The sequence below is a fragment of the Squalius cephalus genome (assembly GCF_949319135.1).
Source record: "Squalius cephalus genome assembly, chromosome: 19".
Lineage (NCBI taxonomy): Eukaryota > Metazoa > Chordata > Actinopteri > Cypriniformes > Leuciscidae > Squalius > Squalius cephalus.
The window spans coordinates 11913311-12201668 of NC_137140.1; the positions used below are offsets into that span (position 1 = coordinate 11913311).

General features: G+C 40.2%; 6 protein-coding genes across 10 annotated transcripts; 2 read left to right on the top strand and 4 right to left on the bottom strand.

Annotated features, from left to right (window-relative positions):
- Nucleotides 1–10495: 10495 nt before the first annotated feature.
- Nucleotides 10496–14362, bottom strand: LOC307147502 (uncharacterized protein). The gene is made up of 5 exons (XM_079852254.1): nucleotides 14293–14362; nucleotides 13671–13830; nucleotides 11038–13245; nucleotides 10846–10926; nucleotides 10496–10648 (listed from the first exon to the last, which is right to left on the bottom strand). Exons 3-5 carry the CDS (start codon nucleotides 13235–13237, stop codon nucleotides 10602–10604), a joined length of 2328 nt encoding a protein of 775 aa, XP_079708380.1. The 5' UTR covers nucleotides 13238–13245; nucleotides 13671–13830; nucleotides 14293–14362; the 3' UTR covers nucleotides 10496–10601.
- A 5475-nt stretch (nucleotides 14363–19837) lies between these two features.
- Nucleotides 19838–28741, top strand: kbtbd2 (kelch repeat and BTB (POZ) domain containing 2). The gene is made up of 4 exons (XM_079851720.1): nucleotides 19838–20294; nucleotides 23842–24218; nucleotides 25790–25955; nucleotides 26396–28741. Exons 2-4 carry the CDS (start codon nucleotides 24046–24048, stop codon nucleotides 27950–27952), a joined length of 1896 nt encoding a protein of 631 aa, XP_079707846.1. The 5' UTR covers nucleotides 19838–20294; nucleotides 23842–24045; the 3' UTR covers nucleotides 27953–28741.
- Nucleotides 28742–36046: 7305 nt separating this feature from the next.
- On the bottom strand, nucleotides 36047–96046 carry avl9 (AVL9 homolog (S. cerevisiase)). Of its 3 annotated transcripts, none has more exons than XM_079851254.1 (16): nucleotides 95825–96046; nucleotides 86264–86384; nucleotides 84159–84244; nucleotides 83859–83930; nucleotides 83692–83781; nucleotides 57458–57524; nucleotides 56431–56471; nucleotides 56263–56301; nucleotides 56115–56184; nucleotides 52169–52635; nucleotides 51183–51317; nucleotides 49484–49703; nucleotides 47606–47723; nucleotides 44565–44618; nucleotides 42260–42348; nucleotides 36047–36671 (listed from the first exon to the last, which is right to left on the bottom strand). In XM_079851254.1, the coding sequence occupies exons 1-16, from the start codon at nucleotides 95897–95899 to the stop codon at nucleotides 36559–36561; spliced, it is 1857 nt and encodes a 618-aa protein (XP_079707380.1). In that variant the 5' UTR covers nucleotides 95900–96046; the 3' UTR covers nucleotides 36047–36558. The 3 variants fall into 3 exon arrangements, with proteins under 3 accessions (XP_079707380.1, XP_079707381.1, XP_079707382.1); XM_079851256.1 differs by lacking the exon at nucleotides 36047–36671 and adding an exon at nucleotides 39929–39993 and having other exon boundaries at nucleotides 95825–96027; XM_079851255.1 differs by lacking the exon at nucleotides 44565–44618 and having other exon boundaries at nucleotides 95825–96027.
- Nucleotides 96047–113845: 17799 nt separating this feature from the next.
- Nucleotides 113846–173501, bottom strand: sult1st6 (sulfotransferase family 1, cytosolic sulfotransferase 6). Its single transcript, XM_079851083.1, has 7 exons — nucleotides 172847–173501; nucleotides 142163–142291; nucleotides 141938–142035; nucleotides 141596–141722; nucleotides 141244–141338; nucleotides 140923–141103; nucleotides 113846–115702 (listed from the first exon to the last, which is right to left on the bottom strand). Exons 1-7 carry the CDS (start codon nucleotides 173028–173030, stop codon nucleotides 115584–115586), a joined length of 933 nt encoding a protein of 310 aa, XP_079707209.1. The 5' UTR covers nucleotides 173031–173501; the 3' UTR covers nucleotides 113846–115583.
- A 26193-nt stretch (nucleotides 173502–199694) lies between these two features.
- On the top strand, nucleotides 199695–261358 carry mto1 (mitochondrial tRNA translation optimization 1). 2 transcript variants are annotated; one of them, XM_079851070.1, is made up of 14 exons: nucleotides 199695–199764; nucleotides 199891–199985; nucleotides 232544–232775; nucleotides 232859–233058; nucleotides 234345–234462; nucleotides 234551–234849; nucleotides 247668–247780; nucleotides 248227–248417; nucleotides 250695–250825; nucleotides 255590–255794; nucleotides 256957–257128; nucleotides 257305–257414; nucleotides 258493–258650; nucleotides 261172–261358. In XM_079851070.1, the coding sequence occupies exons 3-14, from the start codon at nucleotides 232589–232591 to the stop codon at nucleotides 261283–261285; spliced, it is 1998 nt and encodes a 665-aa protein (XP_079707196.1). In that variant the 5' UTR covers nucleotides 199695–199764; nucleotides 199891–199985; nucleotides 232544–232588; the 3' UTR covers nucleotides 261286–261358. The 2 variants fall into 2 exon arrangements, with proteins under 2 accessions (XP_079707196.1, XP_079707197.1); XM_079851071.1 differs by having other exon boundaries at nucleotides 199705–199795.
- LOC307146789 (tectonic-3-like) lies at nucleotides 261265–286411 on the bottom strand. Of its 2 annotated transcripts, none has more exons than XM_079851072.1 (15): nucleotides 285947–286411; nucleotides 285504–285767; nucleotides 276962–277076; nucleotides 276780–276880; nucleotides 274978–275090; nucleotides 273793–273901; nucleotides 273592–273704; nucleotides 272671–272709; nucleotides 272501–272575; nucleotides 272300–272419; nucleotides 266649–266756; nucleotides 265102–265205; nucleotides 264824–264971; nucleotides 261948–262082; nucleotides 261265–261651 (listed from the first exon to the last, which is right to left on the bottom strand). In XM_079851072.1, exons 1-15 carry the CDS (start codon nucleotides 286161–286163, stop codon nucleotides 261499–261501), a joined length of 1914 nt encoding a protein of 637 aa, XP_079707198.1. In that variant the 5' UTR covers nucleotides 286164–286411; the 3' UTR covers nucleotides 261265–261498. The 2 variants fall into 2 exon arrangements, with proteins under 2 accessions (XP_079707198.1, XP_079707199.1); XM_079851073.1 differs by having other exon boundaries at nucleotides 261492–261651; nucleotides 261948–262034.
- Nucleotides 286412–288358: the final 1947 nt, after the last annotated feature.

Consider the following 288358-nt stretch of genomic DNA (forward strand, 5'->3'; position numbering starts at 1 on the left):
CTTTTTAGTCAATTCAGCTAATATTTTGTCTTTTGTACTATATGCAGCCTATATGACATGGAGAGGACAAAGGCTGGCAGAAGTGTGGATCTAAGTGCAGGCATATTTAATAACAAAAGCAAAACAGAAACCAATTAACACAAAGGGCAGGAGAATAAGAATACAAGAACACAATAGAATACAAAAGTTTTGGGAGTTCATTTTTAGTCCATCTCTGTAAAAGGACTTCAGGGTAGGAGATGGACTAAAAATTAACTCCCAAAACGAACAGTCTTCATGTATTTTTCTACACTTCAGCTTGTGATTCTTATTAAGTGGGGGTCATTTTTTAGGATTCTTTACCTAACCTAAGTCTCTGAGATCCTGACACATTGCACTTCTGGAGACTCCAGGTAGGTTGCAGTTCTGAAAAATGGTGGTGCTGGAGACTAAAGGGTTCCTGATGGTTTCACACCGTTTTTGTATGACCCTGCTGACCCAATGAGCATTTCTCTGTCCAATGGTCATGCCATAACTGCAATTTCTAGTATTGCATCCTTCTCATGGGCATTTAATAATTTAAGACTTTTCAGTCTGAGTTAAATCTCTTTTTTGGCTTATTTTATCTGTAAAATAAAACGTGCCTGATAATTCTGCACACCTGAATATAAAGCATTTTTCATTTCCATCCTTCATGAATAATTAAATATCACTTATAAATGATTAAATACAAAATTAATAGTAGTTATTAAGATTAATGTGGTTTGGAATTGGTAAAATGTGCCTGGAAAAAAAAAACATGATCAGAAAATCAACGTGCCTAATAATTCTGCACACAGAGAGAGCATGGCTTTTTTCCCCGGGGTTCCCCCCACACAACAGGATTTCTGATCGTAAAATTTCAATGTATACTTGTACTTTTGTACTTGTACTCTATTACATTTACAATGAAAAAAAAAAAAAAAATAGGCTTTCTTTTTTTACACCATAAAGTACAAGTCAAATGTCACCATGATATAAATCTTTCCTCAATGATTTAAAAATAAAATGTTTTTTTCTTTATTTTAATGTTACAAGCAAATTAATCATGCTCACATAAGCTTTTATTTAAACACCCAATGAAATTTATGAATGCAAATACTGGCAACATTTTTTAGAAGAATAGTTATTTTATTTTATATTAAAACAATCCTTTTCATTACAAATGTGCATGACTACGCAAAAGGAGAAGTTCTGAAGAATGTTCATGCTTTTCCATGACCCCGTGGATGGGGACCAGGGGCTTTAAAAAACAACATCATTAAATATCCATACAGATATCCATACAAGTATTTCAAGTCTTCCATCATCATTGCCGATTTTTTAGACTGCACACAGAAAAATTCTGTATTTTCACATATTTCCCCATTCACGTCCTATGACATTTTTGACTGCGAACACGTGACTTTTTTTTTTTACAGATTTATTTTTGGCTTTTTTTGCCTTTATAACAGGACAGTTTGCTCATAGGAAGCGAAGTTGGAGAGAAAGAGGGGGACAGATCAGAATCGGTGAAGATCAACTAGCCAGGATTTGACCTAAGTTGGGACGCCCGAAGCACAAGTGAGCTACAGATGGTGGTCAACCAGAATGAGACTTTTACCGCCGCCGTTCCCGCGGCGGCAAAATTGGGATGTGTATTTGCTGCCTTTTACCGCTGAGTGGCGCTGTAATCACAGACTTTGAAAAGTGTCAGTTTATTCTCTTTATGACGTAATCTGCCGCGGCAGTAATTTGAGCTGAGGTCACAGATAAATTCAAGATAAATATTGTGGTTAAACGAATTCAAATTCATTAAATTTAAACAAAGTAGACACACGTTAACATTGTGTGCCCAGTTTTTCTATAATTTAGAAAGGCTATGTCAATAGGTTACTTGTCATTTTCTTCGTGTTATTTTAATGTGTTTGTAGATTTATTAACTGAAACATAACAGTGAAATAACTTAAAATAATTTACCGTGAAATTAAAACATTTTCAGGACTTGCAGCTCCTAACCGATGTAGTCGGTTTAAGCATTCTTTGTTATATTCAGAACTAAATACCCAGCTAACACAGTACGTTGTGACGACGTCGTCAGTTAGTCGTCATTTGGTCAGCGTGACATTACTTTATGACAACGTTGTGAGGACGTCGTGGTAAAGTTCCATTTTTTAGAATCTTGGCTAACGTTCCAGAAACGTTGTGGGCACGTCCTCAAAAGACGTCGCTAGTTTATCCCATGGAGAACGTTGTAGAGACGTGGTCAACTGGTCACCAGATAACTTAATAAAATCTTTGATGAATTAAATAAATGTTCCATATAATATCCAAATGGCATTAGTATCACTAGGATAATATTTGTAATGCATTTATTTATATAATTGAAATTATCTGGAAAGTTATCTGGAGACCAGTGGACCACGTCTCTACAACGTTCTCCATGGGATAAACCAGCGACGTCTTTTGAGGACGTGCCCACCACGTTTCTGGAACGTTAGCCAAGATTCTAAAAAATTGAACTTTACCACGACGTCCTCACAACGTTGTCATAACGTTGTATATAATTGTTATTATTGCTATTATTATTATTATTATTAAGGAGGTTGGGTGTTCGTAAAAACAACAATAAAAAAAAATCTTCAAACTGAACTTCAAACTTGAAGAACTTCAAAATGAGTTTTAAATTCATGAGATTTGTATTTATGTAATGTTACTTCTGTTGATGTTAATTCTAGATGTTTATTTATGTAAATGCTGCGTGACTGACGTGTTTTATGAGCGTGCGGGTTAGCTTTCAAACCGTTTCAAACCCTGGAGCGGCGCAGAGTTGCCATGGAAACGGCGCAGCGACATGCCTGATAAGCAGCAAAGCTCCCTCTCTTGCTGTTGTTTTCGATTGCTTTCAGGTGAGTTTAGTCTCTAAAATCACACACATAATATACAAAACTGTTCCTGACACTTTTCTTACGTGGTATTGACACACATCTGTTGAATATTTACTTTATAGAAATGGTTTAGTGTCTTCAAAAAAGTCCGTTAGCATCTCAACCGTTTTCAGAAGAGGCACTGCTAACGTAGGCTAACTAACCTAGCTCTTGTTTACAAAAGTTTGGGCTTATAATCACATCTTTGTGTAGATAAGAGGTTATGATAGTTTTGTAAAGGCTTTGCTGGCAGTTCAATGGGTGATTGGAAGTTGACTAATTTATTTAAACTGATATTTAACATAAATGTATGTGCTGTTAATCGATGACGTCACTGAATTTTCAGCATCATTACTCCAGTCTTCAGTGACATGATCCATCAGAAATCACTCTAATATGATTTGATGCTCAATACATTTTTCTGATTATTATCTAATATGTTGAAAACAGTTATGCTGTTTCATGTTTTTGTGTACACTACAATTCAAATGTTAGGGGTCATTTAAGATTTTGGAAGACATTAATAGCAAGAATGGATTAAATTGATCAAAAGTGACAGTAAAGACTTTTATAATGTTATAAGATTTAACTTTCAAACTTTTCTTTGAACTTTATATTGATCAAAGAATCCTGAAAGGGCATCATGGTTTACACAAAAAATCTTAAGCAGCACAACTGTTTTCAACACTGATAATAATCATAAATGTTTCTTGAGCATCAAATCATCATATTACTGATTTCTGAAGGATCATGTGACACTGAAGACTGGAGTAATGATGCTGAAAATTCAGCTTTGATCACAGGAATAAATTAGATTTTAAAATACATTAAAATAGAAAACAGCTATTTTACATTTGAATGATATTCACAATATTACTGTTTTTACTGTATTTTCGAAAAACTGCATTAAAAGCCGTAGATTAGCAACATTAATAAAATACTCCTCTGTTTTTAGCTACCTTAAGAAGGACGATGAGGTGACAGTGCAGCTCGGGATAAGGAAGAGGAGGAGGAGGAGGAATACGTAAGTTAGATAACAGAGACCATCCTCCTCTCCTTGTCTCAAAAGACCCTGCCCTCCGCTGGTGGGGTAAGAAAGAAACTCTTCCTCTTCTCCCACAGCTCTCCATCATCTCCTTCTGCCTCCTCAACACTGTCTGAAAGAGCGGTTTCCACAGCTGGGACGCAGTCATCATGCTCATTTTCATGAACAAAAAACTCTTTATGTATATTTTGGTGGGTGAAATAATAGGAAAAATGCTAGACATCTATATTGTTCCTTTTACATATCTTTACTCTTTATGAACGATATGTTTTTATTTTTATTTTATTTTTTATTTGTCTTCAGAGAAGCTCAAGGACTATAGACTTTGATAATTGTCGCATTGTTCAGGTTTAGCTACTGGTAGTGAAGCAATGAAGCACATCATCACCAGACATTTGTAGCAGGTGCCTCATAGGACACTAGAGGAAACAATTGAACCTATTTCTGCAAATAAAATTAATAATAAAGAAAATTTTGAATCTTTTCATTTCTTTTTTTTAAGGTCTTTATTGTTTTTCCGCGAGCAGTTATAGAGAGCAGTATCAATAAGAATAGCAAACACTTTTTTTTCAGTAAAAAGAATAAAACATTTTAATAGTTGGTTACATTATTCATTGATTATGTTTTTTGCTTAATTAATTGATGTTACATTTATGTACTCATTACTTGTTAACATGGTTAAAAAATCGTTAATGTTCAAAATGTATTGGCTTAGTTTGTACAAAGAAACACTGAATAAATGCTGATTAATAAATTAATGCAGTGTGGTTTTGGGGCATTTTCTATTTAGAATTTAATAGGGGTTTGTATTGGTTTCCATTATCTGTATTGATCCCTAAATGTATTAACAGAAAACTACACAATTCCCTATTAGAATTTATAAGGTTTTACAGAGAATGAAATGTTTGAATTTATCAGTTCAATGTGGATTTCAAGGTTACGATCAAGCACATCTTAATTCCCAGGACTAAAGGTGAAGTATATTAAAAATAAATGCGGACGTGGTATTTTGGTCGTTAGGAAGTACCTGCCACGTTCCAGCGACGTACCACTATAACGTCGCCATGACGAATACAGGAATCACAAAGTTACGTTGCTGGAACGTTATGTGGCACGTCGCAACGACTTATCTGGTCCTTTAATGTTACGTCCTCGCAACGAGCCAGTTTGGTCATAGAGACGTACTCATCACGTTCTTGCGACGTTCCACTATAACGTCGCCACGACGAATACAGGAATCACAAAGTTACGTTGCTGGAACGTTATGTGGCACGTCGCTACGACGAATATGGTCCGGTCCGGTTACGTCTTCACAACGTAACTGTGTTAGCTGGGTATAGCCTTACATGTTACAAACTTTTAAAACAGAGAAAATAGTAGACGTTGGCGATTCAGACGGTAGCTCTGTGGTCAAAGCATTATCAATAGCCTCTCGGAGCTTCAAACGATCTGAGATCGAATCTCAGTGTAGCCGACAGTGTTTATGTTTTTCCGTTCTTGATGCTTAAATATGTATCTGTTTATTAAAGTCAATCATCTTGTTTAATTATCAATTGTACATTACAACATAAATTTGCTACATTCCCGCTGCAAAGACGACACATCTGATGAAGGAAGACTGTCAGCCGATTGCACCAGAAAATGAAGATGATTCGTCTTTAATCTGCTAAATTATTTTTTTGTGTGTGTGTGAATCATTCACGAGATTGAGATGACTGACAGTGACCCGGCCATATCAACGGAAGACATTTTTCAAAACAGATCGAACAAATCAGAAAAATACTTTCAATACAGTATTGCTTTCAATTAAAAAATAAACAATGAAAATGTAAAATAAAAATAAAATTAATTAAGTTTGAAAACCCATCGCACATTTTAAGATATGAATAAAGTGTCGGGACAGTTTATTTATTTAAACAGGGTTGCATCGATAGAGTTTATTCCCTTTGTGATGCAAAATAAGAAACACAGAATCTTAGGCCTATTCTTGCAACATTTTAAATTTCTATTGTCAAAGAAATTGCAGCTAAATTAAAAAATTAAAACGGTACAAAACGGAAAAAGTTCAAAGCAACATAAATTAAGAACAGGCGTTTTTCTTTGCCTCTCTCGCGCTGGATATTTTTTTAGTAAGTTTGGTCTCCCTCACTGCGCGCGGCGGGTCTTTCTCGAAATTAAGCATTTCAGCGTAAAAAAACACCATACAGCTGATAATACTGTATATGTCGCTGTGTGTCATCCACACAAATCACGAAAGAAAAAACTGTAACAAATAGCTTTTGTTCCTTCAAAGATACAACATGCCTTGCTGAATTTAAATTGTTTGTGGAAAACCTATACAATCAATAAAACTACAATATATGTAAGGAATAATTGACGACAGGCCGTTGAATTATTAGAAAAATAATGCACACCCGAGGTGGTAGCGCGGTCACGACGCGAAGCGGAGTGGCCGTTCACCTCGGGTGTGCATTATTTTTCTAATAATTCAACGGCCTGAAGTCAATTATTCCGCTTATACTACAGTTACCACACCTCGAAACATTGTTCAGATTATGTATTTCAAGACGTTTGTAAAGTTTTTTGTCATTAAAACGCTCTTGTATGTAGGTCTAATTTCTTACGCATCTAAACCAATGCCTCCGTTGCTAATTCCAAAACGTCATTTTAGAGTTAGTAACGGAGGTTTGAGCCACTGATAGCAGAATAATGCTGGGACACACGCCTAGCTGACACATTCTCTGACTGTTTTCATCGACTGCAGCAGATTTTAAACACCGACTTTGAACACAGACTGAACGCACTGAACACGCGTTTGGTCATGATCAGTCATAAGTATCAAATTACATTCATAACCGGCCTTAAAGTGTGTCCCCGGCTTTATGCAGTTATTAATGCAGTTATTATAGAGAGATGTTGCAATAATGAGACAGAAAAGCATGTGCGTCAATATTATTATTTATTAATTAATTCAATTCGTTATAATTAATTTGTTCATTCTTTTTTCTATTATTGACAGATGACAGTAGACTAGCCAAATAAATGAAACACAAAGCCCCTTTAACAAGTAGACCTATCAATAATTATTTATTTGTTATATATAAAAATCCGTGCTGCAGGACTATCCATTTATTTAGCCTATTTTCAGTTTAATTTTCTATTGATTATAGATAGCCTAGGACTATATACTTTATTTATTAAAATTAAACTGCATGTTTCCATTGATTGTGAAGCTAGACATTGAAAATTCCAGATCAAGCGCATGGGGCTGCATGTTATTTCTTGTTATGAATTGTATCCTATTTTCCGTTATTACCGTTAACTACGCGAAGTGATATGGAACTGTAATGCGGTCAAGACCCGCCTGGAACTACTTTAGCTGTGCGTTTCCCTGAAAATAATGCACACCTTAGAACGTTCTTCAACCAATCAGATTCAAGCATTCAACAGCCCTGTAGTATAAAATTTAATAAGATATAGGGCCTACTGTACATAGGCTATGGACTTTTGGAGATTTTGAGATTAATCCTTAAAAGAATTTTGCCTTTGCCTCATCAGGCTGGCTCCGACACTCTCCATATGAAAGACGGAACATTAACACCTCTGTCCTGCACCCCCACGATAAAGCAAAGTATTGCCTTCTCCAAACCCCCCACAGGCTAGCTGAGTTTGCAAAACAAAACAAAGAGTTTGCCACTCGTCGTGCCAAACAAATTATAAACTTCAATATTTCATTCAAAACAATCTCAAAACGCTTTGTGACATTTTGAAAAGCCGTGGATGCATTACTGCCACTGGAACCATGAACGCAACAGAATACTGGTTCTGATTTTATTGTTTGTCGTTTAAACGTCATATATATGAATTATTATAGGCTACAGAAGTAAAGTCATTGTATAATATTTGTTCCTTAGTGTAAAATGGAAATGCATGGCGATTTTATTTTGTAAATAGGCAAAAAAAAAAATGTTTTAGAAGACAAATCTCTCTGCATCAACAATAGACTATAAAATGCATTAATAGGCTAATATAAAAACACCAGTAGTCCAAGTTAGTTCGGGATTCGAACCCGTGTCATCTAAATGATCGTAACGTACGTTCAACCACTCGGCCACTATTCACTCGTTGCGATACGGCCTAACGTTCCAGTGTGTGTTCGCTCGCACGAGCGAGAAACGCTCTTCATTCAAATGAACGCGCCGCCGCATTTGTTGAACACTAATTCAACATGCCAGAATAAAACCTGGCTTTAGAACAATGCATAGCGCCACTCGTCGTGGTGTGCCAAAAAATTACAATAATTTAGTTTAATTTATTTCAGTGTTAATGTTTGAGTTAAAAAATCCTCTACAAATTAAATTAACCCAAAGTCGGCTATAAGAGTCCTTTAGGCTATAAAAAGCAAAGGGCTTACAGTCTTAACATTTAGGCTACTTTGCTTAAATTCGATACATTTATTTTCAGTAGGGCCTAATACATTTGTAGGGATGTAATTTCAGTATGCTTTACCAACGCTATGTATTCAATTAAAGTTCCAAGAGGTCTGGTCTCTATATTTCCTTCCCAGCTGACACTTATATGCAAGTGCACAGCAAAAATCACAACTTGAGCTTGCTGGAACGCAAGTTATTTAAGGTGTCTCAACTGTACACAGTCTACCCTACAGTGTGAATTCGTTACAAGGTTTCATTTAATTACATTAACGTGCAGCAATTTGTACAAATAGAGTCTATAGGCCTACTGTTGTAGACATTAAATAATCTCATTTAGTATCATATTTGTTAAAATATTATAATGTTGTTTTTTCAATCTATGTTGAATATGAAAAGTGAACAGCATGAGTAAGATAAGATGCATTATATCGAGAGATGGATATGGAGTGGGTCAGACATGATTTTGACCACTTCATTAAGTTTTGTTTAGTAGAAACCTTTTTTTAAAGTGAATTTCGTTTTCTATAAATTGTATCTTAATTTTAATCATTTTTTCATCACCCAATTGTCTGGATTCAATAAGTAAGAGAAGCAAACAGACACTAATCATAGAGGCGCCCGTGAGGTCACTTGCATTGCACGTCAGCTGGAGCGCATCTCATCCTCCTAACTTAACGAAACTCAGCGTATGCCTCACACAGACATGATAAATACATCAAATACACAAAGCTTGAAATGTCTTCAAACGAAATAATTCAAAACGAAAAAGAAAAAGGCTACTCTCTGATTATGTCTTTGTGCATTTCTCTCTAGGTGCGTTCACTACAAATATGGCGATCGTCAACTTCATCTTTGCAGTCGACACTGTCAGAAAACACTAGTTCATTGATAAAAATCATATGAAGACAAGGCATATATTAAGTTATTTTAGCTGTTATGAGAAAAATAAATCTAACAAAACCTAAAATCTAAATCTAATAAATAAAAATAAAAAATATTAACGCCAATTCAACATGCCAGAATAAAACCTGATTTTTGAACAATGCGTAACGCCACTCGGCCTGGTGTGCCAAAACACTACATTTTAAACTTCAATGTTTAATTCAAAACAATCTCAAAACGCGTTGTGATTTTTTTTTAAAGCCTAGCCTATATACATTAAGGGCATTGAAACCAGGATCTTAACTAAAACGTGTTCCGCGTAATCTCTCAAAAATTATGCCACACTACTCCATGTAATTTTTTTTTTTTAAGGACTGCTTTTGAAATCACTATAAATTGTATCGCTCACGAGAGCTCTTCGTTTATCTAATTCCTCAATAGAATAGTAAAAATATTCAGAGTCATTGCTCCTAACATCGTCTCTATTTTTAACTTTTGATTCTATTTTTTCAACTGTAAAATTGATTCTATCTTTGGTTCTATTCTGTTGTAGCCTAATAGGCCTATTTATATATATGAAAAATATGCCTATTATTTAACCCACTTACATTTTAAAATACGGCAATTGCTGCTGTTTTGCACAATGTCCCTTTGCGCCACCTGGCGGTCATTTCGGGAACGACTTTGAAATGCGGCTGGTTTATTTTCGCCGCGGCGGCTGGCGCGGCGGTAATAGGCATTCTGGTTGACCACCATCTGTATATGTTGGTGCACTGCGCCGACATGTGACTATTGTTTTAAAGACCATTTAGGTTAGAAATAGCAACTGCCACGTCACCAAGTTTCGTACCATTCCGATAAAGTAGCAATTTATAAACCAATTTTTCAGTCTAAAATGACCAAACACCAGAGGGTTAAGTCACTCTAGACAGCACCGCTTTGTCAGATTGTCTTGTTGGTGAGATCAGATCTGTGTGGATCATACCTTCTGTTGTAGGACTCATTACAAATTACAATATTTAAAAAAAAAAAAAAAAATTAAACTCCATTTCAGATTTCCTCCTGGCACATCTATTCTGCACAAGCATTTGCACAGTACTGTGTATTACATACATAGTTATTCACACAACGTATTAAAATATGATTTAGTGACATTTCATTTCAAATGGAACTTTGGAAGAGTCAATGACAAAAGGCAATATGCATGTTGGCAGTCATAAGTACTTTATTAAATCACTGCATAAAAATGTAAAAATATTATTTAAATAAGTATTTGAGTGTTGAAAGGGTTTGAACATTTGTGACATTAGTGTGCCTTCACTCTCTCCATGGGGTGTGCATTGTGTCTCCCTGTTGTGTGAGCTCTGGAGAGAGAAAGAAAGTGGGATTAACAAAATAACAGCAAAAGATGAAGTGATTAAATAAAAGGAAATTCTAAATGTTCATAGAGCTCAAGCCAAGCCTCGGGTTCGAGCCTCCTCCAAGGACAGCAAGCCAAGTTAGTTTGCTATTAATAAATTAAGGTTGAATGGCAAGCGAACTAGTGAATTAACTTTCTTACCTTGCAAGTACTCTTTTCTTTCTTTTTTCTGGATCCTTCTTTCAGTTTTAGGTGCCTGCATTCTTCCTTTCATTGCATCGTCTACCAGAAGACATATGTAACAATATAGAGTATGAGTGCATGTATGTACACATGTATGCACGCACACACACACAATGTAGAGAATTTGGGCAAGTCTATTGGCAGCCCTACCTTTCTGCAGTCTCTGTAGCAATCTCTCATTTGGGTTGATAATACAGTCTTTCCCACTCTTTTCCCAAGTTCTCCATTCAAGGTCAGCACATTTATCTTGAGCAGGGCTGGCATTAAGGCACTGGTAATTTTCAAACAGTCCCGTTTGAGCTCTGATTTTAGGCTGATAAGCAGCACAGCATTTTGTCACATGACTTCCCAAAATCATTTGTTGGATATCATGGACTCCCTCAGTAGCACCCTCGTCATCAAAGGTTATCATTTCAGCAATCTCTTCTCTTTTGCAACAAAGACCATCTGAAAAAGAAAACTTTCTATGATCCTTTCCTTTCATGTTATATCTACATGATGTGCAGAAGGGAAGCTTTTTCTCCAATGTGGAATGAGAAACCCATCCACACGTCATTGCAGATCCAGCAAGCCTCGGACTGCTTTTTGCTTTGCACTTGCAAGTATGAAACGAACTATGCTTCTGATCTGAGACACCAATTGCTGGTCTTTGGTTCCTGGTCTCTTTCCCATTTCTGAGAGGAGAAGATTCAAGACTAATGGTAAGGGACATCTTTGGTAGCCGTCTCTCCGAAATGTTAGGCTGTTGTTGTACAATGGGTAACTTACTGTAGTAATATACATTACCAAAGTCAGCCAGCCAGCTTGTTGAGGGACGGTATGGTGAGTGGGCCTTGAGTGAGCTAATGGAGTCTTCATGTTTAGTTGATGCACCAGTTTGTTGATTTTCTCCTACTGGAATAACATTAGTGTAAGACTGATTCGGCTTTGACAGAACATCACTGAATTTAATCTGTGGACTCAGGGGTTTCTGAGGAGTTAAAAACCCATTCTCAACCATCCACTCATTTGCAGGCACATACGGCATCAAAGACTCTACCGACCAGGTAGAGGCCTCTAGTTGATGTGGAAGACCATGATATTTAGTAGATGCATCAGTTTGTTGATACTTCCCTACAGGAACACAATTTGGCTTTGAGATTATGTCACTGGGTTCAATCAGTGGGCTCAAGGGTTTCTGAGGGCTTAGAAGACCATTCTCTATCATCCACTCACTGGACGGCACATGAGGCATTAAAGACTCTACTGACCAGATAGAGGTCTCTAGTTGATGTGGAAGACCATGGTATTTAGTAGATACATCAGTTTGTTGATACTTCCCTACTGGAACACAATTTGGCTTTGAGATACTATGACTGGGTTCAATCAGTGGGCTCAGAGGTTTCTGAGGGGTTAGAAGGCCATTCTCTATCATCCACTCACTGGACGGCACATACGGCATCAAAGACTCTACCGACCAGATAGAAGCCTCGAGCTGACAAGGCTGGTCATGGTACTGTATGTCAAATGGCAGCCGCATAATCTTGAAGGGAACATTGGAAGAGTTTCCATCTTCCTTTACCTCTGTATTAAAAGGCATCTCTGATTTTTTCTTTGCTTTAAGGCTTTGGGTAACAACAGATCTGCTTGGCTTAGGATATGTTTTAAAAGTTCTACAAGATGGAGAAGTTCTCACCACAGTAACTTCTGTACAAGCAGGGAGACAATGCTTACTGGAGTATCTTAACATCCCAGCTTCAACCTTCTGTTTATCCTTCCTTACTGCTAATGACTGGTAAGAGCACAAGACAACATCCTCTGAAGATTGTACAGATGCCAAGCTGCACTGCAAAAGGTCAGTTTCGTTCTGACTAACTAGCTCCATGTTCTGAAAGACCTTAAGTCCAGAAGGCATTTCATTGCATTTGATTTGTACCCGTTCGGCTTGGAGGACTTCACTCTTGGGAACCGCAGATAAACCAGTAATGTCAATAGTATTGGTGGCATTGCAATTTTGAGTCATTGTGGATGTACCTTCAGGGCAAGCTACTGATTTGTTATCTGAGGAGCAATGTGATGTTGACACTGGACTGCCACAGCCAGTACCCCTACCTGATTCAGAACAAGTTTGGGACCTTGCTGCATGTCCATGTGAGTCTATGCTATGACAAAGGGGTTCAGTTTGCACCTCTGAGCTGACCATCACACGACCAACAGGCACACTGTTTTGGAAATGGGATCGGTGGGTATGGTGGGCAATAGTTGGAGCCACATGGGGAGTCATTCGTCTGTAGTCCAATATGGGCAGTTGAGCATGAGGAATCATGTATCCAGGGACTTCCAAACACGGGGGAAGTAGTGGTGGCATCATGCCGTAACCTAGAAAACGAACAGTTATATTACATAAATGTGGGTTTCCATGAATACATTTTAACAGACTGTTTGATAGCATTAACAGCTGGATCCTAGCCTAAATCAAAGTTCCTCAAATCACACACTTAAATCATGTAAAGTAAATATCACGCTTCATATTATGAAAAACATGCAGATTCCTCCATACTTTCAATCGTGAGCTTAATGTGCTTGAGATCCAGAAAAGCAGCCATCAGGAAACTTTTAGAAACACTTTTTAGAAACATCATGTTCATCGGGTAAAATGAAATAAGGACAGCAAATAAAGTAAAATCCTGAAAAATTGCTCAACAGGATAATTCCATTGAAATCCATCTCTGAAGAAAAAAAGAAATGGCAACCCTAACTATATTTGGTAAAATGAGAAAAGAAACATATGCTTTAGAAGATACCTAATCCATGAAATCCACCGTAGGGAGCATATGGCGTTGGTATGGACCACTGATATGGGAAGAGAGGCTGGACATTGGGAATGTAAAAGGGTTGGTTTTGTTGGAGCTGCTCATCTGGGTGTAACACTCTGGAGGGCAGAGGACCAGGGAGCAGAGGGGCCTGTGCATACAGTGATCCACTCAGTACACCTGCCATTGCACCAGTGGGCTCTTTGGTAGCGAAAGCAGCTATACTTGAACAAGTCAAGAGAGGGTTTTAATAATTTGGTCAGAATAGTCTTTAAACTACAGTCAGGGTTTTGTTTTTGAAGTTGAACTGAAGCAGTTCTCATTTTTGTTAGGGATGATTTTAGACTACTTGACCTTTCTTATATTATATAGTTCATTCAAAAACAAGATGAACTTTTATTTATCAATCCACACCTTATTATGAATTTGATTTTACATGTATTTAAGCTTAGCATTTTATGACAAACAGTGATCAAATGTTTCAGTGATCAAGTGATCAAATATATATATAAAAAATGGTATATGTTGATAGCAACTGAATAGTTTTTTTAAACAATTAAAACTTCAATTAAACAAAGCAGGTGGCTTTATTTAGAGTTCACATAGAGCTTACCTTGAAGTTGAAAAGCTTTTTCAGACCAGAAATAATCACAATAAAATTTAATCCACAGTTTTCCACAAGTTTAAATCAATAGTGTGTTGTGAACCCAGAGAAAACCACACCCAAATAATTAGACCTATTAATTAGAATGACATTAATTAGGATGAAGCATGAGCTGATTAGGCAGTCCAGCTGACTCTATTAGAAAGGCTGTTGATTCCAGAAAAGTAGTTTGGTGTTAGTTTACTTTACTATTAATGCACAACAACTGCAAACACAGAAAAATGATTGGCTTGTGTGAGATTCCAAATGCCTCACCTTTGACAAGAGTAGATAGCTGCAGTCAGGGGAGCAGACAAAATGCAGTCAAAATGGACAGTTCTTGTAGTTGATCAGCCACCCACGAGATCATAAGTGGATATTTCTTGATTAATACTCCTTTGCCTTGTTTTAATAAATTGGATGTGATTTAGTAAAAGTTGTTAAATTCAACCCCCCTCCCATTATTATTTTTTGTTTAATAAAGACATGGATTTTACATAGCCTATGTGTGTATAGATGGTTTGAACAACCATGATGTTTTGTTCTCTTCTAAAATGTTAGATTTTTAACACACACAAACATATATATATGTATATATAATAATAATAATAATTCATTACATTTATATAGTGCTTTTCACTGCACTCAAAGCACTTTACATATGGAAGGGGGAATCTCAATGTGCAGCATCCACCTGGATGATGCGACGGCAGCCATATTGCGCCAGAACGCCCACCACACACCAGCTAATTGGTGGAGAGGAGACAGAGTGATGAAGCCATTCAGTAGGCCTATATATACAGTGGGGAGAACAATTATTTGATACACTGCCGATTTTGCAGGTTTTCCCACTTACAAAGCATGTAGAAGTCTGTAATTTTTATCATAGTTACTCTTCAACTGTGAGTGACGGAATCTAAAACAAAAATCCAGAAAATCACATTGTATGATTTTTAAGTAATTAATTAGCATTTTATTGCATGACATAAGTATTTGATACATCAGAAAAGCAGAACTTAATATTTGGTATAGAAACCTTTGTTTGCAATTACAGAGATCATACATTTCCTGTAGTTCTTGACCAGGTTTGCACACACTGCAGCAGGGATTTTGGCCCACTCCTCCATACAGACCTTCTCCAGATCCTTCAGGTTTCGGGGCTGTCGCTGGGCAATACGGACTTTCAGCTCCCTCCAAAGATTTTCTATTGGGTTCAGGTCTGGAGACTGGCTAGGCCACTCCAGGACCTTGAGATGCTTCTTACGGAGCCACTCCTTAGTTGCCCTGGCTGTGTGTTTCGGGTCGTTGTCATGCTGGAAGACCCAGCCACGACCCATCTTCAATGCTCTTACTGAGGGAAGGAGGTTGTTGGCCAAGATCTCGCTATACATGACCCCATCCATCCTCCCCTCAATACGGTGCAGTCGTCCTTTCCCCTTTGCAGAAAAGCATCCCCAAAGAAGGATGTTTCCACCTCCATGCTTCACGGTTGGGATGGTGTTCTCGGGGTTGTACTCATCCTTCTTCCTCCAAACACGGCGAGTGGAGTTTAGACCAAAAAGCTCTATTTTTGTCTCATCTGACCACATGACCTTCTCCCATTCCTCCTCTGGATCATCCAGATGGTCATTGGCAAACTTCAGATGGGCCTGGACATGCGCTGGCTTGAGGAGGGGTACCTTGCGTGCACTGCAGGATTTTAATCCATGACGGCGTAGTGTGTTACTAATGGTTTTCTTTGAGACTGTGGTCCCAGCTCTCTTCAGGTCATTGACCAGGTCCTGCCATATAGTTCTGGGCTGATTCCTCACCTTCCTCATGATCATTGATGCCCCACGAGGTGAGATCTTGCATGGTGCCCCAGACCGAGGGAGATTGACCATCATCTTGAACTTCTTCCATTTTCTAATAATTGCGCCAACAGTTGTTGCCTTCTCACCAAGCTGCCAATTGTCCTGTAGCCCATCCCAGCCTTGTGCAGGTCTACAATTTTATCCCTGATGTCCTTACACAGCTCTCTGGTCTTGGCCATTGTGGAGAGGTTGGAGTCTGTTTGATTGAGTGTGTGGACAGGTGTCTTTTATACAGGTAACGAGTTCAAACAGGTGCAGTAATGAGTGGAGAATGAGCAGGTAATGAGTGGAGAACAGGAGGTCTTCTAAAAGAAAAACTAACAGGCCTGTGAGAGCCGGAATTCTTACTGGTTGGTAGGTGATCAAATACCGTAAAACTTCAAATAATAGCCGAGTCCCAAATAGACGCCTGTCTCTTTTACACGCCTGGTGTGGCTACAGGTTTGGATAAATAAAGGCCGGTCTCAAATAGAGGCCTGGTCTGTTTTTTAGTTTCGGGTTGTATTTAATCTTCTAAAACCCGTCAGATCGTCTGTTTAAGCCTATGGAGCAGATTGCGCACGCAAGAGAGCCCTGCGCATCTGGGCGGGAGCTGTTAGCGCAAGCAAGGCAGGCAGAGAGAGTTAGCGCCGCGTCGCGTCCATGACAACTCGCTGTATCACACACCGGATGAGAAGCGCCGCGTCGCGTCTATGACAACTCCAGGTATCGTACACCGGACACGCATTTTGTCAGTTTATGGCCAGCAATATTGTTATGTTTAAGGATATTATGGAATTAAGATCATGTCTGTACTATGTTATGATTGTACTGTACAATTAAATACAATCGTTTCTTAGTCTGCAGTCTGAACGCTTTACCTCAGAGCGTCCGTTAAGTGAATGAATTGAGAATATCAACTGAAAATCCAATAACATCAGCAATTTTCATTCAACCAGCTGATTTCTGTAAATGAATGTAAAACTAAATGTATATTGCAGCACAGGGTGAAGTCTCAACACTAAATTAAAGGCCTGTCTCATATAGACGCCTGTCTCAAATACAAGCCGGTGCAATTCGGCGATTTGGGAAAATAAAAGCCCGGGCTATTATTTGAAGTTTTACGGTACTTATGTCATGCAATAAAATGCAAATTAATTATTTAAAAATCATACAATGTGATTTTCTGGATTTTTGAATTACAGACCTCTACATGCTTTGTAAGTGAAAACCTGCAAAATCGGCAGTGTATCAGTGTATCCGTGTGTGTGTGTATATATATATATATATATATATATATATATATATATATATATATATATATATATGGGGATGATTTAGGTCATGGTGGCCTCTGGGCAAATTTGGCCAGGACACTGGGGTTACACCCCTACTTGTTCGAAACACATCCTGGGATTATTTGTGACCACAGAGATTTAGGACCTCGGTTTAACGTCTCATCCGAAGGACGGTGCTCTTTGACAGTATAGTGTTCCCATCACTACACTGGGGTGTAAGGGCCCACAAAGACCACAGGTGAGGACCCCCTACTGTCCTCACTAACAGCTCTTCCAGCAGCAATTTGGTTTTCCCAGGAGTCTCCCATCAAGGTACTGACCAGGTTCAACCCTGCTTAGCTTCAGTGGGTGACCAGTCCTGGGCTATAGGGCGATATGGCTGCTGGCTATATATATACATATATATATATATATATATATATATATATATATAGAGAGAGAGAGAGAGAGAGAGAGAGAGAGAGAGAGAGAGAGAGAGAGAGAGAGAGAGAGAGAGGCTACATCTCAGCATAATATCAGAGCAAGTCAGACCATTCTCAGACACATTCCTAACTGGCATGCATCTCACAATGATTACCCGTAAACCGGTTCTGCATAGATTTTGCTCATCTTAAATGAGTAGTAAAGATGATGCCAGGAAGAAGAGCACCATATTTGGAGATGCCAGCCTTATATTAAACTAAGCTTATGAAACGTCTAATGCATATTGCACTTCACCATATTGCACACCTCACATTTGACACCTAAACAATATCTTGTAGTTGCAGACATTGACCGTTCTTTTGTCTTGCATTCTTATGGAGACTGTGATCTTGTTGCAACTGTAGCACATTTTAAGTATTAGGATAGTACAAATATAAAAAAAACATAAAATCACTGACATAAAAAAGAGCACTGAGCACATACTATTTCATCATGTAATAGAAAAAACAGACATAAAGACAAAAAAAAAAAAAAAAAAAAAACCGAGATGAAGGCATTGTTCAACACACTCACAGCAAACAAGAAGGACCCAAATGCGACAAACAGGATGTACAAACAGGATGAACTCAAATGTTAAAAATGTAGGCAGGCCACAAGAGCGGGCATAAACAGGAAGATGAGGCCAGACAGGATCCGATAGGCTGTCTTGTGAGTGCCACCGTCTGGACAGAGCAGGTAGTTGAAAGAGAGAGCAGTGGAACCAGACTGGGAAATGAATAAAGATTGATTCCCCAGTAATAAAGATCACATGATCCTTTAGAAATCATCCTAATGTTCTGATTTATTATGAGTGTTGGAAACAGTTCTGCTGCCTAATATATTTGATGAATAAAAGGTTAAAAAGAACTGCATTTATTCAAAATAATTTTTTTTTTTTAAATATAAATCTTCTTTATTATCACTTTTTATCAATTTAACACATCCTTGCTGAATAAAATTATTGATTTATTTAAAAAAAAAATAAAGAAAAAAATTACTGACCCCAAATTACTGACCAGTAGTGTATATTGTTGTTATAAAAGATTTCTATCTTGAAAACATTTGCTTCTTTTTTTTTTCTTTTCTTTTTCTTTTTTTTTATTCATCAAAGTATCCTAAAAAAGTATCACAGGTTATGAAAAAATATTAAGCAGCAGAACTGTTTCCAACTTTGATAATGAATCATCATATTAGAATGATCCTGAAAATTCAGCTTTGCATCACCGAAATAAATGATAATTTAAAGTATAATAAATTGAAAACCAATTATTTTAAATTGTAATAATATATCACAATATTACATTTTTTTTCTGTATTTTTGATCAAATAAATGCAGGCTTGATGAGCAGAAGAAACTTCTTTCAAAAACATTAAAAATAGTAATGTGTCCAAACTTTTGGCCTGTACTGTATATTTTTTCAATTAATTTTTTTATAATTATTAGTATTATTATTATTTTAAATTATTATCTTCCCTGGTTCAATAAGGTAGCCTACACTTGTAAGGAAGTAGCAGAGTCTGACTCCGCAGCTCCGCTTAAAAAAAATACAATTTAATTATTTTTGCATGAAATAAGCGTGCTCCTTTTGCTGCCTATGACAGCAACTCCAGGGTGAGTCCAGATAGTAAAATCCAGATAACTGAGAAATCCCCGAACGTAGAATGCAGGTTGTAGGTTGCTGCTTGCTGCTACTCTATTTAACAAGTCAAACTAAAGGTAACATGCACGTAAGTGGTATAGGCCTAAATATATTCGATTTCAAATTAGATTTAATTGCCAAATTAATGATAGCTCGAACTGTAAGATACCAGATACAGACGACGTGTATAAGCATAATTTAGCAGATCACCCGACACCCAGAGGGCCAGGCGGAAGAAGCTTGTCCCCGCCCCTTTCGGTGACACGCATGTCGCTGGTTCCTATCTACTGGTTTAATTCTCGGGCTGCTAGCATGCAGCTAGCTTTCCCGATCGAAGCGACTTCTTAAATAACGCTGCCGTAGCTCACTCGACGTCTAAAGGCCCGGATAAGTCACTTCATCGTTGCATACTGAATGCACATGTTTTAAGTGCACGAGTGATCTTCGATACATTAATATCGATCTGGTTAATTGCAGGAAAGTATTGCTGTTCGTACTAGGTAACTTAGATTTGCTAATATATTTAGCAGCATAATGCTATATCAGTGATCAGTGTGTAATATGCGCTTGAAATCATGATCAGGGCGTCAAGGTGTTTGTTGTAGGCACCGGGTTTCGATCCTAGAATGACTGAGCATTTCCAGACGACTGCTGTCTGAGAAAAAGCTTCGTCTTTGTGTGTTGTGGATTCGACAGAAACGCGCAGCAGCAGCCGCCGGAGTTCCAGCAGTACATCGGAGGTAAGGTCACCTCTAGCAGGCCTGTTTAACAGCGTAGTGTGGTTAAGATCCGGATAACAGCATCCCAGCTAGGCTCCAGTTGTGATCAAATGTTTACTGAAGCTAAAACTCAGCATGTTTGCGTAGTACAGTAAGAGGCTGTAGTATGGCGTAAGCACTATAATCGGAGATCAGCAATGATGCCGGTGCAAAACACGTTCGTCACTTAAGAAATTATGCTAATATAACATTAATCTTTAACTGTATTTAAGATAATATAATATTTTACTGTACTGTGTGTATATAGTTGTTTCTAAGCTGCTTTTCGTATATTTAGAGGGGAGACTTTTGGGTGTAATGAGTTCATGTTGTTACATTACTTATCTCTGAACTAATGAGCTTTCATCGGAAAAGGCTCATGTCCCGCCAATTTACAAACCTTATAATAAGAAAGGCAGCTGATGCCGACTGATGTAACGTATTAGACCTATTTCATAGGCTGCATCTCACGTTTTCATAACTCCTTCACGTGCTGAGTGGAGGTCGATAACTACGACTGACAACGTCATATTAGTTTATGTTTGGTGCAGTGGTTGGTCAAAGGCCCCCTGAAATCAAAATTATTTTTTTGCTTTTAGTATGAATATGTTAGCCTTAAGGTTATGAATAAGTTAATCCAAATCAATGACAAAATTGAGCCTTTTAGGAGATATTTAAGCATTCAAAACTTAGAGTCCCTCACCTCAGATAAAATGGATCACTGATTTTTATGACATCACAAGGACTTCAGCTTCTTGTCACATCTTATGTCCAATCAAATGCTCTCTAGAATGTAAAGCGTCCCGCCCCCTATGCTATAAATACCACCTTGCCAAAGCGACTTTGTTGACCTGTCACGGAGCAATATGGATTTTTGCCAGGGTCGATATTGTCCCCACCACTTTTTGAAGTCGCTGAAATGTTGTTTTTTAAATCAAGCTGTGGAGTGCTCATTGCCACTGCTATCAGTGGCATGGATACAGTGTTCTCTTGTGGTTCGCGCACAGTATGCACACAAACGTGTTCCTGCTTGATAGACAACCACTGATAAACATATTCGGTTTGGATGAGAGAAAAAAAAACTATACGAGTGCGGATTAAAACCCAGAACCTCTGACACGCTTGGCAAAAGTTCTATCACTAGACCATGAAAATACACAATCTACACTTGTGGCGGATCTATGCATTTATTCACGTGAAAATTCTCGGCACTCACAATATATATGAGTAGTAGATCTCATTAAATGACAAATTAAACCCAATGTAATATTGAAATTGATTTCTGGACATCATAATGTTATTTTTTCCGAAAATTGTTATTGTACATATATCTGATTTAGCATTGTATAGCAATCTCCCCCCTCTACTACTACTGAATCCAACGTATCATCAGCGCTTCAATATGTCCCGCCTTAGCTTCCTGTTTCTGTGGAAATTACGTCAACGCATCAAAGCTGCGTGTTATCAAGGGGCACCCGGAAAGCGTACCTTCTATGGGGGCATCCATTGGCTAACAAGCCATCACCTGCTGTTAGCATCCATTGACTCCCATTCATTTTGGCGTCACTTTGACAGCGAATAAATAGTAAAAATAGGCTAATGATTGCGTCATAACCACGCGACTCTCTGTCGCAGAGTAGAGAAATTACCGTATAGACAGGAAGAGAAGCTCGCAGGCAATCGGGGGGACGTGGAGGCATAAAGTCCGATAAAGTCAAGGGAGAAGCCCATAGAGAGTCATAAAGTTGCTCCTGCTCCTAGCTCATGGACAGCTCCTACTCACGCTCTCCGTCTCTGCAAGATTTGGAAGGGAATGATTCAGATTTCTCTTAGCACAGCTACTAGAAAACTTAAAACTGTCAGACAGGTTGCTCACGTCACATCTATGTCGTCAAGCTCAGTTTGAGTCTGCGCAGTACGCTCAGCCATCAGGAAGTGAGTGCTTCTAATTGACTTCACTTGTCTCCGTTGAAGTCTATGGGGTCGCTGTGTCCATTTCGTTTACTGTCTATGGTTATCATCGAACATCAGATTCTGCCCACACTGCTGAGAGCAGTGTTTAGATTAATATGTAAATATGTGCTGCACGCTTTCCTCTCAACATCAAAATAAACGCAAAACAAAATTGACAGCAAAAGCTCTTCAATTCAGCACTCTAGTAAAGTCACGTTTATTTATATAGCATTTTATACAATAGATTGCTTAAAATCAAGCAGATGCAGCCTATGCAAAATCAAGTAGTTTCAGTGTCTCGTTTCATCAGAAGTATAACAGCAGTGTGCTCATGTTTTCACTCGCGGGTCGGTCTCACCTCGACGGAATGAACAGGAATGTGAAAAGGCAGAGCCTCCGCGCACACCTACCTATTACGTAATCGTCATAGACCAATGGTAGTACAAAGGTGTTTACCAGCTGAAGCAAACTTTTCTGTAAAGTTCGCTTTGGCAAGCTGTTTCGAACTCCAAACGAAATTCGTTTTGGCATGATTTTGTTCGAAATGACATCACATCAGTTCGTTTTTCGATTTTGCTTGAAGTATATCAGGGCCTTAAGCCAGAAATATGCAATGAATTCTAATAAAAATTTAGGAATAATATTACAGTTAATATCCACAAAATAGCTTGTTACAACCAGTTTTTTTTTTTTTTTGTCTCAACCCCTTGTGATATAAAATGCAACAATCCAATAATCTCCAGATACATTTTCGTAATTGTCACTAAAAAATTCAACTTGCATGTTCACTTGACTTACCATTTAATGGAACAAGAAAAAGCTGACATTCAGCGGCTGGAAAAATTGCCATTACTTCAGCGTCTGCGCCATGAGGGGCCCGGCCACCTCAGTCACTGTGCCCCCATACCTGTGCTCCATTAACAACCATGATACAGATGGAACAGACATTATGAAGTTCTCATGCTATTCTTCTGGTAGGAACATTTTCTTTAGCAAAATATCTCCACATTCATTGATGCGTCCAGGTTGCACTCAGTCACCATTATATGTTTGGTCTTAAACGCAACTGCTTTCATGTTTTGCCGCAGGACAGCAATTGCAAGTACATTTTCTGTCATCTTTGCAGGACTGCGATATGAAGAGTGTACAAAGTAACATCTTTAGAGCAACACTGTGAAAGTGAATTGCACATAACAGGCACAATAGCAGTATAAACAGAGATATCTATTGGTTCAATATGTGTCACGTGACTTAACATTTTCAAAAAGCTCCATTTTCACGGGACAAAAACGCTGTCTCAGTGTGGACGGAGGTAGAAATATGAAATTTTCAAACGAAAACGTATTAGAGTGGACTGCAACCGAGTACATGTTGTGTTTTAGCATCTGTTGTATCAGAAAGAGAAGCTTTAAAGACATCCTACGGTTTTCCACCAAAATAAAAAGCTGTTTGTGTTTGAAAGCAAAAAAAAAATTGTAATTAAGTGTTAGTACTGTAATTTTACATTTGTTCTATAAAATATTATTATTATTGAATACTTTTATTAAAAACAAATATATTTTTTTCTCTGATGTAGATACCTCCTACCTCACGCTTCCTTTTCTCTAAATCCCAACATCCTCCAAGACAGCTGAACACCGGGGGAGTGCTGTAAAAGCTGTGACTCAGCATGGTAGAGGAATAACCTTAATTTCAAAGTATTCTGGGAACAGGCCATTGCAGAAAGGAACCTTTACGCTTTGACATCAGAAAGCTGGTTGAAAACTCATGGGATACGAACATGTCGGAGGTTGGAGAGCGTCGGCCAGTCAACGCAGATTATGCAGTTTCTGTGCTGGAACAGCTGAAGTATTTCTACGAGCAGAAGTTGTTGACTGACATCACTCTGCTGGTGGAGGAGAATGAGTTCCCCTGCCATAAGATGGTGCTGGCCACCTGCAGCTCTTACTTCAGGTGGGTAGAGCAGGGGTTTGTGAATACACAATAATAATTTGTTACATTTATATAGGCTACTCTCCAGATTAACTCATATTTCTGGGTGAAGATCCTCCTTTTATGCCTCTCATGCCAGAATCCATTATTGCTGAAGCATTTTTTGATGGACTGTGATAGTTTGAACTTTCTGTTATTTTTTTTATTTGACTCTTATGAAAATATTTTTAATGAAGACCAGATCTAGTTTTTGAATTTTTATCTAAGATAAAGTTTAAAAACCTATTTTAATTGCTATTTTAATACATTTTTAATTTTGCTCACCATGAAAATGGCCGAGGTAGCTGGCATGATGTTAAACTGTAAACAAACAAACAAAAAAGAAAGCTTTAGAATTTGTGTACATGTATAAAAGTGTTACAGGTAATGCCATTTTCAATTATGCTATTTCACAATGTTGCTCTAGTCTAAATACAAAAATGAAGACAATGTTTTTGCTAATCAGCTCTCACCAGCCTCAAAGTTAACTAGTGTTGTCACAGTACCAAAATTCCAGTAGTCGGTCCAATGGCAGTTAAATTTCATGGTTCTCGGTACAGGTACCATAGCAAAAACTGTTGAAACTATTTTATTTTTAACTGTTTTAAGAAATATATATATATATATATTATATTTATATTAAATGTGTTGATGATGATGATGATGATGATAATTTAAGTAAAGAAAATATTAAAATTAAAATTACAATTATATAAAATCTATATAAAAAAATTTAACAAACTGAATAATTGATGACGGGACTTTATTATTAGGTCTGCATTATTTATCTAATATTACAACGGCCCAGAGTCAATTATTACACTTCATACTACGGTTACCACAGCTCATGAAATTGCGCAGATGTTTTATTTCAAGACATTTGTCAGGTTTTTGTCCTTAAACTCCCTTGTGTAGCAATTTCTTACGCATCTCATCCCAAGCCTCCTTTGCCAATTCCAAAACATAATTTAAAAGATGGTAACAGAGGCTTGAGCATTTTGATATGACACTGATAGATTACTTGTGAAGTGTGTGAAGTCTGTGCGTCTCTCAACAGTGTTCGGCAGCAGCGTCCCTATTAAAGTCTAGGGCTGGGCATTGACACAAATTTCATGATTCGATTCTAATTTGATTAACGAACTGGCAATTTACATCTTGGTGCATATCGCTAACTATTAGGCTATAGTGCAATCCTTTTTTTAATTGATTAAAGATTAAGAGAGTATTAAAAGATACAGTTTATTACTGTGATCAAAAGTAATGTTTGTTTTGATGATAAATATAATTTATTTATATTTAAATAAATAGAAATTTATTTAAAATTTATGTAAAATTGTAACGTTATATAATTAAAAAATGAATGGTGTCTAGCTGCCAACATCCCAACCAAGCGGTACTCTGACCCCTGTGTGTGTGCTGTGGTGCTACTGAATACGTCCCCCTCTCAAGATTCAGATTCAGATTTAAAGAAGAACTTTAATCGATGAGTTTTTTCCATATGAAATGTAGTTATTTGTTTTGACCCGTGTTGTTTTTTGTTTGTGTTCCTCTAGGGCCATGTTTATGAGCGGGCTCAGTGAGAGCAAACAGACCCATGTTCATCTTAGAAACGTTGACCCCATCACACTGCAGACCATCATAACATATGCTTACACCGGCAACTTGGTCATCAACGACACCACTGTGGAACCTCTCTACGAGACGGCCTGTTTTCTTCAGGTTAGAAAGACATGCACACAACACAGTCTTCCACAGATTAACTCGTTAAATATATCCGTTTACACGCACAATGCTCACACTGACTTGTTTTAACAAGTTTTCCATTTGCTTCAATCACAAAACCTATGGGTCACATATTACTGTCACAACATAAAATCGTTGCAGACTAGCACAGTCTGGCATTTTTAGAGGTCTCTAAAATGTCCACAAAACAAATGGTCATCAGCCAATAAGGTGAATGGCTGATCACCGTGAAATTTGTTCAAGCATTGTGTACCAAATTATTTTGAGAATTGGCCAAAAGGAGCTTTTTAATAAATGTTTCTTACTAAAACCAACTACTTTTTAGAAGTGGGCCAGTTAGAGAATCTCAATATCTACAGTACAGTTTTTTTATTTCTACGTCTACTTATTTTTGTCTTTCATTGATTTCCTCTCAGGTGGAAGATGTTTTACTGCAGTGTCGAGAATACTTGGTCAAGAAAATCACAGCTGAAAACTGCGTCCGCATGCTAAGCATCGGTGACCTGTTCAGTTGCACAGAGTTGAAGCAAAGTGCTAAGCGCATGGTGGAGCACAAATTTTCTGTCGTCTACAGACAGGAAGCTTTTCTGCAGCTCTCGCACGAGCTCTTGCTGGACCTCCTGAGCAGCGATAATCTCAATGTGGAGAAAGAGGAAACGGTACGTGAGGCGGCCATGCTGTGGCTGGAATACAACATGGAAGCACGTTCTCAGTATCTCTCCTCCGTCCTCAGCCAGATTCGAATTGATGCGCTTTCTGAGGTGACCCAACGTGCCTGGTTCCAAGGGCTTCCACCGAATGACAAATCAGTGGTAGTGCAAGGCCTGTACAAGTCAATGCCAAAGTTTTTCAAGCCCAGACTGGGCATGACCAAGGAAGAAATGCTGATTTTTGTGGAGGCCGAACCGCCAGCTGAATGCCACCCGGTCGTAATAGGTCCACGTCACACAGTGGTCTGTTATAGTCCTCAAGCAGAGAAAGTCTATAAACTGTGTAGCCTGCCTGGAGACTTGCAGAAGGTTGGGACATTAGTCACCCCAGACAATGATGTGTACATTGCCGGTGGACAGATACCACTGAAGAGTGCGCTAGCTACCCACGGCAGCAAAAGCGGCAAGCTGCAGGCTGCCTATTGTTCAGTGGACACCTTCTACTGGCTGGATGCCCAGCAGAATGCATGGGTGGCTAAAACACCCATGCTTTATGCTCGCACTAAACCGTCACTGGTGTATTGTCAGGGTTTCATCTACGCTATAGGCGGTGATAACGTGGGTGGCGAGTTGAATAAACGCACAATGGAGCGATACGATTGCGAGCAGGATGAATGGAGCGTGACCAGCCCTCTTCCCTGCGCGTGGAGTTGGAGCACAGCGGTAACAGCCCGGGACTGCATTTACGTCATGACACACGATCTCATGTACTGCTACTTCCCTCGTGCTGACACTTGGGTGGAAATGGCCATGCGGCAGACAAGTCGTTGCTTTGCTTCCGCTGCTGCGTTAGGAGATCTCCTCTTCTATATTGGTGGTCTACATGTGGTGGGCAACTCGGGTTTGCGTTTGCCGACGAGCACTATCGATGGCTCCTCTGTTACGGTAGAGATATACGATGTCAACAAAAATGAATGGCGTCTAGCTGCCAACATCCCAGCCAAGCGGTACTCTGACCCCTGTGTGCGTGCTGTGGTGCTACTGAATACGCTATGCATCTTCATACGTGAGACACATTTAAACGAACGGGCAAAGTATGCTCTGTATCAGTACGACCTGGAGCTCGATTGCTGGTCCTTGCGGCAGCCTGTGTCAGAGCGTGTGCTCTGGGACCTCGGCAAAGATTTCCGCTGTGCCGTGGGTAAATTATACCCGTCCTGCCTTGACGAATCACCCTGGAAGCCACCCACTTACCTTTTCTCACCTGATGGAGCTGAGGAGTTTGAGGTGGATGAGGACATGGTGTTACTGCCTCATGTATAGTTAATGGCATCATCTTTGAAACTTGTCCTGTAATTTATCCACTGTTCTGAAAGGTGATTGGACAGATATGGACAGACTTCTCTTAATGCCTAATATGCTCATGGAGATCAAATATTTAATTGGTATCTGAAACGTTTCATTTCTAATTTTGACCCACCTCAGACATGTGTAGATTTGATTTTCTCATAGCAAGTTTGAGAACATTTCATTTGTCACCATTTCAAGTTTGGTATTCTGTTTTGGCATACTGTTTAATTTGATGGTGTAAATGGATCATGATGCGATTAAACCTCCTTTGGTGGAAAATGACAACTGTACACCCGACTTCTTAAATTTATCACTGTTCTTTTGTCTGGTTCATTTTCCAGAAATGTATTGCTCACCTTTCTCCTAAATGTCAGCAGGATGCAGTAGGTTCAAGGGTTTGGTGAGATATTTCGTACTGAATGTTATTTGATGTTTTGGTTCGCCGCTGGTTTGGTGACTTGCTTGACATTTGATGTTGTTGTTGTTGTCTGTATCATCATAGTTCACATGTTATATACACACACACACATACATACATATGCATGCATACAGTGTTTCCCATTAAATACCTACACTGTTGTGGCCCTCCATAGTCTTATCTGTGCCGCCACAGCTTCATAATGAACCGAAAATATTTGTAAAATTCTCATAATAACATAAAAGGTTGATGTCGTTGATTTGCGCCATTGCTTTGGCAACATATCTGTCAGACAAACTAAAATAAAAAAAGCACAATATGGCTTTGTACCCTTACCAAATCACAAAAACACTGCGATTTAATTATGTAGTCTGTGATCCGGTGCTTTCCGCATCTCAGAATGGCTCGGTTCACAGTGAATGAATGCAGTGAACTTCTTCTCTGCATGTGCTGTGAATTTAGCCTGCATGTAGCGGGTACCAGTTACACATTATTTTCACATTTTTGTGGGAAGATGATTACAGCATTTGACTAGATTTGTAATGACACACATTTTCACAGAAACGGTAGTTCTCCGTCAAAATCAAAGCTCAACTGCAATTTCCGTCAAACTAAAATATCTTTCAAGTGTAGAAATTAGGTCAAAAGTATTGTATTTTCCCTACTGTAGCGTAAAGTAATATAATATACTTAATAAATTTTCATTTATTTTACAATGCTTTTGCTTTACAATGCATTACTATTACAGTCATAGGAATAATAATATAAAATTACTATTATTATATTCTAATTGTTTGGCTTCTTAAAACACTAGTGTGAACATAATGTAGATTGAGGCACTAAAAAGAGGTTTGAGTTCCCTTTGATGTTCAGGTACAAAATTCACAGAGTTAAATTTTCACATTGAACATGGGTTGGAGCTCTTAATTTTGAACTGTGAACCATATTGAATTTAACTTGAAAATGTACAAAATTGTCTTCTGTGGCAACCCTAGAGTGACCGATGTCCAACCATCATAGTCTCAGTAAATCGGAAACGTCCCTTTTTCAAAAGATACTGTATTAAAGATAATTTTGTAAAATGGAATTAAGCTTTACAGATTGTACAGATATACAGATTTGAAAGAGTTTAAACAATGTTGTTTATGTTCAATGTTCAATGAAACAATTATTGCACATGCATCTGTGGAACAGTATGTGGAAGACACAGTTTACACATGGTATACAGTTAAGGTCACAGTTCCAATAACTTAGGGCACTAAAGAGAAGCTCGATTGGAATCTACTGACTCTGAAAAACACCAGGAGAAAGATGCCCAGGGTTCCTGATCACCTGCATGAATATGCCATAGTCCTGCTGCAGGGAAGCATGAGGACTGCAGATGTGGCCAGAGCAATAAACTGTGGTGTATGGTGGTGTAAGACACCTAAAACTGCTACAGGAAGAACAGGTGATCGTACTTGCGGTGGCAGTCGCAGATGTGTTCGAGAATTTGCAAGTGACTTGGTAGAAGAGTGGAGTAACATCTCATGGCAAGAACTGGCAAATCTGGTGCAGTCAATGAGGATGAGATGCATAGTACTTGACGCAGCTGGTGGGCCACACCAGATACTGACTACCACTTTTGATATTGACCCCCCAGCCCACCTTTGTTCAAGGACTCATTATTCCACTTCTGTTCATATGTCTGTGAAATTTGTTCAGTTTATGTCTCGGTTGTTGAGTCTTTTTATGTACATACAAATATTTACATATGTTAAGAAATGTTCTGGGACAAATGTTGAAAGTGACGATGTTTCTTTTACACACAGACACACACACACACACACACACACACACACACACACACACACTGCCGTTCAAAAGTTTGCGATCGGTAAGATTTTTAATGCTTTTAAAGGAAGCCTCTTATGCTCACCAAATATTATTACAATTTAAAATAACTGTTTTCTATGTGAATAGATTGTAAAATGTATTTTTTCCTGTGGTCAAAGCTGAATTTTCAGCATCATTACTCCAATCTTCAGTGTCACATGATCCTTCAGAAATCATTCTAACATGATGATTTGCTGCTCATATATGTGTGTGTGTGTGTATTTTTATATTATAAGTGTATATTATACTTTTTTTCTGCTGTTATTGTTTAATAGTGTGTACAAAAATGTTTTTTTCCTGCTAGATTGAACCCTCACTTTTGGTTATTATTATTTCATACTACTGTTTTTAAAAGAATATTGCAGACTCTTTCTGTTGCTTGGGACATTCATGTGAGTATGGGCCCAAAATATCAGGTTCACATGGATGGGTGTTTCCTGACAGCATTGTGTTTTTTCAATGAATGGTAAAATATTATTTTAAAAAGAAAGAAACCCGAGTCAATATGAGTTGTAAGCACGCAGCATTTTTTTTAAATGCGAAAACGTGTTAATTCAAGCTTGTGTACCTTGAAGCATTTGTGTTCAACAAAAGAAGTTTGCATGAACAGATTTTCTGCATATTTATATTATATTGGGCCCAGACTTCGACTGCTGACAGCTGACAATTTCCTTCTGGTGTGGCTGAGCTTTTACCAGTTTTAAAATAGGAACTATGTAATACCCATTTATTAGAAAAACATTTATGAAGTCTCTTGTTCTAAAACCTGATGGCTGCATTCAGTGATTGTATATGCACAGTTGCTTGACAGATATTAATACACACCTTGCCCGCCTCCAAAAAACTATTTTAAAACAGTAAAATACAATACTGTTCATCTGTACTGTAAAATCATTGTTTTCCAGTTAATTAATCAGATCACATGGCAAATACATTACCTAACCTATTCATATGATAAAATAATGTAGAGAGATTCAATACAGCTCTGTGCCTAAATTTTTACTGGAGTGCAGTTGGATCATATTAACATGTTTTGCAAATGTCCCATCTCTTGTTTGCATATGTACTGTATTTACACTTTTCTGCACATCAAGGATTGTCAGGGTGTTTTCTCAAGATTAGGCTTTATGGCAATGAATATATATAGTGTTTTTTTTTTTTTAAATGGTCCTCTCTAGAATTAATATTTCTGACTGACTATCAAGTTTATGGTCACTGACTGACTTTTATGAGGTAAATGTGATGTTACGTGACATTGTTTGCCGATTAAGCGATTACACGAGACATGATTCATTTCAGTAAGTTGTAAGTCTTTCAACATACCTTCTGATGTTCATGCATGTTTATTTGGTGCTGTAACTAGTATTAAAGTGGAAGAGATGAACGGTTTACATGCCACAACAGGTGTAGTGCCGAATTTCGACCCCTGCCAAATTATTACCCCCCTAGTATTGGTAGGTTTAGGATTAGTTGTGGGGGAGGGGTTAGGATTAGGCAATCAGGTACTGACTTCAACGAGGGGGGTAATAATTTGGCAGGGGGTCGAAATTCGGCACAACACCGGCAAGGCTATATGTGCTTCCTTCATAAAAACACATTTAAATAGAATGTCATGAAATACGTGTCGTCTATCGAACACATCCCAGCATAAACGCTCTCAATAAATTTGTGACTGTTCACAAACCACTATAATTTGAACAGAAAAGCAAGCATACTGTTTGCGTGATTATAGGCCTGGCAGCCAGTTCGGATAATAAATAGTCATTGCCTTACCTAATGCAGTTTTTTCACATTCTGGAATTCACTGGAAAATGAAGGGTGCGAAGAGCGCTCCCTATAAAATGCTGTCACTTATCTCAGTTCATTGTGATCTCACAAAGTTCCGCTAATTGATTAAGCTGACTGCATAATGAATTTTATTTAGACTACAATGTAGACACTTTGTTTGTTATGTGTTAACTTATAACGAGAGGATTTGCAGCGTGCAGAACTCCTCACTGGACAAAAACTCTGGCGTTTTGAGTGGTGATTCGAACTTAAACACGTCTGATTGCCCTAGTGAAAAATAAATATACTAAAATGTATTTGAAATACATTTATTTTATGCTAAGTATACTACAAATACATTTACATATTTATGTGCTTAATATAAATACCCTGCAATTGTACTTTTTGTATACTAAATTGGTATACTTAAAGTCTGCACTTTAGTTATCCAGAAATAGTGCTGAAGTTCAACTAAAGGTATATTTGATTGCGATAAAGTGGAACTATTGCAAGTATAGGCTACTTAAGGTACCCTATACTTTAACTGCAAATTCCAAACTGCATTTTGCACCCTTAAAGGGCACTTTGGGAAGGGGACACCATTTGTTGGGGTGTTCCAAATGAAAGTGAACAACTGGATCCCTTTACGAAGGGCCCTTCCACAAGGCTGTTGGTGAAGGGTACATGCGATGGTCACTTCAAGGAAGTAATTTGATCATTTATGGTCATGTGACCTAGTGAATACGTGTGATTCATTTTAAAGTTAGATGACTGGAGAGTTCAAGTTTACTTGCACACAGAGTAATTCAAGTTGTTTAGTTTTGTTTGTGATATATTTCACACATTTTTGCCATGTTGTTTAAATGAGTTTCATAGGTAAGAAATGTGTTAGGTAATGCAGAGTCCAAAAGACAGCAAGTTTTAGAGTTGAGCACAGAGAAACACACTCACACACACATATATAACATACATTTTAAAAACGTTTTTATATAAAATGTTTATTTATTTACAACAGTTATGTTAACAGCAATAATAAGACATTTCTGTTTATAAGAACAGCTAATCAGCTGATGGACACTGTACTGTGTTGTCATGGGAACATCTCAGGTGAAGAGAAATTACGTTGTCTTTCATTGCTTTCTTCACCAAGTGAGTTCCAAATGGCTACATAAGGGCAAACATGTGCCCTGCTCACTCCAAAGTCCCCACTTCAAGGGCTCTGCCCTTCGAAGGGAGTAGGGCATAGGGATGCTCACTTCCGTTTGGAATTTGCCTAAATAGACTGATAGTATACAGATATCATACATACTATCCTTACTAATAGTAATATTAAACACAATTTAAGGTGTACTATCAAGAAATGTGCATTGTGCAATAAAGAAGTACTCCAAATAAAGTTGAATTATAATTATATCAGTAAGTCTGTAATGTTAGTAAATATGTAAATGGGTTTGTAGTATACTTAGTATGAAATAAATGTATTTTAAATAGGTTTAGGTTTTATTAAGGTTTTTTCATAGGGTGGGCATTGCGTTCAAGAATCTAACAGATACAGGATGTATGTGATTGGCTACATTGCTCAAAACAGCAAAAAACGTTGTAAATAGAAACCTTTGATGCTCTCGAGAGCAAAACCACCAAATTTATTTAGCCAATATGCTATTATTACAGAGAAAACTGATCCTAGACCAGCAGTTATGGGCAGCTTTTCCCTCTAAAAGCAATCAGAAGTAGCAGCAGTCAGTGGTTTGAGTGAGAAAATTCTACGCTATTGAGCCCGTAGCCAGGGGAAGGCCCAGCCTTACACACGCTTCTCCTATGGAAATAGCAGTAGGTGTGCTCGACTTCATGCGGTGTATGACATCAAAGTACCACGAGAGCGATTTGAAAGCATACGAAACCGTCTGCTCTCTAATCGCTCTCATGGTACTTTGATTTCATATTCCAATCGTTCTGCGCAGGAGCCACATGAAGTCGAACACACCTATTAGGACTTTCTGTAAAGCTGCTTGGAAACGATGTGTATTGTGAAGCACGATACAAATAAATCTGTCTTGACACTTGGTTGTACAGACAGGATTTGTTGGTGAAATTAAAATGGCGCTGACATCAATGGATATTCTGGAGGTTTCAAAAGGCTATATATTTTTTAGAAACTTCAAGCATGCGCTGAATCTCAGCTGATCCATGGCTACCTAGAATATGATGCTTATCACAGCATCTCTATAAGGTCCATTCAGTATTATCAGCAGCTTTATCGCATTGCTCAGGAGCTAATTACCCTCCTCCCTCCCCAACTCATCCTTTCGTCCAATCAGGACTTGGCCTTCTGATATTCCTCTTCAAATCAGACTCTTTTTTCTTGAATCATGTTGTACATAAATCACTGAACTGGTGGGCCGTAACGTGCTGCGTTAACGTGAGACTCTTATTGGGCGATAAAAAAAAATATCGCCGTTAATCTATTCTCAAAGTTGGGTTGGGAGCTGGGTCTATACTACAAGCTATGATGACTTTCACCTTGATATTTTATCGCGGATGTATACCTAGCCGAATTCGGTTCGGTGTTCGGTACTACACAGCGCTAAGAGATCCAGTAAAGAAAGCATTTGAATTCGCCACTGAAGTAATAACATCGCTGCGAGATCTAGTGAGAAACATTCACATTTCTCCATTATTAACGGATCAAACAGTGCGTGGAAGCCAGGAAGAAACATTGTGCCATGAATGAACTATCCAGTGTCCACAGATCTGCAACATTTACCATGGATTTACTGTAGTAACACTAACTGCAACCATGGAAGTTTGGCAGGAATAGTAGGCTATATGCTTTCAAGTAACATTACGTTGGTTTTATTTTGACATTATGAATAAAATTGCTGCCCTCAAATGTTAATCTGAACTAAAAATAGACCTTTGTTTATAACTACTACAATATTAGGCTACATTTCATTTTTTCCAAGGAGCTGTTTTGTTTTATATGCTCATAAGAGTCTATTATAGCTCCATCATTGCTCAAAGTAAAAAAATAAAAAAAAATCATACTTTATTATGTTAGTTTTAATAATAATAAAAAAAATCTCTGGCATTTTTTCACAAGTTCTTTTAAATGTCACTTTGTATTTAAGAAACACGTGCCCTTTAGTCATTATTTGGGTAGCACACATATTCTGAATGCCTTCGGCAGAATTCAAATGAGCCATTTTAATCTAGATTAATCTAGATTAATTCCAAGATTACAGTGAGATTAATCTAGATTAAAAAAAATTAATCTATGCCCACCACTACTGAACATTAATAATATTTGCAATACATTTATGTTGGTTCTGTTCTGATTACCCTAAGAGAGGGTAATCGCTGCTCTCCTGCCATAACATACCGCCAATCCAAATTGTAAACAAATTTTCATTGTCAGTCATCTTTGACAATAGTGGTCCTGACAGAATTAAAGTTATCTGGATAACTGTCAGCAGATGATACAAAGTGAGTGTCTGTCTATCTATCTATCTATCTATCTATCTATCTATCTATCTATCTATCTATCTATCTATCTATCTATCTGTACTTGCAAGGAAAACTGGCTTAGTCTAACATTATCCAACAATTTCTCTTTGTAGAACTCATAATGGATTTGTTTTTAAATAAATGCTGATAAACGTTAGTTATGTGAACAAACAAGTATATTCTATAAAAAATATTGTTTCAGTCAGTATGCATTTTTAATAATGTTAAAGTAGTTCAATATTTATGAATTTGACTATGTACAGTACTTATCTATTACAGTGTGCTTGCAGAGAGAGCCCGCCCACGTTCTTCTGATTGGCTGTGATTTTTTAATGATTTTGCTGTGTGGAGTCTGGTGTGGACCACAGGTGGGGACAGACAAATTGCTTGTCACAGGAATTTTATCACATATCTTCTGGTTAGGACAATGTAACTCCTGGGTCATTTTCATCAATAAATGAAAACCACACAGATTTGTGTTATATTTGCTAAATAGCATTCTCTTTATTGCATTATAGGACTGATCTAAACACGATGTAGGTCCAATTTATAGGACTCTATAGTGCCACTGTTTCTTTATTTGTGAGAAAAGTGGACAGCGACAGCTTTAAGTAACATAGGCCGATTGTGACCCTAATGTTTATTTTTCATTTGCCATTAGAGATAATCAGTGTGCTATTTGTAGGAAAAATACCTATAAAACATTTGGTAACCTGATCTCAGAATAGACAGGTTTTATGATTTCCCATAACTTCCCAGTCCCATAACCATTAACAATCCCAAACGGAACACCTGAAAATAGTGTATTTTGTCAGAGGTAAATGCTTTTATTACAGTATTTATTACCATTAAACTACTACAATGAGTACTAAATCTAAAATCAAGCTGCTGTAATCCTCTTTTTATTTTACATTTTCTCTTTCTCTATAAAAATCTTCATTGTTATATTTCCTAACAATAGAGATGTGTGCAATGTCTGCAGTATTGTCTTCTCTTTAGAACTTAGAAGTAGACGTCAGTCCGTAGACTGTGGAGATGCACTGACTGCTGCGGTCGGCTGAGCCAGCATGGAGAACCAGGACGACATGGCTGATTTAGCGACGGTCAAAGCTCCACCTACTGACTGACCTAAAAATAATAATAATAATAATAATACATTTAAGCCAAGCAAGAAATAATTGCAGGAGCTACAAAACCTGTTGCTCATAAATAAATAAAACCATTAAACCAATAATTACTTAAAGGTCTAGGATCACAACTATTATGAGCCAAGACCTGTTATATAGCACATATGGAAAGCATCACATTCTAATACATTCTTATACATTCAAAATCAAACAATTTCCTTTTCCTTGTTTCAGCACCTTGCGAAAGTATTCAATTTTTTTTTCATTTTGTCATGTTGCAGCCTTGTTAAAATGCTTTAAATCATAATTTTGTTTTTCATATCAATATACGCTCCATACCCCATAATGACAAAGCAAATAGCAGATTAGTGATAACTTAGCAAATGTATTTAAAAAACAAAAATAAATACATTGCAAACTTTGACTGGAGTTAAGCAAAGAACTTTACTTTAACTAAAAGTAAAGTACTAAAAACTTTAACTGTGGAGTTTGTCACAGTTAAGCTGTGACAAATTCTATTAATTGGACATGATTTGAAAAAGACACACAAGTTTAAATGTCATGATTATGTTCTGTTATGTGGAATTTTATTTTTGACATTTTGTTCGGTTTCCTTCGGTTCCTGTTTCTCCGCTCTGTTTAGTTTCAAGCCGTTTCTCAATATGCGTTTTTGTCTGTACTTGTGTTCTTGTGAAATGTCATCAATCGCTGCCCAAGTACTCTTTCAATTCAAAGTTCACATCTAGCCAAGTCCAGTTCAAATCCCGGATGTGTTCTTGATCAAAGATACATTCGAGAGGTGACTTGTGCGGACTTGAGTCAGCCAGGTATCCCAGAATGCATCTTGCACCTACCAGCATGCAGCAATAGCAGAGGAGAAAACCCGCGTAATTTAAAAAATACTACTGTCACAAAATGTAGTTTTAAGAGTTTTTCAGGCAAGAATGTAGTTGTTTAAAGCTCAAATCTGTGGTTAGAAAGATAGCACCTTTTTGAAAATTTGATCTGACGTTTTTGGACTTATGAGATCCAGGTGATCACCAGGCGCTCAGCGCTCATGTACCCCGCTGAGAACAGCCGTTCCTCGGCTAGTGCTTCTGACGTTTGCTGCTGGCTCCGATGTCTCTGTAGTGGTTGAACATGAGATATAATTTGTATTGTGTATATCTAACGGGCGATCTTTTGGCTCATGAATCTATCATTTGTTCCCTGTCAAATTGTTTTGGCTGAGGGCAAAGAGAAGTGTCATCATTTTATATATTAAGGATATTTAACTGTACTGTTGTAGCCTATTAGAGCGCTGACTTTTTTAATTGTTTGCTTGTCTTTATTTCTTATTGTATAGCTTATACCCTTTACTCAACACTTTAACAAAAAGAGACATGGTTGTGTTTAATGTTATATTTCATTTTATTACAGTGAAGATTATCAGAGTACATGTGCAAATATGGCCTGAACCACATATTAATATGTTTAATATTTTTAAAATGTAAACGGAAAGAGTCAGGGTTGTGTTTTATACTTTGTTTTGTTATAAATAATATACATGCAGCAGTGAAGATAATCAATGTACACATTGCCTGAACCACATTTGTGTAGCTATTAATATGTTTTAAGATTTTTTAAATGAAAACGAAAAGAGACAGAATGGTGTTTTATTACATATTTCGTTTATTGTTGTCTAAAATATACATACTGAGATAAACAGAGTGAGCTGAGTGACGCTCTCAAGAACGCTGATGTTCCATGTTCCATAAAATAATGCAAGTATATGGCCAAAGTTACTCATTACTTCCTTGTTAGTGTAGCAAATTAGCTCAAGAGAACTATAAATAATTAATTATTACTAATTATAAATATTTGGATCAGTAAATATAATTTAATTGATGTAGCAGAATTAAGACCACAATCAACTAACCTGTTCGTCCAGCAAACACGCAGTATAAATTACTGATTCATTTTAAGAAATGTTAATTTCCGGCGTAAGGAAAATAACTTTCTTACTTACAGTACTACTCAGAGCATGTAGCTAAAATCGGCATGATCCAGTATATGAGCACGAACCACAAACAACTTTACATGTGACATGAACAAGACTTTATTTACTAGACTAAACACTTAGACTAATCAAACATACATACACATAAATGCATACAGTTTAACAATGGAGAGAGAGCTGAAGCAGAATACAGGAAAGCAATAAGTTATAGAATTGTTTGAAATTCAGCAGATCAACAGCCTTGAGCAAACCATCGGCTTTTAGTTCTAACACACCCTTCTTAAAAGAGGTAGGGATACCTAAAGCTGCATTCCGTAACTTTTTTGAGTTAAAAATTATCCAAAACATTTTTTTTGAGCAAGTACATAACCAGCCAAAACTGTCCAAAACTATCTGCTTGCCTTAGCTCAATTCAAAACGGTAAGCTTGTAATAATGTTTTTAATTCCAGTGGTACTGGTGGATTTTCGTGGGAAATTCGAGCATGTCTTTGCATCATCACGTCACATCTGTGCACATAAAGAAGGTGTCTCAGCTAGTAGGCTATATTGCGTGTGAGGATGTTGGAGGTGGAGATTTATAGCCTTTTCTCACAGCACTTGATATAAACTTATCAATTTGATGGCGGATCCAGAAAGGTTGAAACGACAATCACCAGTGACAACTGGAGATTCACCCTTTGTAAAATGCAAAAGACTTCGGACTTCGGAGTGGCTACAGAAAAAAAGAGACTGCAACCGGTCCCATGCGAAAACAAGGATAAATATCGGAAGGGCATTAAATGTAGTCACGCAATGCTGATGTTCTTGATGGATTAAATATAACAAATATGCGTGTCTGATCTGTCTCAGTCGCAACATTAGTTTCCATTTTTATCCATTTCACCAGTATTTTGTTCAGTTTCTTTGTTTGCCCTGTGTTTATATAGACCTTGGTTTGCAATCGTGTTTTGTCGGTTCTCGCTTATGGATTATGTGGTTTTGCATTTTCCCTTTGTTTGTTCCTGAGATCTCCTGCTTTTATCTTCTTTGTGAGTGTTTTCAAACCATGCTGACAGAAGAACTATCCAACAAAGACATAATATAAAGATAGACTTACCGGCTACTTGCCTCCTACTCTTCGTTGAGATTGTTTCTTCAAGGACAACACAAGGGATTTTTTTTAGACCTGGTGTGCCTAACACACTATCCAGACTGCTCCCTCTGTGTGTTTTTTAATACCAGCTTCTACGAGCGATCCAAGGCATGCCTGCCTAGAGAAGGTCCTTGAGGGATGTTTGCTAGATATGTAGAGTGGGTGATCCTACATAATAATCCCTTCAGCATCTGTGAGGCAGAGAAGAAAGAGCTCCGTCAGCCCCGCGCCCACCACGGACCCAGAGACAACACACAAGTCTGCCATGGACCCCACACTAGTGCCTTCTCTTTCTATGGACTCAGAGTCAGCCACCATTTCCATCCTGGAGCAAGAACCGACAACCATTTCCATCCCGGGGCCAGAGCCTACGTCTATCCAGTAATCAGAGCTTGTGGCCCCAGTCTATCTCAGAGCCAGGGAAGGATCATTCCTTTATTGATTTGGTCCACGGATGCAGGTCTCATCCTTGTCCCCACCCTCAAACTATCTTCTTCTCCGCTGGTCCTGCACAGCAATTTGGATGGTCTGGTTCTGCCTGGAGTCCTTCCTCCTCCTATGATCCTAGCTCCTTCGTTGGTCCAGTCTGACACCTTGGTTCTGTTCTCTCTGTCCACTTATGTGGATTCGCCTTCTCTGCTGGTGTTTCTCAGCTTCTCGGCTCTGCCCTCACCGCTAACTCCCTCCAGCTCTCCGGCTCTGCCTCCGGTTTCCCCACCAACAGCTAGGCTTTGTGAGATGGTTCCCAGCGACTCCGCCTTGGCCTTCTGGTCCTGCAGTCGTGTCTGGCTTTCGGTGTCATCTGCTTACAATTATTTTTAGCTGTACGAAACAGCTCGTTATGCTGCTTGATACTGCAAACTTGTATTTCTTACCATATTATTTTAATGTACTGTCATAATTATAAACACATTGTTTTGTAGCGCAAATAGTTTACTGTACTTTGTTATTCTTCTCGTTACTTCCCTATAGCAGCTAATGAATTGGAAGTCTCGCACATCCATAGAAAATAGCTTACTTCCACACTAAAAAATAAGGCGGATAGCCCATATTTTGTCATTTCTCGTTTATGGATTATATGCCCTGTGAGATTAAGTCACTTACAATGTGCATTTATTTGAAAAAGGAACATGCACCAAACATCGATCCAAACTTGTGATGAGAAGCATTTACAAGCCTGTTGTCCAACAAAAGAGAACATTTAATGACGTTTTTACTCCACTCACTTTATAACATCAGTCAAGTGTTTTAAATAACTTCCTTTCGTGATCTGATATGGCTTCCTATCACAGAAAGAGGCAGAAATTATATTATTTTAAAGTATTCTACAGTGATAAAGGCTATGTTGATTAGCATTGCATTATAAATATATTTTATTCTTATGAAAATACCCGAGATGGCTTGAAGAACAAAGATAAACCATATATTGACCATATATTATAAACCGCAATCGTATGTTTATTGTCTTCATTTCATTGTTCAATACGTCTCTATCTGCGTTTTATTCAGCTGCTGCTGCAGCAATATCTGCATGACTTTGTCCATAAAATGGATTTCCTGAAACCTCATAAGTTTTATGACTTCAAGGGGTCTCACTTGTGGACTTCCAGCATGAATGAAACCGACATTACATTACATGGGTGTACTCAATAATGCTCACAATCACATCACCCTATTTTGGGTGAAAATAGGAAAAATAGTACTTCTCTCTAAATAAATTTATATGTGAATTTAGACATATGCGAATCAATACGTTTTTTTCCTAGGTTTTTTCTAAGTTTTTTTTTTTAAAGATTTTCTAACAAAAATTTAAGAAATTATTGTCAAAGATTTTTATAAAAATAATATATATTTATATAAATTTTTTAAATCGAATTTTCCTAAATTGTGCATCCCTAATTCTGGCTGAACTCCTATATCTGGAGATGGGAGAAACTTACAGAAGGACAGTTCAGTTAAATCAGATCAAACATGCATTTTAGTCTGGGACTAGGCTTAAGCCTTGTCAGTGGGACCGGGGGTGAATGTACTTGAGTGGCTCAGCCATATCCTGAAGGTGAACCCAATTAAACCTAAGACCTAAAAATGGCTGTTCACTGATGGTCCCAATTAAGATGTGCAAAGCTTGGGTGCTTCAACCAAGCACTTTTTAAAAAGTTTTTACTTTTTAATAAATTTGCAAAACGTTTTCACAAATGTGTATTTTGCTTTGTCATTATGTGCTATGAAGTGCAGATTGATGTAAAAAAAAAACATTTTAGCATAAGGTTGCAACATGCAAAATGTGGGGGAAAAAAATGCAAGGTATGAATACTTTCACAAGGCACTGTAAATGGCATGTACTACATGCACAGTGTGGCTGTTTTGTACTGCTGGAACAGATTGTATGGGAAATAAGTTCAATGTGAAATAAGAAAGAATTAACAAGTGAACTAATGAATCTATTGTTAATCTTACCGACAGCCTTTCCTGTTTGCACGACACTTCTGCTCGTTGACATCACAGCATTCCCAATCTTCTTCCCACGCTCGCTGTTCTGCATTGAACTGAAATAACAGGAGTGAGCCATCACAAAAACTCCCAATTCCATGATTAACCCCTTCTGAGACTGAGACTTCTGAGAAGCTGTCATACATGGGGGTGCACTCCTATACAGTACATGTATGCTCCCTACCGCCTCCCACCAGTGAACAAGTGGCGCCTGGTTATTCTTTCACAACAAGGCACAAAGTAACTTTTCAGACCCTTTAGTGTCTTTGTTCTTCTCTGGTGGAATGAGCTGCCAACCTCCATACAAACTGCTGAGACCACCACAACTTTCATGAAGAAACATCTCTTCCACAAGCACTTGACTAATGCACAACCATAAACAAAGCACTTACTCTAACTCCAATTAAATTATCTTCTGTTCTAGCTTTTGTATTCATCTAGCAGCTTATACTTTAAACTTGCCAACGACTACTATGAATATTGTTGCTCTTATGAAAATTGCCTGTGATGTTCCCCATTTCTAAATTGCTTTTGGAAAAAAAAGTATTGCTTAATAAATAAATACATTAGCAACTCTGGCCCTGTACACATTCAATTCACTTTTGGATTTGTTGTCTTCAAAGGTTGGGCCTTTGTACAAAAGGACATGGTTGTTGTCACAATTTAATTCAGAAGAAGAATTTCCAGAACGGTGAATAGAAAAGCCCCGTACCGGTGCACACCGACCCACTTCAAGCTAAGAAAATGTATGTTTACACAGAAAATACTGCAGGTTTTAGTGACAATGTTTTAGTAATGTCTAGAGATGTGGACTGAAGTGACTTTGCATCACTGAACTATTGAAAACATATGTTCCTCTGAGTCAAAGGTGTCTTGCAGTCATGGGGCCCTATCTTGCACCCAGCGCAATTGACTTTGTACACCGACGCATGTATCATTCCTATTTTGCACCCGTGGCACAGCGGGCTTTTCCCTCCACAGACGCACGTCGGTTAACTAAGAAATACACTTGCGCTCCCCGGGGCGGTTCAGCGCAAAGAGGAGGCGTGTTCCGGCGCAAAAGTCAGTGGCGCGTTGCGCATGTTATTCAGATGCTATTTTAAGGGCGCATGCTTGGCCATAATCAATGTAGCATGTGCACAATGCGCATACACTTTGATTCTCTCATCTACACAGAAGCAGCAGTTTTCATTTTTGCAAATCATAGCCTACATTATTACGATAGATAGATAGATAGATAGATAGATAGATAGATAGATAGACAGTTTATTATAAAAGCATACATCTAGCTTACACATTTACCCAAATTATCATACGCCTGTTTAACCGAAGTTAATTTGGGTGTGTTTCTCCATCCCCAACTTCCCTGACGAGAACGTCGGTCTCCTCGGCTGTGAACCGCTCCTGGCGTGCATCTGGCAAATCCGCCGTTATAATAGGAATCCGCTATAGAACAAGCGCACCTGCTCTTAAAGGGAATGTGATCTGTCGCTCTGATTGGTTTATTTCACGTTATGCCCAAACCACACCTATGAATAATGAAGCTACTTCAGACCAACCCATTTTAGATTTGCGTCGGGCGTAAGAGTCATTTATCCCGCCGGTATAATAGCAACAGCACCCAAGACCCGCCCACAAAGTTACTTGCGTTTTGCGCTTGATACTTGCGTTTCAGATCGTTAAAAAAGGGCCCTTTGTCAGAATTTTTTATGTATTTTATTACATTTATTGTACCTTCTACTCTCAAAAGCCTTCAAGAGCTTGCTGTAGAGAAGATCCCAAATGCATCATGATACACAGGATTTGCTTTCATTTTAAACAAAAGATTCCCATTTAATATGTGACCTCTGAAAATATAAATCTGCCGCAACTTTTTCCGGAGAGATTTTATTTTTTCTATGCATTTTCTTTTTTGCACAGTAAAATAAAATTTGTAGCTTTGCCTTTTTTGCCAAATAATTTTGGCAGATAAATACTTCAACCAAGTTAAGAGTTTTTTCTTTCCTCATATTTAAAATATTGATTTTCCACATTTTTGATGGTTTAATCGAACTTGTAGGGTCATTAAAAACTAATATCCCCTCTGGACATCACTTTTGGCCAATACTGTATGTAGGCCCACTTTGGAAAAATGATTTAAAGCTCAAGTGGGGAGAACACCTTTTATAAGAACTGCATATTCACTAGTAAAGTTCTACAGACATTTTAAATGGATATTAAAACTACCCTATGAAGGAGTATGTAAACAAGAGCATAATAGTGTAACACTTACTGTGACAAGCGGATCTTCACATCGGCCACACTGTACTGACCCTGGAATGGATGTCTATGAACAGAGAGTCAAAGTTCAATTTTTCTGTGTTATGGTAAAACATTTGTGGAAAATAATTTTTGAGATAAACATGCTTGGCCTCCCTTCGAAAGTTTAAAAACATTGTATTGGGCAGAGTTAAAAACCTCAAAATTATTTGAAAAGTAAGCCAACTGAGCAACACGTGCTAATGATGCATAAAAGTTGACAAAACTTAATACCAGAAATTGGTAAAATGGTAGTTGGTGAAAGAGGGTGCAGTTAAACATGTTTTGTAAATGAACATGAAGTCACTGAACACATTTTTAATTTATAAATGAGTTAAGTTTGTAACTATGTTTGTATAGTACATTCATGTCCACACATGCTCTACTGAAGGTAGTTTACGACAGTTCACAACACAGTTCTTTAAACGTTCCTAACAATTTGTGACCTAGTGTTCTGAGTTGCTTATATAATAATGCACGTCTTCCATGTTTGAATAGTGGAGACCAGGGACTATTGTAACACAATTTGACCAATTTAGATACCCAAAATTAGCGACAGGGATGAAATCGTTATCAAACATGACCATCATCCTTTTGAGGTTACAGTAGAAGTTTGAAAAAGGAAAAAAATCTGGTTTAATATTTAATTTGCAATGCAGTGAATAAACAAGAATAAACCTAATGTTATGCCGGTTTATGCAATTGCATCCTGCAGCGTTAATGACAGATCATGTCAGATAAAAGGGAAACAAAACATTCTTCAGATGATATTTAATATTGTGTCTGCTGGCTTACTTTAACAGCTTCAAGTTTAATGCACTTTCATGTTCTATACAGTTTCACGTTAATTTCCACGTAACCGCTTACTGTGCCTATATTGAGACTTTTCTCAGCAATTCGCAGTCTTTAAATACATATCATTTGTGCTGTCATTGATGGAAACATATGTTTGCTTATAGTAGTACTTGTAACAGTATAGAAAGAACGCAAAGTAACCCCAGTTTGCGTAATACATATCTGCACGGTGGCGCAACTGGTAAACCAAACGCTGTGTGGCAGCGACCTGGGTTCGAATCCAGTCCGTTGTGGTTCCTACATTCAATGAACATATATCTGTTCCCATTGTCTTACTGATGTTCTCTGGATAAGCGAGTTACTGGTATACTGGGGGGTGTCAGTAAAAATGTCAGTAAAAAGCAAATTCTTAAGCTGTCAAGTCAATTCACTTTCATTTATATAGCACTTTTAACAATATAGATTGTTTCAAAGCAGCTTTACAGTGATAAGTTAGTTTTGATTGATTAACTTCCGTTGCAAAGATCATTAGTTCTTAACTTAGGGGCCGCTAACACGACACTGTTCTAACAGAAAACCCTTAACGCGCTCCGGCCCGCTCATTCGCACAACAGTGCCTGGTGGCTCAAGAACGTAGAAATAGGTTCCAAGGTGCAAGCCTTGAAAATTTTTGGAAAAAAAGTTATCTCTGTGCAAACTTAAAAAACGCGAACCTGTGAAAACGCTGATGCCATGCACATGCGTATTACGTGTTTAGTCTATAGGTATGCACGTTTGAATATATATGTGCACAGGCGTGTAGTCTTTCAAATTGACCTCAACAAATAACTTCGGGCCTTAAAAATTAATAATCCAGAATTCTTTATCGCTTCCGCGTAGCCATGTGAACCATAACTATTTTGACAACGTTTTATTTGTACAGAGGTAAAGGGAAGGGAAGGAGGTCTTCAGAGGGGAGAGACTAGTTGACACTTCACTCCGGCGGACTGCGTTAAACCTCGGGATAAACAAAGAGACTAATATTTGCATAGACGCCATTCTTCTTATGATGTAACGAATACATCAGGATTTATGGGAAGTGTTCCCGGTTCCGGCTGACCTAATCTATGCAGCCTAAGACTGAATTATAGAAGTTTATAATGTGTTATGTGTATGCTAGGCCAAAGAGATGTGTTTTTAGTCTAGATTTAAACTGAGTGTGTCTGCTTCCCGGACAATGTTAGGAAGTTTTGGTGCTAAATAGAAAAAGGATCTACCGCCAGCAGTCGATTTTGATACTCTAGGTAATATCAACTGGCCGGAATTTTGAGATTGCAATAGACGTGAAGGATTATTATGCGTTAAGTCTCAAGTACTGCAGAGCTAAACCATTTAGTGCTTTGTAAGTAATCAGCAATATTTTTAAATTTATATGATGTTTAATAGGGAGCCAATGCAGTGTTGACAGAACCGGGCTGATATGGTCATACTTCCTGGTTCTAGAAAGAACTCTAGCTGTTGTGTTTTGGACCAGCTGTAGTTTATTTATTAAGCATGCAGGGCAACCACCCATAATAGTTTTACAATAATCTAGCCTTGATGTCATGAACGCATGAACTAATTGCTCCGCATTTGTCATTGAGAGGACATGACGTAATTTATATATATATTTTTAAGATGGAAGAATGCGGTTTTACAGATACTAGAAGCATGACGTTTCTGTGCCATTATTTATAAAGATTACTTTATTGTAGCCTATTTGAAATAGTTTTACTTTAGCACAAACAAGTATATTTAATACAACTTCAGCTGAAGTTCAGCAATGCTTTTGGACAACTAAAATGCATTTAGTACAAAATAATTTTTCCAATTTAACTTTACTTTAAGTATACCAATTTATAGCGTGCCACAAATACATTTAGTTATACTAAAGTACATACAAATAAATTGTGCTTAAGTATACTATTTTTTCACTAGGGTGGTTACAACCCACCCAGCCTTCTGTTACAACTCCTGATAGTGGGAAAAGTTTGAGACAAAAAAACAACAACAATAATTATTTACAAATGTTACAAAAAATTTCAAATGTGTTACCACCATCCCAAGTCTCACATATTTTTCTGAATGAGCCAGCTCCTTTTTAAAATATGGTTGACTTTATTTTGGCAAACTATAAAAATTATTTAAGCAGTAGCAGAATTACTGCAAGTAATCTATTCTGATTTGTCTCAGTTCTCATACCCTGGAGTGATCTCGGCCATTGCTGGATGCTTGTTGCTGATCCACAGTCTGTAGTTGTGTGTGATTTTCCAGGCAGATGTGAACGCAGCTCCATAATCCGCCAACAGCCGCTCATGATCTGATAACAAACAATATTCAACAAAAAAACTAAATAAAACCTCAGAGTCACAACGACACAATAGTACACGTACAAGAACCTGGAGTGATGTGTTCAGTTAGTAACTTGACCTTGTTTATAAAATTTTTTTTTTAAAAAATTAAACAAAAGGGGCACTGAATTCCTGGATGTGGTAAAATAGTGATAATCTAAGGCAAAGATAACAGATGATTTAAAGGGATAGGTCACCCTAAAATGAAAATTAAGTCATCATTTACTCACCCTGGTGTTGTTCTAATGTAATATGCCCTACTTTCTTTTTCGGACCACAAAAACAGATTTTTTTTTTTTAAATGTCCCGCTTGCGCTCATCCATAAAATGGCAGTGAACAGCGACCAGCATGAAGCTTAAAAAAACAAAACAAAATTACTGTAAAGAAGTATCACATAATGGTGATACGACACGTGTAATATATCTCAAGTGTTCTGGGGTGTACAATAGGGTTTGGTGAAAAATACATTTCTAAATTTTTTTGTATCAAAATTTATTGTATTATTTAATGAAAATCCTGATTGGCAAGCGTTCATGACACTTATTAGTGCCGCAGTTAACTCCGATTCGCCCAGAAAAATCACACAAGAAATCAAGATGAATAAAAGCACGACATGAAATACAATCCATGTACTTTCTTCTTTGAGGTGAATTTATCTGTTGTTTTATCACATTCACATCTGTCAATTCTGACTGTCACCTGAGACCTGGAGTTCTGGTTCGGATATGTTTAACTTGGTGAAGAGAGTACAGGGATACGTTTTTGGGGATTTCTAGGAGTGTATTACATGTTGCGTTTTTATTCATCTTGATTTTTCACAATTTGTGTGCTTTTTTTTGGTTGAGTCAGAGTGAACGGCGGTGCTAATAGAGTGTCATAAACATGCGCCGTGCACAGACCTACTGCCAAGGTCAGGAGGATTTCTGTTAAATAATACATTAAATTTCGGTTTGTTTTTCCACCAAACCCTATCGTACATCCCCAGAACATATGCAATATGGAATACATGCAACATGTCGCATGGGATCATTCTGTGATAATTCTGCATCTTTTTTAAAAGCTTGATGTTGGTCGCTATTCACAGCCATTGTATGGACTAGAGTGAGTGGGACATTTTTAAGAAATTCTCCTTGAAAAAGAAAGAAGGGCATATGGCATTACAAACAACACCAGGGTGAGTAAATTATGACTTCATTTTTCAAATTGAAAAATTTCATTTTAGGGTGAACTATCCCTTTAAACAAATATCTGGCTCAATGGGTAACACTCTCGCCTCAAAGCAAAAAGGGCAATGGTTTGAGTCCTGGCTGAGCCAAGAGGCCATTTCTGTGTGCAGATTGTATCTCCCTGTGTTGGAGTGGGTTTCCTCTGGGTGCTACAGTTTCCCCCACAATCCAAAGACATGCAGGTTAGGTGAACTGGAAACTAGATATGAGTGTGATTGTTTATGTGTGTGTTACATCAACTGGCCATCCATCCATGGACATACTGTAGGAGATTAGATGCATGGATGTTTTGCACTGTATTGTTGGGTCACTGTATCACATCACAAGTTGGAGATAACAGATTGTCTCCATTTCAACACTCAAAACATTTCATCATATGCACCCTTATTCCATCACTTTAATTACTATTGTTCATTGTTAATTCATGTTCATTCATAATACAAACAGGTATTCTAAAACATTTTACACAAATTAATATAAATGTGTGTGTGTTGTAATTCACCTTGCTGTAGAGCAGAAGATAACAGCGAGTGTACATATAGGCCAAACTGCGCCCTTATCCACTCGTCTCCACCCTCCCAGCCCGTCCCGTCAAGAAACACATCCTCTTTATTTTCAGTGACATGTTTCACCAGGTAATCAGCGAATCGCAGATCAGCTGTACTTAAAGACAGCAATTTGCGCAGCTCTGGGTCATGGATCTGAATACGGGCTTCATCCACCTGCACACAGGCAAATTTAAAAGAATTAACTCTCAACAGCTGTACATCCGAGAAGATATTTGGTTTAACAGCCTCATGGGTTAACTTATCACCTCTCCCTACAAAACAGACCAGTTTCATATTTCAAACAAAAGGAAATAAAAACGTGTATACATTGCAAACAAAAATTAAGCCTATTTTAAGGGCCATTAACACCGTATTGTGTTTTGCATCATGACATTATTTTTATGACAATTCAAGAATTGTTTACCCAAATTAACAAAATATTCTGTCATCACTGTGACTGCAAGTTGCTCTTTTCAAAGCAGTCACAATGAATGGGGACTAAAGCATTCAAGCTTTCGAAAGGATGCTAAAGTACCTTAAAAGCATAATAAAAGTGGCCAAACAGTTTGTGCTATATTCCAAGTCATCTGAAGCCATACTGGTAATTTAAGTCATTGTTCACTGAAAATCTTCAAATAAGCCTTATCTATTCTTTACATCTTTGTAAAAAGAAATAGTAATGTCAGACTTGCTTTAAAGCAAGCCTGCATGGAAAAAAAAGAAACACTGGGGTGGGGAGACAAGATGCTGTTTTACTGTTTTATTTTAACGGATGGCTTCAAAACGCTGAATAAACTGACTTTGAAACAGCTTATCACTTATCTACAGCCTACTGGCTCATTCAACCTCCCATTCATTTCTATGGTATCCACAACAGTGATTAAATGTCACACTCTGAAAGTGATTCAGTGACATCAATGTTATAAAGTGGTTAGACAACATGATCCAAGTTGACCGTTATCCTTTCTGTGATGGTAGAACCGTGGAGGTTGTTATTTACCCATAATAAGCACATCTCTGATAATGTCTGATTTGTGGATGAATGATTTTGAATCAGATACATTTTATTTGAATCAGATCTTCTCAGAGACCTAGCTACAGCAGTTAAAAGTTCACCAGAGGGGAAGTATCAGTGAAGAACAACTTAAATTTCTGCCTGTTTTTCACACAAAACTGCTATATAGCTGTAGAAAACTATTAGGCAATTATTTTATGTCGTCTTAAGTCATAAGCTCTATTCTTCTGAAAATTTATGTCTGAGGAATTTATTTTATGCTCCCGTTATATTGGCTGTAGCTAACGTAGCCAAACACATCAATTAGAAAAGTGTCCACATTTGGTCATGTATATTATTTTAAATAGTTTTTTCATCATTTATAATGTCTGGACAGGATGTTTTTCCTGACTATATTACATTAATCTTGAGAATCATCATCATGAACTAAGAGAATTACAATCAAAAGTAGACCAACCAGACACATAACAGGAATGAGAATTGAGAAGCCTTAACTCTCATGAATATACCGTCACAATGCAAAGAAATGAGCTGCACACATTCTTGACAGGCTTTGTGAGATTCACCTAATAATATCTCATATGTCTGTCTCCATAATTAGAGTGTTTACAGAACAAAGAAAAAAAAGTTGGACTCACGTCCACAACGGCATCACTTAGGTGGCGCTGTTGACGGAAGAGGATGTTGGTCGCTCCGGCAACAAAACCTCGAACACTTATGTCTGATAGCAGGTGGTGCTGTTGGAGTGCCATGTATGGCATGCACAGGTAACCCTGGAAACAGGGCAAAGAAGTCAAAAGGTCATGCAAATCAAAGTTGCATGTTTAATCCAGTGGTCAGGGTTCGGTTGGTTAGAAGTTAGTCCCTGTTGGTAGAAGTTCTATCAACTTTCTGGAGTAAAAAGCATCTTTTCTGCATTCTCGTTCTTGTTGAAATTTTGTCAGTTACAACACTGCTACTCAATGTGCATGTCTGCTAACATTTTGACTTCATGAGGGGTTTTTCTTTTGTTGCCACTTTATTAAATTGCATATTGCATATTTATAATTAACTCATTTTATTGGGGCGATACAATAAATATGGCTCTATCACAGTACTTGCTATCTCAAGTTTTAAAACACACAGGATACTGTAAAGGAGGGTAGTGGATACAGTGCGATGAAGTTAGCCAATCACAGCAGTGGGACTCTTTCGTTTTTGCAAGTGGTAAGACCCCTAGTGTTTTCCCAGAGAGTGAATTTTATAAATATTGGACATTTTTGGTGCAAAAAACTTTGCAAACTTTATAAACTAACCTCGACTGCATTTTTTACAGAGCCCCTAAAGGGACATAGTGATATGAAATGGGAGGGGAAAAAAAGTTAATTCGTTTGCATTCGTTTGCAAAATGTTTGCGTTAGACTAAAATACAAAATGCAAGTATATCTTGACTGTCATTTTCCCTATTGTTTAATTAACAATTAAAATTCTGAATCTGAATTAAATAAAAGCATGCCAAATTTCATTAATTATAGTATAAACAGTTTTAACAAATATATTCAAGCTTTTTATAATTACTGAACTTGCACAAGTGTAGTTTTACTCTAGAGTATGGTGGATGTGACAATGTGTCTTTTGTGCACACCTTTGTAAAGATAGCGAGTGGTAGTCCATACTGGTCTTCTTGCAATCCAGATACAATGCCTGAGGTCAACGTTCCCTGTCCTGTGGCTGACTGTGGCTGTACTGTTATTGGCAGACCTGAATCTGTGTCAAACATCTCTGAATGATCTATGTCCACATTCTCTTCCATTTCATCCATCACATGAGGCTCCAGGGTCTCCCATTCACACTCTGAGGAGTCCAGCAAGCTTCCTGTGTGAGGCTGAAGGTAATGTGTGTCCAAAGCAGTGTTACAAGCCTTTGATTGATCCGGCTGGTCACTGACATCACGCCTGCCCTCAAGCTCTTTTGGTATGTCAGTAACATCTGTAGCAGACATGGAGAATGATTCTTCATCTGCAGATATGATTTCTGGTGAACTGAAGTCCTCTGAGATGCTCCTTCGGGGCTGATAGTGAGAGGAATCTGCCAGCCCATGCTCTATTATACCTGAAAAAAAATTAAAAAAATAAGTCACTTTATATAACTTAAAGGGATACTTCACCTCTGGGAAGATGAATGTGTATTTAAAATAGGTCATTTAAGTAGAAGAAATGTGAAGAAATTTTTGAATTTGGAGCTTTCTAGACTGAGAAAAGCCAGAAAATGTATTTTTGGCTTATGTGGATGAAAGACAACAACTCCCAGAATGCACTTGCTTCGCTGCCTTAGGAGGCCACGCCTACCGGTAAGGGAGCGCAGTTGAAAACAAACAACAAGGCTAGCCTACGTGATGAGTTTGCCAGGGATTTAGAGATCGCCCAAAATGTCCGGGATTCGGCTTTTGCGTTCTACAGTCGCCATTCATTCATTATGTTTACTGTGGCGAGCAGGACGAGGCTGACGGCCGCGGGAGAACGGCGCGAGGCCGGTGGCGTCATTACTGAGACGCGCCGGGTCTCGCATCTCTCACGGAGGAGCGGGAATTTTCTTAGCAATGGTAAAACGCACATCAACCGATCACTTGTTTAGCGTTCATGTAAACACTACATTCAGATTCACCAATCGGAATGAATTCAGTTAGATTGAAACAAAAGGTGTGCATGTAAACAATGAATGGCGAAGGTGAATCCCGCAAAAGCTGAATCCCGTACATTTTGAACGATCTCGCCCGCCGGACAAGTCCGGGAAAAGGAGGATGGTAACCCCTACTTACTCAGCTTTCTCCTACTATTCAGCTTTCTCCACAGAACAAGAGCCTGTTAGCTTAACTTCCAAAGAAAGACGGCTGACACGGTGTACATTCTGTGAGTGAGATCCAACCCTCTATGGGCGGGCTGAAAACATGCGGAACAACGCCATCTACTGGCTGTAGTCTTTAGCCTCTGGCCAGAAAATCCTCCGATGACGCAAAATGACGATTTTTGCGTCATCGGAGGATTTTTTCCAGACAAAAAATACATAAATCTCTTGTCTCAGGGGGATATGAGGGTGGAAAGCATGGTAATTCGAAAATACTACAGGTTTTCTTCTAATACAAAGCTTAATGCTAAATCCTGAAGTATCCCTTTAAGAATAGGGCTGCACGATATTTAAGAAAAATGCAATATGCGATAACTCATTAAATAATGCAATATTCGGTATGCGATACAATAATACTTAAAGTGTGTAAAATAAACAAATTATCTTTCAAATATATTTAAAATTATATAGCCTAAATACTTGTTTCACATTCTTTTTGTGACAAGAAAACATCCCTAAACTTCTGAAAGTGAACAGCAGTCTTTTACTGTAGCGTAAGAAATGTTATTTTAACATCAGTGTAAACCACGGGGTTTAGGGTTTCAGGTTATCCTACATTAGGTTTATTTAACAGAAACTGAATAATCAAATGTAAAAATAAAACACTGCTTAGTTTTCACTGTATGAATTAAAAATATACTGATTCTTATTAAAGCTACAAATGTTATTCAGCCAAGAGCAGTAAGTGATTTTCTCTTTGTCTTTTGTTCATGATCCCAGTTATTGCAAGCCATTGCAATATGCATATCGCGATATATACATTTGCGATATTTCGATAATTTCGATATATTGTGCAGCCCTACTTAATAATATTATTCATAAAGAATTAAGTTTACTTTTTAAAATAACTCCTTCTACATAAACACCAACATAAAATCTACTTTGCAGCTTAATACTCTAGCCAAGAACGGCCAAATTAGACAGGAAGAGATTGTTTCACTTTGTTTTGAATGTTGCTTTTAGGGGTGGGTCTATCTGGAATAGATGTGCAGGGCTTGATGCTTACTTTTTTTTCCCAAGGAGCATATGTGCTCGTAAGTTGAAAAATTTAGGAGCGCATTAAAAACTTTAGGGGCACAATGCAAATTTGTTTTAGCTTAATAAGAGGATATAAAGAGACATTAAAATAATACTAAAGATATTTCTGCTTCAAACTGTTTTTAATCATTATGTATTATTTATAGTCCTACTTTATATATATATATATATATATATATATATATATATATATATATATATATAGGCATATATAGGCATGTGATGACGTTATCAAATTTTAATTTAACGATTATTGCTGAAGCTTTTACGATGGTAGCCTATATGGTATCATGTATTGCATTAGGTTAGAATAAAGTGTTGTCCTCTAAACAGGTTTAATAACTTTTTTCTTACAATAAAACAACTCTGAACATTTCAATATACAATAAAACAATACACAAAAAAATTATAAAGCAAACAAATGTTCCAAACAGTTTTAAGTGCAAAATAACTATACAGAACAATAGGTAACACTTTACAATAAGGTCCCATTAGTTGGTTAGTTAATGCATTAAGTAGGCTAACATTAAGTAACAATGAGCAAAAGCTTGATACAGCAGTTATTATTCTTTGTTAACGTTAATTGAAAAAAAAATTTAAAGTTCATGTTATCTCAAGTCCATTAATATTAGCAGATACAACTTTTCATTTTAATAATGTACACTGTAAAAAATATTGCCTTGGTTTTACTCAAAAAATTGAGGCAACTATTTGCATCACACTTTCTGTTGTTCCATCAGCAGAGTTGCTGTCAGAGAGTGATGAATGTGCATTTTCATTCAGGGCGTCTCCTTCACTTGTTCCGCCATGCTTTTCATCAGTGTTATATATTTAATGAAATAATTAGCTTTTAAAGTTAAGTAATCATTTTAGACTGTATCGCTGTTTTTCCATAACCAACTTGAAAACATCTTAAGATTATACGTTTTTTATACAATTTAAGATACTTAAGAAGTTTTATTCGCACTCATGCTCCTGTACTTCAATTCGCACTTCGCTCGCATCTATTTTTAGTCGCAAATGCGAGTGAAACGTTTGCACTGTCGAGCCCTGATGTGCGGTGTCTTGACGGGCTGGAGCTCTGGTATCTTTCACAAAATAAAAGTCACTTTTGGTGTCAGTACTGTGCCTTCTTATCTATACTTCTGTTGACCCCAAAAACTTTTTTCCTGAGAACAGTCCAATATTTTTTCCTCCAGTCAACGAACTAGATTGACCAATCCAAATGTGAAGCGAATCTTTTCCAGGTTTGCAAAAAAAAGAAAGAAAAAAAAAAGGTGCTTATTAGGTGCGTTTACATCAGGTTATTCGAGCGGAATACGGTGGAATTGGTAACCTAGGAACCAACAGTAAATAAAACACCTATCAGCAGAAACAGTATGTGTCGGTTCCAGTTCGAGAGCCGTTATCCCTTTTTGTATATTAATACAAGACAGAATAATATGATTATCCTTTCGATACACTGCTCAGCCTGTTTGAATTTTTAGATAATCTAATAACATTTATATTATCTTGTTAAAGTTACACTGCAGTGTTACTATTTCTTTATTAACTTTTAGGTTAGTTCTTAAATTGTTTTTGTTAGAATAACAAACCCGCCGATTCAAATCTGGCACAATATCAAAAGACCTGTTTTAAAGCATTTTTACCTGGAAACAATGACAGGACAGTCATCAGAGTTTCAACCAATCTCTTCACCGGAGTCACATAAAACAAGATCTATAGGGAGATAATAAACGTGATCATTCTTGAGATCCCACTTTAATATAAAGTGTGTATTGAGATGGTAATAATTACCTTCTTTTCTAGCAGAATCAGTTTAAAAATAATCAGAACCTAGAGCAAATAAAGAGAAACAACACAAACATTTAGTCCAAAATCAGACAAGTTGCATAATAAAGATCAAAATAAATATGTATTATCCAAAAGGATGAAGCAGCATTTAAAATGAGTCCAGTCCTTTACCTTGTGTTTAAAGTGCAGGATCAAATCTCTGGCAGACAGACCTTCAGAACAAACAAAAATAATAATAATAATAATAAAGAAATTAATGATTGGAAATGGCAAATGTATTGTGTTAAGTATATATATATTAATCATGTACATGTACACATTTCTTTTGAATTATTTTACTTTATCACACCCCAAAGTTGTGTTAAAAAAAAAAAAAAAAAAAATTAAAAAAAAACATTGGCTGCACAGTTTCATAACTGGTATTTGTGTAGTTATTCAAATACTCCTAAATAGCATTTAAATGCAACATAAAACAGTATTTGCAACACATTTGACGTTTGTAATTAGGCATATTTCAGTATAGCACAAAATAATCTATGACAAAAAAAATGGCAGGTTTTAAATTTAAACGTTTGGCTTTTGCCAAAAGCTTAAAATTGAGTGTTTCATACACAGGCTTTTGAAATAATTTTTTGATTGGGTAGTGTGGGCTGAAGAACATCCTCCAGAACATCTCCACATATTCTAATTGTTTTTTTCTTTTGCAATAATGTGCACTGGTCAGTCACACACAATAAGACTAGAAATGTGCATTTGGAAAGTAAATAGGGGTCAAATTTGACATCACACTCATCCAATTAGGGTCAGTTAAAGAAATAGTTCTTTTAAAAATGAAAATTCTGTCATAACTGACTCACCCTCAAGTTGTTTCAAACCTCTATGAATTTCTTTCTTCTGCTGAACACAAAAGAATATATTTTGAAGAATGTCGATAACCAAACAGTTGATGGACCTCATTGACTTGCATAGTATTTGTTTCCCTACTATGGAAGTCAATGGGGTACATCAACTGTCTGGTTACCGATATTCTTCAAAATATCTTCATTTGTGTTCAGCAGAAGAAAGAATTTCATAGAGGTTTGAAACAACTTGAGGGTGAGTCAATTATGACAGATTTTTCATTTTTAAGTGAACTATTCCTTTAAGGGTGAAATTATCTGTTATAGTTTTGAAAAGCAGATTTGTGTTTTTGAATTACCCAGATAAATCTGTGATCCCTCCAGCGCCGTACAGCTTAAAGATCTGTTCATATTATCATAGAGCTCCTACAGAGAACCAAGAACAATCATACAGTGATTTTTTGCTACTGGTTGATTTAAAAGTGGTCTTCTTTAAATATCTTATATATGTGTTGATGCAGCATTATACAAAAGCAAATGTTTGCAGTTACTGATGTCACCGTAAAAGTACAGATGTATTTGACACCTATGATTAATTTATTCTGCAACTGAAAGTAGGTGGATAATTGACCTTTTGCACACATCCACAGTATGTTAGTTTCATTGTGTTAATTTACATTATATTTACAGAAGTATATACTTACCTCATACTCCCCTAATATGCGAGACAGTTTCGTTTGAGTTTGATCATTTATTTTATGTTTTACTAATAACTGTTATTTTCTCATATGATTTGAAAGCAATGTAGGTTAGCCTTACAAACATTTCATACATAAAACATAAAAATAAATGTACTTTATTTAAAATAAATGTCCTAAAATTGTTTCAGTCATTGACATCCATACTTTTTTCTTTGCAGGAGGTGTGACTTGTAAAAAGTGAAAGTGACATGTGAAGGCCAAGTATGTAACCCAACTGCATTTAACCCATCCAAGTGCGTGCACACACACACACACACACACACACACACGCACACGCACACGCACACACACACACACACACACACACACACACACACGCACACGCACACGCACACGCACACACACACACTGCAAACCATGACAGACACACCTGGAGCAGTGGGCAGCCATTTTTGTTGTGGTGCCCGGGGAGCGATTGGGGGTTAGGTGTCTTGCTCAAGGGCACCTCATTCATTTCATTCCGGTACTGAGAATCAGACCAGCAACCTTTGGTTACCGGACTCTCTAACCATTAGACCACGACTGCCTACTTGTAGTAGTAGGTGCAACTTACAGTGACATGGTTGTAGTACTGCGGAACACAGACAGACTTTGACCCAGCAACTGGTTTATTAATTTTTAATTCTGTGTCGAACTTTCTGGATTATTCACTTGGCTTCAGACTTTGAGGTTCACAGAACTCACAGCGGGCAGGATTTTATGGTAAGTTAATATGAATATTTACCTATATTTTTTAATAAGTTGTGATAACACCAAGCGCATATATTATGGAATCTTTGCACATTTAAAAGAAAAAAAAAAACATGCTCCGTACTAAATCTGTATTAAAGAGCACCGCGTGTTCCATATTTTAGCGCTTCACACGCAAAATCCAGAGGGAAATTGGTCTGAAATACACCAATGAGTTCTGTTGGAAAACTTGTCAAAAGAAGTGATAGAAGTAAGTTCAATGAGAGTCTGTGCAAGTCTGTAATGTTTCTGTCTGTTAAAAATGTTTTTGTGTGTCCTGTCCTCAGGTGACGCAGCACTGGCTTAATTAGTGGGTCGACAGTTATGAGGTGCAAATTGTGCATTTTTTTATTATTATGAATGTTTTCTTAGTGTATTAAGTATGTGAATCTTTAAATGATATATATGTTAAGAAGTTGCTGTGTTTGGCAGCTGGGAAACCTCATCTCAGTTTTTAATCTTGCGAATGGTTGTACACTCTAAAAAATGTTGGGTTGTTTCCCATGTTTGGGTCAAATATGGCCAAACCTAACCATTGGGCATAAAAATGTAATTAAAAAAATTAAACCAATGGTTGGGTTTGACCATACTCCTCAAAAGACTGTGTTGGATGGGGTCAAATATGGCCAAACCTTTTTTTCTTTGTGTAATATGATTTAATGCAAAAAATAATGCAGTATTCCACTATAGCACTATAATGCATAGTAATGCATAAGGCAATGAGCAAAAATAGCAGTACAGGGCTTTAGTGATGTTATACTGCTAGCACCCATGTGGACAATTACCACCTTTTCTTTGAATTCAACTTTGAATTAAAAAATTCTGTGAAAAACAGAAATACTTTTCATTTTGTCAATTAAAGCACCTGGTCTTATTGTCACTGTCATCGTTTATTTTCAGATAAATATAAAAAACGTAACATTTTATACTTCAGAACGGTTAACATATTTATCTGTTGATTAAAATGTTTTAATACATTAAGGTTTTAATGGCATAATTAAAGTGCACTAGTTGAAATGTTGTACCATTTCAGGGGTCTGTTAGGCTTTATTTGAATATTTTAAAAAAGCACTATTTCAGAATTTTGTTGGATGCAGTTTTGGTCATGTCAATATTCCTAGCTTTATCAGGTTAACTCCATTTTGTTGTTTTTGTTATGTAATGTTTTATTGGGTAGTTGTGGCCTAATGGTTAGACCATTAGGACTTGTAACCCAAAGGTTGTGGGTCTGAGTCTCAGTACCAACAGGTAATTTAGGTGAGGAGGAGTAAATGAACAGTGCTCTCTTCACAGGCTACCCACTGCTTCGGGTGTGTGTTCAATACTCACTGCTGTGTGTGTGCACTTGGATGGGTAAAATACAGAGCACAAATTATGAGTATGGGACACTATATTGGCTACACGTCACTTTCACTTTTTTCACATTATTTTTTAATAATTCAATGGTCCGGAGTAAAATTTTCCACTTATACTACAGTTACCATACCTTAGAAATTTTATCAGGTTTTTGTCCTTAAAACGCTCTAAATTTCTTAATTAAGATATTAATAATTTCTTACGTATCCCATCCCAAGGCTCTTTATAACCCTTCCCATTTTAAATTGACCCTAAATGAAAAACTTTGAGGGATCTTGATCATTACCTTTGGACTTAAGATCTAAATCTAAGATTGTGCACAACGTTTATATATGCATGTAATATATGCCCCCCCCATCCTGTGCTGCGTTAATAATGTTTCTGTTAACTTCTGTATAACCAACATTTGTTTTGTGCTATGACACAAAGACGGCCGCTGAGGTTAAAGTAAAATAAAAATAACAAAAGTACATAGAGATAATAAAAAAATATATATATATAAAAAAAGGTCAAGCAACCTCCATTGGACCACTTTAGATATATAGACCACTGATCTATATAAATGACTGGATTGCTCATGACGTCATAAAATGTGAAGCCACTGCGCCATATTGGTATTCCCTATATATAAATATATATAAAACTGTTTTAAATATAAAACAGAGTTTCTAATTATTGGACAAAAAACTTCCTCACGTAATAATCTAGAATACTGTCTAACACTCGATGGCTGCTCTGTTAAGTCTTCGTCGTCGGTTAGGAACCTGGGTGTGCTCTTTGATACCAATCTTTCATTTGAAAGTCACGTGTCTAGTATCTGTAAAACTGCATTTTTCCATCTTAAAAATATATCTAAATTACGCCATATGCTCTCATTGACAAATGCAGAACAATTAGTTCATGCGTTCATGACCTCAAGGCTAGATTATTGTAATGCTCTACTGGGTGGTTGCCCTGCACGCTTAATAAACAAACTACAGCTGGTTCAAAACGCAGCAGCTCGAGTTCTTACCAGAACCAGGAAGTATGACCATATTAGCCCGGTTCTGTCAAAACTGCATTGGCTCCCTATTAAACATCGCATCAATTTTAAAATATTGCTGATCACTTACAAAGCACTAAATGGTTTAGCTCCGCAGTACTTGAGCGAGCTCTTAACGCATTATAGTCCGTCACGTCTATTGCGATCTCAAAATTCCGGCCAGTTGATAATACCTAGAATATCAAAATCGACTGCTGGCAGTAGATCCTTTTCCTATTTAGCACCAAAACTCTGGAACAGTCTTCCTACCATTGTCCGGGAAGCAGACACACTCTGTCAGTTCAAAGCTAGATTAAAGACACATCTCTTTGACCTAGCATTCACATAATACATTATAGACTTCTATAATTTAATGTTAGGCTGCATAGATTAGGTCAGCCGGAACCGGGAACACTTCCCAAAAATCCTGATGTACTCGTTACATCATGAGAAGAATGGCATCTACGCTAATTTTAGTGTCTGTGTTTATCCCGAGGTTTTCCTGCAGCCTGCCGGATCCAGGCCGTATCCAGATCTGACGAAGGACCTTCGCCTGGACCGATGACAACGCAGTGCTGAAGTGCCAACTAGTCTCTCCCTATGGAGGATCCCACTACCACTCTACAGATAAGGCGTTGTCGGGAAAATCCGTTTCGCGTTCCTACCCCAAAGCAACAAAATAAAATAAAATTCTTTATCAAAATTTATAGGGAAAGACAAGTACTTTGTTTAGGCTTGGCTTGTAGGGAATTCCAAACCTGCATATATTCAAACGCACATAACTATAGAACCCATTCTAAATGCGCATGTGAACGCCATCAGTGTTTCTCACAGGTTCGCGTTTAAAGTCTGTGTAGAGGGAATGGTGTCGTCTTAGCGGCCCCTAATTTAATAACAAATGATCATTGCGACGGAAGCAAATAAATCAAAACTAACTTTAGATGGAAATAACTTAACTCTGCTGTAAAGCCGAAACAATCTCTGTTACCTTAAATTATACGCTTATCTCTGTAAAGCTGCTTTGAAACAATCTACATTGTTAAAAGCGCTATATAAATGAAGATGACTTGACTTGACTTGACTATATAGCATTACCTCACATTCCATTGAATTAATAGGAAAACATTATCTAACGAGTCAGTGTTTTTATATCTGAAGTCTTCCTGTACATTCTTACAATGCAAATGTCCTAAACAATTAAAAGGTTTAAATTGGTAAAAGTCAAGAATTTCCCCTGATTATTAATAGTTACGTTCCTCTTCATTACAGTAGCGAATATCAGATCAGCTGATGGACGAGACACCTCAAAATTTGTATTACATATGTCAAAATGATTCTTCTAAAATCTGAACACAGATTTATGTTCTGTAAGGCATGCGCATACAACTTAATTCGCCATGTACAGTTCTTCACTGTGGTTTTGTAATTATGTTGTGTTATGTAATATTGTTTTTATTTGTACAGTAACTATAAATTATTCAACAGTGTTTTCACTTACAGCATGTATTTTGAAGCAGTAAAGACAACAGTTAAATGTTTGTTAAATCAATAATTAGCTCAACAATATAAAAAAATAACACTTAATTCATATGCAAACTGTCATGCTAGTAAAAAGCCATAAAATTTGAGCTGACCTGTGGCTTTTTAATGGTTTCCAAGATCTCCAAGAGTCTGAAGTGGATGTTGGTCCACAAAAAGACATCAGGAAATAATGTACACACTTCACATATTATTCAGAGAAATAACGCTGGCTCCGTATAGATTTAAAGACATGACGCTTTATTTCCAAGCATTTATTGTCGATCCGAGCAAGATGCTGCATGGTAAACCTTGGATTTTCATGCAATATAGTACAATATAATCTTAGGTGTTTGTATGTATTGTAAAAATAATTGTTTATTTGACTATTCATGCTTAATATTTCCTACATAATTACGTTCATAAAGAAATCTATTCTGTGTAGGTCAGTTACCTGTGTCGGCAGTGTGCAGTAGACACACCCATCTGAACGATTTCTATTTATCACTTATCCTGCCCAAAAAGACCATAAACATTACAGATAACATCTGAAGTAATTAATTTACATACATATATCCATAAAAACTAATCATGTCCTACTGATACACAGCAAATCGGCTGATTTTAGGTAAAGGGTTTGGCTGTAAGTTAATGATGCCCTCTGTCGGTAGGGAATAGCAATATAACCGATCGAACACTTCTGGTGGCTTTACCGACCAATTTATGTAAATCAGTTTAACACACAATGAACATTTATATACAGTCATTTATATAGATTTGAGAAGTTGCCCTACTTATAGCAAAGCTGTAAGTTTATCTACTTCAAAAAATAACAAAATTACCTCAGTACTGATAAATGTCATGTAGCTCTTTAGTGGCTTTCGTCTCTGCGTATGTGTCTAAGTATGTACCTTAGAGTGCTTTTCATAAATAACAAAATGCATATTTATTTCAATGTCTTTTTGGTTTGTGGTTCTTTTGCTATGCTAGTCTGCAAAGGCCTTGAAATAATATGAAATAAAATGACTAAGTGACATGGAACTGTAAGACTGAAAATACTGGTTGGGGTCTGAGACAAAGGGCCCTGCTAGCTAATTAACATTCAACCTCCCCCATACAGGAAGTGAGGTTCATTTCCTCTCAGAAACAACGAAGAACTCACACAAGAACATGGCTTAATGTGAATGTTTATCATTGACTGTTAAGTTTTTGGTGTCATTTGAAATGTCTCAAAGATAGTGGTACAGATATCTCATATCCAGATAGATAAAATAAAAGGAAATAAGGTTTATAGAAGTTTAGAGAAAACTGGTCCAGATAATGCCACCCCCCTTTTGTTCAATAAGAAGCCATTTTGAGGGTGGTCTCCCCCATCCCCCATGTCACCTGGTCAAGGGGATAAAGGAAGGTGTGCTCCGGCTCTCTGGTCTCTTCTTTGCTGGACAGGAAATGGAATAGGTGGTCGCTCTCTCTCTCCCTCTCTCTCTCTCTCTCTCTCTCTTTCCCTTTCTCTCTCTCTATCTAGGCTACAAGCTGGGTAAGATTATTTGGTGTAACCAATGCATAATCATGCTCTAGATATTTGAATTGATTGTGGAATTGATCTCTGATATCTGAAATATTAAATTGTTACATGTGATTATTCTAACTGATCTTGACATTGTTCTTTTAATGGTTAAAAGGACTAGTCAAACATTCGCTCACTTTTTGTTATGAGGATGCAGAGATGAACCCAAGCGCAGACAGAATGCACTACACACAAGGTTTATTGATGACAATAATGGGGAAAACAAAACCCACGAGGGGGCAAAACACAGACAGGACAACGAGTGACTAAACTAGACTATGACTTGACGTAACTAGACTACAAATAAACAGCTAATACAGAAACAGAACTTTCTCTTGACAGGGTACTCACAGAGAAGAGCAAAGTCTCACAATGAATGATAGCATGTATCATGTAACAAGTAACAATGAACCGGCACAAGACAGCAAACACAAGGGGATTAAATAGGAGACTAATGATAACACAACAGGTGACACAGGTAAAGCAATAATGACAAAACGAGGATAACAAGGGGGCGGGGCAAGAGAACGAGACAACACAAGCACATGGCCCAAACAAATGGCCATGTGCTTGTACACAAAACATGGGTCTGTCATGATCCTGCCTCAAGAATTAAAGAATGACAAGGACTAGATGGCAGAATCATGACAGAACCCCTCCCTTAAGGAGCGTCTTCCAGACGCTCCTCAAGGGAACATCAAACACGGGACATGACAGACTGTGACACAGACACAAACCAACAAAACATGACAAATAACAATAAAGGTAGATAAGAATACACAACGACAGGGTCCGGGTGAGAAGAGAAGAGAAGTTTGGCAAGAATAACAAACAAGGAAGGGGAGGAGGCGGGACAACAAAGTTCATGGGGGGAAGTCCATGGTGGATGGGTGGAATGGAGGTTTTAGGATGACGGGACGAAGGCTGATGGCGAGGGGTCCGGGCAGACTTGGATGGGGACACATGAGGAAAAGTCTTGGGGAAAACAGTCCGGGGTTTAGTGGAGACAGGGGTGACCGGGGAAACACACGGCGGCTTGACAGGGATGGAAACCGCAACAGGAACAGAAACAGGGGGTACAGCGGGTGACAGGACAGGAATCATGACAGGGGGTACAGCAGGCAACTGTGGAGTGGGAGAAGGTGCCGGGCTCGCAGAAACAGACCAGGAATCAACGCTCCCCGAAGTAGAATAGGAATCGACGCTCCCCATCTCCGATTCTGTAGTGGCGTTGATAGTAGCTGACGCTGGAACAGAGCTCTCTGCAGCCGGCTTGGGATCAGCGATCTCTGCAGCCGGCTTGGGATCAGCGCTCTCTGCAGCCGGCCTGGGATCAGCGCTCTCTGCAGCCGGCCTGGGATCAGCGCTCTCTGCAGCTGGCCTGGGATCAGCGCTCTCTGCAGCTGGCCTGGGATCAGGGTCTGGGGACAAGGCAGGACTGACAGGGACTTCTAGAATCTTGACAAGATGGGATAAGATAAGTACTCTGACAGGGTTCTTGCAGCAATGACGATCGGCATCTCTTGACTAGCTGAAACTGAGCGCAAAACAGCCTCAGCAGCTGAATCGGCCGCTGCTCTCTCTGCAGCACTCACGACTGCAGGCTCGGGAACAGCTCTCACTGCTGCAGACTCTGGAACCGCGACTTCAACAGCCGATTCAGGAACAGTATCTTCGGTTGCAGCGGGCTCTGAGACCATGCTCTCAGTTGCAGCGGGCTCTTGGACAGCACCCTCAGCAGCAGCGGACTCCGGGACAGCGCCATCCGTAGCAGCAGGCTCTAGGACAGCGCTTTCTGATGCAGCGGACTCTTGCCGGTTTCACACCGCAAGCGTCAGCGGCGCGTGAGCAGTGCGTATTTTTTTCGGCGTCCATGTTAATCAATGAGTGCATTCACACCGCACGCAGAAGCGGCGCGGCAGCGCGTAGCAGGAGCAGAGCAGGAACAGCAGTGCCGCGATAGTTTCAGCGCCCAGTCTATTTTTAACGCGCCGCTTACGCTGAATTAAAGTGACAATGCATTGATCATGGCCAAAATACACCGCATTTTTACACCAAAAGCGCATTGATGATATCTATTGTGTTTTAAACAGTCAATCAAACGACCAAAAGCAATTTTAAAAAGAAAACAAATGTCCAAAAACAAACTTGTTGCCCGAACAATAAAAACAAAGACGAACCAAAAGTTATATAAATGAAATGATTAATAAAATAAGCTTCTTGACAAGTCTTTTCTCTTAAATGTATTTGAAAACGAAATAAAGCAATGCCAACTTACCCTGATTATAGAGTACTCTGTCTATACACACGCCGCAGTTCAGCCGCGTGTGACAAACGCTGCTAGTGTGAAAGCAAAACGCGTGTGTCCTGCTCCTGCTCGCCATATGCACTGCTCCTGCGCTGCTTACGCTCTGCTAATGCGTGCAGTGTGAAACCGGCGTCTGGAACAGCGCTATCCGTAGCAGTAGACTCTGGGACAGCGCTTTCAGTAGGAGCGAGCTCAGGGACAGACAGAGACAGAGGATTGGAGGCTCCCTTCCTCCTCTTCTTTCTCCTTGGCCGCGGAGCAGATGCTATGGTTGGACTAGCGACTGGTTGGGGAAGCTCAACAGGAGCTGTGACTGGGGCATGGAGGATAGTCTCTGACAGGGCTGATTCCGTCGCAGAGGACTCTGATGCCGACTCCCATGAGGTCCGTCTCCCTTGCTTGCCGAGGAGACTTTCGGGTACGACTGATGCCTCAGGGGTGGAAGTGGAGCCAGCTTGATTCCCCTGGGTAACCACAGCCAGGACACGACCCTCCGGGATCACTGACAGCTTGGGTGATGGTGACGACAAGGTGGAACCCCGCGACTCCCTCTGCAACAAACAATCCACCATCTCACCAAACGAGCAGCAGACCAGCTTCTCCCGTTCTGCCAGGGGTGGAGGAGCATTGAGACCCGCAATGAGGTAGCGGTTGAGGAGGATATCAGGTAGGAACAGCCTCCTCTCGTTCGCGACCCGGGCATACTCCTTCAGAGACCGCTCTCCCTGGGGAGGAATGGGCAGCTTGCCATTCCTTGCATCGGAAATAGCCCTCAGCCACCATTGTGCAAGGTCGTCTGGGTTATGCTCAACAAAAGAGGACATACTGTCAGCTGGGTTCCTTGTTGGCCGGTTCATTCTGTTATGAGGATGCAGAGATGAACCCAAGCGCAGACAGAATGCACGACACACAAGGTTTATTGATGACAATAATGGGGAAAACAAAACCCACGAGGGGGCAAAACACAGAAAGGACAACGAGTGACTAAACTAGACTATGACTTGACGTAACTAGACTACAAATAAACAGCTAATACAGAAACAGAACTTTCTCTTGACAGGGTACTCACAGAGAAGAGCAAAGTCTCACATTGATAATGAAATGATAGCATGTATCATGTAACAACAAGTAACAATGAACCGGCACAAGACAGCAAACACAAGGGGATTAAATAGGAGACTAATGATAACACAACAGGTGACACAGGTAAAGCAATAATGACAAAACGAGGATAACAAGGGGCGGGGCAAGAGAACGAGACAACACAAGCACATGGCCCAAACAAATGGCCATGTGCTTGTACACAAAACATGGGTCTGTCATGATCCTGCCTCAAGAATTAAAGAATTACAAGGACTAGATGGCAGAATCATGACACTTTTAGTGAGGCAGAGATGTTATTAAAACCTTTCATTTATGGAGTCAGATGAATTAACGAGTAAATACATATGATTAATGTATTATAAATTTAACCAACCAATACTTTGCATGAGTGAGGACAGAACACGTGATACCTTCCCCGTGTATTGGCGAACCGGCAGATTGGACCAATATAGCGGGCCTTACAAAATGGTGACCTCGAGACGTGATCTCAAAACAGATCAAAACAGTTTCACGAGAAACGTCCTTTCCAGCAAGTATTGGGATTTTAAAATCAACAAGAGGTTTGAACATCTTCTCTTTCTTCCGCGGTTGTGGTAAGTCAATTTTCTTTGCATTTTTAGAAGTGTTGAAGAAATGTGTGCATTGTTTATGAAGAGCAAATTTTGGGAAAACAGGATGATATGATTTACAGGCTAAAACTCAAATATAAAGGCTAATGCTAAATGCTATTGTCAACGCTAAGCCATGCTGCGCCCAAGGCTAATGCTAAATGCTATTGTCCATGTTGCTTTCAAAACGCTCAAGGCTAACGTTAATGCTAAATGCTAAAGCCATGCTGCGCCCAAACGCTTAACCCTTGTTTTGTGTCACTGGCTGACTGGTAGGCCAAAAAGCCACATTGAAAACATCAATATCCTATACTAAACCTAAACTAATCTTGACAAACTCTATATTGCATTTAAAAGCTTAAACTTTAACACAGATGGAATTAAATTAAGTAATTCGATTCAATTTGCAATTGGTCATTGAAATGGGGACACTTTTGAATGGATTAATGCTGATCTTCTAACATCGGAGTGAGTAAGTCTGTTTTCATTGCATATGGTAGGGAAAGTCTCCATTTGCATGGAATGTATGAAACAGAGATTAGAAGTATCAGAATAATCTAAGTAGTCCCATTATTGTGAAATCATGTGTACTGATCATGTCCTGTTTACATTATGGGCTGAAAAGGTTGAGCCTACACTGTACAAACTCAGTAGAAAAGGTCTTAACATGGATGCTATTGACAATGAAATTTTCACTTGGTGGAAAACAGTGGGTAGTAAGCAGAAGAAATCAAAACATGGTGAAATAATTGAGGCTTTAAACTTCATAAGTTATAAACGGCTAAATGAGTTAACAAAATTTCTATATTCGCTTATGGATGCTAAATGTGAAGAAGTGCATTCTAAAAATGCAGAGGCACAAAAGTCTGAGGAAAAGATTCAAGATCTTCAAACACAGCTAGATAAATTACTAGCTGAGCAGTTAGTCCTGACTGAAAAGTGTAAAAATCACAAAGAGACCATTGCAGATCTCAAGGCTAAGCTAAAAGCAAGTCTCCCAAAAAGCTTAACAGCGATTGGGCTAAAAATGTACACTTCTTAGATGAGGCAGCCTGCTCTAATAATCTTGTATCTTTCCAGACAGATGAAGCATGTGATAAAGTTATGAAAAGAGTGCCTGTTTCAGCCCTTAAGGTGATATGGCACCCAAACGGCACAGAGTCAACCATTTGGCGTCCTTTAACAGTAACTGAATGTAGCTTGTTTAAAGCAGAGATCGGACCATTCCCTTTGAAAGGGCCATTCGAACCATGGTGTTAGTCTAAAACATGCATTTCAGCTCGAACCAAAAGATATTTGGCAAATTGTTATCAGCTCAATTCCAGATGTTCTGATCTATAAGATACCACAGGTTTTGATGACGGGCACCATTGTGCAATCAATGCATCAAAATGAGCCTGAGAGCGAAATCTTGAATAGACTAAAACAATGCCTTCGCGAGCTGCATGGTTGTAGTCCTGTTGGATGGGAATTGATTTTCAATCGGAAACAGAGTACTGAAGAATCATCTGAGACATATGCAGAAAATATGTTTGAACTTTTTGAGGAGTATTCTGGAATTGAAGGTGTTAACCACAACAATGTAATTCTCCTTGAATTCCTGCTTACAAATGCAGGGCCGCGTGTACAGCAATCACTCGTGTATGGTGCTTCTCCAGCACAAAATACATTTGAAGGTATTGTTAGCTGGGCAACAAGAATTGAGTCACGGAAACAAATGCATGGTGAGGTAGCTGTGTTAGAATGTCATGAAAATCCTCCATCTGCAGGAGAATTCAGAAAGCCACACTGTGGCAAACTGAACAGATTCTGTAATTCCTGTCACAAAACAGGCCATACAGAGGAAAAGTGTTGGTCACTGGGCAGAGGCAGACCTCCACCCTATTTCATAAAATGCAGACAATCACAATCTAATGACACGAACCAGCACTCTGCAAGTAACCAAAGCTCAAATGCATCTAAAACTCTTACTGACCTGACAACTTAGGTCACTCAAGGCCCTCAGCTATTAGTAGGGGTGTCCATGGTTAACCGATTAACCGATTAACCGTTAAAAATTGCGTAACCGAGTGAAACATTTTGCTCGGCCTCGGTTAAGTGGCGTCAATGGCGTGCATTGAATTTAGTTGTAATACATTTTTGCACCACCAGAGACCGCTAGACCAGTTTTCTAATATGAAGCGGGCAAAGAAAGCGCGCGTCCGAGAGTGAAGGCTGTGCGCGAGCCAGAAACAAACATAGTATCCGCGCCACTGATCGCAGCACAATATCTGTCTGCAGAGCCGCAGAGCCACAGCTTTACCCCAGCAGTTTTACCCCGCGCATGCGCAGTTTAATCACAACAGTTTTACCCGCAGAGTCCGTTTACCGTTACATTAACCCATACAATTTGTATTATGCATTTCCTAATCATGTACTTGCTAATCAAACACATTATATGAACAAACTACTAATCTATAAAACACAATCGGTCTTCCGACCTTTTACTATTGTGTTGATATGCGCGAGGGAGAGAGAGCAATGCAGCGCTCGTGTTGTTTGAAGGCGGTGAGAGTGCGCGCGCGCGCGGCCGGGGCTCTCTCACTGTTTGTTCTTATCGGTTCTTATGCGCCCTGTCCACTGATCTAAATAATTAGTTGTTACAACGACTTATTTGTTCCCTCGTTTTAATAAATCATGGACACGTTGAACTAATTCCCTCCCTCATTTTGATTTAACGAATTACAACGTGGCCAAAAACAGTTTGATACTATTAATTATTGAATGCTAAGACCTATTTTTTTGTGAATTGGTGAATATTCAGGTGAATTATTTCGTGGCCACGAATTAATAATAATTATTAAACTGTTTCTCTTACCTGTGAAGATAGCTCTTCAGTGAAGGCCGACTCGTACAGCTTTTTATTCCTTTTTTTTTTTTGCGAATTGGTGAATATTCAGGTGAATAGGGTATATGTCGAACGTCGCATGACGAAACCGGAAACCTGGTCTCATCGCATCCGCTTGTCATAGAAAGTGTTAACAGCCGTATGAACTGACGCCGATATCTATGGAATTTTAAGGTAATCAGCTAACCTACCTATCTCACTTTGTTATTAGCGTTTTATTCTATTTAAATATCTAAACGTTAGTGTGAAGATTTTTTTTTTTTTTTTTACTTTTAAATATCGATCTTCACATGCGAGGGACATTGGTTATGATCATCTTTGCTCGCTCCTTTTAAGTTATCTTGAGTAAAACAGTAAAAAAATGCAAGAAGCACATACAAAAGACCTGAACCGGAAGCGATGCGTTCTGTTTTCCGGTTTCGTAATGCGACGTTCGACATATACCCTATTGTTTCGTGGCCACGAATTAATAATACCTCAGCACGTTTTACAAGACCCTTCTCGATCGCAGCGGCAACAAGCACTTTGATCACTTGATTTAAAAAAACAAAACATTTCAGCGCTAGATCGCCTAAAAAAAAAAAAAAAACGAACAAAATGAATGCTCTGCTAGTTAACTGCAGATGTTTTGTTTATTTGTATTGGTATTCGTGCCGCGAGATGTTTCAAAAGTGGTGGGGACATGTCCCATGCACCCGCAAATTACGCCTATCTCGGGGTTGCGGCGCGCACACTATGGTTAACCGAGTATTAACCGCTAAGGGCCTCCCCAGCTAACAGGGAATGTTCTCAGAACATTGGCTAACGTTCTCTGAAAGTTCTCTAAAAGTTATCAAAAATGTTCTTGTTGTAACGTTATTATAACGTTGTGCCAACGTTATATGTCATTGATAAACGTTCTAAAAACGTTAGCATTAAAACGTTATTCTTACATTGTTAGTGGAACGTTTTAAAAACGTTATTGTTAAAATATATATTAAGATAAAAGTTCTCTTAAAGTTACCAAAGTAACGTTGTGCCAACATGTCATTGATAAACGTTTTAAAAAACATTATTATGTTAAAAAATATATATTAGTCATTACAAATTAGTTATACAGCTTTTTATTCTGCAAATCAACTTCAGAAACATATAATTTGTAAATCCAGTGACACAACTAATGACACAATGCACTGACATTATTTAACTATTTCATTTAAATATTTTTTATGGTCAGAATAAAAAATCCCAGAATATAAAAGAATTATGTTCAGGAAAATAGCAGTATTCATTTAAGTTGAGTGCATTTTGCTTGTTGTATGAATTAGACAATTTTATCACAATGCTGATTAACTTAGATAAAAGTTCTCTCAAAGTTACCAAAGTAACGTTGTGCCAACATGTCATTGATAAACGTTCTAAAAACGTTAGTATCAAAACATTATTCTTACTTGTTAGTGGAACGTTTTAAAAACGTTACTAAATTAAAACAAATAAACAACTTCAGAAACATAATTTGTATATACAGTGACACAATGCACTGAAATTTTTTTGGGGGGTTAAAATATTTATTCAAATATTATTATTAGTTTAGAAAAAAATCCCAGATATAAAATAATTATTTATTCAACAGGAAATAATTCAAAAAGTACAGTCAATTATAAATTTGGTTTTACCTCTAAAAAATAAATAAAAAATTAACTTTTGCAATTACAGTCAAAGAGAAAACAGGGAATGTGTTATGATAGACTGTAGTTTTATCTGATCATTCCCCACGTCCGAACGACCTATTACCTAAGATGGGCGTGGTTTTGCAGCGCACGGCACGACCCGTCAATCAAACACAGCGTCAGCGGGACAAGATGTCGGACACGGAGACGACAGCTTTTAGGTAAGTTGAATTTTGCGTGTTGTATGAATCAAATACTTGTATCAGTGCTAATTAACTTAGTTTTGCAGCAGTTGCTACTGTTTTAATAAAGTTATAACTAGATCAACAGTTTGCATGAACTGTCTTGAGTAACCTAAACTGCTCCCGCAGTCCACAGAGCAGTTAACAACACTACACAAATATGTAGTTAAAACTGAAGAATAAACGCGAAATTACATTGATGTCTTTATTTAGATTCACCTTTTCCAGTGTCCTTGTTCGCCTTTTCAATATAGCTAAACTGATTTTAATTTGAACGCGTTCTTGAGATTCAAAAGTTAATCGGCTAACGTTAGCTCAATTAAGTTAGCTTAGCTAACTTATGGTCCGGGTATTTCCCCCTCCAGTTATCCGTTTCATGTGTCAAGTTCGTCATCTGAAATCTGTAACTTATTTGTAATTTTATCGTGTAAGTTGTCCACAGTGTTTGCAGTTTTACAAGTTATAACAAGCTCCTATGTGACATTTAAAAAGGAAGGATATCCCCAGGCTCCTCTTAAATTTGATATTTGGATCGAGCACTTGACAACAGTAATGGACCCTTTTCACAGACTGTAATTACGCGTTTTAACAACCATCAGTATTGTAAATTGTGCTAATTTATAATATACAGTGTATGGAAGGCCATATTTTCAATTCCTCCAGGCAGCTTTTTTTTTTTTTTTTTTTTTTTTTTTGCTCAAATTGCGTTAAAATTTGTATTTTTGGCTTGGTGCAGCAGTTGTAGGCGCGAATTTCTATGGTAACCGGCGCCTCTGGCGTTGCAGTGATGCAGAGCCGTTGAAAGAGAGTTGCGCACAACTTTGATCTTGTGGTCACGTGGAATCTCAATCTTCATGTAGCTCTCAAAAGAGAGCCTAAGCCCCCCCCCCTTTCGGTGGAATACCATGGGACCTTAATTTGGAAAAATATTGTATGGTAGCCAATGGCGAGAGACAGCCACTGATCTATATAGATCAGTGGAGACAACAAATTATATTTGCAGCAATTTTTGCTAAATATTAACGCTTAATATGCATTGATTACTACGAGGACCACATTAACTGGGGAATTTTATTCTGGGGAGTGATGGAGAGACAACATTAATGTTTTTCTTGAGTTTAACCCTCGTGTTTTCCTATATGATAATTGGGTCACACTCAAGTGACCAAACACCTTAAAGGGGGGGTGAAATGCTCATTTTCACACAATCTCCTGTTAATCTTGAGTACCTATAGAGTAATATTGCATCCTTCATATCTCCAAAAAGTCTTTTGTTTTATTATATTTTTAATTGAAAGATCGACTGTACCGAGTCTTTCCGGAAAAAAACGAGCGGCTGGGGGCGGGCCGTGTGGGCGAAGCTAAAGATGTGCTTACCCGCCTAGCTAACAACACACAGAGACATTTGTTCAACAGTTTTACTCACCGTTCCAACGCACGACCGCGAAACTTTATCATTGTGACTGCTCGATCCTTAAAGGGGGGGTACAATGGTGTTTCATGTATTCAGAGTTGTTTACAGTGTTAAAGAGATAGATTCTCATGCTAAACATGGGCAAAGTTTTAAAAAAATATTTTGGACGAATAACGGAGAATTTCTATGCTGAAAATCTTACTTCCGGGTTGGTACAAGTTTCGGCTGGTTTTTTTTTAGATCGTGGATCTAATGACGTAGACCAGAGTGGAACTCCTTATATGAGCATTTCTCTCGGAAAAGCTCGCCCGCGAGCACGTCGACTAGAGGAGAGCGAGACCGCGCACATCAACGCGCTTCAACAGGAAATCATCGGCAGCGCTGCATAGGATTTGTTCAAGAATGTCTCCAAAAAAGTGTGTATTTGGATGTGAGGGAAAGCTTACCGTGTTCAGTTTTCCAAAGAACCCAGTGTTACAGGAACAGTGGATGCCGTTTGTTTTTCCGGGGCAGCAACGGAGTGTAGGAAGTGCGGTTGTGTGTTCTGGTCGTTTCAGTGACGAATGTTTTATTAACAAGGCTCAGGTCGACGCTGGATTTGCAAATCGTTTGCTATTAAAACGTGGAGTGGTCCCAGTGATAAAAGACCCCATTCATGTAAGTACAACTGGTTCAGATTTCTGTCTTTTGCTGGAAATCAAGAACTACCGCTTGACTCTATAGCTCCGCCTCCAGGACTTCGGCTTTTTCCGGAGAGAATCGGAAAGCTGTATTTTTCTTTTATAAATTTAATAAAACTAAACACTTTTTTGAGATATTAAGGATGCACTACTACTCTATAGGTACTCAAGATTAACATGAGATTAGGTGAAACTGTGCATGTTATGTACCCTTTAAGCATTAGACGATCTGCAAATCCGTAGATCTGGGCTTTGTTTATAAAACAATCATCGTCGAAATGCAGGGAACAACAGTCTTACACAACTCCGTTTATGCTCAAGAAAACAAACTCCATCCACGGGTTCCTTAACGCTGGGTTCTTTGGGAATCTGTGCAGGGTTGTCTTGCCCTGGCAACCAAAAACACACTTCTTTGGTGACATTGACTTCCCAAAAGCCGGGCAGGGCGCTTTGATGGCGAACTGCTTTCACTCTCTTGCTCTGTTCTACGAGTGCGCGCGCGCCCGCGATCTTACCGGAGAAGTGCCCTTAGGACCCATATAAGGAAATTCCGCTCTATCTTACGTAAGACAGAGCCATACTCGAAAAAAACTTTCCGAAACTTGTGACAAACCGGAAGGAGTATTTTTGGAACAAAAATACTCCTTCAAACGTACAACTTAGTTTTTGAAACTTTGTCCATGTTTAGCATGGGAATCCAACTCTTTACCAGTGTAAAAAACTCAGTATGCATGAAATAGCATTTCACCCCCCCTTTAAGTGTACCTTTTCATCAATTCAATAAATGTACTATATTTTAGTTCAATAATTATTTAATATTTTTATCTTTTTGTTGCTTAATAATATTTGTGCAATAATTATGATCCATTAATGACCTTTTAAAATATTTTTGATTTAAGCAAAGTTATCATTAGATTGCAGTTTTGGGATGTGGCACGGTTCATTAATGCAATTTAAACTTTAAGAGTGCATTAAAATAGAAACAATGCAAAGTCCTTGAGCATGAAAAGCAATATAAATTTAGTAGCATCTGGCTCTGGGCTTAGGGACAAGAGAAGAGAGCTAGTCTCGTATCTTCATCATGTGTTCTCCCAATATTCCAAAGCAGATTAAACTTTTTGTAAATTGTCAGAAAATTTAATTAGATATTGTGCATGAGCAAGTACAGCATCCCAGTGCTTTTATACTAATCTCACTACACTTTAATACAACACTGTTTTATTTTCTCCCTGCAGTATCTCCGGAGATCCTCTCAGGGTCCAGTCCAGTCCAGTCCGATGCGCTGGAAGTGGAAGCTGATGTGATTGTGGATAATGTCATTTAAAATGTTTTTGTTTTTTTTAGCTTGCTGATAGGTTAGGGTTAGGTAAAGAGGTTGTTTTAGTTTTGTTTCATGTTTCATTATTTTGAAGTTTAATCAGTTTGTTCTATGTTAGTCCAGGTTTATTTTCATGTTAATTTCATATTTCAATTTAACCCAAGTCGGTTTCAATTGTATCTGTATCTTGAAATAAACTACACTTTGGTTCACTTCAGCTCGTCTTCAATTGACTACATTACACATATTATAGACATGATTCATGGGTCTTTTTGATTTTAATTATCTTTCTAGATCTTTTGTCTTAATTTTTAAATTTGAAAGTTCTTAATAAGGTGCTTTTATAAAATTATTGTCATATATACATTATTTGCAAAAACATTGAGAATGTTTAAATGTTTAAACAAGTGAATGGAATGTTTTAAGAACGTTTTTCATAATCTTAGAAAAACATTAAGAGAACGTTTATATAACGGGAGAATTGAACGTTCTAATAACGTTCTTATAACCAAGGAAGAACGTTAATACAACGTTTATGTAACAAGATAATTGAACGTTCTAATAAGGTTTTGAATAATGTTCTCATAACCAAGCAATAACATTAATACAATGTTTTATAACAAGATAATTAAACGTTCTAATAACATTTTTAATAACGTTCTTATAACTAATAAATAACATTAATACAACGTCTAAAAAACTGGACGTTTTGAACGTTCCTAGAACATTCAGAAATAACGTTTTTATAACAATGGGAACGTTATGGAAACGTTCTTATAACCTAAGAATTGAACGTTCTAATAACGTTTGAATAACGTTCTTATAACCAAGCAAGAGCATTAATACAACGTTTATATAACAGGAGAATTGAACGTTCTAATAACGTTTTGAATAACGTTCTTATAACTAAGAAATAACGTTAATACAACATCCAAAAAACTGGACGCTTTGAACGTTCCTAGAACATTCAGAAATAACGTTTTTATAACTTAATGGGAACGTTATGGGAAGTTCTTATAACCTAAGAATTGAATGTTCCAATAACGTTTGAACAACGTTCTTATAACCAAGCAAGAACGTTAATACAACGTTTATATAACAGGAGAATTGAACGTTCTAATAACGTTTTGAATAACGTTCTTATAACTAAGAAATAACGTTAATACAACGTCTAAAAAACTGGACGCTTTGAACGTTTCTAGAACATTCAGAAATAACGTTTTTATAACTTAATGGGAACGTTACGGAAACGTTCTTATAACCTAAAATTGTTAGCTGGGTCGGTTAACGGTTAATGAAAAACTTGAAAACGTGCAGCCCTAGCTATTAGCGTCATTTGCTAGTCGGGTAGCAGCCCAATAGCAAATAGCTTAATAGTTTAACATCTAAATTCATTGAACCTGTCTGCATTTTCAAATTTGAAATTGTGCTTAACACATCGTGCACATAGAACACAATTTGGTTGTTTGTGCTACAACATGCACATAGGCTAATTTAAAGTTTATTCTTTAAACACAGGATTGCTTTACTGTAAGTGCATTTGAAACACTTAAGCGAAGGTGATATAGATGTTGTATTCTATTGCTTTGCTGTGGGTGTATTTGGAACACTTAGGTAAAGGTTGTAGATGTTGTATTCTAGGCCATGTGTCCTGTGTAAACTGAATTAAATGCGTGTGTCTGTGCTGAATTTGGTGGCTATAATGTGATTCACAATGAATTTGAAAATCAGAAACAGCGAACGCATCTCATTAATCCTGAAACAAAAACCTTTTCATATTCAGCGTTCCAGAGACGCGTCAGAGAACGTAGCAACTCTTGAACTTTGAACAAAAATCATAATTTCTTGCGTTTGAATTTATTCTGAATTACTCTGAGATTTGTTTTTCCCAAGTAGATTAATTTATCCGTATATTGCCACAAGGTTGCGTCAGAGATTAGCGATGGCTAAAAAAAACTGATATCAGGAAGTGTGCGGGCGACTTGGATGAGAGGATGTGTTTGTCCGTCTAGGATCAGCAAGATGCTGGTTGGTTAACCTAGCTTGGACGCTTCCGATGACTTCTATTCTAATTTAATGTTACTTTAGATAAATGTACGGGCTTGGCTAATCCAAAGCTATTAAAGAGCCAAAACCTACTAAAGTAAAACGATTGAATTAAGTTCCTGAAGGGCATCCAAGGGGGCTATTGAATATATCTTTGATTGTTGCACGTGTACGGCAAAATCCTAGATATTTAGCCAATTGCCTCAGCTTCTGATCTTCGGGGCTGACCACTTGTGCCGGAGACCTGGTGAGGAACTCGAAGCGATGTAGTTTCCTGATCTAAGCGGGTAAATATAAAGTAAGAGTAAACAGAATAATCAAACGTTAAAATGACCATTAAAAAAGACTAAATGAGAAGAAAAGGTATTTGAAACCTAGAAAAGCGGACCTTTAAGATGCTTTTCAGGTGTCTCACACAAAGCAGTGTGGATCAGTGATGCGCGGGTCAATGTATAAACAAACCGCACCTGACCGACGTTTTCAACTAACCCGCCCGCAACTCGGACCGCAAAAAACGAAAAAGAAAATATTGTACCCGACCCGCTTCCAGACCCGCATTTTTTTTAAAGTAGCTATAATGCTCATCATAGCGTCTTAATATAACTTAATATTCTAATTTTGTCAAGAATTATAAAAAATCGTCAATATAAGCTCATAATTTGTACTAAAATAGTCTAAATGTTTAGTTTTAAAAACCATTTTAAAAAGCTGGCTATGTCTATTTTGATGTTTCTGCGCAAGTTCAATAGACAGAGGTTCGGGTTTGTTCCGATCAGAGCTCGTGAGCGGAGAGCGCATTTCTGAATATTCCGCTCCGCTCATGGTCGCTCGCCCAACCCAGATGGCCTGCTGGTTCGAAAATATGTGGAATAAGGGCTGCCTCCGACTATTTTTTTTTCTTGTCGACTAGTTGTTCATTTAAGCCATTCGTGGACAAATCGCCCCTTTATATTAAATTAATTACTTAAAGGCTAGCCTACAGGAATAAGCGTAATGACCGCACGCTTAAAGCTTGCCACAAAGAACCGGTTAAAGTAATGATTATGAATGTGTCTAAATTAGCAAGGAGACATTTAATTGTTTAGTAATAAACTGGTGTTTTCTGTGTCGCTGCAAAGATGAAGTTGACAATGCGGAGATTGCGGACTCGCCATGAACGCCAGAGAGAAATGCACATTTCATATGGATTAGCCTACATAATCAGAGAGTATAGCCTATTTATTTTGGTTTGAATATTTTCGTTTAAAAGTAGACATTTCAAGCTTTCTGTAATATATAGCCTATATTTATCAAATCTGTGAGGCCCAAGTTGAGTTTCGGCGCCCTCCAGTTCACATGCAGTGATCGCGTACCGGCGCCTTATTTTGTCTGCTATATATTTGCTTCTTATTTAATAAATACGGGCAATTGATTGATAAAACATTGATCAAAATTAAGATACAATTTATACAAAACGAAAATCTTTTAAAAAGAGTTTTCTATAAAACAAAACTTAATGAAGTCGTCAAAATCATGTTTTACCAAAAACAGCGGTTGCTAGGAGGGCGCCAGCGCCTCTGCCTCACGAGTGGATGATAGCCCTGAAGACGCCTAGCAATGATATACCTTTAGTGGTAGTATACCTTTAGTTAAGTTATCGCAGCGCGCTAAGAGACAATGTTATCGGAAAATGCAGCCCAGGTATATGCATAATGGAGATTCCAAAGCTCTCTTCTTTGGTCAGAACCATGGAGAGCGATCGCGGATTTACTTTTACAATGCAACACAATATTTAAAGAGCATCAAACTATTAAAATCTATATTATGTATACGCACAGATAATATAACAGTAGGCTATATTAGTCAATATTTTTTTATTAGGTTAAGCAGTGATTGGATAACGTTTTTTTAATTTATTTTTATTTAACGTTTTTAATTTAAGGCCCACCCACAATTGGTCTGGCGTATCCAAAACTGGAATCCTGGCGCCGTGCCTGGTTGGTCGTGCCAGTTTTGTGGTTATCAAATGTGTAAATAGCATCGCAAGAAGTAGCCTACACATGACAAAGCCAGCACTTTGGTCATCATCTTTCATTATTTCGGCAAATGTCTCCCACACTTTGCTCTTTCTATTTGTGTATTTGCGGAGCTTCCACTCCCCAGTCTTCACCTTTTCTCTTGCCGCCTCCATCTCTACCTGCAGACTGAGCTCATGCGTCATCTTCGCGCCAGTTATTCAGCCAATAAAGTGTAAATTAAATTTAAAACGTATTCATAGAAAATTGTGTCTAGAACTATATCAATTACAAAGGTTTAATTGGCATCTTTATTTCAAACGACCCGACCGACCGCGACCCGAATATCATTAAAAATATTTTTGGATGACTCGTAACCGCGGGTAACCGCGGGTGACCGCAGGCACCCGCTCATTTCGGATCAACCCGCGCATCACTGGTGTGGATCAAAGGAGAACCCCTTCATCCACTGAGGTCTGCCCAGACCACCGTACCACTGGAGGTGACAGGGTTGGTCAAGAAGGGTCAGATCATCATTGTGGAGAAGGTGCCAGGGAAGCGGAAGTTTATCCATGAAGGAATGACACGTCAACTGAACAAGTCACAAAAGGTCCAGATTGACTCTATGAACTTTGCTCACGTCACAGGATTACAGGAAGAGAACCGGAACACATTCATCCCCCTGCTGGACTCAAGCTATACACCTGGTGAGAACAGGTGTTCTGCAGGTGAACACAGCCCACTGAGCTTCTACACATGCCAACATTGCAAAGACAATTTTTGTGCTACATCTTCAAGGATTATAACAAACGTCTTACTGTGACCCTGTAAGTGTTCATCAGAATGTGACCCATGGGATCAAGGAGGGAAATCTTTAAGGCTGAAAATACTAGTTGGGGTCTGAGACAAAGGGCCCTGCTAGCTAATTAACATTCAACCTCCCCCATACAGGAAGTGAGGTTCACTTCCTCTCAGAAACAACGAAGAACTCACACAAGAACATGGTTTAATGTGAATGTTTATCATTGACTGTTATGTTTTTGGCGTCATTTGAAATGTCTCAAAGTGAGTGGTACAGATATCTCATATCCAGATAGATAAAATAAAAGGAAATAAGGTTTATAGAAGTTTAGAGAAAACTGGTCCAGATAATGCCACCCCCCTTTTGTTCAATAAGAAGCCATTTTGAGGGTGGTCTCCCCCATCCCCCATGTCACCTGGTCAAGGGGATAAAGGAAGGTGTGCTCCGGCTCTCTGGTCTCTTCTTTGCTGGACACGAATGGAATAGGTGGTCTGTCTCTCTCTCTCTCTCTATCTATCTCAGGTACAAGCTGGGGTAAGATTATTTGGTGTAACCAATGTAAAACCATGTTCTAGATATTTGAATTGATTGTGGAATTGATCTTGGATATCTGAAATATTAAATTGTTACATGTGATTATTCTAACTGATTTTGACATTGTTCATTTAATGGTTAAAAGGAATAGTCAAACATTCGCTCACTTTTAGTGAGGCACAGATATTATTAAAACCTTTCATTTATGGAGTCAGATGAAATTACGAGAGAATACATGATTAATGTATTGCATTTAACCAACCAATACTTTGCATGAGAAAAGGACAGTAACACGTGATACCTTCCCCGTGTATTGGCGAACCGGCAATTGGACCAATATAGCGGGCCTTACAGAACTGTAATGCTGTCAAGTCCTGCCTGAAACTACTTTAGCTGTGCATGTAGGAGAGCACGTTGCAAACATATGCCATATTTCCAGCTGTATTTAGTGTCAGATTTAGCTGTTGTTGGCTATAATAGATTTAGTACAACAAATGTATCCCAAATATACACAATGCGATTTTTTTTTACTCTTTACTAAGGGTTTCTTAATTTTAGACCAACTTTTCACTAATCCCTGGTCAAGACATTTTTAACTGTAGACTTGAGTATACAGATGGAATTTAGAATTTAAAACAGAATTGAATTGAATTGAATTATTTTTTAATTTAACTTTATGCAAAAAACCAATATATGCACTCACCTAAAGGATTATTAGGAACACCATACTAATACTGTGTTTGACCCCCTTTCGCCTTCAGAACTGCCTTAATTCTACGTGGCATTGATTCAACAAGGTGCTGAAAGCATTCTTTAGAAATGTTGGCCCATATTGATAGGATAGCATCTTGCAGTTGATGGAGATTTGTGGGATGCACATCCAGGGCACGAAGCTCCCGTTCCACCACATCCCAAAGATGCTCTATTGGGTTGAGATCTGGTGACTGTGGGGGCCATTTTAGTACAGTGAACTCATTGTCATGTTCAAGAAACCAATTTGAAATGATTCGAGCTTTGTGACATGGTGCATTATCCTGCTGGAAGTAGCCATCAGAGGATGGGTACATGGTGGTCATAAAGGGATGGACATGGTCAGAAACAATGCTCAGGTAGGCCGTGGCATTTAAATGATGCCCAATTGGCACTAAGGGGCCTAAAGTGTGCCAAGAAAACATCCCCCACACCATTACACCACCACCACCAGCCTGCACAGTGGTAACAAGGCATGATGGATCCATGTTCTCATTCTGTTTACGCCAAATTCTGACTCTACCATCTGAATGTCTCAACAGAAATCGAGACTCATCAGACCAGGCAACATTTTTCCAGTCTTCAACTGTCCAATTTTGGTGAGCTTGTGCAAATTGTAGCCTCTTTTTCCTATTTGTAGTGGAGATGAGTGGTACCCGGTGGGGTCTTCTGCTGTTGTAGCCCATCCGCCTCAAGGTTGTGCATGCTGTGGCTTCACAAATGCTTTGCTGCATACCTCGGTTGTAACGAGTGGTTATTTCAGTCAAAGTTGCTCTTCTATCAGCTTGAATCAGTCGGCCCATTCTCCTCTGACCTCTAGCATCAACAAGGCATTTTCGCCCACAGAACTGCCGCATACTGGATGTTTTTCCCTTTTCACACCATTCTTTGTAAATCCTAGAAATGGTTGTGCGTGAAAATCCCAGTAACTGAGCAGATTGTGAAATACTCAGACCGGCCCGTCTGGCACCAACAACCATGCCACGCTCAAAATTGCTTAAATCACCTTACTTTCCCATTCTGACATTCAGTTTGGAGTTCAGGAGATTGTCTTGACCAGGACCACACCCCTAAATGCATTGAAGCAACTGCCATGTGATTGGTTGATTAGATAATTGCATTAATGAGAAATTGAACAGGTGTTCCTAATAATCCTTTAGGTGAGTGTATATATACATACCACTGATATGACTGGAGTTCTTAATTTCATAAGTGTAAAACATTTGAACTTACTGGTCCTTTACATCTTCTAGCTGCATTAGTTCTTAAAATATCTGAAAATGTAATGTGTGTGAAAGATCTTGCCTTTAGGATGGAGATCTGAGAGAAATCTTTTTCTTCAAAGTAAGCGTGAGTTATGAGCTGAAGTTTAGCCTCTATCATACCAAACAGTGGCTGAAACAACAATGCATAACATTAATAATCAGTATTTTTTTATGTAAATCAAGGCTTCTCTAGCATATGCAGCTTACCAATCGACTGAGAACGCAAACACTCTTCTGAACGGTCTCTCTCGTGATATCTGCCTCTCGTACTTTCAGTGCCTGTAATACAAAGCATTACAATAATATAAGACTAGATATAATGTAATTATTTAACAGCATCTATAAAAAAAAAACAGCTTATTTATTTATTTAGTGAAATTTATGTTGGATTTAGGAAACTGTTTTACATCATTATGATAGCACCAGACAGCATTTCCCTGGGTTATGCTCAATTAAAAAATTAAATCTTACACAAAGCATTGTAAGTATAAATTATTGTGGACAAACCTTAGCCTCCATCTGTCTGTAGCAAGACACTCCATAAACACATTTCAGCTGTCCATCCAGAGGAGGCAAATGAAAGTAGACAGTGTCTGTCAATAAAAACATAACAATGTGCATTTTAAAACATATACTGTAATCAAACTGCTTCAGTGTGTCGCATAGACGTCGTCATCATCTTGCTGCTCCCTCCCCGTTCTGTGATTGGTTCCCTTTTTGAGGGGAAAATCTGGTCCATGGTATCCAGGCTGCCTAGCAGCGTGAATAAAATCGCGCTGCGCTCAAGGCAGCATGGGGAAACACAGGCTAATGCAATATGCTTACAAAATCTTTTTTTTACATTTTGAATAATATTTGGATAAAGGGTGAAGATGTCAGTTTTCCTAGGCTGATCGACAATTTTGGCCACTACTGTATGGCAGTTCATTGACTTTCCAACTGATCTTCAAACCATGCGGCAAAAGCAAGCCACTTTTATGAGAATTGCAAGGTTCCCTGGAGTTGTTGGAGCCGATGATGGAACTCATGTTTGCATCATCACTCCAACTGAGACATACCGGTATATCTATGGATCCAACATGGAATCAGATGCAAAGTTACCTTTCGATACAGCCTTAGATAGTGTTCTAAGTAGTTTAGAACGCAAGTTTATTTCGTCTTCTTCCTCATCGAATTTCTGTCACTCTACATACGTCATCTGGTATAATTGAAACGATTGGCTATGAGCTACGTACAGGCGCATTTGATAGACATTCGTAGCGCCCAATAAACGGCTCTGGGCATTCGTAAACCACGCCTCAAATATGAGAAAATGAACATGTGGTTCCCAGACCACGTCTCAATGAGAAAGAGGTCTGACGTTAGCCAGGCTAATATTGCATAGTACTTTGAGTCAATTGTTTTATTTGTGATGACACACTGAAACATACCAAATCATGCAAAGAACACATGCAAACAAAAGAGAACCAGTGAAATATTAATAACTTTATTAAGATTATGTTGTTGTCATTGTATTCTTTTTCCTGGAACTTTTTTGTTTTTCTAAACAAAACTAGTTTTGTAGTCTGTAGTTTTTCTAAACTGTAGTTTGTTTTTTTTTTTTGCCAAATAATTTTGTCAGATAAAAACCGTCACTAAGTTAAGTTTTTGTTCTTCCTTCATATTTTGAAATGTAAAAAAATAAAATAATAATATATAATAATATATATATATATATATATTAAAAAAAGATATATAATAATAATAATAATAATATATAATAATAATAATAATATTATATATATATATATATATATATATATATATATATATATATATTTTTTTTTTTTTTTTTTTACATTTTGATGAACTTGTAAAAAAAACAAAACAAAAACCTTTGCACTTTCAAGTGACCCAAATCATCACCGGTGCACTGCTGCATTTTTCCAGTCGCCAAAAATGTCATTATTATTTTTCATTACAGCAGTCAGAGCACTAATTTGTTGAGTGGGAGGAGTTATTAAATTTCTTACAAGGTCAGTTACAAAAATTATTTATTGTAAAAGTCAATAAAAAAATATGCATTATGCTGCATTTGTCATAGGTGGTTGCAGGTAAACAGGCGAAGAAGACAAAGATATTCCAACACAAAGTTTTAATAACAATAAACCTACAGATAGGTGAACTTGAAGCAACACACACACTTAACATAGACGTTTACCGGACCATGAACAGAATACAGGCAGGAACTTAAATACACAGATAATTAACTAAACGACGAACAGCTGTGATGACTGTGTTAGTCCATGGTGACAGATGAGTGGCGGGTGGCAAATAGGAACAAGGAACAGAAGACAGGAAGAACAACAAAGTCCTTGAATTGAATACAACTGAACATAATGGTGACAGACCCTAAAAAACCCTAATAAACCAGAGCTATATAATTATAAATATATAATAGTAATAATAATAATAATAACCCTGAGTTATTTCACATCGGCTTTTCAAGATATTTTGTACAAATTGTACCAGATTGTATAGAAATGTACTACTGAAGAAATAAAAGTATTTAGGTAGAATTTCAAAAACTCTTCTCAATTTGTACTAAAGTGTAGTGTAGATTGAGATTTTACCTTCCTGATAATTGTGCGCTCCGTCGGGCAGTGCCAGGAAAGGTAGGTACTTCCATTCCTCTGGGAGTGTGTTACTGTCATGACCCGCACTGGGAATAATGGGAGGATATGAGAATTCTACCTGAAATAAAAATAAAAAGACAACAGTAGACTGATTTTAGGTTAATGATGAAAAGGGGCTATCTGAAAACTATAAAAAACTAGCATATTTTTAGCACAGCTCAAATATTTGAACAGCTGTGTACTCGTCAATTTTAATAAAACCAAATGTATTTTTTACCAAGTTAACCTGTCATGGCATGTGGTGTGAGCTTAATATGCACTGAAAATAATATAATACCTTTGCATGTATAACATTTTAATTAGTTTTACAATGAAGAGTTTTGAAAATTAACTTACTTTTTTTTTTTTTACTGTTGTTTTTAAGAGCAGTCTCTCAGGTGTTTGTAAAATGTACAGATCTTTTTTTTTTTTTAAACAGGCTAGGTTTATACTTAAAAAGATTAAGAAATAACTGATGACAAGCTAAGTTATTGGAAATATAATAAGATAATGTACCCTGAACCGTGGAGGTTTTGTTTGAATTAAAGTGCTGTTTTGTTAATTAAACTGCAAATTTCCATTGATTGCAAAATTCGACATGGAACACAGCAGATCAAATGCATGAACACTTAGGAAACCATATTACTGCATGCTGTAGTGAAGCACACGACTCAGAAGAATATAACAAAAACAGTCCAATAATCCAGAACAAGAAAAATCAGGAGAACTGGCAACAATTTAAAACTTAGACCTAAACATAGATGATACCATACACAGAACTAGGGAAATTCAGGGCTTGAATACATGGAGAGACATAATGATTGACAGGTGTACGTAATCAATAACCAAGGGAACAAACTAGGGAAGACAGGTAGGCAGACAGGGAAACAGGGAAACCAAAACACCATGAGAATAAAATATTAAATACTATGGCAATGCCGTATATGAGTCTACCTGTCGAGTCCCTTCTCTGCCTTCTATTATAAAATAACCTTTTTATCATAGTAAAATCTACATATCATTCCCAACAAAAGTATTGATTAGCGTAACACGTTTTGATGATTAGTGAACAGGCAGTCGATTCATTAAATAATAAGCTATTTTCTCACAAAAGCGGTTTATTCAGTGTAGTGAAGCCTCTTCTCCATTGACATCCATTAAAAAAATGGCCTCTGGTCTCCTTTCCTGCGTACCTACACAACCGCAGTGTTCACATTAGCCATTACGCTTTTTTAGCTAAAGGTTGCAGGCTTGTCCAGTGGCTTTGGTTGAACAGCCATATCATGTGACATTCCAGGAACTCCTTTACAAAAACAAGGCTTCCAGAGATCGCTGTAATATGCAGATAAAGACGTTTTGGAGACAACAAACACATGATTGCAACGATATATGATTTATCTATGTTCTTCAAGCCGTGTCGGGTATTTTCATAATAATAGATTATATTTATAATGCAACGCTAATCGACATAGCCTCTATCATTGTGCAAGAATACTATAAAATAATATATTTGCTGTCTGATTTTTTTATATCCGAAGCCACATCAGATCCAGAAGGTTATTTTAAACACTCGACTTGCGTTATAAAAGTATGTTTGGAGCAAAAACATGTTTAAAAAAATAAATAAATTGTCATGTATTGATGGTGTGCTAAGCGAACATGCTAGCTAGGTCTAAGATGCACCTGCCACCTAGTTGAGCAAATATGTTATGTTTATTAATAATTTTGAATAGTAAAGCTCACTGAAATGTTTCTTTTTTTCAAAAAGGGCATTTGATACAGTTTCCAAGAAGGTGAAGTGAGATGTTTGAACAAAGAAATGAGGGATTAAAACAGTGTGAATAGAAAGTCGTCAGTAATTATAATGAAGACAAAAAAAAGAATAATTAGAGCCATAACCAGGCCGGAGAGGTGTGAATGTGTGCAGTGAAGACTGAAACTGAATGGGGCAGTTTGCACCACAAAACAATAGAGGCAATACACTGAATGGTTGCTTAGAAGATGACAATAAACATCAGTTAGCATTTTAGAGTCTTCTCAAAATAAAATCTCCTGACATAGTTTTAAAACATTTAATACAATTCTAAGTTTTAGACTTATCATCTTCAGATTTGAAATATAATATGGTCAGACATGTGGCTTTAGCTGCAGTGCATTTCTAGATTAAAACCATGCCAACTTCAACTTTATTTTCATAAAGACTTTTCATAAAAATATGTTTCTAATAACTTTTAAAAAATTGAAGCTTTTTATAAAAAATATATAATTATGACAATAATTAATTCTGACTTTACAATAAACTGTCAAGTGTCTGCTTTCAAATGAAACCATACTTAGGCTATGCTTTTAGTGCAAATGGTTCATGAACTGTAATTTGGATATGCCATTTCTTGGGATTTTTTCAAAAGCGGGGGTGGGCTAACAAAAGGCTAACAGGTCAGCGGACTGAGGGGGCACACTTTTGAGGACTTCAAAATTCTGGGAAGCAAGGAATAGCCTACTGTATTGTGCCATCATGCCTTTTTTCATATTAAATGCACAATTTTTGCACATCTTTCCTGACAAGGTATTCTTCATTTATATACAGAAGTGATAAAACCTCTGAGTGTAACACCTCCACTCCCTGGAGGTGTTACAGTCCAAGATGGAAAAAAAATAAAAATGATGGCCCGGCTCGTAAATGCACTTTGGTACAAGGATGGTGTTTTATTTATATACAGTGAGGGGTGGTTCCCCACGGGGTGCGCAGTATATGGCTAGCCTACGAATGAATGAGAGAAAAGTGCAATTTTCACCAGTTTTGCTTGCACTTTCTTGAGCCCTAGCCTATTCGGATAGGATTAACTTTACAAGGGTAGATGGAGTAATGTAATTTTACCACAGGACGTCTGTAATAGTAATGGCCAATTCGCACGGAATAAGATATCTCAGTAAAACTAGCAGAAGTGGGAGGAGCAGGCCCAGATTAACACCGTGTAGTGCCCCTGGGTGACCACATTTGAAGTGCCCCCCACACCCCCCACAACTCAAATGCTAGTGCAACATGAACATGTCATACTAAATATCTTTATTTCCATCGAAAATTGTATGTATGTATACTACATGCAAAACTATATGTCTAAAAAAACATTGCAAACATATACCAAATAAGCAAGCCCAAGAAAGACTGTTGTAACTAAGCAACCATATCAACAGCTGAATTCAGCACCATAGAGACGGATGGCAGCAACACACATACTGAACTTTACAAGCATCTCTAAAGCAACCAGCTAAAAGAAAAAAAACATTCCACAAATTTCTTTTTGACAACATCGTCACATATTTGCACAGAAGTAATGGCAAATAAGCCTTACCTTTAGCAAAAAAAAAAATTTCTAGACTTTGTGCATGCAAAATCGTTAATTAATTCCTCAAAGTCCATTCCCTTGACTAGTTCGGATTCAATAGCCAGCATGGAGAGTGCAGACAGTCGCTTCTGTCTCATGGTTGTCCTGAGTTCATTTTTCACTCTTTTAAGTTGAGAGAATGATCTCTCTCCCTCGCAGTTGGAAACGGGCAGGGTTAAGAACAGTCTGAGTGCAACGAATACACTTGGGAAAGTAGTCTGTAGCCCATTTTTTCGTAGAATTTGCCTCATATCCTCTGGTGAACGATTTTTCTCTTCCCTCACGAAATTCTTGAACTGAAGAAGTTCATCTCCAAAGTCTCTGTCCAGGTCATGTGGATATGTGGATGAGAGCGCAGCAGCACGTTTGCGCACACAATCACAGTCTGTATCGGTATCAAACAAAACCCCAAATAGTTCATTCAAGTCCCTGTATGCATCAATGCGTTTAGAAAGACAGGACAGCAAGTTGTCAATAATCACATTATATGTTTCCACCTTAAATCGCTGACTTCCATTTAGGATCTCGTCATTCTCCGTGGACTCATCTGCAAATATTTTTCTTTTTCTCACCCGCTGTGTCTCGTGTTGATAGAAATGAGTCACACACTTCATGTCCCGTGATGACTTTTCAAACTGAGAAAATTGATCTCTGAGTGTTGCCACAAACAAATGCAGAGATTCTAGCAAACGCTGTGCAGTATCTAAGTTTATATCACGCTTCTGCAACGTGTCACTCGTGGCTTTGAACCTACTCAGCACAGTATCCCATAGATTTGCCATTATTGCAGTCTCCAATTTATCAAGTTTATGACCGAGCGCAGCAGCCTCGCGCTTTGCGTCATTTTTTTCCTCTGCATCTGTGGCGAACCTTCCCAAGGCCTCTCTTATTGCACTGTAGTTTTCTCTCAAAGCTTTGGTGGAGTCCGCTCTACAACATCTAGTTGACATCTAGTATTTGAAAGTGGTTTAAGAGTACAGCTGATCTTCAGATCCTTGTTGTTAAATATCCGACTCCAACGGTGAGGGGATGCGGCAGAAAATGCATACAGTGACTGAAGAAGATCAAAAAAATCACTCGCATCTTTACAGCTGTTGTCAATGCTGTTTACACCAACAAGATTAAGTGAATGTCCAGCACAAGGCACATAATGAATCAGAGGGTTAACTTTTTTCAGATGTGCCTGAAGACCGTTATATTTACCAGCCATATTACTGGCGTTGTCGTAACTTTGTCCCCGGCAATTTGACAAGTCTAACCCCAGATCATGAACCATTTTTATTACGCATTCAGCAAGACTTGCTCCAGTGTGGCTGTGAATAGGCTCGAAACCAATGAATCTCTCCACCACTTTCCCTTCCTCGCTGACAAATCTGAAAACGAATGTCAACTGGTCAACGTGAGACATATCAGGGGTTGAATCTACGATGACTGAGAAATACTTAGCATGCTGTAGTTCGTCTGCAATTGTTTTCTTTACTTTCTCACCCATCAAGCAAATGAACTCCTCACACACAGTGGATGACAGGTATGATGTTGTCCCTCGTCCCTTTTGACCATACTTTTCTATGTGTTCTCTTAAAAACGGATCAAACTGTGCAATAAGTTCCAGTAATCCGAGGTAATTGCCATTACTTGAAGAGCACAAAAGTTCATCATCGCCTCTGAATGCTAGGCCTCTCTCACTCAAGAATTTAATTACAGCCACAATGCGCCTCAAGACCTCCTTCCAATATTTTCCCTCAGCATCCCTCTGCCGCCTGAGCGAAGCATCCACTGTGCCCACATTTTTCGATCGGCGCAATAAATCCAACATGCTGTGTCTGTGGTTTGCACTCTTCTCATGGTCCGAAATTCGCTCAGGATGTCTCCAGTCAGAGAACCCAGACGTAAAAGCATTACATTGTGAGGATAGCAGTTTACAAGCAAAGCAGTAAACCATACCTGCTGATGGTGAGTAAATTAACCACTCTCTAGACACTACCTCGTTGTTTGGGAGGCAACAATGCAATAAATCATTGATAAGTGATCGCGTTTTACTTCCAATACCGATGTCCCGCACAGATGCTGGGTATTTAGGCGCCCTATTCTGATAGGCTGCTGGTCCTTGAGAAACAGCAACTTCCCTGACGTGGTCCGTGATAGCTCCCCATAGTTCAGGGTCCGTTGAGATGGTAAAATCCTCTGGCGGCGCCGGCGACTGCTGCACCTGATCCTCCAACCTACGTGTATTTCCATCAATCTCGTGAGCCAACCCGCCCTCATCCTCTCCGTTGCCTCCACTCTCCAGCACCTGGTTATCGTCTTTGCTCACATTAACTGCTTCAGTCGTACCGGTTGAGGCATTAGTTTCGCTGCTGCTAGTGCCTTCTGCTGGTGATGCTGATGCCTCTGTCTTTTCTTCATTTCGAAGAAAAAAACTTGATATCGCAGGTACTTTTTGAAGGGTGGCTATCTGTCTAAGCTGATGCTGCCTATCCATTTTGAATTTAATATTTTAAATTGGCGGGCTCGACTCGGACTGGGGGAGGGGGCAAATGCACTGTGACCTGTCACCTGACCCAATCGCAATTCTTTATGGATATAATTAATATTCTCTCTGTGTATATTGTATTATTAACTGTTCATTTTGTATCTGCATCTCTTCCAGCAAAATAATATATACAAAACATGAAAAATATTTTAAAGTCTAGTCATTCTCTTAATCACTTGGTGCCCCCCTATTGGCTGGTGCCCCAGGGCACTCGCCCAATCCCGTCTATGGATAATCCGGCCGTGGGGAGGAGTAACTCGATTTGCACATCGCCATCACCCTCCTGTCACCATTTGTGTATTAGGTTGCTTCCTGATATCACGTGCGCAAACAACCTATATTTATATAGTTTTGTCCGGTAGAACGATGTATTAATTAACTTCAGATTGGATTGTGTTGGGAATAGGCACTTACCTAACTCTAAAAGATATTTTGTACCTCTAACAAGTGCTTTCGATCTTCTTTCTGATCTGAAGGGTATGTGTGAGTTTTGCCACAGACTTGTCCCAGCGTTTAGAACGCAACTGAATGCTTTTTCAAGCGTCTCCATACTTGAAAAACTGCGGAAAACTACTTTTAAACAGGAAATCACAAAATATTTACGTACATATTTACAGCGGGTCTATTCGCACAGGATTACCTGAGGTAATTTTCCCGGAACTTTTTAATGAAGGTAAAAGTCGCCGTAATCTTTACTGACATTGTCCGTAATGGTTACTGAGATGGCACATCTGGACAGGACTAAAATCACAGAGAAGCTCTGGTAATTATTACTTTACCCCACCTCTCCATGTTAAACTAGTCCCATCCGAATAGGGCTTTGGACACATGTGGGCTTTTCACACTGCGCTTAACCCTGGGTTATCGTCATTCTAAACACCGCTTTTAACCCGGGCTGAAGGAATTTTTCACACTTGTAATTTTTTTTACCCGGGGTTATGAAACCCTGCTCCGGAACAGGGTTAGCACCGCTTTTGCAGTGTTAAACTGTCAAAATCGCATTGCGGTGCCAAACTTTTACAGTGTGAAATGATGCGGTGTTAGAATGTTAAAGCTAAACAGACAACCAATCACATACATATTTGCGTACTTTGTACAGTCACGGAAACACTGTACATTGTATATAAACAGTAAATTCAGTGGTTGAGAGAAAAAATGTCAAATGCTGACAGAAAATGTGCAAATTTGAGCGAAGAAGAGACTGTTTCATTCTTATATTTATAGTCCAAAGTATCCATTCAGTATAAACTCCATAGTACAGTTGGCAATGCTACAGCTTTTATGTAAACAGGTCACATGCTGCGTTCATCCAATCAATGACACTGACCCCGTAAATGTGCAAATTAAAACGTTAACCCAGGGTTTAGGAATGTATAGTGTGAAACGGCAGTTTATGAATACCTGAATACCACGTTTGAGCTTCCGCAAGACCTAATGAAGTTCATTCTTGTGTTACGCAGCACGTTTGAGCTTCAGGAAGAACCAATGAGGTTCATTCTTGTGTTACTCAGCACATTTGAGCTTCCACAAGAACTAATGAAGTTCATTTTTGTGTTATGCAGCATGTTTGAGCTTCTGCAAGAACCAATGAGGTTCATTCTCGTGTTACGCAGCAAGTGTGAGCTTCAGCAAGAACCAATGAGGTTCATTCTCATGTTACGCAGCACGTTTGAGCTTCAGCAAGAACCAATGATGTTTATTCTCGTGTTACGCAGCACATTTGAGCTTCAGCAAGAACCAGTGAGGTTCATTCTCGTGTTACGCAGCAAGTTTGAGCTTCAACAAGAACCAATGAGGTTAATTTTCGTGTTACGCAGCACATTTGAGCTTCCGCAAGAACTAATGAAGTTCATTCTTGTGTTACGCAGCACGTTTGAGCTTCAGCAAGAACCAATGAGGTTCATTCTTGTGTTACTCAGCACGTTTGAGCTTCCACAAGAACTAATGAAGTTCATTTTTGTGTTACGCAGCATGTTTGAGCTTCTGCAAGAACCAATGAGGTTCATTCTCGTGTTACGTAGCAAGTGTGAGCTTCTGCAAGAACCAATGAGGTTCATTCTCGTGTTACGTAGCAAGTGTGAGCTTCAGCAAGAACCAGTGAGGTTCATTCTCTTGTTACTGCTAAGCATGAACACTAGGGGAAGATATAGATAGAGAATAGAAAATAGAGAGCTTGAGTTGAGCTTGAGCTTGAATACAGAGGTTGCACCAACTAGTGGACTTTAATGCTCAGCCATGACACTTTAAGCGTCGACTAGTCGCTGGTCATGGCCTATAGAGGGCACAACAGGATAAGAAATCTTGGAAGTCCACTTTAAAGCTCCATGTCCAAACAGTTAAAATGACAAATAAATGCATACTCTGAGAGTGCTTCACAAGATGTTTGATTATGCTATAGATGCTCAAAATTAATCGAGAGAATGCACGTTTTAAACAGCTTATTGTACACCTAAGTTTATTTGCCGTTCTAAACTAATGGGTGCTACATTGTAGATTGTGATGTGTGTGCGTTAAAATGCAGCATCCATTAGTTTAGAGTGGCGATTCATTTACGTGTACAATAGACAGAGAATCATTCAGTAGCGCAGAAATATAAAAGCTCTTCCAAACTTTATAATGTCAGTGAATAGAGGACGAAATTTTGAAGCCCAAAAAAGTCTATTCATCCATCATAAACGTACTCCACACAGCTCTGAGGGGTTAATAAAGGCCTTCTGAAGCAAAGTGATGCGTTTGTGTAAGAAAAATATCCATATTAAAAACTGAAATAAAGCTTCCGGCAGACGGCCTACACACACCGGCTTACGCCAAAAGTGTAATCCCTGACACGATGTTGAAGTAGCGTAAACTTTAAACTTTGATGCCTCTCACGGTTCAAACAAATAGGGCTGGGCAACAAACTCAAACTTTTGAACAGTATGAAGTTTTAAAATGAAAACGTACTAGTGTAACATAAGGATTTTTTTAAATACTGATTTAATTTGATTTGTAACAACCTTATTACAATGTCTTATTATTCTAACTGAATTTATTATTCCTATATTTTTATCTTTATGTACAATAATTGAATTTGTATGTGATGCCTTGATACGTTACTATCTCTTGTACAGCCAGTGACCATTATTCATCTGGTCATGTGATATCAACATGGAAGCCACCATGAGGGAGGGACACCTTTATAAAGAATAAAATAGCTTTTGCTAACTATGTATGACTAAAATCTACTGGTGCGTGGACATCATACAATAAGTGCCACTCATTCGTAAATAAAAGAAATGTGTTTTTGTTGTTTTGTTTTTCTGGATGGAATGAAGAGGGCAGTAAAGCTGGATCTCACACACTTTATCACAATCAGTACTGAATTACAGGCGATGTTGATAATTTATGATCATTCATCATTCAGTAAAGTAGAGTTCCTTAAGCAGATTTAATTTTGCATATTGTGTTTTTTTTTATGCATTTCTACACCAAAGAACCAATGGTAAATAATACATGTACAATAGTAAAAACACATAAATACTTTGTAAGGGTAATAGAGAAGCGCACGGCACGTTTGAAGCAGATTAATATTAATAAACAAACATGAGGACAGTCTCTTACCTGACAGCCCTTTTTATGGTGAAATCCCACAACTACGATGTGCAGCACCGGTTCCTCTTTGCACTGCGACTCCATACGCTCTATTACAATCAGATCAGAGTTCAAAAGAGAAGAAATAAAAAGTAAAATATTTGTTTAATGTGTGGAGCCTATAACTTCCGCACTCTTGACCGTCAGCCCATGTCACGCGATGCTCCGCCTCCAGGACAAACAAACACACCAGACGAAAAGCCGTCATAGTGACTGCCGAGAGAGGGCGCGCCATGGCTCGAATAGATAGATCATCCATCAATCCATCTAGCCATCCATTTTCCAAAGCGCTTATCCTGTGTTGGTGGCCAGTTCATTACTGTCTCAAATATCATATAACATTGATATTTTTATTCATATTTTGAGTGAGTAAGTGACAAAATAAAAACCGTATAACAAGAACACTTCCCAGCAAACACACGAAGTCGCCAGGATAGTAGTCCTTGTTTAGTCTATATGACAACGTTTTGTATTGATATAGGGCCTATTTTGTACATTTTGTGGTTTACATGCAGAAACATGCTTTCATTTATTTTGGAGTTGTCCTCATTCAATTTGTTTTTTGGTCAGATTTATTTTCTTTTATTAATGCTCACATCATTCAACTGTGTTTTATATGGCTTTATTTGTATTTTTTTAGAGTGTTTGCTCGTCATCTGCAATACGTCTATAGGACGTTTCCTGACAGATGTCAAATAGACATTTAGAAAATGTCTTTAAGATGTTTATGATTTAGAATGTATGTAAAACTGACATCTTAAAGACGTTTATCAGATGTTTGTACACAGCAGATGGTTTCCAGATGAAGTGATCTTTAACAGACATCTTGCAGACGTATGTGTGCTATCTGTGTAAAAACATCTCAGTCTCAGAAAAAAAACTGTTTTACATACATTAAAACTTGTGGTGGGCCGTTATCGGCGTTAACGTGCTGCGTTAACGTGAGACTCTTATCGGGCGATAAAAAAAATATCGCCGTTAATCTATTCTCAAAGTTGGTTTGGGAGCTGGGTCTATACTACGCAAGCTATGACGACTTTCACCTTGATATTTTAGCGCGGATGTATAGCAGAATTGGGTAACACTTTAGAATACTGTTCCTTCATTAATGAATAACTACACAGGAACAAATGAGTAATGCATTAGTAACACTCTAGTAACTACTATTAACTAACAAGAAACTCTGATTAACGAATTAGTAAGTAATAGCACTCAGTCGGATGTGGTAGTTCACTATTAGCTAATCAATAACTACTATTTTTCATACCTCACTGAAGACTAAGAACTACTATACAGGTTAATAAATATTTATAATGCACAATGTTTAATATAAGGTAATGGTAGCCCATTAGTAATGAATCAAGTGTTACTACATCATTCTAAAGGAACTACTAATAATTTGGATCAGTATTCTAAAGTGAAAAACATGATAACAACCTAATATTGACTGAAGTCATTGTAAGCTTTGTTGGATTACATATTTTATTAAATGTTTAATTTAGTTTGCAACAGTAAAAGTTGAGTATATTGAAGTTAGCATTTTAAGGTTAGGTTAGGATAATGGTATCAAGAGTCTCCTTTCCTGCCAGACCTGAACTCTCTATTGTGTTTTAAATGAATCAGATCACTGAGATTCTCACCTTTCAGAGCCCAGACGTTGAATAGTTAGGTTGATTGACTTTCTCCTTATTGTCTTTAACGGCTCTTTGAGTCCCAGTATCACTCAGACTGATGGGATTAGCACACGAATGATTCGTCTATGCAATTTGCAATGCAATAGACTGTTATGCTGATTGAATTAGGATGGGTAACACGCTGGGGTCTGGGGCAGGTTTCCTTAACCTGTATACCTAATTTGCATGCTTTGTTCAACCTCACTGTAAATCCCTCCCCCTAAATGTATATAAATTTGCAAGGCAACTCTCTTGAGTTAGTCTTGATGATGATGATGAACTACAGACTACTTGGAAGAATAAATCTCTTCTGCTTATAAGATCCATCTCAAGTCTCCTGGTCTCTGCTTTGAAGAAAGAAAAACTTTACAACAGATGGTGCCGTGACCCGGATGGAGAAGAAGGAAACTCAAAGAACTGAATCTTGAAACTTCAAGCTTTCCAGCTTCCTCCAGATTGAAAACTTCAAGCTCAAAGATCTCAACAAAGCTGACTGAGTTCCAGACTGAATCTTGAAACTTCAAGCTCAAAGATCTCAACAAAGCTGACTGAGTTCCAGACTGAATCTTGAAACTTCAAGCTCAAAGATCTCAACAAAGCTGACTGAGTTCCAGACGAATGTTTTCTGTACAACCAACGATTCGGTGAGTTTCACTCCATTTCAAAGAACCAATGCAGACCAGAACAAATGTTTTCCTCTGCGCCGTTCAGAGAAGTAGTTAACAAACAGCTGTAGAGTTTAGTTAACTAAAGATAAGCCTCTAAAAAGTTTTTTCTTTTAGAGATGAAATTGATCCTCTGTTGTTGGCAGGGAAGATTAACAGTTACATGTTAATATTGTTTGTACCTTTGTAAGCTAGAGAAGATTTAGCCTCATGTGCTAATAAGATTGTACCCTCTGTTTGCAAGACAGTAGAGAGAAGTTTTTTTTTTTTTTTAGTGTTTGTTTGTGGTAACAGAAAGTCACAAAATGGTTAGAAGGAATGCTAGGCTGATTTCCACAACGGAGAAAGGTGGATTAGCTAGCCCGTTATGGACAGACAATGAGTTTAAGTCCTTGTTAGGAGAATGCATGGACACAATCGTGACTGAGAAAGTCAGATTGAATTTAACAAAGAAATTTGGCATTGATGCAGTCAAAGTTTGGTCAATTGAAGATTGTAAGAAGGTACTAGGAGCAAGTATTCGCAAGAACGATATGAAAGCCATTATCTGTTGTCACAGAGAATTTAGCTTATCCATTGCACAAGAACAAGCTCAGTGCATTGCTACGTTAAACGATCAGAACAAACAATTGCAGACTCACATGTCCTGTCTCAAGACAAAGGTGGGCCATAACAAAGCCTCAACCAAATGTGATTTAGAAGACCAACAGTCAGATGAAAGCTATCCTGATTTACAGTCTTTTGATAGAATAGAGGACAATGTCAATGCAGATGTAAATGCAGTTGAAGTGTGCGTAGCTAAACAAAAGCCTCAGGGAAAAGGTGTTGATACAGTTCCATTTGCAACCCCCATATTGCAGCCACAAGCAGTCAAAACATCTTTAGGTCCTAAAGATATTGAGAGAATTGCTGAAAGTTTGCCATCAGTGCAAAGAAATTTTTCTGAGTTTAGGAGAGAGTTGTCCAAAAAGATGCGACTCTATGATATGACTCTAGCTGAAGTCACCCAGCTAATATTACAGATCTTGACTGATTCAGAATTCAATGATTTTGAAAGTGCTGTAAACAATTCTGAACTGCAACAAGCCAGTAAAGATGAATTGAGAGAGGAAGTTCTGAAAGTGTTAAAGGACATTGTTGGACCGAAAGTGGATTGGTTGAAAATTACTAGTTGTGTACAGAAGAAGGATGAAACTGTTTGTGAGTACACAGAAAGATTTTGCCAGACCGCTGCCGCTTACAGCGGGATTGCCGACACTCCAGAGAAAGTGTTAGGTCATAATGGTCCTCTAGTTCGCGCATGGTCCGATGGTCTTTTGTCAGAACATAGAAATGCATTGCCTTTCTTAGATCTTACATGGTCAAATAGAACCCTGAAAGACAACTTGGACAGTTTAGCTATTTGGGAAAGAGACTTTGATGTCAAGGCAAGAGTAAAAATTGCAGCAGCATCCTTTAAGGTTAACTCAGAGAAGCCAAAGAAACGCAAAAGTCCTAGAGAAGCCAGTTGTTCTTACTGTGGCAAGCACGGACATTTTGGAAAAGAATGTCGAAAAAATAAAAATAACTTAAGACAAGTTAACAATGTTATGCAGCTCTTACTACATTTGTTTGCTACTTTAAAGCAGCCCCTCCCCTCCTCGTTAAACTTGTGGGGCAACTTGATACGGTGTTAACCATTTAGGCTGTGAGTGCTTAATTTCCCCAGTAACTCACAACAAAGATGAAAGACTTATTTTTTGTTTAATAGAACAAAAGGAAAGTGACTGTCACAGCCTTTGTTTGGGGGACATTCAGAAAACTCACAGCCATAAATGTTACACTGCAGAACACTACAATCAGACCTCCATGCTCTATATGATGTCTATTAAGACTGATGTTTCACTGGAGAATGAAAATGTGCCAATTTTCTCACACACTGTACAGTGTGTACACAACACAGGGACAGAATAGGACACGGTTCAGTGAGGGCCCTGGAAAGAACTGATGCAACAGGCGTCGGGGGCCAATCCAGGGTGAAGACAACCTCATAGGCCTTTCCCCATTTTGTCCATCCTTACCTCACTTGTCCATTAGGTGTCTCAAATCAATTAAGAAATAGGGAAAGAATGAAACAACAACACTAGACTCTGAAAACGCTACAACCCTAGTGTTTGGACAAATACTGCTCTGTCGTCTTTTGTTTTCTTTCTTCCTCTGTGCAGATAAACACTTGATGGCTCTCCTGAGACCCATAGGCAAAGACCTCCTCACCTGCATATGAAGCCACAACCTCAAGAAAACAACTAGACCCACTGCCGAGCCAACCAACACAGAAGAAAAATACACAACGCAGAGACATACGAAACCTTCAGTCATCCATCGACATGATCAAGACTACAAGCCTGCACCATTGCATGAGTGCTGCACCGGGTTAATGTCAAGTTAACCAACAAGCAATCTTGATCTTTCAACAAAATTACACACCAGATGACTGAAGATAATTCTTCATGGTTCAGAAACTTGTTCACGAGAATAAAAAAAAAAAAAAAAAAAAAAAAAAAACACAACGCAGAGAAATCACGGACCCTAATTGCATGTTCGTTTCTGTGTCAACATGCAAGTACAGAAAATCAACACAGAACATGTGCGACTTATGGAAGAATGAAGTCCATGCATGAATACTGCTGGTCTGCCGTTTCTTTGTTTTATTGTTTTACAGGTATGTGTGTATGCCATGATGTCTTCACAAGCAGCATCCTGGTATAAAACGTCACCTCAGATTTCCATGAACAAACCTCATGAGGGACGAGTCATCAGAGCGACTCTACGTGACAAATGGACTCTACAGGAAACAGACTTCACAGCTATTCAGGCGCCATGGATTTTCAAGACTTCCACTCTTATGCTACATGGTTTTCTGTGTAATCATGTAGTTTATACGACATTTTACACCCTGCGTCGTATGTGTCAACAGTTATGGTTTTGAGAAGAACTATGACACTCATGTAAATCAAGGACACAACACAGAATAAGTTATACGTGCCTGTAACTTTTTCAAGTTACAAGAATTAAACGTTTAAGTGTTTAAATTTGTATTTTGTGAGAGTTATTTTAAGAACTCTCAAAGAGGGGACTGAAGGGTTAAAATTTAAGAATATGTTTTCAGATATGCTTCCTTACATAACATCACGGTGAAGAATACTGATTTTAGCATTTGAGGTTTTAATTTAGATAGTATATAAACTGAGAAAGTGATTATTGAGTTTACAGCAAGATATTCCTGCCTGACCTGTTTTTCCTTTGTAAGTTAAATGAGTCAGATCACGGAGACGCTAACCTATTGTCTTTAATGGCCCTTGGAGCAAGAGCCACAGTCCAGACGTTGAATCGTTAGGTTGATTGACTTTCACCTTTTGTCTTTAACGGCTCTGGGATGGCTCTTGGAATTGGAGCTCCTGGCCAGTATCAGCATGTGAATATGCTGATTCAATTGGACTCAGAGTAGGGTGTGTTCCTACTTCATTTGCATGCTTTGTTCAGAGTCTCCACCTCTATGTAATCCCTCCCCCTTGGAATGTATATAACTACAATGCATACTGTATTAGAGTTAGATCATGTTGGAAGTTTCTACAGCTGCGTACGGAGGAGTTCTCAATAAAGAATAACTTCTGTTGAACGTGATCCCGACTGTCTCCTGGTCTCTGCTTTGAAGAAAGAAAAACTTTACAACAGCTTTAAAGGCTTTTGTAAGGTTTTGGATAGTAATGAATCAAGTGTTACTACATCTTTCTAAAGGAACTACTAATTATTTGGATCAGTATTCTAAAGTGAAGATCATGGGAACACACTAGTAATGACTAAAGTGTTACCAAATCCATTGGAAGGAATTGCTATTCAAAATCTTACAAAAATCTCAAAAGCTTACAATGACTTCAGTCAATATTAGGTAGTTATCATGTTTTTCACTTTAGAATACTGATCCAAATAATTAGTTCCTTTAGAATGATGTAGTAATACTTGAGTCATTACTAGTGGGTTACCATTACCTTTTATTATAAATTATGCATTATTCATGTTAATTATGAACCTGTAGATAGTAGTTCTCTGGGAGGTATGAAAAAAATAGTAGTTATTGATTAGCTATAGTGAACTACTACATTCATCTGAGCGCTATTGCTTACTAATTTGTTAACCAGAGTTTCTTGTTAGTTAATAGTAGTTACTAGAATGTTAATAATTCGCTACTAGTTTGTTCCTGTGTAATTATTCATTAATGAAGGAACAATATTCTAAAGTGTTACCCAGAATTGCACTGTAGGGGGCTTCGAACCTGTGTGTAGTATGCCTACTGTGAAATTACCACATCAAACCAAACGTGACGTGCTAACATGGATGCAGCTATGAAGCCGCCGGGTTTGTTTCGGGAAAAATTTATTTCTCAGATTCTCAGATCGGATAGCTATGATTTATCAAAACGATTCCATTTACACCTGGTCACATAAATGTGTTTTTACGAAACGGATTTAAATCCGATCTTCAATTCCCGCGCTATATGCAGATTTAATGGAGTGCACGTCACCGAAAGCAAGATATTAGGCTAACTGCATTTTATTGATCATCAGCTAAAATTTCAAAACCAAAGACCGCAATAAGAGAGAGCAGCAGCATCTCTGGTAAGATCATTTTGTTTATTTACTTTTAATGATGATGATTGTGTGTTAAGCGTCTGTGACTTACTTTCACTTTGATTTGCGTTAGTTTGCACGTTGGCTTGATGAATAGATGCTCAGCTTCTCATCTGCGGTCATGCTTGTTGCAGTAGCGTCGTCATATCTGGCTATAACAATACATATAGCCTATTACACGCTCTCACACGTTTATTATTTTTTTTTTTAGCATTTTTGAGGGGAGTACAATTTACATGTGGTTTCAACAACCAGATGCATTTACACTTGTCCAGTTTCGTCTGTCACTCTTAGAAAAAAGGGTTCATTGGGGTTCTATATAGAACCATAGGGTTCTTTACTCAACTCCAAAGAACCTTTTATGCTAAAAAGGTTCTATAATGACAAGAAAGAACCCTTTTGGCACAAAGGTTCTTTAGGCTATTATTCATTCATATATTACATTATTCTGCAACATTTTGTAGTTGTAATTAAATTATTGTTTATTAAACTGTTGTAGTAGGCCTAACTTAATATCACATTTTAATCATGCTGATTTTTGTAGGAGAAAAACTGAAATGGCACTCTTCGTGTGATATTGATTAACTACATAAAATGATATAAATATATACATTTTCTAACCCCCATATCTTGAATTTTGTGATCATTCACATGCATTCATAAATGCATTTGAATGCACTGAATAATGCAGTGAAAGAACGCACTCAAAATGCACGCACACACACACTAGTAGCCTAGACTTCATCATGTAACATTACATTAGCCTAGATGCGTGCACTCTGTAGGCACGATTTGTTTAGTTTTTGAAATACTTGATAATGTTAAAGCGCACATCATTAAAAATACAATATTATCGCAGACGATTTAGCTATATCGCACACCCCTACTTATCGTCATCATCATCATCATTATTATCATCATAACAAGAAATTACTCAGTACAAAAACAAACGGGCTCATTCTAAGCCATTTATAGCTGAATAGTCTTTCGTCTTGTCTTACTTAGCCTTGTTTGCTGCTCTTTCATTTCATTCTTTGTCATTTATGTGAAATTATTGTACCGCAACTAAACAATTTTGCATTATGGATTTAAATTTTTAATCTGTTGAACAGCAAACATAAACAAAAAGAAGTAATAAACTCATTATTTTCATTAATTGTAACAAAGTAAACCATTTGTTTGCATTTGCGCGAGCATCACGCAGCGCGGTCTACACTCAAAAAAATGAACTAAGAAGGTTGTGCACTTTACATAATATATTTATATTTAGTTTACTTATAATAATTGTGTTTGTTGACTTGAAATGTTTTTTCTATTAAGGTCCACGTAATTATGTCTCAACTTAACAGTACAAAATCCTAACGTGTTGTCTAAACACAAACCATTTATGTTAAGTAAAAAATTCTTACATCCAGAGGGTGTCAGTATAGTGCGACGCCAACTGCCATTTTGCCCTAACTTAATTTGATTGTGTTCAATCTGCTTAATATGTAAAATTTAAGTTTACTTAATCCGTTTGTGTTGGATTACATGAATGATTTGTGTTGCATTAACTGAAACTGGGCAGTGCTTGTTAGTTCCCAGCATGCTTTGCATATGGTTGAATTAAGAGAGAATAAATGTTAAAATTAAGTGTTATTTTATGTTTTTTTGAGAAAATGAGAAAAGGGGAAGACTTGATAGTGTGTAATTGTGTTTAATGTTCAATTACATTGGAATTATTAGAACCATTCAAATTACAGTGGGTTACCATTGTGGAGAAGTGTGGAGCATTTTGTTTGGCTGTGGACTGATTTGGTTACTTTTAACTGCTTTGGTTTAAGTAGCATGTAAATCTTAGCATTTAAAGGGATACTTCAGGATTTAGCATTAAGCTTTGTATTAGTAGAAAACCTGTAGTATTTTCGAATTACCATGCTTTCCACCCTCATATCCCCCTGAGACAAGAGATTTATGTATTTTTTGTCTGGAAAAAATCCTCCGATGACGCAAAAATCGTCATTTTGCGTCATCGGAGGATTTTCTGGCCAGAGGCTAAAGACTACAGCCAGTAGATGGCGTTGTTCCGCATGTTTTCAGCCCGCCCATAGAGGGTTGGATCTCACTCACAGAATGTACACAGTGTCAGCCGTCTTTCTTTGGAAGCTAAGCTAACAGGCTCTTGTTCTGTGGAGAAAGCTGAATAGTAGGAGAAAGCTGAGTAAGTAGGGGTTACCATCCTCCTTTTCCCGGACTTGTCCGGCGGGCGAGATCGTTCAAAATGTACGGGATTCAGCTTTTGCGTTTTGCGGTCGCCATTCATTGTTTACATGCACACCTTTTGTTTCAATCTAACTGAATTCATTCCGATTGGTGAATCTGAATGTAGTGTTTACATGAACGCTAAACAAGTGATCGGTTGATGTGCGTTTTACCATTGCTAAGAAAATTCCCGCTACTCCGTGAGAGATGCGAGACCCGGCGCGTCTCAGTAATGACGCCACTGGCCTTGCGCCGTTCTCCCGCGGCCGTCAGCCTCGTCCTGCTCGCCACAGTAAACATAATGAATGAATGGCGACTGTAGAACGCAAAAGCCGAATCCCGGACATTTTGGGCGATCTCTAAATCCCTGGCAAACTCATCACGTAGGCTAGCCTTGTTGTTTGTTTTCAACTGCGCTCCCTTACCGGTAGGCGTGGCCTCCTAAGGCAGCGAAGCAAGTGCATTCTGGGAGTTGTTGTCTTTCATCCACATAAGCCAAAAATACATTTTCTGGCTTTTCTCAGTCTAGAAAGCTCCAAATTCAAAAAATTCTTCACATTTCTTCTACTTAAATGACCTATTTTAAATACACATTCATCTTCCCAGAGGTGAAGTATCCCTTTAACATCTCGTAATAATGACTTAACATCTCATAATAATGAGAAACTTTCTCATAATGAGAAACTCATTTTCTCATTCTGCAGATGAGCAGAATTTTCTCATTCTGCTTTTCTCATTCCGCTTTCGGCAGAATTCAAATGAGCCATTTTAATCTAGATTAATCTAGATTAATTCCAAGATTACAGTGAGATAAATCTAGATAAAAAAAAAAAAAACTATGCCCACCACTAATTAAAACTTAAACATCTTAAAGACATCTTCTAAATGTCTATATGACATCTAACAAGAAACGTCTCAGAGGCATATTACATATGAGCAAACACTCTAAAATATACATTTTGCAGATGTAAATGGAGACATCAAATAGATGTGAGATGTAGGCTACTTGTGCTATCAGGGTACATTGTGACGACGACATCAATTAGTCGTCATTTGGTCAGTGTGACTAATTTATGGCAACGTTGTGAGGATGTCGTGGTAGAGTTCCATTTTTTTTAGAATCTTGGCTAACGTTCCACAAATGTTGTGGGCATGTCCTCAAACGTCGTCGCTAGTTAATCCCATGGAGAACGTTGTAGCAGCGTGGTCCCCTGGTCTTCAGATAATAGACTATAGGCTGTATCAATGTATTTTATTTACAAGTGCCATATGTGATATTAATTTGTCATGAATGACATTCTATTTATACAAGCTGCAGAGATATTCAAAAAGCTTTTCTTCATTCAATTGAAACAAAATTATAGCTATAATTAAATTGTAGGCTAAAAATTATTTTCATTATTTTATTTTAATTTAAGTGTCATGTTTCTGATTTTTATTAGTTAAGTAGACAATTGATTTATATTTAAATATTCAGAAACTGGTATACCATTTTTGTTCAACTATCATTGTAGATTAAAATAAAAGACTGAGAAATCAGCCTATGTCACCATTATGTTCAGTTCATAGACTTTCAGTTGTTTTTATTCATCGCCTGTGTTTCCCTGTCTGTTTCCCGCCACCAATCGTTACCATGGACACTGATCACCTTCCTCACAGCTGCCTGTCATTTGTGTTCATCACCACTGTGTATTTAGTTCCTGCCTGTATTCAGTTCAGTGTCCGCGCTGAATGAAACTCTATGAAGACTCTGAGAGGAGAGAGGAGAGAGGAGAGAGGAGAGAGGAGAGAGGAGAGAGGAGAGAGGAGATGTTTTAATTTGAGTTGTTAGTCAGGAGTTTGTAGGTGTAAATGGTCCATTTCAAAGATAGGTGGCGGTAATGCACAATTATAAGTCTGCGATCCGCCGTAAAGCAACAAGAAGTTCAGTGTCCGGTATTGTTTCTCCTGTTCCTGAGTTTGTTATTAAAGCCTTTGAGATTGTCCTCATCTTCTTCTTCATTGTGACAAGCTGTGACAGCCTATTCCAAATGCTGAATGCATGTTTCACGTTTTTCAGTGTTAAATAAAATGATTTTTACGCACTCTTTTAATGGAGTGAGCGAAGTAGGCCTACACTAAAAAAATCTGTTGGATTAAAAAAAAAAAGTACATCGGTTGCACATTTATTTTATGGTTTCTCAACATAATTGATCTATGTTCTTGTTGCCTAATTTATGTAGGGCCTATGTCAAATGAACATGTTTTTTATGTTGTTTTTATGCTTTTTGTCACGTGACCTTGTGTTAATTTAACATGACTTATGTTTAAATGAAAGCTTTATCCAGTAAAGTGGTGTTTCAATAAATAAAATCATAAAATAATCCTGATAAAAAAAAAATAAAAATTTTTAAAGAAAAAAAACAACATTAACAAAAACCTGATAAAATCAATCCCAGATCAAATTAATTTTCCCAGTTTGGGAAACCATAAGCTGACTAATATATACACACACACACACACACACACACACACACACATACACACATATAAATTTATATATATATATATATATATATTTTTTAGCAACATTAAAATGGTAGGTTTAAAGGTTAAAACCAGTAAGGCAATAAATTGCAAGTTACAGACATAGTTTATTTGTCTGAAATGCATAATTATGTAAAAAATCCAATAATCCAATATAAAAGCAAAAATCTAAGAATAAAGGCCAAAGTATACTTCGGGTTTTACATGTAGCCTATACTTTGGCCTTAATAGATTATCTCCAAAATAGAACCCCATTTACACTAAAGGCTCAATCCCAATTCTATTTTATACCCCTTCGTCTACCCCTTACCCTTGCTTTCAAGGCGTAGGGGTGAAAACATTCCCCTAAGAAATGGGACACCACTACTACACCGTTACATGTCATTATAGAGCTGGTAAGTCCCGCCCCTTCCGCTAATCCCCCTGGACCTCTAGGTTGAAAAATCGTCAATGCAAGTGAATGGGAGAAAATAATTATTTTCTGGTCCCATTTGAATTTTGCCATGAATGTGAACATATGTTGTCTGTGAATTTTTTATATAACATTTCGTGTAAAGAATGCTACAATTTAGCGGGTAGAAGTTTGATACGGTTAGACTTTGTGTGAGAGCACTTTGTGGACTACAACTCTTCGCTGCTTTCGACGCGTTTGAAACGTCAACACCACTAGCACACGGACACTAGCTCACGGATCCCGCTAAACATGGCTGTGTCTTTGGTGCACTTCACCGCCTTCTTTCAGGGAGAGGACAAAATCGTTGAGGTTGGTGAAAACCAGGGGTAAGTCAACTTTATGGGGTGACGTCACATAGGCGACATGTAGTCTTTCTCGTTATGTCTTTTCTACAACTGCTAGCCGAAGAATCATACCATATACTGTCAAACTCGTAACATGAAAAGTTATATAAAAAATTCACAGACAACATATGTTCATATTCATGGCACAATTCAAACGGGACCAGAAAATAATTATTTTCTCCCATTCACTTGCATTGACGATTTTTCAACCTAGAAGTCCACTTGGGGTTTTACGGATGGGCGGGACTTACCAGCTCTATACATCGTCGCTAGCGTCTACGTCACAGGAGATGCGCCAATGTTTATCACAAACTTCCAATGCTGCGTTCCAGTCCACTTTTAGACACGCACTTGCGAACTTCCCTAAGCACTTCCCCTCGGGGGGAATCCCTGCCGCCATTTTGAAGTTGCTTCCACTTCGTGAAGTGGATGAGGGAAGTTTATATGGACAGACCCTCGTTCCCTCGATTTTGACCGAGGGAGCGAGTCTACTTCAAATGTACACTTCAGGCACCTATATGTCCCACAATGCAGTACGATTGTCGCCAAAGATTGTCTAATCACCACCACAACAGACAACTCTATGATATATTAATTATATTTTTTTATTTTATTTAAAACAACCCAAACACACATAAACATTTCTATGCTGCATTAAACAAATTCTTAAAGGAAAAAAAATGTAAATAATAAATCAACTCCATAGCTGATTCCAAGTGATCAAGTGCTTAGGACGTTCCAGTTCAGCCCATTGCAGTTTCCGCCAGTAGTGGGCACTCGTGCTACGTAAGCAATGACGTACATCCGAGTGAACGAGACGGAGGGAAGTTAGCGAGTGAAGGGCATGACAATTTTGGACTGGAACGCAGCACAAGATGTCGTTGTGGTGAAGTATCCGGTCACTCTGAAGTGATGGGTCTGGGCTGAGGACCCAATTAGTATGTCAGTAGTATGCCTGATCTAAATCTGTTCTCGCGATACGGTAAGGCAGGATCAGTTCAGTAATATCAGGTAAAGCTCATAGCACGATCATCGGATAACGTTAGCTGTATGCAATGCTACTATCTAAGCTAACTAAAAAACACACTAACAACGAGAAATGTTTAATTTCACAATCTATAACTTCGGTTAAATACTAGTACATGAAACGTATAATTTAAAATACATTAAATACATTAATGACTCGTTATAACGTAGTACAAACGTCTTCTATAATAAAGTGATTTTGTATGATTTGTAACCAGGCACTAAAGCGATTACCCATAAAACGTGCTGTGAAAAATTACACTTTTTAAAAAAAAACATTTGCAACAACATTTGCAAGAGGATGAATAGGAGGAGGAGGAACACGTCAGCTGGACATAATTTTCTCATACCTCGTACCTTTCTCCTACCAAAAAGCAATAAACCTGATTACAATATGGTACATTTTATTTTTCAGCTTCCAGTTTGCAAAGATCTAATGTGAATATATAGATACTATCCTCCTATCCTTACCTCAGAAGACTGCCCTCCACTGGTCGGGTAAGAAAGACACTCTTCCTCTTCTCTCACAACTCTCCACCATCTCCCTCTGCCTCCTCAACACTAAGATAGTTTTTTTACACAGCTGAAGACACAGTCAGAAATGAGAGGTCTCAAATTCTTCCTGCAAAGTCATCATGCTCATTTTCTTGAACAATGGTGATGTATTTTTAGGTGGGCCAAATCATACAGGAGATATGCTAGAAATTGATATATTGTTCTTTTTACATATCTTTACTCTTTATGAACATTATTTGTTTTTGTTTTTGTTAGCTTCTAAGAAGCTCAAGGACTATAGATCTTTTACTTTTTCAATAGTAAAATTTACTATAAACAGTCTACAGTACAGATAGATATCAGTGATTTCTTTTGTGTTCATTATCAAAGCTAAAGCCTAGCCTGTCCCAACTAAATTTTTGTAACTGTTTTATTTCCTGTTTATTCAATTTACCACAGGCTGTATTTGTAATTCTTTAAAGCTGCAGTCCGTAGTTTTTCCTCTTTGTCGCTAGCCTAGAAATCTAGACGCACCCTAGCAGCAGCAAAATTTATTTTGCTTCCAGGGTAGTCTAGCAACTCTCCGTTGACTTTCGAGCTGGAAAAACCAAACTCTGGTCAGGCCAATCACATCGTGTATAGAGTCGGTGGGCGGGCTTAACATAATGACGACAGAGTTGTGATGGTTCCGTGTGAATTCCCTGCTACTTGAAAACAAAGAATGGCTGATGACGAACAGCGGTCTTTCGAATCGGCTTTGGCCGTGACTCTGGAGGACTTGGAGTTAAGCTTTTCTTTGAGAAAAGAACAAAGAACGGTACTTAAGTCATTCTTAAAAAAGGAAGATGTGTTCGTAGTTTTGCCGGCCAGATATGGCAAAAGTTGAATCTATCAACTAACGTTAGCTCCGCTATTGGGAAAACGCTCTGGTTGATTGAAGCGCTGTCCTATTGTGTGCAGAGGGAATTTGAAAGACAGCCATTTATTCTGCCCCTCGGATTGAGCCGTGTCTATGGTGAGTTGCCAGACCTAACATCTTGATGTAGGTCTGGCTTGCCAGGCTACTTTGTCGCCATCTCTGTTCGAAATCTGCAATTGCAGTTATTCGCGGAATTATCAACTTTACGTGGGTTGTGCCTCGGCATGGCACAGTGCGGATGAATCCAATTGTAACCCCTTTGAATTGTACATTAATATTTTATTTTTATTCTTAGTCCTAAAGTAAATTTATTTGGAACTACTTTTGATTCGTGTACCACAAAGAAACTCCTATATTTTTGGTGCAGTACTATGATTAACCACTAGAGGGCGGTTAACTGTGCGGTATGTTGAGTGAGTCGATTTATATCGAATTCAGATCAAGAAGCCAGCTGAACATGCACGCACGAGGTTAGCATGAGATCGCATAAATGATTCAATTTTGATATGTTTCTTTGTTTCTATGAGTATATTCTTTTATAAAGAATGTTATTAATCGTTCAGGTTGCCAATTCATCCTGTTACTGAGGGAAAAAAGAATGGTCAATGCCTTTGATTACTACTCTTAAAATTGAGTTTCAAATTGACATTAATCTTTCTCTATATATGTCCTAAAACCTATCAGAGTTATATGATGTTTAAGAATGTATTTTTGTATGTTTAGAAGGTCAAATTGGTATAGAGTTAATTTGTGTACGACGTTAGTTTAACTGTTTTGGTTGAATGATTGCATCATCTCTGAGTATGTTAATGCTAACAAATGGAAAGATGTTTTACAACAAGATATGTTGCATATTTAAACACTATTATGTGTTTAAGCGTGCTTATGTGCACTTGTGTTGTCACACGTGGTATTACTCACTTACATTTTGTGAAGCTGATAGTAAATGTCGGTGTAGAAATGGTTGACATTAAGAAATGTTTAATGTGACTGCATTGTTTTGTGCAGAATTTTTTTTTTTTTTTTTTTTTTTGAATGCTGATTCTGTTTGAGTGATCCACCCTTGAACGGCGAGCCAGACCCTTGATCTACGATTTAAAAGAATCATCGTGATTCAACACGGATTCGAACTGAGAGCTAAGCACATACACACTACCGGGTAGAAAACACAAAAAGGCCTTTACACACATGGACATTTGAATATTATACACACACACAAGGGATCCAGAAGGACTATTGAGACTTTGTTTTATTTTATTTTTATTTTATTTTATTCCTGGACTTCACATTCAACTTTGGACTCCATACGAACCATTTTTTTTTCTTGGTTCATGGTATTGAGTGGAAACCAGACAATTATTATTCATGTAAATTGTGAAAAAAAATTTACTCAAAGTTTTTGAGTCTTTGTAATAAAATTGCTGGCTGTTACTTGCTTGAATTTAATTTGGCCCAAACTTCTACTTTTAAATCCTCCTAGAGCCGAACCTAGGCCTTATTTAACCTCTGTTGTGTAAATTATACTTAATACTTATTCTGTTGTCCCCGTTACACAATGTTTTGAGGAGAATGTGCGACTGTCAGTCGCCATGCCGCTGTGGATACTGTCATTCGGAATCAATAGGTTCTACTTTTTGGAAGAATGACCACCAACATAAGAATTTTCACCGGAAAATGTCATCTGAACAAGTAAGTAACATCCAGTTTTGTTCTGACCAACTAAGGGAAAAAAAGCATTGCAGTAGATCGTGCTGATTAAATCTAACGATCGCTTATCATATCACGTCAAACCGTGCAAATTATACTTTGTTCTCAAATTGTTAATGTTAACAACATCAGCATTGCATGACTACATTTAATGCCTTTTTAATCCTTGTTTTCGCATGGGCCCGGTTGCAGTCTCTTTTTTTCTGTAGCCACTCCGAAGTCTTTTGCAGTTTACAATCTCTAGTTGTAACTGGTGATTGGCGTTTGAACATTTCTGGTTTAATTATATCAAGTGCTGTGAGAAAAAAGGTTAAAAATCTCCACCTCCAACATCCTCACATGCAATATAGCCTACTAGCCGAGACACCTTATGTGTACAGATGTGACGTAATGACAAAGACATGCTTGAATTTCCAGTGGAAATCCACCAGTTCCACTGGAATTAAAAACATTATTACAAGCTTATCGTTTTGAATCGAGCTAAGGCAAGCAGATAGTCTTGAACACTGGCTGGTTATGTATTTGCTCAAATTAGTTTGGATAATTTTTAACCCAAAAAAGTTACTGACTGCAGCTTTAAAACCAATAAAAAAATAATAATAATAATAATAAAAAAATATATATATGTTTTGATGGTCAACTTACCAAACAGTATGAATGAGATACCGAGATAGTAATGCAAAATGTGAATAAAAACCTAAATTCAATCTGTTCATTATATAAACAGATCGTGTCTCTTCAGAAAATTTGGACTAAACCGCTCAATTCATATGGATTAGTTTTACGGTCTCTTTATTAACTTTTTGAAGTGTCAAAGTGGTAGTTGCATAGATGTAAAATGGAGGGACAGAAAGCTCTCAGATTTCATCAAAAAGATCTTCATTTGCAATTCCAAAAGTCTTACGGGTTTGGAACGACATGACGGTGAGTAATTAATGAACGAATTTTCATTTTTGAGTGAACTATCCCTTTAAATAACAAAAGCCACACTGTAAAAAAGAAAAAGTTAGTTCAACTCAAATTTTCAAGGCAACCGACTGCACAGAATTTTTGAGTTGAAGATATCAACTTAATTTTTTAAGTTTTGAAGAACTACAATTAAGTTGCGTCAGCTACGTTTTTCAAGTTCTGACAACTAAGTTTTTTTACTGGAACTTTCAAGTCTGTAAAAGATTACTATTTTGAGTTCAGATTACCATCCCCTGTAATAACTTACTATTTTGAGTTTAAATTACCCCCCCCACATTAAGTCATCCACTGACAGTAAACCAGTTAATTTATGCGTGTTTATTTGAACGACTTTGGCACGAACAGCTTTACAATTCCACAATGTAAACAATCTTATGCCCAAAGCAAATACATCAGGTTTCAGTACCATAATATGGGCAGTTTTTTTTTTTTACTTTCCGACTCTTGTTGAGACCTTACAAATAATGCAATATTGCCAAAGATGACCGATAAACAGTTGTATAGTGCCTAAGTATTAATTTAGAAATGTGTAAATCCCCAGCTGAAAAAGCCAAATTATCTGAACTTTCTGAATTATCTGAACTTAGCCAACAATAAGAAATTAGCCAATTTATTCCTGTGATGTCAAAGCTGAATTTTCAAAATCATTACTTCAGTGTCACATGACCCTTCAGAAATATGAAAACAGTTTGCTGCTTAATATTTTGGAAACTATGATACATTTTTTCATGATTCTTTGATGAATAAAAAATTCAAAATAACAGCATTTATTTAAAGGTATAGCGGAGGATTTTCTTTTTCGGGGTGGATCATCAAGACTATTGGTCCTCCTAAGTGTCAATCATTCTGGTGATATGTTTACGTAAGGCTGTCGTACGTGCTCGTGCACACGATGGCGTGTGCTCAAAACACAGGTTGGGCTTCCCACTGATGCCTCAGTCGCAAAGTTTCTTGACAGGTAAAGTTTGGCATGCTATTTGGAGAAATCCATTTAAAATCACTGCTAGTAAAAGTTAATGTAAGCTATGATTAGCTCGTGCATGCTCTCTCGTGCACACGTTTAATAGGCGTTCCCTCTCGGGAGCAGGTAGAGTGTTGCGCATGTGCATTTTTTCAAAAAGTGGAGAGGGCGGTTCTTTTCTAAAATTCGGGAAAATCCTCCGCAATACCTTTAAAAACGAAATATTTTGTAACATTACACATGTTTTAATGTCACCTTTGATAACTTTAATGCATCCTTACTGAAAAAAAATTCTGACTAACCAACACATTTTTGAACGGCAGTGTACATTCAGTAGGTTATTATTTATTGCAATATAAACACTGTCAGAGTGATCAACAAGGTATCTCTTCATTTACCAGTCGAAGACGGAGCAACTTTCTGCTCTTATGTTTACTCCGTGCACTGTCAAGGTCTTCATCATATTTGTCGTGGTACCGGTCTTTGCAGCAATTATTTTACCGCAAATACTACATCGCGCGCTGTTTGCATCGAGCCTGGAGAAATGTACCCACACTTTTGATCTATAAGAAGTGAGGAGCATTTAAGGGTACAAGTCGGGAACCGGCCTACCGTATATATTTCAAGGGTGCTGAGTCCAAAATAAATGGTACCAAGCAAAATTTTGAGTTTTTTACCTTCTAATTTGCATATCAAAATGGCCGCCAAATTGCCTATCTTGCTCAGTCGTTGGACCATTTTCAAAAATGGATATAAAGAAAATCTAAATAACCTTAGATTGTACACCATCATGTCCTCCATTTCTCAGTCCCTCACTGAACAATGCATGCTAACGTTAGCTCTTTATTTCCATCCTGTTAATTGTCTTGACCTTAACTGTAAATGAATCAAGCTATAAATTATAAATTATAGTTTAAGTGTCTAAGTCTGATATAGGTCTAAACTTTTATAGAAATGCTGAAATTTTATTTGCTCTGAGAAAAAAAAGAAGAAAAAAAAAGGTTATTTTCTGTAATACATTTTTGTAATTTGAAGAGATCAGTTGAATAGCATGTGATATTATATATGTAATGTTGCACAAATTATAAATGGAGGCTAAAGCGGAAAGGAATGTCTGCATCTTTCATTTGGTTTGCATAGTCTTCATCAAACACCTTGGATTGAGCTGGGGTGAAATGGTTAACCCAGTCACCGACCTCTCCTGTGAAAACAAACATACTTATTCATTAATTTTGAACACAATATGCTTTATATCATTTCTTATTGCATGAGCCTTCAAATAATTGATTGTTCAACTGCCATGAGTGGTTTCTAATGACAGCTAAACTATATTTCACTGTTGTATTGTAATGTATTATAGCTATGGCTCTGGTGTGTTTTTAAATGGAAGTTGTTACCTTGATGTTTGCTGATTGAATCCCTTACAATGATTGATTAAGACATGCCAATTTGATAAGGATGTATTCTGATTAATTGATTGTTTAATCTTGATCATTAACCCTTTTAACTAATAGGCTTGTTTGAGATGCACCTTGCCTCGCCTGAAATGTAGTCGAGAGTAGGCGGCTGCAGTGAGGGGAGGAGTGAAAAAAGGGCAGGCAAACCGGACAGATCTCTCTTCTCGCAGTGGATCTGATCTGATCTGACACCTGTGAGACCAAAGACGGATATCGCGGGATTCACGGGATTTACACTCGTGCACAGTGTTGCTAATAAACTGGATGTAATTTAAGTTCTGTTGCTTTTTTTTATATGAAAATAAATGTAATGAACAAGACACCCAAAGAAGACTACTTATTATTTCATTCCTTTCCAAATACGTGTTTATCAATCTTTTTTTCTTTAATACAGAAACATGTTTTTTATAGCCTATATTTTTTTTATAAAAATGACATCACATAACCCATATAGAGATCGCACTCTCAGAGAGCTTGGGAATATTCACACATAATTTATACACATAAAACATGATATCAGAGTTTTAACCCTCTGGAGTCTGAGCTGTTACGTCGGATGACGACGAATGGGGTTTCGCTTAGAAAGCCTCTCACCTTCGAGTATATAAAACGAGCCAATGGCAATAAAATGCCATGGGTCTGCGGAATTTGCATAGCGTATCTCCGCTCCACGCAGGAGGTATATAAGGAAGTACGCCGGCAACATGCAGATATGTTTTCGCTTCGGAGCCAAGAGTTCTCTTCACTCCTACAAGCCATTCTGAGTCATCTTCATTCTACGAGACGAGCGGCTCTTCAGTGTGTTTGTGTGATGGCGCGTTCCAGCGAGATTGCATTGCCTGCTGCTGTTTTGTGCAGTGATCTGCCGACAGTGAGTGTGTTTCTCCCTGGGCGCTTCAGCACTCTGCTGAGCTTTTTCCTCTCTAAAAGAGCTGCACGCGGCACGTCTTTTTCAAGACGGTTCGCCCGTGTATTTACTGGATGTGGGCGCGTGATTCATCTGCCTAACGGTCACGAGCGCTGTTTCGCGTGTTGGGCTTAATCACGCTCTGCAGCGCTCGTGGATGAGTCATGTTTTCATTGCGGGAACATGACCATCGCAATGTTTATAGATCGAGACTCAATGATCTCTGTGTGAGAGTCCCCTCTGCCACACCACAATCTATCTCTTCCTCGAGAGGGGATACTTTGGCTGGTGGCCAGGGTGATCTGAGGGTTATGGTGTGGCATAATTCCGACGAGCTTTCCTCGGGCCACGCCCCCCTCCACATCGCAAACCGTGGGGCTTCCGTGTGTGCCTGGTTCCTCTCGGGGACCCAGTGTTTCATTCAGGGCTCCAGCAGACGGTGTCATGTCACTCACAGCATCACAAGGCGGGCTTGATTCCTCTGGAAATGAGGATTTGACTACGTTGCCTCCCTCAGGAGTGTCAGCGTTAGTCGAGTCAGATCCAGAGCTGATGGCCATGCTTTCCCGGGCAGCTGGAGTGGCGCCGCCCTCCCCCCGAGCGCTGTAGGCTTTCCCGGATGTGCATCAGGACACTTCCACCTTCGTCCTCCACCTTCACTGGCGTCCTCCACCTTCACTGCCCTTGATCGTGAGGCGATCTTGGTCTGTATGTTCTCTGTCACTACTGTGACACAGGCATGCACTCCTGTGTGTCGCCTTCGCCTTCGAGGCAGTGCTGACTCTGGAGTTTTGTCAGAACCGGCCGCAGTGGAACGCTAGTCCTTCCCTGGCCAACACTGACAAAACGTGGAAACTCGACCACGCCCCTTGCTGGGACGCTATGCCTCCCATGCCCGGCCTGGTCGTTCCACCGCACACACTACTGACCTTGCTCTCGGGCGACATCGGTACCTGCGTGATCCTGGGCCAGGTGGTGTCCACTAGAGTGGTCCAGACATGGGCTTTGCCAGGTTGATGTGAGAGGGTCTGAGAATTAATTTTCTCAGCTCCCCCATGTCCCAGGCTGGGCTCTTCGGCGGTGTAGCTTCGGCCACCAGAAGCAGACCCAGGTTTGTCTGCACTGATGGTCATCCATCCGTGTGGTCTCCTTAGTCTGCTTCCTGCCAAGGCCACCTCCATGCGGCTCCTCCCCTCGGGCCTTCACCGGCCCTGGGCAGGAGGAGGTTGCAGGAGGGTGGCGCTGCCTGTCTCCGCCCCTTAGACTGCCACGCCAGCCTAAGCAGCACTCTTGAGACGGGCAGCTTGGTCGGCGGTGTGGTTGAGGACTGCGCCCAACAGTCTTCGATCACTCTAGAAGCGGACTGTGGCTTCTGCACTGACGGTCATCCGTCTGTGTGGTCTCCTTAGTCTGCTTCCCGCCGACGCCGCCTCCATGCGGCTCCTCCCCTCGAGCCTTCAACGGCCCAAGCACGAGGAGGTCGCTGGAGGCTGGCACCGCCTGTCTCTGCCCCTTAGCCGGCAACACCTGGCTAAGCAGCACTCCTGAGACGGGCAGCTTGGAGTTAGGGCTCAGTTCTTTTAGGAGCTGGTAGCAGGACCACTCCTTCCCCCGGTGGAGGGCTGGGGGAGAATCTCATTCAAAAAGAACTGGTGCTCTTTCTCTGAGCCCCAAGAGGCTGTGGATGACAGCACGCGCTGCCCACGGGCCACGCTCCTCTCATCCCCCTCTGTCGCCAGACCCCTGCCAGAGCACGCCCCCGTGGGACGCTGGTCCTCCCCTGGCCTCCTCTGGCAGGATGCGGCAAATGACCGTGCCCCCGCACAGGGCCGCTATGCCACCCTCGCCTGAGCCGGTCATTCCGCCTCTCTGCACCACCGACGGTACGTCTGTGGTTCGAATGACCCCGCTGGTGCAGTTTCTGGAGGCCTGGCTAGAGCTTCCCAGACTATCCCGCTGGGTCGCGAGAACCATCAGGCTCGGCTACGCGATTCAGTTCGCGTGGTCTCCTCCCCGCTTCAGGGGAGTCCGCTTCACTATGGTCGGTGGCAATGCCCCTGTCATGAGAGCGGAGGGTGAAGGGTGCGATCGACCCTTCACAGGCTGCCGTTCAAGATGCTTACGGCCAAACGCATCCTCCAGTGCGTGCGGCCGCAGGATTGGTTTGCAGCGATCGACCTGAAGGACGCCTACTTCCATGTCTCCATCTTACCTCGACACAGACCGTTTCTTCGGTTTGCTTTCGAGGGGCGGGCATACCAGTACGCGGTTCTCCCATTCGGGCTAGCCCTGTCTCCTCGTGTCTTCACGAAAGTCGTCGAGGCAGCCCTTGTTCCCCTCCGGGAACACGGGGTTCGCATCCTGAATTATCTCGACGACTGGCTAATCCTAGCTCACTCTCGAGACCAGGTTTGCGAACACAGGGACCTTGTGCTCCGGCACCTAGCTCGTCTGGGCCTTCGGGTCAACTGGGAGAAGAGCAAACTCTGCCCCGTGCAGAGGATCTCTTTTCTCGGTATGGAGATCGACTCAGTCGCCATGTGTGCGCAGCTTACGAGCGAGCGCGCGCAGTCACTGCTGACTTGTCTTCGTCAATTCGACGACAAGAGTGTGGTTCCACTGAAATTATTTCAGAGGCTCCTGGGGCATATGGCATCCGCAGCCGCAGTAACGCCGCTCGGGTTGCTTCATATGAGACCGCTTCAGCTTTGGCTTCGCGATCGAGTCCCGAGGTGGGCATGGCAACACGGCACGCTCCAAGTCCCAGTGACTCCAGCCTGCCGTCAGACCTTCACCCCGTGGACGAACCTCAGTTTTCTACGGGCCGGAGTGCCCTTAGAACGAGTTTCCCGGCATGTTGTTGTATCAACAGATGCCTCCTCCACGGGCTGGGGCGCCATGTGCAATGGACATGCCGCCGCGGGCTCCTGGACAGGACCCCAGCGCCTTTGGCATGTCAATTGCCTCGAGTTGCTGGCTGTACGTCTCGCCCTGCACCGCTTCCATGCGTTGCTCAGGGGTCAGCATGTACTAGTCCGTTCAGACAATACCGCGACAGTAGCGTACATCAGCCATCAAGGTGGTCTACGCTCCCGCCGTATGTCGGAACTCGCTCGCCACCTCCTCATATGGAGTCAGAAGCATATGAGGTCGCTTCGAGCCATTTATATCCCGGGAGACCTGAACCAGGCGGCCGACGAGCTGTCTCGGCTTCGGCCTCTCGCTGGAGAATGGAGACTCCATCCCCAGTCGGTCCAGCTGATTTGGGATCAGTTCGGGGACGCACAGGTAGACCTGTTTGCCTCCCACGACTCGTCCCACTGCAACCTGTATTATTCCCTGTCCGAGGGCACGCTCGGCACGGATGCACTGGCGCACAGCTGGCCGCGGGGCCTACGCAAGTATGCGTTTTCCCCAGTGAGCCTTCTTGCGCAGACTTTGCGCAAGATCAGGGAGCAGGTCATTTTGGTTGCCACGTATTGGCACAATCGGACCTGGTTCTCAGAACTAGTACTCCTCGCGACAGCACCTCCATGGCCAATTCCCCTGAGGAAGGACCTGCTTTTTCAGGGACGGGGCACCCTTTGGCCCTTGAGGCAGGTTTGAGTACCCTACCACCAGCGGTGGTGGCTACCATCACTTCCGCTAGAGCATCGTCCACGAGACATGCCTATGCGTTGAAGTGGAACCTCTTCGTCAACTGGTGTTCTTCTAAACATCTAGAACCCACGAAATGCCCGATCAGTGTCGTGCTTTCCTTCCTGCAAGAAGGGTTGGAGTGAAGGCTGTCTCCCTCCACCCTGAAAGTGTATGTTGCCGCCATTGCCGCACATCACGATGCAGTCGATGGTAAGTCTCTGGGAAAGCATGACCTGATCATCAGGTTCCTGAGGAGAGCGAGGAGACTGAATCCTCCTCGCTCTCCCCTCGTACCCTCTTGGGACCTCTCTGTGGTTTTAACTGCCCTGCAGAGTGCTCCCTTTGAGCCTCTGCAATCAGTGGAGCTTAAGTTCCTGTCAATGAAGACAGAGCTCCTGGTTGCATTGGCCTCCATTAAGAGGGTAGGGGACCTGCAGGCATTTTCGGCTGACGAAGCGTGCCTGGAATTCGGGCCGGCTAACTCTCACGTGATCCTGAGACCCCGGCCTGGATATGTGCCCAAGGTTCCCACCACACCCTTTCGAGACCAGGTGGTGAACCTGCAAGCGCTGCCATTGGAGGAGGCAGACCCAGCCTTGGCACTGCTCTGTCCAGTACGCGCCCTTAGTGCTTACGTAGACAGAACGCGGTGTTTCAGGACCTCAGACCAGCTCTTTGTCTGTTATGGTGGGAAGCTGAAGGGAAAGGCTCTCTCCAAGCAAAGGTTGTCCCACTGGATAGTGGACGCCATTGCTTTGGCATACCAGCAGCAAGGTCGACCATGCCCCGTTGGTGTGAAGGCTCACTCCACTCGGAGTGTAGCATCCTCTTGGGCTTTAGCGCATGGCGCCTCGCTAACAGACATCTGTAGAGCTGCAGGCTGGGCGACACCTAACACATTTGCTAGATTCTATAATCTCCATGTGGAGCCATTTTCTTCTCATGTACTCGCTTCAACTACCTGGTACTAGATTCTGCTCAGGTGTCTTCGCTTGCTCGCCATTCCTCTTCACGGATGGGATTCGTGCGATATTCTCCTCAGGTGAGCCTAATAAGCCCTGAGCTCCTCCAGCACTGTTGACGTCATCGCCAGGGTTATGCCTCTGGCAGCTTTCGCGCTTGGCTAGGTGCCTCCATGTGCATGGTTCCCCCTCCGGGCGACCCCCACATGTGTATTTCCACTGTAAGCCTCTCTGAGCATGTGTCTTTCCCTTGGCAAGCCACCTTGCCACCCCTGGGGTTGAAATATTCCACCTGCGGCTGGAATATTATGCATTCTCCATATGTAGCCCTTCGGGGTCATATGTGTATTCCAAGTCCCCCCCTTCGGGTTGGGCATAATTGCATATTTCCACTGAGATATGCTTCCCAGTGTACCTTGGTATTCCTGTGTTATGTAGGACTCCTTCGTCCATGCTAGTCTCACGACAGGGAGCTCAGACTTACGCAGGGCACTGGAAGACAGCCGAGGTGGCGTGATTAGACTGGGGACCCCATTCGTCGTCATCCGACGCAACTCTGAGTGACCACGAAAGGGAACGTCTCGGTTACGTATGTAACCCTCGTTCCCTGAGTAGGGAACGGAGATGTTACGTCTCCCTGCCACTTCCGCTGTACCGCTGGGAACACCTGAGTTCAGTCTCGGCTCCTCAGCGAAGACATATCTGCATGTTGCCGGCGTACTTCCTTAAATACCCCCTGCGTGGGGCGGAGATACGCTATGCAAATTCCGCAGCCCCATGGCATTTCATTGCCATTGGCTCGTTTTATATACTCGAAGGTGAGAGGCTTTCTAAGCGAAACCCCATTCGTCGTCATCCGACGTAACGTCTCCGTTCCCTACTCAGGGAACGAGGGTTACATACGTAACCGAGACGTTTTCTGGGCTCTGGAGGTGTTCTGACATGCTCTGACATTTGTGGTTATTTCTGTTACTTGTGACATTTTCTTTTTTTTTTATTTTTTTTTATTTTTTATTTTTTTTTACTTGTGACATTTTCATGGCTAAAGTCTAATTACACTGTATTCAGCACAAACTCTGCTACAATAATATATCAGCAGCATGTATGTAAAAGTTTGTAGTAAAAGTGTTGTATGTAATTTATTTTTTCTGTATGACCATAAATGACAGAGTAATTTAAGTTTATTGTGCTACAATGTGAAGAAAATACAGCAAAACGCGCGGGCGTGCTTGTCGACCCCAGAGGGTTAAAATCAAACATTTGAAAAGAGATCAATAGGCCTATATCACAGTTGTTTAAATCACAGTTGTTTAAACCATGGACAGTAAAAGAAATGGACACAGAGAAAACAGAGAAAAGTGAAGTCAATTAGAAGGACTCACTTCCTGATGGCTGAGCATACTGCGCAGACTCAAACTGAGCTTGACAACGTAGATGTGACATGAGCAACCTGTCTGTCTTCTAGTAGCTGTGCCAAGAGAAATCTGAATCATTCCCTTCCAAAACTTGCAGAGACGGAGAGTGTGAGTAGGAGGTGTCCATGAGCTAGGAGCAGGAGCAACTTTTGCTACGTATTCTGATTAATTATTTTGTAATTTTGCCTCCACATCCCCCCGATTGCCCGCGAGCTTCTCCTTCTGTCTATACGGTAATTTCTAAGTAAGTAAAGTAAAGTTTATTTCTAAAGCGCTTTTCACAGATAAAATCACAAAGTGCTGTACACGAAAAAGGTAAAACAAAACAATATAAAAAATGTATATACATATGTAAAATCAAGGTGACACTAGTGCAAACCCATCAACCAAAAGTTTCTTAAATAAACAAGTCTTCAGATCTTTTTTAAAAGAGTCAACAGAGTCTGCCAGATGCAGAGACAGGGGCAGGGCGTTCCACAGTCTGGGGGCAACAGACTGAAAAGACAGGTCCCCTCGGGTCTTATAACGAGTCTTGGGGACCATAAGCAGGTTCTGGCCAGAGGACCGAAGAGTGCGGCTAGAGGAGTACGGGCTCAAAAGGTCCTTGATGTACTGTGGGGCCTGACTGTTTAAGGCCCTGAAAGTCAGCACTAAAATCTTAAAATCAATCCTGAATTTTACAGGGAGCCAATGGAGAGCCAACAAAACGGGAGTGATATGAGACCTTCTGGGGGCACCAGTTAGAAGTCTAGCAGCAGAATTTTGAACCATTTGCAATTTGTTCAGAGCAGACTTATTCAAGAAGGTAAAGACAGAGTTGCAATAATCAAGTCTAGTTGATATGAAAGCATGAATAATAATTTCCAGATTCTTCTTTGACAACATTTTGCGTATTTTAGAGATATTCCTAAGGTGATAAAAGCAGTTTCGGACAAGCTGTTTTGAGTGTATCTCCAAAGACATGGCCTGGTCAAACACAACCCCCAGGTTTCTGAGGCTGGATTTGACAGAGGAGCCAAGAGAGCCAAGGTGCTGTTTGATCAGCGGGATCTTGTGGTCTGGAGCAAAGATCAGTGTTTCAGTCTTACTTGCATTTATCTGCAAAAAGTTAGTGGCCAGCCAGTCTTTGATGGAGGACACACACTCTAAGAACAGTGACAAACGATGGAACTCAGCATCATTGAAAGAACAATACAACTGGACATCGTCAGCATAGAGATGATACGATACATCCTTAAAACAACCCATAATATGACCAAGTGGCAAAATGTACAGTAAAAACAAAATAGGGCCCAAAACTAACCCTTGTGCCACTCCGCAAGACAAATTGGTCACATCTGACTGTACATTGTTTATAGCAACATTAAAGGTTCTGTCATGAATATAGGAAGAGAACCACTGGAGGACAGATCCAGATAGTCCCATCTCATTATGAAGCCGGTTGATCAGTATACTGTGATCTACGGTGTCAAAAGCAGAAGTCAAATCGAGAAGTACAAGTACAGTGTAGCAGCCAGTGTCCGCTGCCATCACCACATCACTAGAGACTTTGATAAGAGCTGTTTCAGTGGAGTGCAGTTTTCGAAAAACCAGACTGAAGTCTGAAGTTGTTACAATCCTCATGTGTGTACACAGGCACAAGAGGAGCTGAAGGAGCAGTTAGATTTTCGATGGTGTCAAACAAGACTTTAGGATTTTTCTTATTACCTGACATAAGATTGGAAAACTAAGCCGAGCGAGCCTGTTTTATCAATTCATTCAGATCCAGTATCATATCTTTTAAATGGAGTCTGTGTACCTCTAATTTAGTTGTTTTCCACAGACGCTCTGTCTTACGTCATTTTCTCCTAAAACTACAAATGTTATCATTCATCCATGGGAGGGCTTTTGTATGTGACCCTGAAATGTTTTTAACAGGCGCTACCATATCCAAAACCAACAGACAGTGGTTGTTGAAACTTTGCACAAATGAATCAACATCCTCACAACCAACAAAGGAGCGAGAGTCAAAGGAGGCAGAGAAATCACTAAATGTTGTCTCACTAATGATGCGTTTTTGTGTTACAACATTGCAGACAGTAGGCATCATGATAAGTGACAAATTAAAAGATATACAACAATGGTCACTAATTTGAAATTCCTCCACACTCAGTTTATCAATGGTTAGGCCACAAGAGAAGACCAAATCTAACGTGTGACCTTTTTTATGCGTAGGGCCAGAAACTTGCTGTACAAAATTAAACAAGTCCATGGTAGTCAACAATTCAGCTGCAATCAAACAAGTGGGATCGTCAATATGCAGATTAAAGTCCCCAAGGACTAAAATGCGATCTAGTTTTATGATAGATGTTAAAAACTCAGAGAAATCATCAAGAAATGTGCGTGCAGGACCAGGAGGTCGGTAAACTAAAACACAGTAATAGGGGTGTGTTTTCCCAACCTTACACATCTGCATCTCAAAAGAGTTGAACAAAGCTGTGTCCGTCAAACTGCAGCAGAAAGAGTCACGAAAGACCAGCGCAAGACCGCCTCCACGTCGTGCGAGCCGAGGAGTCCCAAACACGGAGCAGTCCGGGGGGCATAGTTCTTTAAGATGAAAGTGTTCGTTCTCCCACTGCCAAGTCTCCGTAATGAACATAAAATCCAAGTTCTCCTTAGTGAAATGGTCATTCAGAGTAAAAGCCTTGTTCGCAATGGAGCGCGCGTTGATAAGTGCAATCCTGGTAGAGCGCGTGCGTGACAAGGGCTGCCCTGGGGCAGGCTGGATGGCATGATCCGTCCAACAGGTAACCGGGCACAGGGCACACTGACGGGGCGCACGATGGCAAGCAGGCCGGGTGGGGAAGATCCAGTCGGAGGTGCTCCACACAGGTGACGACGCACAGACCGCGTCCCGATCTGACTCGCAGACCGGAACCGGCCTCAGGCACCGCTCACTCTCGGGAGCTCTGGATCCGTTCGGCCCAGGAGAAAATCCACGGGATCGCCACTTTCTCCACCAGACTTGAACCCCAGCCCTGGATCCCCGCTTCCTTCTCCTTCCGCGGCGCCGGGTAAGCAGCAGGTATTCCGACGATGGCGCTTGGCACTCCAGTTTTGGAGGAAAAAACTCATAACATCTGTCCCAGGTAATACACAAGTCCTGCATATGTGCCTTAATGCGGAACAACGCGGCCCGATCAAATTGTATGATTGCAGAGACATAGCTGGTAGTTGATAGCGTTGACACAAGTAATATCACAAGGAGGATTACAAATGAACGTGAGAGCAGAGAAGTGACAGACGCATCGCCAAACACGGGCGCCATCGTGCCACGTCCCACGTAAATGGAGACAGAGAGTCGCGTGGTTATGATGCAATCGTCAAGTCAAGATTATTTATATAGCGCTTTTCACAATACAGATTGTATCAAAGCAGCTTCACAGTATTAAATTAAAATAATACATCAATGTTTGTTTCTAGTGGAAAACGTCCACGTTTGTAATGCTGATCAATAGTATTGTTGATTGATTAATTAAATTAAATATCCCCAACTGAGCAAGCCAAAGGCAACAGTGGCAAGGAACCGAAAAAACTCCATCAGGTGACCTAATGGAGAAAAAAAAAACCTTGGGAGAACCCAGGCTCAGTCGGGGGCCAGTTCTCCTCTGGCGCCTCTCCTCTGGCGTCTCCTCTGGCGTCGTTAGCCTAGTTTTACAAAAACTGCTTCTACGGGGCCATAACGTAAGATACAAGGTAATGGAGCCTTTTATACATTTTCGTGTTTCTTTAGAAATAAATAATAGACAAATGGAGTCTTTAAACGCCTCAGATGTAAAGTTTTTTGCTGTCAAAGTGACGCCAAAATGAATGGGAGTCAATGGAATGCTAACAGCAGGTGAGGGTCTGCTAATCAATGGCGGCGCCCAGGGAAGCTTCAATTTTTTATGAAACATTTCCCCCCTGGTTTAAACCAATGAGCATTAAGCTGTGTCGTCAGTAAGTCGTTTCCCATCGTGCTTTTGATCAGCGCAGTCGGTGGAGATGATCAACTGCGCGCAACTGCAGAATCTGACAAGTCCCTCTTGCGTCGCAAGAGTTTTTTGACATGTCAGCATGACATCTGAGCAAGTCGGACCTCACTCGGACACATTTATAACCGGGGCTGTGCTCCAGTCAAAAATTGTCATGCCCTTCACTCGCTAACTTCCTTCCGTCTCGTTCACTCGGATGTACGTTTTTGCTTATGTTGAGTGCCCACAGAGGTACCCATGAGTGCCCACTACTGGCGGAACCTTTGAAACTGGCGGAATCAGAGTTGTTTGTGGTGGGGTAAATTAAACGCAATATGCATTGACGTCACAATCGTGTTGCATTGTGGTATATGGAGCTGCCTGAAGAAGTGTACATATGAAGTAGACTTGCTCCCTCGGTCAAAATTGAGGGAGCAAGGGTCTGTCCATATAAACTTCCCTCGTCCACTTCACAAAGTGGAACGCACTTCAAAATGGCGGCAAGGATTCCCTCAAGGGGAAGTGCTTAGGGAAGTTTGCAAGTGCGTGTCTAAAAGTGGACCCAACATGCATCTCGCGGTGATCACCGGTGATCGGTTTTGCATAGATTTTGCTCATCTCAAACAAGCCTAATTCCTTTCAATGGAATATGACGTTGTGGGTGGAGCTAGTCAGCTGTTGTGAATTTCCTTTTGCTTCCCTAATACTGAATTTATTCAGTTTGTGTAAGAAAAATATTAATATTTAAAACTTTATAAAGTAAAACTACTAGCTTCCGGCCAAACGAACATCCGGATTCCACTTAAAGGGATACCCCCCAAGCCACACCTACCGGTTACAGAGCAGTTGTAAACAATAAAGCTAAGTGACAAGTGAGTCTCTGTGACGAGTCTGCCCGGGTTTTTGAGATCGCACAAAATGTCCGGGATTCGGCTTTTGCGTTCTACAGTCACCATTCATCATGTTTACTGTGGCGAGCAGGACGAGGCTGAGGTGCGCGGGAGAACGGCGCGAGGCCGGTGGCGTGATTACTGATAAGCGCCTGTGAGACGCACTGGTCTCGTATCTCTCACGGAGGAGCGGGTATTTTCTTAGCAATGGTAAAACGCACATCAACCGATCACGCCACCGGCCTCGCGTCGTTCTCCCGCGGCCCTAGCCTCGTCCTGCTCGCCACAGTAAACATGATGAATGGCGACTGTATAACGCAAAAGCCGGTGGCGTGATTACTGATGAACGCCTGTGAGACTCGTGGGCTGTATCTCTCACGGAGGAGCGTGTATTTTCTTAGCAATGGTAAAACGCACATCAACCGATCACTTGTTTCGCGTTCATGTAAACACTACATTCAGATTCACCAGTCGGAATGAATTCAGTTAGATTGAAACAAAAGGTGTGCATGTAAACAATGAATGGCGACTGTAGAAAGCAAAAACTGAATCCCGGACATTTTGGACGATCTCGACGGCCAGACATGTCCGGGAAAAAGAGGATGTATGGTAACCCCTACTACTCAGCTTTCTCAACAGAATAAGAACTCGATAGCTTAGCTTCCAAATAACAGGGATTAAAGTGAAAAAAATTCTTCTGACTGAAATTTTTTTTAGGCCAAGTCATATTCCTTTAAATAGTCGAGACCAATAGCGTTTTAAGGGGAGACGTTTTAAACTGCTTTAATATTGCCAGTAGGCGCAATAAGTATATATATATATATATATATATATAAGTACAGTTGTGTTCAAAATAATAGCAGTGTGTTTAAAAAAGTGAGTAAAGCTCAAAATCCTAATAATAGCTTTTATTTAAATACACACAAATGCATTGGGAACACTGCACATTCTATTCAAAATCAAAACATGAAGAAAAATTTATCAAATTTGTTATTACTTTATAGAAAGTGAAGAAAATGGAATATTAGGCTGTTCAAAAAAATAGCAGTGTCTGCATTTTTCTTTACAAAATCAAACATTTACTGTATAAACTGAAAAATGCTTGAAGATTTAGCTTTCTTGTGAATCACTGAACTAATATTTAGTTGTATAACCACGGTTTCTGAGAACTGCTTCGCATCTGTGTTGCATGGAGTCAACCAACTTCTGGCACCTGTGAACAGGTATTCCAGCCCAGGACGATTGCACTACATATCTGCATTTCTTGGTTTTGCCTCAAAAACTCCATTTTTGATGTCACCCCACAAGTTTTCTATTGGATTAAGGTCCGGGGATTGGGCTGGCCACTCCATAACTTTAATCTTATTGGTCTGGAACCAAGATGCTGCTCGCTTACTGGTGTGTTTGGGGTCGTTGTCTTGTTGAAACACCCATTTCAAGGGCATTTCCTCTTGGCATAAAGCAACATGACCTCTTTAAGTATTCTGATGTACTCAAACTGATCCATGATCCGTGGTATACGATAAATAGGCCCAACACCATGGTATGAGAAACATCCCCATATCATGATGCTTGTGCCACCATGCTTCACAGTGTACTGTGGCTTGAATTCAGTGTTTGGGGGTCGTCTGACAAACTGTCTGCGGCCCCTAGACCCAAAAAGATCAATCTTGCTTTCATCAGTCCACAAATTATTGCGCCATTTCTCTTTAGGCCAGTCAATGTGTTCTTTGGCAAATTGTATCCTCTTTGGCACGTCATTTTTTCAACAATTGGACTTTGCGGGGGCTTCTTGCCGATAGCTTGGCTTCACATAGGCGTCTTCTAATCGTTACAGTACTCACGGGTAACTTGAGATCTTCTTTGATCACCCTGGAGCTGATCATTGGCTGAGTATTTGCCATTTTTGCTATACTTCGATCCATTCAAATGGTAGTTTTCCGTTTTTTTCCACGTCTTTCTGGTTTTGGTTGCCATTTTAAAGCATTTGATATCATTTTAGCTGAGCAGCCTCTCATTTTCTGCACTTTTTTTATACATTTTCCCCTCTCCAATCAACTTTTTAATCAAAGTATGCTGTTCTTCTGAACAATGTCTGGAACGGCCCATTTTATTCAGATCTTCAGAAAGAAATGCACTATAACCACCATGTACAGTACAGTACTGCCTCGTTCTTAAAAAAGGGCCACTTATTGACACTAGTTTTTTCACAGAATGATTAACCTCACTAATTGAACTCCACACTGCTATTATTTTGAACACACCTCTTTCAATTAATGATTCAATTATACAGAATTAGCAGCATACATGTCATGACTGTTGGGTCTGTTGTTTTTCTATTATTCTACTACACTTACTAGTAAATTATTTGTCATGTAGAAATATAATTTCTACCAAAAACAGTGATTGATCTGGTTAGTGATGTTGGACTGTTATTATTTTGAACACAACTGTATATATATATATATATATATATATATATATATATATAGGCTATATATATATATATATATATATATATATAGGCAAATTATAACACGTTTAAACTTTCGTTAAGTAAAGGGGAAAAGTACTTGTGTGTGTTAACAAATTTTGTGTAAACGTGTTATAATTTGCCTATATATATATAAAGCTTTATTTCAGACTTTATTTCAGCGTACACTTATGTCACTGCCTGGTAGTTCCTATTGTGCTGGGTTCTCTTACGAGAGGTTCTCTCGTATTGCGTAAGGAACTTACGCTACGGGAAAAGTCATCTTTTCTCGAGATACTGAAGCCAAAAAATTATCCTTAATTTTCATAATTTGTCAACGCAGTGCAGCAGGCAGCACAGCAGAGCTAGAGCGGGCAATACTGCGTGCTCATTGGCTGCCGCGCGGCAACTGCTTAAGCCTACCAGTGAGCCCCGCGTGACGTCACGCCCAATCAGGGTGCGCACGCCCTCGCGCGTCACAACCCGCCAGAAGGGGCGGCGTCAGAGCGTATAAAAACAGGGCTCGGAGGCTTAATTCTCTGATTTCTGTCTCTTCAGCGAAGCTCTTCGCATCGCTGCTCTCTGAGAGAAGCCGTCGCCGTCGAAACCAGCAACGAGCCAGCCTAGGACAGCCTGAGGAAGCCGGACGAATCTTCGCCGCCTTCAGCCTGCCGTGCCAGCTCAGCTATCCGGCGATATATCCTTTCTCATTATGTGTTTTACTGATGTATCTTTACACGAGGCGTTGTTTCAAATGCCTCGCACCACTCCCCGCTCTCTCTCTCCCTCTGTCGAGCCGCGCAACTGCGCCTCTCACAAGGTGTGTTAGAGATGCGGATGATTACGGGGCTCGCTCTCTCCCTCTGTTCGAGCCGCGCAAAACGTGCCGCTCACAAGGGATCGCAGACGCGTACGGTCACGGGGCTAGCTTTCTTTACGTTACAAGAAAGCTACCCCCCTCCCCCCGCCCGCCGTCTCCCGGCGAAAGGAGAAAAGAGTGTTCTAGACCCGCCAAGGCCGGTCTAACCTCCATCTCTAACATATTTCTCAGTCCCCTCCTAGTTCAGGCTACTGGGAATATCTATACTGCAGTAAACGAGCCTGTCACAGTACACGCACACCTGCAAACAGGATAACGCTCTCTGGCTACTCGCCCTCCCCGCACTCTCTCCCTCTGTTCGAGCCGCGCAGACTGCGCCGCTCACAAGGGATTGCAGAAGCTGACAGTCGCGGGGTTAGTTTTCTTTACACTACAAGAAAGCTACTGTCCCCGCGTCCGTCACTCGCCGGTGATAGGAGAAAAGAGAGTGTTCGAGTCTCACCGAGGCTTGGCTACCGCCTTTCTCACATATTTCTCAGTCCCCTCTAAGTTCAGGCGGCTGGAAATATTAATATTGCAGTAAACGAGCCTGTTACAGTACACGCACGCCTGCAAACATGATAACGCTCTCTGGCTACTCGCTCTCCCCGCACTCTCTCCCTCTGTTCGAGCCGCGCGGACTGCGCCGCTCACAAGGGATTGCAGAAGCTGACAGTCGCGGGGTTAGTTTTCTTTACGTTACAAGAAAGCTACTGTCCCCGCGTCCGTCACTCGCCGGTGATAGGAGGAAAGAGAGCGTTCGAGTCCCACCGAGGCTTGGCTTCCGCCTTTCTCACATATTTCTCAGTCCCCTCTAAGTTCAGGCGGCTGGAAATATTAATATTGCAGTAAACGAGCCTGTTACCTTACACGCTCGCCTGCAAAACATGACGACGCTCCGGCTACTCGCCCCGCTTCCCGCGCAAACTGCGCCGTTCTCAGGGATGTCAGAGCGGACGGTCACGAGTAATGCTCAGCACCCCGCGTGCCTCACTCACCGGCGGAATGAGGAGGGAGATGTTTGTAGCCCCGCTGAGGCCGGGCCATTCTCCAATTCCCATACGTTTCTCAGCCCCCTCTGAGTTTAGGCGGCTGAAAATGTTAATGTTGCAGCAACGAGCCTGTTATAATACACGCACGTCTGCACGCTATCGCCGACGAAAAACATGACCCGCACTCTCTTATGCTCGAGCGAACCGATAGCCTATGCACTCTTCCCCTGTGGCTCAGTGGCAGAATAACAGGCTTTCACACTAGAGACCCGTGTTCGATCCCGGCTCTGGCAGCAAAATTTTTTATGCTGTTCGCTGATCCAAGCTCGCGGCCAGCTTCTCACACGCAGAAAGTGTGTGTATTGCAGCAAATGAGTCAGTTATACAACTCGCTCGCCTGCACACAAACGCTGTTCGTACAGCGGCCCAGAAAATCTGGAAAAGAGTGTTAATTCTGGTTATTCGGCTCACGCCGACGGTGTTTGAGTGTAGTAAATATGCCCACGACCCAGTGTTCATTTCTACACACAAGCACAATTCCCCCTGTGTACCCCACAGAGCACACTCACATAAAGCGCGCACTTGCCGCTCGAGTGTTAAGTGTAGGAAAGGTGCCCGCTCACGAGTGCTCACAACCACACGCTGTTCGCTCTGTCTCACACGTTCAGGGTTCAGATATCGCCACTGCCACCGGCCGTGTTTTAATAAAGAGTCCTGTGCCCGCTCCCCTGCGTTCACACTCTGCTATAAACACTCACGCGCGCTCTCTCAGCGCAATCCGGCCGGTCACTGCTATCAGCGAGTCCCCGTCTCGCAGCACTGTCTCAGCGCGCACCGCGCGCCCGCCACTGCAGGTCCCTCGTCCCGCGCTATGCAGCGGGCAGGACTCAGAGGCCATTCGACCCCTAGCTATGAGTGCGAATGCATGGAAAGCTATTCCGGGTGTGTCGACATGGGTGCTGGACACGGTAATACAGGGCCATTCGCTACAGTTCAGTCGTCGGCCTCCGCGCTTTCAAGCCCGGACCGAAACGAAAGTGAACGCAGAAGCAGCCCATCTGCTTCATGCAGAAATAGCGAAGCTGCTACGAAAAAAAAAGCGATAGAGAGAGTTCCTCCTTCTCTGACCGAGGCGGGCTTTTACAGCCGTTATTTCCTCGTGCCCAAGAAGGACGGTGGGCTCAGACCCATATTAGATCTGAGACATTTGAACAGGGCTCTCATGAGACGGCCGTTCAAAATGCTTACGACCAGGCAGATCCTCGCGCTAATTCGCCCGAGGGACTGGTTCATATCTCTCGATCTGAAAGACGCGTATTTTCAAATCCAGATTATACCCCGTCACAGGCCATTCTTGAGATTCGCCTTCGACGGCCAGGTGTATCAATATACCGTCCTTCTGTTCGGCCTGTCCCTAGCACCCCGTACATTTACGAAGTGCATGGATTCAGCTCTCGCTCCCCTGAGAAAACAGGGCATGCGAATTCTGAACTATCTGGACGATTGGCTCATTCTAGCGCAGTCAAAAGAGGAACTCATCTCTCACAAGATAGCGCTTCTCAGTCATCTGGAAAGCCTGGGTCTTTCGGTGAACTGGGCCAAGAGCTCACTTATCCCCAGTCAGTCAATTTCCTTCCTAGGAATAGAACTGGACTCGGTGGTGATGACGGCCAGGCTGTCAGAACAGCGCGCGCGCTGTGTTCGACACCTCGCCGCATCCTTCCAAAAGGGCAGATACCTCCCTCTGAAACGTTTCCAGAAGCTGTTAGGCCATATGGCATCAGCCGCAGCGGTCCTACAGCTGGGTTTACTTCGAATGCGCCCGCTTCAATGCTGGCTGAAATCGAAAATACCCCGCGGAGCGTGGGTTTCGGGCAGCGCTCAAGTCAGCGTGACTCAGGTCTGTGTCTCAGCCCTGCAGCCCTGGCTAGCGCCCGAATGGTACCGACAGGGAGTGACAATGGGAGTCATCTCACACCGCAAAGTGGTCTCGACAGACGCGTCCAACATGGGTTGGGGAGCGCTTTACGGGGGCAGACCAATCTGCGGCCCCTGGTCGGGCCCAGAGCGGAACCTCCATATAAACTGTCTGGAGATGTTAGCGGTCGAGAAGGCTTTGAAGCATTTTCTCCCATACTTGCGGGGACACCACGTGCTAGTTCGCTCAGACAACATGTCAGTGGTGTCCTACGTGAACCGCCAGGGCGGACTCAGATCCAGAGCCCTGCGCGCTCTAACAGAACGCCTTTTGGTCTGGGCTCAGGGCTCGCTGCGCTCGCTGAGAGCCGCGCACGTGCCCGGGCACCTGAACGGCGACCCGGACAAACTGTCCAGGGACAATGTTACCCCAGGGGAATGGGCGTTACACAGCCAGACGGTACAGACGTTGTGGCGCCGCTTCGGCAAAGCGAAATTGGACCTTTTTGCCACAAGCGAGAACGCTCAGTGCAAAAGGTTCTTTTCGAAGAGCAAGGATGCGCTGGCCCAAGTTTGGCCCAGTGTCCCGTTGTACGCTTTCCCCCCGATCTCAATGCTGCCTCAGGTATTAGCAAAGATCAGGGAAACGCGCTGCGCAGTGCTCCTCATAGCCCCGCACTGGGAGAACCAACCCTGGTTCCCGGAGCTGGTGAGCCTGTCAGACACAGCCCCGTGGCCGATTCCGGCGAGGAGAGACCGTCTCTCTCAAGCCCGAGGGTCAATTCTGCATCCCCATCCAGAGCGCTGGTCTCTGCATGCGTGGGTAATCAACGAATATTCGCTGATCTGCCAGAAGGGGTAGTTAACACGACCTCGCAGTCCAGAGCCCCCTCGACGAGGCGGCTCTATGCGTCTAAATGGTCAGTGTTTAACAAATGGTGTGCAGGGAAGAGTTTGAACTCTCAGTCCTGTGGGCAGGGCCGGATTACCCAATGGGCATTATGGGCACGTGCCCAGGGGCCCATGCGCACTTGGGGCCCAAGAAAAGGAAAAAAAATAAAATTTCTAAAGAAAATATATATATATATTTTTTTTACGGAGCTTATTGTATAGGTTCGCAACTTGCGCTAAGTGTCTGTCTTTCTACCAAAAAGACTCACGTTAATGCATTATATCTAGAGTCAGTGGCGTAGACTGTAGGGCGTTGGTATTTGAGATTTTTGACGCGTTGGACCCGGGTTCGAATCTGCCTTTGGCCGAACTTGATCTTCTTCTTTCTCACTTTTGATATGATATGGTTATTATTTATATGCAGCACACAACTATGCAGTTTTTTCAACCTCATAATGTTTATTTTAGGTTTCAGACATTTCAATACATATGAGCAAGCACCGAGTAAAACAATAGCCTACATTTGGATTAAGCGTGAAAGGTTTAATATAGGCATGGCCGTAGCCAGCTATGACGTCACCGAGGTCCGGACTTCGGTCATTTTTTTATATTCAAAAATAAAATTTCAAGCTCTCTGAATGATTAATTAGCCGTTTAAACCGCGTCATATGTGTGTTTGCAATTCATGTCGCTTGGCGCGGGACGCGGGTGCAGCCTCCGTGTTGCCAGATTCACCTATTATACGTCTTTTTGGACTCGTTTTTCCCATTTATTGTGACACTTTAGGACGTTAATAAAGTGGGAAGTTGAATGTTAGGGCTAGTGATATATTAATTTTCTTTTCCAAAACACAAGCTTTGAACTTATTTCTCATTATTATTATTTTTTTGTTTTTTTAAATGTTTTTCGTGGCATTAATAAAAAAGAAGAAGCTTAGACAAACTGTAATTGCTGACAGGAAGATACCAAATTCGGTAAGACAAACGCAGTGATCATGATTATCTGTAAGAAATGTACAACACTATCAAAAACAATAGCATAATACAGATCTGTATCATTATTCTAACGTTATTTGTAACTTGTTACGAAATAAAAAGTCTCTCACCTAAAAAAAAACGTACTTTCCTGTCCCGTCAGTTTCGTTGCGCGTCCTCTTCAATTACACGCGCAGCGCGGCAGAGCGCTTTATGTCACTTTATTATAAATAAAGCGCAAAAGAAACTACAAGCATGATGCAACAACATCGTAGTTGATGTCAATTTGTAAGTCATGAAATTACCAAAAAGTGGCAATAAATTCCGCAACTTACTTCATGTTTGGTATTATTTACATGCAGGTTTATGTTCATTCAATTTTCATTCTATTCATCAGGATCAGTGGTCATGTTCATTAACAGCTCATGTTAGTATTGTGTATTTACCATGGTTACTGTTGTTTCCTTAACCCAAAAATGCCACTTTATTTTCACTGTGTTTTTGCACTATATTTCTAAATGACTGTGGTCTACTCTAACTTATTTGTATTTACAAAAACTATTTTGGAACTGCTATTTAATAGCCTTATACTTTATTCATCTTCAGTAGGCCTATGTGTCATATTCTTATATATATACAGTATATATATACAGTATATATATATATATATATATATATATATATATATACAGTATATATATATATATATATATATATATATATATATATATATATATATATCACTAATTGTTTGGCATACTAAAACACCAGTGATAATGTAATGTAGACTGAAACTCTATATCATAACTAAAAAATAAGTTTGAGCCCCCTTTAATGTCCAGGTACAAGTCAATGTTTTTTCTTTTTGCACAGTTCATGGGTTGAAGCCCATTGAAGCTCTTAATTTTGAGCTCTCAAAGAGCACCAGATTGATGCATTTAACCTTAAAATGTACAAAATTTTCTTACGGGGGAGCATGCCCCCGAACCCCCCTAGAGGGACAGAGGTCCACCCATCATAGTTTTACAAAATCCTATGGGAAAGAACGATCATTTATGAACTTTACTCCAGCATAGTACAACAAAGTTCCTTTTAAGTCAGTAAACTAAAACTCTTAATGCAAAATTAAAATATCCTTGGACAAACTATACATTTGGCCTGCCTAAGGGGGGGCCTACAAGACATTGTGCCCGGGGGCCTCTGAATTCTTAATCCGGCCCTGCCTGTGGGGTTCCACAGGTTCTGAACTTCCTCCAAGAGCTCTTGGACGCGGGCAGGTCCCCCTCCACGCTCAAGGTGTATGTTGCGGCGATTGCTGCGTTCGCCGACTCGGCGCGCGGCCGCGCACTAGGAAGAAACAAACTCATTACCCGTTTCCTGCGAGGCGCCAGGAGGCTGAACCCTCCGCGGCCACCTTCGGTTCTGATATGGGATCTGTCTTTGGTCCTGGAGGCCCTTAAAGCTTTTCCCTTCGAGCCGTTAGACTCTGTGGGTCTCTAATACCTCACTTTCAAAACCGTTTTTCTGCTGGCCCTCGCCTCAGTAAAACGTGTGGGTGACTTGCATGCGCTATCAGTTAGCGCGTCGTGTCTCGAGTTTGGACCTAACGACTCGTTAGTCATTCTCAAACCTAGACATGGCTATGTCCCTAAAGTGTTGGGTACTCCTTTCAGAGCACAGGTTATCTCCCTCTCAGCCCTGCCGCCGGCAGCCAGCGAGGTCGATAATAACCTCCTTTGCCCTGTCAGGGCGTTAAGGCTTTATATTATGCGCTCTGCAGCCTTCAGGCTCTCAGAGCAGCTCTTTGTTTCGTTTGGTGGGCACACCAAGGGTCTCGCCGCCTCGAAACAGACGCTATCCAGATGGATAGTGGACGCTATTGCGACAGCATACGCGTCCAAAGACCTGCAGTGCCCTCTGGGCATACGGGCTCATTCCACCAGAGGCGTTGCCTCATCGTGGGCATGGTCCAGTGGGATTTCCATTTATGACATTTGTACGGCAGCAGGCTGGGCCTCCCCGTCTACATTTGTTAGGTTTTATAACCTGGAAGTTCCCGCCCTGCAGGCTAAACTTCTTGCAGTCTAAAATCATGTTCATGCCCTGCTCTTCGCAGGCTGGATATTAGATTTGACTCTTCTGGTCGAGCCGCACTTTCAGGGAAAGCTTTTATATACAGACCGGCTGCGCCGCTCTGTTTCTCCCTACGGGTGCTTATGTACATGTGTTGGCCCGCATTGCTGGCCACCTCTCTCCCCACTCTTCACTCCCCGGGTCCCCTCCCCCTGGAGTTGTGTGTGGATGCATGGCGCGCACGGCGTTGACAAAGGGTTCCCGTAGCGTAAGTTCCTTACGCAATACGAGAGAACCTCTCGTAAGAGAACGATACTCGGTTACTCACGTAACATCGGTTCTCTCTAGAGAGGGAACGAGTATTGCGTTCCCTGCCGTGCTTGCGCCTCGAGCTCATGTTGCTTCATTCGACAGAAACCAGAGAATTAAGCCTCCGAGCCCTGTTTTTATACTCTCTGACGCCGCCCCTTCTGGCGGGTTGTGACGCGCGAGGGCGCGCGCACCCTGATTGGGCGTGACGTCACGCGGGGCTCACTGGTAGGCTTAAGCAGTTGCCGCGCGGCAGCCAATGAGCACGCAGTATTGCCCGCTCTAGCTCTGCTGTGCTGCCTGCTGCACTGCGTTGACAAATTATGAAAATTAAGGATAATTTTTTGGCTTCAGTATCTCGAGAAAAGATGACTTTTCCCGTAGCGTAAGTTCCTTACGCAATACTCGTTCCCTCTCTAGAGAGAACCGAGGTTACGTGAGTAACCGAGTATCGTTTTCTTAAGTAACGTTAGTCATGATTCGCCTCTCATAACATGCTCTAAACACGCACGCAGAGTGGAATAGGAGGAGAGGCGGCGCGGGGAGCAAGGATCACAGCGCAAATTTTAACTATATCGATATATGCGATATGGTTTAATTCCATATCGCATTTCAAAAATATATCGATATATCGCCCTACCTGCATTATAAGTGTGTCTATGGTAACTGAAATATCTACCTCAGCGCTCAGCTGTAGCCTGACATGCACTCTCCGTGAGCTGTAATTGAAAACCCGGAGTGGACCATAAGCGGAGTGATTACAGAATGCTTAGAGTGGAGAGAGGAACGTGCTTTTGCTCCACTCCAGGCTTTGATCACATCCCCCTCAGCAGGGTGAATACACTTCGTCTTTCCTTAATTTAAGACCTATTCAAACTAAAATGAAGACATTTATTACACTATTTGAGAAATTAAAGCCTATTTACGGCCTTAAAATTATGAAAAGTGAATTTAAGACATTAAGGACAGACTGGAACCCTGCAATTGACGGAAATCCGTCATAGACTTGCTGCAATTAACGGAAATCCGTCGTAGCGACGGAGAACTTTAATCCCTGAAATAAAGATGGCTGACACTGCTTGTACATTCTGTGAGTGAGATCCCACCCTCTATGGGTGGGTTGAAAACATGCGGAACAGCTCCTCCTACTGGCTGTAGTCTTTAGCCTCTGGCCAAAAAATCCTCCGATGACGCAAAATGACGATTTCCAGACAACAAATACATAAATCTCTCATATCAGGGGGATATGAGGGGGGAAAGCATGGTAATTCGAAAATACTACAGGTTTTCTACTGATACAAAGCTTAATGCTAAATCCTGAAGTATCCCTTTAAGTGTAGAGCGCAACTTATGCAAGTAATGCGACGTACTGCTGATATTTACGCTACGCCATGACGCACTACGCTTCTGACGTCATATATTTCATTAGTTGCACATTAGGGGCAAGTAGACTGTGTATGTTCGTTTGTCCGGAAGGTTGGATGCACATTTTTGAGCTTCAACCTGTGAGTTGCAATCCACTGCCATTATAATACTTGGAAGAGCCAGGATATTTTTTAATATAACTCCGATTGTATTCATCTGAAAGAAGAAAGTCATCCACCTAGGATGGCTTGAGGGTGAGTAAATCATGGGATAATTTTCATTTTAAAGTGAACTACTCCTTTAATATAGAAATGTTTTTAAAATGTTCATGTATTGTCTGTTCTATACCCTGAGGAAGGCTCTCAAGCCGTAACACATCAGTATTTTTTTTTATGAATAATCTAAGTTCTCTTCAACACAAGTGTTGCTGGATTTCTCTTAGCTTCTATACTGTTGTCCACAACAAACTACAAAGAACATTAAACACAGGAAGACGCGTTAACTTTTTAGCTAAATATGTAAGCTAACATAGAAAACTATTTGGATTGCAACAGTAAATTAAAACTGTAAAATTGTTAAAATGTTTATCTTGCTGTAGGCTAATTGTTCTTTATGCTGCAATGGACTACTTGTCTTAGCTAATCTACAAGAAAAATAATTTTACATCAAATCAGTATGTCATATCCCTGTATTTGCTAAACAGCCATATGAGCAGGATACTCATGTGTTTTCCTTACAGTCTAAAAATAACTCTGCATTGGCTATATCAGTATCTAACTTTCTCAGGTAGCCATTAAGGGGGTACATCAGTCTTATTTTTTGGGCAATATTAGGTCTTGCTCCTCATTCTATAACTAAAAACATGTAAACTAAAATAAGAATATATAACTAAGAATAGATATCATCTAATAAGTAGGGGTGTGATGAGATCTCGAGAGGTGAAAAGCTGTCTCGCGATATCAGCATGACGGAGTTGAGTTTGTAGCAAAACCTTTTACAGTGCGTGCATTATATTGTTTTGTCTTTTACAGCATATTATAATTCATACTCAGAAAGTAGAACTGAAGATTAGTTCAAACATTTCAAAATGCACCTGCATTGTTTTGCATTTTGTGACTTTCAGTCAAATAAAAAACAATTTTAAATTTCATTTCTTTCATCATTGAAGATTTCTTTAAAAATAGCGTTAAAATATTGTCTCATCTCGTTCTGGTGAATGCAATATCATTTATCATCTCGTCTCATGAGCTAAGTGCATTGTCACACCCCTAATACTAAGGAATTTCTAGTATTGTTTTATATTAACCTTTTCTCATGAAGGCAGAAATAGAATGATCAAACACGGGTTTTGGGATGTAGGAGTAGTTAGCCATTGGATTGTCTTTCATGACTTGGAAGGATGTCAACTGCACAATCCTTTCTATGACATCCTCCGAAACAGACAGGTCCAGATAGTGCATGACTCTCTTAATCTCCCTAAGAGGATTCTTGGTGAGAGGAAAAGAGAAAAACATAGATACAAGAGAGTCAATAAAAAAAAATAAAAAAAAGGGATATAAAATAAAAGATAAATCAGATTTTAGCAAAATGACAGGACTTGAAAGGATATGCTGGACTAAAACTATACCTCCTTCATGTCCTCATAGAGCATGTAGAGAATATTCTTTTCCTTGCATTCCTTCCAGTAACCTTTGACATGGTCATACCAAGAGCCCCAACCTACTGTAAAAACATTAGAGTACAGAGTAACCAAAGATTCTAGATTATATTACATTCTACATGATTGTAAAGGGATAGTTCACCACAAAAATGGAACACTGTCAGTTGAAATGGTTGAAACATTTGTCAAAATATTTTCTTTATTGTTGTTTGCAGAAAACAAAAAGTCACAGGTATGGAAAAAAATGAAGAGGATTGGATGATGACAGGATATTAATTTTTGGGTGAATTATTTATTTAAATAAATAGTTTTGTCTCACATTGCCCCCTCATGAACTTGTGAATGTATCCATCCCAAGGTCCTGGCTCTGGCTGGGTAAGATTCATACGATCAAAGTGGAAGTAGCTTACAAGGTTATCCTTAGCATTTCGAGCCATATAGATGACCTGGGGAAAAGCAGGCAGGATTTGTGGTACTCTGTGGTCAGAGGTAGATCAAGGGGTTTTCACATTATATTGCTGAGTGCCTATTGCAGTACACTCTAGAGACAGGTCATTTTGTTATCTTTTGCTTTGGATAGGAAGAATGAAACTAGACCCAAATTTGACCTTGTATTTGAAATGATCAAAAGTATACTTTATTATTCTAATTACATTATTACCTTGCATTTATTTTCCCAGAATCCTTTAGGCACTAGTTGAATGGGCAAGTGAGTTTTGATTACTCTCGGTGGTTTCATCTGTCTAAGTAAGTCAAGCCCTATATGAAGCATAAAAGATAAATATGTTCAAGACATGAGTGGTGTAGACACAGGTGCACTGACACATTCGTCATATAACAAAAACCTTGTGATAAGTATAGATGAAGCATGCACAGAAATGTGTACCTGATGGTATAGGTGGAGGAGCGCAAATTTCCAGAAATGGAATACGGACAGCTGTCGGCGCTCTCTTGCACACCTCAGCATCTCCATTGTGCAGCAGAAGATCCACTATCTCTTGAGTCCAGGTTGTGCCTCAACACAGAGACAAACATTAGACAAGTTGTTCTCAACCAGGGAGCTGGAGCTCACAAGGGGGCCTCAGCAAATTTCTGTGGGCCACAAGATGACTGTAATAATATGCAGACTCAGAGAGCACGACGGGAGAACAGTTATACACAAGTTAATTGATGCAGCAGAGGGAGTCAAAACAGACAGGTATCAGAATCAAACAGAGCACTGAGCGATGATGATATGGAGGCTGAAAGTAACAGTCTTTTCTTGAATATAGCTGAGTGGGGAATGAACGAAGGGAATGGATGGTATGCACACACCTCAGTTGCCGCTGGTAGGAGAGAATCCACAGAGACGGGAAGTGCACGGAGATGAAGGAGGGAGACGATAGAGTGGAGGATTGTGCAACGCTGGAGTAGAAATTGGAATCTTCTTAGATAAATCGTCCACAGTTAAGTAGAGCATAGAGCGTTACCCCTGATTTCCACCAACTGCGGAACGGCTGCGGATCCGCTCCGGAACGGCGGCGGAGTCAATAGGTTTCCATTAAAGTCAATGTGTGTATTTTCACTGACTGCGGAACGGCTGCGTTCCAACTCCGGCGATCCGCAGCCCTCCGGAGCAGATACGCAGAGCTTCTATTTTTGCCGGATGCCGGAGAGCTCCGCAGCAATTCAGCACTTATATCGTGCGATCATATGTGAATTCACGAGATCTCGTGGGTCCTCGTGACTTCAGCTGTTAGTTATGGCCTCAGCCGTTCCGCAACAAATCCGGACCTGGTGGGTATTGAAGGACAGCGGAGCACGGAGCCGACACGCAGCGGAGCCGATCCGCAGCCGTTCCGCAGTTGGTGGAAATCCGGGGTCAGTCTTGTATCCGCTTGGGAGAACAGACAATGAATGTGACTGAGGTTTGTGTTTAAGTAGTCCATGGCTGATGAGTGACAGGTGCAGGTGATTAGTACTCAGGTGGCAGTGATCGTTGTGAGGGAGTGACGGTGGAACCTGGTGTATCCATGACAGTACCCCCCCACCCCTCTCCACGGCCCGCTCAAGAGGGCCGAGGACCTTGACAATGAGGCGGCCGGCCTCAGAAGGGGGGGCTGGACGATCTGGATGTGAGGTATGAGGAAAGAGGTGAGTAGATTGGGATCTAGAATGTCTTCTATATGTACCCAGGAACGTTCTTCTGGTCCATAGTAGGAAAAAAATGCTATGGAAGTCAATGGGTGCCATCAACTGTGTGGTTACCAACATTCTTTAAAATAGCTTCTTTTGTGTTCAACAGAAGAAAGAAACTAATACAGGTTTGAAACAACATGAGAATGAGTAAATGATGACAAATTTTCATTTTTGGGTGAATCCCTTTAAGGGATCCCTTTAAGTGATCAAACATAACTGTAACAAATTTCAAGTTCAGGGAAGAAGGAGGCAAACATTAAACATAAATTTAGTTAACATAAACAACAAAATCGATTTTCTTTAAGCCCTGAGTTTGCAAGTTAGGGGTATATCAGTGAGAAACATGGTGGAAAACGTACTCGGTTACTATCGTAACCTTGGTTCCCTGATAGTTAGGGAACGAGTATTGTGTAACTATAGTGGGGGAATGTCCTTTTCCTCAAAATTCTGAAGCCTAAAATGTAAAACGCATTTTGCAGCTGCACAGCTAGCACAGTGAGTGTCTGGCTCATTCATTGGCTGTGCTGTGGCAACTGCACACCCAATGGCGCGGGCGCCTCTGACATGTGCACCAATGAGCTAGCATCACTTTACATTACATGTCAGAGCCCGCCAAGGGGGCGTGGCCCGAGCCAATATTAGCCCCCGAAACAGCCATTATAGCAGGTTACATCGACTGAAGCGACATACTGCCATGTTACTCAGTGTGGCTGGCTACGCAATACTCGTTCCCTAACTCTCAGGGAACCGAGGTTAAGACAGTAACCGAGTACGTTCCCTTTGAGAATGGTCACTTCATATCACGCAGCTATACGCAGTGGGGACGCCATGTAAAACACTGCACTAAGTAACTGGTTGCTACTGCGGATTGAGAACTCTGAGCCCACAGAAACAAGCCAGAACCCAATATATATTGAAAAAGACCGGACACCGTCGGGCCTGATAATATATATATATATATATATATATGTAATGCCCATACATCCATACTCAACCTAATACACCAGTAAGACCGGACACTGTCGGGTCTTTTATGTATAAGGGATATCACAACCGGCCAGAGGCGGGTTTTATAATGAAATGAATGTGTGCTTATGACATTGACATAACATGTAGATAAAACCAGACACCTGTCAGGTCTAAATCATACAGAAAGGACCTTTGCCTGCAGGGAAGGTACCTCCATATTATAGAATTTCATAAATGTAGAAGGCGAGGACCAGCCAGCCGCCGCACAAATATCCTGAAAAGGAAACCCATAAGACCAAGCCCAAGACGAGGCCATACCTCTAGTCGAATGAGCTCTAGAATCAATAGGGCAAGCCTGACCCACTGAGGTATATGCCAAAGAAATGGCATCTACTATCCATCTGGATAGCCTTTGCTTCGTGACAGGGTTAGATCCTTGGATCGACCACCAAAGCAGACAAAGAGCTGTTCTGAATGTCTTAAACGACGCAGAACGCTCCAGATATATTCTCATTGCTCTGACAGGACAGAGTAGATTAGCCTCCCCAACCTCCGTGGAAGGGGGAAGAGCTAACAATGTGATAACCTGTGCTCTAAACGGCGTTGAAAGCACTTTAGGCACATAACCGTGTCTGGGTTTGAGGATGACCTTCGAGTCACCGACACCAAACTCCAAAGAGGAGGGGCTCACAGAGAGCGCCTGCAGATCTCCCACTCGCTTGATAGATGCCAGTGCCAGCAGGAGAGCAGTCTACAGCGAGAGTAGTTTGAGATCAACCAACTGGAGCGGTTCAAATGGTGGACCCTTCAGGGCCCGAAGGACCGTGGAGAGGTCCCATGATGGCACAGACGGAGATCTGGAGGGGTTAATCCTCCTGGCTCCCTTCAGAAACCGTACTACCAAGTCATTTCTTCCTAACGATTGGCCAGCCACCGGAGCATGATAAGCTGCAATGGCTGCCACATATACTTTGAGCGTGGACGGGGTCCTGTCCGCGTCCAGCAGCTCCTGTAGGAAGGAGAGCACCACTGGTACCTCGCATGACATGGGTTCAAAGTGTTTGTCCAAGCACCAGCTGGAGAACACTGACCACTTCAAAGCATACAGGCGCCTAGTAGAAGGGGCCCTGGCCTCAGTGATTGTGTTTAGGACCTTGTCCTAAAGAGGCGTGCGCAGTGCAGCGGGCCTGTTTTCTACAGTAAACAATTCTCCAGCCGCCTGAGCTAACAGGGAGCATGCGACTCGCAGCTCCCTGTTAGCTCAGGCAGCTGGAGAATGTGTGTCGAGTCGTTTCATTTTATTTTATTTATTTATTTATTATTTCAGTGGAGCGTGTCTCATGACGGGCTCGGACTGATTCGTGATGACTCATATCTTGCTCTATAGAGCTGTTGTTGGAGCAGTGACTGTGATCTGTGGTGGCGCACGCTTCGTAGCGGGCACAATGACTGCAGTGATAGTGTGCAGTATGAGTGGCGCGCGCTTGTACATGGCCTAATGACTGATTTGAGAACGTTCCCAGCCACCTGTGAGCAGGGGCTGTGGGGGAACATTTATTTCTCACTCTGCTTGAGCTGCTGTGAGAACAGCGATAGTTTGCAGTGGTGCACGGTTTACAGCGAGCCCCTAGACTGCAGCTACAGCTCTGTTAGAATCGTTATTTAACATAGAGACAGAGCGCAACATGTCATAATCTGAAGACCACGCCCACCGGGGGGGAAAACAATCCAACCATCTCTGTTGACTTTGCATTGCGAGAGGCTGCCTCCTTGTCATTTATGACTTATAACAAAAGACAGAAAAATGCCTAAAAGCTGCTGTGTGACAAGGTGTACAGCAAACAAGCTAAAAAAAACAGAAATAAGTTTTTATAATCTGTCGACCCCAAAAAACGAGCGTTTAAGGACACAAAAGTGAGTACAGGCTGGAACGAATGGGTAAATTGGGATCCTGACACTCAGTATGCACTAAAAAATGCAGTAAACATTTTGTCACTGGTAAGTCAAATATCCATATGTCAGTTTTATATATTATTTTGGTAAGCTAAGCTATACTGTCGCCGATTATGTTCCCTGCTCCAGTGGACGTAGTTCTCAGAGTAATATGACACCTTGCGCTCTGTTTCAATTGCCTGTATCCACTTTTGTGTCCTTAAATGCTTGTTTTTTGGGGTTGACAGATTATAAAAACTTATTTCTGTTTTTTTTAGCTTGTTTGCTGTACACCTTGTCACATAGCAACTTTTTGACATTGTTTTGTTTTTTGTTATAAGTCAGAAATGACAAGGAGGCAGCCTCTCGCAATGCAAAGTCAATGGAGACGGTTGGATTGTTCCCCCCCCCCCCCGGTGTGGGTGTGGCCTAAATACGCTCTGGCTCTATGACTAGCTGGCCATGCTTCGTCCAATTGCACTCATGCTGGGTTGAGATGGGGGGCGGGATCAAACGTTGAGCCCGACCAACCCTTTTTTCGTACATTGCCAAAGAGAGTGAGTCAGGCAGGGAGCTTGTTTGCTTTGGTGAAAAGATTCAGCGGAGCTGAGATTCGAACTCGGGTCTCTGACATGAAAGTCTTAGAATCTACCACTGAGCCACTGAGGCTTGTTCTTGCAGTGAGAGAGAACAGTTTCAGCGTGGTTGATTCCAGGCATGAAAACCACGCTGTTGTGTCTGATCACGGAGAAGGTTCTGCATGATGAACAGAACGGAAGGGAGCGGTAACTCTCTTGTGTTGTAAAGAGAGATAGCCGCGTGCACATCTGACTGCGCGCTTCTTCCGTCGCTGCTCAATGAGGGAAGGAAGCGGGCAAGTGCATGAGAGAGAACATTTTCAGAGAAAACACGCTTCTGTGTGACGTGCAAAACGGAGGGCTCTCTTGTGTCATAAAGAGAGCTAGCCGCGCGAACATCTACCCGCGCGCTTCTTCCATCGAGGCTCGACGAGGGAAGAAATGGGGGGAGGGCGAGAGGCGGTTTGCCGTCCCAAAGGAGAGCTAGCCGCGAGAGCATATGTAAATAAGCCGATCCGCCAAATGAGACGAGGTCCCAGGGGCCCAGGTCTGCCTGAGTGAAGAGGACCGGCGAATGAGACTGAGATGGGGAGAATGAGACACGCGGGGACTTGGCCGGCGTGAGCTCGCTCACCTCCATTCTTTTGGGCTGTGGCGCTTCTTTTTCCTCCGGGAAAAGGAAGAGCAGGAGAAGCGGCATCGCCATCTTGCAGAGAGCTAGCCACATGCGCAGTCATAGAACAGGCATACTCTCGCAGAGAGAGCAGTCTCAGCTTCAGCATGGGGGGTTCCCTGGCATGGGAAGCACTTCGTGTGTCCGTCGGCCTCGTGCAGATGGCATCCGCACGTGGTGCATGTAGAGCGAGGCGTTTGTAACAACGCTCACGCTCCTTAAGCTGTGTGAACGCGGCGGACGAACACACAGTAGCAATTAGCAAAAATAATGCAAAGGATACAGCGTAGTCCGCTGTAGAACTGCGCGCTCTATGCTTGATTCGACGGTGAAGACTCAGAGACGTAAAGTGTGTCGCTGAAGGAGATGAATCTGTTATAATGGCTGTTTCGGGGGCTAATATAGGCTCGGACCACGCCCCCTTGGCGGGCTCTGACGTGTAATGGCGTGATGCTGGCTCATTGGTGCACACGTTAGAGGCGCCCGCGCCATTGGATGTGCAGTTACCACAGCACAGCCAATGAGTGAGCCAGACACTCACTGTGCTAGCTGTGCAGCTGCAAAATGTGTTTTACATTTTAGGCTTCAGAATTTTGAGGAAAAGGAGTTTCCCCCACTGCGTATAGCTACGCAATACGAAGTGACCATTCTCAAAGGGAACCACAATAGTTATAGGTATTTAAAACAAAATAAGCTAATTGCTTATTGCAAACGAGACACAGTGGGAGTGGTGTCAAGCCTCGGAGGGGCATTTATTAAAGTAAATAAACATAAAATGTCCAAAAATAAAATAGGGAAATAAAGTGTTAAAACAAAATGTCCTCATCGTTCCAGGGAATCGTGAAAGATGGGATGGGTCCAGGTAAGTGGGCGGTGTCCGGCGGTCGCGCGCGCTTCTCTCCCTCTTCGGCGGCGGCTTGAGCATAGCTGCTTGTCCTCTGTAGGCCCCTACAACTGAGGGGAATAGCGGCCCGGAATCCTCCTGTCAGAGGCGTCACGTATGATTCTCCATTCCGGACCGCGGGTCTGGCGACTCATGCTGCCAATTCTCCTCTTAAGCGCCCCTCCTCTCCAATCACATTCACACCCACTCCAGTCGGGAACCTGGCGAAGGGTGGCGAGTTAAGGGACGGGGTGCCGCTGATGACAAGGGAGAGGCAGCCGTTCCGTTACAATATATAGCTGCTCTGAAACAAACAGTGATGTCATCGTCCAGGTCAGTTCAGTTCTCATATAATGGTGTCAATGCAGGCAGATCAATAATATTGTTGAATATTAAGTGTAAGTGTATTGTAATTACTACAGTAAGTATCAGAGGTGGGAGTAAGTCACACATGTGCAAGTCACAAGTAAGTCTCAAGTCTTAACCTTCAAGTCTCAAGCAAGTCCAAGTCAATTTTGTGAAAAGCAAGTCAAGTCAAGTCAAGTCACTGCTTTATGTCAAGCAAGTCAAGTCAAGTCGTAGCTTGGGTCACAAGTCACGGCAAGTCATACAAACGTTTGATGATTTCACAGAATTTATATATTAAAATAAGTTAAAACTACATAAGTTGTGGACTATGGTTTTATTTGCAACATTTTTTTAAATATGCATTTACACATACAGCTGAGTGGTTAAAAATCTAAAAAAGAAATAAAATTTCAAACTAGATAGCCTAAAATGTAAATGTAACTGAAATTAGGCCAACATTAAAGCATGAAAAATAAATATGCCTTAAACATTGCAGTAGACCATTAAAAGATATTAAACAATTCACAATTCAAGTATAATGGTTCCTATGCCACCAAATGGCATTCTTCAAACTGGCATCCCCTTTATGGAACATGAACACATCCTTAACAACAAGTTAGATCTTTCCTTTTTAACAAAATAATAACAAGAAAAAAACAGTAATAATTGAATTGACACAAAACTTAAACCTGTCAATCAGGTGGGTTGACTATTGTACATTATTAATCTGTGTGAGTGAGTGATTTATTAATATTTGTGAATATGTGTGTGCATGTGTATGAGTGAAAGGTGTATTGTTTGCATGTCCATGGTTGTGTTTGACTTTCTGTGTGTGTGTGTGTGTGTGTGTGTGTGTGTGTGTGTGAGTGTGTGTGTGTGTGTGAGTGTGTGTGTGTGTGTGTGTGTGAGTGTGTGTGTGTGTGTGAGTGTGTGTGTGTGTGTGTGTGTGTGTGTGTGTGTGTGAAAGAGAGAGAGAGAGAGAGAGAGAGAGAGAGAGAGAGAGGTGATTTGATTGAGTGTGATTGATTCATTAATATTTGTGAGTGAATGTGTGTGCGTGTGTATGAGTGAAGACTGTATTATTTGTTTGCATGTGTGCATGGTTGTGCTTGCAAGTTTGAATTTTTGTGTTGTTTATTTGTGTATGCATGGTTTGGTTCGATAGTCTGTATGTTTTTTTTTCTTTGTGTGTAGGTGTCTTTTTACAATCTTTTATGTGCATCCCCCAAAACTATCCAATTATTAGACACTGTACACATGCTATTATGCTATTAAAGGACAACTCCAGCGCAAAATGAACCTGGGGTGTAATAACACATGGGAACAGAGTCGACCGTTCTCTGGGATTTGTTCTCATGATAATCGAATGTAAAGAGTTTTATCTCTAAAAACTGATTAGCTTATAACGCTAGTATATGGGGCATAGAGTAAGTAAAAAGAAATCGCTAGTTAATACCACTAACAAGGCTCAAAATAGCCCCACACTAACACGGTAGCATAATGAGGGTGCTTGTTAGTGGTATTAACGAACGATTTCTTTTTACTTACTCTATGCCCTATATACTAGCGTTATAAGCTAATCAGTTTTTAGAGATACAACTCTTTACATTCGATTATCATGAAAACAAATCCCAGAGAACGGTAGACTCTGTACCAATGTGTTATTAATTATTATTAAATTACAGTTAATTTTTTTTTATATTTCTTTTAACATTCAAGTCAACCCTGGGATAGCAGACTATATTGGTAGCATATAACTAGACAGTACAAAGGGATGTATGCAGGCAAGAAAAACTGGAATATGGCATATTTTAACATATTTTAACACGATTTTAATTTTCAAGAAATGTTTTGTTTTTCGCTGTGCTTTTGTATGTAAGGGATTATTCAGATCATAAAAAAAATCATTAATCCAAGGCATTCGAATATTATTAGAAATATATAGAAAGCCTTTATTTCATCATGGCTTTAATATTTTAAAATCAGGTGACAAGTAGCTACTTGCACACCTATGCGTTGCGGCTAATGCCTTCGTCAGGGTGTGTGACCTTAAGCCCCTTTCACACAGAGATTCCGGAATATACACGGATAAAGTGACCCGAGATTTGACTCGGGTTAGTTTGATTTAGGTTCATTCACACTGCCAGTGATTTTCCGGAATAAGAGAGTCCGTTTACACACAACCCGTAAAAATCCCGTAAAGACACATGACATCGATGTGACTTTATTGTCTCAGCAGCGTCTTAAGTTTGCTTATGAGCTGCGATTTCTCTCTCGAGAAACCATTGTGCATCTTTTTTCCTCTCTGATTCGATCATAAACTTGCGCATTACATACCGTTTCACAGCTGGCGAACGATCCCGCGCTTCAGCGTCATCACTACGACACGCGGCTTTTGTTCACACAGCGGGCGTTCCTGCTGCGTCACGTGATTGTTGCGTGCGTTCAAATACAGATATTTATTTTTAAAAAGACAAGTTATTTCGAGTCATTTACCTCAAGTCCGAGTCAAGTCTCAAGTCATGAATATCAAGTCAAAGTCAAGTCAAGTCTTTTATTAATATTTGTCAAGCAAGTCTCAAGTCCTAAAATTTGCGACTTAAGTCTGACTCGAGTCAAGTCATTGACTCGAGTCCCCCATCTCTGGTAAGTATACAGTATATACATACTTTCACAGGTGGTTGCAAGAAGGCAGAAGAGGATAAAGATTCACTTCCAACAAAAAGTTTTAATGACGAAGATACAATGAATAAACAAACGGCTGGGCAACACACACTAAAGCAATGTAGACCGAACAGAGAATGAATGTGAGGGACCAACTTATATAGCAAACACAAACGAGGATGAGTAATAGAACACAAATAACACAAATGAACTAATAATGAGGAGCAGGAAAACTGAACAAAGGAGCACATGATTAGAATGAAAACAAACTAAAAGTCCATCATAATGAAACTAAACTGAACATTATGGTGACATATATAGCACCTTAAATTTGCAACTGTTTGATATAACCATTTTTGTACGCTGTATCAGGGGTTTTCCTGCACTGAAAATATTTTGGCCATCACCAAAATGAATCTTTGTCCCCCCAAAGATTAATTTGATAATTTATTGAGATGATACCAACTGTTCTGCAGTACCGCTACCCGCTTATAGCTAGCTGCTTTAAAATGCACCCATGAGTCATGGTGAGTATAGCGCTCTGTGAAGAGCATCAAAGGTGTCTATTTACAATGTGTTGTTGCAGTTTTGAGCTTTGTGTCCAATCACAGACATATCTGTTGAGCGTGTGAACACAATGGCCAATCAGATGTGCTTAAGTTTAGTCAGAATCTACTCAACACTGCTCAAAAGGACAGAGTTTTTGTTCAGCATGAGCATAGCCGCGGGAAATGTTTTTATCAGGGGGGTGCTGGGGACGGTGCTTGACATTGCGGTGCGGTGCTGTGTTTTGATTTTAAACAAAATCCTAATACATCTCTAACAACACTTACAGATCACCATACAAATAAACAAGGACAGAGTTATGTGAGAACGTTCAGAACTCATGATTAAATAAATGTTAAAAACAACACTGCACATTTCACTACATGGTGGCAGCACACAAATCTGCATCTTACCTTATGATACTCGAATGTAGTTTGCCGCTCAGAAGTTAGAGCCGGTTCAAACGGAAAGCAAAAACGTTCAAAGCTAAAATGCAAGACGCAGGCAGTGGAATGGGGAAAAAACGTAAGGTCTTCTAAACTTCTGTAGAAGTTGTACTTATTTTAACTTGAGCACCGCATTTTTAGAATGCTGTGTCATCCGTGAGGTGCTGCAAAAACACGAGCACAATGGTTAAACATGTCCGTCTAGCCCGTTTACACAGGAAAACAATGGAAAAGTAGCGAAGTGGAATGGAAAAACACGTTCTGTGTGAACTGCCCCAAATGCCAATGAATGCTTTAATCACGACCTCTATATTTAGTTTTTCTGCGTGAACATGCGTTAGTGTCGAATACGCTCTGAGACATGCTGATCCCAGAGCTGGTTGGAGCTGCTCTTCAGGAGACATTGGGCGTACCGCTCTTTCCCGCAGAGGAGGGCAGGTTGGAGAATCATTTGTTGAGTTTTTTTTGTTTTTTTTCGCTCCCAAGAGGGCATGCGGTTGACAGTGAACGACACTATGCCTTGCCACTTTCAGTCCCCTCTTTAATCGCCAGTAGTAGGAGTCTGTGATTCAAGGATGCGGCGCCTTCTCACGCGTCTCCTGCCATTCCCTCACGGGAACCGTGGAGCCAGGTAAGTCTTGCATCACACACACAGACCCCACTCAGACCCTCAAGAGAGCAGAAAAATGGAGCTCAGTTGGAAGAAAACTATTTTTTTTTTCGCATTTCGTGGAAAGACAGCACTATTGCATACAGAAAGGCTTAAAAATGGCGAATATTTTTCGACCCTCTTTGAAGAAAACAAATAGAACCCTAGGTATTTATTTGATATAGTGGCTAAATGACCAAGAAATAAAGCTTCAACCCCAGAAGTTTCCAAACAGCACAGCAAGTAATGACTTTATGAACTTCTTTACTTGCAAGATTGATAATATTAGAGAGAAAATTATAACTATGCTACCGTCTACTACAGAATCGCATCATATAGTGGATTGTGGTTGTAGTGAGGAAAAAATCCATTCATTCATTGCTATAGGAGAGGAAGAATTGTCTAAAATTCTATAAAGGTCTACTTCCTGCTCAGCTACTGTACAGCTACAGCGACGCTCTTGCTTACTGCTCCCCGCTTTGCTCTATCGCTTTTATATTTTTATATTTTATCTCCTTTTATCACCTAATTTTATCTTCAGCAAATCAGAACAGTGCTCAAACGACAAAGCTTGGATTACTACAAAAAAGCAGAATTATTTTGTCCAACCAGCTTCCCACTGTAAGCCATAAGCTTACATTCCGGGGAAGGTAAAACACTACTGCCTACATTCAAAAGGATAAGAGAGAAAATGCCTCTTCTGGTTCAAGAATCTACTTGCTGCACAAACTGCCACAGACTTTTACAAGGGATTGCAGTTCTTGAAACAAAGTTACTTGCGGGACCACCAAACCAGACGGAACACATAACAGAGCTTCGTCATGGCTCAGCTTATATCCATGAGTCCCATGAATCTAGTGCTCCTCGACAGGCCATACTGAGTGTAGAGAAACAAGCCGTAACTGATCGACATACAAATCGATGGCACAAACAGGGAGCGAGACCCAAAGGCACTCAAGACATCAGATTGTCACGAGCATTACATATTGCCGCAGTAGCATCCTCTAACCCAGATATGGCTCTGACAAGGATTGCAAACACTGGTTTCCTACCACTGCCTATACATCTTGAGAACAGATTTGAAGTATTAATGAATGTAGATAAGGAATCCCCAAACGTGATGAATGTGATCAAACAAAAATCGAATCAGCCAGTAACCAGGGCCAGATTAACACTTTGTTGTACCCTGGGCAACAATATTCAAGGGCCCCATCATCACGACCCCAAGATCACCATAATATAGTCATATACAGAATATATTACTGTAATATACAGTAAATATACTCAATACTTCAAATTCTAACTGTCATCAGATTTACAAATATTTAAATGCTCATAGAACTACAAATGCACTACTATGTCCCCTATCAAAGACATTCACTCACAGATGATGCTATGAAAACAAAACACATCAGCATCTGTATAATCTGGTAAAATTGACCCACTACACTGAGAGGGAGGGAAATATCCTCCATTTTCACAAAAATGAATAAATAAGCAACCACGTTCAAACCATCGTTTATTTAACAACATTTATTCCCAATAGAAATGTATTGAATTGATAGAGCTATAACAGAAGACCACAGACAACACATCAAGAAACATTTTGGTCCTCAGCTCATTTTAAGCAGAAATCACCCTGTCAGGGTGACCCTGTCTCCTCAGAATTCAACAAGGCAATCAAGTTATTAGTCCAACACAAACAATTTGAAATCTGCCAGATCCCTCCACAACAATTTACAGCATTTTAATAAAGCTGGCACCTCAAGAAAAAATAAAAAAATAAAATGCAGTATCACTATTATCTGCTCATAAACATTTTTATCCTAAGCTCATTTTAACTTGTTTTAAAATAGAACAACAACATATCACAGCACAATTAACCAGTTAAACGTTTTAGTGCTACATAAACATTTAGAAATCTGTCAATTTCTCTGAAGAAGACAAGACAGAAATAAATGCTACATAATCTGGCAAAACACACAATTTTAGTCCTAAATAATGAGGAAGTGCATGTTTGAATTTGAAATGCCTTCATTTGGCAAACACATCTTACAATGGCTTTTTTCTGGACTTTGACTGTGCAAACTGGTGTATAACATCTTCAAAATCAAGGCCACTAAGAAGTTCATGTCCAATAGCTAAAATAGAAAGTGCAGAGCCGTGTCTGTGACACAATTTCTCTCTAGAAGACAAGATAAAAATAAATACTTCAAAACCTGGCAAAACACACAATTCTAATCCTAAATAATGAGGAAGTGCATGTTTGCTTTCATTTGGCATCTTATACTGGCTTTTTTCTGGACTTTGACTGTGCAAACTGATGTATAATATCTTCATAATCAAGGCCACTTACAAGTTCATGTTCAATGGCTAAGAGAGAAAGTGCAGAGAGCCGTGTCTGCGACATTGTGGTCCTCAGCTCATTTTTAACCCGTTTCAAAACAGAAAATGACCTCTCGCCCTCACAGTTAGACACAGGTAAGGTTAAAAACAGTCTTAGTGCAACATAAACATTGGGAAATGTTGTCTTAAGTCCATGTCTGTCAAGAGCTTGCAGCAGCTGTACAGGTGAAGTCTCATGCTGCACAAAGTGCTTGAACTGAATAAGTTCATCTGACAAGGAACTATCCAGATCTGTTGGATAAGTGGAGCTCAGCTTAGCAGCTCTTACATGCACATCACAATCATCACAGTCCCTCTCAAATAAAACCCCAAAGAGGTCACACACATGTGTGTAGGCTTCTATGCGCTTGGATAGGCATGAACAAAGTCTGTCAATGATGACGTAATATGTTTCAACTTTAAATTTCTGACTGCTGTCATTAAAATCTACTTTGCTGTCATCAGCAGACTCATCTGCAAATCTCTTTCTCTTTCTCACACGTTTAGTGTCAAACTGGTAGTTTTGTGTTACACTGACCGCGCGTGCTGATTCTTCGAGCTCTGAAAACTGTTCTCGTAGAGTGCCAACATATGAAAGCAGTGAGCGCAAAAGGCCAAGAGCAGTAGCTAAATCCATATCACTTTTTTGGAGTTGGTCACTTGTTGCCTTAAATCTATGCAGTACCCGGTCCCACAGCATAGTCATTATTACCGTCTCCAGTTTATCAAGTTTTGCGACCAATGCAGCAGCTTCGAGTTTAGTTTGTGTTTTCTCATCACAGTCTAAAGCTATTTTGGCTAATATATCTCTAATTGCCCCGTAATTTTCTTTGAGAGCTTTTGTGGAGTCTGCTCTGCAATTCCATCGGGTGGTGCTGAGGGATTTAAAAGTGTATTTAATGTTATGTTCGCTGTTATTGAAAACTGTATTCCAGCGATGTGTTGATGCACTACAAAATCTATACATAGACTGCAGCAGTTCAAAAAAAGAGTTAACCTCCTCACAGCAATTATCAACGCAGTTAACACCTACGAGGTTCAAAGAATGGGCAGCACACGGTGTATAATGAATTAACGGGTTTTGTTTTTTCAAGTGCGCCTGGAGCCCGCTGTATTTGCCAGCCATGTTGCTAGCATTATCGTAACTTTGGCCACGACAGTTTGACAAGTCTAACCCCAAGCGACGCACCATTTCAATCACAGATTCAGCTAGGCTGACACCTGTGTGGCTGTGGATGGGCTCAAACCCGAGGAATCTTTCCACTACTCTGCCATCTGCACTGACAAAACGAAAAACAAATGTCAGCTGATCTTCAATCTGGTGTTGAATCAACGATTACAGAGAAAAATTTTGCATGTTTGATTTCCTCTGCAATCACTTGCTTAGTTTTTTCACCCATTAAAGAAATAAATTCTTCGCACACAGTTGATGACAAGTAAGATGGCTTACCTCTACCCTTATTGCCATGTTTCTCGAGATGCTCCTTTAAAAAGGGGTCAAACTCCGCTATCAATTCAAGTAGTCCCAGATAGTTCCCATTGTGCGCAGAGCCCAGCAGTTCGTTGTCGCCTCGAAATGGCAGTCCTCTCGCTCCCAAAAATTTAACAACAGCCACCACACGTCTGAGGACTTCTTTCCAGTACTGCTGTTCTGACTCACACTGTCGGGCAAGAGAAGCGTCCACTCTGCATGCATATTTAGATCTGTACAATAAAGACAGCATGTTTTGTCTATGTTCTGCACTCTTTTCGTGATCACTAACCCTCTCTGGATGTTTCCAATCACAGAATCCGATGCTAAATGCATGCTTTTGGGATGACAGAAGTTTGCAGGCATAACAATAAACTGATCCAGTTGATGGCGAGTAAATAAGCCATTCCCTTGGCACAATTTGATTGTTTGGGAGCCGGCAGTGAAGCAAATCGTTGGTGAGGGAGCGTGTCCTACTTCCAAGTCCGGACTCCCTTACCGATGCAGGATACTTGGTGGCCCGGTTCTGGAAAGCTGCAGGCCCTCGGTAAATCGCTTCTTCCCGGAGCCGCTCCGTAACGGCCCCCCACAGTGCAGGATCCCCAGGGAGTAGAGGCGTTGAGATGCAGGGGCTGCTCCCAGACTCGACAAGCGGCTCAGGTGGCGCCGGCGGTGACACTGGAGACCCGCCATCACCGCTTCCCTCTACGATCAGACTCGCCGCCTCTGGGTTGTTGCTTGAAGTTGCTGCTGGCTCTTCGCTCTCCGGGCTGTAAACGTAAGCTGGCGGTGTAGAAAAGTCCTGGCTAGCTGAGTTGTCCTCGTCGTTGACGGAAGCTGACTTAACAGAACTGTCGGCAACATTAACAGGAGTGAAGAAAGTACCTATTTTAGGTATATACTTTAAATTTTCTGCGTTTCTGATGTCCTTTTCCTTTTTTAATTTCCGCTTCGCGCTCCCACTTAGCTTCTCCATGTCTGATTTTTTTTTCTGTTGTAGCAACGCCTGACGTCACGTAACCCGCTCGGCGTAACATTTGACCCACCTCATGCGGACTGACCAATGAGGAGAGGGTCTTAACTTGAGGCCCTCTCTTCATTGGTCAGTCCGCATGAGACTCTCAACCGCTCTCAACTCACGTTCAAAGTCATAGGCAGCTGAGCGCAGCGTCTCTCTGTGCAGCCCGTGTTGACAGTTTGTTTAATAAAGCGGGAGATTACCAGATACAGTATTTTGCTCGTGTCCTTGCTGCCTTGGGCCCTTTAGAGGTCTTGGGCCCCTGGGCAATTGCCCAGTTGCCCGTATGGTTAATCCGGCCCTGCCAGTAACTAACTCAGATGCTAACTGGCGCTCAAGGTCGAGCAGACAGCGGCACTCAGCTCAGAGCGCAGCCGAGCACAGGACTCTGATAGTGGGTGACTCCATAATCAGAAACATTAGCAGCAGGGATACAACTACGTGCTGCCTTCCACAAGCAACAATTTCTGATGTAAACAGGGAACTTCAGAACATTCTGTTGAAACATAAGACTGCAAATCGACTTATCATTCATGTGGGGAAGAATGATATTCACAAAGAGCAGTCAGGACAGCATATTACAGCCTTCGATAACACCAGAGCATTAGCCCCTCTCACCAGACACGTTATCCCTCTCTCCAGCATCCCCACTTCCGTGTTTCTCAGAGAAAATGGAAGAACTGGTGTATGCTGGAACCAAACTATCCCACTCTTTTGCTGCGAGCCCCCAGATATCAACCAAAAAACGTCAGGCCCCGCAACCACCAAAGCCTGCGGGCCCAGCTCGCCCTCCCCCTCCTCCTGTGAGAGCTCTTAGGCCTCTGCCACAACGCCAGGACCCACACCCTGTTTAGAAGCAGATCTCCTAGAAGTGTTAAACTCCTCATTTCTCTCTGGGAGTTTTCCAAACTCCCTGAAAACTGCAGTTGTTAAGCCCCTCCTGAAAAAGAGCAATCTGGATAAGACCATATTAAGCAACTATAGACCAATCTCAAATCTTCCTTTCATTGGCAAGATCATTGAAAAAGTTGTCTTCAATCAGCTGAACAAATTCTTAAGCTCGAATGGATACTTGGTTTCCGACCGCATCACAGCACAGAGCTCATAAAGATAATAAACGATATTCGCTTAAATAATGATACAGGAAAATTATCAGTGCTGGTACTACTTGACCTCAGTGCTGCATTTGACACTGTCGATCATAACATACTTCTTGACAGGCTGGAAAACTGGGTCGGGCTTTCTGGGATAGTCCTAAAATGGTTCAGGTCATACTTAGGAGGGAGAGGTTATTATGTGAGTATTGGAGACCATAAGTCTGAGTGGACATCCATGCGGAGTCCCACAAGGCTCAATTCTAGCCCCACTCCTATTCAACCTGTATATACTCCCACTGAGCCAAATAATGAGAAGGAACCAAATTGCTTACCACAGGTATGCAGATGACACACAGCTCTACTTAACCCTATCGCCTAACGATTACAGCCCCATTGACTCCCTGTGCCAGTGCATTGATGAAGTAAACAGTTGGATGTGCCAAAACTTTCTTCAGTTAAACAAAGACAAAACTCATTGCATCATTGAAAAGTCAATGCATTTGGAAACAAAGATGAAGTTCTCAAGGTGAATGCATACCTTCACTCTAGGGGTCAAACAACTAAAAATCAAGTCAGGAATCTTGGTGTGACTCTAGAGTCAGACCTTAGTTTCAGTAGTCATGTCAAAGCAATAACTAAATCAGCATACTATCATCTGAAAAATATTGCAAGAATTAGATGCCTTGTTTCCAGTCAAGACTTAGAGAAACTTGTGCATGCTTTCATCACCAGCAGGGTGGATTATTGTAATGGACTCCTCACTGGCCTTCCCAAAAAGACCATAAGACAATTGCAGCTACTACAGAACGCTGCTGCCTGGATTCTGAGCAGAACCAGAAAATATGAACATATCACACCAGTCCTCAGGTCTTTACACTGGCTGCCAGTTACATTTAGGATTGATTTTAAAGTATTATTACTGGTATATAAATCATTCAATGGCCTAGGACCTCAATATGTTGCAGATATGCTCACTTAATGTAAACCCAACAGATCACTCAGATCATTAGGATCACATCAGCTAGAAATACCAAGGTTTCTAAGCATGGTGAGTCTGCTTTTAGCTATTATGCCAGCAGCAGCAGGAACCACCCTCCAGAAGAGATCAGGGGCCGTATTCACAAAGAATTTTAAGGCTAAAAGTTGCTCCTAACTGGCGAATTTAGGAGCAACTCCTAAAAATAATGGGCGTGTCACTCCTAAATTTAGGACTCCTAATTTTTTTCACTAAGAGTAATTCACGAAGCATTTTAGCCCTAAAAGTAGCACCTAAGTCTGGGACAGCTTAAAAGAAGTCGAGAGGACTCCTAACTCACTAAGACCTATTCACAAACCGCTTTTTGTGGCATTTCACGTTGCGATGTTTTGAAATGCGTATGCGGCGGCAACAGGAGCTTCCAATCGCGAGGGAACAATTTTGCATTGTAGGCATAACTAGGGATGCAATAATGCCACCAACAACAACCAAAACTAGGCTACTCATTGCATGTAAACTAATTGTAACGTATCATTGTGAATCAAATTAAAATGTTCTTCTCTTTGCAAACGTAGGCAGAGGCATATAGTGACAGATTAATTCAATAATGTTGCAAAGATATTGCATCAATCCATATGTTTCATTAGGCTACTAGGCTATTTGTTTTGCCTTGCTCTTTATTCATTTAGGCTATTTATTCAGTTATTCATCATCTTCCGTCCTTCGCACTACTTGTGTAGCGCACGCATTCTCAGACCTGTCACTCATCATCGTAGGGGAGGTGTTTGGAATCATTCCCGCGTTACAATCATCAGCCAATCAAGGTGGTCACTTCAGTCAAGCTCGTGCATGAGTAATGACGTCATCCATAGCAACGAAGACTCACTCTTAGTTTAGGAGTTGTCATTTTTCTTTACTAAGAGTAGGTCTGAAAGGTGTTGTGAATAACTTTTAAGAGAAAACTCCTAGCTAAAATCTTTTAGTGCGATTAAGGAGTACTCCTAGTGGTAAGATAAATTGCTTTGTGAATACGGCCCCAGATGTGCTCCTACAGTAGTCACATTCAAATACAGACTCAAAACAATCCGTTTAGCTATGCATTTACTGAATGAGCACTGTGCCACTGTTCGTCTGACTATTTGTACTGTATTTTTTTTTTTTTATTCTAAACTGTTTTAATTATTCTTATTTCTTTTGATTATTTTAATTTATTCTATGTAAAGCACTTTGAATTACCATTGTGTATGAAACGTGCTATATAAATAAACTTGCCTTGCCTTGCCTTGCCTAAAATTGTTAAATCATCTAAATCAACAACATGTATGTTACACCCTATACTGACTAAGCTACTGAAAGAGATGTTCCCAGAGGTCATAGATCCTCTTCTTAATATCATTAATTCATCAGTTGTCACGAGGATACTGTCACTGTTATGTTCTGTTAGTTTCTGTTCTCGTGGACTTTCAGTTTGTTTTCATTTGTCACGTGTCCTTGTGCAGATAGTGCTGGAACCTGTTGTTTGGAACCTTCTTCTCCTGTCTTTGTCTGTTCACCTGCAAACACCCTGTGACAAATGGCCGCACCAAAAATGGACTACGCAGTGCAATTCGTTGCTGTGGCTCGTGAGAGCCAGAACTTTTTTGTTTTCACCGAAAGATTTTGTCGTCTTGCACTCACCTGCCCTTACGATGACGAGACTCTGAAGTCCCTTTTCTGGATCGGGGAAAACTATTATCATCCCATTGACCTCCCAAACACCAAAGGACTAAACTGGAGAGAAGCCGTCATTGGGTGTTTGGAGACAATCCAGAGAACAGCCAGACCCAAAGCAAACTTCTACACCAACGACTAAGGAGAAGTCACGTGAGACAAGAGGACAGAGCTTACCATCACCCTGGAAGTGGAGCCCCACTGTGGATCTGACCAGGGGTGTGAGCCCATGACACCAGCGGCCGAGGAAACAGAAGCGGAGGACTGGCTGATAGACTTCGATGAGGACTTGTCAACTCCCACCCTCCTATCCCATCCAGTATCTGAATCATCTTTATTATGAATAGTGAACTGTGATTCATCTGCCTGTACAGACTTACGACTGTGTAAAGACAACAATATGAATTGGGATTTATTCTTTGCGCTAACCTGTGTGGAATGCGTCATGATTACAGTCATCCTCTCAAGTTTGGTTGCATTAGCACCACCACCACGCTCATCCAGTCCTCCTGCCCCATCGCTACTGGACGTTTACAGCCCTGCGCCGTCTCTGGGGTCATGCAACCACCAGCAGCACCTGTTTAAGAGGATCCTGCGGCTCCGCCTCCGGTCTCGGATCCCTTTGCTCCATCTCGGCCCGTCGACCTGTCGGCTCCGTATTGGCTCCTCCCAGCTTTGGCTCCACGAGAGACCCTCAGCCTAGTGGCTTCTCAGGGTTCCCTCATCCCACCGTTTCCCCCTTGATCAGTCGTCACACCACTTCCGCCACAGATTTACGGGCCATTCGCTGCAATCCGTCCCTCCACCCCTTTATATGCAGCAGGTTCCTCCTTCCCGTCGGCATCGCCTCTGTCCTCGGTCACACCGTCATCGCCCCAAATCCTTGGGTTAGTCAGTCCACATGTGTAACTCCAGGTTACCTCCCTACAGGCAGGATGTTGCCTCTGTAGCGTCCCTTTCCATTGGAATAGGCACACTTTCCCAGTGTTATCCAATAGTCTCACTGTATGGGTAAGTAGGAACAGAAGTGATCAACATTCTCTGTGTAAAGCCACTGATGGATACAGGGATGGGATGGATCTCATTGCTGATCTATGTCAATTCAACCCGAGTAAACAACATTCATTTAAAGATGTGCGTTTATTGCATGGATGGCACAAGAGCATAACATAAGTGTCTAAAATGAATGTGCACAGTTCAGTTGAATGATAAAGTTTGTGCTCTTTAACTTAACACTGTTTAACCTACTTTACAAAGCCTTGAGCTAACATAGGAGCATAGGTTAATCTTTAAAACAGGTGCGATTAGAAGATGTGTTTGTTAGCCTAATATGGCAACGTTTGGTTCCAGTCTCGTTTTCTTTCAGAATTATCAACAGGTAGAAAAAATATTTTGTTTAAAATTAAAGTAAGATAAAGACACTCACGTTACACAGAGGTATGTTAAAATATTTGGTTGAAAATGAATGTATAGTTGTCATAAATAATTCACTGAAATTTCAATCAAGACATGAGCCAGAAAGTGAACAAACAGGGCAATGTCTACCAATTAGTACCGTTTCACACTTTAATTATCATTAAAGCTGAATTCGATTATTGCTGTAATACTCAAACCCAGAGGGCTCCCTCGTGCAGAAAGTACAAGGTAGATTCATAAAAGGTGGACTCATTATCAGGTATTTTCATAAGAATAAAGTGTAGAATACTACAAAATAATGTTTTTTTTTGCCTCAGTCTGTAATAAGAAGCCTCATTAGATAAACGTAAAAACGTTTAAAAAAAAACCCAGCAACTGCACGCTTAGATAATGTAACTATTTGCTAGCATTATGGCATAAGTTATAGATTTATCCTCAAATTTGAAATAAAACATGGTCAGAACAACCTTAAGCTATACCTGTTATATTTTATCATATGCTCATGAATATTTTTGTTGGAACCCAAAAACAACAAAGTGTGAAAACAGAACTCAAAATTTGCACAGAAGTTTTTTTTTTGTTTTAATGTTTTATATTTTATTATGTGCATTATTTTTAATGAAGAAAAAAAAAATCAAATATGGACGGGGCGCTGGAAGGCGCAGTAATTGTGGCGCTTTTCTTAGGGATCCTAATTTGTCAGTCACTGAAGTAACTGTCAAGTTTAGAGAAGACTCAAACAGGTGAGTAAATATAAACAATGTTTATTGAGAACAGAAGCACGGAACCAGCAGATGTAATGGTGAGTAGGTCATGCAAACTTGAGATGAAGATAGAACTTAGCTGAATAGTAATATGAATGTCTTTGCAGGTGGAGTGGAAACCAGAGTGGAGAACAGATGATGAATATGATCAACGGAGAAGGCAGATGGCAGATCGGAATGAAGACTGAAGATGAGTATCTCAGGTTGGTAGCTCAGGTAAGTAACAGGTAGTGAGTCTTGTGTGTCCATGTAAAGACGAGACTAGACAATGAACAGAAGGTGAAGGGTTGTATATAAAGGGAGTGAATGATGAGGTGATGATGAGGTGCAGGTGTGGTGAATCAGTATTCCGGGGAGAGTGAACGAGTGGGCGGAGTGTGCAGATCTGGTGGATCCCTGACAGTAACGTTGAACATGACTGATTGATAGGGAACGTCTAGGTTACCTATTGAGGGAACAGATACGTTACTTCCCGTCCATCGCTGAGTGACCGGGCACTGGTTTGGCTTCTCAGCAACTTAATGAGTGAGTCCTGCATCCTTCATTATACACGTGGCACAGGGGGGTGGTTTGCGGTGCAAATCTCACTTGCCAATGTCCGTCTGTACTACTTGGATGTGATTGGGCTCTCAGGTGAGATCCCAATTCATCGGTTACTTACGTAACATCTCCGTTCCCTCCTTCAGGATAAGGAGGGCCGTGAGAGAACGGCGTGAGGCCGGTGGCGTGATTGATAATGAGCGACACCTGCGCAATGCACCAGTCTCGTATCTCTCACATAGGCATAGGAGCGGAGGCATAAAAGGAGGAGCGACGACAGTGAAGGACGAGAGAGGCCAGGCCTGGACTTTACATTGTTTTTGTTTTATTATATGTGGCAGCAGTCATCCATGAGGGCCTTTACTTTCGTTTTGTATTTGTTTATTTATTTATTAAAGTCTTTTGAACGTTTGCCGGTTCCCACCTCCTTCTTCCCACAATAACGAACTGTGTTACAATAACCAACAAAGTATAAACACGATGTCAATAAGAGATTCATTGCACAGCTTCATTGATTATAATGGGAGTTTTCGCAAGAGTGCAGCTTTGTGTACCTCGAGTTGTAATTGACAGCTTCAGTGAAAATAATGGCAGCGATCTTTGCTCGCTTTCTGTATAGCGATATATTTTTCATGCCGCTAACTATACATTGCAATGTTTCTGGATTGACAGCCATATTTAAATGTAAGATTGAATCCGATTGACAGTGATATCCACAGAACTGATACTGATACTGATATCTGTTACTGATATGTCAAATGATCTGTCCATTAAAGGGCCCCTATTATGCTATTTTAAAAGTTTCCTAATGTTGTTGTGGAGTCTCCTACAACATGTTTACATGCATCAAAGGTAAAAAAAACTGTTTAATTTCCTCATAATATACATTTGCACATCATCACATTTTCAATGATTCTCAAACGACTCGTGAGATGAATCAATCTCTCTAAATCCCTCTCTAATTCCATGAGCTACTCTGCTCTGATTGGCCAGACAGCTCAGTCTGTTGTGATTGGCCTACCGTGTTGCCATAACAACGTCAGCTTTCCTGAGGCTTCCTTCACTGTAAACTAAACACAGTAACGAACAATGACGTCAATTTGACAATATCAATGCGAGCGCGAGTCCGATGATGAAACACTGGAAGAACTAGTTATTCAACCAGAACCTCCATCACAAGGACGACTCGAGCAGGACTCAGTGTTTCTCAGTGATACACTACTCAGTTTGAGGTACATTGTATGAGATGTTGCAACTGTAATTCCTCACCATCAGCATTAACAAGTGCATGTCCATCAACAAACCGATTATTTCACTTGTACTAATTTATTTACCGAGAATTTTTCTAATAATATATTGCGGTGAATACGTGGAAACTGTATCAATAACAGTGCATGCAATGTATACATTAGCCGAGCAATAGAGTGAATGATCTGATGTAACATAAACATTTGGTAAAACAAATATTTCCTCAAAGTAGTGAGAATGACAGACAATCTGCATTAATAGACACAGTTAAAGGTAATAGTGGTCCACAACTGATTAGCATAAGTATTTCAGTAAGATAGTGATAACGTGAGTTAGCCAGTTAGTAGGAGACCTACACAATATAAAACTCAAAACGTACTCGGTTACTAACGTAACCTCGGTTCTCTCTAGTAGAGGGAACGAGTACTGCGTAAGATATCTTACGCTAGAGGAAAATCCTTTTTCCGCGAGATATTGAAGCCAAAAATTATCCTTAATTTTTCAATAATGCAAAACGCGTTGCGGCAGCATACAGACATAGGCGAGGCAGCTCGCGCGCCTATTGGCTGTTCTGCGGCAACTGCAGCAGCCTATCGAGCGAGGCCTGGCACGACGCCAGACCCAATGAGGGTGCTTCGCGCCCGCTGCGTCACATCCCGCCGAAACGGGCGTGGTCTAGGCCTATAAATACCGCTCGCAGGCAGCTATTATCTGGTTTTTCATCACCGAAGCAACCAGAGCGTGTGCATGCACGGCAAGATACGCAGTACTCTACTAGAGAGAACCGAGGTTATGTTAGTAACCGAGTACGTTCTCTTACGAGAGGTCTCTCGTACTGCGTAAGATATCTTACGCTAGGGGACCCAATGCAAGACACCGTGCATGCAGGGATCTGACACCATAGACCCAAGGGCGAAAGCCCGGGGTTCATATAGTGCACAATCCCCCAGGGAACTCACAGGGAGTCCGGGAAGAGGGAGGGGCGAAACCGCACTCTTCCACATATAGCAGCGTCGCTTAGACGCTAATTACATCATACAGACAGGGCGGGGTACGGCCTGAACTGATGGGGAAATGTGGGTCTTACACAGTTTGCCCAAACACATCTTGTGCTATTATTTTACACTGTCGATCATTGAGCTGCGCTCAGCAGACACAGCATTCTGAGCTGATAGCATCAGGACAGACAATACTGGTTCACTAGACCGACAGCAGCCTGGCCTGCAGGGCGGGAACCTCTAGGTTGTAAAACCTTATAAATGTAGACGGGGAAGCCCAGCCCGCCGCCGTAGAAATATTTTGCAAGGCAATCCCACTCGGCCAGGGCCACGAAGAGGCCATGCCTCTCGTAGAGTGCGCTCTGACACCCAACGGGCACTGCATGCCCTTGGAAGCGTATGCTAGCGCAATAGCATCAACTATCCATCTGGATAGGCTCTGTTTCGACGCGGCTAGTCCCTTAGAGCGCCCACTGAACGAAACAAAGAGCTGCTCTGTCTGCCTGAAAACAGACGAGCGAGACACATAAGCTCGCAGCGCCCTGACTGGGCAGAGGAGGCTCGCGTCTCTTTCCTCATCAGGGACCGGTAGGGCTGACAGGGAAAGGACCTGCGCCCTAAACGGTGTGTTGAGGGATTTTGGAACATAACCGTGCTTAGGTTTGAGTATAACGCTAGAGTCATTCGGCCCAAATTCCATGCACGTCGCGCTCACCGAGAGCGCGTGTAAGTCCCCTATGCGCTTCACTGAAGCGAGAGCCAGCAGAAACACGGTCTTGAAAGACAGATGTTTCAGATCAATCGTCTGCAAAGGCTCGAATGGGCCACCTTTCATGGCTTCCAGTACCGTAGAAAGGTCCCATACAGGGACTGAGGGAGGTCTGGGAGGATTCAGTCTCTTAGCCCCTCTAAGGAAGCGGATGACTAAATCGTTCCTTCCTATCGACTGACCAAGCGTTGTTCTTGAGAACGCTGCTATAGCCGCCACATAAACCTTGAGCGTGGACGGGGTTCTACCCTTATCCAACAGCTCTTGTAGGAAGGAAAGCACCTCCGTCACTCCACAGTCTGTGGGTGACACGCCACGGGCTGTGCACCAGTCCGAAAACACTGACCATTTCGAGGCGTAGAGACGTCTAGTAGACGGAGCTCTAGCCTGCGTGATCGTGTTTATCACTCCCTTAGGGAGCTCACCATGTACCCGTTGATGGCCCAGACATGAAGGGACCACAAATCCGGGCGAGGATGCCAGATCGAGCCATAAGCCTGAGAGAGGAGGTCTCTCCTCACCGGTACTGGCCATGGGGCAGTGCTTGCTAGCTGCATCACAGCTGGGAACCAGGGCTGGTTCTTCCAGAGCGGCGCTACGAGCAGCACTGAGCATCCTTCTTCCCTGATCCGCTCTATCACCTGAGGCAGGAGAGAGACGGGGGGAAAAGCATAGAGCGGGCGGCGGGGCCATACATGAGCCAGCGCGTCCCTGCTCATGGAGAAAATCTCCGGGCAGTGAGCGTTTTCTTGAGACGCGAACAGGTCTACTTCCGCTCTGCCAAATTTCTTCCACAGCAGTTGGACTGTCTGTGGGTGCAAAGACCATTCGCCTGCCGGAACATTGTTCCTGGACAGCCTGTCTGGTCCAATGTTTAGGAGTCCAGGCACGTGCGCTGCTCTCAGCGAGCGCAGGTTGCACTGAGCCCACACCAGGAGGCGTTCTGCTAGCCTGTACAGGTTCTTGGACCTGAGGCCGCCCTGGCGATTTATGTAGGACACCACAGACATGTTGTCCGAGCGGACCAGGACGTGGTGTCCTCTTATTTGGGGACAAAAACGCGTCAGCGCGTTGTCCACTGCCAGCATTTCGAGGCAGTTTATGTGCAGGAGCTTCTCCCGTTCTGACCACTGGCCGAAGAACGGTCTGCCCTCGAGCAGCGCTCCCCACCCCGAGGTGGATGCGTCCGTAGACACCACCTTCACCCTCGAGGAAGTCCCCAGGCTTACACCTGATCGGTACCAGTCGTCCGCTTTCCAAGGTTTCAGAGCTGCCACGCACTTCTGATTGACCTTGAGACGAAGCAAACCGGATGTCCACGCTCGGCGTGGGACTCGCGCTTTCAGCCAGAACTGCAGTGGGCGCATGCGGAGCAGGCCCAGCTGGAGCACTGAGGATGCTGAGGCCATGAGACCCAGCATCTTCTGAAATTTCTTGAGCGGGACGGATGCGCCGCAGCGGAAAGAGTTCGCTGCGCGCTGAACGTCCGCCGCGCGCTGTAGTGAGAGTCGCGCTATCATAGACAGCGAGTTCAGCTCTGTGCCCAGGAAAGATATCGTCTGACTGGGGGACAGAGAGCTCTTCGCCCAATTGACTCTGAGACCCAGATTCTCGAGGTGATCGAGTAAAATGGTCGTGTGCTCTATGAGCACTGAGCGAGATTGCGCTAGAATCAGCCAATCGTCCAAATAGTTCAGTACTCGCAAGCCCTTCATTCTGAGGGGTGCGAGAGCCGCATCCATGCACTTCGTAAATGTACGGGGTGCCAGGGACAAACCGGGACTGTGTACTGATATGCCTGGCCCTCGAAGGCGAATCTCAAAAATCGCCTGTGACGTGACGCTATTTGTATTTGGAAATACGCGTCCTTCAGATCTATTGATACGAACCAGTCCCCTCGGCGAATATGCGCGAGGATTTTTCTGGTCGTGAGCATCCTGAACTGTCGCTTCACAAGCACTTTGTTCAGTTGCCTTAGATCTAGTATGGGTCTGAGACCCCCGTCTTTTTTCGGTACCAGGAAGTATCTGCTGTATAGCCCTCCTTCGCTCTGAGCTTGAGAGAGAGGCTCTATGGCCCCTTTGCTCAATAGTTTCGCCACTTCGGTTCGAAGTAAATGTGCTACTTCCGTTTTTACCGTTGTCTCGACGCGCGCCGTATAACGGCGAGGGCGCCGGCGAAACTGCAGCGAATAGCCTCTTCTTATCATGTCTAGCACCCACTTCGAAACCCCGGGCAGCTTTGCCCATGCATCTGCATGAATAGCTAGGGGTTGAATACGAAGCGCGCTCCGTTCGCTCAGCGATGGAGAGGCTTCGGTGTGCTTTAACACAAGCGTCGCACTCGTGACATTCGAGGCAGGGGGCGCGCTGATATCAGCGGGCAAATTGCCCGCGCTCGACTCCTCTGCGGCGGCCAACCGAGAGGGGGAGGGCTGGGCGAGTCCCGTAGGAACTGTCATGTCTATGTGTGGATGTGGGCGTGGGACAGCGGGCACATTTATCACACTGAAAGCATTTTTCGCTTGAGTGAAGCGAATGCCTGTTGGTTTCGTTTTTACAGAAACCGTGAGACATGCATAACGCAGTGTGTGTGGGCACTGGGTAGTGGGTACATTTACCACGTTTGATGCGCAATCGATCTGAGTCGATTTTATGTGCGCAAGCCTTGTGTGACAGGCTGTGCTTGTGTGTAGTGATGGGCACTGGGCAGTGGGCATGCTTTCTACACATAAAACACCATCGGCCGTGGCCGGGACACCAGAAAATACACTCTCTTGGGGATTTATCTGGGTAGCCGTAAAAACGGCTTTTGTGTGCAGGCAAGCGGGCAACAGAACCGGCTTGTTGGCTGCAGAAAACACTGGACCAGTCGCATTTTCTGGAACTGGACGAGCGAATAGCTTCGGTGGAAGTCCGGCCGCAGCAGAACTCGAACACCGTCGTTTTCCTAGGCGTGCTAGGACGACTTCGGGGCCTCGGGCTTTACCACAATCCTGGGCCGCGGGCCGCGCATGGTGGGGCGGCGGCCGGATGAGCGGGAGCGCGGTCTCGCGCCTCGGGCCTGGCGGCGCTGCAAAGTGGTGGCAGTGGGCGGCGGCTGGGGCTGTGAGCTCTGTGCAGACGGTTTCGCACGGCCTGCTGCAGAGCTGGAGCGCTTCGGGAGGAAGTGCTTCATAGCCTGTGACGCTTTCTGTACCTCGGCGAATCTCTCCGCAAAGTCCTTCACGGAGGATCCGAAGAGGCCGGCGGGAGAAAGCGGGGCGTCGAGGAACGCAGTGCGCTCAGACTCGGCCATCTCCGAGAGCGTCAGCCAGAGGTGCCTCTCAGTCACGGTGAGAGAGGCCATAGTACGCCCAACGGCCTGTGCTGCGGACTTAGTGGCACGGAGAGCGAGGTCCGTGGCACTCCTCAAGTCCGGCACGCAGATCGCTTCAGATCCCTTCTCATCCAGTTTTCGGAGGAGATCAGCCTGGAAGATCTGAAGTGTGGCCATAGTATGCAGCGCTGACGCAGCTTGCCCGGCGGCGGAGAAAGCGCGGCGGAGCAGGCTTGACGTCGTGCGGCAAGCTTTGGAGGGTAGGGCCAGCTTAACGCGCCGTCCAGCGGAGGGCGGGCATAAGTGGGCCGCTATCGCCTCTTCGACCGGCGGCAGCGAATGGTATCCCCTGTTTTTGGCATCGTTGACTGCAGAGAATGCCAGAGAAACAGATGGACGCACTCTAGCTGAATAGGGGGCGCTCCAGGATTTAGCGACTTCTTCGTGTAACTCAGGAAGAAAAGGCGCTGGTTTAGATGCAGGCGAAGCGCGCTCCCAAGGCAGGAAAAAGCCATCCAGCCGGTTGTGAGCGGGTTGCTCGGGCGAAGACCACTCGAGGCCGAGGCTCACCGCGGCCTGTGCGACCACTCGCATGAGCTCCATCTCGATGGACGCTCTCTTGCCTGACGAAGTGCGGGCAGGGGGCGCGAGATCCTCAGAGCTCGCCCAATCCTCACTGCCTGATGCCAGGATAGAGCAGGAATCCTCTTCTCCCAGCAGGGCTTCCTCATCAGCGATGTCGACGGAAGCGGCGACAGACAGCGGCCGCTGTCCGTCAGGAAGAGAGGCTGACGAAGCCAGTGAAGCAGGCGGGCGAACCAGCGAGCTTTGGCGGCTGGGGGAAGGTTCCGGAACCCGCTGGGCACGGCGCTTTTTACGGCGCGACACCGCGGCGGGCGGGGGAGCAGTCTCGTCGAAGAAGGCCAGGCGAGTCCTCAGAGTCGCCATGGGCAGTAGCTCGCAGTGAGGGCAGCCGCCGTCAGCGAGCGCGAGAGCTGCATGTTCCTCACCCAGGCAGGAAACGCAGATCACATGGCGGTCCCCGTCGCTGAGTGTGGCTCTGCACGAGCCGCAGGAAGGCATCTTTAAAAAGACGCTGCTCTTTTAGTACGTGTGTCGCGGTAGCAACACACACACACACACAATACAGAGAATTGAAAGGATATAGGCGCCGGAAAGCGCAGCAGGAAGGCAAGGAAGGCGGCGCGGCCAGCGACTTCAGTGACTCGTCCCGCTGAAGGTGCTCTCTCTCGACGGCGCAGCTTCTCTCCAGCTCCAGCGATGCGTGTGCTTCACTTGAAGGATGAAAAATCAGATATTAGCTGCCTGCGAGCTGTATTTATAGGCCTAGACCACGCCCGTTTCGGCGGGATGTGACGCAGCGGGCGCGAAGCACCCTCATTGGGTCTGGCGTCACGCCAGGCCTCGCTCGATAGGCTGCTGCCACAGAACAACCAATAGGCGCGCGAGCTGCCTCGCCTATGTCTGTATGCTGCCGCAACGCGTTTTGCATTATTACAAAATTAAGGATAATTTTTGGCTTCAATATCTCGCGGAAAAAGGATTTTCCCCTAGCGTAAGATATATTACGCAGTACGAGAGACAGTACGCAGTACGAGTTCTCTCGTAAGAGAACTATTTAATCTAATCATTAAACTAATGCCATTACGTTCAGCTTGAATGCCATATATAACATAGTTTTTTATTTTTTTTATGTCAGGACATAGAATCAGTGGATCTTAGACAGATTCTTTAATTTGTATTCACACAACAGAATACATATCCATTCATATTAAGGGTGAGTAAATGATGAAAGAATTTTAATTTTGGGTGGACTGTTCCTTTAAATCCATTGCTCAAATGGTGTCAAGAAAGAGTGCAAAGTACACAGTATACAGTGTAGTCTGGTCTTACAGTAACTAGGCATTAAAAAGCACAAGACCTTAGGATGATTAGCAAGTTATTTTTTAACAGTTTTTTTATTTTATTTTTACCTGCTTTAGGATAAGTAGAGATGAGTAGGTCTGATGGGTCAGGACAGAATTCCCAGATTGATTTCCAGTTGTCTGCAATGGTGCTCATGAGAGGGACACCCTGAACATCTATTAGAGGGAACCGATGAATAGCATCACCTGCCCTCTTAATGGCTTCTTCATAGCTCAGCAGTACCTCCTCCATCACAACAAAAAATGTCCTCCAGAATATCCTCTTATCCTTTTTAGTCCAGCTTTCTGAAGTTTTCCTCCCTAATTTACTCTTGTTGAAATCTTTCTTTTTGCCTTAAAGTATACTGAGTTATTTCTTCCTGTCTTGTTCCTTTATGCTTTTGAAATGTCACTTGTATTTTTTCTTAAATGAGCTTTGGATTAGTAGCCTTAAATATACACTTTGAGCCCCTCACTGTCTTTGCCTACTCCTAAAGTTATTTGTTCACTTGACCTCCTTGAATAGTTATCATGTTCTGTTAGCTGTCCAAAGTTTCTTTCTTAGACTTTTAGCATTCTAATTCTAAGTATTCTTTTGATTTTAGTTTGCTCTCTCTGCCTATTTTCCTTTTCTAACTGTGTCCCTATATTTCTTTCTACTCCTTGGGCATTACTGTAATAAATTCCTAAAGTGCAAGGTTGCTTATATAACTCTTGGACAGCCAGGGCTGAATTCCAAACTTTCAGCAGTGTTATCTTAACTGTTAATCTGAGTTCAAGGGAGTGTCTGACAACTGACACTTTAAATGAAAAAAGTTTACAGACCAGATTTCCTCTTAAAGCACTGAGAATTAGACAACACTCAGAAAGAAATATCTCAAATGATTTATGTGACCATTTATAAAACTAAATTTCAGTACTGAACCCGAAGCAAACCTAAGCAATGTAGATATACAATAAAACGTGGCAAGTTTAGATAACACATTTGTTTGTCAGTCATTAAATAAGCAATAAATATTTGTTTGAAATCCATCCATCCATCCATTTTCTACACCTGTTTATATGTATGGCAATGCTGATGTTTTTATATATCATGGATTTAAATTGTTTTTGCAATATTTCAACATAATTTCCATTTTGCCATTAAAATTATGTTGCTACTTAGAAGAATTGTTAACTAAACCAAAGAAAGACTAAATATCATATGATAGAGTTTCAACCTCCTGTTTAATATTAACTTGCATGTAAATATCATCTACAAATGAAGAGTGTCGACTTATAGACACTCCCTCCTCATCTGGCATCGGTTAACTAGCCACAGCAGGGAATGTCAACAAAGTCAAACTCCCCACACAGTTTAGCCCCACAGGAAACCCACAAGACCAAACACAAACACATACTGTACAAACTTTGTTCTCCTTTATTCAACTTGCTCATTATGTATAAAAATAAATAAATCATTTAATAAAACTCTACAAATTTTGAAGTCTTCTAACCTTTCAGTAGTGAATCATCTAGTGCCGTATGAACTGAATCATTTGAACATTTATATTCCACTGGTGAGATATTTCTGACTATGAACACATTTACCCTGATATCTGAAAATTTTCATTTTAGAGATCACTGGAGACAGGGAGATAGTTAGTCTGCTGTGATGAAAAATAAGACCAGACAGTGAACAACTACTTATTCTTCTTTCAGGTTTTAATGGCGGTTGGCAACTCATCTTAAAGGTGCATTACCACCACCTACTAGACTGGAGTGTGGGCATTATAATGACAAAAGAGATAGAGAGAAAAAAAAAAAATTCCTATTAAATTCTTTCACTTAGCCCAGTGTTTTTCAAAAACAAAATTAATATCTTGTGTATTTTCCCCAGATGTTTTCCCGAATAAATGCTCAAGTGTACCGCCGGTTTCACACTGTACGTGTTAGCAGAGCGTAAGCAGCGCAGGAGCAGTGCGTATGGTGAGAGGGAGCAGGACACACGTGTTTTGCTTTCACACTAGCAGCGTTTGTCACGCGCGACTGAACCACTTTATTTCGTTTTCAAATACATTTAAGAGAAAAGACTTGTCAAGAAGCTTATTTTATTAATCATTTCATTTATATAACTTTTGGTTCATCTTTGTTTTTATTGTTCGGGCAACAAGTTTGTTTTTGGACATTTGTTTTCTTTTTAAATTGCTGTTGGTCATTTGATTGATTGTTTAAAACACAATAGATATCAATGCGCTTTTTGGGTAAAACTGCGGTGTATTTTGGCCATGATCAATGCATTGTCACTAAAAAGGAGGTTTGAGAGGGATGTACAGGTGGCTGGCTTGAGACCAGTGGAGGTGTCGGTAAGAACAGTCCAGTCCAGTCACTTTAATTACACAGCTTCTTTCTTTATTAGGTATGTGTGTGTGGTTTCTAGGAGGGAAAAGGATATGGGATACAATTAGCTACATAATGCCACAATACAAGGCCACAATTAATTTGAATGATAAACATTTGTACAAGAACTTCGATTGTAGGAAATTAGCAAGGTAGCCTACAAACAAAGTCAATACATACATTTACTCTGCCCTGTAATTAATGAACTGGTAATGCCTATAAATACTCAAATGCGCATATTCTTACAATTACCACAGTGAGTCACATGAGCAATATAAGCCAAGTTAATCTGTTCAATCTAACAGTAGAAACATATGGAACTTGCATAGTTCAATAACGCACACAAGGCAGGAGACACAGCATTTCCAGCAGCAACACACTAGGATTCCTCCATGTGGCATGAACAAAAGGAAGGGGCTGTGTGTACAGGTGCTGCCTAATGAAGTCTGTGGCTGATTGAGGCTAATTAGTTGAAGGTGTGGTGAACTGCATGGGAACTGAGTGGCAAAGAAAACTGGGGCGTGGCAACTGCAGGACAGAGAGGAAAACTTCCAAACAGCCGCCCCCAAATTTGCCTTGCAAATTTGCTAGAGTGGGAGGTCATGGGGGTTCAGGTAGGGCAGGGAGTGGGATGAGGCGGGCAACAGGTCTTGTATACTGTTTGTCCGTCCCCCACCTGGACATCTGCAACCCTACAACGGCCGTCCTTGCCGGGATGGAGGGAAAATCACTTTACCTACAGGCCAGAGGGATCGAGAATGAGAACAACAGTGTTTAGTTGGAGGTTAGGATTATCAGTGCGCCACTTCTGTCTAGACTGGAGAGAAGGAAGATAATTTCTGAGGAAGTGGGCCCAAAAATTATCGGAAAGAATCTGACTATGACGCTGACGCGGCTGCGCAGCTCAGAGTCAGGATACGTTACTAAGGGGAGGGAAGAGTCATGCCGCCCCATGAGCAACAGGTTTGGAGTCACCGAATCAGGATCTGCAATGTCAGAAGACACATAACCTAGGGGCTTTGAATTGAGGATACCTTCGATTTCAATCATCACTGTGCGTAGCACCTCTTCAGTGACAGCTTGGGCACCTAGGGTGGTCTGCAGGGCAATCTTGATGGAACGTATTTCACGCTCCCACATCCCGCCGAAGTGGGGTGCGTGTGGGGGGTTGAACTTGAAGGAGATCCTCTGTTTGGCCAGAACTGCCTGGAGGTCAGGGGTCAGAGATCGGTAGACTTCCTGTAACTCTCGGTTGCCTCCGATGAAGTTGGTACCTCTGTCAGAAAGCAGCTCAAAAGGTTTGCCTCTGCGAGCTATAAAGCGCCTTAGTGCCATTAAAAAGGAATCTGTATCCATATGACTGAGTAGATCTAGATGTACACACCTAGTTGTCAGGCATTTGAAAATAATTCCCCACCTTTTCTCAACCCGCCGTCCAACTTTCACAGTGTAGGGCCCGAAACAATCTATCCCGGTGGAATAGAAGGGAGGTTTGCGGAGGCGTAGGCGAGCAGGAGGGAGATCGCCATTTGGGGAATAAGGGGTTTGGCACGGGACTGCTGGCACTTAGCACACCTGTGCTGATGTTTCCTGACAGCCTCACGACCCCTCAGGATCCAAAATCGCCTCCTCAGCTCAGTGAATAGCCTCTCGGGACCAGAATGATGTAGGTGGTCATCACAATCTTTAATTATAAGTTTTGTGATCAGATGGGCAGGTTCCAGGACAACTGGATGTATGGCATCAGGGGGCAGGTCACTGCTTTGTCGTAACCTTCCACCTACTCGAATGAGACCTGACACTGGCTCTAGTTCCGGAGCAAGGGAGAGAAGACGACTGGAATGTGGAAGGGGTTTGTGGGTCTGAAGGCATGCCAGATCATTTCCAAAGGAATCCAGCTGGGTCTGTCTTAGGATGGCAATCTCTGCATTGAGGTAGGTTGCTGCCGATGGTGTTGCAGGAGGCTCTGCCACCCCATGATGGGAGGCAGCGGTAGAGTCAAGGAGATCCTGAAAGGTGGTGAACTGGGTAGGGTCAGAGATGGAGGGATTTTGGCCAAGAAATACGGCACCACAGAAACTGGGCTTACGTAGCTCTACAGGATCTTCGACCTGATCTATTGTGGGGTTAGTTGGCCACAGATCAGGGGGTTGCAGGAGGAAGGCAGGTCCTTGGGTCCACCTGCAAGGCTTACTTAGATCAGACAGCTGCTTCCCTCTAGTCAGATCATCAGCTGGGTTGTTCTTGGAATCCACATATCGCCATTCCTGGCTTTTGGTGAGTTCCTGGATTTCAGCCACCCTGGTTCCAACAAAGACCTTATAGCGGCATGAGTCTAAGAGAAGCCAATAGAGGACGGTGGTAGAGTCACTCCATAAAGTAGCCTGTCTGATGTTGAGGGTGAGCTCTGTTTGAAGGAGGTTGAACAGTTGAGCTCCATTGAGGGTTGCACACAATGCAACACGGGACCTTGCCATTAGGAAGGACACATTCACCTGTTGACCATCTTCAGTGCGCATGTAAGCGACTGCGCCATAAGACTGCTCTGATGTATCGCAGAATATGTGCAGGTCTTGGATGGCTGATGGGGTGTCTACTGTCCAATGGATAAGACAACGGGCAGTAGGCTACTATTGAGGAGAGATTAGGGAGTTCTCCTTCCCAGGAAAGCCAGGCTTCTAGGATGTTGTGGGGAAAGTCTGGGTCATCCCATTCTCTTGCCTTTGCCCACAGGTGCTGGACAATGATCTTGGCTCTTGTTGTGTAGGGGAGAATATAGCCAAGAGGATCGTACTGGCTCGCATTAACTCTGTAGATGTGACGCATGGTTGGAGTTGTAGCTTCAATAGCTCTGTGCCTGTATTTCAGGGTGTCCGTATGGCAATTCCAGTGGAGGCCTAGAGTAGATTCCATGGGATCAAGGGAAGGATGATGTGACAGCCAGAGCTCTGCCTGGTCTGACCTAGCATCGGGAGGGAGATCACAAATGACCTTGGGGTCATTACTGGCTCATTGTCTAATCTCAAAGCCACCAGAGGAGAGGGTTGCACGCATGCAGTGAAGGAGGTCCTTAGCTTCCTCTGGTGTGGGAAGACTTTGAAGGCAGTTATCCACATAGAAACAATGCTGTATGGAATAGGTAATGCGCTCATCTGCCTGTGCATCCTTGGCGATCCTCTGGAGGGCATAAATGGCACAGTATGGGCTGGCAGTGGTGCCAAATGGAATGACTTGCCATTCATATACAGTTGGAGGAGATCTACTGTCTAGGTCATGCCAGAGGAAGCGCAGGAGGGGTTTATCTCGTGGTAGCAGGAGCACCTGGTGGAACATAGACTTAACGTCTCCGCTGATGGCAATCTTGTGCTGCCTGAAACGGAGGAGAACTCCAAGGAGGGAAGGCCCAAGGATTGGACCAGGGAGCAATTGTGAATTCAGGCATTGATTCTGATAGGAGAAAGAACAATCAAATACAATGCGGTCCTTTCCATTATGATGCACAATGGGGTGAGGTATGTACCAAGGATATACAGACTCAGGAGCATCTGCTACTTCAGATAAGGTTAACTTCTTGACATACCCAGCATCAACTAACTTCTGGATCTCTCTGGTATAGGTCTCCGCCTGTGGGGGGTTTTGGAGCAATCGCCTCTCACAGCTGCGAAGACGTGACATAACTGCTTCCTTAGGGGCCTTTAGGGGGAGCCAAGGATCTGCTCGGAGGAGAGGTGTGGCATACCGTAGGACGTCATCAACAGGAATTCGGATGGTTTGATTCTCCAGCTGGTGAATTGCATCTTGGTCCTGTTTAGAGCGGATAACCATTTTTGTGTTCCTCAGAGGTACTGTGCCCAGCTGCCACAGTTTTTGCACATTATGGCGGATGTCATCAGGTGAGCATTTAAAGGAGATATAATGACACTTGGTGGAGGGAGAGCTAACAATATCTCTAGCAGGGCCCTGTAATGTCCAGCCGGGGCGGGTTTTGATTGCTACAGGGGCTCCGGGGGGCCCTAACTTTACAGGCAGTGTTGGAGTGATCAGGTGGGTATGATCAGCTCCAATGAGTAGAAGGGGGCTTACGTTATCATGCTGCTTCAAGGGAATCTGCCGGAGATGAGTGTAGCGCCGCTGGAGGGATTTCACAGGATGAGAATGTTTGGACAAGGAAAGCTGATCAGCAGTGAAGGCATGCCTGATTGCATAGGATTTCTCTGGATGGGCCTTTGGAATGAGGGTGAAGGACACGGCGGCACCGTTTAGAGTCTGGACATCCTGTCTCACCGTCCTCAGCTTCAGGCTCTCAGACTTTCCTACGAACTGGAATTTCTGGGCGGCAGGATGCAGAAGGATCGTACGTTCTGACCCATCATCCAATATGGCATACGTATTGACAGAGGATTTGTGAATTTTAATAGGTTTTGTGGACCCATGAGCTCACTCCCTGATACATATTCACGTACACACAGGCAGAGGAACCCGAGGCGCAGAGGACGGAAGGGACGCAAGAATGCTCATATATGGGAAACAACAGTGTCACCAAAAACCCCCTCAGTGACTATAGAAGGTTAATGTTGCAAGACCCTGTCATGAGACTTAGTTCCTCTGGAAAAACCCAAGCTTACTGCATTGGAACAATGTAATCAGGTTCCATATAAATATAACTGCTTTCTGACTGTTGAACGCTGCATTTTTGATCTTGATATCGATTGCAACCCGGGAGAGAAATTAAATTCTCTTCTAGATTAATTCTAGCTAAATTGCTTTTGGTTTGAGCTGCTCTGCTGTATTACTGCAACTTGAAAACTCTCGGATGAGAACAAGTTCATATTTACTCCTAACTGCTTGAACTGCTTACAAGGTAATTAGTCTTTGTAATATTCACTCATACAGGACTGCCCTGTTGAGATTGAATAAGCTGAAGTTTTATACTCTGTAACTTTTTCTTTTGATTTGCTACGAGTATTAATTTTTGTATAATCAGTGTTTTTAATCTTTTGTATAAATACATTTTTATTTCTAAAGACAATCACTGTTAAGTTTTTACTTCAGCTGATAAGACAGTTCTAAAAGCAATAGACAGAGCAATTCTTTTAATTCCTTCTTACCACTGAAGATAACAAGGTTCCAAGAGCGATTCTGCTGGAAGGTGAGCATGAGTTTGATTCACATGTTTAGTTTAGAAATGTTTATTATTGTTTTCCTGGGAGTGTAGGGACTACACTTAGACTTACTGGTATAAATAACAAGCTATTGAGGGAATAGTACCAATTCTGACCTGACAGCAAAAGGCCGCCTTGACACAGTGATACTTGGGGCTAATCAGGAAAGTGAGTGTAATACCAGAACTCACCACAGTATCTAAGGACTTGTTTCCATTACGCAGGGTCACTTCAACTACCTTCAGCAGCACTTTATTGCAATCGCTAAGATGATCTAGGTAGAAATTCTGCACTTGCCTCTGGTTGATGTTGCATAGGACCTGCAGATGTTTCCCATTGCATTGGTTGCAGGGTCCCTTCAGATCACACTGGTTTGCAAAGTGGTCTCGTGCACACTGCCAGCAGCGTTTATGTCCTTTGATCCAACTAGTTCTCTGATCTTCAGTGAGCTGGAGGAAGTCATCACATTTACTGACATGTTCAGGGGAGTTACAGTAAGCACACACTGGACAGCGTGTGGATGTGGTGTTGGGGGGAAGCTGACTGGCACTAGGAGGAGCTATCTGGACTTTAGGGGAGGTCACTTGGGAAGTCTTGCTACCATGGAGTTTAGCTGTAGCTCTGAATGGGTGAGAGGGTGGTGGCCTTGGTCGGACAGGCTGAAGGGTTCTCTCCCTTCTGGGCTGGCAGCGGGTTTCCTGTTGTAGCCAGGAGGAGAAATCTAGGAGGTTATAGGAGAGGGGGCCTGGTCTGCTCAAACTCATGCTTCTCTTAAACTGACAAAAGTGCTCACTGGGTAGTTTCTCTAGTAGCCGCTCGACATGTGAGCCACAGGTAAGCTCGGAGAGACCTTCGCGGCCCATGGACTGGAGGAGACCCACTAAAGCCTGTACTCTAAGGGAAAACTGATCTAGGCCTCTACCATCACCTATCCGGATAGCAGGCATCTCCATTATAGCCCGGAGCTCTCTCAGAGCAAGCTGTCTGGGTTGGCCATAACGCTCATCTAGGGCCCGAATAGCTTGAGTGTAAGGATCTTGGGCATAAACATAAGCTAAGGCAAGCCACTTCGCCTGATCTACCTTTAAGTGATCCAGTAAGATGTGATATTTATACTTCTCCGACTCTCCTGGGTCCAACAGGTTGGATAGGGCCATCTTTAACATCATATACTGACTTTCATCCTCTCTAGTAAGATCAGGGAATGAGGGACCTTCTATCTTGCTATATGACTGCAGTCGGCCTAAAGGGGGAGCTAAATGACTTGGTGGAGCTGCAGAAGTAAGGTGGTGAGGCTGCACATTACGGGGCTGGTATGCTGGCTGGGCAGAATGGGCCATAGCTCTAGGCGAAATTTGAGGTGACGACATGTAGGCTAGGAGCAAAGGGTTACGTGAGACTGGGACTTGACAGGTAGCAGGGAACTGACTATGGTCAGAAGGATTTGTGTGCTGCCAGGACTGAGCTAAGGGCTGAATGGCAGGGGCACGGCTTACAGGAGGTGGATAAGAAAGCTGCTCTCGAAGTGGGGAAGAAAAGGGCTTATAGTCACTTGTGGTAGCCTGGGGTGGCACTGTAGCATGCTGGGCTTGTGATGCTACTAACTGAGGGCCAAGGTTTTCAGGGCCTTTACCAAGCATACAGCGCTGGATTAGTCTACCTTGATTTCTTACTTCTAGTAACTGCTTTAAGAACACAGTTTGAGGGTCAGGAATTGAGGCTACATGAGGGTCATGTGGGTACTCAGGGGCTAGGGCTCTTCCGGAAGAGACAGGTGAGGGAGGGTATGTTGCTGGCTCCAGCTCTTCCGGTGGTTCCGGCTCTTCCTCTTCATCCTCCTCGCTGGGTAGTTGAGGTGGCTCTTCCTCCTCCTCAGACTCATACTGTGGTTGATACTGAGGTCCAACACCACAGATGTCTGCAGAATGAAGCGGTGGTGGCTCTGGTGCTGCAGCAGGAGGTCGTGGCCGCTGATCATATTCCATGACGTAGTCATCATAGCGTACAGGACGCAGGGCTTGGCGGTGAGGACGCTGAAGTAATGAAGGCAAGGAATGACTGGACATCTCCACTGGTCGTCAATGGCTCCGGCTCGAAGGACCATGAAAAGGAGGTTTGAGAGGGATGTGCAGGTGGCTGGCTTGAGACCAGTGGAAGTGTCGGTATGAACAGTCCAGCCCAGTCACTTTAATTACACAGCTTCTTTCTTTATTAGGTGTGTGTGTGTGTGTGTGTGGTTTCTAGGAGGAAAAAGGATATGGGATACAATTAGCTACATAATGCCACAATACAAGGCCACAATTCATTTGAATGATAAACATTTTTACAAGAACTTCGATTGCAGGAAATTAGCAAGGTAGCCTACAAACAAAGTCAATTCATACATTTTCTCTGCCCCGTAATTAATGAACTGGTAATGCCTATAAATACTCAAATGCACATATTCTTACAATTACCACAGTGTAGTGATGTTACATTTGACACTGAAGCTTCAAAGTGCGTATTGAGTACGCAGTGCAATTTCTCATGAAACTCCATGCCGGAGCGCGTATTGTTTTCAGAGAAACATGTGATCAACGAAAAACGAAGCCTCACTTTCTTTCTAGTCACGTGAATGCTTCACTTTGTGTGTCGGAATGTTTGAACCCAGACCACTACTCTACTTTTATATATATATATATATATATATATATATATATATATATATATAAATAAGCATATAGCCTATGTTACATGATCATATATTCTGACACATAAACAGCATATAGAAACCATAAAATAATTAGACCAACATTTACTTGCATCAAACAACTCTGTTGGTATTTTTATAATTAGTATTAATATATACTTTTATTTGTGCTTATGGATAAAACGGCACTGCACACTCAGCTGCTCATAAACATGGCTGCAATAAATTTGACCTGCCACAAGATGGCGCTGTTTTCGACACGCTTGATGTTTCGAATCTTTTCCCGAAACATTCAGGGGAAAGCCTCAGTGCTTCATGAGGCTTCATTTGCCCATCCCTACCACAGTGAGTCACATGAGCAATATAAGCCAAGTTAAACTGTTCAATCTAACAGTAGAAACATAGAACTTACATAGTTCAATAACGCACACAAGGCAGGAGACACGGCATTTCCAGCAGCAACACACTAGGATTCCTCCATGTGGCATGAACAAAAGGAAGGGGCTGTGTGTACAGGTGCTGCCTAATGAAGCCTGTGGCTGATTGAGGCTAATTAGTTGAAGGTGTGGTGAAGTGCATGGGAACTGAGTGGCAAAGAAAACTGTGGCGTGGCAACTGCAGGACAGAGAGGAAAACTTCCAAACATCACTTTAATTCAGCGTAAGCGGCGCAGCAAAAATAGACCGGGCGCCGAAACTATCGCGGCACTGCTGCTCCTGCACTGCTCCTGCTACGCGCTGCCGCGCCGCCTCTGCGTGCGGTGTGAATGCTCTAATCTGTTAACATGGGCACCGAAAAAAATACGCTCTGCTAATGTGTGCAGTGTGAAACCGGCGTAATGCTTTGTTCATCCATTTGTGTCTTTAATTCTGCCCTATCTTCTTCATATTTTTTACAGTCTAACAATTCACTGTCTCTTGTACATTACAATAAGTGCATAGTGCATATTTAAACCAGTGTGACCCATTCTAGGACGTGAAACTAACATCTCCTCCCTTGGGCTTCTGCCCTTCCTCATGCTTGTGACTACTTGATTTTGAATACTGTATTTAATGACGTCCTGTATCCGCTGTGTTCCAATATTCCTGCCATTTTTTAAGTGAATGTTGCTTTATGATGGTTTTAACCTCTACATATTGGTATGCGCACGGCACATCTACTGTTTCATGCTTTATAGAGTTTTTTGCTAGCATATCTACAGCTTCATTTCCTTCCACCCCTACATGAGCAGGAACCCAAAGGAAGGAGACAGCTATTCTTTTATTATGAAGTGTGAGAAGCAAATGAAGTATTTGATGAATGAGGTCTTGTCTACATGATGCTCTCCCAGATTGAATGCTTAATAATGCTGATAAACTGTCTGAGGCTATAACGACACCTTGGTCCTGGCTATTTTCTTCCACATAACGCCAGTAAAATTGCTACTAACCCCACCATGTAAACTGACAGGTAATCTGTTGTCCTCTTTTTGACTGCTACTTCATACCGAGGAATAAAAAAAGATGCACCAGTACAGCCTGTTTCTGGCTGCTTTGATCCATCCGTAAATATAAATAATTCCTCTTGATACTGTTTTACATAGTTTTGAACTATTATCCACTCTGGCATTATTTTTGAGTTTTCTTTTAGTATTTGTTGTAAGCAGAGGCGGACAGAGTACACAGCTTCATTACTTGAGTAAAAGTACAGATACCCCTTGCTAAATTTTACTCAAGTACAAGTAAAAGTACTACAGTCAGATGTCTACTTAAAGGGGGGGGTGAATTGCTGTTTCATGCATACTGAGTTTTTTACACTGTTAAAGAGTTGGATTCCCATGCTAAACATGGACAAAGTTTCAAAAGTTAAGTTGTACGTTTGTACTCTTTTGGAACAAAAATACTCCTTCCGGTTTGTCACAAGTTTCGGAAAGTTTTTTTCGAGTATGGCTCTGTCTTACGTAAGATAGAGCGGAATTTCCTTATATGGGTCCTAAGGGCACTTCTCCGCGGCCGCGCGCGCACTCGCAGACCAGAGAGAGAAGAGAGCGAAAGCAGTACGTTACCTCAAAGCGCAATGCTCGGCTTTTAGGGAAGTCAATGTCACCAAAGAAGTGGGTTTTTGGTTGGCAGGGCAAGACAACCCTGCACAGATTCCCAAAGAACCCAGCGCTAAGGGACCAGTGGATGGAGTTTGTTTTTTCGAAGCATCAACGGAGGTTGTGCACGACTCTTTGTTCCCTGCATTTCGACGATGATTGTTTTATAAACAAAGCCCAGATCGACTTATTTGCAGATCGTCTAATGCTTAAGGATCGAGCAGTAACGGTGAGTAAACTACTTCAAATGTCTCTCTGTGTTGTTGTTAGATCAGTTAGCACAGCTATAGCACACCGCCCACACGGCCCGCCCCCAGCCGCTCTGTTTTTTCCGGAAAGACTCGGTACAGCCAATCTTTAACTTATAAATATAATAAAACTAAAGACGTTTTGGAGATATGAAGGATGCAATACTACTCTATAGGTACTCAAGATTAACAGGAGATTGAGTGAAAATGAGCATTTCACCCCCCCTTTAAGTAAAAGTACTAAAGTACTTGTTTTTAAAAGTACTTGAGTATCAAGAGTACAAGAGTACATTTTCTAAATGTTGCATTACTACTGCCACAGTGCTTACATTGGTAAACACAGCAAACACTTGAAGAAAAAACTATCATTAACTTGTTCAGAAAATTGAAATAGTCTGGCGAGGTGGGGCCACGGCTTGGCACATTCCAGGGATGCAATATTTTTTTTCCCCAGGATGGTAGGGGAAGACTCATGAATATTCATTAGGGAAGTCATCCCTGATTGGTCTAATGACCTACCCCTAACCCCACCCCTAAACCTACCCGTCACTGGGGGTCTTATGACCTCCATAACCCCGCCCCTAAACCTACCCGTCACTGGGGTTAAGACCAATCAGGGATGACTTCCCTAATGAATATTAGGGAGTCTTCCCCTACCATCCTGGGAAAGAAAATATCGCTCCCGGGATGGACCTGCTGCGTCTTCATCCATTGTTTCATCCATGGTTTCGTCTCTTATCTAAATCTGACCATGGAGTTGACTTTGGCGGAAAGCTGAAGGTGATTGCTGATAGGCTGTCCCAATCAGTTGCGCCTGCACAATCCAATCACATTTGAGAGGGTTTCCGAGATGTTTCTTTTTTCCTTTCCCTTTTTTAATTTTTTTTTTTATTTTTTTAGAAGAAGAAGTAACGGGTACTCACAGTTATGGATAGAAATGTAGTGGAGTAAAGAGTACAGTATTTGCCTTTCAAATGTACTTGAGTAAAGTCATGAGTACTCCCCAAAAATGATACTCGAGTAAAGTACAGATCCCTCAAAATTGTACTTAAGTACTGTACTCAAGTAAATGTACTCAGTTACTGTCCGGCTCTGGTTGTAAGCTTATATTCACAGATGGTTTTATAAATTTCCAGGGTGGTATCATTGATATTGCCACAGTGGGTCCTATTTGCAACTGATTGAGACCTATAGGTAATGTATACATTTTGAGCCTTAGCATTCCCCACCCATCCGAAACTGTAAAAATTGCTTTTACTATGCTCTGCGCATTCTTGCAAGACAGTTTTTGTGGGGTGCACCATACTATGTCCTTGTAAATTAGTCCAATATGCCAACATGATCTTGACCCTCCTAATACGTAGCGGCATCTGTCCTGCCTCCACCTGTATTGCAGTTACTGGTGATGTTTTAAATGCTCTAGTACAAATCCGAAGTGCCTGTGCCTGTTCCACATCAAGTTTTTTAAGGTTAGTTTCCGATGCTGACATATACGCTAAGCAACCATAATCAGAGGCAGTTCTCATGACAGCCTGATAAATGTTTATTAGCGATGCTCTTCTCGCTCCCCAGCCACGCCCTGATAGACATCTCAACACGTTATTGATCTTCTTACATTTATTTCTGACCTTATTAATATGTTGACACCAAGTCAGCTTCTCATCAAAGAGAACTCCTAAAAACCTCACCACCTTAAACTGTTCCAAATCTTGTCCATACAATTTCAGTGGCACTACTTTGTGGCACTTAAAGAAACATGAGTGTTTAAGATTGAGAGTTTAAATACCCATTTATAAATCCATTGTTCAACTTTCTCTATTGCATTTTGCATTTTTTCCTTAGATATTCTACATTTCGACCCCTAACCCAGAGTGCTCCATTATCTGCATAAAGTCAGACAGTGAGCTGCTTCTTCTTCTGTTTTCTTTTAATGGCGGTTGGCAAACAACTTTTAAGTGTGCATTACCGCCACCTTCTGATATGGAGTGTGGATCACAATAGCCTTTTCTCACTACCCTTTAAATAAATAAATAAATAAATAAATAAATACATAAATAAAACCAATAAATAACTGCATAAATATCTAATAACATTATTAATATTCATACATTATCATTATTATTAAATACAACTTTCTAAGACAACTAAACTCATATCCTTCTAATAAGCCCTGTTTTATTCAAAAACACAAATATCGCTCTATACCCTACATTCCCTGAATTCATTTGTAATATTTCCTTCATTTCAAATCTAATTTTTTCTTTACTAAACCAGTCTTTCAGCCTCATCCTTTCCTCCTTATACCTATGACAATTAATTATTACATGTTCTACTGTTTCATTAATATTACAGACATCCCAGTTTCATGTTTCCCTATTATTTTAAGCGTACTATTTAATCCAGTATGCCCAAATCTCATTCTCGAAATAATGTCCTAGACAGTGAGCTGGGGTGAAGAGTGTGTATAAGTAGAGGCAGTGATGAGGGTGATGATGAGGTGCAGGTGGGAGTTATTGGAAATGACGTGCAGCTGGGGACCAGGATGGATGCTGGGAAGTGTAGTGAAGAGGATGGTCACTAGGCTGATCTGTGACAGATATGATCTGCATTTTATTTATCATTAGCTAATTTCAAGAGTGGCATCAGCACTGGTAAGATAATTTGGTAAGACCAGGTAGCTTACGCATGAACGGAGTTTCCACTGCATCACAGTCATTTTAATATGTGTGGAATGTTTAATAAGGCCTCTATATACTTGCTTGAAATGTATAGCATTAACTATTTACAGCGGAACGAGCTGTAAGCTATCAGTAGGTAACTTGTGTGCGCTGATGCACAGTGGTCGCGCTAATAGTAACACTTTAATAGTATTTATAACTCTTAATAAAACAAGCTGTTACTACGAGGAATTATTACTTCAAAATGTAGATATGTATGCAGGAGGGAGGTACAGACCCTTTCCAAAAAATTAGAATATCATGGAAAATTGTATTTATTTCCATAATTCCATTCAAAACGTTAAACTTCCATAGATTATAGATTCAGGGCCCACAACTTTAACGATTTCAAGTATTTAGTTGTTTATTTGTACATAATTTGGGCTTCCAGCTCATAAAACCCACAAAAACAGGATTTCAAAAAATTTGAATATTACATGAAATCACACAGTAATTACACAGTGATACCATGGTCATTGAACCAGGTTTTGGTTCTTTTGGCAGTGTGGGCAGGTGCAAATCCTGCTGGAAAATGAAGTCAGCATCTCCATAAAGCTTGTCTGCTGAAGGAAGCATGAAGTGCTCTGAAAATGTCCTGGTAGACGGCTGCGTTGAGTGGACAGCACAGTGGACCAACACCAGCCGATGACATGGCTCCCCAAACCAACACAGACTGTGGAAACTTCACACTGGACTTCAAACATCTTGGATTGTGTGCCTCTCCATTCTTCCTCCAGGCTCTGGGACCTTGGTTTCCAAATGAGATGCAAAATTTGCTCTCATCAGAAAAGAGGACTTTGGTCCACTGTGCTTTATTAAATCCAGAGTCAACGCAGCTGTCTACCAGGAAATTTCCGAGCACTTCATGCTTCCTTCATTTTCCAGCAGGATTTGCACCTGCCCACACTGCCAAAAGAACCAAAACCTGGTTCAATGACCATGGTATCACTGTGTAATTACTGTGTGATTTCATGTAATATTAGAATTTTTTGAAATCCTGTTTTCGTGGGTTTTATGAGCTGGAAGCCTAAATTATGTACAAATAAACAACTAAATACTTGAAATCGTTTAAGTTGTGGGCCCTGATAATCTATGGAAGTTTAAAGTTTTGAATGGAATTATGAAAATAAATAAACTTTTCCATGATATTCAAATTTTTTGGAAAGGGTCTGTACTTTATCTGAATGAAATACATACACGTCTCTCGTGTTTGCTTGTGTGCCAGCGATTAACACTGGCACGCTTGCCTTAGGTTGTCGACCCCTGGTCTAAACAGTCTCTATCAGTCTCTGGTGGTTTATGTATGCGTGTTGGATAACGTTTTTCCTCACAGGGCACCCCCTCACTGTCGGCTAAAAGTGCTGGTTTCAGTTAAGGATGCAGATGGAGGTGATACTGGGAGATGAGGACAGTGACTCTGAACATTCTTGGAGGAGATGATGGTAGCTCTATCGGAGTGACAGAAGAATCAGCAGACTGTTGGGAGCTATTCTGCCCCATTCAATCCATTTTTACTCAGGGAGCTCAACCCTGTACGTCTATTTTCCAAGTCAAGTCAAGTCAAGTGAAGGGTTACAAATTTTAAGAATCTATTTCAGATATGCTTCCTTACATAACATCACGGTGAAGAATACTGATTTTAGCATTTGAGGTTTTAATTTAGATTCCAATATAGACTGAGAAAGTTTAGCAGCGGTTATGATGATTATATCAAGAGATTCCTGCCAATCCTGTTCTCTAAATGAGTCAATTCCTGAGACTCTCACCCTCACCCTTTGTCTTTATGCATTTCCTGACCAGTAAGCTCAATGTACAGCTGTGCTTTTGTCTCTGTGATCATGTGAAGGTATGGGTGATACCGTCAGGCTGATTAGATCATTTGAATGATAGTGTTATGCTGACTGGTTCTGTCTCTCTTGAGCAAGCCGGATAACCTGCCAAACTGGTTTTGACTTGATTGAATCAAATCATGCCTATGCTTTGTCTTGATTTGTCTCCGCCTCTATGTAATCCCTCCCCCTTGGAATGTATATAACTACAATGCATACTGTATTAGAGTTAGTCTTGATGATAATGAACTACAGACTACTTGGAAGAATAATTCTCTTCTGCTTATAAGATCCATCTCAAGTCTCCTGGTTTTTGCTTCGATGAAGGAATAATAAGTTCCCAACACAAGTCATCTTCATTTATATAGCGCTTTTAACAATGTTGATTGTTCCAAAGCGGCTTTACATTGATAATAGCAAAATAAAGTAATAGAGATTGTTTTGGCATTATAGCAGCGCTAGAATAAAGTTATTGTCCAGCTAAAGTTAGTTTTGATTGATTCACTTCCGTCGCAACGATCATTAGTTATTAACTTAGGGGCCGCTAACATGACACCGGTTTAACAGAAAACTCTTAAAGGAGACCTCCGGTCAATTTTAACATTGAGCTAATTTTTTGGTCAATTTGGAGTGCTGTCAATAAAGAGAACAACGACAAAAATCGGTGTTGCCTACACCGTGTTATCCTCTTTTTAAAGTTTGCACCCTGTTGACTTCAATGGGGCAAGTTTTAAACCTGCTTTTAGCCTCTTTACATCCTTGATGTGTCATTACAAGTGCACAGGTCATGTGAGTGATTCCTTCAGAGTGAACACGAGTGAATCTGACTGCAGTAGATGTGAAAAATATGTATAAAAATGATGTTATTTAAGCCAGCGCAAATACCTGTGTTTACATCCTGTTTTCGGTTGAAGTCCAAAGTAGTCGATTGCCGAGTTCACGCGCGTGATCATAGGTAACTAAACATATGCGCGTGAACTCGACAATCGATTACTATGGGCTTCAACCGAAAACAGGATGTAAACACAGGTATTTGCGCTGGCTTAAATAGCATCATTTTTATACATATTTATACACTTTCATGTCTCCAAATTAAAGCCCATGTTGCATTCTCATATTAATCCGCCTGCCCCGGTCCCGGTCTTACTCTGCTTTCTCGGGTTTGACATACCTCCCATTCTAAAATGGAAAACCCAGAGTTTACCTCATTTCAGGGTTAACATACTCAGAGTTTTCACTTAACCTCCTTTCTGAAACAGGCCCCTGCTCAATAAACAAACTTTATATCCGTAAAACAACTCAGATGAACTGTAATAAAGTGCACACTTTAACAATAACCTTTTTTATCACAGTAAAATCTAACGTTACATATCGTTATCAACAGAAGTATTGTTTAGCGTAAAATATGTTGAAATTAGTGGACAGGTAGTCGATTCATTAAATAATAAGCTATTTTCTCACAAAATCTTTTTTTTGTCAGTGTAGTGAAGTCTCTTCTCCATTGACATCCATTAAAAAAAAGGCCTCTGTTCTCCTTTCCTGCATACCGACCATGGACTGTAAAAAATCTTTACGCCATCTTTATTTTTCTAGCTCAACTGTCACAGAATGGAAAGCACAGGATTGTGGGATATCAAAGGCAGCAAAAGATACATCTATGCTGCCTTCAAAAATCGATCAGATGAAGGAATCTCAGGAGACAGGAAGTGAAACTAACATTGCATTCGGACGTGCCTTGATGCCTTCCGACTTTGGAATGCGTCCTCCGAAGGCAGCATTTATCAGTTTTCCGGGCGCAGCCACTGCTTCATGAAGGTTTGGAAACCTTTACGAATCTTTTGTTCCAAATCAATGGTCCGGAGCGTGTATGAAACTGCCAGAGTCACATGATCTGTGGTTTATTTATAAAGATAGCGCCTATTTGAAAATTTGATCTGACGTTTCCGGAGTTATGAGATCCAGGTGATCACTCAGCGGTCATGTACTTCGCCGAGAACAGCCTTACCTCGGCTAGTCCTTCTGACGTTTGCCACTGGCTCTGATGTCTCTGTGGTGTTTAAACATGATATGTAATTTGTTTAGTGTGTATCTAACGGGCAATCTTTGGTCTCATGAATCTATAATTTGTTCCCTGGCAAATCGTTTTGGCTGAGGGCCAAGTGAAGTTTCATACGCGAATTGGGATGCACCTTAGCTGTTTTCTTTTTTTGGAGGAGGAATCACGCTTCACCTGCATTGACTTGTCCAAAATAGTAAAAGGCATTTTACTAACTGATTAGAGATTAGATGACACGCTTACTTCACAATGTAGTAAACTTTTGTCAAATTTAACTAGTAGCTTCCAAACAGACTTCAGAACTTAATGTACAGTTTGTGTATGATAATAATTATAACAATGATGATGTATCTCTGTGAGTTTTTTTAGGTGATCTGGTAAATGGTTCTTTCAGGTGCAATATTCTTTGCAGCAATTTCCTTGCATGTGAGGCCATTATGATGGCTTCACATCCTTCTTTGGAGGCAACCATTGCTAACAAGAACACAGAGGGTGCTTCTCATTTCTTATTTGTGCATCCTCGTTACCTTTCCTCGCTTCCTTTCCTCGCATCTCAGCTCCACCCCCTGTAGGATACGAGGGAAGGCTGCAAGGAAAGAAAAGTAGGACGGAGGAATCGAATGAAAGCTTTTTTTATACATTGGAATACTTGATCACTCAAGTGTCACTCCACAGCGCATCATCAGCAGCGTTCAAAGGATCTGCCCTTATGTTGTTGAAGTTTGGTTATTTAAGAAATTCATAATAAATAATAATAAAGCAAGAGATCCTGTTGAAATATGTGAGATATGTGGTTTATATAAACTGGAAAGGTAAAGTATAAATTAAAATGATTGTGACCGATGTGAAGGGGTGAAGAATTAATACGTGTGTCACGTTTAGTCGATAAAACACTTCCACATAGGATACACTTGTGTATCCTCACTCATAACTCCTCTGGAAGCCTCCTCACTCCTTGATCCTTGACTCCTCGCAGTGCAATTAGAGAATTGAGATGTCCTTCAAGGATATTGAGAAGCACCATACGGAAAGAAAACGAGGACGGAGGACTCAAAGGAACGCTTATTTGTATCATCATATATCATTAGCTGCGCTCAGGTGATCTGCCCTTATAAGTTTGGTTATTTAAGAAATGCATAATAATAAATGATAAAGCAAGATTCCCTGTTAAAATATGTGAAATATATGGTTTATTTATATATGGCAAATGTAAAGCGTAAAGCTTCTTCTCTCCTTTTATTGCAATCAGTCTGCTCTTGTAATCCAATCAGAAAGACTGTGCTGCTGATGATTATGTGATTAGTGAAATAATGTTAGCTGGTCATTTTGTATCCAAAAATGTTTTTTTTTTTTTTTTTTTTTTTGAGTTTTGTGATATTTGTTATTTTGACTCCATTCACTCTTCAAAGAGTCACTACAGACAGGAACTGTCCCCACCCTCTGGAAAACAGCCACCATCATCCCTGTCCCCAAAAGACCTCACCCCTCTGAATTGAATCATTACAGACCAGTAGCACTTACTTCCATAATAGAAAAATGCCTTGTGAAACTGGTCCTGAACACTATCCTTCCGGTCGTCTTGCCCACAGCTGGATCCTTACCAGTTTGCCTACAAGGCCAAAAGAGGAACACAGGATGCTGTTGCATGCCTCCTTCATACTCTCCTCCAACATCTGGATTCCCCTGGCCATTATGCCAGGATTCTCTTTATAGACTTCAGCTCTGCCTTAATACGATTCAACGCCACATCATGATAACTTAACTCCACCATCTTCACATGCCACCTCTTTTCATCCGCTGGATCTATAATTTTCTCAGTGACAGAACACAGGCAGTAAGGGTGGGTAGCCAACATCCTCCACCAATACTGTCAACACGGGAGCTCCTCAAAGCTGCGTCCTCAGTCCCTTCCTCTACACATTATATACTAACGACTGCCGTAGCCCCTCCGACATCACAAAGTACTTCAAATACTCAGATGACAAAGCCATACTCGCCCTCCTCACCGGCACGGAATCAGCAACAGCATATCACCAATCTGTTGCCCATTTCACCCAATGGTGTACAGACAGCCATCTCCTCCTCAACGTTACTTAAACAAAGGAACTTATCCTGGACACAGGCCAAAAACTCTCCACCGCTCACGGCCTAACTCCATCAATGGCCAGTCAGTAGAAATTGTTGAATGTTTCAGGTAACTTGGCATTGTTTTGGACAATAAATTGAGTTTTGACCATCACATCACAGACATTCATAGTCGCTTCCAACTATATGTCATACGTAAACTCAGGACTTTCTCAGTCAAACCACACCTTCTTCTCCTCTTGTACCATAGTATGATTGAACCCATCCTCCTGTATTGTGCCACCTGCTATTTCACTATGCTTTCTCTGACTAATAGAAACAAGCTCCTTAAAATCACTAAATCACGGCTAGGGAAAAGTTTTGTACTCTCAGCTATAAGAGCTTTGAATTCACAGAATGCGTAATTTATTTACTGTACTTTTTTTGTTGTTGTTGCAGTATGTCTATTATGTGTCCAAATTATGTGTATTATGTGTGGTATGTGCATATTATGCGTGTTGAATGTTGCTCCTGGTACAGTCTGTGAAAACAAATTTCCTCTATATGACAATAAAGAATGAATCTGAATCTGATACTTTTTGTTGCTGTTGTAGTTGTGCCAATTAAGCTTTTTGCAATTATTTAAAATGCATCTGATCACTCAATAATCTAGTAATGTGAATCAACATCACTACAACTGAAGCAACAAACTTTGCGAAACACAACATTTATGTCACTGCCAATTTCACTGTGTGAAAATGATTGATCGCATATGGGCCTATTTCAGTATACAATCCAATTCAAGTATAGCCTATTTCTGTCAAATATTATAACCCACTATTGCTGTAGGTAAACATTTTTTTTTTCATTTATTCATTGAAAAAAAAACATTGAAAAAGTTGAATATACAATAAAGATAATATACAATAAATGTAAATAAATGTAGGCCGATGGCTTTAAAAAAATACATAGTCCTATCATATTTGGTTATTTATTTTTGCAGGTTGGTTTTGGTTTTCTTTATGTATGTTATAATTAACACTACAATAGATTTGTTTTCATGTTTATTGTATTTCAATAACATATGTGCATTAAATATTAGAAAATAATAATGAGGTAAAACGAATGCCTATGTGATACATACCGGTATATTGGAAATGGATAATATAACAAAAACTTTAATTTTATTTGGAAAATATCATATACACAAAGCAAAATATATGTTAATTGTACTAAATGGTAGACTATTTCCCACTGAATTAAAGTTTTTTTACGATGATTCTCTGACTTCAATACAGAACAATCGTAAAGCTGTTAAGACATCTCAATTGTTGAAAAGGATAATTGATGTATTAGTTGTATGATTGATTTTCTGATGCAAGATGCATAGTTGTGAATTTGTATAGACTCAAGTGTTTTGCATATCTCTGTATTCCCCTATTATTATTGCAATAAAAAAAAAAAACAAAAAAAAAAAACAACGAATGCCTACGTCTGTTGTTACGGTAATTTTGCGTATCTATTACAGTTATTAAGGTAAAAAATGTTGAGACATGGCTGCCTGCTTTCTGATCTTGGTCGCCAAAAGTAGACTCAATACCCATTGCCATACAGCAACCATGTAAACATAAGTGTATAGTGGAGGAGAACACCTTGATGGTAGAAAAAAAGAGCTTTGTAGCTTTTATATGTAAAGTTGTGAATGTTGCCACACGACAAGAAAGGAAAAGTGACAGGATCAAGACAGTGGTAGAAGCTGCAGAGGAATTCTTGGGTATCAAAGATTTAAAAGCAGAAGATATACATGGCATGCTAAGCACTAATAATGATGGAGGGTCTCAGAGTATTACTTAAATTTATTATGGTATTCCATCTGTTACAATGGAATGCTAGGAGTCTGACTGCAAATGGACAAGAATTTAAGAAGTTTATAGTAGAATCTGAAGTCAAACCTGATACTATTTGCATTCAAGAGACCTGGCTAAGGCCTCACCTTGATTTTATTATACCTGGTTATGAGTCTGTTAGGTTTGATAGAGGTGGGAATCAGGGTGGAGGATGTGCAACATTTGTAAGGAATGGGATACCATTTAGAAGAATAGAAACTACAACAGAAATAGAATGTGTAATTACTGAAATTTATAAATCAGATGGACACTTAGTAGTAATAAACTTATATAACCCTTGTAAATCATTAAACCTAGAAACCTTAGAGGGAATAATAAGTAGACAAGGAATCCGGAAAGAAATATGGTGTGGAGACTTCAATGCACATAATAGTCTTTGGGGAAGTAAGCATACAGATAGTAATGGAGAAGCAGTGGAAGAACTGATGGATGTTAGGCAATTAGTTTGTTTAAATAATGGGAATGGTACAAGAATTGATATACGTTCTAACACACTGTCTTGTATTGATCTCACTCTGGTTTCTAATAAAATGTCACACTCTTGTGAATGGAAGGTGATAGAAAGTACAAGTATTGGAAGTGATCATTTTCCAATATTTTGCTCTATAAATATTGAAATAGATCTCCAAGAAAGGCCTAATCATAAGAAATGGGAGTTTGAAAAAGCTGATTGGGAAAAATTTAAAGAAATATGTTGTACTTCAGCAGAGACAGTCTCAATGCAGGGTGATATTGAGGAATGTGCATCTGAGGTTACACATTTAATAATGAATAGGAAAATGGTCCCATGGTGGAATGATGCATGTACAAAAGCTATTAAAGAACGAAATAGGGCAATGAGAATGTTAAGAGGTAATTTGAACCAAGATAACTTAATTGATTATCAGAGGAAAAAGGCTCAGGCACGAAGAATAATTAAGAATAGTAAACAAAATGCATGGAAGAACTATTGTTCTACTATAGGGAGGGAAGTTAAAATAGGAGAGGTGTGGTCAATGCTGAAGAAAATGAGTGGGAAAAAAGTGTATACTAAAATACCTGTATTAGAGGGTGATGGAATACTGGCAATAACAGATAAAGAAAAGGCAAATGCATTGGGAAAGAAGTTTGCCAGTGTTCATAGTGGGGATCATTTGGATGATATACATAGATTACATAAAGAGAAGGTTCTTAAAGAAAATAGAGATGTGTTTATTAAAAAAGATTGTGAGGAATGTACTATGGATGCAGAAATAAACTTGAATGAACTAGTGATAGTATTAAATGATATTAAGAATACTGCTACAGGAGAAGATCAACTAAGTTACATCATGTTCCAGAAAATACCTGGGAAAGTATTGCAGATAATATTACAGTTATTTAATAAGATATGGGAAGACGGTAAAATGCCAAAAAGCTGGAAAAGAGCATTAATATTGCCATTTAATAAACCTGGGAAAGACCCAATTAATGCTGGTAATTATAGGCCTATTGCCCTTACGTCACATCTCTGCAAGTGGATGGAGAAGATACTAGTCAGAAGACTTAACTACACCCTCGAATATAGAGGATTATTTGCACCATATCAAAGTGGATTCAGGAAAGGGCGTTCCACAATGGATGCGGTTTGTGAAAGTAAGCAATGAGATAGAGAAAACTTTTAAAATGAAAGAAATAATGAGTATTGTGTTCTTTGATATTGAAAAAGCTTATGATTCCATGTGGAGGGAAGGGCTGTTAATTAAAATGAACCAAATGGGAATTAGAGGTAGGTTTTATAACTGGGTCTTAGACTTTCTGTCAGAAAGAAGATTTAGAGTTAGAGTGGGATCAGGAATTTCTGAGGAATTTGAAATTGTTAATGGAATTCCACAAGGTAGTGTTATTAGTCCAGTTTTATTTAATGTTATGATCAATGATATTTTTATGAATCTGGACAGAAGGATTGGATCAGCTTTGTATGCAGATGATGGGGCCATCTGGGCAAGAGGACGAGATCCTATAAGGGTAAGAAATAAAATCAAGGAAGCCATAGGAAAGGTAGAACAATGGTCGTATAGCTGGGGCTTTAAGCTTTCTCCAAGTAAGTCTTATGATATTTACAAGGAAGAGAGGGATAGAAAAACAGAACCTACAGTTATATGGACATAATATGGAAACAGTAGATAATTTTAAATATCTTGGTATGTGGTTAGACCAAAAGGGAACATGGAAAATACACATTGAAAAGGTGGAATCAAAATGCAAGGAAATCATCAATTTAATGAGAGCAGTAGTGGGGAAAGACTGGGGAGCAAATAAACAATCACTAATATATATTTACAGGGCTTTAATGAGTTCAACAATAGATTATGGATGTTATGTATATGGAGCAGCAGCTAAAACACATTCACTGAAGCTAGATAGAATTAGTAACAAAGTATTGAGGATATGTGCAGGTGTAATGAGATCAACACAAATTAAAGCAATACAGGTTGAGTTAGGAGAAGTACCTTCAGATCTGAGAAGAGATAAGCTCATGCTTACATATTGGAGTTGCTTAAGTGGATGTGGACATGAAAATCATGCAAAGAGTATTATTCAAGAATGTTGGGAGTATAGGTCTTTTAAAGGTAATGGCTTTGGATGGGTAACAAAAACAAAATCAGAGGAATATAGAGTGAAAAATATATGGTTTAATTCACCTACACCTATTAGTAATATACCTATATGGTTATTTACTAAAACTGAGATAGACTTAAACATTTTGGAACTAAAAAATGAATGGGAAGAGAGTGAGAAAGGACACCTGGCAAGTCAATATATAAGGAACAAATATTATAGTTACTTAGAAATTTATACAGATGGATCTAAGGATGAGAAGGACAATGTAGGAATAGGAATATATATACCAACAATGAACATAAGTATTGGAAAAAGATTACCTGAACAGGCTTCAGTATATACGGCAGAGATGATGGCGATTATTGTAGGACTGCAGTGGGTTGAGGAAGTAAAACCAGACAGAGTGGTGTGTTGTGTTGATTCTGTAGCAGCTCTATATAGTATTCAAAATATGAAATCTAATAGAGAAGATCTTATGCTAGAAATCCAACAAAGTTTATTTAGATTACAGAGACTACAGATAGATGTGAGATTCTGTTGGGTACCTGCTCATATAGGAATAAAAGGGAATGAGGGAGCAGATAAAATAGCAAAAAAATCAACCAGGACAAATTATACAATAAATATACCCCTTGGAAAAGGAGAGGCTAAGGCAATAATCAAAAAAGAAATGATGAAAAAATGGCAGGACAGGTGGGATGTGGATAAAAGTGGAAGGAAATATTACAGATTGCAAAAATCTATTAATGCACAGGGGGTCAATAGAAGTAACAGAAGAGAGGAGAGTGTTTTAACCAGGCTAAGGTTTGATCACACAGGATTAAATAAAACATTGTTTTTAATGGGCAAAAGTCAATCTGATGAATGTATAGAATGTAGGTCCAAGGAAGATGTTGAACACGTATTATTGCATTGTAAGAAATATAGGGATGAGAGGATGAGACTAAATCAAAAGATAAGTCAGGTAGGAAGAAAGTGGAATATTGAAGGTTTGTTAGGCACAACAGAAGATGGGGTAAAGGATGCACAGAAAGCAGTTGTACAATATTTGAAAAATATAGGAATATATAATAGGATTTAGGTAGTATATAATTCTTTTTTTTTTTTTTTTTTTTTTGATTATATAGTCATGATAATATTTTCTCATGTTACATACTCCTATACAGTAGGTGGCGGTATGCACCTTTATAGTCATGGTTGCAATCTGCCATAAAACGAAAAGAAGAAGAAGAAGAAGATCTTGGTCGCCGAGAGCGGCCGAGAGGATGTTGTTACGGTAATTTTGCGTATCTATTACAGTTATTAAGGTAAAAAATGTTGAGACATGGCTGCCTGCTTTCTGATCTTGGTCACCGAGAGGATGTTGTTCACTGTAACGACAAAGAATAACTTGTTTAAACAGGAGAAATTACATCTGGAGCAGTGGTGAGAATGCTCATCATGACATCAGCCCACCATTAAAATAAAAGAAGAAGAAAGATAAAAGAAGGGGCAGTGGTGAGTAGTTCTTGAAGTGCAATTGTCAGAAGTTTATTGTCATTTTAGAGTTCCAGAAGTGAGCATTAAGGCCACATCCACACGAAGCCTGAGCTTTCCCTATCCGATATTTTTTTCCCCCGTTCAAAAAAAAAAAAAAAAAAATTCCGTAAACACGGCGTCGTCTCAAGAAATATCTGCGTACACACGAAACCACTGAAACCGACTCAAAACGATGTAGTATACATGCCAGACCAGTATGTGGCGCTGTAATTCAGCCACAGACATACACTAAAAACGGAGAAGAAGACTTAAAGCATGCGCATAAACCTTGCGCGCTGTATAGAGCTGGTAAGTAGTGATCGTAGTGATGGCAAAATGAGGCTTCCTGAACCACTGAGACCTCGCAGGCCATTGCTTCAGCTAAAGGTTCATTACTCGAAGCTTCATTCATCATTGCTCACTAGGGACAGCTACTGTGCAAAGAAATAGCAGACAAAAAATGAATTCATTCTGAACCAGTGTCGCGCCCTCCCTCCCTAATTTTATATATATAAAAAAAAATTATTAAAAAAAATATATTTTATAAAAATGCTTTTATAAATAAAAATATTTATTTGTAATGTAAATATATTTATATTTAAATGTATATTTTATAAAAATATTTTTATAAATAAAAAAAAATTATTTATTTATTTTGTACTCACTGTTGATGTTTGTAACCTTTCATTTGCAATAATAAAAAGACATGATCAGACATTTGTCCATTACTGTGTATAATATAAAATATGTATCTTTGTCTGAATTTTGTCTGAATTTACTTGTCCAGAGTAACACACACAGTTCATTAATTATTCATAAATTGTTTGGATAGGGACAGTATGAACAACAACAGTGACACTGTTGAGTGCAGTGCTTATGTTAGAGGGAGTGTAATAAAGTACATTCATTAATTTAACAGATTATATCAGGCACGGCGCCAGGATTCCAGTTTTGGATGGGCCAGACCAATTGTGGGTGGGCCTTAAATTAAAAACGTTAAAAAAAAATAAACACGTTATCCAATCACTGCTTAACCTAATAAAAAATATTGACTAATATAGCCTACTGTTATATTATCTGTGCGTATACATAATATATATTTTAATAGCTTGATGCTCTTTAAATATTTTATTGCATTGTTAAAAGTTTCGGTGCATAGGTCAGACCTATCCGCGATCGCTCTCCATGGTTCTGACCAAAGAAGAGCGCTCTCCATTACGTACGCATCATACCTGGGCTGAATTTTCCGATAACATTGTCTCTTAGCACGCTACGAAGACTCTTAAGGTATAACTTAACTAAAGGTACTACCACTAAAGGTATATCATTGCTACGTCTTCAGGGCTATCATCCACTCGCGAGGCAGAGGCGCTGGCGGCCTCCTAGCAACGGCGCTGTTTTTGGGAAAACATGATTTTGACGACTTCATTAAGTTTTGTTTTATAGAAAACTCTTTTTAAAAGATTTTCGTTTTTTATTAATTGTGTCTTAATTTTGATCAATGTTTTATCAATCAATTGCCCGTATTTAATAAATAAGCAGCAAATATATAGCAGACAATGTAATAAGGCGCCGGCACGATCACTTGCATTGCACGTGAACTGGAGGGCGCCGAAACTCAGCTTGTGCCTCACAGATTTGAGAAATAGTCTATATATTACAGAAAGCTTGAAATGTCTACTTTTAAACGGAAATATTCAAACCAAAATAAATAGGCTACTCTCTGATTATGAAATCCATATGAAATGTGCATTTCTCTCTGGCGTTCATGCCTCCGCATCGTCAACTTCATCTTTGCAGCGACTCAGAAAACACCAGTTTATTACTAAACAATTAAATGTCTCCTTGCTAATTTAGACACATTCATAATCATTACTTTAACCGGTTCTTTGTGGCAAGCTTTATGCGTGCGGTCATAACGCTTATTATCCTGTTGTAGGCTATAGCCTATTTAAGTAATTAAATTAATATAACGGGACGATTTGTCCACGAATGGCTTAAATGAACAACTAGTCGACTAGAAAAAAAAGGCAGGCAGCCCTTATTCCGCATAGGCCTATTTTCGAACCAGCTGGGTTGAGCGAGCGACCCTGCGGAATGAGCGAGCGGAGCGGAATATTCAGAAATGCGCTCTCCACTCACGAGCTCTGATCAGAACGAACCAGAACCACTGACTGTCTGCTGAACTTGCGCAGAAACATCAAAATAGATATAGCCAGCTTTTTGAAACTGTTTTTAAAACTAAACATTTAGACTATTTTAGTACAAATTATGAGCTTATTGTCGATTTTTTTATAATTATTGACAAAATTAGAATATGTTAAGTTTTTTTTTTTTTCACCCATGACGCCGTGCCTGTTATAGATAACAGATTAAAGTAGGCTAAACTGCAACAGAATAGTCCGGAAGGAAGGAAAATAAAAATAGATTTTTTATTGAGAAACAGAATTATTTCAAGTGTGTTGGGGTTTAGATGATTCCTCTTCTTGGACAAAATCTCTCTAGCCTTGGAAAATATCCTTTCACAAGAAACAGAGGATGCAGGGGAACGTAAAAATGGCAGTGGTACAAATGAGGATACTGATGCTTCTGTTGAGCCCAGACGGGAGGATTTCCTCTTTCTTGCTGCTCCGTTACCAGGAAAAAGGAAGAGTCACAAAAAGCAAACAAATCCAAAAGGGCAATCCAAATCAAAAAGCAGTCCAGTCCAGATCTAAAAATCCAGAGCAATCCAAATAATCTTATCTAATTAATATAACAAGACTATAATATAGGCCTACTATAATAATAATATACTATAACTATTCTAACCTGATAATGTAATAATATACAGCCCTCACATATGACACAATGCAATGATAGTTTTCTAACTCTCTGACTCTCTGACACTACTACAACTGCTTCTGCTACTGCTGACAACACCCACAAAGTGGCGCGAGTTTCGAACCGGCTTTAATCCGGAAGCGACACTCAGACCGAACCGATGACGTATCCACACAAACCGAGGCCTCGTTTGTCATTAGTCACGTGATTTTCACGTTAACAACACAAGCCTCGAATCGCGGCTTCATCTGGCACGCCCACTTTTTCTCGACACACGCTCCGACGCCTCGCTTCAAATGTCACATCACTACTGGTAAGTCCCGCCCCTTCCGCAAAACCCCGCTGGACCTCAAAGTTGAAAAACCGTCAATGCAAGTGAATGGGAGAAAATAATTATTTTCTGGTCCCGTTTGAATTGTGCCATGAATGTGAACATATGTTGTCTGTGAATTTTTTATATAACTTTTCGTGTAAAGAATGATACAATTTAGCGGGTAGAAGTTTGATACGGTTAGACTTTGTGTGAGAGCACTTTGTGGACTACAACTCTCGACGCGTTTGAAAGGTCAACACCACTAGCACACGGACTAGCTCACGGATCCCGCTAAACATGGCTGTGTCTTTGGTGCACTTCACCGCCTTCCTTCAGGGAGAGGACAAAATCGTTGAAGTTGGTGAAAACCACGGGTAAGTCAACTTTATGGGGTGACGTCACATAGGCGACATGTAGTCTTTCTCGTTATGTCTTTTCCACAACTGCTAGCCGAATAATCATACCATATACTGTCAAACTCGTAACATGAAAAGTTATATAAAAAATTCACAGACAACATATGTTCACATTCATGGCACACTTCAAACGGGACCAGAAAATAATTATTTTCTCCCATTCACTTGCATTGACGGTTTTTCAACTTTGAGGTCCAGCGGGGTTTTACGGAAGGGGCGGGACTTACCAGCTCTATACAACCAGGCATAGACATAATAAATACAGACGCCCTATTGGCCACTCGATCGTACGTCAACGGCGCCGCCATACTGCGGAGGGCAACTTTCCCATACCTCTCATAACGAGAATTGAGAAAAATGCAGCGGCGGTTTCTTCATTAGGGCGATCGGGCGACGCACCACCAAAGTGTGAAAGGGACTTTCAATCACTATCTCATTCAACCACAGAGTTACGCTAGCAGTCACTCACTGTTGTTCTGCCTCTGGATATAGTCCAATCAGCGCCGAGTCACGTTCTGTGGAGTACCGCCTCTTTTTGGGCGATTTCACTCTGGCTGAGAATCGCCCAGAGTCTTCCCCATAGACTGTAAAAAAAGATGGACGACGCCCCTTCACTCTCTTCCATTGATCAGAACTGAAGCCGCCAGAGTCCCGATATGGCGCTGACATATTGGAACTTGAGTCTGCGCAGTAGCGATTTCGGGACCAGACCTGCGCAGTAGTGAGCAGGAAGTAAAGCCGCGAGATCAACGCTCCGCCCTCACTCTCGCAGAACGCACTCAGGGAGAGCGGATTCTGCTCACTTTTTTAAAAATTGATTGCAGTACGACAAGAGGCTTATTAAAATAAAGTAAATACAATCTCCTCAGTCCTCCGAAGATCCCGAAAAAAATGTCCGTTGGTGCTTCAGTGACTACTTCATTCGAGAACCTGTCAATCACAGCTGTCAATCATCACGTTACACCACCGCATCACGTAACTAACTAAAAAACAACTTATTTTTGAAACAGACACTTGAACTTACATCAGCGTGATAAAAACGACAGCAAATGAAAGAAATGCACCTTTGGAAAAAGATATTTGAAGTGTAATTTAATTGTTTAGTTGAATAACACGGGGAGGCGGGGCTTATTACCTATACTAGGACCAGCCACCGGGGGGCGATCGAGATGTTTTGGCTTCACTTTTCAGGGCTTGTGCGGCACGCTTGGTCTTCCCATAGTATAGACTTACATTCAAAGATTTTTTTTTTCGAACTGCAGGCACTGCAATGCATTCTCTATGGGTTCCGGGAGGGCTCGCACTAACGTGCTTTCGTCATCATACGTAACCTTAACTTGTGCAGCGATTGGTGGAAACAAATGTACCTCTATTAGTATTTAGCCATAAGCTGAAGTGACATCCAATAATTTCCTCAGTGCATAACTTACATTTCACGGACATATTCTCCATCTGTAAATGTTAGAAAGTCCAGTTTGCTGTCATGAGTGGGCGAGCTTTCTGCAAGCTATACTTCCGTGAACGAGCGCCCCCGCGTGCATGCGCGCCGAACAGACGGAGCGCAATAGAATAGGAGCGCAATTATTCTGACTAAAATATACATTAGCACTAAATTATAAATATATTTAGCTAAAACATTTGTTGTTGAATATTTGTTGTTGTTGGTGAACATAAATGTGCTAGAGAATTTCAAACCTACATGTGTATTTTTATGATATTAGCTTTTTTTTTATTTTATTTTTTTTTGGTTTAGTAAATTTAACTACTTCTTTAAAAAACATTATTTTGTTTTTAGATTGTAATGTTGCAATGTTAGAATGTAATGTGATTTGACCCCTTTTTTGGATAGACTGCAGATAGACAGCAAGGTTACACTATGTTTGTTTTTATAACCTTCAATATAAACATTGTTTGTAGGACAATATCGATCAGGATATTAAATATTTAAAAAAAAAATTAAATACAGGTTTTTTTTATTCAAATAGAAAAATAATAATTAAATACTCAGATTATACTATACATCGCCATTTAGCCCAAAAATTCAGATTTATTTGGCAATTGGCTATTTCCCAACCCTACCGGCTGAAGTTTTAGCTAAACTTTAGGCTAATGATAGCTACATTATTATCACTGTTAAATTGTTATTTAACAATAAGCCTACATTCAGTCCTGAATTAAAAATTCAGTTTGTTGTGCCCCCCCAAAACTTTTTAGCACCAGCCGCCACTGGAAAAATGCCTATTTCGTGTGCTGCTTGGGGCTTTACAAATCGCCACACAATTGAAAACAGGTCTCAGGGAATTACCTTTCACAACTTCAAGCAAAACTGAACATTTGTTTCTGGTTGTATTTCATTTACTATTTTTATTTTCAGAGGAGAAAGGCCGCGAAATTTAAAAATACTACTGTTATTGTGTCACGACATGTAGTTTTAAGAGTTTTTCAGTCGACAATGTAGTTGTTTAAAGCTCAAATCTGTGGTTTATTTATAAAGATAGCGCCTATTTAAAAATGTTATCTGACGGTTTCGGAGTTGTGAGATCCAGCGATGACCGGGCGCTCAGCGCTCATGTACCCCGCCGAGAACAGCCTTACGTCGGCTAGATCTTCTGACGTTCGCCGATGGATCTGATGTCTTTAGTCTAGTAGTGGTTAAACATGAGAATAATTCGTCTTGTGTATATCTAACGGGCGATCTTTGGTCTCATTAATCTATAATTTGTTCCTTGGCAAATCGTTTTGGCTGAGGGCAAAGTGAAGTTTCATAACTTTATATATTTAGGCTTATTTAACTTTAACGGTGTAGCCTGCTGTATGTTTGACTGAATCGTTTACTTTATTTCTTGACTTGTATAGCTTCTTATACCTTTTAAAGACTGAAATTTAACAAAAAGAGACAGGGTTGCGTCATTTTATTTTATATAGCCTATGTAAGAATATTTTAAAATATATAAATTTACATTATTTATTATTGTTATTATAATAATATAGGCTACCACTTGCGATTATTAATCTATTATAGTTATGCTGTTAAATTACTATTCATAGTAACAATTTAACTATTATTTTTTATTGTCTATATTCTGTAATTGATTTCATATTCTATTGCTATTATTATATTATTATACATAAACTATATGCTACTATCAATATATTATTATTATTATTATATTATAGTACTTATGATATTATATATTTATACTTTTCATTACTATTTTTTTTGCTGTATACTGTTTGTTTATTTTATTGACTAAACTATTTACTATTAGCATACTTCTCACTTTATCTTATATTTACTATTTGCATTGCACTGTAGTTGTATCATATGTATTACCATAAAGGATCCATCAGTTATCTTTGTTATTGCTAAAATCAGGTCAGTGACAGAAAATGCTTTTTCCACAATAAGAAAACTTTATTTAATTTAATGTGATAATTAAATTATATCTCAGTATGTGGGTCTTCACAATTCTTATCCAAGAATAAAAAAACAAATACATGACAAGCCTGAGCTTTGGCCATTCCTTATTAAAAAAATATTTTATAAGTCTAACTATCGAGATTTTAAATAACTAGAGATGGAACTTTTTTTGTACACCACATACAAACCACAATCGGTTGATAAATTAAATTTTTTTGTTGTTATTATCCAGAAAAACCGCAGCTCACCTGTTTACTTGCATTTGATTAGAGCGCAGTCTTGCCCTCTGCAAAATGGCGGACGCGTTGACGTATCGCAGCAACGTTCCAAAGCGGCCAATAGGGCGTCTATGTATTTATTATGTCTATGCAACCAGGCGGGAAGGAAGTCGACCGGAAGTTGAAGCCGTCCGCGTGCCACCATCTTGTAGCAGAACTTCACCTGCAGTTAGCATCCCATTGACTCCCATTCATTTTGGCGTCACTTTGACAGCGAATAACTTTACATCTGAGGCGTGTGAAGACTCCGTTTGTCCATTATTTATTTCTAAAGAAACACGACAATGTATAAAATGCTCCATTACCTTGTAGCTTATGTTATGGCCCCGTAGAAGCAGTTTTTGTAAAAGTAGGCTAACGATTGCGTCATAACCAAGCGACTCTCTGTCGCACAGTAGAGAGATTACCGTATGGACGGGAGGAGAAGCTCGCGGGCAATCGGGGGGACGTGGAGGCAAAATGACAATATAATTAATCAGAATACCTAGCAAAAGTTGCTCCTGCTCCTAGCTCATGGACAATTCCTACTCACACTCTCCGTCTCTGCAAGATTCGGAAGGGAATGATTCAGATTTCTCTTGGCACAGCTACTAGAAGACAGACAGGTTGCTCACGTGGTCCGTGTAACGCTTTGCTCGGTTTGAGTCTGCGCGTCAGGAAAGGAAGTGCTAAAAATGGGCTTCACTTGTCTCAATTGAGTTCCAATGGGGTCGCTGTGTCCATTTCTTTTACTGTCTATGTATACAACAATAATATTAGGCACAGTAGCTTCTTTTTCTTTCTTTTTTTTTATCAAGAACTTTGTTGAACAATATGAACAACCATAAATGGCCTGGTACAAAATATGAGTCACGATATTCGATAGTTAGCGGACGCATGAAGCTTGCCACAAAGAACCGGCAAAAGTAATCATTATGAATGTGTAAAATATAGCAAGGAGACATTTTAATTGTTTATTAATAAACTAGGGTTTTCTGTGTCAGTCTCGGCTAAAGATGTTGACGATGCTGACTCGCCACCTTCGCAGTATTTTGAACGTGCGAGAGAAATGCACATTTCATACGGATTACATAAGAGAGTTGTCTGTTTCTTTTCGTTTTGAATTGTTTTGTTTAAAAGTGGATTGGTTGATGAAAACAGGCAATTGGTTGATGAAACGTTGATTAAAATTAAGATACAATTTATACAAAACGAAATTCACTTTAAAGAAAGGCTTTATACAAAACAAAACTTAATGTGGTCAAAATTAGCCTATGTCTCCCGATATATTGTGCATCTTATGATTATGCTGTTCACTTTTCATATAATCAACATAGATCAAATAAAAAAAATAACATATTATTCACACATAAATATGAAATTAAATACATTTTCTTTAATGGCTACAACACATTGGCTACAGTACCAAGAAATTTAATGTCAGAGTGGAATTTGAGCAAACGCCGTTTTACCGGTGATCATGTGGGGCAGGGGTGCGTTTTTTAAAATAATCAAATAATTCCCAGCGATCGTCGAACATTATTTTTTTTTGAAACGCCCATCCAAAATACGAAATGTCTTAATCAAACAACAGAATAGCAATTGGCAATTGTTGCTGTGACTTAGCGGTGTCTGACTAGTTGACACTTGGTGTGATTACATCATCGTTTCACAAAATGTACGGTCCACGCTACGTTAGGTAAAAGTAAGGTGTGCAGTCACTGCTTTCCTGGTGCTCGTGTTTTCGATATCGCTGAACAGGTACCCGAGATCTTGAACGGTGACGACCGTGTCGGAGCCGTCGTGTTGCACGCGGGAGTGAACGATATCAGGCTGCGGCAGACGGAGGTTCTGAAGAAAGACAGGAGCCTGATCGAGACGATACGCAGCACATCGCCTGAAACAACGATCATTGTGTCTGGACCGCTTCCCATGTACCGACAAGGGCATGAAAAGTTCAGTAGATTATTCGCGCTAAATGAATGGTTAATGTCATGGTGCAATGAGCAGAAACTGCTCTTTGTAAATAACTGGAATCTGTTTTGGGAGCGTCCTAGGCTCTTCCGCGCTGATGGCTTACACCCAAGTAGAATCGAAGCGGATCTTCTGTCGGATAACATCTCCAAGATGTTAAATACCGTTTGACTAGTAACTAAAAGTCCAAATTACAGTCTCTGCTGCACCAATTTAATTTATATAAATACTAGTGTAGAATAGGGGTGCAACGGTACAGATAGCCCACGGTACGGTCCGTACCTCGGTTTTTGGGCCACGGTCTCGGTTCGGTTTCGGTACATGTTTTGTGCAGAAAGAGACTGCTATTTCATCCCAAAAATATGTTTTATTTTTCTTATGAGCATAAACAGAATGTCACAGTAGGAAGAACATCAATGTATGGAATAAATTAACACTCTAGTCTGTACTGAACAACACTAAGTAATACAACCTCTTCAACTATCACTTATATGAAATACAAAATGTAAACAAACACACTTCAAAATATTCAAGTGGATCCCAATTCCAAACCTTGATAACTGGTATATGAAGTGATCAATGTGAAAGAAAAAGTGCACTTTTACCTTTAACAAACATAAATTAGCTTGTGCTTTGAATAAAAAAAAGCAGAGCAAAATAATATAATAAAAAAATACTGCATTCAGGATACAAAGTGCAATGTTATTTACTCATCCACTATTGAGAGATTCTTGTGCAAAAAGATGAGTCTATCAACACTGTCTGGTGCAAAGCGAGACCGGTTGGCACTAACGATGTCCCCAGCAGTGGAGAAAATTCTCAACTTTTCAGAATGCCGCAAGCGCACCGTAGGTCACGTGCAGTAACGTGCGGTGAAATCTTGTCATGGGTAGGCTGACCTATCATGGGTGACCTATCAATGTGGCATATATGTTCATATATTCATTCAGCAACCCAAGTTCAATATCAGGCATCATCACATCGCTGCCTGCATACAGCAAAGTCAGTCATATGTGAGGCTAATGCACAATCAAATCTAATAATCAAATTAATGGACACATCTATCTTATGACTTATACAACAAACAAATGTTTTGTGCGGGACACAGTAAGAGAGGGAGGCGGCGCGGTGTCAGCGAACCGACAACCAGCCTAGTCACTCCTTCAAAATGCGCAAACGCGCACAGACAGCCACACACACACACACACTATTGGTCTGGTGACGGCGCACCAGGATTTGAATAGGCTACAGTCAGAAAACATTGTGTCAGCAGTACTGCTTTAAAGTACAAAAACAGCTTATTAGCTCCTACAAACTGCGCTACGCGCACACACCGACACGCAGTTGTCATGGTGAAACATACAATCATTTGGTAACTTATCTCTGAAAAGCCCTGAATGTGCTCTGTACAGGACATGTAATGTCTCAGAGAAATCGCTAAAACATAATGTTCTCTACAGAGGACAAAACACTATAGTAGGTAGTCAGGAGTTTTACATATAAATTGTCTCTGGTTTTACTAATCACAACTAAGTTAGGTAAGCAAGATGATACGCACCTTTGTACGAACAACAGTGTTTTCACAACTCGGCGGTTTGTAGGCTTCCAAGTCATGAACCCAGCCATTTGTGAACTGAACGTGGGCTTCCATAGATTTATAATTACGAAACTGAGCCTCGGAATAAGCACTCACACCACAGACTAAATAAACAAAAATATCTGGAAATGTCAGAGGAGGTAAATCGTCGGGGTCTCGAGTATATTCTCTTGCAGGCACCTCATACGGATCCATATTTCCGATCAATGACATCTTTTCCATGTACCGTTTTCTTGCGTCAGGTAGAAGTTTGTCTCTGTATAGTACATTTCGTTCTTTTAATCGACTTTTCAACATTGTTTCGTGTAGTAAGTGATTGTTTTAAATCTCGCCCGATGTGGCCTCACAAAATGGCGGCGCACTCTTGTTTACGTCCCAGAATGCACTGCGCAGTGACGTCGGTTGCCAAGCCCGAGAGCGAGTGTGGGTCACGTGACATGAAGCAAGCTCGGTCTCTGCCTCAATGTTGATCATTCAAGACAGCATGAGAACTGACTGCGCATGCGCAAACCTACGTAAACTACGTTCTATGGACCGAAGAGGCACTGCTAACCTCTGCCTCAATGGCCATGGCTTTGAATTTCCTGCATGAAACAATGGTTTTAAGAGCAAACAATGGCAAAATTAGTATATTATGTGTGTATTCCTGAACATTTTTGTTACAAAAATTTATATTTGGAATAAAATAAATGCAATTAATAATGTGGTGAATTAATAAAGTTCTTGGAATTAATAAATGTAATGTCAACATTTCCTTTGGTGAGGCACTGCCTACCCTGCCTACCCTGACTGCACGTCCCTGGTCACGTGACAAGAACCAACCAGAGCGCAGCTGATGGTTGCTTTAGCAACGACAGACGCCTCCGGAGCGCAACCGCCCTAGCGCTTTGGAAAAAGGAGAACGCGGCGCGCCTAGCGTTTTCTATACGCGTTTTTAGGCGCGATATGTGAACGGCGCCTAAAGCAAAAACTAAAAGGATCAGCGCGAACTCAATGGCAAAACCGAAGTCCCACGGGACACGAGGGTAGATTGTCCCGTGCAGGGCTGACCGAACGGTCCGGGATTTTACCGTGTACCGTTGCATCCCTAGTGTAGAACATTGCATAGAAACTGTGCCTATTCCTCGTTTAGTGAGATCAAATAATAAATCTACTGCAGGATCTAGTAAAAATCTAATTGTTATTCAAACAGAAAATCTCGCTATTAGTGAACAAAAACAATTTCTAAAGCTAGGTCTTCTAAACATTAGATCACTCACACCTAAGGCGGTTATTGTAAATGAAATAGTCACAGATAATAGCATCGATGTACTTTGCCTTACTGAAACCTGGCTTAAACCAAATTATTATTTCGGTCTTAATGAGTCTACTCCACCAGGCATGAGCCCTGTCTGATTGGTCGTGGCGGCGGTGTTGCAACAATCTATAGAGATATTCTTAATGTTAACCAGAAAACAGGTGACAAGTTTAATTCGTTTGAAGTACTTGTACTAAATGTTACGCTCTCAGATGTAAGAAAAAAATCCCTATTATCTCTAGCCTTGGCTACCGTATATAGACCGCCAGGGCCTTATGCTGATTTCCTAAAAGAGTTTGCAGATTTTCTCTCAAATCTATTGGTCAACGTCGATAAAGCATTAATTGTTGGAGATTTTAACATACACGTAGATAATTCAAATGATGCGTTAGGGGCTGCGTTTACAGATTTATTAAACTCCTTTGGGGTCAAGCAAAACGTCACTGGTCCCACTCATCGTCTTAATCATACACTAGATTTAATTATATCATATGGAACCGATCCAACCGATATAGATATCATTCCACAAAGTGATGATGTTACTGACCATTACATGGTAACTTGCATATTACATACTGCTGTAATATATCATGCTGCGCCGCGTTATCGACCAGGCAGAACAATCCTTTCATCCACCATAGATAATTTCTCAAATTGCTTATCTGTTCTGTCTCAGCTGCTGCCTGAACCCAAACAAACAGATGAACTAAAAGAACTAACTAGCACTATGAGCACCATTCTCTCTAGAGCATTGGATATTGTTGCACCCATTAAATTAAAAAAGGTCAGAGAGAAAATTAAAGCACCATGGTATAACAATACTACGCATGTTCTAAAGAGAGAAACCCGTAATTTAGAGCATAAATGGAAACAAACTAATTTAGAGGTCTTTAGAACCGCGTGGAAAGACAGTATGTCACTTTATAAAAAGGCCCTAAAAGCGGCCAGGGCTGAGCACCTCCGCAAACTAATAGAAAACAACCAAAACAATCCAAGGTTTTTATTTAACACCGTGGCTAGACTAACAAATAAACAAGCGTCACCTGAACAAAATATCCCGTTACAGTTTAGTAGTAATGATTTCATGAACTTCTTCACTGAGAAAATAGAAAGCATCAGAACCACAATTGTAAACGTTCAATCTTCAATCGCGCCTTATAATTCAGCCTCAATTATCACCCCGCAAGAACAATTACAGTGCTTTACAACTATAGAACAAAAAGAGTTAAATAAACTTATCACTTCATCTAAAACAACAACATGTTTATTAGATCCTATACCAACTAAACTACTGAAACAAGTGTTACCTATAGTGGAAGAGCCTCTCCTCAATATTATTAACTCATCTTTATCTTTAGGTCATGTTCCAAGAACATTTAAATTGGCAGTTATAAAACCACTCATTAAGAAACCACAATTTGACCCATATAATCTAGCAAATTATAGACCCATTTCAAATCTTCCATTTATGTCTAAAATATTAGAAAAAGTTGTGTCCGCTCAATTGGGCTCTTTCTTGCAAGAAAATGACATCTATGAAAAGTTTCAGTCAGGATTCAGGCCGCACCATAGCACTGAAACTGCGCTTGTTAAAATCACAAATGATTTACTTTTAGCTTCTGACCAAGGCTGTATCTCAATATTAGTTTTACTTGATCTTAGTGCTGCGTTCGATACTATAGATCACACAATACTCTTAGATCGACTACAAAATTATACTGGTGTTCAAGGACAAGCATTAAGCTGGTTCAGATCATACTTATCTGACCGCTACCATTTTGTCTATTTAAATGGAGAAAAATCGATCATAACTTCAGTAAACTATGGAGTGCCGCAGGGATCTGTGTTAGGCCCTCTATTATTCTCAATATATATGCTGCCACTTGGAAATATTATAAGGAAATATGGAATTAGTTTCCATTGTTATGCTGATGACACTCAAATATATATTTCATCACGGCCAGATGAAAACGCTAAATTATCCAAACTGACAGAGTGTGTTAAAGATTTAAAAGATTGGATGACGCGTAATTTTCTTCTATTAAATCCAGACAAGACAGAGGTACTACTTATCGGTTCAAAAAAACGCCCACAAAACCTCTCACAATACAACTTTAACATAGTAGGATGTCCTGTTACTTTATCCTCTACAGTAAAAGACCTGGGTGTTATACTAGATTGCAACATGTCTTTTGAAAATCATATGTTATATGTTTCATATGTTACAAAAACAGCCTTTTTCCACCTTAGAAACATTGCTAAGCTACGTAATATGCTATCAGTTTCTGATGCAGAAAAGTTAGTTCATGCATTCTTGACCTCGAGACTAGATTACTGTAATGCTTTATTAGCTGGTTGTCCTGCATCCTCAATAAACAAGCTACAGTTAGTCCAAAATGCAGCCGTTAGAGTTCTTACTAGATCAAGAAAATATGATCATATAACACCGATTTTAACATCACTACATTGGTTACCTATAAAGTCCCGTATTAATTACAAGGTATTGCTACTGACTTATAAAGCCCTAAACGGCTTAGCTCCAGTCTATTTAACGGATCTTCTATCGCCCTATAATCCATCGCGCTCTTTAAGATCACTAAATTCGAGGCTTTTGGTCATACCTAGGATATCCAGATCCACCAAAGGAGGGAGAGCATTTTCACATTTAGCTCCAAAACTCTGGAATAGCCTTGCTGATACTGTTCGTTGCTCAGACTCGCTCTCCCAGTTTAAAACTAGATTAAAGACGCATCTCTTCAGCCAGGCATTCATATAATATTTTTAATCTTACAGTTAAATCCGGTCTCTAGATCATAAACGCCAGAGGAGAACTGGCCCCCGACTGAGCCTGGGTTCTCCCAAGGTTTTTTTTTCTCCATTAGGTCACCTGATGGAGTATTTTGGTTCCTTGCCACTGTTGCCTTTGGCTTGCTCATTTTATTATTAAATATTTTGGGGATATTTAATTTAATTTTATCAATCAATAAATTCCACTAGAAACAAACCTTCTTGTATTAATTTATTTTAATACTGTGAAGCTGCTTTGATACAATCTGTATTGTGAAAAGCGCTATACAAATATACTTGACTTGACTTGACTTGACTTGACCCGGTTTAAAAAAATAGCGGTTTCAGTCTCCGAAAACGCCAGATCCGTCTTGACGAAACGCCAATACGATACAAAATTTGTACACGTATACAGCTAAACGCGTCTCCGTGTGGGACAAGTCTAAGTCATATATATCAACGAACATGCAGTTAAATCAAGGCACGCATTCACGGTAATTTAAGTCAAGTCATCTTTATTTAGCCCTTTATACATAGATATAGACAAAGCAGCTTTACAGTAATAAACAGGAAAGCGTTTTCCTGCAAGCTCAGAATAGAATGTGGTGGTGAATGGACATACCATTGTAGGTTACTTTACATAGTAGGCTATTATTATTATTATACCTTGCAGCGCGTATTTCCAGAAAACATCCCCACTTGCGTGAAGCTGGCCCCCCACCCAACGCAAAACCTCAGCAAAAAAAGTCTCAATCGTTTGTGCCGTAAAAATTAGTTTGTGCTGCTTCGGTTTTTTAGATATTAAAATAATATTTATAGGTCATTCTGAGGTCACCTTTGCGTGGGAGGGGGAGCCCAGTAGTGTGTTCCTGCACAACCGGAGGCTGCAGTTTCAGGACCCCAGTTCTAGGACCCCAGTTCCAGGACCCTAGTTTTTTTGTGACAGCGCCACCTACCGAACTGGATGATATGGCGGCTGCAGTTTCAGGACCGCAGTTCTAAGACCCAGGTGGTTTAGTTACTTTAATCTCAGCAGTATTTTTTTTTTATAAATGTGATTTTTGATTCAAAATGCATCAGATGTTAATTACAAAGTGTGTACACAACGTAAGTCAGAATTTTTAATTTAAACAAATGAATAACACAAAATATAATTGAAAAATGTATATCAATCTTTAAACAACTGAAAAAGTTGAGTAAGTCTTAGTTTCTTGAATTATACTGTATATTGATTAACCTCCTCAAGTTTAACTAATTGACCTATCGCCGGCCCCTCCCCCAAAACGGCCATTGTCCAATCACACATCATAGCAACCGTTACTATGTGAGCAGGTCCGACAAACAAATTGACTCCATGCAAGATGGTGAAGCGGTGCGCCCACGGCGTTTGTAAATCAGACACTAGATACCCCGAGAGATTGTCTGGAGGAGTTGTGTTCTTTCCATTCCCAAAGCCGAAAACAACGTGAGCGGTGCCTACAATAGACAAAACAGTGTGGACGGCCCCACTCCCAGTTAAATGTGTCGAACATTACGAAGCATAAATACGTCTGCTGGCTGTGGTATCGATGGCTACTTAAAGGTTTTTTTGTTTGTTTTTCTGATCTGAAAAACTATCCTATCTGTAACTCAAAAAACATAATATTGTCTGAACCGCGATTTTTGTGATCCGTTGCCCCCCTAATAAATATTATGGTAAGTGCATTATGAAAGACAATCAATGAAAGTTATTTAGATGCAAATTAAGGCTATGTCTGGTTAAACAGTTATTGTGTGATTACGTTTATTGTGCTTTGTCAACTTGAAGCATGAATTTGAGAAAGAAAAACATTTTTGGAAGAAAATGCACCACATACTTTTGTCAACGATATAACGTTATAACGTTAGCTAAAATATAGTAAAAGCTTTCAGTTCACCCTGCCTAATTGTAGTTGAAAAGTCAAATTAAACTTTATTAATGATATACTGTGACTGATAAAATAAACTACAGCATCGAGAATATAACGTTAACTCCCATGTGTTTTGAAATTTTAGTCACATATAACGTTAGTGTTATGCGAAAAAAACACGTACCGGTAAGCAAATTATTGCTGACAGCACTTTTATTTTCAGAGACAGTTTTTTCTTTCACACAAAAACACAACAGTGAGTGTCTTTCAATGCTTTTAAACACTTGTTTCCTTGTTCTTTGTCATATCACACATGATGTGTATGAGCACCGGTAAGCATTAGCCTCGATAGAGACGTAGATAGTAGTCGTGTCTCCTTCATTGCGTATTTTTATATTTTGAATACATCCCTCCACTGCACTCTGTAACCCCTTTTGCCTCGATCTGGAGGATATCGCGGAGGTATTGCTCCAAAAAAGGTCACTGACACGCACGGATATACCTCTTCCCGTCATGGCAATGTGTCGCGCTGGTCGTGTTTGACCATTTGTTTGTCGGACATAGCAACAGTAACTAAGGGGGGCGGGGCTCGGCGAAAGGCTAATTAGCTCATTATCAGGTAAAATAAAGATGGAATCAGCATATGCAGTTGTGGCAGAGCGGGGACTATAGGGTGAGGCGGAGCACTAATTATACACGTGCTCAGCAACTCAGGTTGATTTCTCTTTCCGACTACGCCACCTTGGGAATTTCACCCAAGGAATTTAAAGCGCTCTCTAAAGGCACACACAGGTTCTAATCAGCAGTTGAGTCAGAGACAAACGTAATCGTACAAAAATATTTTATTGACAGTTAGAAGAGGCATTGACAGACAGCCACACTCATCTCATTTGGGAAGTTCAATTATTACTGGCAAGGGAACGGGGGCTTACCAACAGGGGCAGTCGCAGATAGAAGATCACCTTTAAACTAGAATGCATTTCCGGAGGAACTGCGAAGTGTGCTTGCTCGGGTGCGGTTCACTAACGTGAGCAGGTAGTGGATAAGGGTGCGTTGAAGTTTGCTTGATCTGAGAATTTCAACAATAGTACTTTTTTCAAGATTGTGCAAAAAGGTGAAAAGTTATGTGCATTAAGAGACATGTCTGCAATGTAGGCTAGTGCCAATGGCATTGTTTATGTGGCTTGGTTGTTGGTTTTGAAATAATTGGTTATGAGTATACAGCAGAGAGTGGGAGTGTTTTGGGTGATGAAATAGTAGCCTATTGAAAAGAAGTTGACAGTCTTCATTTACTATATCCAATAAGCCAATACAAAACTCACCCAGCTGTTCTGTGGTTGAGTGTTCCCTTTGATTAGGAACAAATTTACTATCTCAAATTAAGGTCTACCGTAATTAGCGATGCTTTGATTGCTGCTGTCAAGATGGTTGTCATCACCTACACAGAAACGCTGATTTTTATAGCCTACCGTCAGTCCTCATATTGTAATTAAATGAAAAACGCTATCAGTTTCACTATTAGCTTACTCTAGCGATGCAATCGCAACAACATGGATAACGCTGTTTGGCCTTGCCTAACTTTATATGACATATGCGCCATATTACACATCCCGCTGCCATTTCAGGGCTTGAATTTCGGTGTGGGAATGTGGGGATTGCGCATAATTTAAACCATTCCCGCAAGGTTAGCTTTTATAGTGTGAGAAATTCCCGCACAAATATATTTGCTTCATCTCCGAACAAATTATTAAAAAATTAATTCACAGATGCGAGAAAAAAGATGTCAAACTGTCTTTTATTTTCGAATTTAATTCCTCAATCAGCGCTGGACCGGCATTTTCTGTCTTCCGCTGAGCCTGGCCGTAGACAGATCATGTTTCACGCTGTCAATGCAGTGGTCTGCGTTGCGCTGATCTTATTCACACTATCGAGTGTAGGTGCAGCATTCTAACATTGAGTCATTAATGAGCTGTTTGTGAAGAAATTATCCGCTTCCAAATTGTCATTTTAATCACGAAATTGAAACATTAAAAAACAATTTGCTCTTTATGGTGTGCGAGTGATTAGAGCGCGGCAGCAACGAACCAACTGATCAGCTTGCAGCGTAACAACATTGAATGCTCGGTCGAGCAGCTGATCTTAGCTGTACAGGGCGCCTTATTATTTTTCATCTCCTTAAATATATCTAGTAGTAAAGCTAATGCAAGGGCTAGAAATCAATTAATCTTTTGCTGATACTTCCTTGTCATCATGGAGAGCGCAGTTCATGGTTGCATAGCAACGACAGACGCCATGGGAGAGCAAGCACTTGTGGAAAGGAGACAGCGGCACTCCCGTGCTTTCCACTTGTTTTTACCATAGACTGTAAAAAAATATGGACGTAGTATCCGTGACGTCACCCGTAGGTTTCTGAAGACCGTTTTTGAAGCCTAAAGTGGGCGGAGCCGGCCGTCGCCAGCTTGGCCTCGCGTCACCTCGTGTCACTCCCGGTTAACAGAAAATGGGCAAAGAGGCAGGGCGTGGGTGGAGCTGAGGAGCCTGGCTATCTGAAATCACGCCCACCTAGCTCGACGTGATCGAGACGAGTTATCTCCACTGTCTATGGTTATCTCAGGCTAAGGATGGTAATGCTATAACGTTATGCTACTGTCAGTACCAAGTCTGCGACTGCACAGGGCCTCGCTCTAAAGCAGGGGTGGGGAACGTTGATCCTGGAGGGCCATTGTCCTGCAGAGTTTAGCTCCAACCCTGAAAAAAACATTCAGCTGCCTGTAACTTTAGTAATCCTGAAGACACTGATTAACTTCAGGTGTGTTTGATTAGGGTTGGAGCTAAACTCTGCAGGACAATGGCCCTCCAGGATCAACGTTCCCCACCCCTGCTCTAAAGTGACAGTTGATGATGTAAAGGCAGCCAATTAAAAGTTCCTATGTTTGCCCTTCGAAATATTATAATAGTTAAAAGACATGGCTACAAGTGAGACTGTGTATCGTGATTCTGTACTATTCTGCTAGTTGAAAATGTATTATGCAGTAACTTAATATTACTCTGAGTGTGTGTGTGTGTGTGTGTGTGTGTGTGTGACAGTGATTTGTGCATATATGTCAGTATTTTTGCATACATGTCACTCTTTTTTATAGTCTATGATCCGTCAGCGCGGCATCGCTCGTCAAGTTCGTAGTGAGCTTATTCAGTAAATTTTAAATTCTGATTTTGGCCGCCTCTCAAATGGGTTAAACCATAGATATATTACCTATGAAGTTCAAGTAAATGCGCTAGAAAATCCGCGCTCATTCAAGGATGTGCATTTATTGCATGGAAAGCGCCGACACCTGCAGGATTTCACCTGAAATCCTGCAGGCGTCGGCGCTTTCTCCGTTCATGCAATAAATGCACATCCTTGAATGAGCGTGGATTTTCTAGCACATTTACTTGAACTTCATAGGCAATAACGTTATATCTATGGTTTAACCCATTTGAGAGGCGGCCAAAATCAGAATTTAAAATGGACTGAATAAGCTCTCTACGAACTTGACGAGCGATGCTGCGTCATTAGCAGCATCTTGGCCTTGCGTCACTCCCGGATAACAGAAAATAGGCAAACAGGCGGGGCGTGAGTGGAGCCAGAGCCCGTCTACGGAGAGCCTTGGCACTTCCTATTCACCTTATTCCGCCCCGCCCACTTTTACTTCTGTCCAGTACTTCCGTTGTAAACCAACTTCCGGTTTAGCGGACCCTCATTCAATTTCGAGGAGAACTGCAGAGAAGTCTCACTGATAAAATGTCACATAAGATAAGCTAATTTGTGCCAAATGTGCTATGTACGTGTGTACCAACAGCACAGCAATGCACTGTTTCTCGGGGTAATTTTTAAACGACATTTAGGTGTTTATATGACCCGTCTGCCTGTCTGATCGCAGCCCGGCCGATGTGTAGTGTTTAGCCTACATTAGCCACAAACATCTAATGTTGTAATGGTCTCACTACAGGACACATACACATGCGATACCTTGTTTGAAAGCTATGGTCCTCTAGAATTCAGTCGCTGGATTTATTTTACAGCCATTACTTGTGTTAGAGATCAAACCATAAGAAATTGCAGCTAGCAGTTAGCTAAGCTAACGTTACCCTCTTGTTCATCTAGTTGAGGCTCTACTTTCTTTCTACACCAGTTCGTGGCTATTTTTTTCTCATCTGTTGGCAAATGCAAATGTATCTGGTGATTAAGCAAACAAACTGTGGTGTAATAATGTTTCAAACTTTACATGTAGTAGTGTTTGTGCACATCTTCATAACTAAGTAATAGCTATTAGAAAGACACAGCTATTAAATAATTTGATTGTGGCATTGTTTCAAAAGCTTCAAGTGAAATGTACTTTAGTACGTTGCAGCAGTTGTTAATAACCATAGGCCAACGCATTTGGCTATAATATTATAGTCTATCTACTTATATCAAGACAGATAACAGATTGGACCAGGGCAAACAAAGCGCTAAGTAGCTAAACCAGGAAGTGAGATTACGCGGATGGCGCCACCCAGTGCTACTTCCGGAATAAGGTGAATATAGCCCCATTGTATCGATCTTGGTTGCAGTTCCATTAGAATTCCACTGGGGGTGATCGCGAGCGAGTGCAGACTGAATGGGAGTCAATGGGGCTAGACGGCTAAATGTGTCTCTTTCACCTGATTGCCGTTGAGAAATCTCAGATTTTATTGTAGGTTTTGCAAGTTCAACATGGGTTATAGGTCGAAAGTTGAATGAACGAGTACTTATTTCTTTTCGATTTCTTACAGTTTGAGTTGTTGTTGCCTATAACACGCTAGCATTCTGCTAATGACGTCAGCATTCTGACGTCATTGACATTTTAAAAGACTTTTTAAAGCAAATAAGGGACTCTAAAAAATCTAACACCCAGCAATGTGTAATTTCTTTGCATCTCCTTTCGAATACAACATTCAAATTACTAGACAAAAAATTATATCCTGAGAAAAGTGGATTTTGAGGGTTTTTCGCCATAGACCTCCATTCATTCTGCACTCGCCTGCGAGCGCCCCCGCATGGACAGAGACGTGTTACTGCAGCCAGTCCAGAAACCGGAAGTAAGCAGAGAGTGCCAATTCTCTTCCTATTAGACATTCTCTGGTGGAGCTGAGAAGCCAGCCTGGCCAATGCTGGCCATAGATATGAGCCTGGCTATCTGAAATCACCTAGCTCGACGTGATCGAGTTAGCTGATGATGTAAAGCCAATTAAAAGTTCCTGTTTTTGCCCTTCGAAATATTATAATAGTTAAAATACATGGCTACAAGTGAGACTGTGTATTACTTCGAGAGTGTTTGTGTGTGACAGTGATTTATGTGCATAAGTTACATGTCAGTCACTCTTTCATGGTCCGTCAGCGCGGCATCGCTCAAGTTCGTAGAGAGCTTATTCAGTCCATTTTAAATTCTGATTTTGGCCGCCTCTCAAATGGGTTAAACCGTTAAACCATAGATATATTGCCTTTGAAGTGCAAGTAAATGCGCTAGAAAATCCGCGCTCATTCATGGATGTGCATTTATTGCACGGACGGAGAAAGCGCCGACGCCTGCATGATTTCATCTGACGGTACATAAGCATATTATAATCTATCTGTTCCGTGAGAGCAGAACGAACAAGCCTTTATTGACGTTTTAAATTTGAAAACCCCAAAAAGCAACAAAATTGTCTGACATCCATTAGTGCATGTTCACAGAGGAAAACAACTGAAATACAGCGCTGGTTTTTCTCTCAAACGATACTCGACGACAACGACTGAATCCAAAGACGTGGGCTTTGTACCCAAGTATTAAATTGTATGAAATAATCCCGAAAAAAAGCACAAACACCGCAGAGAAGGCAAGTTCAGCAGCTAACATTTGCTGAGGTGAAGTGACGGCTAGTAACAGCAGACAAACGGCTAGCCTAGCATTGACATCAGCGGGAATCCACCTGTCACTCAAGTGGCCACACCCTTAAATTTAAATATTAATCAACTAAACGGATGAGTTATAAAAAAAATCACCCCCCTCACAGTTGTTATGAAGGGCAAAATTAGCTGTATAGACCAAAGCCACATAGAGATCCAGGCTGTAAACATGTTTTTTTCTGCTGTAAAGTTGGTAATTTTAACATGAGGGAGATACAGATTTGACTCACTTCTGCAGCCAGGCCAAGCGGCCAGTTAATGAATTGCAGTTTAACTCACTTCCGTGTTGGTTTCAAGAGAGAGACGGGGAGGTTGCCGCTTGGGTTTTACCAGAGCCCGTCTACGGAGAGCCTTGGCACTTCCTATTAGCCCCATTGTATCGATCTTGGTTGCAGTTCCATTAGAATTCCACTGGAGGTGATCGCGGGCGAGTGCAGACTGAATGGGAGTCTATGGGGCTAGACGGCTAAATGTGTCTCTTTCACCCGATTGCCGTTGAGAAATCTCAGATTTTATTGTAGGTTTTGCAAGTTCAACATGGGTTATAGGTCGAAAGTTGAATGAACGAGTACTTATTTCTTTTCGATTTCTTACAGGTTGAGTTGTTGTTGCCCATAACACGCTTAGTGCAGCAGATTAGTAAAAAAATCGTTCACTTTGGTATAGAAGCATGAAATTTGGCACAGATACTCTCTAAGGGCCACTATTTTGGAAAAAGGCATTGGCCACTCAAAAATTCAATATGGCGGCCATTTTGAAAAATGGCCGCCATTGCTATTCAATGCTTATTATATCAATTATTCAAACAGTGATCCAAGCATACAATTTTATACAAATATACTCTCTAAAGGACATGTTAATAGAAAAAGATGCTTGTCCCTCAAAAAATCCAAGATGGCCGCCATTTTTAAAGATGGCCACTGTTCCTGTCGAATATTAGGGTGAGACATGGCAGGCAAAAACATTGTTTTTTTTTTTACTGGTCAATTTTGAGATTTTTGGATATTTGTCTTCAATAACATGTCTTCTTTCAGACTGTGGTGAAAAAAAGTCCGAAATACACATTTAGGTCTTTATTTTACTACACTTTGTCTGTTTGCGTCTGTAGATTTCGCGTAAATTCAACAAAAGTTGTCGTTGTAAATCCTCCCGCCGATCCGCAATCTCTGTCTGCTCTCTGTCATCACAGGCACCGCTGAAAAGCTCTCTCTTCACTGTACAATGTTGTCGGATCCAAATATGGTCATTTCCTTTTTATCAGCAACCAATCGTGAAAGTAAAAGGGCTGAATGCGCAATCTCATTGGCTGATGATAAATCTTTAAAGCCCGTTTTCTCAAAATGACCTTTCTCTCATACTCCAAGTCTGAAATCTCCACTTCAGTAGCACCTATATACACCAATCTTTCCAGTCTTGTACCTAGTTATATTATGAAGACATTTACAGAGGGATCTGTAAATATATTATTCCTAGCCTGATTTATATAACATTTTATTCCAAAAAACATGGCGAAAATCATTTTTTAAGGCTATTGACAGTATATTATGATTTACAGGATAACAAAAGTAGATATCCATAAATGCCTCTGTATTTTTTCCCCATCTAATATGTGAACACAATGAAAAAATAATTTTTAATCTGGCTTTATCCAATACTCAGATTTCGTTTTTTTAAATATATACAAATTAGCGCATATTTAATTAGATATTGCCTAATTTGCATATTTGAACATTAAATTACAGAAAACTTTTAATACATTTTTTTTCTCATCTTAATGTAGGTAATCAACTGGGAAAGTTTCATGGTGATATCTGCTAGTTATAATTTTTACCCTATTCACCCGTAGTGTCTCGCCTTAATTATTTAAATTGTTAAAATGATGATGCAAGCATACAATTAGGCAGAAATACTCTTCAAGGAACACTCTCTTGGAAAAAGGTATGTGCCACTCAAAAATTCAGGATGGCCACCATTTTCAAGATGGCCACCATTTCTGTCAAATAGTTATAATGTCTGCTTTGTCTGCCTCCTCTTCTTTGACCTGTCCAGCTTAGTTAAACTTGCCAGGGATATAAAATCCCCGCCGGCATAGCTCTCAGGTTCAATGGAGTTCATACACAAGCCTCTCCACCACGGCAAGGTGTAGTCCACAGAGAGGAAGGGCCACTGTTAGAAAAAAGGATACGCTGCTGGTACAGGTTGCACATACAGTGGGGAGAACAAGTATTGGATACACTGCTGATTTTGAAGGTTTTCCTACTTACAAAGTATGTAGAGGTCTGTAATTTTTATCATAGGTACACTTCAACTGTGAGAGACGGAAATCCAGAAAATCACATTGTATGATTTTTAAATAATTAATTTGCATTTTATTGCATGACATAAGTATTTGATCACCTACCAACCAGTAAGAATTCCGACTCTCACAGACCTGTTAGTTTTTTTTTAAGAAGCCCTCCGGTTCTCCACTCATTACCTGTATTAACGGCACCTGTTTGAACTCGTTACCTGTATACCTGTACACACACTCAATCAAACAGACTCTAACCTCTCCACAATGGCCAAGACCAGAGAGCTTTGTAAGTACATCAGGGATAAAATTGTAGACCTGCTTAAGGCTGGGATGGGCTACAGGACAATAGGCAAGCAGCTTGGTGAGAAGGCAACAACTGTTGGCGCAATTATTAGAAAATGGAAGAAGTTCAAGATGACGGTCAATCTCCCTCCATCTGGGGCACAATGCAAAATCTCACCTCGTGGGGCATCAATGATCATGAGGAAGGTGAGGGATCAGCCCAAAACTACACGGCAGAACCTGGTCAATGACCTGAAGAGAGCAGGGACGACAGTCTCAAAGAAAACCATTAGTAACTAGTGATCGACCGATATATCGGTCGGCGATAAATCGGGCCGATATTTGCGGGTTTGACGTGTATCGGCATCGGCCGATACGCGGCTGCTGTGTTCGCCGATAGTTTTTTTTCCCGGCATTAATTACAGAAAGGCGTCCACAGGCAGCTCTGTGTTGCTGGAGAGCTGCAGTTCACGTGCAGCCCATGCACTGCCCCTCCCACACTAGCAGAGTGCTGGAAGCATCTTCAAGACAACGGTTAGTTTTAAAATTTCAAAGCATCTTTTTAACTGTTTGACTTAGCTGAAATACACTTTGAAAGTGGAAACACGTTGCTCTATATGTGCGTGCAACTATAGCTAAGCAAATTTGTGGGTCCAAATGGAAAACGCAAATGCCTCATCTATAAAACTACTTGTCATTGTATTTAGGGAGCTGCAAATAGCTAAGTTTGAGGCTATCCATATGCATACGGCAGCTGTTACGAACACTGGTCATAGGATTAAATAATGCCGACGTTGTTCGTTGATTCCGTTATATTTGTGGGAGTTTTATTCAGAGACCACCTGGCTGAGGTTTGGACGTGTGCTCATAAAAGAAGAGACGCGGTTGCGACACGATGCGATGCAGCGCGCTCGTTTGTCCAGGCGCTCCTATGCCATGGTGAGATGAAAACATCTAAACTTTTCAGAATGCCGCAAGCGCACGCAGGTCATGTGACAAAAAAACAACTGACCTTTCCATGACAACATCGAAAGCTCGGCCGAACAACGGATCATAGCTGGACAGGGCGGGTTTTTATTTCTCATCTCCATAAATATATGTAGTTGTAAAGGGCTAGAAATAAATTAATCCTTACTTCCTCGTCATCATGGAGAGAGCAGTTCGTGGTTGCATAGCAACAACAGACGCAACCGCTTGTAGAAGCGGCGCGGCCGTGCTTTCCACACGTTTTAGACGCGATCCCTAATTCATAATAAACTTAGAATCTATTTGGTTTAAAATCGTTTTTGTTTTGTTTAAAATGGAGATCACGATTTCATATATCAGACAACTACACAGAATAACATGTTTCAGTCAAATTTTTTATTTATTATGCTTAAATATTTATTTTCAGAATTTATTTTCAGAATTTGAATTATGCTTAAATGTTTTTCAGTATTTTCAGCACTGAACTTTTTTTTTTTACTTGTTCTACCTCACGTTTTTAATATTTGTCAAATATTGTTTTTTTTTAAGTTCAATAAATGTTCCTTTCTTAATTGAGACTTGTAACAGTCGTTATCATTATATATTATATATGTGTAATTTTTATGATGTAAACTGAGTGAGCAAAAGCAGTATCGGCTCCAAATATCGGCCCAAGAAAATCGGCAGCCTGTATCGGTCATCGGCTAAGGCTGATGAAAAAAAATTGGTATCGGCATCGGCACTAAAAAATCCATATCGGTCGATCCCTATTAGTAACACACTACGCCGTCATGGATTAAAATCCTGCAGTGCACGCAAGGTCCCCCTGCTCAAGCCGAAGCATGTCCAGGCCCGTCTGAAGTTTGCCAATGACCATCTGGATGATCCAGAGGAGGAATGGGAGAAGGTCATGTGGTCTGATGAGACAAAAATAGAGCTTTTTGGTCTAAACTCCACTCGCCGTGTTTGGAGGAAGAAGAAGGATGAGTACAACCCCAAGAACACCATCCCAACCGTGAAGTATGGAGGTGGAAACATCATTCTTTGGGGATGCTTTTCTGCAAAGGGGACAGGCCGACTGCACCGTATTGAGGGGAGGATGGATGGGGCCATGTATTGCGAGATCTTGGCCAACAACCTCCTTCCCTTAGTAAGAGCATTGAAGATGGGTCGTGCCTGGGTCTTCCAGCAGGACAACGACCCGAAACACACAGCCAGGGCAACTAAGGAGTGGCTCCGTAAGAAGCATCTCAAGGTCCTGGAGTGGCCTAGCCAGTCTCCAGACTTGAACCCAATAGAAGATCTTTGGAGGAGCTGAAAGTCCGTATTGCCCAGCGACAGCCCCGAAACCTGAAGGATCTGGAGAAGGTCTGTATGGAGGAGTGGGCCAAAATCCCTGCTGCAGTGTGTGCAAACCTGATCAAGAACTACAGGAAATGTATGATCTCTGTAATTGCAAACAAAGGTTTCTGTACCAAATATTAAGTTCTGCTTTTCTGATGTATCAAATACTTATGTCTTGCAATAAAATGCAAATTAATTACTTAAAAATCATACAATGTAATTTTCTGGATTTTTGTTTTAGATTCCGTTTTAGATTGTAAGTGGGAAAACCTGCAAAATCAGCAGTGTATCAAATACTTGTTCTCCCCACTGTATCTGCGAGAGGGAAGGCAGAAGGACCATCAGAATTAAGACTGGTTTCAACAATATAGGTGACCAGTTCAGAAAGAGCCATAAGAAAGATGGCTGGTTGAATTGTTTCACTCTGTGACTCTTTCTCAAGCCTTCTGAGGTGGAGTTTCTCTCTGTTGTAAAGATGAATGAGACACAAATGATGGTATTTCAGCTCCTGTGCAATGGCATCAGCACCACTTAGTTGAGACAATAATTTAGCATCATTCAGTGTTTGTGCACATTCATGTAGTCTGTCATTCAGTTGCAGTGTCATTAGCTGATGTAGGTCAGATTCAGGAGATATGTTATCACAAAAAAAGCAAACCTGATCATCTAGACTTTTCTGCATCATGGTTCTGCAATGCTTTGTTTGGCCTTCATCTGTCTCACTACATTGAGCATCGGATTGTTGCTTCTGGGCACGAAGTAACTTTGTGTTGTTGAACCGAAGTCGACAATTGTAGTGATACTTCGCTTGGTTCCTTCTCAAAGTAGCTTCTATACCACCACCTTCATCCAGTCGTTCCAGGTCCAGGGTCATTGGCATTTTGTTCATCTTGTGAAAGAGTGGAATGTTGGTGGCAATCATTTTATAGCCATCATGTTGAGAAACGATGGGTAGGTGGTGATTGGAGGGGTTCCTTTGTGTCTGTCTGACAAAGACAACATTTCATCCAATCAGTTGGCCTCTTGGCTGACATGGGATTTTCATTTGCCATTTTGGAGGTTTGTTGTCTGATTAAGGCCGAGGGGTTATCGTTTTACCACCTCAATCATAGACATAGTACACATTCAGGTATGGGATACAACTAGGTACGGGTCACCTACACCTAGCCCGATCATTCATCCAGTGCCATTTAAGTCCCGTGTGATCTGTACACCTTCCAGGTAAGCATACATGAACAAGTCATGTATTGCCCCGCTTACCCTTGGCTCGGCTCTCCCACGCTGGCACAACCTGTCAATTCAGGTGCGGCTATCTAAAAACATCTATTACTAGCTAATTGATGAGGGGCTGTTAGAAAGCATTTGGGACACTAAACTTAGCTATACTATTACTACTAGTCAAGAACAACAGTGAAAGTAAAACTAGATCAGCTGACACTGAATCCCATGCTGAGTTCCACAGCAGTGAAGTCACCAGTGTGCCCTGGTTGTGTAATGACGTTCACTCTATTAAACAAAACCTTCCTTAACACATTAAATTGAGCTCTGACAGAAATGGTGGCCATCTTGAAAATGGTCGCCATCTTGAATTTTTGAGTGGCACACATCTTTTTCCATGATAATGTTCCTTTAAGAATATTTGTACCAAATTTCATGATAGCATCACCATTTGAAAAAAAAAAATTAAGGATTCAAGAAAAATGGCAGCCATCTTGAAAAATGGTTGCCATCTTGAATTTTTGAGGGACAAGCACCGTTTTCCAAAAAAAAACATTCTGAAGAGAGTATTTTCACAAAATGTTATGCCTACATCACTGTTTGAACGATTGACATAATGAGCATTTGACAGAAATAGCGGCCATCTTGAAAAAATGGCCGCCATGTTGAATTTTTGGATGGCCAACGCCTTTTTCCCAAAGAGTGACCCTTAGAGAGTATCTGTGCCAAATTTCATGCTTCTATACCAATTTGAACGATTCTCTCGAAATATGCCATTAATCTGCTGCACTAGCTAGCATTCTGCTAATGACGTCAGCATTCTGACGTCATTGACATTTTAAAAGACTTTTTAAACCAAATAAGTGACTCTAAAAAATCTAACACCCAGCAATGTGTAATTTCTTTGCATCTCCTTTCGAATACAACATTCAAATTACTAGACAAAAATTATATCCTGAGAAAAGTGGATTTTGAGGGTTTTTCGCCATAGACCTCCATTCATTCTGCACTCGCCTGCGAGCGCCCCCGCATGGACAAAGACGTGTTACTGCAGCCAGTCCAGAAACCTAGAGCGACGTTGTTGATTGTTTGAGCATGTGACTGCGCGTTTCTCCTTGTTTTCTATTGTTATGCGCAGCATATTTCCCGCGCGCACAAACACAGCCACAGACAATGAATTGTTTGTTCGGTTAGCGAAGAAGAGCATGATGTATTTTGTATAAAGTTTTTTTTGTTTTGTTATTAACTGTTTTGAGAACTGGAAATGCACAATTCATGCATACGAATCTATAGATATTAATAAATGAAGATGATTAAATTAGACCGATGCATCAAAAGTTATTTTATATAGTTAAAATTAGGAGGGGTAGTAGCCCATCCTGCCACACAATCACTAAATTACAGCCAGATATTTTAAAGTTTGTAGAGAGGCAAGACAAGACTCAAGAATGATTCAAGAATGTATATATATATATATATATATATATATATATATATATATATATATATATATATATATATATATATATATATATATATATATATATATTTGCAATAACAACAGCACCAAAAAGACAGAATGGCTGTAGGCTTCAACTCTGAGAGAGAGAGAGAGAGAGAGAGAGAGAGAGAGAGAGAGAGAGAGAGAGCGAGACGGTTGGAGTTTTAGAGAGAAACCAAACAGAAAATTCATGTTACTGAAGCTCCAAATTTGTAAGTATATAAGAGCAATACCCACCAATTGAATGGTCTCCCTTCTTTCCTCAATTGTTTGTCAGTTTTTCAGTTAAATTCTTCCACTTCTCTGAAATAGTTATTAGATAACAATCACTGTTGTCTTAACATAAATATCAGTAACAAAAGGGTGCACTGGGCATTGTGCAAAAATAATTCGTAATTTAATCTGACCTGTAATGATAATCCGGACCAGAAAGGAAGACGTGCTCAGCCTCCTGCAAGGAGACATTCCGGAGGACAGCCAGGGCATATATGATGGCCTATGAAAAACGTTAATATAAATATACTATTATACCACTACTGAACAGCAAGCCATTATACATGGGTCCATACACGAGTAGCGCTAGCATGCAGTAATTACAGTACATTTTGTAAGTGCAGGAGCAGGACACACAAACACATTACATGGTTCGGCATACCTCTGGAAAAAGAACACCACAGATGAACTGCACTTCATACTTAAGTATACATTTTATACTTAACTAATATGGTAAAACAATGAGTATTAAGCAAGTTTCACACTAATACAGTAAGCTACAGGTAAATCTTACACACATCAACATGCTTTTGTCATCTTTTTAAGTTTAATTAATGTGCTGGCTAGATTTACTTATTATAGTCATTAAAACTCAACAAGGATTCATTAAATCATGGCCACAAATTAAGAACGTCATAGTAATTAATAAAACAAGCACACAAATTCTAATAATTAATTCATAGTTAGCAGCTCTCACTTTGGCTATATAAACTTTGCTTCGTTTAAACGTTATAAAATAAAACTTAATTGAATATCGGTACTCACAGTCTGATTGGTGTCCATGTCATCCATCTTAAATTAGTGTTTTTGGTGATCCAGTTCGGTAGGTGTCACAAAAAACTAGGGTCCTGAAACTGGGGTCCTAGAACTGGTGTCCTGAAACTGCAGCCTCCGGTTGTGCAGGAATACCCTTCTCAGGGGAGCTGCCGCTCGACCTGTCACCGCTAGGGCCAGCTGCCAGAGGATCCGTCACTGTTAAATGCCCCTGCCACGGGACCTGTCATGGATATGCGCCTGCCTTGTGACCTTACACAATGTGTAAGGTGTTTTTTTTTTTTTTTTAAACAAAATGCAGAGCATATCCCCTGTAGCCAGCAGGAGCCAGAACGTTATGCAGGTCAATAGGCAATAGGTCAATATTCAAGAAAATCTAATTCAAAGAAATTTAAATGTTAATAATCATACTCGCCCCTAAGTGCATACAAAGTGCCTATGTCATTCAGTTCAATGTATTGTCTAATATTTTAAAAACTGAAGCAGCACAAACAAAATTTTTTACAGCACAAACGAAGCACAAACGGTTGAGACTACTTTGGGTGAATTTGGATCATGTGGGGGGGCTGGTGACATCATTGCCTAAAATTCAAAGTCTAATATTTAAAAAAACATGGAAGCAGCACCAACAAAATGTTTACCGCCACAAACCAGCACAAACGATTGGGACTATTTTGCTGATGTTTTGCGTTGGGTGGGGGGCCAACTTCACGCTGGTTACATCCCCTATGAAAACGAACCTTAGTTTTATTATAACCATGCTTTTTTGGCGGATTGATTACCATTTGTATAACCACAGTTTTACCACAAATACCATGGTTTTTAAATCGTGGTTAATTTGTGGTTATGCATGGTTTAACTATATTAACCATGGTATTTTGGTTGTATTTGTAGTAAAATGTTTGTTAAAACATCTTTAATTTAAAAACATTAAAACATGTTTAATTTGTACAAATTGCTATGGTGCAATTTCCATAAACATTTTTTTGCAGGATAATGCAGCTGGTTTTTCAGATGCAACATTTATGATAGAGATTAGATTTGCTGTTTAAAATAACCAATCATTTAGTATTTCAGCTGGAGAGTGTTCTATGCTGCTTGTAGACAGATGTAAAAGCATATTGATTACTAAAGCAGCTTTTTATACCTCCTTTTTTGATCACAGATCGAAAATCCTTACCATCCAAGGCAGTGTACCACCTTGACAATCATGTTGGCAAGAAGATTGCGCTTTCCAAAGACTCTCTCCACCTGCTCCATTCAGGCCTCTTATATTCACACTCAACATTATGATGTCATCGTGGTGGGTGGCGGTCATGCTGGAACCGAAGCAGTGGCGGCCGCCAGCAGAGTTGGAGCAAAGACACTTCTCATCACACAGAAAATCCAAACTATCGGTGAGTTGAAAGGTTTACTATAGCACCTTATTTAGATATTATTCAGAACAACCTCTAAACACTGTTCTCCATTTGTCTTGTAGGGGCGCTCTCGTGTAACCCATCGCTGGGGGGTGTCGGGAAAGGTCATCTGGTGAAGGAGATTGACGCTCTGGATGGTGTCATGGGACGGGCTGGAGACTGGGCCGGGGTTCATTTCTCTATTCTTAACCGCAGTAAGGGGCCTGCAGTGTGGGGCCCCAGAACCCAGCTGGACCGCCAACGCTATAAAGACTTTATACAGGTTCCATTCTGTCAGCATTACTAAAGAAAATACTAATTAGTTGAGTTTTGTCCATCTATTGAAACTCCATGCAACCAAACTTTCAAACTTCAAAACGTTTATAAAGACATTGTAAAAGTAATCGAGCAGTTTAATCCATGTCTTCTAAAGAGAAATGATTGCTTTATATGATAAACAGATTTAATTGAAGTCTTTATTCTCATAAAACTATAAATTTCATAGATGTAATATGCATGTGCATGCCGTCACCGTTTTCACAGATACACGTTTTTGAAGTTTACACGGAGATGATAACGGTATTGATTTCAAAAACGTTCACTTTGATCCCTATTTCAAAGTTTGCGTTCTCAGGCCACCAAAACGCCATTATCATGTAAATGAATGGCCAGAACGCATTCAAAGTTTTCTGTTTTCAGTTGAAAATGGTGTTGTGTAAGCGGTTAATAACTAATGATTTCTACAACGGAAATCAATCAAAAACTTACTTAAACTGGACAATGACTTTCTTCTAGAGCTGCTGTACAGCCAAAACAATCTCTGTTCCATCAATTTCCTATTATCACTGTAAAGTTGTTTTGAAACAATCTGTGTTCTAAAAAGTGATATATAAATGAAGGTGACTTGACTTGACTGAAGAAAGCAAACATCGAGTCAACTGATATTTATTTGTATTAAGAATTATTTTCTTAGACAAGTGAATTTACTGAAGGCTACCAGGAAAGCTAGGTCACTAAGTTTATTAAATTAAATCTCAATATAGGCACATTCATTAATATTATTATGCCTAATATGTTGAAACCATGGAGCCCTGCACATGACATATGGGGGAAAAAAAGTACATAGTGGCCATGAATTAACAATTAGTTCCCTTGACTTACTAATATGCGAGTACGTTTTATTAAACCGTTCCCTCGTTTCAATTCAATTGTGCATGCATACAATATAATAATGAATTCCCTTGTTTCACTAAAACTAAAAAACAATAAAATATTAAATGTTTAGTTTTGCTACTTGCATCTTATCTCGCAATCAGCAGCCTTTGTGAACAGTAAAGCCTGCCTTCTTTGATTGGTTGCCTTAAACCTTTCGACATTGGCAAGCACTAGTAGACTGCTGAGGCAGCTCATGAGAAACTTGGTTATCTTGGTTAAAAATACTAAAGACCGGAAGACCTCAATGGTGGGTACAGCCATGATAGTGGCTTATAGGAACAGCAACCAAAGAAAATCTAGGTATAGATTTCTATGGATTTTATAGTAACACCATCTTGACCTTCTGTTTTTCAGTCAGAGCTTTTATCTACACCGAGAGTGACCATCCTAGAGGGCTCTGTGCAGGACCTTCTATTCACTACGGCTGATCCAGAGAAACCAGGAAGACATAAAGTTTACGGAATACGCTTGGGTGAGAAACATCATATACTCAACTCACTCCACTCTTCCTAATAACAGAGAGACGGATTCATGTTTTGACCAAATGTTGTCTGTGGCAGCTTATGGAGGTGGTGAAATCCATTCCCGCTCTGTGGTTCTGACCACTGGCACCTTCCTGTCTGGTGCTCTCTTCATCGGCCAAAACACTTCTCCAGGGGGGCGAATGGCTGATCCGCCTTCCTGTGCGGGTCTCTCTCATACCTTGAAAGAAGTTTTGGGGTTGAAGGTTGGCCGGCTGAGGACTGGTACTCCTCCCCGTATCATCAAGGATACGATCGACTTCTCCCTCACCCTTATTCGTTTGCCTGACCCAAGTCCCACTCCATTCAGCTTCATGAATACACACACACACTGCAAGGTATGAACAGGGTCCCTGTGGATCCTTAAAAAGTCTTAAAGGTCTTAAATTAGATTTTTTTTTTATTTAAGGCCATAAAAAGTCTTATTTTTACTTACAGTCCATCAGCCAGGGCCCCAAATTTGGTCCATTGGTATCATCTGGGGGGACAAAGTCTCATAGTGATTTTTGGCAAGGTATACACCCCTAGTATTAGAAAAATCACGATAGCAGTGCAGGGGTGGTAGCGAAATCACTTTTTTCAGCTCATGAAGTTACTAACCCCCTAAAATAAATTCAGTTTTTGAAATCTGGTGTATATCTGGTTTAGGCTCATGCTAGGGATATTGTCAATATTCTGTAATATGGTGCTTGATATCGTTGGAAAGGGGACCTTTTAGGCTTTCATTTAAGCCCAGTACTGAATCTGTCTGACAAACACAGAGGTCACATGACTTCTTTAAACCAGAAATAACACACATTTTTACAATTTCCACCTAAACTGTGTGCTTTCTTTTATCCCTGTGGCATGAAAGAACACCACGGACACAAAACTCAACAACTTCAATTCTCAAGGCACTCTGATGACTCAGAAAATGTATAATATACCCATACTATTTATTTGTGAGAGCCTTAAATTAGACTTGTGCAGCCAGCACAAGTCTTCAAAATAGAATAGAGCCAATAGAATGGACAAATAGAATACCCTATTAGTCCAGGGCCAAATGGCCTATTTATTCATGTACAGTTGTAATAAAAAGTAATTGTTTCAATAGTGTTGTCAACATAACACTTGTAAGTGGTTTAACAAAATGTTTCTATCATGTATTTTGATATTCACCCACTTTCAGTTAGAATGTCAGAAAGTAGCTCATGCACGGAATGTTGATGGATTTTGACAGTTTGACAAGGTTTTGTCAGTTTTGTGAAAAGATTGTTGGTTCAGTTGACTGGTTATAACAACACTACCAACTATGCCATCTTCAATCAACTTCCACTGAATTCCAGGGGTATTAAATGTAAGTACAAAATACTTTTTCTCTTGTGCTTGTGAATTGGTGGGGAATAGTAGCAGTAGCTAATGTAAGCTTGGTGTTTTTAGCAGGCTAGCTATCTAGCAGGTTAAACAGTGTAACAGTAACTGCTACAGTGCAGTCAGGGCTCTCAAGTGTCACGTGACAGTCACTCATTTCGGTCTTTTGTCATGCCCTCTCGCCACACATTGTATTTCTCACGCAGAAAAACTATTTATAATATATTTAATATGCCGCAGCGCCCAAAATGTCTCTGGCCGCGCCAGTCTCATTATGGAACCGGCAGGAATCAATCGCTGTAAAAATAGAGAGATGAGCAGCGCGCCGTCCGCGGTCTGTGCATCTTCAGATGCTGCGGCAGATGTGTCGCGTTTGAGCTCCTCCGTGTTTCTCTTACGAGAGTACTCTCGTGTTGCGTAAGTTTAGCTTACGCTACGGGAAAACTCCTTTTCTCGAGAATACTGAAGCAAAAAATTATCCTTAATTTTTAGAATGTAAAACGCATTTGCTGCAGCAGGCAGACCTAGGCGAGACAGCTCGCGCGCCTATTGGCTGCTCTGCGGCAACTGCTGCAACCTATCAGTGCGTCAGACATGACGTCAGCGCCAATGAGAGGCTCGCCTCGCACTGTCGTCATGGCCCGCCAAGATGGGTGTGGCCTTAGCCTATAAATACCCATCGCCCAGGTTGCACAATGATTTCGTCTCCTTTCAGCGAGTGACTACACTTCGCTGGATCTCTGAGAGAAGAAGCTGCGCCGTCGAACAGCTCTATCAGCGGGACGAGCTCGAGTTCTGAGGACGCCGGCTGGATATTCACTCGCCGTACCTGCTGCGCTATCCGGCGCCTATATCCTTTCACTTCTCCGTGTGTTCGCCGCTGCCACACACAAGTTTCTCTCTAAAAGAGCCAGGCATTTCTAAATGCCTCTCATGTTCTGCGGCTCGTGCAGAGCCGTCCTCAGCGACGGGGACCGCCACGTGCTGTGCGCTTCCTGCCTGGGTAAAGAACACGTGGACCATGCGCTCGCCGACGGCGGCTGCCGTGAATGCGAGTCATTGCCTCTTTCGACCCTGCGGGCTCGACAGGCTTTGTTCGCCATCAAGTCCGCCTCTCCCATGCCTTCTGTTGGGCTGCGCCGTAAGAAGCGCCACTCACAAAGGCCACCAGAAGCTTCGGTGAAGGAGCACTCGCCGGCAGCGTCCCCGCGAGCCTCCTTCTCGGAGTCCCCCGTCTCCTTCCTTGACGGCCAGCGCCCCGCGGCGGCCGAGGGGATGGAAGGGGATGTTGTGGAGGACGACAGCTGCTCTCTCCTCACGTCCGGGAGCGAGGAATGGTTGGGTTCCATCCCTGACCCCGCGCCGTCGACACAGGAGTCCAGCGTAAGGGCCTCTGTCGACGCTGAGCTTCTCCGCCTCCTCACGAAGGCCTTGGAGGACCTTGGCCTTGACCGGACTATGCCCCAGGAGCCCACGCCCAACAGGTTGGATGGCTGTTTTCTGCCAGGACCATGGCTAATCTCCACACCATGGCTATTTTGCAAATTTACCAGGCCAACCTTCTCCGTTCACTGGACGAGGCTGGACCAACACCTTGACGGACTTAAGGAGCGTGATGGACTTAGCTCTCAGAGCTATTAAAGCCACTGCCCAGGCCATTGGCCGCAACATGGCCTCCCTCACCGTCACAGAGTGTCACCTGTGGCTAACGCTGTCTGACATGTCTGAGTCTGACCGTGCCACCTTTCTAGACACTCCTGTTTCACCAGCCGGTCTCTTCGGTCCCTTGGTGAAGGGCTTTACGGAGCGATACTCGGAGGTGCAGAAAACGTCTCAAGCTATGAGACACTTTTTGCCGCGGCGCTCCAGCTCTGCAGCAGGCCGTGCTAAGAAGCAGCCGCCCGCTCGAAGAACAGCTCCCCCACCGTCTCCTCCGCCTACCCCGCAACATCTCCAGGCCCGGGATGCACGTCAGCACTCGCGCTCTACTAGCCGCCGCAGACCGCCTCCTCCCCGGGGAACCAGGCCCAAGCTCGCACAGAGCTTCTAAGTCTTCCTAGCCCCCCTAGGAAAGCGCCAATGGTTAAGTCCCGCCGCGGCCGGACCGCCATCGAAATCAGCTCGACCCGCTCTCTCAGTTCCCTCAACAGAGGCGACTCGAAGAGTGTATTCAGCAGCCAACGAGCCAGTTACTCAACTTGCTCGCCTGCACACAAACGCCGTTTTTACGGCGACCCACATAAATCTCGAAAAGAGCATTATGTCTGGTCATATTCCGGCTCAGGCCGAAGGTGTTTTGAATGTAGGAAAGGTGCCCACTACCCAGTGCCCACCCCTGCACACCAGCACTACCCACGCAGTGTCTCACACCACCACACAGTCCATATCAGTCAAACCGGCTCATGCCGTTCATGTTTTAAGTGTAGGAAATGTGCCCGCTGTACAGCGCTCACCCCTGCCTATGAAAACAACTGTATCTGCGCTACGCACACACATAACGCCTCAGCGTATGAACCCAGCTCGAGCTGGCAGTGTTTCAAGTGCAGATCACGTGTCTGCCTCTCAGCGCACACACTTTGTGAAAAGCACTCTGTGCCTCGCACCGCGAGACTACACAGCTGTGTCTGTAATAAAGCATCTCCCTGTGTGCTGGGCGTCCTGAACGTGGGCCCAGATATGCTATCCAGGGCCAAACTTTCCCCAGGGGAGTGGTCCCTGCATCCCCTGACGGTGCAAAACATCTGGGACATTTTCGGCAGAGCAGAGGTAGACCTGTTTGCGTCGCAAACCAACGCTCACTGCCCAATGTTCTTTTCAAAAGAAAGAGACGCGCTGGCCCTAAACTGGCCCAGGCGTCCTCTCTATGCCTTTCCCCTGGTCGCCTTGTTACCACAGGTAATCAAGCGAGTCAGGGAGAGCAAATGCTCGATACTCCTGGAAGCCCCGCTATGGGAGAATCAAGTCTGGTTCCCAGAACTGATAGAACTGGGGAACACAGCTCCATGGCCGATTCCGCTGAGGAAGGACCTGTTGTCCCAGGCCCAGGGCGCAATTTGGCACCCATACCCCGAGCTGTGGGCCCTACATGTGTGGGCGATCAACTATAATCATTTCACCTCCCGGAGGGAGTGCCAAACACGATCACAGAGGCTAGAGCTCCGTCTACTAGACGGCTCTATGCGTCTAAATGGTCAGTGTTCGCTGAATGGTGCTCAGCTCATGACTTAAACCCGCTAGATTGTGAGGTAACGGTGGTGCTTTCTTTCCTACAAGAGCTGTTGGACAGCGGGAGAACCCCATCCTTGCTCAAGGTGTATGTGGCGGCTATAACGGCTTTTACGAAGCCTGTGAATGGCCAGTCGCTGGGAAAGAATGACCTCATAATCCGTTTCCTCAGGGGAGCTAGGAGGCTGAACCCTCCTCGGCCACCCTCGGTTCCAGCTTGGGACCTTTCCACGGTCCTAGAGGCCATGAAAGGTGGGCCGTTCGAACCATTACACGCAGTGGAGCTAAAGTACCTGTCCTTCAAAACCGCTTTTCTGTTGGCACTAGCCTCAGTAAAACGGGTGGGCGACCGACAACACGCGCTCTCGGTGAGTGCTACGTGCCTGGAATTTGGGCCTAATGACTCTAAGGTCATCCTCAAACCAAGGCATGGTTATGTCCCAAAGGTGCTTGCGACCCCTTTTAGAGCGCAAGTTATTTCCCTTTCGGCCCTCCCTGCGTCCGACAGTGAGGCTGGGGTTAACCTCCTTTGCCCAGTAAGGGCTTTAAGGATTTATGTGGAGCGCTCTGCTGCCTTTAGGCAAACGGAGCAGCTTTTCGTTTCGTTCAGTGGCCGCGTCTCGAAACAGACCCTGTCCAGATGGATAGTAGACGCTATCGCGTTGGCTTATGCGTCCAAGGGCCTGGATTGCCCTTTGGGGGTTAGGGCCCACTCGACTAGAGACATGGCCTCATCGTGGGCCTGGACAAGTGGGGTCTCACTTCATGACATTTGTATGGCAGCAGGCTGGGCCTAACTGTCTACATTTGTAAGGTTCTATAACCTGGAAGTACCCGCCCTACAGGTCAGGCTGTTCTCAGTTTGATTATGCCATATTAACAATGTCTACCCAACTCAGTTTGATTAGACTGTTGATATGCTGCAACGTCCTGTGGGCTTATGCAGTTTCAAGGTTGATATACTGCCTTAACTGTTATAATCTCATAATACCGAGTCGTCCCGCCCTGTTCTGCAGTTGCGATCGCTTCACTTATAAATGAGCCCTGGGCTACTGCCCTTGGGACATAAGTGCTGGAACCTCAGCACGCACGGTGCTTTACATAGGGTTCCCGTAGCGTAAGCTAAACTTACGCAACACGAGAGTACTCTCGTAAGAGAACGACACTCGGTTACTAACGTAACCTTGGTTCTCTCTAGAGAGGGAACAAGTGTTCCGTAGCCTGCCGTGCTTGTGCTGCATTATGGTTTCGCTTCCAGTCGACTGAAATCATTGTGCAACCTGGGTGATGGGTATTTATAGGCTAAGGCCACACCCATCTTGGCGGGCCATGACGACAGCGTGAGGCAAGCCTCTCATTGGCGCTGACGTCATGTCTGACGCACTGATAGGTTGCAGCAGTTGCCGCAGAGCAGCCAATAGGCGCGCGAGCTGTCTCGCCTAGGTCTGCCTGCTGCAGCAAATGCGTTTTACATTCTAAAAATTAAGAAAGAGAAAAGGAGTTTTCCCGTAGCGTAAGCTAAACTTACGCAACACTCGTTCCCTCTCTAGAGAGAACCGAGTTTACGTTAGTAACCGAGTGTCGATTTCTGCCGTAGTTTCGTGTTTCCACCTCCGACGTAGAGCAGCGTACATCCACTTCCCTAAACTTTGTCTCATTCAGAGACCAGAGACCCAAACGGGGCTCTGAGTCTGTCAGGAGGTCTGAGATCTACCGTATCAGCAGAGCAATCACGTAATGCACATCAGACTAAGATTATTTTCTGAAATATAGTGACTTTATTCTTGTAATAGCCTATTAAAACTTTATTTTTCTCAAAATATGATGACTCCTCCAAATCTCAGAGAACACAGATATATATATATATATATATATATATATATATATATATATATATATATATTGAATGTGCACAAAGTTTTGAATTGCACAAAAACCAGTGTGAAAACCAGGTGACCTGTGTAGAAAGTTCAGATGAAGACGAGGACGACATGGAAAATGATGATGATTAGATAATAAAATAATGGACATCAACATACAAACCAGTCTTTGATTAAATATATTCAATTTACAACCTGTTTCTTTATTGACTTTTACAACTAATAGGTCTCCATTCTATTGGCTCTATTCTATTTTGAAGACTTGTACTGGCTGCACAAGTCTGATTTAAGGCTCTCACAAATAAATAGTATGGGTATATTATACATTTTCTGAGTCATCAGAGTGCCTTGATTATTGAAGTTGTTGAGTTTTGTGTCCGTGGTGTTCTTTCATGCCACAGGGATAAGAAAAAATTGTGAAAAAATGTGTGTTATTTCTGGTTTAAAGAAGTCATGTGACCTCTGTGTTTGTCAGACAGATTCATCTACTGGGCTTAAATGAAAGCCTAAAAGGTTCCCTTTCCAACGATACCAAGCACCATATTATAGAATATTGACAATATCCCTAGCATGAGCCTAAACCAGATATACACCAGATTTCAAAAACGGAATTTATTTTAGGGGGTTAGTAACTTCATAAGCTGAAAAAAAGTGATTTCGCTACCACCCCTGCACTGCTATCGTGATTTTTCTAATACTAGGGGGTGTACTTGCCAAAAAACAATGATAGCATTTGTCCCCCCGATGATACCGATGAACCAACCTGGCTCATGGACTATTATGAAAGGTCTTAAATTTTAGATGACACGTTGACTTAGTTTTAATTTTGAAAGCATTTAGATAAGTCTATCTAGTTAGCGTAGGCCTACGTATTATTTTTTTAATTCTATCTTTGTGGATTTGCTTGTTCACGTGACAATTCGCATCACTTACGGCAGCATATTATGTCTGTCTCCTGCACGCGAGAGGAGAGAAGAAAACGAGTAAATGGCAGTTCAATTGTAAGTTCATTCTTTATGTGCTTAGGAGTGTGCAATATTGTCTATGAACTATGATGAGATTGTAATAATTGTTTTAACTATGTACGAGGCACTGCGAGTGCGAGCTGACATCGCGTTTGTCTCTCATGCTTGCTTTCACTGCGTGATGTGTCAGTGCAGTTATAGATGTCCCCAAATGAGTTGTTGTCTTATATTTATCTTATGTTGTTATATTATGAAGGTAAATCAGTAGCAAAACTCGAGAGCACGTAGATGTGAATTTGAGAACTTGTACAATAAATATTCGTACTTGTACATGAACATTTACACTCACAGCTCAAATGTGAAAACCTGTAAAATAAAAATCTGAAGTTGAATGTTGAAATTTGCACTCGCAGACAATAGTCACAAACCTGTATTCTGAATCTGAAGCTGCAGACAAGTAGACACAAATGTGTAAAATGCCATTCAAATACAACGACAGACACAAACTTGTAATATATATTTTGCGTTTAATCTTACATTTACATTCGCGGTACAACCTCAATTAGGCACTTGCAACTTCTCAAATCTGTCACTGCAATTTCAAATTTCGCGCCTTGACTTTTGCTACTCTTTTCGCGATATATCAGGTGCAAAACTAACTTGTGCACTTGAAACTCAGAGGCGGTGAGAGAGAAAGGGGGGCGGGTCAAAGGAGCCGTTTTATTGGTTGGCACCTAGCCAATGAAATGGGACTTCGATGATGTCACGAAACCCGCGTGCACTGAAACTATTAGACTGATATTAAAAGAAATAAACAATATTATCAAACTCAGTAAACACCATGCTAATAATGCATACTACAGAAAAGCAGATGAGCACAGAATATGAACACAACGCGTTTAATTGAGACAGTAGTATTAAAAGACCAAACTCAGGAAACACCATACAAACAAAGCACACAGAAAAGCAATTGAGCACAGAATATGAACGCAACAATTGTACGTTTTCTTCCCATAGAAAACCAAGAAAACGCTTAATGAGGCTTAATGGATCAACAGTTATATATATATAAAAAAAAACAATAACAAAAAACATAATTCGTTGCATTATTAATAAAACACAGGCAGCAAGTTTATTTGCACTGAACACACATTTGCTTTCTTTCGTCATATTCTGTGCTCATCTGCTTTTCTGTAGTATGCATTATTAGCATGGTGTTTACTGAGTTTGATAATATTGTTTATTTCTTTTAATATCAGTCTAATAGCGTTTCAGTGCACGTGGGTTTCGTGACATCATCGAAGTCCCATTTCATTGGCTAGGTGCCAACCAATAAAACGGCTCCTTTGACCCCCCCTCCTCCCGCCCCCCTTTCTCTCTCACCGCCTCTGAGTTTCAAGTGCACAAGTTAGTTTTGCACCTGATATATCGCGAAAAGAGTAGCAAAAGTCAAGGCGCGAAATTTGAAATTGCAGTGACAGATTTGAGAAGTTGCAAGTGCCTAATTGAGGTTGTACCGCGAATGTGAATGTAAGATTAAATGCAAAATATATATTACAAGTTTGTGTCTGTCGTTGTATTTCTGTGAATGGCATTTTACACATTTGTGTCTACTTGTCTGCAGCTTCAGATTCAGAATACAGGTTTGTGACTATTGTCTGCGAGTGCAAATTTCAACATTCAACTTCAGATTTTTATTTTACAGGTTTTCACATTTGAGCTGTGAGTGTAAATGTTCATGTACAAGTACGAATATTTATTGTACAAGTTCTCAAATTCACATCTACGTGCTCTCGAGTTCTGCTACTGATTTGCCTTCATATTATATTAGAATATCACATGAGCAAGAGTGCCGTTTTCCTGTGCACAATTGCAACTGTGCTATTTATTTTATACAACAGTTAAATTAACAATAAAGTTAACATTGTGAGTTACTTTTTGGACACAATATTGTCAATTTTCACTTCATATCGCTGACGAGAATTTCATAATGAAGCCGTGTAGTCCAACAGACAGCGATGTTGTTGTTGTTTTTTTTTACTACTACTGTGAACTGACCACTGCATAGAATATATAAAAATATGAATATCTTCGTGAGTCTGCTGTCAACAACAGGCCTAAACCAGCCAGGGTACCAGTACAAAAACACATTCAGTAAAATATCATCGAATTATTATCAACAAAACTTTGAAAATATCGAGACATATTTTTGTCAATATTGCGCACCCCTAATGTACGGTATTAATTTTGATTTCTTCAGGTCTTAAAAAGGTCTTAAAAAGCCTTAAATTTGACTTTAAAAATTGTGCAGCTACCCTGATGTCATATTGTCAAAGTAGTCGATTGCCGAGTTCACGCGCATAGGATCACGCGCGTGAACTCGACAATCGACTACTTTGGACTTCAACCGAAAACAGGATGTAAACACAGGTATTTGCGCTGGCTTAAATAACATAATTTTTATACATATCTTTCACATCTACTGCAGTCAGATTCACTCGTGTTCACTCTGAAGGAATCACTCACATTTTCTGTGCACTTGTAATGACACATCAAGGATGTTAAGAGGCTAAAAGCAGGTTTAAAACTTGCCCCATTGAAGTCAACAGGGTGCAAATTTTATAAATAGAATAACTCGGTGTAGGCAACACCGATTTTTGTCGTTGTTCTCTGTATTGACAGCACTCCAAATGTACAAAAAAATGAGCTCAATGTTAAAATTGACCGGAGTTCTCCTTTAAAATTAACTCACCAAGTGCCAAATGCGTGTAAAAAACGCATTGAGGAGTATATTAAGTGGTGTCAATCACCATTTGGGTGGTAACATCTTTATGAACTCTAACAAAGCAACGTTGTGAGAACATGAACGTAAATTACGCTCGGGACAGATGACGGCCCAGTGCTGCACTGTCATGCCAAATTAAATATTCAAGTGCAAGAAGACACGAAAAGGAACTCAATTGGTTACTCGCACGCTGTGTGGAAAGTTTATTGTGCGCACTCATTCGAAGCGTGCGCCCAGAAAGCAGAGTCTCTGACAGTGCGTAAATACTGATATTAGCTCTGTTTCAAGTCTTCTTGCACTTGGACAGACATATTCACACAAAATTATGTAAAAAATAAATAATTAAAAAATTGGCATCTCAATTTGCTTTTTTATGTTAACCATACCATACCAACTTTATTTGTTAAGCACTTTTCAACAACCAAAGTTGACCGTTGACCGTTGACTTGTTAAGTCTGTAGTCAGTAGTTTTTCGTCTTTGTCGCCATCTCTGTTTGAAATCTGCAATTGCAGTTATTCGCAGAATTATCAACTTTACGTGGGTTGTGCCTCGGCACGGCACAGTGCGGGTGAATCCAATGCTTTGAGAACAATGTGCGGCTGTCAGTCGCCGCGCCGGTGTGGATACTGTCATTTGGAATCACAGATTCTACTTTTTGGAAGTAGGCCTATGACCAACATAAGAATTTTCACCGGAAAATGTCATCTGAACAAGTAACATCCACTTTTGTTCTGACCAACTAGGGGAAAAAAGCATTGCAGTAAATTGTGCTGATTAAATCTAAACGATCGCTTATCATATCACATCAAACCGTGCAAATTATACTTTGTTCTCAAATTGTTAATGTTAACAACATCAGCATTGCGTGACTACATTTAATGCCCTTCCGATATTTATCCTTGTTTTCGCATGGGCCTGGTTGCAGTCTCTTTTTTTCTGTAGCCACTCCGAAGTCCGAACGATTTCTTTTGCATTTTACAACGGGTGAATCTCCAGTTGTTACTGGTGATTGTCGCTTGAACCTTTCTGGATCCGCCATCAAATTGATTAATTTAATTATATCAAGTGCTATGAGAAAAGGCTTTAAATCTCCACCTCCAACGTCCTCAAATGCAATATAGCCTACTAGCCGATACACGTTCAGATTAGACGTAATGACGCAAAGACATGCTCGAATTTCCTGCGGAAATCCACCAGTATCACTAGAATTAAAAAATATTATTACAAACTTACTGTTTTGAATCGAGCTAAGGCAAGCAGATAGTTTTGAACACTGGCTGGTTATTTACTTGCTCAAATTTATTTTGAATAATTTCTAACCCAAAAAAGTTATGGAATGCAGATTAATCTGTTTAATTTATACAGTGTTATTTGATTACTTTATTCAATGTCTCTACCTGAAAACTATTGTTACTTGTCTTTTTAATAATGTTTTTAATTAATATTAGTTAGGGAAGTAGTTTTAGCTGTGATATTGAAATTGGAATAGAGAATTGTGAATTTTTCACTGGTCACTAAAATTTTGGTATCATAACTGGCTATTTTTGTAAAATATTCATGGCCGGTATATTTTGTCAAGTCACCGGCCATTGACAGGTGTGGCAAAAAGTTAGTTTTAGGCCCTTGAGCTGCTGGGAAATTGCGTTTAGGAAACACTGATTGGCTAATGGCACCACAAGAACAAAGCTCTTCTACTTTTTGTGACCATCCTGAACTGTCAAAGGGAGACTGGAAAACTAGAAAAACAATTAAAGGGGTCATATAATGGTACATGCACTTTTACAAGTTGATTGTACTGAAATGTGTGTTGGCAGTGTCTGTACACAACCATCATAAAATGATAAAAATCCACCCATTGTTTTTTTTAAATCTTCTTATATGTTTCCCCCTCTCCTGAATCAAGCTGTTCGATTTTGTGACGTCACAAAATCGACGCCCCTCCCACAATGGTTGATTGACAGCAGCGTTTCAACACAGACCCGCCCTCGTGAGCGAGCTGTCAATCATAGCCCGCGTCAACCGGCGCGTTCATTGCTGATAGCTGGAGCACTGAGTAGAATGGCGTCTAAGCGATTGTGGTGTTCTTGGGTGTAATAAGGAACACAACAGTCATTTTGATGTTCCTAAATCTGAACCGCTGAAGACGCAGTGGCTGAGTTTGTTTTCGAAGGGAATTCCCCACGATCAACCAATGCTTTCATGTTTGCGCGAATCATTTCACCAGACTGCTTTACAAACGAGGGTCAGTATAAAGCTGATTTTACTAAGAAGCTGCTCCTGAAAAAAGGATCAGTACCAACTATTCGTGTTCCTGCTGCACCTCCAGAAGAAGTGAGTGAGTGTAACGTTTTATTAACCTTTATATTAATCTTTATATTAATCTTTGCAAATCGCTTGCTGCATGCTTCACGATGAATGCGGCTATTTTTACACTCAGGGTACATTATGGAATGTTTTCTATGTATGACGTTCTCAATATAATTCATAATCCCACGTTTATAATAAACAACGAGTTATTGTTATTGTGTTTCAAACGGTGTACGCACAGAACAGAGGGGCGGGGTGAGCAAAGCTCATTATCATTTAAAGACACATGCACTTAAACGGCGTGCTGAAAACAGAGCTGTTTTTTTACCAGGTAAAATGAGTGTTTTCTTACAATACTAATGAGAATTTTTAATTAAAGTATATTACAAACTTTTAATTTAGACCATAAAGAATCATATTAGCTTGTTCAAAAATGACATTATATGACCCCTTTAAACATTTATGTTGTTAGAAATTTTTTATTTTGTCATGGCTACTTCTGAATGCCTGGCAATGTTCAACCTTGCAACCCCTTGGTTCCTCACACAAAGCTGTCATATGATGTGCCTTGAAAAATATGGTACTGATCTCTGTCATCATAGTTTGGATTAGTAAACCGCCATGTTGCTAATTTTCTGTGTAGCCTGAAGAGCAGCTTCCATGTTATCTGACCTACACCACTCCTGGGGTAGAAAGAGTGGTGAAAGAGAGCAGCCACCATAACTCACACATACAGCAAGACACTAAAGGACCCAGGTAATGTTTGAACACCCACACAAACACTTTCCACTGGCTTAAGGTGGGGGTTCACGTCTTTTTCTGAATTACCATAATAATGAATTTCTGACTAGTAAAGCTGTTCACGTCCTCATGAATTCAAGGAAACTTCAAATCGTATGAAAGCTTATACCTCTACCACTCTCCTATTATTGTAACATATAAAAAGCAAAATGGCAGAGGCCTCAGCATTCAAAGGTAGCTAGGTACAGTATCACACACATATTAGTTTATATACCATTTTAGCTCAGCCAGTGTTGCCTGGTGCACTTTCTTAGCTCTGTTTTGTCATTAGAAGAGCATTTATGGTGAATTAATATACTGATTAAGTATTTGTATTACACTAATTTTAACAAGATGAGAATGGGGCATTATTAAGAGTAAATGCTTGGATCAAATGATGAATATGACACCATTTCTCACAGGTACTGCCCCTCCATTGAGTCGAAGGTGCTTCGGTTTCCAGGGCGCCAGCACCAGGTATGGCTGGAACCGGAGGGTCTGACCTCTGACCTCATGTACCCTCAGGGTTTGTCTATGACGATGCCCCCTGAGAAGCAGCTCTGCCTCATCAGAGAGATTCCTGGGTTGCAACGTGCAAAGATTTGCACTCCAGGTACATTTATAATCAAGCCAAATCAAATTTATTTGTACAATACTTTTCACAATACGTGCATTTTTTCAGAACATTTTTTTTTTCCAGAAAATTTTTTTTTGTAAAGGGGGCGTCTTCCCCACAACTCGAAAAAACGCCCATTTTACGTTGCGGTAATGAAACCCCTGGAATTTAGTGAATGCCCACTGAAACACTGCAGCCATTTCCTGGTTAACCTCTAACCCAAGAGTCACATGATCTATACCAACCACTAAGAAAACAGCTCGTAGTCATCTTCAGTCTTTGTTGCTACACCAAACTGCCACAAGATGGTGCTAAGAAATGACAAATGAGTGCATGCCATGACAGTATTCACCTTATTCCGGAAGTAGCACTGGGTGGCGCCATCCGCGTAATCTCACTTCCTGGTTTAGCTACTTAGCGCTTTGTTTGCCCTGGTCCAATCTGTTATCTGTCTTGATATAAGTAGATAGACTATAATATTATAGCCAAATGCGTTGGCCTATGGTTATTAACAACTGCTGCAACGTACTAAAGTACATTTCACTTGAAGCTTTTGAAACAATGCCACAATCAAATTATTTAATAGCTGTGTCTTTCTAATAGCTATTACTTAGTTATGAAGATGTGCACAAACACTACTACATGTAAAGTTTGAAACATTATTACACCACAGTTTGTTTGCTTAATCACCAGATACATTTGCATTTGCCAACAGATGAGAAAAAAATAGCCACGAACTGGTGTAGAAAGAAAGTAGAGCCTCAACTAGATGAACAAGAGGGTAACGTTAGCTTAGCTAACTGCTAGCTGCAATTTCTTATGGTTTGATCTCTAACACAAGTAATGGCTGTAAAATAAATCCAGCGACTGAATTCTAGAGGACCATTGCTTTCAAACAAGGTATAGCATGTGTATGTGTCCTGTAGTGAGACCATTACAACATTAGATGTTTGTGGCTAATGTAGGCTAAACACTACACATCGGCCGGGCTGCGATCAGACAGGCAGACGGGTCATATAAACACCTAAAAGTCGTTTAAAAATTACCCCGAGAAACAGTGCATTGCTGTGCTGTTGGTACACACGTACATAGCACATTTGGCACAAATTAGCTTATCTTATGTGACATTTTATCAGTGAGACTTCTCTGCAGTTCTCCTCGAAATTGAATGAGGGTCCGCTAAACCGGAAGTTGGTTTACAACGGAAGTACTGGACAGAAGTAAAAGTGGGCGGGGCGGAATAAGGTGAATATAGTTTTACATGAGTGCATTGTCTGTATGCGGATATAATATATCCAACATTATATATAGAGCTGTGCGATAATATGGTTTACATTTTGAGACGATATAAACAATCAAACAGCCAGGATTTGCTATGTAGTGTGTGTATATATGTATATATATATATATATATATATATATATATATATATATATATATATATATATATATATATATATATATATATATATATATAGTATTGCTTTTTGTGAGCATACTGTATGTATGCAGGTAAAGTAGTAATTACTATTTATTACATGGCTTGGTTGAATTCCAATGTAGAATGCGGTCTGTTATTTCTTGATAACAGACCGCTGCAAAGTATAACACACCGTTGCTATGGACGCAGAACGTACTATTTTCTTTAGCGGAAGCAATACAATCGTTTTAAATCAATATTTTGTGTCAAATTATTTATTTATTTCGTAGGTTGCCATGTAATAAGCAGGATAATGTATAGCGAGGTGGTTCGGTTCGGTTCGCGTCGGGGTCCCGTTCAGCCTGTCGGGGTTGTTATTCGCTATAACAACTGCCTCGCTATACATTATCCCTTACATATCCAACTTTTAATATTGCTGGGAGATAATACCGTGTAGTTTACATTTTTTGATGATATAACAATCAAGCAGTTGAGATTTGCTACATTGTACATACCGCTTAACATGAGTGTACTGGATGTATCTGGGTAAGATTGGATATGCTTATTGTAGATGTGTAATTTATTATTGACTATTAATTTGTTAATTAATTCAGGTTATTAATTTGGAACATTTTAGAGATGCAGACCTTGGATCATGTTACGTTGGACTGTCACGTTGCCAGACTTTTGAATATCTCCACTTGGCCGCTTTGCAGATTGTCAAAGAACTGCCCACTAAGACAGTAAACAATGGGGCAGTTAGGGGCGGGTAAATATTAAATGGGTAATGCTTAGTGTTGATCTGCAATGGACTATACAGAAAACTCATAAGTTGTCTTAATGTTTTGCTCCAGGTTATGGAGTGCAGTATGACTTTGTCTGTCCAACACAACTCTTCCCGTGGCTGCAGGTAAAGAGCACTCAGGGTCTCTTCCTGGCTGGGCAGATAAATGGAACCACAGGCTATGAGGAGGCAGCTGCACAGGTAGGGATATTGTGATAACGGCAATATTGTAATACTGACAAGCCAACTACTGACAAGCCAACTACAGAGGAATGCAAGCAACTGCCGCAATCGCGAATCCTCGATGTTCACATTTAAAAAAAATTCATAAGGCTATACCCTTCATGTTTTACATTTCATGCATTCATATTTAATGTTAAATAAGTTAATGATAACAAGAGTGAAGAATGTATTTTTTTTCCTGCCAAATGGCTATTTTTTACTAAAGACTCTGTGTTCCATTGTGATTTATACAGATTTGCACTAAACAAACCTAAACAGATAGCGAGTGAGAGAGACAGAGATGGACTGAACGCGTGCGATTACCTGCGTCTGTCCTACTTAGGGTCAAGTCTTATATCCATTTCCCATGAATGGAGTCAGGGCTGGTAAATGCATTGAATCTTGATGAAGTAAAGCATCAGCTTCAGCGTTACCCAGGCGACACATTGCTGGTCGATTGAGCCATCTAAAGTGGCGCTCAAAATGAAACCTTGTTGAATCAGTGTTTATGATCGTATTAGTTGAATGAACCATTTAATGACTCAATAAAATACAGTCCCTTGCCCCCACCTAGTGGCGTAATAATGTAACCTGCATTGACTGACGGGACAGCCTGTCTAGAACGCTTAGAGACAATTACTGGTAAAATATCAGCAGTCTTAGAAAACCTCTTGTACAGTCAGATTCGAAGATCAGAACTAACTGTTAGACATGTAACAATAGCCCAACGAGCTTATTGTCAGGTTTATGTTCTGTTATGTGAACCCTTATTTTAACATTCTGTTCTGTTTCCTTTTTCCCTGCTCTGTTTAGTTTAATTTCATCGGTTACTGATTCAATCCTTGATTGTTTCTATAATTACATATTTGTTGTTCTTTGTCAGTTCTCATTGATGAATTGTGTGATTTGCGTTATTCTCCAGTGTGTTCATTGATGACATGAATCTCTCTGTCATAGTTCCGAGGTCTATGTGTAGAATCAAGTAATCCACTGATAAGTTGACTTACTGAAGAGTTTAAACACTGACATTTTCAGAACAACAGTTTTTAATGTTGAACAACTTCTAGCTCAAACAGTGGGGTAGTTAAAGGCAGACAATCAGTTTGACTGACCAATGACAGGTGGGAAGTGGTTTGAGAAACCCATTTGTGATTTTTTTTTTTTTTTGCTATTGCTAGTTACTAAGTGACTTCACCTTTAAGTATTTCTTCTTGTGCTTCTAAACTACCACATAAAAGCTTGGAAATGCTAAGACATTTTTATGTTTTTGAAAGAAATTCAGCATTGATGGAATTGCCATTGTAATTAAATAGCATCAATATTAACATTCTATTTCCTTTTTGACTTATTTCCAGAAATTCTCTCTCTGACATAATATAAGCAGCTCTTGCAGATAAATGAAACAAACTTGTAAAAAGTTAGCAGCCTTTATAAACTGCTTCGTAGAAAGATTGTAATTAAATGTATAGTATAACTTTTTTATATAATTTATGACAAAAGAACTGACAGATAAAAAAAAAAAACATTATTCGTGGAGTGACTACCTCAGCTTGACACCGTCAACATCCCATGTCTCATTAGTCTTGCGTGTACCAGGCATGAGAAAAGAAAGACGCTGTCCGTTTGTTAAGTCTGATGTCATGCATTACAATTTTCAGGTCCAAACGGTCCATACACCAAATGGTGCTTATACACTTACAGTGTGTTGTAATCGCCTAATCGGTGATGGGTAGATTACTTTTAAATTGTAGTCTGTTACTGATTACATTTGTTACATGACACAAATTGTAGTTGTGTATATGTGATTACACATTTTGTACTCTACTTTTTCTAATCTAAATGTTTGATTATTTTAAGATTGCTTCTATAAAAAACAAAGAGAAAGTATATTTCATTATTTATTAACATCATAAAATGCATTAAACATATTATGTCAGGGTTCCCCAAACTGCAGCTCATGAAAGAACCGCTGGGGGTTAGCTAATAATTAATTAATGTCAAAAATAATGTCAAAATGTCCATCTTGACAAGTATCCTCATAACAGTCGGTTATGTCTTAAGTGAACATAAACAGTTAGGATGTGTCTTTATATATTAGATCCATTCATTAGGTCTTAGGCTACAGTACAACAGGTACATCAGGCTGCTGTCATTTTGTGTCTTTAATGTTAATCAAACAACAAAAGACAAAGGGAAAATCACCCACTGCTCTCGAGATGGCAATGGTGAAGGGTGTAATATAAAAATACAATATAAAGCACATAACTTTACAATAATAATGAATGTAAACAACTATTAACAACTGTAAAATGTGGCTGCTGTTTGTTTTGCCTTGTTTTGGGCACGGGAAGGGGCGTCTTTACTTCTTGATAAATATAAGCAGCACGGCATGTAATGGTTTATGTGCTCGTCAGACCCGAAATAGATAAATATTAACTATGCTCTTTAAAACAAAGAATAGAGCAATATAGAAGAATGGTTAGTATGCTCAAACAGTGGGAAACTATATTCGTGCAGTGTGCGTATGTCAAAAAATCAATTCTGATTTTAAGCTTGTGACAACGTGCATCCCGATCACTTTATTTAACGTTCATGTAAACACTACGTTCGGATTCATCAATCGGAATTAATTTATTACGATTGAAACAAAAGGTGCCCATGTAAACATAGCTACTGTGTGATTTCTAGGCTCCACTACAACTCAGTCTTTTTCTGAACTAATACATCTCAGATTTAGGTGGAGACATGAATTAGGTGAGAACATTGGTGGGCTTGTAGTCTGTCTAGTAAGTTGAAACATCAAGGTTGAGTTGCAGCTTAGTTTTGTTTAATCTGTTTGCACAATGATCTTCCTAGTTGTTAAAATTTACGTTGTGGTCCCAGCTGGTCCTAGCATAATGCTTTGCTGTAGCTGGCCAGTATGATCTCTAAGGCTTGTCTAGTCGTTGGGTTCTTAACTGACAGTACAGGACTGTGTTTTGGTTGTTTCTGGGTGCAATTCCCCCATCTAAAGAGATGGGTCTTCAAAATAGATTTAAACTGAGAGAAAACATAAGAGTCTGTCTGCCTCTTGAACAATACTAGGTAGACTGTTCCAAAGTTTAAGATCTGCCACCCGCATTTTGTAAGTATTATCATCTGGCCAATGAGAACTGACATAATGATGTTTCTTAATAATATATCCCAACGGTAGCATATTTAAAGTCAAAAGCAATGGTCCTAGAACTGAGCCTTGCAGCACTCCATACTAATGCCATTCCACTAATGCCAACATCATTTTCGAATCTATCCAAAAGAATGTGGTCAAAGTCATTTTTAACACTGATGAGTAAAGTTAATATTATGATATGGTCTTAAATATTATACCGGACTGAAATACTTCACAGATACCATTTCTCTTCAAAAGGAACATAGTGTTGTTGGAAATTTGCAACTTTTTCTAGAAATTTTGACCAGTCTATTGTTAACTAATTCCCCAGGATCAAGTTGTGGTGTGGTTTAATAAAAGCCACCTGAATGTTTTGGAGATATGTCCTAATAATAATCACCAGGGATTGACATTAACAATTTTGACATTGATACCATAGGGGAATACTACCATATAGATATTTTTAATATTATCTCATAATTTGGCAGCAGGTATATTAGGCTGCTGTCACCTTAAGACCTGACACACAAATCCATTTTACTGTTGCACATACATTTTCATTCTCAGTTTACATTCATTTAAAACATAACTGACTGTGTTTATGTGAATACTCGCCAATACTGGCATTTTTACATTATTTAGTGTATTTGACTGCTTAAGTGGAATAAGCGGCAAGAAAACCTAAATTTAGCAGGCTGAGAGGTGGCTTTATGTGCACATACTTTGGGTGTGAGCACAAAATCTGTGGGAATGAGTTAAATTATATGCAATATGTGCAATCCCATGCAGAAATTCAAGCCCTGTAACACCACCAATATTGATCCGGAGCAAATGAAATGAGTGAGTAAGGGGAGGCGGGTTTGTTTGTCAACTTGCTGTCGGAGAGATGGGAGAGCAAGAAAGTGCAGCTGGTGTTGTTTATCTATTATGTGGAAAATGAGTATTGGAAGCGTTTCAGATATTTCAGAATCAGCATGCATCGAAAAATCTATATTTTTGACAAAACTATATTTCCGATGCCTTTTTAAAAGAGTACAATTTTACAAGTTTAGACAAACTTCCTCTCCTATATCAGAGAATGAATGGAGCTGTTTCTCGGGGATTCTATAGTGTACTGTATATTGCGATACTATAGCAGATGGTTGCTAGCTTTAAATATTGAGATGTGGGAACAGTTTGATCACAAGGTCTGTAACAGTTGTCCTACAAACCGATAACACCTATGGGAAGAAAGCATGATGTGAAAATCAAGCTGAGTATCTTAAACAAAGAAAAAAAGGACTGCATGAATGTTTGAGCATTTATTTAAAATTGAAGTGGTCTTTTGCAACATTACAAATGTTTTCACAAACATTTTTGATCACTTAATGCATCCTAAATTAATGCAAATTTATTAAGTATAATTTTTAAAATATCTAACATAAAATGTTTCCACACATTTGAATGGTAGTGTTATTTTCTAGTTTTTGTGTGTGTGTGGATATGTTTAAAAAGTGTACAGCACATTGGTCAACTAACTGTTGTTTTTAATTTTGCTTTATAAATAAATTGCCTTGCCTTCTGTCTTATGTTTGCTTATTCTGTTCTCTGTTAAGGGTTTGTGGGCTGGGGTCAATGCAGGTCGGACATCTCTCTCTAAGCCCCCGGTGTCCCTCTCACGCACTCAGAGCTACATCGGAGTTCTAATTGATGATCTGATTGGTCGTGGAGTGACAGAGCCATACCGTATGTTCACAAGCAGGGCTGAGTTCAGAACCGCCCTCAGACCAGACAATGCTGACCTACGACTCACTCTCAGAGGTACCGTAATATTTGAAAGGTACAAGGGAATATTTTTACACAAAGCTGTGACTTTACATATTTTACAGTAAAAAGTTGAACAAAAAGGAAAAAAGGTATGAATTAATTTTTTTTTTGTTTAAAAAATATTGTTTTTTAGGTTACTGATGAATAGAACGTTCAAAATAAAAGCATTTATTTGAAAAACAAATCTTTTGTAACATTGACTGTCACTAAAGTGACAGTGAAGTCATAAAATGACTTCACTGTCACTTTTGATCCATTATATGACTCCTTGCTGAGTAAAAGTATTAATTTCCTTTGTTCTTTTTTTAAAACTAATTGTTACATTTTTTTATGATTCTTTGATGAATAGAAATGGCAAAAGAACAGCATTTGAAATAGAAATCTTTTGTAACATTATAAATGTCTTTACTGTAATTTTGGATACATTTTTATGAATCCTTAGTGAATATTTAGTTCTCAGATCTTATTGAGCAGCATTCCAGGAGAGCTGACATAACAGTCCATCACCACTGTAACTTTTCACTGTTTGTATCACTCTGCTTGTCTGTGTTTGTTCCAGTCAGACTGTCTGAACATTAGTGGTGGGGGTTTTACAGTGTCTCTTCCTTCTGGTTAAATCATCATAAAGATATGTTATGAGGGAATCATTTGAATCATTCACTCAACCGATTTGTTCAGGAATTAAATACCACATTCCAGCATTGGTTCAGCTGTCTTCTTTGTTTGGAACTATTTTCATTGACAGAGCAAAGTAACTACTAATACTGTATATAAAATATAAGTTAACCGATGTTGATTTCTTGTTTGTTGAACTGCTGTTTAAAAGTAATCACACAATCTTGCTGACTCGTCACTTCAGTAACTTTTAATATGAAGCCCAGGCCGCTGTTGTTAATTTGAAATTTTTAATTAGTAGTGAGGCTAGGACACATCCTCATACATCACAATGTCATACCCTGTATCTGTGGCATATAGTTCCACACACTAGAGGGGTTAATGACTCAAAAACGTCTGCTAATAGATAGATAGCCAATAAACTGGTTTGTTATTATTGTAAGGCCAAACTCAAATATATAACCAATACACTGCTCTGTCATGATATATGTCTGGTATTTCAGTTTGTTACCATATATATGCCTCTGTTTATTATTTACAGGTTTTGAGGAATTGGGCTGCGTGTCTGAGCAGCGCTATAATGAAGCTCTTCGGGTTCAAGTGAGTTTGAATGATGCTTTATCTGCCCTGAAGTCCATACATCTCTCTGCCTCTCGCTGGAAGGACAAACTGGGAGATGTTAACATCAGCGAGACTAAGAGTTCCATTCTCAAGTAAGACCTAAGTCTTTTATTAACTTAGTATAATAAACTTGCGTATGTAATATTTGAAACTGTCCACATGCAAATAATTGATTGTTTGTCAGTTTAATCTCATCATTGATACCTTCCTCAGTGTCTAATATGAGAATAAATAACTATAGACCTGAAAGTGCCAGTTTCTGTTTCAGTGGAGTGGAGGTGCTGCAGTACAAAGAGGTTTCTTTCCAGATGTTAGCATCTGCCTTCCCAGAACTCTCTGGCCTGTATCTAGAATTTTCAGAGAGACTGAAAGTCGAAGGTAATATAACATTCCAAAACATTATTGTTGCGTTTTGTTACCATACTCCATAGAACCAGAATTTTGTAACTAATGGCAGGTACAGTCATGCTCAAAAGTTTACATGCCCCTTGCAGAATCTGCAAAATGTTCATTATTTTATCAAAATAAGAGGGATCATACTGTACTGTACTAATATATTTTACATAAAAAAATCCTCTAGGTCCCGCAAATTCTGTGATTTTCCAGCAGCTTTTGCATATTTGAACCCTTTCCAGCCGTGACTTAATCTTTTCACACTGAGGACAACTGAGGCACTCATACACAACTATTACAAAAGGTTCAAACATTCACAGATGCTCCAGAAGAAAACATGACACATCAAGAAAACTTTTTGTATTGAAGATCAGGGTAAATTATACTTATTATTTTCTGTAGCTTCTGAAGGAACAAAATAAGTAAAAACTTACACACCTTCATCCTGTTTAAAAGTGTTCACCCCCCGGATCTTAATGCATTGTGTTTCCTTCTGGAGCATCAGTGAATGTTTAAACGTTTTGCAATAGTTGCGTATGGGTCCCTTAGTTGTCCTCAGTGTGAAAAGATGGATATCAAAATCATACAGTCACAACTGGAAAGGGTTCAAATATGCAAAAGATGCAGGAAAATCAAAGATTTGGCGGACCTGAAGGAATTTTCTGAAGAACATTGGGCAGTTTAACTGCTCAGGACAAACAAGGGACTCAAGAACAGCTATCACAAAAAAGAAAAACAGCCGTGGATCATCCAGGTAATGACACACAGTATTAAGAATTAAGTGCATGTAAACTTTTGAACGGGGTGATTTTTATAAATTCAACTTTTATTTTGTTTTGTGGACTATGTAAACACATTTTATGTAAAATATCTTATTCAGAATAGTACTAAATGAAAAATAACATGCATTTTGTATAATCCTTCTTATTTTGTTAAAATAATTAACATTTTACAGATTCTGCAAGGTGTGTGTAAACTTTTGATCACAACTGTATGTGTGAACTGAAATGGCACCTGCAGAACTTCATTGATGTGCAACGGTTACTTCGGTCTGTTCCTGTAGCTATTTACCGTCCACATTGTGAGAAGCAGAGGAAAGAGATAGAGAGAATGCAAGCGGAGGAGAGTCTATATTTGCCAGAGGACATTGACTATCTGACTCTACCCGTGTCCCTCTCTCAGGAGGTCAGAGAGATTCTGGATGGCGTACGACCGAGCACAGTAAGGACCCACACGATAAAGTTGAAGCTTGCAATTTCTGTGACACCAGTGGCACAAGATTTGAACAGACCCCAAGTATTTAACGGACACGAATGGTGCTTCAAATCATGTGTTTTAAATGATAATGTGTCCCGGGATCGTTTGATTTTGGATCAATCCCGGGACATGTTTGCATTCACACAGAAGGCACTCTAGCAATTCTATGGCAATTTTCTGGGATCAACTCGCTGTGTGAAAGGGGCTTAAGTGATCTGACAGCCCTAGAAATGGCAGAGCAGCACACTTACTGAGATACACTCTCGGGCCGGACACTTCTGACCACCACTCCAGTACTTTGGTGGTTTAGGTTAGTTTAGTTTTACATGGGCAAGCTGCACAAAATGTAAGAATCCAGTCATTATTGTCAATTTGGTGCCACAAGAAGTGACACAGAAATGACTCGCTTCACCTTACATTCTTTGTATCTTTAATACAAGTTATTTCGTGCTGGTTAATTCTGTATTTCACTGTATTATTACATAGTTGGAGATTCTTGGGATGAATGCGGTTTGATACTGACATTTTCAGCATTTGTATTTATAAACCAACTACTGAACAAGGAAACCAGAATTCTTTGTAAAGATTCACTGGCTTCGACAGGAGTCTAAGCAGAATACTAGTGTAGTATAACCTGTTGAACCTATTATTTAAAAAAAAAAAAATATTTGAAAGGGTATGCAACTATAAACCATTTCAAACAGAAGTATGCTACATCGTTGTCACAAGACCCTCGGGGCATTGGTTTATTCACTATTTAAAACTTTATCTAGTTTAAAGCGTTCACATTTATTCAATATTTGATTTGTTTTTGTGTAAAAAAAAATGTATTCACATTTGCAGTCCGATAACAAATCGAGCCAAAACCAGATGTTAAAAATGCTTTGCATTGTGGGATACAGCATCTGTAGTGAGCTTTATTGTATTCAGCACATTTTTAGCACCTACAGGTTACCAAAGAGTGATGTTTCCAACAAATGAATTGTCCAACTGTACAACAAACTAATTGAAATTACTTGTATTGTATTAAGTATATGTATGTAGTCATTTTAAGAAATGACTGTGTGTGGTATTCACAGAAAGCCTTTATTTTAGGCCTGCTTCAACCTGCTCTTAAGATTTGTCTGGGTTGATCTGATCACAAGTGGGCAGGTGAGACTGAGCACCATTTCAGTATCAAATGCTTCTCAAAACTGAACTAGAAAATGTGTATTTGCTGCTTAACTGCATCACTGTGTTGCATGTTGAGGCAGACACAGTTGTGCACCATTCTTTCAGATAAACGTCCAGAAATGTAATCTAAGCACAAACATGATGAGTGTTCAGATGTTGTAGTGGAATACCTGGGTAACTTGGGTAACAGAAGTGCTTCACATGATCTGGGTCAGTGCATGGTGATTTTCAGACTGGAGAGGTTCTGTGAAGGCTTGTGCATTAATGTATGCACTTTTCGTTTAAAACCTTTGTATGTGGTTTCAGTGATCAGAATGCAAAAATGTTTTGGATACCTGCATTAAAGAGATAGTTCACTTTGAAATTAAATTTTGGTATGTTTTAGCTTACCTGAAGGGCATCCAAGATGTAGGTGTCTTTTTTTCCGCAGTAGTTTCAATTTTGATATTTTTAGGTCAAACCGTTCTTGTCTGACAGTCATATCATGCAGGTCTATGGTCACGGTCTCAAAGAGCATGCACAGAGTCCAAATTAAAACAATTCCCCATCGTCCAAATTAAACAATTCCCCATCGTAAGTACACACTGATGGCCTAAGACACGAAACGAGCGGTTTGTGTGAGAAAACGAACAGTATTTATATCGTTTTTACCTCTTATAATACAACCACGTCCAAGTGATCTGAGGGCGCAGGTGCTTCCTATTGTGTGACGTGTACGCAGACTGGTGCATAGGCATATATACACTAGATGTCGCATTAAAGACATTCGTTCCAATGAACTACCGTAGCCAAGGCGACATCTAGTGTATATATCTATGCACCAGTCTGCGCACACGACACACACCAGGATGCGCTCGCGCCCTCAGATCACTTGGACGTGGCTGTGTATAAGAGGTAAAAACGATATAAATACTGTTCGTTTTCTCACACAAACCGCTCGTTTCGTGTCTTAGGCCATCAATGTGTACTTACGATGGGGAATTGTTTAAGTTGGACGATGGGGAATTGTTTTAATTTGGACTCTGTGCATGCTCTTTGAGACCGTGACCATAGACCTGCATGATATGACTGTCAGACAAGAACGGTTTGACCTAAAAATATCAAAATTGAAACTACTGCGGAAAAAAAGACACCTACATCTTGGATGCCCTTCAGGTAAGCTAAAACATACCAAAATTTAATTTCAAAGTGAACTATCTTTTTAAGAGCTGACCGCTTGTGATCAGACTGTCCGATCTTAAAATCAGGTGTAAACAATCTCTTAAAATCAGCCATTATATCAAATAGTAACTCATTGTTTTTTGATTTTCAGTTGGGAGCTGCTGCCCGTCTGTCAGGAATCACCCCAGCAGCCATAGTTCATCTGTTTAACTATGTGCACAGAAAAAAACACAGGAATCAGAGTAAGATTGTTGGAGTCTCATAAGAATGATCAAAATGGTGTATTATGCAAAATAATTCAACAGTGAATGTCAATAAAAGTCAAAAGTGATAGTGTGGGAGAGAAAAAAAAAAAAAACCTAAAAACATCTTTATTTAAAATGGGGAACTATTTACAACTGTGGTGTCTTTCAAGCTTTAAGAGTGTTATGTGATTGACACAAGCAGCATCAAACCAAATTTAACCCCAAAGTTTGATTTACTCTTGATCAAACTCTCCAACCCCTCTGGAAAAAAAATCAAATGGAAACTTCCATTCAGGTTGACGTTCCCCCCCAGGGGCTTCTGGGTAAACTGTGGCATCAGAGAACATCACCTCAGTGGCCAATGGGACAGAAGACCGGAGGGGACACTAGAGGCAAGAAGAAGACCCTAATTCATATGAACTTCCCAAAGACCTCTTAACTGTGTGTGAAAAATGTCAGCTGCTCAATCAAAACATGTTACATAGATATTTGTACAAATTAAATGTTTATATGCAGGAAAAACATCAGCTGCTCAATCAAAACATGTTACATAGATATTTGTACAAATTAAATGTTTATATGCAGGAAAAACAAAGTTTTACACAAAGTAGTACTTTTGGAAAAATGACACGTATGAAAATCATGTCAGTATCTCAGGGCTCAACAGTAACAACATGCTTACCTTTAGTCTCTGACAGCCAAAGATGAATTTGGCCCCCAAGATGTGGTTCTGTGGCAGGGCCCTGAGGCCCCTCTGAGCCCAGAGCACCTGTAATGATAGAGACACGGGCAGGAGACAACCCGTCTCACATGCTTCCTGAAACATTTACAAATAAGCTTGTTAACATATTTGGGATATTCTATATTTTTAGGGCTGTCAAGCGATTATTTTTAATCAAATTATAACTTAATTACACAATGTGCCAATTAATCAATCAATCAAATTAAATCCCACATCAAATTTGGCTGAGAAATTAACCCCAAATATTACTGTGTTAAATGTGAAAAGCATCAAATAGACATTACAGTGAGTAGCTTTAGAAAGAAAAGAAGGTTGAGTTGCAGCTTAGGCGACTGGCTTATCTGTTTGCACAATGATCTTCCTAGTTATTAAAATCTGCGTTGTGGTCCCAGCTGGTCCTAGCATAATTCTTTGCTGTAGCTGGCCATTATGATCTCTGTTTAAAGGAGAACTCCGGTCAATTTTAACATTGAGCTAATTTTTTTGTACATTTGGAGTGCTGTCAATACAGAGAACAACGACAAAAATCGGTGTTGCCTACACCGAGTTATTCTATTTTTAAAATTTGCACCCTGTTGACTTCAATGGGGCAAGTACTAAACCTGCTTTTAGCCTCTTAACATCCTTGATGTGTCATTACAAGTGCACAGAAAATGTGAGTGATTCCTTCTGAGTGAACACGAGTGAGTCTGACTGCAGTAGATGTGAAAGAAATGTATAAAAATGATGTTATTTAAGCCAGCGCAAATACCTTTGTTTACATCCTGTTTTTCGGTTGAAGTCCAAAGTAGTCGATTGCCGAGTTCACGCGCGTGATCATAGGTATTAAACCTATGCGTGTGAACTCTGCAATCGACTACTTTGGACTTTAACCGAAAAACAGGATGTAAACAAAGGTATTTGCGCTGGCTTAAATAACATCATTTTTATACATTTCTTTCACATCTACTGCAGTCAGACTCACTCGTGTTCACTCAGAAGGAATCACTCACATTTTCTGTGCACTTGTAATGACACATCAAGGATGTTAAGAGGCTAAAAGCAGGTTTAGTACTTGCCCCATTGAAGTCAACAGGGTGCAAATTTTAAAAATAGAATAACTGGGTGTAGGCAACACCGATTTTTGTCGTTGTTCTCTGTATTGACAGCACTCCAAATGTACAAAAAAATGAGCTCAATGTTAAAAATGACCGGAGTTCTCCTTTAAGGCTTGTCTAGTCGTCGGGTTCTTAACTGACAGTACAGGACTGTGTTTTGGTTGTTTCTGGGTGCAATTCCCCCATCTAAAGAGATTGGGTCTTTAAAATAGATTTAAACTGAGAGAAAACATAAGTGTCTGTCTGCCTCTTGAACAAAGCAAGACTGTTCCAAAGTTTAAGATTTACCACCCGCATTTGATTTTGATATTGTAAGTATTATCAACAGGACAATGAGAACTAACACAATGATGTTTCTTAATAATATATTCCAAGGGTAGTCAAAAGCAATGGTCTGCTTTAAAACAGTATATTTTAAATACTTGTTTACTGGCCAGTATCACTGATACTAATACAGCTACTCAATGAAAATTACCCCCAGTGACAGCACTACTTTTATTTTATGTTCCGCAAAAGAAAAACGTACAGGTTTTAAACAACATTAGAGTGAGTTAATATAAATAAACAGAATATTAATTTTTGGGCAAACTATCCCCAAAATGTGAAATAATTTTTTTAAATGAAGTGATACTCTAAATAAGAAACTAAAACTGTCAGTAGGTGGTGGTAAATGTTAGCCTAGAAATCTAGACGCACCCTAGCAGCAGCAAAATTAATTTTGCAGCCAGGGTAGTCTAGCAACTCTCCGTTGACTTTCGAGCTGGAAAAACCAAACTCTAGTCAGGCCAATCAAATTGTGTATAGAGTCGGTGGGTGGGCTTTACATAATGACGACAGAGTTGTGACGGTTCCGCGTGAATTCCCTGCTACTTGAAAACAAAGAAGAGCTGCTGCTGGCAAACAGCGGTCTTTCGAATCGGCTTTGTCCGTGACACTGGAGGACTTGGAGTTAAGCTTTTCTTTGAGAAAAGAACAAATAACGGCACTTAAGTCATTCTTAAAACAGGAAGATGTGTTCGTAGTTTTGCCGGCCAGATACGGCAAAAGTTTAATCTATCAACTAGCTCCGCTGTTGGGAAAACGCTCTGGTTGGTTGTAGCGCTGTCCTATTGCATGCAGAGCGAATTTGAAAGACAGCCGTTTATCTCGCCCCTTGGATTGAGCCCTGACAATGGTGAGTTGCCAGACCTAACATCTTGATGTAGGTTTGGCTTGCCAGGCTAGGTCGAATGAGCAAGTAATTGAGTCATTCATTCGATTTGTTCAAACAGCTGATTCATTCAGTAAATGGCTCTCTTTATGAATGGGCCATTGAATGATTGGTTTACCTGATTGATTCATTCAGAAATGACACACCGCTGTGTGTTGCTCGGTGACGCACAACAGTTCTGATCTGGCTTTACAGGTAATATTTTTGTTGACAAAATTTAGCAAAAAGAGACAATATTGGGCCTCAATCATGAAACTTTCGTAAATATATGAGTAAATTCAGAGTAATTTGCGTGTAAAACAGACCTTCCCGAAAACTCTCCTCCGGATTCATAAACAGTTTGTAACGGTAATCTGAGGAATTATTAACTACTGGACAACAGTTTTATGCAATCAGATATAAAATACTTGTTTTACAAAGAACATTGTGCATTGTTGAATAATGTTTTAAAACAAGTAGGTGTGACAAAAGTGTCATCAACCAATATGCAACAGAGTATTGTAACTCACTGAAGCTGGTGTGGAGCAGTCTTGTGAAATGACTCGACTCTGGTCTGTCTGAGAGCCTGCAGTCATACTGATCATATCAGGCACTGTAACCCCTGCTAAAATACCCAAAAGCTCAGCCCGCAACAAGCCACAGTCACTGGACAAAGATCTAGACAAATCAAAAAGATGACAGGAATCAAAATAGAACCATTATTATGTTGTTGGTTTTATCAAATATGTTGACATCATGTCTTCAAGCTGGTTGTAAAAAGTTATGACGTAGTAAATTGGTGTAATACCTGAAGGTGCAGCCAGTCACAGTGTTTTGTTTGAAAAGAATAGGGGTCCGATTACCAAGATCAGCAGAACACCCTCCATCCTCAGACAACCCCAAAACTGTCAACTTCAACAAATGTCAAAGAATTTACATATTCATCACAGAGATACATTAAATCCTTCCCTAAAGCCAAGAACTATGCAGGAGGTGTAAATATTTGCTCTGACAATATCTCTTAACAAAATTACATATTTAAATATCTCTTTAAAAAAAAACATGGTATTTGAAATTTGGAGACAATTTGGTTTGCATTAGTAAGAATAGATTAATGGGTTAGTTAACCGTTAGATTTGACCATTTTCTGAATAAGAAAATCGTGTAGCTAGACTGTATGATGGACATTTTTTTTAGCATCACTGTGGGTGCGTCTCAAGCAGCTCCCTAGCTTGTGAATCAGTATATCATGCACTGGTAAGGACAGTAAAGCACGCTGGCTCACAACACATTTGGACACTGATGACTCTATTTCTGGTGACGTGACAATGTCCTCATTGTACATCATCACTACTGGTATTTATGAACAACAGCAGAGCTGATATCCTTCTGACATTACTTCTAATGTTATTTAAAGTACATTATGATAAATACTTTACTTGTTACATATACGTGCAACATTTCAGGCATAAGTAGATAAAATGTGTTAGCTAGATTGTTCATTTACCTGCCTAGAGATGTATATTTATGCTGAAATATAATAAAATAATGGCTTGTATTTTTAAAAACATATCACTTGTCGTTATGTGTAATGAGTTGGCTCACATGATTTAAGTTTCGCACTTTAGAACTTCCATTAAGGGAACATAGTGAGCATCGATGCTCCCTGGTTTTCACGGTGCATTGTGGGACTTTTTAGGGAGCTGATCCTCAGTTGTTTAGTGTATTTATGGCCAGTTTTTCCTTGTGTAACCATTTAACTTGCAAAGACAGCAAGTGTATGACTCCTAGTGTTTTAAAATCTGTTCCGATTTTAAAAGTTGTGTAGTGTATTCCAGCTTTAAGTCACAAATGTAACTGGAGGATTACAATTTACCCCATAGTGAAATACTGACAAAAACAATACAACTAGTTTTACATACATTACAAGCATAATATAAGTATAATATAAGTATTTTATGAATATGAATTTCATTTGCAGTTCAATCATTGTAGTAATAGAGTATTAAATTGTCAAATCAATGCCACAGATAGGTCTGCAAAATGAGCAAAAAACTATGCACCAGCATCTAATGGTGGAGAGCATCCAGGTGGACACCGTAAAGTTAGTTATGCCTTCTGTTGACTAGCTTACTAATGCAGAAACATGATGCATGATGAGTTGGATACCTTATATCAGCAGATGGTCTGACATAATTTCTCTATCATTCATTCTCCAACAAACTCTAGGCACACCATCCAAATGAATGTGTGCTATACAAAAATAATCACACTCAGTCTATTTGATTTAACCTCAGATAAATTAGTAGTGTACTCTGATACAATAACAATTTCACAGTAAAGTGGAAAGGATACAGTTTGTGATTTTTCACCAAACCACCCAACAAGTAGTGATTCAGGTTTCAGCCCCTCTGGAGGTGATGGAGGAATGGGTGTGGCCATGGGGTGAGTGAGTGTGGCCAACTGGTATTCAAACAACAGGTGTTAAAAATGTTGCTGATTATTAAAGGATTTTTTTTTTTTTTTTACCTCATAATTTATCAAAATGTCATCTCTATCTTCTGGGTGAAACGACAGACTTCTCTCTGGTGACATATGCCGAACTTCTCCAGGAAACACTTTCTTACAATCAACTAGAAGTAGTGCAGCAGATTAGTAAAAAAATCGTTCACTTTGGTATAGAAGCATGAAATTTGGCACAGATACTCTCTAAGGGCCACTATTTTGGAAAAAGGCGTTGGCCACTCAAAAATTCAATATGGCGGCCATTTTTCAAAATGGCCGCCATTGCTATTCAATGCTTATTATGTCAATTATTCAAACAGTGATCCAAGCATACAATTTGATACAAATAAACTCTCTAAAGGACATGTTAATAGAAAAAGATGCTTGTCCCTCAAAAATTCAAGATGGCCGCCATTTTTAAAGATGGCCACTGTTCCTGTCGAATATTAAGGTGAGACATGGCAGGCAAAAACATTGTTTTTTTTTTTACTGGTCAATTTTGAGATTTTTGGATATTTATCTTCAATAACATGTCTTATTTCAGACTGTGGTGAAAAAAAGTCCAAAAAACACATTTAGATCTTTATTTTACTACACTTTGTCTGTTTGCGTCTGTAGATTTCGCGTAAATTCAACAAAAGTTGTCGTTGTAAATCCTCCCACCGATCCGCGATCTCTGTCTGCTCTCTGTCTTCACAGGCACCGCTGGAAAGCTCTCTCTTCACTGTACAATGCTGTCGGATCCAAATATGGTCATTTCCTTTTTATCAGCAACCAATCGCGAAAGTAAAAGGGCTGAATGCGCGATCTCATTGGCTGATGATAAATCTTTAAAACCCGTTTTCTCAAAATGACTTTTCTCTCATACTCCAAGACTGAAATCTCCACTTCAGTAGCACCTATATACACCAATCTTTCCAGTCTTGTACCTAGTTATATTATGAAGACATTTACAGAGGGATCTGTAAATATATTATTCCTAGCCTGATTTATATAACATTTTATTCCAAAAAACATGGCGAAAATAATTTAAGGCTATTGACAGTATATTATGATTTACAGGATAACAAAAGTAGATATCCATAAATGCCTCTGTATTTTTTCCCCATCTAATATGTGAACACAATGAAAAAATAATTTTTAATCTGGCTTTATCCAATACTCAGATTTCGTTTTTTTAAATATATACAAATTAGCGCATATTTAATTAGATATTGCCTAATTTGCTAATTTAAACATTAAATTACAGAAAACTTTTAATACATTTTTTTCTCATCTTAATGTAGGTAATCAACTGGGAAAGTTTCATGGTGATATCTGCTAGTTTTTTTTATTTTTACCCTAATCACCCGTAGTGTCTCGCCTTAATTATTTAAATTGTTAAAATGGTGATGCAAGCATACAATTAGGCAGAAATACTCTTCAAGGAACACTCTTTTGGAAAAAGGTATGTGCCACTCAAAAATTCAGGATGGCCACCATTTTCAAGATGGCCACCATTTCTGTCAAATAGTTATAATGTCTGCTTTGTCTGCCTCCTCTTCTTTGACCTGTCCAGCTTAGTTAAACAAGTACAAGAGAACAAGAGTACAAACGAGAACAAGTATTGGATACACTGCTGATTTTGAAGGTTTTCCTACTTACAAAGCATGTAGAGGTCTGTAATTTTTATCATAGGTACACTTCAACTGTGAGAGACGGAAATCCAGAAAATCACATTGTATGATTTTTAAATAATTAATTTGCATTTTATTGCATGACATAAGTATTTGATCACCTACCAACCAGTAAGAATTCCGACTCTCACAGACCTGTTAGTTTTTCTTTAAGAAGCCCTCCGGTTGTCCACTCATTACCTGTATTAACGGCACCTGTTTGAACTCGTTACCTGTATACCTGTACACACACTCAATCAAACAGACTCTAACCTCTCCACAATGGCCAAGACCAGAGAGCTTTGTAAGGACATCAGGGATAAAATTGTAGACCTGCTCAAGGCTGGGATGGGCTACAGGACAATAGGCAAGCAGCTTGGTGAGAAGGCAACAACTGTTGGCGCAATTATTAGAAAATGGAAGAAGTTCAAGATGACGGTCAATCTCCCTCCATCTGGGGCACCATGCAAAATCTCACCTCGTGGGGCATCACTGATCATGAGGAAGGTGAGGGATCAGCCCAGAACTACACGGCAGAACCTGGTCAATGACCTGAAGAGAGCAGGGACGACAGTCTCAAAGAAAACCATTAGTAGTAACACACTACGCCGTCATGGATTAAAATCCTGCAGTGCACGCAAGGTCCCCCTGCTCAAGCCGAAGCATGTCCAGGCCCGTCTGAAGTTTGCCAATGACCATCTGGATGATCCAGAGGAGGAATGGGAGAAGGTCATGTGGTCTGATGAGACAAAAATAGAGCTTTTTGGTCTAAACTCCACTCGCCGTGTTTGGAGGAAGAAGGATGAGTACAACCCCAAGAACACCATCCCAACCATGAAGCATGGAGGTGGAAACATCATTCTTTGGGGATGCTTTTCTGCAAAGGGGACAGGCCGACTGCACCGTATTGAGGGGAGGATGGATGGGGCCATGTATTGCGAGATCTTGGCCAACAACCTCCTTCCCTTAGTAAGAGCATTGAAGATGGGTCGTGGCTGGGTCTTCCAGCAAGACAACGACCCGAAACACACAGCCAGGGCAACTAAGGAGTGGCTCCGTAAGAAGCATCTCAAGGTCCTGGAGTGGCCTAGCCAGTCTCCAGACTTGAACCCAATAGAAGATCTTTGGAGGAGCTGAAAGTCTGTGTTGCCCAGCGACAGCCCCGACACCTGCAGGATCTGGAGAAGGTCTGTATGGAGGAGTGGGCCAGAACCCCTGCTGCAGTGTGTGCAAACCTGGTCAAGAACTACAGGAAACGTATGATCTCTGTAATTGCAAACAAAGGTTTCTGTACCAAATATTAAGTTCTGCTTTTCTGATGTATCAAATACTTATGTCTTGCAATAAAATGCAAATTAATTACTTAAAAATCATACAATGTGATTTTCTGGATTTTTGTTTTAGATTCCGTCACTCACAGTTGAAGAGTACCTATGATAAAAATTACAGACTTCTACATGCTTTGTAAGTGGGAAAACCTGCAAAATCAGCAGTGTATCAAATACTTGTTCTCCCCACTGTATCTGCGAGAGGGAAGGCGGAAGGACCATCAGAATTAAGACTGGTTTCAACAATATAGGTGACCAGTTCAGAAAGAGCCATAAGAAAGATGGCTGGTTGAATCGTTTCACTCTGTGACTCTTTCTCAAGCCTTCTGAGGTGGAGTTTCTCTCTGTTGTAAAGATGAATGAGACACAAATGATGGTATTTCAGCTCCTGCGCAATGGCATCAGCACCACTTAGTTGAGACAATAATTTAGCATCATTCAGTGTTTGTGCACATTCATGTAGTCTGTCATTCAGTTGCAGTGTCATTACCTGACGTAGGTCAGATTCAGGAGATATGTTATCACAAAAAAAGCAAACCTGATCATCTAGACTTTTCTGCATCATGGTTCTGCGATGCTTTGTTTGGCCTTCATCTGTCTCACTACATTGAGCATCGGATTGTTGCTTCTGGGCACGAAGTAACTTTGTGTTGTTGAACCGAAGTCGACAATTGTAGTGATACTTCGCTTGGTTCCTTCTCAAAGTAGCTTCTATACCACCACCTTCATCCAGTCGTTCCAGGTCCAGGGTCATTGGCATTTTGTTCATCTTGTGAAAGAGTGGAATGTTGGTGGCAATCATTTTATAGCCATCATGTTGAGAAACATGATGGGTAGGTGGGGATTGGAGGGGTTCCTTTGTGTCTGTCTGACAAAGACAACATTTCATCCAATCAGTTGGCCTCTTGGCTGACATGGGATTTTCATTTGCCATTTTGGAGGTTTGTTGTCTGATTAAGGCCGAGGGGTTATCCTTTTACCACCTCAATCATAGACATAGTACACATTCAGGTATGTGATACAACTAGGTACGGGTCACCTACACCTAGCCCAATCATTCATCCAGTGCCATTTAAGTCCCGTGTGATCTGTACACCTTCCAGGTAAGCATACATGAACAAGTCATGTATTGCCCCGCTTACCCTTGGCTCGGCTCTCCCACGCTGGCACAACCTGTCAATTCGGGTGCGGTTTAGGGACACTAAACTTAGCTATACTATTACTACTAGTCAAGAACTACAGTGAAAGTAAAACTAGATTAGCTGACACTGAATCCCATGCTGAGTTCCACAGCAGTGAAGTCACCAGTGTGCCCTGGTTGTGTAATGACGTTCACTCTATTAAACAAAACCTTCCTTAACACATTAAATTGAGCTCTGACAGAAATGGTGGCCATCTTGAAAATGGTCGCCATCTTGAATTTTTGAGTGGCACACATCTTTTTCCATGATAATGTTCCTTTAAGAATATTTGTACCAAATTTCATGATAGCATCACCATTTGAAAAAAAAAATTAAGGATTCAAGAAAAATGGCGGCCATCTTGAAAAATGGCTGCCATCTTGAAAAATGGTTGCCATCTTGAATTTTTGAGGGACAAGCACCGTTTTCCAAAAAAAAACATTCTGAAGAGAGTATTTTCACAAAATGTTATGCCTACATCACTGTTTGAATGATTGACATAATGAGCATTTGACAGAAATAGCGGCCATCTTGAAAAAATGGCCGCCATGTTGAATTTTTGGATGGCCAGCGCCTTTTTCCCAAAGAGTGACCCTTAGAGAGTATCTGTGCCAAATTTCATGCTTCTATACCAATTTGAACGATTCTCTTGAAATATGCCATTAATCTGCTGCACTAAAGCTTGCATTCTGACCTTCCTCCCACAATACAATCAACAGCTAATGGACAGAACCAAGTACCCGTACAAATGTTTGTTTGTTTTTTGTTTTAGTTTTTTTGATAATTGGTTTTCTTTCCATTTAGTAACCCTTCAGAATCTAAAGAATATATTTGTTTCCCTGAAGACAAGATAATACACATTTAGAAAGATCATTCTGTTCAAAAACTCTTAATGTTTGTTTCTTTCTTGAGCATCAGTGTTTTCACCTTTTGTAATAGTTGTTGTATGAGTCTCTCAATTGCCCTTACAGTTAAAAGATGGACCTCAAAATCATACAGTCCTTGTTGGAAATGATTCGAATATGCAGAATATGCTGCAAAAACAAAGAATGTCTAGGACCTGGATCATTTTTCTGAAGAACAGTTTAACTGCTCAGGACAAACAAAAGGAACTCGTGAACAACTATTATAAAACATAAAAACAGTCATGGATCATCCAGGAAATGACACAATGTATTAAGAATTAAGCATTTGTAAATTTTTTAAGGGTAATTTTACAAAATAAAAACAACATGCAATTTTTATGAGCCCTATTATTATTTTAATTATAAACATTTTCAGATTCTTCAAGATGTATGTAAACTTCTTACCACAAGTGTATATAGAGATAAAGTTACCTGGAATATTATCACATGCTTTTGCTGTAGTTGTGTATCTGTAGTTATGTTCAGCAGTTCTATGTTCACTGTAGCTTTTGCAATCTCTCCTTTGCTTGTGTACTCAATCACATACTCCACCTATGAGAACAACAAAAGACTTTACTCATGTACATTCTGACAAAAATATGTGCATCCCCACAAACCTCTGTCTGCACTGACCTTTGATACCACATTCAGACATGAGCTGTTTTGCTCAAGTGGTTCAGGCCAGTCACTCACGGTAGAAATTGTGATCTAAGACAATGCAAACAAAATGTCTGGAAACATTGTGGGGTCAAAAATTGTAAGTATATCACTACATATAGTTAAAATAATTTGATGCAACTTACAACAAACTCTGGACTGTTCTCTATCTGGGCACTGGGAACCTAAAAGACAAAAGCTAAATAATTAATATGGATACAATAGGCATCCCGGGATGTCTATTTTTAAGGAATATTCATAATCAACTATATTACTAAAAGGAATCAATTAATTGTTATTTAATGCTGCAAAACGCATGTAGAGACGACCAAATATCATTTAAATGTAGTCTACTTTAAACTATATTTAAAATAAATACAGTCAAGAAATGCAAATATTGGTATATTTCCAGTCCACTGTATTTTAATACATTTCAGCTGTTTGCATGAATTATATTTACAATTAATTTATTATTAATGCAGAAATTGTAAGCATGAGAATGCATTGCAAATATAAATATTGGGTAAATAGTCCATTCTTATATACATTAGTTTTCAGTAGTAAATGGAATAGCAATTTCTCAACTTGTCTACTGAATTGCATTATGGGATTGCCCTTATCTGCAAAAGATACATCTGGTACTGCCATGATGAGGTATTTTAGAAGGCAGCATAATTGAAGGTACACTATGTAACTTTTTTTACTTCAAAATTTACAAAATGTATAATTGTATATAATGTGCAAGTACACCATGAATCTATCTTCCAATCCGTGTTTTTGTCTTATCCTGAATCACTACGGTATGCCTATGTGTTTATATTCTGACCATTTTAGACAGAGCGGGACGCCAGCGGCTGCGGAGTAGCCCAGTACCTGCATGACTCGTCATATACATTAATAGAGAGAAGTAGCTCTGGCTACAATGTTCTTCCGCAAGATGCATGTAATTTTGTTTATTTACCGCTAGAGTGCCAAACGTTACATAGTGTACCTGTTTGGAACAGCCTTTCCATTGGGATGCTGACCTAAACAACTATCTAGGTTTTAGAAGAGAGCTTTAGTCTCACCCTCAGTAGTCCGAAGCCAGCGTAGTAAGTGAGAGCATTTAAACTCCTGTCATCTGCACAAGATTGTGCTGTCACAGCACGAGAGCAAGATAGAGAACTTGAACGCAAGAACCCTGGAAAAGAAACCATAAATCAGTATACAACTATTCATATTATTTAGAGCAAAAACCAGGTCAAATGTTTACACATTTTTGCCCATACTTGTAGGATTGTGGTTGATGCAGGCAGATGACGCCGGCCCTGGTGATGGCTGTCCAAGTGTGCTCACTATGGATGTACGGTCATAATAGGTCAGAATGATGTCATCAGCCTGTGACAAAGTCCAGCAGTGCCATTGTTAAATACTTTTCATATTCATTGCCTATGTAACGTAACAGTAGTGCAATACATGTATGTATTATTTATTACTATTATTATATCCTACTATATTACTTAATATTAATATTATATTTAAATTAAAAATAGCTTTTTTATATATATATATTTTCTGAGTTTTTTTTTTTATACTTTTTTGACATTTTGTTGTGCTTTTGCCATTCTATTATATATATATATATATACATATATATATATATTATATATATAGGTTTATAAGGAGGATTCTGTAAAGGGATGATAGGGATAAATCTGTAAAGTTTTGTACAATTTAATACAATTCAGTGTAGTGACAAGCCTAATTACTTTTTGGTGATGTGCCAGGGAGGGCTCCAGACTAACATTTAGAAACAGTGGCACCGATTGTCGCCAAACTCTACAGATGGTTGTACCAGCAACTGATTTGGTAGCACTGGGGTGACGGGTATTAATAATATTACACATTTTATCTCTTGGGAATTTAATAGTAACTTGAGTTGACATTAGCACTTGCTTGAGCTGGGAATCTGGATGCAGATATAAATGTATTTTAAATTAAAAAATTAAAAAAAACATTAACAGTTGTAAAAATTGTAACAACCTCGTTTTATAGGGTACAATTTTAATTTTCTGAATGAGTTAGAACTCTACTCTTGTTAAAATTGGTCTTCTATAGTATCATACACTTGTAGATCCATCAAAGTTATGAAAAAAAAAAAAAAAAAAAAAAGTTCTTCCAGTAACATTAAATAAATGTTTGTTCAAAGTTATCTGGTCTTTGATAATGTTCTCAAAACATTAGCACAAAAGAGAAGCTACTTTTAGTGTTAAAATACTTTGTGAATTACTCTTGGGTGAAAAATAGGAGAGACACACCCCTAATTTTTAAGAGTTGCTTCTAAATTTCTGCATTAGGAGCAACTTTTAGTCTAAGATTTTTTGTGAATACAGCCCCTGATTATGACATGGTGTTTAAATACAAGCTACACAATGCTAATTAAACGCTATATGCAACATGTGATCACAGTTTACCTTGTAAAACTTTTTTTTTTGACTGTTGAAGGCCGTAAGCTCTCTCAGTAAGAATGGATAGATGGACTTGGGCTGAAAACGAGCAGAAGAAGTCTGAGCAGCAGACTGTTTTTCTAAGCACAGAGAGAAGAAAATAAAGAATAAGCAAAGCTTTTTGAAACAACATGCCTGTGTGAAAGTCATGCTGTCATTTTATTATTAATAAATATTGTGTAAAAGAGTTTGCTATATGCAACTATTAACATTTCAATGTGATTTTGTTTTTCCAAATAAAACAGAACAATCAATGAGGAAAAAATGCTCTATGCACTGTGGTATACTGCATATTTTGGTAAATGTAGTAGGCAGGAAAATTCACAGATTTTGCACAGCATACATCCTTAAGACCCCGATATACTCAAAGTTTTCGTTCCTTACTTGGGGGTACGGAAGGTTTCAAAATACCTGAGCAGGGATATAAAATCGTGCTCAAAAGTTTACACACCCCTTGCAGAATCTGCAAAATGTTCATTATTTTAACAAAATAAGCGGGATCATAAAAATTCAATTTATTTTTTATTTAGTACTGTCCTGATCAGATATTTTACATAAAAGATGTTCACATATAGTCCACAAGACAATTTTTTTTTAATGAAAAATTACCCCCTTCAAAAAGTTTACATACCCTTGATTTTTAATACTGTGTGTCGTTACCTGGATGATCCACGGCGTTTTTTTTTTGTTGGTTTTTTTTTTTGTGATTGCTGTTCTTGAGTCCCTTGTTTGTCCTGAGCAGTTAAACTGCCCAATGTTCTTCAGAAAAATCCTTCAGGTCCTGCACATTCTTTAGTTTTCCAGCAGTGACTATGATATTGAGATCCATCTTTTCACACTGAGGACAATTGAGGGACTCAAACACAACTATTAAAAAGGTTCAAACATTCACTGATGCTCCAGAAGGAAACACAATGCATTAACAGCCGGGGGCTGAAAACTTTTTGAATCTGAAGGTAAATTGTACTTAATTTCTCTTCTGGGAAATATGCAAGTATTTTCTGTTGCTTCCGAAGAACAGTACCAAATTATTTATTTTTTACATTTAAAGAAAAATTTGGACATCCTCATCCTGTTCAAAAGTTTTATATTGAACTTGATCTTTTCACTGTCTTAGTACATTAGGGCAAACCAAGCTTTTTTCACATGAAACGTTTTAGAATGTCCCACTGTTTCAAATACTGCTGCAGGTGCTGGATCACAAGTGGCCAAATCTTGTAGTTTGTTCACATATATTTTTCTTCTTTTGAGAGGTGATCTAAGTATCTGTCTCTTGAAACAGATAAAAAATGTACAGGCCAGTGCTGCAGTTTTGCCTTTCAGGTCTCCGCTCCAGTCATGCGAGTGAAAAATGATGTGGACATGTTTGTATTCATTTCGGCACTCCAGTAAAATCATGTCAGGTTTATTTATATAGCACTTTATATAATTGATTGCTGTAAAGCAAACAATTTTACCGTTTGAAAAATTAAAATAGTGTGTAAGTGTCGCTTTCAATTAGAATTACAACTCTATGTAACCAATGGTAGTTTGAAGATGTTTACCAGTGTTTTCTGGAAAGTTTGCTTTGGCAAGCTGTTTCAACCTCTCGAAACGAACTTCTCTTTGGCCTGATTTTGTTTGAAATTACGTTACACCAGTTCATTCTACAAATTTGCTTTAAGTATATCAGGACCTTACCAGAATTTTACAAGAGTAAATCTTGTAAGAGTAAATCAGTAAAACTGGAGTTCATTGAGGTGAAAATACAGTAATGCATGGTAATTTACCCTCTTCTCTCTGAACACAAAGGAGGTTTCCATTCAGAGTAACCAGTGCTGGATCAATTTGTGTTCTCAACATCAGCCAGCTCTCAAGGCAGACGCCAGACCTTTATGTGACAAAGACATCTGCGATTTAAAGCACATTCAAAGGTTAGTGGACACATTTAATGACAGACAGTAGCTGTTACCCCGCATCCAGGCCACAGTTGTTAAACACAGAGCTGAGGTTCAGGAGACCACAGTCCATGACATCACAACAGCATCCAATGTTACAGAAGTCAGGTGTGACATCACACAGGCAGCCTGCAAGAGCGAGACAAGACACATTGAACTTACCAGTGTGATGAGGGTGGAATAGCTCAATAGTTAAACATGTATATCTATCTATAAATTACAGGAATGTCTGTCTGTCTGTCTGTCTGTCTGTCTGTGTGTCTGTCTGTGTGTCATATATCGAACCGTTAGTTCGATGGATTTCAAACTTGACAGGTGTCTTGCAACGGGCACAAGTAAGTGCAGTGCCAGGTTTGACGTTGTTTGGATCAGAAATGCAAAAGATATCGTTAAATATATCAGTAAAAGAAGCACACATTCGCTTTTGCCACTCTAGGCGCTGGCCACTCCCCCTCTCACACTGACACTGAGTGAGCACAGCTGGTCACTCCCCCTCTCACACTGACACTGAAGGTGTGTTCCACATCGGCTGCGGCTGAATGTAACCGATCGGCGAGAGTAGCCGCGTGCAGGCGGGGAGGAGCTGCAAGTGAAGTCAGACACTTTCTGGTTCCCGTAGTGACCGCTCATGTGGTGTTTGCATACTTTACCACAGCTGAAGTGAAATAAATACAATATTTGCCAAATAATACACAGATGTTTCAGAGACATTTTCAATCAATACTTTATGTACTGCTTCATACAGCGTCTGTTTGAACAAGAATAAAGTTCAACATAAGCTACTATCAATGAAGTGGTCTACGTTTTTTTATCAGTTTTAATTTGATAAACATGACACAATATAACATCGCAAATACATGAAAAGAGTGTTTACTGTTATAAAAAATATATATTTTTTTTTGGTTGTTTTGAAATAAATAAATAAAACAAAAACAAAGAAACAACACACTAAAGCCTGTAAAGCATTGAAATAAATATCAGTGAATACTGGTAACTTACATAATATAATAAAGTTGAATCTATTTAAAAAAAATAAAATAAAAAATATTCCACACAAAGGCGCGTGATATAGCCTACCGCTCTGCGCTTTGAGAGGGATGTGGGACACGAGCAGGAAAGAGACCCTCGATCTCTTTTCTGATATCTTCATGTTTTCTACTTGTAAAAGGTATGAAGAGCGAATTTTATCTTCTACAAGGGCAAGGCATTTAGGCTGTTTGCGCGCTGCCAGAGAAAGCCAAACTAAAAATCACCCGCGCGTGTGAAACGCGCTTTACAAAATGAACTTGACGCGCCTTACCAATTATCATATGTCTAACAAGCACAAACTGTGTTAAAAAGAAGTTGACTTACAAGTAAAAATGTAGGCTATCTGTCCTACAGCGTTTTTTCTACGTTAACACAGTAAAGAATACGAAAATAATCGACCTAAAAGCGAACAAAGGAAGAAACGTTTATAACGCGTCTTTGGGTGAGACGCGAGTGAAGATATGGGAAAAGAAAAAAGAGATTCCATGCAGGGATGAGTCACGATTTTTGAATATTCGATTAGTTTATTTAATTATAGAATATCTAATGTTCTAATGTCTGTTGTGCGATCATTCTCTAAAATAAAATCTCCATGTTCTGGTGCTGATGCAGTGGTGACGCGTTCATGTAACCGGAGGGTGACGCTGCCAATAACGCACATAACAGCTGTCACAAAGAACCGGCAAAAATAATGATTATGAACGTGTCAAATATAGCAAGGAGACATTTGAATTGTTTATTAATAAAGTGTTTTTGTGTGTGTGTGTGTGTCAGTGTCAGTGTCGAGCTGCAAAGATGAAGTTGACGATGCTCACTCTTCGCAGTGAACGCGCCTAGAGAGAAATGCACACTTCATACGGAATACATGCTAGTCGGTTTATTTTCGTTTTGAATTGTTTTGTTTAAAAGTAGATAATTCAAGCTTTCTATAAGGAATAACTAATGGAATATTTTTAAATTCGCTAATAATCGGGTGACCAGATCGCAAACCAGAATTCAAAGCCGACAAAGCTTAAGTTTATGGGCTCACGTAGGCTACAACTCTCTCATTCGTCATGAATTCAAACTTTTCCATGGCTGCGATATAACATTTAATTGCTAAACTATTTCTTTTGTAAACAAAGCTTTGTGTGTCATAATATTAATGTAAAACAGCATTCATATACAATTTTTTTTTTTAAGGCGAACCACCGCCGGTACTACTCAGCCACCGCGGTGGCGCTTTACAACCGCGGTGGTGCGGTTGTCAAGTTGACCGGCACAGCCCTAAGCACAGCTGGCCACTCCCCCTCTCACACTGCACACTGAGTGAACACAACACAGGACCAGAGACAGAGAGGGTCGAAGAAAGCAGCGGAGCTTAAGTAGAGTTTTCTCTGAGTTCACTGTGTAGCCTGCTCCCTGAATGTCACGCTTATTCATTTGTGGATGTTAACTGAATCTGTAAGTCAGCTACACTGTTTATTTCTGAATATTATATTTTATTCTGGTGCGCTTAACGTTATCGCTACTGTGTAATAGTTCACAGTCTCTTTCACGGCCATCATTTGTAGTAGCCTATTCACAAACTGTTTGCTCAAGCGTAGCGTTTTCTCGGAGTTCACTGTGTAGCCTGCTCCCTCAATCGTGTAGTTCAATTTTCCATATTTATGTCATTATGTCAGTTTGCTTTCTACCATGCACAAATAAAAATGTCACTGAACTTTTGCGGTGTAATTGTAACAATGAGCACTCAAACACACCGAACCAACAATTACTAAAAACTCACACAAAAACTGATTTTGCACGGGCACTTTGCACTAGTACACATCATTTTAAAGATATGTACTTTTAAACTTATATATAAACATATATTATTATAAACTCACACACACACACACACATATATACATATATATATATATATATATATATATATATATATATATATATATATATATATATATATATATATATATATATATATATATACACACTATATATACACACTGTATATATATATATACACTGTATATATGTATATATATATATATATATATATATATATATATATATATATATATATATATATATATATATATATATCTCACAAAAGTGAGTACACCCCTCACATTTCAGCAAACATTTTAGTATATCTTTTTAAGGGACAATACTATAGAAATGAAACTTGAATATATTTTAGAAAAGTCAATGTGCTGCTTGTATAGCAGTATATATATTCACTGTCCTCTGAAAATAACTCAACATACAGCCATTATTGTCAAAATAGCTGGCAACAAAAGTGAGTACACCCTAAGTGAACATGTCAAAACTGTGTCCAAAGTGTCAATTTTTTGTGTGAGCACCATTGTTATCTAGCACTTCCTTAATCCTCCTGGGCATGGAATTCACCAGAGCTGCACAGGATCCTCTTCCACTCCTCCATAATGACATCACAGAGCTGCTGGCTGTTAGACACATGGCACTTCTCCACCTTCCGCTTGAGGACGCCCCACAGGTGCTCAATGGGGATCAGGTCTGGAGACATACTTGGCCACTCCATCACCTTCACCTTCAGCTTCCTCAGCAAGGCAGTTGTCATCTTGGCTGTGTGTTTGGTGTCGTTATCATGCCGTTTGGCACAGTTTCTAAAGACAGGGCATCATGTTCTGCTTCAGAATGTCGCAGTACATGTTGGAATCCATGTTTCCCTCAATGAAGCGCAGCTCCCCAGTACCAGTAGCACTCATGCAGCCCCAGACCATGATGCTACCACCATCATGACTGTAGGCAAGACACAATTTTCTTGGTACTCCTCACCAGGACATCGCCACACATGCTAGACACCATCTGAGCTAAACAAGTTTATCTTAGTTCACACTGCAGGCTGAAACGACCCAATTCCGATTTTTTTGCCCCTATGCGACCTGTATCTGATCTTTTCATGACAGTCTGAACGACACAGATCCGATCTTCTTAAATGCGACCCAGGCCACTTGGGTATGTGGTCCAAATCCGATACATATCCGATCTTTTGAAATGCGACTTCAGTCTGAACGGCCAGGTCGCATGTATCCGACCCGCACGTCATTGATACGCGAAAAACGTCATAATTCTGCGTTGAAGTAGTCGTCGGTTTGAAAACGGACTGCATATTCGTCGAGCTGAGGTAAATCTGCCGAACGGGTCTACCTCGACGAGCCCGTTAATTAAAAAAATAAATAAAAGCCCACGGCCACCATCATTATATATCCAATGAGAATAAGAGTAGACTAACGTTATGATAACTTATTTGTGCTGATATTAGATAGGTCAGCGGCTGCTGTCTGGCTCTTGTGTAACGGTCGCTGTGTGAGAATCACAGTTAGTTGAAGATTTTTTTTTTTTTTACAGTTAGTTGAAGTTTAGCTACTTCCGCAAACAACAAGTGACGTCGTTGACCGTTGAGTACTCTTCTGCGCATGCGGGTCACTTCTGGGTCATTTCACGTTCACACAGGAGATCACAAAAGGTCGCATTTAATTGGAAATGTGAACGGCCTTGCAAAAAAATCACATTTTTTCAAAAAAACGGAATTGAGCATTAAGCCCTGCAGTGTGAACGCAGCCTTAGTCTCATCAGACCACAGGACATGGTTCCAGTAATTCATGCTCTTGGACAGGTTGCTTTGAGCAAGCTGTTTGCGGGCTTTCTTGTGAGCCAGCTTCAGAAGAGGCTTCCTTCTGGGACGACGGCCATGCAAACCAACTTGTTGCAGTGTGCGGTGTATGGTCTGAGCACTGACAAGCTGACCTTCTGCTTCTGCAACATCTAAAGCAATGCTGGCAGCACTCATGCGTCTGTTTTCTGAAGCCAGCTTCTGCACCTGACGCACAGCACAAGGACTCAACTTCTTTGACTGACTTTTGCGAGGCTTGTTCCAAGTGGAACCCATCTTGGAAAACCTCTGTATGACCCTGGCCTGTACTGTAACTCAGTTTCAGGGTGTTACCTATCTTCTTATAGCCTAGGTCAACTTTGTGGAGAGCAACAATTCTAATTCTCAAATCCTTAGAGAGTTATTTGCCATGAGGAGCCATGTTGAACATCTAGTGGTCAGTATGAGAGAATTGTTCTCAAAGCACAAATTGTAACTGCTATAATACAAGATACACAAATTTGTATGGTCCTGTCAAGCAGACAAAAACATGAACATGATGAATAGGACGTGGCTTTGCATGGTTAAACGACGTACAGCTATTATCACTTAGGGTGTACTCACTTTTGTTGCCAGATATTTTGACAATAATGGCTGTATGTTGAGTTATTTTCAGAGGACAGTATGCTATACAAGCAGCACATTGACTACTCTAAAATATATCCAAGTTTCATTTCTATAGTATTGTCCCTTGAGAAGATATACTAAAATGTTTGCTGAAAGGTGAGGGGTGTACTCACTTTCGTGAGATACTGTATACATATATATATATATATATAATTGGTCAAAATGTCATAAATGTTTGACCGCAAGTTTTGTGAAGAGCACCCTTCGAGCCAAACACACATCTATAGGAAATGCTGCCAAAGCATTGAATGAAAATCTACCTATAAACTGACTGCTAGAATGAATGTCTGTACTGCAATGTAATCTTTAATTGATTGAATTTTTTTCACAAATGGGTCAATGACGTATAAGGATTTTCAACAGGCCAATTTTAAAATACGAAAATTAACAATATATATTGCAATTGTTCAATCATTAAGAATGTTGTGTACATATAAATTCAAATAAAAAATTTTAATTAAGTGATTTTAGTGTTTTTTCATCTAGATGAATTGTCCATAGGCTTAAAAAATGGCATGTGGGGCGACCGTGATTTATCTTAAAATTAATTAATTTCCTTAACATAAATGTATTTTTTTTACATGTTCTCAGTAATTAAAGTGTTTAAAAACAGAGTATTTGAATTTCTTTTGAGTTTTTGTATATAATGATCTCATATTTTTGTTCTGCAATTTCAGTTGCCTTCTAAAATGCAGTTAACAGACTTATTTTTCCTGTAAATCGCATAAAACTGATAGAAATGTTTTAAAAATATAATTTACTAAAGCATACTGTATCAGTGATTCATATTTCAGCCACAGAAATAAGATATTTTATTTTAAATTTAATACAGTAATAGCTTTTATTGGTCGCACCACATGATAAGTGGTCGCTCCAAATGACACGAAAACCTTATATAGTTAAAAATCTATTTAAAGAGATCAATGAACAATACATTTTATACAATTTTTTTTATTTAAACCAGATTTTATACAAATTTCACAGAATTTTCCTGAACATAAACATTTTATAAACTCACTTTTATAAAAAAAAAAATCACTTTACAAACACAAGTGCACAATTTAATTTAACTTGACTTAGAATTTCTTTCTAACAAATAATAATGTTATAGATATAAATTATTTCATAAAAGTATTGTATACAGGTAACATTTGGGGTCAATAGTTTTTTAAAGTAATTAATACTTTATTAATCAAGGACACATTTAGTGTCACATTCAGGCGCAGGCTATAATGTTCCGAAAGATTCTATTTCAAATAAATGCTGTTCTTTTGAACTTTATATTCATCAAATAATCCTGACACATATAAAATGTATCACAGATTCCAAAAAAAATATGAACATTGATAATAAGCAGAAATGTTTCTTGAGCAGCAAATCATTAGTGACCCTGGATCACAAAACCAGTCACAAGTCGCACAGGGTATTTGTGGCAATAGCCAACAATACATTTTATGGGTCAAAATTATCGATTGTTCTTTTATTCCAAAAAATCATTAGGATATTAAATAAAGATCATGTTTTATATTTTGTAAATGTCCTACCATAAATTTATAAACATTTATTTTTGTGAGTGAATATAGCAATATTGCAAACATAAATGGACAACTTTAAAGGCGATTTTCTAATGTTTCGATTTTGTAGCACCCTCAGATTCCAGATTTTCAGTTGTATCGGCCAAATATTGTTCTATCTAAACAAATCATACATCAATGGAAAGCTTATTTATTCAGCTTTCATATGATGCATAAAACTCAATTTCAAAAAATTTACCCATGTGACATTGACCCATTGAGTGGTTTTGTGGTCTAGGGTTACATATTAGAATTATTTCTGAAGGATCATGTGACACTGATAACTGGAGTAACGATGCTGAAAATTCAGCTTTGATCATAGGAATAAATTACAGTTTACTATATATTCACATAGAAAACAGATATTTTAAACTGTAATAATATTTCACTCTTCTCCTATCAAGGTACTCTGCTCTTGCTGCAGGGTTAGAATTTTTTCGCTTGGCAGTGGCATCTGGTAAAATAGATTAAAATAGTTTTAAATAAATAAATAGGCAATAAAAAATACACTACTAATAAATGCATTATTACTAAACTGAAATTACATGCTCTAATTTTTTTGTTGCATTTTTCTCATATTGTACAAAGAGTAAACACAAACTGTCTGAAATCTATAAAAAAGATCCCAAATTGCATAAAAATCTATTCCAAATGATACTAAAGTAAAGTACTTTTAAACCGTCAATTGAATATAAAAGCATAAAACTGCCAATCTAGGACATATATCTATCATGGAAAACAGTCTGCAGTGGTCGCACCACGTGATATTTGGTCGCACCACATGATTTTTTCAAATTCAGTCATAATTTACAGGCACAGAATTGGCCACCTAAACAAAACAGGCTAGCTTGCCAAAAAAGGTCACTATGAAATTTATAATAAAAATATATATTTGTAGAAATAACTTTAATATTAAATTTTTTTTGAGGTCATACCACATGACATCCAAATGTGGCAACTACATACCAACCATTACAAAGGTTTATTTTTTTTCCAATTTGAGAGAATTACAAACCTGCTTGCTGCTTCCATGGGTCCTTGGTAAATTGGTTTATGATGTAACTTCCTGTGTTTGAATAGTTTTCAACATATAAGTCCCAAAATGGTAGTTCCTTGATGGTCGTACCACATGATATTTCATAAAATGGACATCATCGGACAAAGTTTGTTTGTATATTATGATGGAAATATAAATACAAATGCTTTGAATTTTTTTAAAGGATTACAAAACATTTTGGAAATCATGCCAAATAGTGCAGAAAATAAATTTGAATAAATTAAGAGTAATTTCAAAGACGTTTTCAAAACAGAAGTTATGGCCGGACGGTCGCACCACATGATGTTTTGACACTTTAAATAACAAAAAAAATAACAAATAAGTAAAGGTTTTTTAAAAGTTAAAGTGAGTACATACATGGGAGAGGTACCATAAATATACAGTATCTTTTTATGCATTTAAACCCATTTTTGCCTGAAAAAATGCAATCGGACAGAAAATTTAGGCGTCACGTCATTGACCCAAATACACAAATTACATAGTTATTCCAATGCTTAACTTTGATGAGAATAATGTTACATTGCAAAAAATGGTTCTAAATAGGGTTAATTTATGCACAATAGTTTTATGAGATTCAGCTTCTTTCGACTCACCCAACGGGCTAGAGATGGGCTCTATGGTGGCATCAGTAGGCAGAACTGCACGATCATCTGTGAATGTACCCTTCGGTGTAGCAGTTGCAGATGAGTCGGTTGAGTTTGTTGGATACAAAGAGTTAATTTCTGCCCTCAAATCATTACTCGATGCTGTTGTTGATCGTGACTGGTTAGTAAGTATAGGTGCGTTATCAGTAAAAGTGAAGGGGTATGGGCTCAGATCGGTGCTCAATGGAGTCTGATCAGTGATGCTCTCAGTCACTGTAGGAAAAGAAAAAGCAAAGAGAATTAGAACGCGACATGAATGTCTGTCTGATCATGGCATGTTAATGGTCCTTTAAGGCTAAAACTTTTCTTTATGCAGAAGCGGCCGAATTTATTTTGATTTGGGGGGTGAAATATGATGTAGGCATGTTATTTATATAAATTCATCCTCTTACCCGATGGACTTATGATGGGCTCTGTGGTGGCATCAGTGGGGAAAACAGTACTTCCATCTGTGAATGTGGCAGTCAGTGCTGCGGCTGTAACGTTAGATGAAACCGAAGAGTTTGTTGAATCGGTTGAGTGGTGTTGTGCAGTGTTCTGAAAAGTCGCTTGAGGAAAAACAATCGCAATCAAAACTAATAGGAAACCACAAAAGGAAACCTTCGACATTTGTTGAAGTCAGATATCTGTTAATTCGGGATGACTTAGACAGTAATCCACTTAGTATCAAAAAGATGTCTTAAAAGAAGTTTGCACTCTGTCATTTGAATAATGTAGGCCTATTAATGAACAATCTAACGTTACTTTACTCCAATCACTAGCTAGACACATAGTGTCCTTCCGACCGTCGTTGTGGGTTGTTAAGGAAGTGTAAATTCTGTGCATATCCGGTTCTTCTTCTTCTTTAATGACTATTCACTCTCTATGAACATGTCGCCACCTGCTGCATTAGTCAAAGCAAAGTCCCTTTCTATAGGGACTGCATTGCGTCTTACAGTTTTTCTCAGTTTGGTGCATTTCTCAATGGATTATCTGCAAAAGCACCCAACATGCTTAAAATCCTTATTTTATCTCACAAAAGTAGCCTATTCATGTCAATTTAACGTATCAGTGCCATCAGAGCGCTCGTCCTTGTATCATCGTTCATAAACAAGATAATCAAAATGCTAATTATCCATGCTGTCAATAAAACTGCTCTGACCATTCTTCCTGATATGAACTATGGCGACGGTTTTGATGATAGTGTTTGAAAATACACAAGACTTCACTTTTTTCTGTATGTCTGGACCACAAAACCAGTCAGATGTGTCAATTTTTTGATATTGAGATTAATATCAATTAATTAATAATATCAAATAATATTAAATTAATATTAATTTCAGATTTCACCTGAAAGCTGAATACTTGGCTAAGCCATTGATGTATGGTTTGTTTGGATAGGACAATATTTGAGGGAATAAATTTCTTATATATTTATGGTAGGAAATTTACAAAATATCTTAATGGAACATGAACTTTACAAAATATCTTAATGGAACATGAACTTTACTTAATATCCTACTGATTTTTGGCATAAAAGAAAACTCGCTAATTTTGACCCATACAATGTAGCCTATTGTATCTGTGGTTTAATCTATCTGGTCTCCCCGATAGTGAAAAGTGGCGCATCGCTGGAGCGCCAGTTGAGCCCGGACAGACTTTATTTGGTCCTGCCGTCGCTTTAATGCAACAGCGCTGCAGTGTCAAAAATAAGGAGGACGGGTCTTTTAAACATTGCCTTCTTAGAACGCCTGCGCCATGCCAGACATCCTCTGTGCTGCCACCTAACCACTCTGCTATCGAACGCCATTTCCATAAAGCAGGTAGTGCTATTAAATCCTGCGGCAAGCCACCGGCTTAGCTTCATATTCCATTGTTCAAAAGATAGAGGCTATCGGTCGGCGAGGTCAGCAGCCCCTCGCCAGTGGGTGCCCATCTCAAGTGCGCACTGGCTTCACTGTTCCCTGTGTTGCCCGGTGTGTGTTTCCCAGTATCAAAGGGGAAGTTAGTCAGATAAAGTGCACAAGTAGTCACCACACAGCTCTCTACACACAGCTCTCACTAATTTAATAAAGGTTTTTACCTCACTGGAAGTGAGGTTTTACCTCACTTCTACACTGGTGCTTAGTGCACTTTCCGAGCCACCTTTTTAACTGATGCATAAGGGACAGTTAACCCTTTAACGCATAGTGGTCACTACAGTGGACAGCTATTAAAAAAGCATTTTCTTGAATTTGCACGGGTTTTTATGGCAAAGTTGCACATCAGCCTCTTCATTGGACCCTGGTGCATCATCCTATAAATTGCAACCAAGTGGCAAGCCTTTGTGTTTCGATTTTTTCCCCCTCCAAACCAAGATGGCCAAGGGTCAGTCAGACATGCCAAGTTGCTCCGGAATATCCACCCATTCCTTCTATCCTAGGAGACTCTTGTAGGTAAAAAAAATATTGCAGCATCAAGCAATATCTAATGAGTCATATCACAGTAAAATTTTCCAAGTTTTGATTTTAGATTGAGAGAAAACTCTGATTAATCACATGTCCACTGTAGTGGACGTCATGCATCAACTGCTATATTTCAGCTACAATTCATAATTATAATGAGAATATTGGTTTTGAAATTTAAAACTTAAAAACTTAATCAGTCCCTCCAGTTTTTCGCGATTCCGCGATCGCTGAATACAACGCAAAATCAACAAATTGTCGCATTTTTTTGCGATCCTGCATAATTCCTAATTTAACCGCAAAATAATCACAAAAATGAAAAATACCTCACAAAACATTAAATTATAATCACCCAATTGAAATATCTCTAGTTTAATTAAA

What these genes read in the sequence shown, in the direction of transcription:
- LOC307147502 (XM_079852254.1), bottom strand. Translation starts at nt 13,237, where the DNA reads ATGATGCCACCACTACTTCCCCCGTGTTTGGAAGTCCCTGGATACATG. An exon ending in GCTACAGAGACTGCAGAAAG is followed by an intron (nt 10,927 to 11,037) that starts GTAGGGCTGCCA and finishes GTCTTCTGGTAG; the next exon opens with ACGATGCAATGAAAGGAAGA. An exon ending in AAGAAAAGAGTACTTGCAAG is followed by an intron (nt 10,649 to 10,845) that starts GTAAGAAAGTTA and finishes TTCTCTCTCCAG; the next exon opens with AGCTCACACAACAGGGAGAC.
- kbtbd2 (XM_079851720.1), top strand. Translation starts at nt 24,046, where the DNA reads ATGTCGGAGGTTGGAGAGCGTCGGCCAGTCAACGCAGATTATGCAGTT. An exon ending in ACCTGCAGCTCTTACTTCAG is followed by an intron (nt 24,219 to 25,789) that starts GTGGGTAGAGCA and finishes GTGTTCCTCTAG; the next exon opens with GGCCATGTTTATGAGCGGGC. An exon ending in AGACGGCCTGTTTTCTTCAG is followed by an intron (nt 25,956 to 26,395) that starts GTTAGAAAGACA and finishes ATTTCCTCTCAG; the next exon opens with GTGGAAGATGTTTTACTGCA.
- avl9 (XM_079851254.1), bottom strand. Translation starts at nt 95,899, where the DNA reads ATGGAGTCGCAGTGCAAAGAGGAACCGGTGCTGCACATCGTAGTTGTG. An exon ending in CTCAGATCTCCATCCTAAAG is followed by an intron (nt 57,525 to 83,691) that starts GCAAGATCTTTC and finishes GGTTCTCTGTAG; the next exon opens with GAGCTCTATGATAATATGAA. An exon ending in CACTCGCTATCTTTACAAAG is followed by an intron (nt 51,318 to 52,168) that starts GTGTGCACAAAA and finishes CCCTGTTTCCAG; the next exon opens with GGTTACCTGTGCATGCCATA.
- sult1st6 (XM_079851083.1), bottom strand. Translation starts at nt 173,030, where the DNA reads ATGGAGGAGGTACTGCTGAGCTATGAAGAAGCCATTAAGAGGGCAGGT. An exon ending in CAAGTTCATGAGGGGGCAAT is followed by an intron (nt 141,339 to 141,595) that starts GTGAGACAAAAC and finishes ATGTTTTTACAG; the next exon opens with TAGGTTGGGGCTCTTGGTAT. An exon ending in TCTATGAGGACATGAAGGAG is followed by an intron (nt 141,104 to 141,243) that starts GTATAGTTTTAG and finishes CCTCTCACCAAG; the next exon opens with AATCCTCTTAGGGAGATTAA.
- mto1 (XM_079851070.1), top strand. Translation starts at nt 232,589, where the DNA reads ATGTTGGCAAGAAGATTGCGCTTTCCAAAGACTCTCTCCACCTGCTCC. An exon ending in TGCAAAGATTTGCACTCCAG is followed by an intron (nt 248,418 to 250,694) that starts GTACATTTATAA and finishes GTTTTGCTCCAG; the next exon opens with GTTATGGAGTGCAGTATGAC. An exon ending in CCTACGACTCACTCTCAGAG is followed by an intron (nt 255,795 to 256,956) that starts GTACCGTAATAT and finishes TATTATTTACAG; the next exon opens with GTTTTGAGGAATTGGGCTGC.
- LOC307146789 (XM_079851072.1), bottom strand. Translation starts at nt 286,163, where the DNA reads ATGTCGAAGGTTTCCTTTTGTGGTTTCCTATTAGTTTTGATTGCGATT. An exon ending in AAAAAAAAAAGTTTTACAAG is followed by an intron (nt 273,902 to 274,977) that starts GTAAACTGTGAT and finishes ACTTTGTCACAG; the next exon opens with GCTGATGACATCATTCTGAC. An exon ending in TTGGTGAAAAATCACAAACT is followed by an intron (nt 265,206 to 266,648) that starts GTATCCTTTCCA and finishes CATTTGTTGAAG; the next exon opens with TTGACAGTTTTGGGGTTGTC.